This window comes from Dendrobates tinctorius, unplaced genomic scaffold (assembly GCF_039654945.1).
Source record: "Dendrobates tinctorius isolate UK_male_01 unplaced genomic scaffold, ASM3965494v1 ptg000184l, whole genome shotgun sequence".
Classification (NCBI taxonomy): Eukaryota; Metazoa; Chordata; class Amphibia; order Anura; family Dendrobatidae; genus Dendrobates; species Dendrobates tinctorius.
This window is the reverse complement of record NW_027361851.1, coordinates 1435075-1723432: the sequence shown is the minus strand read 5'-3', so window position 1 is coordinate 1723432 and position 288358 is coordinate 1435075. Positions and strand designations below refer to the sequence as shown.

Genomic DNA, 288358 nt, shown 5'->3' with positions numbered 1-288358 from the left:
ACAGTACAACTCTGCAGAATCCTGACCCTGGCTCAATGCCAACAGGGCCTTTTCAGCCTGATCAATAGCATTAGGTTCATCATACAACAACCCTAAGGCTTGAAAAAATGCATTCACATTAGCTAGAATAGGATCATCAGGTTTCAAAGAAAACGCCCAATCCTGAGGATTGCCGCGCAGCAAAGAGATGACAATTTTAACCTGCTGTGCGGAGCTCCCTGATGAATTAGGCTTCAAGGCAAAAAATAATTTACAATTATTCTTAAAGTTCAAAAATTTAGACCGATCCCCAAAAAACACATCAGGAGTAGGGATCTTTGGTTCAGCAACATGTGAATGAGCAAGATAGGCGGAAATTCCCTGCACTTCAGCAGTGAGCTGCTCCACAGGATCAGACAATCTCCTCATCTCCATTGAGAAGAAAAAAATTCCCCCTACGGCCTCAAAGACATAGAGGAAAAAATATACACAAAAAAAAAATTCTAACACTTTTTTTTTCCCTTCCTACAATTCCTTCCTGCTATTGAGTACCCTAGAATCTGCGGTATGGCTGGTGATTCTGTTATGAATGAGTCACCGAAGGAGGAAAAAACAAAAATACATGCTAAGTCCAGAAAACCGGAGAGGTTGGTAGCTATCGGATTGCAGACCCCTGATCCTATTCACACAACTAACAGTAGCCGTGGGGGGGTTCCTACGGTGCCCTAGACCCCTCATTCACAGCCAGAGAACTAAATAAGCCTAAAGGAAGAAAGGGGAAATCTAAACTGCCCCAGAGCAGACCCCAAAGCAATAGACAGCCCACAACATGTATTGTCGGTGAAAAGCAGATGAAAACACAAACACAGACAGAAAGACAGGTTGAGCAAACGATGGGGCCCAACTAACTAAATAGGAAAGGACAGAAAAGATGCTGGCTGCAATCCGCAAAAATTCTGCCAAAATAATGTCCAACACGTCTGATAGAAAAAAGGCCCTGAAGTCACTAGACTTCAAAAACACTATATCAGCACTCAGGTATATTCTGAAGACTGAGCAAAAGATCAACTTGACCAGAGACAAAAATGGAGCTCAGTCTGTACCAACAAGGGCAGGCAGAACACAGACACTAAGTAAACAGACAATATCTCATGGAAAAATAAGAGAGCAAATACTTAGCTTTCAGAAGACAGGTACTGAAATGGTTTGCAGGAGCTCAGAGTAGAAAGGATCACCAGCACCCCTGTAGGGCGTCGACTGCCTTATATCCACTCAGTGATTCCGGGTGTCCAATCAGGCTCCACCTGTTCAGATGACAGGTTCTTCCCAACCCTATCAATTTCACTACCTCTCTTCACCAGCAGAGGGAGTTCATCAGACATCAATGGTGAAGGGGAAAATGAACTCACAACACCCTAGAGTCTACAGTATGGTCGGTGATTCTGTTATGAATGGGTCACCGAGGAGGATGGCAGCAATAGGCTAGGCCACCAGAAAACCAGAGAGGTTGGTCACTCAGTGGATTGCAGACCCCTAATAACAACACATCTAGCAGTAGCCGTGGGGTGTACCTATGATGCCCTAGACGCCTCGGCACAGCCGGAGAGATAACTAAGCCTGGAGCAAAAAAGGTTAAATCTAAACTGCCCCGGAGCAGAACCCCCAAAGACAAGATAGCTCCCAACATATATTGTCGGTGAGACAAGATGAGGCACAAACACAGACAGAAAATAGACTGAGCAAATGATGGGGCCCAAACTGTCTAGATAGGATAGGACAGGAAAGACACTGTCTGCAATCACGCAAAAACTGTAAAAAATCCAACACGTCTGATGTACAAAAAACACTGAGGTCACACAACCTCGCCCCCACTATATCAGCACTCTGGTGTGAACTGGCAGCAAGCAAAAAGGCTAATACAGCAGGAGACTGAGCAAACAAACACAAGCTGTAACATACAGAGCAGGAGCCAGCACAGCCCCAGGGGGAAGGCAAAATCAGATGCAAAGGATTAGCAAATGAAACTTAGCTGAAGAATGAAGGATCAGGCAGGAGACAGATATCCTCAAAAATGCACAGGAAGAAACCAAATCACCGGCAGTCACTGAGAGAAGCTTGCTCGCTTATATCCTCCCAGTCTGCACACCCACTCCTCCAATCATCCTCTACAGCTGGATTACCATCAGCCTGACCAGCTCCACTACCAGCAGTATCCACCAGAGGGAGCCCTGCCTCAAAAGTCAGATTAAGAGAGTTCACAACAGATGGCGCTTCTATTCCTTTCCAGGCCGTAGGCCTCGGATGTTGTGGGTTGTTCTCACAAAGTTAGCTGCTACCGTTCTTGTGCTGCCCTGATATTCCTCCACCACTGTGTGACTGTCATCTCTTAGGCCCTGGATCACTGGACTCCTCTGCTTAACCCCTCTCTTTCATCCGATGTACTATTTCATCCATGTGGCCTTTCTCATTGTTTCAGCCAATCAGATTGGCTGAAACAGTGATGTCCCAAACTAGGATCGAACACTGATGTACTCGATTCTAGGCTGGTGCCTGACAACGCCAGGCATCGGCAAATAGCTCTGAGATTGGCACTATCGACGATCACATCAATCGCGCCAATCACACAGCCGCAGCATTACCGCACTGTGCCCTGCTGGGATCTGTCTAGGATCGGTGCTGTAAGAGCACCGATCCTAGTTCGGTACCTAGGAAAGGCCTAGCATGGCCTGCAGCTGCTGATTGGTGCTACAATCCTAGGCCGGTGCCTAGCATCACCGGCGTCACCAGAGCCAGCTCTGATTGGTTGGATCAATGTGATCATCGATCCCACCAATGAAAGGTCACCGCAGCGGTGTGACCTGTCTGTGATCTGTCTGTGACCGCACTGCAGGTCCTCACACTAGCTGAGGATTCCAACAGAGCGGTCACACTGCTAGATCTCCTGCTGTGCTGGGCCTTGTGGTGCCACAGAAGCCTGTGACACCACAATCTCTGCTAAAGACAAAATAAAGAAGAGAAACTACAATTGGTGATGCAGTTCATCAATCAACATTCGTGCTCTCTTTTCTTTCTCACCCCCTTTGCGCCACCTCCGTGCGCACATCCAGCAGCCGCTGAACTTTGATAAGTGACACAGTTCACTTATCAGAGCTCATGCCTGCTGTTTTCCATTTTTATTTTTCACCCCCCTTGCACCACCCCATGCGCAGATCCAGCAGCCGCCAAACTTTGATAAGTGATGCACTTTACTTATCAGAGCTCGTGCCTGCTGTTTTACATCTTTCTTTTTCACCCCCCTTGCGCCACCCCTGTACGCACATCCATTCGCAGCTGAACTTTGATAAGTGTCGCAGTTCACTTATCAGAGCTCGTACCTGCTGTTTTCCATTTTTCTTTATCACCCCCCTTGCGCCACCACCATGTGCACATCCAGCAGACACCAAACTTTAATAAGTGCCTGCTATTTAAACTTATTTTCACAGACTTTTTTTCTCCCTGGTTCTTTCTTTCTTTTAGCTTTTTCTTTTCAGACAAGTTTGCACCAAGCACTATCCCCCACACACATACACAAATAAAAAAAATGTCCCGCCCATCAGGTACATCCCAACAGCGCTATTCAGTGGAGGAGGCATATGCTTTCCTTGCCTCTGACACTGATAGTGAGGGAGAGGATCCTACATTTCTTTATTTCTCAGATTCTTCATCCTCATCCTCTTCCTCCTTGGGTCCTGCAGAACCGCCACACAGACGTCCCAGGACAAAAGATGAGGCAGCTCCCACCATTCCAGAAGATGAAGATTAACAAGTACACCACATTGCCGACCCTGTATGGACCTCGTTCCCCAAAAATTACGAGCTACTGATTCCTTATTTTGTGGCAGAATCAGGAATCAAGTTTGACACCACCTGCCTCACAGAAATAGACTTTTTCAAAGTCTTTTTCTCTGAGGATTTTGTTAACCTCATGGTGGGCCAAACTAATTTATATGCTCTTCAATTTTTGGCACAAAACCCCGGTTCATCATATTCTAACTGGTCTATAGACGCAGTTGAAATTAAGCATGATCCTTCACATGGGGATCATGAAGAAGCCAGAAATTCAGCAATATTGGAGTATTGATATTTTGTACAACACTCCAGTGTTCCGAATGGTCATGGCCCGGACGTGTTTTGAGGCCATCCACAAATTTCTGCATTATACCGATAATGCACAGTGTCCCCCACGAGATGACCGCATCTTTGACCGTCTGTTCAAAGTTCAGCCGGTCATCGAACACTTCAACAAGAAGTTTGCTGAAGTGTACGTGCCCACACAAATGAGTCCTTAATTCAATTTAAGGGAAGGATCAGATTCTGTGAGTACCTGCCCACCAAGAGGGACAGGTACGGAATTAAACTCTATAAACTGTGTGAGAGTACCTCAGAGTACACCCACAGGTTTAGAGTTTACGAAGGAAAGGACACCAGGATTGAACCCCCTAAATGTCCTCCTGTCCTGGGAGTGAGTGGGAAAATTGTGTGGGATTTGGTGCACCCACTGCTGGATAAAAGTTATCACCTCTACGCCGATAACTTTTATACCGGTATCCCACTCTTCAAATCCCTCTCTGCGTGAGGTACCACAGCCTGCAGTACTGTCCACAAAAATCACAGAAGCCTCCTGAAGATGATCAGAAGGGGTGACAGCAGAGCCCAATGTAGCGACCACCTGCTGGTGGTCATGTAAAAGGACAAGAGGGATGTCCTTCTCTTTCTTGACCACCATACCATGGTGATGGCAGCGCCCTCAGCACTGTACGAGGTACCTCTACACAGGTCTGCAAACCGGACTGTGTACTGAGGTACAGCAAAAACATGGGGCGGCGTTGATGTCTGTGATCAACTCCTCCAACTGTTCTGTGCTTTGAGAAAGGCCAAGGTGTGGTACAAAAAGCTGGCCATGCACATCGTACAAATGGCAATGCTCAAACGCGTTCCTGATGTCACGATGTGCAGGCCACACCGATACGTCATCCCTTCAGTTCCAGGAGGTAGTGGTTAAGGCCCTGATATTGATATTGGTGAAAAAGTCAAATGGTGCTCTTTCCCTTCCGAACTCTGCCGTGCACACAAACAGTGGTTTTCCCCCACATTTGGGGTACCGGTGTACTCAGGAGAAATTGTACAACAACTTTATCTGTATACTTTCTCTTTTTAACCTTATGAAAATAAAAAACTTGTTGCTAAAAGATCATTTTTTGTGACTAAAAAGTTAAATGTTCATTTTTTCCTTCCATGTTGCTTCTGCTCCTGTGAAACACCTGAAGAGTTAATAAACTTCTTGAATGTAGTTTTGATCAGATCAGCTTGAGGGGTGCAGTTTATAGGATGGTGTCACTTTTGGGTATTTTCTGCCATATAGACCCCTCAAAATGACTTCAAATGTGAGGTGGTCCCTAAAAAATGGTTTTGTAAATTTTGTTGTAAAAATGAGAAATCACTGGACAACTTTTAACCCGTATAACTTGCTAACAAAAAAAATTGGTTTCCAATATTGTGCTGATGTAAAGTAGACATGTGGGAAATGTTGTTATTTATTAACTATTTTGTGTGACATATTTCTCTGTTTTAAGAGCTGTGGTGTAGTAACCACTGTGTCCGCTAGGGGGCGCTGTGTGGAGGTCCCAGGAGAAAGGATGAATGGCAGAATATTGAATGGCCGTCAGGTATCTCAAAGTGGGTGGCTTTGAGATGGAGACTTATGTATGTGTGATCAGCAAGGACGTTGCTGAGGTGCTGCTTTAATATGTGAAGTAGAAGTCTCCAGGTAACTAGAGAGCTGGGCGGCTCTGGTTACCTACAAACCCACCCAGGGTTGTGTCTGAAAACACCTGTAGTAAAAGGCTATGTGAGTGTGAAGGACCTGTGATGAGGTCATAGTCACGTGTTTCGGTGGGCGTGGCTATGGACCATATAATGTGGCCAGGGTAGGTCACATGTGGTGAATGCAGGGACCTGGTTGGTCCAGAGTGGAAGGTCCCGTGAGGAGAGTTGTCTCCTGCTTAACAGCCTGTGTGTGGCTGTGTGTAATGGCTGCTAGCGCCTGAGAGTCCCAGAGGAGATATGGACGTCTGCAGCATGAATGATGGAACCATGTGGAGACCCTGACATGGGTGAGATAAATGAGGGAAGGAATCCTCCTATGCATAACCTGTATGATCACAGGCTTAACAGAGGGAAGCACTGTAATGGACGTTATGCTGGTGAAATGAACTGTATGTTATTGGTCACGGTTTATGCTGCATAATAAACCACATGGACTGCTATGTTTTGATGGAAAACCTGTGCCGAATCTGTTTTGTTCGCTGCCTAGTGAGAATCCCCTAACTAAATGACAGCGCTGCCTCACAGAGCACAAAAATTCAAAGTTTGAAAATTGCAAAATTTTCGCCAAATTTCTGTATTTTTACACAAATAAACGCAAGCTATTTTGAAGAAATTTTACCAGTATCGTGAAGTACAATATGTCACAAAAAAACTGCCTCAGAATCGCCAAGATCCGCTGAAGCGTTCCAGAATTATAACCTCATAAATGGACAGTGATCAGAATTGTAAAAATTGGCCCGGTCATTAACATGCAAACCACCCTCGGGGGTAAAGGGATTAAGCGTTCCCCCAGACACAACTGTCCTGTCCTTACTCCCGGCTCACACTAACTCCAGGAAGCTCCCCAGCTACTGTTTCCTAGCCCCTCCTAACCAGACAAATCCTATTGGTCTAACTAAGCCCCATCCTATTCTATTGTACTCCCCCAACTGGTCTAAGTCCTACACTATTCCTGTATCTTCGCAACACATAAATATAGGTACAATGCATTACACAATATATCAACATTATACAACATATGGAATATACCACTTTTACCAGGAACATATGCAAGGAGTGCAGGGCATTAAACTATCCCCCCGCACCCCTTACTTATGGAGAAATATCGGCTGCTTTTATTGGCCGATAAGACATTAAATCAATATCCATCTACTAAACCTAACATAACCGCGAAACGTAGTAAACACCTGAGAGATCTGCTGATGCAAAGCCACTACGACAAAAATGACCAGAGGATTCTGCCCTTTGCACATACACTCGGTTCCATATATGGAGTGTCCTTCCTGATCCATGTGGGCATCGACTCCAGGTGGCGTGATCTGACCGCCTCACTTGACATTGTCTCACAATGTGCATCTCGTGATTAGCCATGTGACGCGTGTGCCACTATGGATTTAAATTAGGTCACACCCCCAGCAGATCCCATTTGCTGATTCTGCTGGGTCATGCATATACAATTAAGCAGAAGGATACTGTCCACAGTATAAGGTCACTGATAAGTGTGGACTAGGATCCTACCATACATATCCATAAGACCGTTCCACCCACATGTTAAACCACTATTGTGATTCATTAATTATCTTCTGTGAACCAGGGGCGAACATATCATTGGTGCAACCTATGCAGCTGTACAGGGGCCCAAGAGGTAAGGGTGCCCACTACCACCTCCAAAGTAGGTGATATTTTGCATTATGATGAGCTATTGGACTGGGAAGGGCCTATATGCTATTCTTGCACAGGGGCCCTTTTTAGTCTGTGTCCGCCAGTGGTGTGAACGCTAAGGCTATGTGCACACGGTGCGGATTCTGCTACGGATCCGCAGCGTTTCTGGCCCTGCGGGTCCGCAGCAGATTTAGGTGCGTTGTACAGTACCATTGTTTTCAATGGTAAATTGAAAAACGCTGTGCACATGCTGCGGAATTTTCCGCGGTTACAATCTGCAGCATGTCAATTCTTTGTGCGGATTCCGCTGCGGTTTCACACCTTATCCATTATGAGGTGTGAAACCGCAGGGCAAAACCGCAGGCTAATCCACAGATAAACCGCAGGACTTTTGTCCTGCGGATTTACCTGCAGATTTTTCAACAGGATCTGCACAACCTAAAAACTACGTGTACACATACCCTTAGGCTGTTTGGTCCAGCAAAAGAACAAATGGTTGCTCGTGTCAGTGTGATATCACCCTTGAAGAAGGATACTGGCCGATACGTACGTTGGGTCTTTGGGTTCACTTCAGGTCTCACAACAGGTAGCAACGAGTTCTCTGCTTGCTATCTTTATTTTGGAATTTGTGCTATGGGCACAAATCTAATGCTTTTTGCACCATGGTCTAGGCTTAATTACATTATTCACTGGGCTTGTTACTTTTCAGTCAGTTATATTTAAATATTGGGCCTTTTAATGGGTTTTGCTGTCAGACATATATACGTTTACCTATGATATGTGATTTATGGGACTGTAGCGCCACCTTGTGGACTGACACTTTAACATGTTTTCATATCTTTGTATTGTGTAGACTAATGGAAATTTTATGTTCTCAGTAGTACCGTATACTTTAGTTCTTGTGTACAATTTTCTTGTGCGATTACATTCCTCTATGTACAGAATATGTTACTCTGTTCATGCAAAGATTTGGTCTGGCACACCATTGGGTAAATCATATATATAATTGAAATTTGAAGTTTACATAGACTATAGAAAAAGACATATGCATGTTTTTCTCAAGATCTGACATGATATCAGAATAAATCTTTCCTGTTTTAGGTCAATTAGGATTACCATAAATAATATTAATTTTTAATTATATATTAATAATGAGAGAGAGAATGTTTTACGGCATTTTTATTACTTACTGCAAAGTCAAAAGTTTACATACACCTCATTAGAATTTGGTACCATTGCCCTTAAACTGAATGACTTGGGTCAAACGTTTGGGATATCCTTCCACAATCTTCTCACAATAGTTGGTTGGAATTTGGGACCATTCCTCCTGACAAAACTCATGTAACTGATCCAGATTTGTACGTCGCCTTGCTCGCACCTGCCTTTTCAGGCTTGCCCATAATTTTTCAATAGGATTGAGATCAGGGCTTTGTGATAGCCAGTCCAAAACATTGACTTTGTTATCCTTAAACCACTTTGTTACCATTTTGGCAGTACGCTTTGGGTAACATTGTCCATTTGGAAGACCCATTTTCGCCCAAGCTTTAACTTCCTGGCTGATGTCTTGAGATGTTGCTTCAGTATTGCCACTTAATCTTCATTTCTCATGATGCCATCTATTTTGTGAAATGCACCAGTCCCTCCTGCAGCAAAACAACCCCACAACATTATGCTGAAAACCCGTGTTTCACAGTTGAGATGGTGTTCTTAAGCTTCTGAGCCTCACCTTTTTTCCTCCAAATGTAAGGAGGGTCATTATGCCCGAAAAAGTTGAATTTTAACTTCATCAGACCACAGAACATGTCTCCAAAAATTAAGGATTTGGTCCTGTGTGCATTTTGTAAACCTTAATCTGGCTTTTTTATGTTTCTTTTGAAGTAATGGCTTCTTCTTGCCAGAGGGGCCTTTCAGCCCATGTTGATACAGTATTCGTTTCACTGTGGATATTGACACAATCTTACCAGGTTCCGCCATCATCTGCACAAGGTTTTTTGCTTTTGTCCTTAGGTTGCTATGCACTTGTGGGACCAAATCACTTTCATCTCTGGGACGTAGAACCCGTGTCCTTCCTAAGTGGTATGATGGCTGGACATTTACTTCTTCTTTGTACTTGCGCATAATGGTCTGTACAGATGAACGAGGCAACTTCAGGTATCTTGAAATTGTACCCAAGGATGAGCCAGACTTGTGCAAGTCCACAAGTTTCATCTTGATATCTTGGTTGATTTCTTTAGACTGAACCATGATGTTACACAAAAAAGCAGTGTGTTTCAGGTGTGCATTAAAATACATCCACAGGTGTATCTCTAATTAGCTCAGATGTTGCAAAAAAAAAAAAAAAAGCTTCCAAACACATGACGTCATTATATGGGCAGTCCAGAATTGTTTAAAGGCAGTAAATAAGAAAAATGCCTTAAAGCATTCTCTCTCTCGTTAGTCTGGCATTTAGCAAATATTAATAATTATGGTAATCCTAATTGACCTAAAACGGGAAAAGTTTATTATGATTGCATGTCAGATATTGAGAAAAACATGCATGTGTGTCTTTTTATATAGTGTATGTAAACTTCAGGTTTCAACTGTACATAATGATGCTTTGTCTGTGTATACTTGTATTTGCTGTGTACTCACGGTTGAAAAGTTTATCCACTTCGGAAGCTATGACTTCCTTTGAATTCACAGCATATTGGAAATTGAAGTATACACTATTATAAATCAAATCACCACCAATTGCGGTACAATAAAAATTTAAAATATAACTTTTAATTCATTGATTAAAAAACACTACATATACAAAAGACAAATTGAAATGTCATGCCCGTCATGCCGGCCATGCTGCTTGCGCTGCATGATCCCCATTGTCATGCCTATCATGCCTCATTGTCCCCAGATCCGGGTCCCTGCGGGCGCCCCGCGGGTCTCGCAGTGTGCACACACACCTCATGACTGTTATGCTGCAAGATTCCTGGAGCAGTGTGCACACGCACCTCATGACTGTTATGCTGCAAGATGACTGGAGCAGTGTGCACACGCACCGAACTATCATGCCTGCCATGTCTGGTATGCCGCATGACTCCTGGAGCAGTGTGCACATGCACTGAACTATCATGCCCGTTATGTCTTATGCAGCAAGACCCCTCGAAGCAGTGTGCACACGCACCTCATGACTGTTATGCTGAAAGATGCCTGGAGTAGTGTGCACGCGCGACTCATCTCATGGCTGCCTGCCATTGCCAGTGCGCATGTGCATTTTACCTCATGGCTGCACGCCGTTGCTGTGTGACCAGCCGTCTCTGCTCTGCCTGCAGCAATCCTCTCTGTGTTCCTGGACTCCCTGTTCATGTGACCTTCTCTATGTCAAGCAGTGTCTGATCCAGCAATCCGTCCTATGGTCCTGGACTCCCTGATCATCTGAACCTCTCTATATCCAGCAGTATCTGATTCAGCAATCCTTCCTATGGTCCTGGACTCCCTGATCATGTGACCTTCTCTATGGTCCAGCCCAGTCTGGCCCAGCTATCCTCTCTATGATCCTGGAGGATCTGAACCGGAAGTTCTCCGCTGGTACTGACCCGGAAGTGCAGGTGCTATTGCCCTATATCAGACTGCCCCTTCCTATGGTCGGGGCCTGAGTATCGTGTTGCTTCCCTGCATGGCTGCTTGGTCGCTCCCTGTATTCTGTGCCCCTGCACTCTGCCCTGTCGTGCGTCTCTGCACACACTCTGTGCTTGTATTCTGCCTCTTGTCCCATGCCATGTCTTGTGTCGTCTTTTGTGCCATGTTTGTCCTTGTTATCCTTAGACTTGTAGTACTTCCTCTGTTCTCTGCCTTTGCCTGTTTCACTATGTTTTGTCTAAGCTCTTCTTTGCCTTGTTGTTCGTCCTATGTTCCGTGTCTAGTCTCAAGGCTCTGCCTTGACCTGGCTCTGGGCTTCGGCCTAGGCTCCGCTGCTAGACTCTGTCCTATGGTGCTCTTTAGCACACTCCCTGACTAGTCTCAAGGCTCTGCCTTGACCCGACTCTGGGCTTCGACCTACGTTCCGCTGTTAGCTCTGTACTCTGCTTTATGTCTCTGCTATGGTGCTCTCTAGCACACTCCCTGACTAGTCTCAAGGCTCTGCCTTGACCTGGCTCTGGGCTTCAGCCTACGCTCCGCTGCTAGTTCTATGTCTCTGTACCTGGCTCTGGGCTCTAGCATACGCTCCGCTTCTCTTGTACCCGGCTCTGTGCTACTGCCTACGTTCCGCTCTCTGCCCTGAACTCTGCCCCTGGCGTGCCCTCTGCATGCGCAGGACCTTGCCTTGAACTCTGTCCCTGACGTGCCCTCTGCACACGCAGGACCATGCCTTGAACTCTGTGTTTTGCCTCCATTTTTTGTGCGCCCTTGCACCTCTCGTAATAGGCTTTGCCGTGCAGTCTTGCACGGGTCTCTGTCCTGTACCTTTGCCTGGCCCTGCCTTGTGGCTGCATGCCCTCTTGCACGTGCCTGGTCGTCCCGTGCCCGCCTGTTTGTGCCTCAGCCGTGCCGCTATAGTCGTGCCCGCCTGTCTGTGCCTCAGCCGTGCTCGCCGTCCAGTGCTATTGTGGTTTCCGCCTGTCTGTGCCTCAGCCGTGCCGCCTCTAGTCGTGCCCGCCTGCCTGTACCTCCATCCGGTACCGCCTGCCAGTGCCCCAGTCGTGTTTTCCGTGCTCCCTTGCACTCACGCTGTTTCACGCACTGTGCGTTTTCGTGCTACTCTTGTACAAGTCTTTCGCTTTCCTTGCTCTGTCCTGAACGTTGTCTCTCTGTCGTGTTCTGAGCTCCATGACCTGTCTTGAATCTTTGTCTTGCTTGTACCTTGCTCTGTGCTCTGCTCTTCGTCTTGAACCCTGACCCTGGCATGCCCCTCTGCACGTGCAGGATATCTGTCCTGAACTTCAAAGCCCAACGTTTTCTCTAGCACGTGTGGGACCTGCTGCTAACCATGTACCCTAGAATCATGGAATCATAGAATCGTAGAGATGGAAGGGACCTCCTGGGCCATCTGGTCCAACCCCCTGCTCAAAGCAGGATTCGCTAAATCATCCCAGTCAGATGTCTGTCCAGCCTCTGCTTAAAGACTTCCATTGAAGGAGAACTCACCACTTCTCGTGGCAGCTTGTTCCACTCATTGATCACTCTAACTGTCAAAAAGTTTTTTCTAATATCTAATCTGTGTCTCCTCCCATTCAGTTTCATCCCATTGCTTCTAGTCTTTCCTTGTGCAAATGAGAATAAAGTTGATCCTTCTACAATGTGACAGCCCTTTAGATATTTGTAGACAGCTATTAAGTCTCCTCTCAGTCTTCTCTTTTGCAAACTAAACAATCCCAAATCCTGCAACCTTTCCTCATAAGACAGGGTTTGCAGACCGGTCACCATTCTGGTTGCTCTTTTCTGAACTTGCTCCAGTTTGTTGATGTCTTTTTTAAAATGTGGTGCCCAAAACTGGACACAACGGCCAGGACCATTCTTTGTACCGTGCCCCTGGCGTGCCTCTAGCACACGCAGGACCTTGAATCTTGAATCCTGGTGGCTTCCTTAGCGTGCACAGGACCTTGGACCCTGAACCCTGGCAGGTTCCCTATACACGCACCATGCCTAGTGTGTTGAATCCTGCCTTGCACCTTGCCTTGGACCCTGGCGTGTCCCTAGCACGCACCCTGCCTTGAACTTTGCCTTGGACCCTGGCGTGTCCCCTAACACGCACCATGTCTTGAACACTGTTGTGCCTCCTTGCCTGAACCCTGGTTAGCTTGCCGGATGCCCGGATCCTGCCGATCGCCATCAGAGCTCCGGAACCTGATGACCTTGTTGATCGTTGCCTGCTGTCCGGTGTCCGACGTCATCGTGCCTTTGCCTGTACCCAGGCATGCCATCTAGCACGTACCATGCCATGGACCTTGGCGTGTCCTCGCACGCACCTTGCTGTGTTTTCCCTGTGTTTTCACGTCTTGCACCTGATGTTACCCTGACATTTTCCTTAATGAAGATACCTTGAACTCACGTCTAGTCTTGTCTTATTTCCTGCACATCCCTTGTCGTCAGACACTCACATTGTGTCTTCCTTGAGCCGGCCGTCTGGTCCCAGCAGTTGTGGTGGCTCACCCCCTTGGTCTTGCACCTGACACTCCCTGTATCTGAGTATGATGAGTATTTTAGTAATGAGTATTTTACTCCCTGTATCTGTACCTGAGGTGGTTCCTCACGAGGTCAGCTCGCCCTCAGTGGGTGGGTGCCACGACCCACAGGGTCCATTCTAAAAAAAAAAGTCGACTCAGCTGAAGCTGACTCGTCACACGAAACACATATAACAACTGGAATATAAACAGCAAACAGTCTATCACTATTTGAGTCTTCTGTCTTTCTCATACTTTACAATGGAGGTTGGAACCATAGAATGACCGAGGAATCAAATAGGGATAGACTGTGTCACCTTTGCTGTATATATTCTAAGTACTATATATTGATTTTGTCTTTTGCATGTACAGTGTTTTTTTAATCAATTACTTCAAAGTTCTATTTTAAATAATTTTTCATGGTACCACAGTTGGCTGTGCTAGGACTACCTTCGATAGCCATATGGAATCTAACATAGATGAGTGAGAAAAACAAATCCAGGATACATCATCTAAAAAAACTCCAACGAGACTAGACAGATTATCAGCAGAAGTTATACAGACGGACGTGAGAAACAGGAACAAACAAGCCTGTAATCAGGGTCAGACTGGGGTGTCTGGGGCCCACAGGGGGAATTGACCATAGGGGCCCACCCTACAGCTATATGCAAATAACTTAGCTGTTATCCCCAAAATACTGTGCGCCACCATAACTGGGATGTACAATTATGGTAGTTTGCATTAAAGGGTGCTTTGATGAAAGCAAGTTATCACCGATCCACAGAATAGGTAGATGATAACTTATTGATCAGTGGAATCCGACCATTGGAAAGTGCACTGATCGGTAGAATGGGGAACCTTTATCCATGACAGGACACTTTTATCCCAATTTTAAAATGGAGCAGCAGATGGGATGTCTTACCGCAGGTCTATTCATCCTCTTTGGAGGCTTCCAGAAAAAGCCAAGTGCTGCCCCTTAGGGAATGAAGGAATGAATTGATCAGTCGTACACGCCGCTCGATACTAATGAGGATAAGAGTTCACATTCCGCAGATCGGTGCAGGTCTCAGCAGTTGGACCCTCACCAATCTATAACTTATCACTTATCCTTTGGCCACGTTCACACGTTCAGTATTTGGTCAGTATTTTACATCATTATTTCTAAGTTAAAACCATGAGTGTAACAGTTAGAGTAAAAGTATTATAGAGACACGTCACTACTTCTGCATTTATCACCCATTCCTTTTGAATTACAAATAGCTAGATAAAATACTGACCAAATACTGAATGTGTGAACATGGCCTTAGGATAGGTGATTAATTGTTTTCACTGTAGAACCACTGTAAGTGCATATTTGCTACTGTGTAATAGTCACAGGACAGGGAGGGGTTAACCGACCAAGTATTTAATCTCTATTGAAAATCAAGAATCTTGTCCTTATTGATATCAGAGAAAACAAGTGACCTCCATACACAACACAATCCCTATACCAAGACCAATAATACCACATATAAGGAACAAATACCACCACACCATGACAAGACCACATATTACCACCACATAGTGACCAAATAATATCACATACAGGGGACAAATACCTCCACACCATGACCAGACCACATTTTATCACCACATAGTGACCGAAAAATATCACAGACAGGGGACAAATACCGCCACACTATGACCAGTCCAAATAGTGACTGATTAATACCACATACAGGTAGTTAATACAGTCACATCATGAACTCTTAATTCACAGAGCCGCACGACCGCTGAACGTAAATGCCGGAGCCTGTTTATCTCACAGAGCCCGGCCAAAAGAGCGCACAGTGTACGGCCACAGAACTCTACCCCAAGGACACGGTGTTAGAGTCCCTCTAGGCCCACTGAGCACGCGGCGTCGCTACCGCGAACGTCGCTATAGACGCTGGCTAAGGAGTGTGGAGTGTTATGAATGGGTCACCGAGGAGGAAAAAACAACACAAGCCAAGTCTCAGAAAACCAGAGGGTTGGTAACTATGCAGATTGCAGATCCCTGATCTTACCACACAACTAGCAGCAGTCGTGGAGCGTACCTACGATGATCCTAGATGCCTCGTCACAACCGGAGAGCTACATAAGCCTAAAGCAGGAAAAGAGGAAAACTAACTGCCCCAGAGCAGACCACAAAGGAAAGACAGCCCCCCACATGTATTGACGGTGAAACAAGATGAAAACACAAACAAAGGCAGAAAAATAGGCTGAGCAAACTATGGGGCCCGACTAACTAGAAAGGACAGGAAAGGAAAGACACTGTCTGCAATCTGCCAAAAACCCTACCAAAATAATGTCCAACACTTCTGATAGCAAAATTAACCCTGAAGTCACTAGACTTCTCCCACTATATCAGCACTCTGAAATATTCTGAGACAGAGCAAGACCAAAAGGAAAATACAGATAAATAGGAGTGGAAATTCAGCACAACCCCAGCAGGGGCTGGCTGACCACAAAAAACAGAATTGACCAACAAGAGCAAGTGTGAACAATAGCAAAAACAAACTTAACTTGAGAAGACTGGAACAGAGCTGATGTCCAAGACCTGAGAAACAGACTGAATCACCAGCACCAGGATAGGGCGTCGGCTGTCTTATATCCAGTCTGATACTCCAGAGATCCAATCGTTATCCTCCTCATCAGGTGGCAGATCACTACCAATTAAACCAACCTCACTACCTCCTGTCACCACCAGAGGGAGGACAGAAGGAGGAGCAGAAAATGAGATCACAACAGCGGAGCACGTGTACAGGGGCGTGCTGAGTCACTGGTGAGCACTAATGCCTGACTCAAACTTTGACCTACCTACACCTAAGCCTGGGCACTAGCAGGCTAGGCTGCACAACACATGCGTACCAAGGGTAGGGGTTTCATAATGAGTCAGTCACAAGAGACATTCAAACGTGCATTCATCACTCACTCCTTATAGTCTGCAAATACAGTATATCCTAGCGCATGGCCGGACGGCCATGCGAACCTTTTATAGCAGCGAGCGTCCGGGACCTTCCTGGCTACTCGGATGGGCCAATCCGAACAGGAGCAGGACCTGAGCACGTGACCTTCGATCTCCAATGGGAGATCACTCCATTGGCATGCTCAGTGACCCGACATGGGGACTTAGTCCCTGGAGAATCTCGCTGCTGAGCAGCATGTATTGCCATAGCTGTGCCAGAGGTGGCAGCAGCAAGCAAACCCACAGAGCTGGTCTGGGCAGAGCGCCGGGACCGGCGAGTTTGCTGAGCAACCTCCTCTGCGGCTGGAGAGGAATGGGAGGCTGGCGAAAGTAAGGCTCAGGATTCCTGCTGTGCAGCGACAGGAACCCGACGCCTAACATTACCCCCCCTCCTAGGGCCCCCCTCTCTGAGCCTCACTCCGCTCAAATTCAGTAATGAGAAGAGGAGCATGGATGTTCTCCACCGGCTCCCAGGTCCGAGCCTCTGGACCATGACCCTTCCAATCCACCAAGTAAAACTTTTTGCCCCGCATCATCTTGCATCCCACGATGGCATTGACCTCAAACTCCTCAGACGACAGGTCTGATGTCCCGGCAGATGGCTCAGAAAACCGGGACATGTGAACTGGCTTAAGGAGACACACATGAAACGTGTCCGAGATAGCCAAGTGTGGTGGAAGGGCCAGACGGTAGAACACAGGGTTAGTCTGCTCGAGGACCTTGAAAAGGCCAATATAGCGCGGTGCGAACTTAGCGGATTCCACCCGCAGCCTGATGTTTCGAGCGGAGAGCCACACTAAGTCGCCAGGGGCGAAGGTCAGAGCAGGGCGCCGGCGAGTATCAGCGGAGGACCTCATTCTCTCCTTGGAGGCCCGGATAGCATCCTGCGTGTGGTCCCAAATGTCACGTGCCTCCACCGCCCAGTCTGCCACCGTAGAGTCGGTGGACGACACGGCCATTGCCACGGGGATGCGCGGATGCTGACCGTAATTTAAGAGGAATGGGGTCTGACCGGTGTAGTCGGCCACAGCGTTGTTCAAGGCGAACTCCACCCACGGCAGCAAGGATGCCCAATTATCCTGCCTGGCCAAGACAAAATGTCGCAGGTATGTCACCAGGGTCTGGTTGGCTTTCTCAACCAACCCATTCGTCTCGGGATGATAGGCCGAGGAGAGATTTAGCTCAATGCTGAGCCGAGAACAAAGCTCTCTCCAGAACCGAGACGCAAACTGAGGACCCCGGTCACTGACAATCTTATCCGGCATGCCGTGTAGGCGGAAGACATGTTTAATAAACAACGCTGCCAGGCCCCGTGCCGAAGGTAGCTGAGAGAGTGGAACCAGATGCACCATCTTGGAGAAATGATCGGTGACCACCCAAATGACTGTGCTGCCGCTGGACTTGGGCAGACCCACCACAAAGTCCATACCGACCATCTCCCAGGGCCTGTCCGCAACCGGCAGAGGATAGAGTAACCCAGTGGGCCGCTCTGGATGAATGAGCCCTCCGACCTCCGATCGCAGATGGGCAGGGACAAAAGTATTACCCGGAGGTACAGACTCGAGAGCAATCGGAGCCACAGTCCTCAGGCTCTCAGATGGGACTATCATCCGAGGCTCCTTCTCCTCCGAAGACACCACGGAGCGAGAAAGAGCATCGGCCCAGACGTTCTTCTCCCCGGAAAGAAAATGCAGAGAGAAGTGGAATCGGGAGAAGAACAAGGACCATCTGGCCTGGCGAGAATTCAGCCGCTGGGCTGTTTATAAATAGACCAAATTCTTGTGGTCGGTGAACACCTGGAAAGGGTGGCGAGCCCCCTCCAGGAGGTGTCTCCACTCTGAAAAGGCCAACTTCATTGTTAGCAACTCCCTGTCCCCGATGGAATAATTCCTCTCCGCCGTTGTGAAGGTCTTGGAGAAGAAGAAGCATGGGTGCTTCCGACCTTGCGAGTCCTTCTGGAACAGGACCACTCCAGGACCGACGGAAGAGGCATCCACCTCCAGAATGAAGGGTTTATCCACATCAGGGCGATGTAGAATGGGAGCGCTAGCGAAGTGGGATTTAATAGAGGAGAAGGCCTGGGAGATGGGTTCCGACCACAACTTGGGGTTTGCACCCTTCTTGGTGAAGGCTACCAAGGGTGCTACCAAAGTTGAGAAGGGAGGAATGAATTGGCGATAGTAATTTATGAACCCCATAAAGTGCTGCACCGCTTTGAGAGAATGGGGTTCCTGCCAATCCATCACCGCCAGTAGCTTGGCAGGATCCATGGCCAAACCCTGGGCAGAGATGATATAGCCCAGGAAAGGCAAGGACTCCTGCTCAAACACACACTTCTCCAACTTGGCATAGAGGGAATTTGCCCGCAGGTGGTTGAAAACTTTGCAAACATCTCTCCTGTGGGAGTCAATATCTGGAGAGTAGATGAGAATATCATCCAGATAGACTACTACCGAGGTTGTAAGCATATCCCGGAAGATATCGTTCACAAAGTCTTGCAAGACGGCTGGAGCATTACAGAGCCCGAAGGGCATCACCAGGTATTCATAGTGCCCGTCTCTGGTGTTAAATGCCGTCTTCCATTCGTCCCTATCACGGATGCGAATCAGGTTGTAAGCTCCCCGCAGATCAAGTTTGGTAAACACTCTCGCTCCCCTTAGCCTATCAAACAGCTCCAATATCAGGGGCAGAGGATACTTATTCTTAACGGTGATGGCATTAAGACCCCTGTAATCGATGCAAGGATGTAGTTCCCCACTCTTCTTCTGGACAAAGAAGAATCCCGCCCCCGCTGGTGACACTGACTTCCTAATGAATCCTCTTGCCAGATTCTCCCTGATGTATTGAGACATGGCCTCTGTCTCCGGGAGAGATAGGGGATAGACTCGACCCCGGGGAGGCTCAGCACCAGGCAAGAGGTCAATAGGACAGTCATAGGGGCGACACAGTGGAAGGGTCTCCGCCGCCTTTTTGGAGAATACATCCGCATACTGTCTATAGTGTTTGGGAAGCGAGGAAAGATCTGCGGGAACCTCGGTGGAGGCAACCTGGATGCACTCCCTCAGACATCTACCCTCACATGACTTACTCCAACCAAGAATTCTCCCCGAGGACCACTCTATATGGGGAGAGTGATACCGCAACCAGGGAACCCTTAGAAGGACCTGGTCGATACCCTCGGGCATGACGAGGAGGGATATCGTCTCCTGATGAGATGGAGACACCGAGAGTAACAGTGTAGCGGTTTGGTGGGTAATCTGTGAGGGCAGAATCGCGCCGATCACTACTCTGACGGTGACTGGCTTGGACATCATAACCAGTGGTATCGCATGCCATTGAGCGAAGGCAGATGACATAAAATTGCCCTCCGCTCCGGAATCCACGCAAACCCCCACCGCCAGAGTGGAAGAACCAAACCCAAGTGTCCCCTTAAAGGACAACTTGGAGGAAAACGCAGCGGATTCTAGTGAGCCGCCTCTTACGCCACTAGGGGCGAGCGTCTTCCCAGCCACTGTGGGCACCGGTTGGCAAAGTGACCAGACTGCCGGCAACCATGGCAGGTCACAGGGGCTCGAGTGGGCCGGGGTCTGGATCCCTCGCGGGACGCCCCCTGACGCTCGGACGCCCAATCGGGAGATTCCAGAGGTTTAGCAAAACTGGGTGCCAACCTAAACCTCTGCCTACACTGGGACCGCTCCAACCTTCACTCGGCAAAGCGAAGGTCTATACAGGTGGAGACGGTGATAAGCTCCTCCAGTGTAGCAGGAATCTCCCTGGTGGCCAGAGCGTCCTTCACATGGTCAGCCAAACCTCTCCAGAATGCCAGAATGAGGGCCTTATCTGGCCACTCTAACTCCGAGGCCAGCGTCCGGAACTGGATGGCAAAGTGGCTGACCTTGGACGAGCCCTGTGACAATGCCAGCAGCCGGAGCGCGGTGTCATGGGTGACTCGCGGTGCCAGGAAGACCTGCTTCAGATTGTCCAAGAACCGTGAGGCACTCTGCACCACATGATCACCACGATCCCACAGCGGTGTGGCCCACTCCAAAGCCCTGCCCGACAAGAGGGAAATAATAACTCCCACTTTGGCCCGCTCAGAGGGGAATCGTGCTGCCAGCAGCTCCAGCTGTATAGAGCACTGGCTCACGAAACCCCTACAAGAGGCACTATCACCCGAGAACTTCTCGGGCAGTGGGAGGCGGGACAAAGTCGGGGCAGGGATGGCAGTGGTCACACGGGAGACAGCCTCTGTGGCTGCCTGAACAGCAACCACAGTAACATCCACAGCTGAGGCTGAATGCTCGAGAGCCGACAACCTGCCCTGCAACTGCCGGATGTACTGCAGCAGTCGCTGTTCATCCGCCATTATTAGCCAGACCCTGGCGCTAGGATAATGTTAGTGCTGGTGGGACACACCAAATTATAAAATAATAGTAGATGTGTTCGCAGCCCGTGGTCCACCGTGCAGAGGTGGTAAACTGCTGCTAGGTAATGGAGGAAGAATTAAGCGGTGTGAAAACAGTCACACGTGGGTTACGTCACCCAATGTGAACAAGAGTGAACTCTGTTCATTCACAGAGTCGCACGACCGCTGAACATAGATGCCGGAGCCTGTTTATTTCACAGAGCCCGGCCAAAAGAGAGCACAGTGTACGGCCACAGAACTCCACCCCAAAGACACAGTGTTAGAGTCCCTCTAGGCCCACTGAGCGCGCGGCGTCGCTGCCGTGAACACAGCTATAGACGCTGGCTAAGGAGTGCGGAGCACATGCACTGGGGCATGCTGAGTCACTGGTGAGCACTAATGCCTGACTCAAACTCTGACCTACCTACGCCTAAGCCTGGGCACTAGCAGGCTAGGCTGCACAACACATGTGTACCAAGGGTAGGGGTTTAATAATGAGTCAGTCACAAGAGACATACATACGTGCATTCATCACTCACTCCTTATAGTCTGCAAATAAAGTTTATCCTAGCGCATGGCCATGCGAACCTTTTATAGCCGTGAGCGTCCGGGACCTTCCTGGCTACTCGGATGGGCCAATCTGAACTGGAGCCGGACCTGAGCACGTGACCTTCGATCTCCAATGGGAGATCACTCCATGGGCATGCTCAGTGACCCGACATGGGGACTTGGTCCCTGGAGAATCTCGCTGCTGAGCAGCATGTATTGCCATAGCTGTGCCAGAGGTGGCAGCAGCAAGCAAACCCACGGAGCTGGTCTGGGCAGAGTGCCGGGACCAACGAGTTTGCTGAGCAACCTCCTCTGTGGCTGGAGAGGAATGGGAGACCGCTGGAAGTAAGGCTTGGGATTCCTGCTGTGCAGCGACAGGAACCCGACGCCTAACATTTTGTCTTGCCTTCCTTGAGAGACTTTACTCCTACCTTTCTTGTACACCCTGAGTGCCTGCCAGGAGGCTTATATCCTGGTCCCTGTCTTGTCCTAGCCTTGTCTGAGTACTGGTACTTCTCTGCTCGCCCTCCAGGAGGCAGAATATCCTGGCCCCTGTATCCTTCAGTTCCTGTTCATTGTCTCGTACTGTTTCCCTGTCTGAACTCTGTCCTACCTCTGTTTGTCAATCTCATTGTCTGTGGTTCCTTTTCCTGCTGTGTCTTTCCCTGTGTCCTCCCTGTCTGCACCTTGCAAGCTCCGCCTACCTTGCACTCTTGCAAGCTCCGCCTACTTTGCACTCTTGCAAGCTCCGCCTACTCCACACTCCTACGGCTCTGCCTACACCGAACTTCTGCGGCTCCGCCTACTCCGCACTACTGCGGCTCAGTTCCTAACCTGTTCCAAAACACTCCACTCCTTCCTGCCTATACCATTACCTGCATCTGCTGTGTGAACAGCCACTTGTCCTGTGTCTCCAAGCCATGCCCGCCTGTCCTGTGTCTCCAAGCCGTGTCCGCCTGCCCTGTGTCTCAAGCCGTGCCCGCCTGCCCTGTGTCTCAGCCTGCTTGTCACTCGCACCTGTCCAGGTGTCCTGTTCCCGAGTGAGATCAGCAGCCACAGCCAGACACCACCCTGGAGTGGCACCCGGCAGCTACCTGCCGCACAAGCCTGACCTCACCATCAGATGCTCCAGTGAAGACCAAGGTAGCTGTCGTAGTCACGCCCCTTCCAGGGTAGTCTGGTTTGTGGCACAGTTTCTCATAAATCTGACCCTGGCCTCACACACTGATTCACTGGTGACTTCTGTAGTTGAAGTCTTTCATCTTCATCCAGTGCAGACCGCCATCACATCTTCCAGCCAGGACTCATCTCTGCAGAAAATAACACAGTTATCTATAGCTGATCGCTTCCAGAGCAATTTCCCACTATTTTCCCTGACTTCTACACTATATCAAATTAAAAAAAAAGACATAGTGCCGCCCTCCCCCATGGAAGACATTAGCCTTAAAAGTAAATTAAATTACAGCAGTAATAATGTCCCCTGATTGGCCCCTACAGTAATTATGTCCCCACTTGTTCTGTTTGCTATTCGGAGTTGTGGGTCCAACCCCACCAACTCGGTCTTGGGAAGAGGACCAGAGTGGATGTATAGCCGTAACAAGAAACAACATCTACAGGAGCTGTGCCAGCTTCGACAGATTGAATACTGGACCACGGACACTCGGTCGGATTTAATCAAGGAATTATAGTTCATCGGAATGCCCAGAATGTTGTGGAGGATGATGAAAACTCTGCTGAGATGGACCCAGAGGATTTGCCAGAGCCAGGACCCTGTGCCGGTCTGGAATCAACCCGGTCATCTGCAGCCCAAATCCAGGAGTTGTTGGCTGCATTGGGACCTGGAGCCTCAAGTAGTGAAAGAGCTTGTGTTATGGAATCAGTTTTGGGAGTTCCAGTACCCCTACAGCCAGCATCGGACCCTACCCCTTTGGTAGGCCCCCAACAAGGAACACAGCTCCGCTACAGAGATGTGCCAGTGTTTAATGAGTCCAACACCGAAGTGGATGACATGTTGAATATGGGGTCATAGTTCCTACCCATAGCCCATGGCCAGCCAGTGTAGTGTTGGTGCCCAAGAAAGACAAAGAGTACTCCCTTATGTGTGGACTACAGGCGACTCAATGAGGTCACCGTTACAGACGCGTACCCCATGCCTCGGGTGGATGAACTACTAGACAGATTAGGCAGCTCTCGTTTCATATCTACCATTGATTTGAGCAAGGGATACTGGCAGATCCCAATCACAAAAGAGACTCAAGAGAAGTATGCATTCATCACCCCTTTTGGCCTGTATGAAATTACCAGCATGAAATTTGGGATGAAGAATGCCCCGGCGACCTTCCAAAGGATGGTGGACCAGTTACTAGAGGGATGTCAGGGGTATGCCCAGGCCTACCTGGATGACATCACTATCTTCAGCGATACCTGGGAAGAGCATCTGCAACATGTGTCACAGGTCCTGCAGAGGGTAGCAAAAGCCCAGCTTACCATCCAACCTGACAAGTGCCAAATGGGGATGGCCAAGGTACTATCCTTTGAGCATCGGGTAGGAAGTGGGTGCATTCGTCCCAATCTGTAAAAGTAGAAGCCATTAACCAGTGGCCTTGCCCAACCTACCAAAAACCGGTACGTGCCTTTCTAGGGACCGCAAAATATTCTCGAAAGTTTATCCCCAATTACAGTACAGTAGCAAAGCCCCTCACTGACCTTACCACCAAAAAATATGCCCACAAACTCATCTGGACCGCAGAGTGCGAGTCCGCATTCCTCCAGTTGAAAACCCAGCTAGGCCAAAGCCCAGTCTTGACTGCTCCTGACTTCCACGGTCAGTTCATTGTCCAAACAGATGCATCGGACACTGGACTGGGAGTCGTACTCAGTCAAGTGGGAGACGATGGTCAGGAACACCCGGTAGATTACGTTTCCCGGAAACTGTTGGACCGGGAGAGAGCAAACACTACAATAGAAAAAGAATACTTGACCATAGTTTGGACCTTAAAGAAATTGCAGCCGTACCTCTACAGCAAGGAATTCACAGTCATAACTGACCATAATCCTTTAAGTTGGCTAAATCGGACTGCTGGGGACAATGGACGATTACTCAGATGGAGTCTGGCCTTACAGTCCTATAATTTTTCTGCCTCCCATAAAAAGGGCAAAGGTCATGGAAATGCCGATGGACTGTCCCGACAAGTAGAGAAGGATGACTGGAAGCCTATCACGTCTGGCTAATTAAGTTGGGGGAGCAATGTGAAGAAACCAGATGATATCTTATTCACCCAGACAACTATGTTTAGCAGACCAAGAATTGACTTTTCATCTGTATGTTGGCTTTTGGATTTAAGTGTTGATTTCTGGTTGGTCAAGAAAACAGACATTTGTTTGTGTGAGCCTGGAATATTGATTTATAAGCTGATAGTTGATATAACATAGTATGCTCTCATCCTTGATGAATAGTGAGGTCTGCTGATATGTTAACTGCAGTGTGTTACACAGCCAGTTTGTTGACATCGAAAGCAGAGAGGAAAAAACTATGTAAATAATTTAAATATTCAAGTAATGCTATTGATCTCTTCCCCATTGTTCCCCTTATCTGTGATGCGGGACTGAAAGGACACTTGTTAGGATACATGCCACTATATAAAGAGAGTTTTTCTTCTGGTCGGAGTGACTCTTCAGGATCACAGCTGAGGGTACGACGGATGCGGCTGGAAAAAAACAGGTCCGCTCATCCATACAGGAGGCAGCTCTAATCCTGGCGAGTCGGTGTAAGGGTGAGACCCTGTAATTTGCATCATCTTGGGTATTTGCTGGGACTGTTCTGTTTCCTATTGGGAGTTGTGGGTCAATAAAGTATTGCCACACTGTTTTACCCTCACCCTGTATCGTCTGAGTAGTGACATGCACATGGGGAGAGAGAGCAGCTGTTTAGTGGTATGAGCCCTGGTCCATGTAGTCTTGCTAAAGAGAGCCGAGCCAGCATCGGAGATCACCCGCTGACCCCCGTTTCTCCACAACATGTAATGCTGCATACATTAAAAAAAAAATCAATTACACACAACGAGGACGTTCCTGCTGCAGGTCCGGTATACTCAGTGTCTCTCCCGGCTTTGCATAGCTCCCTCTGCCCTGAAATATCGCAGAGTCAGAGGGCGCTGAACACAGTACAGCTGCCAGGAATGAAGAGATGAGAGGTGAGTATTAGAAGGGGGCCCGTGGCAGCGCTGGCATCAGGTTCCCCTGACTCACGCTCCCGCAGCATGTGTCCCACCGCCCTGATCGCTGCGGTGGGTCAGGACTGGGCACACGCGCACCTCTGCCTCCTGCAGTTTTAACCCCATTACCACAAAGGGTGGTTTGCATGTTAATGACCAGGGCAATTTTTACAATTCTGACCACTGTCCCTTTATGAGGTAATAACTCTGGAACGCTTCCATGGATCCCAGTGATGTTTTCTCGTGACATATTGTACTTCATGATAGTGGTAAAATTTCTTTGATATGACTTGTGTTTATTTGTGAAAAAAATGGAAATTTGGTGAAAATTTTGAAAATTTCGCAATTTTCCAGCTTTTGGAACCGAAATTTTTTTTGTTAGGAAGTTATAAGGGTTAACGTTAAACAGCAATTTCTCATTTTTACAACACCATTTTTTTTTTAGGGACCACATCACATTTGAAGCCACTTTGAGGGGTCTATATGAATATAAATACTCAAAAGTGACACCATTCTAAAAACTGCACCCCTGAAGGTGCTCAAAATCACATTCAAGAAGTTTATTAACACTTCAGGTTCTTCACAGGAATTTTTGAAATGAAAAAAATGAACATTTAACTTTTTTTCACAAAAAATTCACTTCAGATCCATTTTTTTTTATTTTACAAAGGGCAACAGGAGAAATTGGACCCCAAAAGTTGTTGTGCAATTTGTCCTGTGTACACTGATACCCAATATGCAGGTAAATCACTGTTTGGGTGCATGGCAGAGCTCAGAAGGGAAGGAGCGCTGTTTGACTTTTCAATGCAAAATTGGCTGGAGTTGAGATCGGACGCCATGTTGCGTTTGGAAAGCCCCTGATGTGCCTAAAAAGTGGAAACTCCCCACAATTGACACCATTTTGGAAAGTAGATCCCCTAAGGAACTTATCTAGATGTGTGGTGAGCACTTTGAACCCCCAAGGGCTTCACAGAAGTTTATAACGTAGAGCCGTAAAAATAAAAAATCATATTTTTTTTCACAAAACTTATCTTTTCTCCCCCAAAATGTTTTTTTCCCAAGGGTAACAGGAAAAATTGGTCCCCAAAATTTGTTGTACAATTTGTCCTGAGTATGCTGATACCCCATATGTGGGGGTAAATCACTGTTTGGGCGCACAGCAGAGCTCGGAAGGGAAGGAGCACCGTTTCACTTTTTCAACGCAGAATTGGCTGGAATTGAGATCGGACACTGTCGCATTTGGAGAGCCCCTAAAGTGCCTAAACAGTGGAAACCCCCCAATTCTAACTCCAACCCTGACCCTAATCCCAACCCTAACAATAACCCTAAACACAAACCTAACCGTAGCACACCCCTAATCTTAATCCCAATCCTAACCCTAATCCCAATTGTAATCCAAACCCTAACCCTAACTTTAGCCCCAACCCTAACCCTAACTTTAGCCCCAACCCTAACCCTACCTTTAGAACCAACCATAACCCTAACTTTAGCCCAACTATAACCCTAATGGAAAATGGAAATTAATACATTGTTTTATTTTATAACTTTTCCCTAATTAAGGGGGTGAGAAAGAAGAGTTTGATTTACTATTTTTTTTTATTTTCATCACTGTGATAGACCCTATGTTAGGGACGGCGGAACGCACTAAATATAAAATAACGTAAAGTGCGTCGCCGCCCGGGGTCCACCGTGCAGAAGGTGTTAACACTGCTGCTAGATAATGGCGGACATACAATATGGCGGTATGACGCACCCTGGTGCGCTGAGCGATGTCTGTTAATTCACAGAGACGCCTATGTGTTAAACACAAAAGGCTGAGCCTGTTAACGCCACAGGTCTCAGAGAAGTGCATGCACTGTATCTGGTCACAGGAGCTAAACCCTAGGCAGAGGGTCAGCGTCCGTGTAGACTTACCGTGCGTGCGGCGTCGCTACTGCGAACGCCAAGGGGAGCTGCAGACTGCAGCGTGGCAACAGACACTGCCGCTAATTGACAATGCCCGGTAGCAGGTGCACTGTCAGACGCTAGCACTGTTGATGATGCTGCTGTTGCTTGTGGCTTGCCACTGGCTGGCACTGACTCTGAGCCTAAGTCCCTGTACACACTCATAATATCAGAGGGAGGGGATCTTAATGAGTCATTCGCAGGTTCATGCATCCATCATCATTCACACAGTAGGCAACTAGAGACTATACTAGCGCATGGCCGAGCGCCATGCGAACCTTTTATAGCCGGGACCTTCCGGAAGCTTCCAGATCCCTGAGATGGACCAATCAGATCACGAGAAGGACCTGGGCATGTGACTCCCGATCTCCAATGGGAAATCGTCTCGTGAGCATGCCCAGTAGAGCAACTGGACGACTTAGCCTCTGGAGTGGCTCGTTGCTGAGCAGCCTGCGCTGCTATTGCTGGCCCAGAGGTGGCAGCAACAGCGAGACCCACAGAGCTGGTCTGAGCAGAGCATCTGAAATGCCGGGATTGCTGTGCAGGCTCCTTGTTAGGCGTCGGATTCCTGTAGCTACACAACAGGAGTCCAGAGCCTCACATACTGCTTTGCAGCAAGTCACTCCTGAGGCTAAGTGCCGCTGCCGCTCCACTGAGCATGCTCATGAGACGATCTCCCATTGGAGCTCGGGAGTCACATGCTCAGATCCTTCCCCTGATCTGGTTGGTCCATCTCAGAGATCTGGAAGGTCTTCGGCAGCGCACGGCTATAAAAGGACCGCATGGCCGTTCGGCCATGCGCTAGTATAGACATTACTTGCTAGATGTGTGAATGGTGACGGATGTACGATTCTGGTGACTGACTCATTTGAAACCCCTTCCCTCTGATATTACGCATGTGGATAGGGAATTAGTTCAGCAGTCAGCGCCAGTCAGTGGCTAGCCTTAGGCCACTGTGCACACCGTGCCTCTACACTAGCGTCCGATTGTGCTACTCCTCACGGCACTATCGTCTCGCGGCAGTGTCCTATGCTAGGCTGCAGTTGCAGCCCTCTTTGGCGCCCGCAGTAGCAACGCCGCACACACGGTAGGTCTAGATGGACGCAGTTCCTTCAGCCTTTGGTATTGCATCTGTGACCTGATACCGTGTGTGCATATTTGTGAGACCTGTGATGCTAACAGGCTCAGCCTTTTTGTGTTTACCCCTACTGGCATCTCTGTGATTAAACAGTGATTGCTCTGCGCACCTGGGTGACGCTTAACCCCGTGCGCATTATACCGCCATATAGCTCGTCTGCCATTACTCAGCAGCAGTTATAACACCTTCTGCACGGTGGACCCCGAGTGGCGAACGCACTTTATTATTTATTTTATTTAGTGCGTACAGCCGTTACTAACATTATACTAGCGCCAGGGTCTGGCTGGTAATGAAAGGACAGAAGCAATTATTACAGTACATTCGGCAGCTGGAGGGCCAGTTGGCTACTCTTGAGAGTGCCATCTCTGCTGCGAAGTCCACTGAGGCTGATGTTCAGGCAATCGCAGAGGAGGTTTCACGTGTGTCCACGTCCTCTCCTGCGCTGACAGTTTCCCGCCTCCCATTGCCCGATAAATTTTCTGGTGATAGTGCCTCCTGTAGGGGTTTCCTGAGCCAGTGCTCTATCCAGCTGGAGTTACTGGCTGCGCAATTCCCTACGGAACGGGCTAAGGTGGGGTTTATTGTCTCCTTTCTGTCGGACAGGGCGTTGGAGTGGGCCACACCGTTTTGGGAGTGTGGCGACCCAGAGGTTCGGACCGCTGCTCAGTTCTTAACAGCTATCAAGCAGGTCTTCCTGGAACCATGAGTCACGCACGACACCTCTCTTCAGCTATTGGCATTGACTCAGGGGTCGCTCTCAGTCAGTCAGTATGCCGTACGTTTTCGGACTCTGGCTTCTGAGCTGGAGTGGTCTGATAGAGCTCTCATCTGTCACGTCACCGTCAGACTCGGGGCCTGCTGTTCTGGCCTCGGCCGCTAGGAGGCACCAGACTGTCATGTCACCGTCGGACTCGGGGCCTGTTGTCCCGGCCTCGGCCACTAGGAGGCGCCGGACTGTCATGTCGCCGTCGGACTTGGGGCCTGTTGTCCCGGCCTCGGACCTTAAGGGGTGCCGGACCGTCACATCGCCATCGGTCTCGGGCCCTGCTGTTCTTGCCTCAGCTACTGGGAGGCACTGTGGTTCAGCTCCGAGTGATGGCAGCAACAGGGGCTCCTGCGCAGGCATCTGATGTCGGTCTGATGCTCCTCAGTCGGTCGTGGAGGGGCTGGTGCATCGCCATCTGGCCTGGACCTGGGGGCGGTCCTGATGACATCAGCAGTCCGGGAGCCTGTGAGGGATGACCTGATCCCTCAAATACTTTGGGACTGGTCTTGCAAGCCGCCGGATATAGTCTTGGTTTCCCCAGTGTGCTAGTTGTTATTTGCTATCTTTGATTCTGACCCTGCTACTGCCTAACGATTCTGTACCTCTGCCGTCCTCCTGGTTTATGACTCTGACCTTGGTCTGAATTTGACTCTGCTATTGCCTGCCGTTTTTTGTACCTTTGCTGCCCGCCTGGTTAAGACTCGGTTTCCTGACTACGCTTTTGGTCCCGTTTTTTAACCCCTCTCTGGCGACCGTCCTGCTCTGGCTCACTGCTCATATTCAGACAGCGCCTCCTGGGCTCTGTTGTAAATCCAGATCCCTGTATAGGGGTAAAGGGTATCGGGTTTGCTCGGGGTGCTGCCTTACTGCAGCCCAGACTTGCAGGCAACAGTCACATCATCCCTGTGTTTTGGAGAGGTTTAGCGGAGCATGTTAAGGATGCTCTATCTACCAGAGAGGTTACTGCAACTCTAGAGGAGCTGATCACCATTTCCACCCGCATTGATCTCCATTTTTTGGAGCGCGGGCTGGAGCGTGCTCAATCCAGACGGAAGGTTACTCTGGCTTCAAACCTCTTTGAACCTCTGGAGTCACCCAAGCCAGAGTGTTCACTTCCTGAGTCCATGGAGGTGTCTCGCGCCAGTCTCGAGGCGCGTCCGGCACTGAGCTCCATTTGCGGTTGCCACTGTCAACACCCTGTTCCCCACAATAACAGGGCCCCGCAGTGGTCAACCTCTGTGCCGCCGGGCAAGACCTTTGTTCCCCCTCGCCTTCGGTGGAAGGTTCTCGCGTGGGCACATGCATCCGGGGGGGTGGCCACTGTGGCTACATGCAGACCATAAAACTCCTGGCAAGGTCTTATTGGTGGCCGCACAGGGCTCGGGACACTAAAAAATATATTCGAGCATGCGCCTCTTGTGCTCGGAATGCCTCCCCTATACAGAGAGTGAAGACACCTTCCGATACCCTGCAGCGTTCCACTCCAACTTCGGTTTCTGGCCCTTGTGCCGCTCCTGTTGTCTCTCAGGTGTCCCTTCTCAAACCTGGAGATTTTGCCACCTCTGATGCCCTCCACGTGTCCCGGTTTTCTGTGTCACCTGCTGGGACACCAGACTTGCCTTCGGACGAGTCTGAGGCCTATGCCTCTGATTGGCACAAGGTGGTGGATTGAAGGGCTCAGGAGGAGGGGGGCCCTAGGAGGGGGGGATAATGTTAGGCGTCTGATTCCTGTAGCTACACAACAGGAGTCCAGAGCCTCACATACTGCTTTGCAGCAAGTCATTCCTGAGGCTAAGTCCCGCTGCCGCTCCACTGAGCATGCTCATGAGACGATCTCCCATTGGAGCTCGGGAGTCACGTGCTCAGGTCCTTCCCCTGATCTGGTTGGTCTATCTCAGAGATCTGGAAGGTCTCGGCGGCGCACGGCTATAAAAGGACCGCATGGCCATTCGGCCATGCGCTAGTATAGACATTACTTGCTAGATGTGTGAATGGTGACAGATGTATGATTCTGGTGACTGACTCATTTGAAACCCCTTCCCTCTGATATTATGCATGTGGATAGGGAATTAGTTCATCAGTCAGTGGCTAGCCTTAGGCCACTGTGCACACTGCGCCTCTACACTAGCGTCCGATTGTGCTACTCCTCACGGCACTATCGCCTCGCGGCAGTGTCCTACGCCACGCTGCAGTAGTGACGCCGCACAAACGGTAGGTATAGACGGACGCAGTTCCTTCAGCCTTTGGTCCTGCACCTGTGACCTGATACCGTGTGCATATTTCTGAGACCTGTGACACCAACAGGCTCAGCCTTTTTGTGTTTACCCCTACTGGCATCTCTGTGATTAAACAGGGATTGCTCTGCGCACCTGGGTGAAGTTTAACCCCATGCGTATTATACCGCCATATAGCACGTCTGCCATTACTCAGCAGCAGTTATAACACCTTCTGCACAGTGGACCCCAAGTGGCGAACGCACTTTATTATTTATTTTATTTAGTGCGTTCCGCCGTTCCTAACACTCCTGAGCAGTCGGTGGAGAATAGGAGACCGCTGAATGCAAGGCTCTGGATTCCTGCTGTGCAGCTACCAGACACCTAAAACCCTATCACAGTGATCAAAGTGAACCAATAGGAAAAAATGTCCTATTGTTATCGGGTGCCAACCCAATCTCGGCAGGCGCACTGCATATGCGCGTGCTACTTTCTCCAAGAACAAGCTAGCGGCCCAGGGGACTTCAGGGGGACCAGGCACCCTATTTCGCTCTCCTCTGATGTATGATCACATCAGAGGAGAGAGAAATTAAATGGAAAATTGTACTTTTATTTTTGCGGTCGCTGTTATACCGTTAGTAACGGCGATCGCAACACCAGGGTTGATAAAAAAACAACCCAAAATTCCGATCCTTGGGGCGCTATAACCTTAAACCTCAGCGCCATTAAAGAGCGGTGCTGTGGTTTAAGTACCCTTAACTGCTGCCGTTTAAAAGGCATATCGGAGGTCATTAATGGGTTAAATGTAACTCTCATCATTCTCCCCTGCTCGCACCGATCACTGGCAGAGCAGGGGAGAATGATGACAGCCGTCTTCAGCACCCGGCGCCGGGAAACAGCGCTTAAAGCAACATTTCTCCCTGGCACCCGTCTGTGTGGTAGTGAAGCTGCACACACATGCCACACGTGTGCCGTAAGTATTATACACACCGGACACTGACATATCCGGTACTGTAAATATCAGTTCGTGTGAAAGAGGCCTTACAGCGGGTTTTTATGTTTGACAGCTGTCACACACTAAAAAAACACTTTTTATTGCAAACAATAGTTTTTGCATCACCACATTTTGAGAGCTATAATTTTTCAAATTTTGGCCCACAGAGTCACGTGAGGTTTTGTTTTTTGTGGGATGAAACAAGAATGAGCAAAAACCGGTAATTCATGAATTTCTTTTTCGGGGGGGGGGCATTTACACAGTTCCGCGTGTGGTAAAATTGATAAGGCAGTTTTATTTTTTGGGTCAGTACGATTACAGCGATCTCATTTATATCTTTTTTTATGGTTTGGCGCTTTTATATAATAAAAACTTTTATAGAAAAAATAATTGTTTTTGTATTACTTTATTCTGACAGCTATAACTTTTATAATTTTTCACTAATGATGCTGTATGATGGCTTGTTTTTTGCAGGACAAGATGACGTTTTCAGCGGCTTCATGTTGATTTATGTGTCTTTTTGATTGCGTGTTATTCCACTTTTTGTTCAGCGGCATGATGATAAAGCATTGCTTTTTGCCTTTTTTTATCGTGTTCACTAAAAGGGTTACAGTTATGGCCAAAAGTATTGACACCCCTGCAATTCTGTCAGATAATACTCAGTTTCTTCCTGAAAATGATTGCAAACACAAAATTCTTTGGTATTATTATCTTCATTTAATTTGTCTTAAATGAAAAAACACAAAAGAGAATGAAGCAAAAAGCAAAACATTGATCATTTCACACAAAACTCCAAAAATGGGCCAGACAAAAGTATTGGCACCCTCAGCCTAATACTTGGTTGCACAACCTTTAGCCAAAATAACTGCGACCAACCTCTTCCGGTAACCATCAATGAGTTTCTTACAATGCTCTGCTGGAATTTTAGACCATTCTTCTTTGGCAAACTGCTCCAGGTCCCTGATATTTGAAGGGTGCCTTCTCCAGCTGCCATTTTTAGATCTCTCCACAGGTGTCCTATGGGATTCAGGTCTGGACTCATTGCTGGCCACCTTAGAAATCTCCAGTGCTTTCTCTCAAACCATTTTCTAGTGCTTTTTGAAGTGTGTTTTGGGTCATTGTCCTTCTGGAAGACCCATGACCTCTGAGGGAGACCCAGCTTTCTCACACTGGGCCCTACATTATGCTGCAAAGTTTGTTGGTAGTCTTCATACTTCATAATGCCATTGTCATAATCCAGTTTAAATGCACAAGTAAACTTTTTTTCCTTTGGCTGTGTGCCAAAGTGTGGTGTTTGCCCTCGGTGGCCATTAGGATTATTGCACTGTGGTGTCGTTTGTTCTAAGTTGCCCCGGTGGTGGTGAGCGGTATTGCACTCTTGTACCTTAGTTTGTGCACGTAATTATAATGCAGGTGTGAATGCTCTATAAAAGAGTGTCAGGTGTATCAATCACTGTTGGTGATAGGTCTTCAGTTAGTCATTCACAAGTAAGCCTGGGTGAAAGATGGAGCTGAACAAGAGTCCTGGGCAGCCCAGCCAGAGGGGACGAGTGGCAGCTATGGAGTCTGCAAGGAGTGCTGGCATGGATTGGTGGAGTCCAACGATGGGGTCTGCAAGAAGGGCTGGCATGGCGTGGTAGAGTCGCAGTTTATGGTGTCAGCAGGAAGTGCTTGCATGGCTTGGTGGAGTGGCGACTATGGTGAGAGTTGCACTCAGCATGCTGGACTTGGTTGCTGAAAGCTGGACTCAAGCATGCTGGACTTTTTGGCAGAAGCTGGACTCATCTTTGGGACTCTGTTTACTGGGCAGCTGCAACTGGTGGTGGACTCTGCTCCAAGGCTGCACTATGGTGATGGATCTGGTTATGGTGATGGATCCGGTTGGAGGAGAAGATGCACGCAGGTGGTGGGCTCTGTTGCTGGGAGCGTAAGCAACAGAGCAAAGCTAAGTGATGTGCCCCTGTTTTGTCACTTTTCCTTATGTGTGTTTAGTGCAGTGGTGGGATTAGTTTCTGCACCGACCAATTCCCTAGTGAGGGTTTAGGTGCAGGGTGAGTCAGGGTTTTGAGGATCCTGTACGTCGCCCGGTGCGGAAACGGTATAGGGAACGAAAGGACTGTAGAGACACTGACTCAGGGGAGTGCAGGAGGTCTCCAACTCCCCATTTCCCTATCGCAGGGCACTCCATTGTTAATGTTTAAGGTTTTCCCTTTATTGTTTAAATTCGCCTTTCTGGAGGCGGTTTCCAGACTAATGTGTATAACCTAAATTCGCCTGTTGGAGGCGGCGTATCCAGCTGCACATTTTATTATTTAAATTCGCCCCACTGGAGGCGGTGTATCCAGGGTCACACGTGTCATCTAAATCCGCACTGCTGGGGGTGCTGTGTCCAGCCGCGCGTGACCGTGACAGCCATGCACACGGTCAAGCAATCCAGTGCCAGAGGCAGCAAAGCAACCCCAAAATATCAGGGAACCTCCGCCATGTTTGACTGTAGGGACCGTGTTCTTTTCTTTGAATGCCTTTTTTTCTCCTGTAAACACTATGTTGATGCCTTTGCCCAAAAAGCTCTACTTTTGTCTCATCTGACCAGAGAACATTCTTCCAAAATGTTTTAGGCTTTTTCAGGTAAGTTTTGGCAAACTCCAAGGAATCCGCTGATTCTGAAACGCGTCAGAAATTTGTCAGGTCCAACCAGTGCCTACTAACCATTCACGTGTTTTTACACGTGACCGTGACGTCACGCAGGGTCCTGCACTATCCAGTTATACCCTGTTGGTTTACTATCCAGACACGCTGCCTTAATTACCGTCCTGCAACGACGTTTACGTGGCGGGTGGGCTATCTGTCATCGGCCGTGACAGAACCCACTGTGTCAGATTATCCATCGTTGCTCTTCAGACTTTGCTCCTGACAGCACATGTACGTGCACTTTTCGCTGGAAGACAGCTTTGATCTCAGGATTTACGGCATCAGCAGTAACTACAAGTGATCGGAGACTCAGACATCTGTCTGCGGACTGGGACTTTTCAGCGCTATCATCATCGTTGTAAAAAGGACCAAGTTACCTACATTTCTCACTCTTTTCAACCGCTGCTTTTCATTATCTCAGGTATGGCTCTATGCTTGTATTTATTAATGTGTATTTTGATGTGAACATTTAGCTCCTAAAACCACCAGCCCTGTCACCAATTAAGACAGATATATTTCAGCTGCCTAGGATCCCTTGGATTGTTAGGTTTATTTTGCCTTTTTTATATTATTTATTTTTTACTTTTCATTAGGACTAAAAACATTATTTTTTAATAAAAAATTATTTCTAGTAGTCATTAATCATTTTAATTTATCCAAACCTTACTATCAATCTATATGAATAAGAGGCATATGTACTGAGTATACCCTCGGCTTTTCATGTAAGCGCAAATGAATTTTATTTACTTTTAAGTTTTGGCAAACTCCAGCCTGGCTTTTTTATGTCTCGGGGTAAGAAGTGGGGTCTTCCTGGGTCTCCTACCATACAGTCCCTTTTCATTCAGATGCCGACGGATAGTACGGGTTGACACTGTTGTACCCTCGGACTGCAGGGCAGTTGGAACTTGTTTGGATGTTAGTCAAGGTTCTTTATCCAACATCCGCACAATCTTGCGTTGAAATCTCTTGTCAATTTTTCTTTTCCGTCCGCATCTATGGAGGTTAGCCACAGTGCCACGGCCTTTAAACTTGTTGATGACACTGCGCACGGTAGACACAGGAACATTCAGGTCTTTGGAGATGGACTTGTAGCCTTGAGATTGCTCATGCTTCCTCACAATTTGGTTTCTCAAGTCCTCAGACAGTTCTTTGGTCTTCTTTCTTTTCTCCATGCTCAATGTGGTACACACAAGGACACAGGACAGAGGTTGAGTCAACTTTAATCCATGTCAACTGGCTGCAAGTGTGATTTAGTTATTGCCAACACCTGTTAGGTTCCACAGGTAATAATAATATAATACATTTTATTTCTATAGCGCCGACATATTCCGCAGCACTTTACATTTCAGAGGGGACTTATGCTGTAATGGATTTTGTCTGTACAACAGTAATCACATAGATTATAACAGATACCAAGAGGAATGAGGACCCTGCTCGCAAGCTTACAATCTATGAGGAAAAAAGGGGAGACACGAAAGGTGGGTGGTAACAGTTGCCCTGATTGTATGGACCAGCCATAATGTTAAGTGTGTAACAGTACAGATGCAGAGGGCTAATGGATGCATAAAGCATGTGGGAACATGATGCGGGGAACCTGGTAATGGTAAAAAACTTTTGGCTGTGCCACATAGGGATAGATTAGGTTAATGTGTTGAGGCGGTAGGCCAGTCTGAATAAATGAGTTTTCAGGGCACGCTTAAGATTGTGGGGATTGGGGACTAATCGTATTGACCTGGGAAGTGCATTCCAAAGAATTGGCGCAGCACGTGTATAGTCTTGAAGACGGGAGTGGGAGGTTCTGATTATTGAGGATGCTAACCTCAGGTCATCAGCAGAACGGAGGGCGCGGGTAGGATGGTATACTGAAACAAGGGAGGAGATGTAGGGTAGTGCTGAGCCATGAAGAGCTTTGTGGGTGAGGGTAATAATTTTGTACAGGTAAGTTACAGGTGCTGTTAATTACACAAATTAGAGAAGCAGCACATGATTTTTCGAACAGTGCCAATACTTTTCTCCACCCTCTTTTTTTATGTTTGGTGTGGAATTATATCCAATTTGGCTTTAGGACAATTCTTTTTGTGTTTTTTCATTTAAGACAAATTAAATGAAGATAATAATACCAAAGAATTTGTGTTTGCAATCATTTTTAGACAGAAACTGAGTATTATCTGACAGAATTGCAGGGGTGTCAATACTTTTGGCCACAACTGTAACTAGTGGGTGTAACGAATGGAATCGGAGGCAGATGGTGAAGTTCACATTCGTTTTTATTTTTTAAGTGGAACCTCGGGACCACGGTCCGGGGGGCTCCAAAGGGGGCATGACTAGTGAGCCCCGTGCACCCGTAGAAAAGCCCCTCAGGCAGGGCCAGAATGGAATACCCGGAGGACACAGGTGCTACCTCCAGTTAGACCCCGAACACGTGGCAGCTGTCCCAGCGGGACCAAAAGGGATAACAAAAGTTACAGCAGAGTCTGTAATGCGCTGGGTCCTGGATCCGGTTAGGTGGTAAGGAGTCGGTTCCAGTGACCTTCACACAGTCCTTGGACTCGGATGGCTGTAGGCGGAATGGGATGGCTTAGGCCCAGATGGTTGCTGATATAACAGGTAACACAGGATACGGATATGCTGTGGAAACAGAGAGCATTAGACAATGCACAGAGACTGCAGATGCAGCGCAGACAGGATAGCATGAGAACCGGATGTAGCAATGATAGATACTCGTTGCTCCAGCACTCTCCCTATGGAGGAGAGGCCAGAAATAGCAGCCAGTGAGCTGCCATTGGTTAATTGCATTTTTTGAATAATGCACGCCGTCCCTGTAAGAAGGCAAGAGAGCGGGCGGGCGTGCCCTAATAGTCTTAGCTACAGATCTCCTCACAGGGCGCCAGGAGGAGGAGGCAGGAGGGAGGACAGAACGTTGAGCAGCAGCATGAGATCCAGAGGAGGCCGGCTGCTGCCTATGTGAGGCTCAAGGTGGGTGCCCAGAATGGAAAGCAGCGGCAGGCCTGGACGCAGCGCCAGGACGGGGACCGAGTGTAACAGTATCCCCCTCTTTACACCCCCTCTTCAAGCCTGCGTAGAACTGTATGAGGAGAGGAGCCTGGATGTTCTCCCAAGGCTCCCAAGATCTCTCCTCAGGACCACAACCCTTCCAGTCCACCAGGTAGTAGATCTTACCCCTTACTTTTTTTACTGCCAGGATATGTTTTACCACAAAAGCATCATCCTCCGAGACAGGGTCAGGAGTGGTACCCGGATCCTTAAAGAAGGGACTCAAAACTACTGGTTTGAGGAGAGAAACATGAAAGAAGTTAGGCACACATAGAGAAGCAGGCAACTTCAGTTTGTACGAGACTGGATTGATCTGTCTCAAGATCTCAAACCGTCCGGTGAACCGGGGACCCAATTTGTAGGATGGCATCTTTAACCGGATGTACTTAGAAGAGAGCCATACCTTTGTCTCCGGGGCGAAAGATAGGTGCATCCAAACGTCTCTTGTTCGCATGCCTTTTCATACGCTGGGAGGCTTTCTCCAGAGCAGTTTTGGTATCCCTCCAGACCTTAGAGAAATCTTCGGAGAAGGTATCAGCAGCTGGAATGCCAGATGATCCAGAGATGGGAAGAGGTACTCCGGGTTGCAATCCGAAGACAATCTGAAAGGTAGACTGGCAATGCTGTACTTTGGAACGTGCGCAAGTTTCACAAGCAGACACAAAATCTCTAATATCCTTATGCATAGAGGACCACCAAAAGAATCTAGCAACTGCCTACTGGGTGGCAGTGACCCCAGGATGACCACTCAACACAGAATCCTGGAATTCCTGCAAGAGGCGTAATCTGAGATACACAGGGACAAACAGCTTGCATTCAGGGATATTGGAAATAGCCAAGGACTGAGCAGTATGGATCTCAGCTTCCAGCTCAGCGGAAACCATGGCCACAACAACACCCTGAGGAAGGAGGTTGTCATGCCCACCATGTCTGATATGCCGCAAGACCCCTGGAGCAGTGTGCACGTGCACCTAACTGTCTTGCCCGTCATGTCTTGTGTGCTACATGACCCCTGGAGCAGTGTGCACGTGCACCTCACTGTTATATCTGTCATGTCCTTTATGCTGCATGACCTCTGGAGCAGTGTGCACACGCACCTCATGACTATTATGCTGCATGACATGATCCCTGGAGCAGTATGCACGGCACCTCATGACTGTTGTGCTGCGTCACTCCTGGAGCACCTCATGGCTGCATGCCGTGGCTGTGTGCATGCCAGTCTCTGCTCTGCCTGCTGTGATCGTCTCTAAGGTCCTTGAGGCCCTGATCATGTGACCCTCTATGGTCCAGCAGAATCTGATCTAGCTAGCCTCTCTATGATCCTGGAGGATCTGAACCGGAAACCCTCTCCTGGTCCTGAACTGGAAGTGCAGGTGCTAATGCCCTATATCACACCGCCCCTTCCTATGGTTGGGTCCTGAGTATCATGTTGCTTCCCTGCATGGCTGCTTGGTCTGCTCGGTCGCTCCTTGTATTCTGTGCCCCTGCACTCTGCCCTGTTGTGCGTCTCTGCACATGCTCTGTTCTTGTACTCTGTCTCTTGTCCCGTGCCATGTCTAGTGTTGTCTTTTGTACCATGTCTTGTCTTTGCTATTCTTTGCCTTGTAGTACTTCCTAGGTTCTCTTCTTTTGCCTGTTTTGCCATGTCTTGTCTCTGCTATTCTTTGACTTGTAGTACTTCCACATTCCCTGTCTTTGCCTGGTTTTCCTTACTCTGTCTCCTGGTGCTCTCTTGCACATTCCATGTCTAGTCTCAAGGTTCTGCCTTGACCCGGCTCTGGGCTTCGGCCTACGCTCCGCTGCTAGTTCTATACTCTCTCTGACCCGGCTCTGTGCTTCTGCCTACATTCCGCTCCTTGTTCTGTACTTTGCCTAGCCTTGCCTTGTTTATTGCCTTACCTTGCTTCTTCGCGTGCCCTTAGCACACATCTGGCCTTCCCTCCCCCGCCTGTCTGTGCCTCAGCCGTGCCTGCCTTAGCCGTGCCCGCCTGCTTGTGCCTCAGCAGTGCTCGTCGGCCAGTGACTAAGCTGTGTCCGCCTGTTGTGCTTCAGCTGAGCTCGCCTCAGTCTTGCCCTCCGGTCTGAGCCTCAGCCCGACCAGCTAACCAGTGCCCCAGCTGTGCTCAGTGCTTACTTGCACTCTCACTGTCTCTGCACTGTGCTTTGCATGCCCTCTTAGGACGCGCAGGCCCTAGCCTGCTCCTTGACATACCTCCCCGTGCTTCTCTAAAAGCATGCGCAGGTCCTGCCACGTACCCTGTCGTGCCCTCTTGCATGCACAGGCTCTAGCCTGAACCCTGGCGTGCCTCCTAGCATGTGTAGGCCCTTGCCTTAGCCTGAACCCTGGCGTGTCTCCTAGCATGCACAGGCCCTTGCCTTAGCCTGAACCCTGGCGTGCCCCTCTGCACATGCAGGACCATGTCCTGAACCTCAAAGCCCGACGTGTTCCCTAGCACGTGTGGGACCCGCTGTATACCATGTACCCTGGCGTGCCTCCTAGCACGGCCAGGACCATTCTTTGTACCGTGCCCCTGGCGTGCCTCTAGCACGCGCAGGACCTTGAATCTTGAATCCTGGCGGCTTCCTTAGCACGCCCAGGACCTTAAATCTTGAACCTGGCGTGTCCCCTGAACACGCACCATGCCTACTGTGTTGTACCCTGCCTTGCACCTTGCCTTGGACCCTGGTGTGTCCCTAGCATGCACCATGCCTTGCACCTTTCCCTGGACCCTGGTGTGCTCCTAGCAGGCACCCTGCTTTGAACTTTGCCTTGGACCTTGGCGTGTTCCCTAACACGCACCATGTCTTGAACTATGTCGTGCCTCCTTGCCTGAACCCTGGTTTGCCTGCCGGATGCCCGGAACCTGACGATCGCTGCCAGAGATCGTAAGCCCGACGACTGCGGCCTGATGTCCGGAGCTGATGTCCACAGCCTGATGCCCTGATCCTGTCGATCGTTGCCAGCTGTCCGGAGTCCGATGCCATCGAGCCCAAGCCTGTACCCAGGCGTGCCACCTGGCACGTACCATGCCATGGACCTTGGCGTGCCCTCGCACGTACCTTGCTGTGTTTCCCTGTAATTACATCTTGCACCTGATGTTACCCTCAGTTCATCTTAATGAAGATATCTTGAACTCACATCTTGTTTCCTGCACGTCCCTTGTTGTCAGACACTCGTGTCTTCCTTGAGCCGGCCGTCTGGTTCCATTAGTCATGGTGGCTCACCCCCTTGGTCTTGCCCCTGACACTCCCTGTATAGGGGGTAGTTCCTCACAAGGTCAGTTCACCCTTGGTAGGTGGGTGCCACGACCCAGACGGTCCACTCTAGAAAATGACTCAGCGATAGCTGACTCCGTCACAGAGGTTCTGGAGGAGACACAAAATCAAGACTACGAGACAGGGCATCCGCCTTCATGTTCTTAGACCCTGGTCTGAATTTAATAGAAAAATTGAATTGTGAAAAAAATAAAGACCATCTGGCCTGTCTAGGTGTCAACCGCTTGGCAGATTCAATAATAAGCAAGATTTTTGTGATCAGTCACCACAGTGACTGGATGAACAGCCCCATCCAAAAAATGCCTGCACTCTTCAAAGGCCAACTTGACTGCAAGCAACTCCTGATTACCCATATCATAGTTTCTCTCAGCAGGAGAAAAATTTTTTAGAGAAGAAGGCACATGGTCGTAGGTTAGTTAAAGTCTCAGGACCTTGAGACAATACAGCTCCCGCCCGAACCTTCGAAGCATATACCTCCACAATAAACGGCCTCTGGAGGTCTTGGTTGCACAAGAACAGGAGCAGACATAAAACATTTCTTCAAATTTTCAAAAGCCAAAACCGCTTCCGGTGACCAAACCTTTCAGCTCCGCCCCTTTACGAGTGAGATCCGTAATAAGCATGACGATCTGAGAAATTCCTCTAATAAATTTTCTGTAATAATTGTGAACCCTAAAAAGCGATGCAGACTTTAAGGTCGCTTGGTTGAAACAAATCAATGATGGCCTGAACTTTCCAGGATCCATCTTAATCCCAGAGGCTGAGACAATTAAACCCAAAAATGATATTTCTTAAACAGAAAAGGTACATTTTTCAATTTTAGCGAACAACCAATTATCCCTCAACCTTTGCAAAACCAAACTGACATGTTTATGATGTGAATCCAGGCAGGTGACAAAATCGAATATCATCCAATTAAGCCACAATAGATCTCCCAATAAAATCAGAAAAAATATAATTCATAACATTTTGAAAAACTTTAGGTGCATTTGTTAGACCAAAAGGTATGACGATATTTTCAGAGACCTTCAGACGTTAAAAAGGCTGTCTTCCACTCACGAAATCATATGAGATTACATGCCCCTCCAAGATACAGTGTGGAAAACCATTTGGCTCCAGAAAGTTGATTATATAGATCGGGGATAAGTGGATAAGTATTTTTAACCATTATTTTGTTTAATTCTCGGAAATCGAGGCAGGGACGAAGATCTCCATCTTTCTTTTTAGCAAAAAAGAATCCGGCAGCTACCGGCAATGAGGAAGGGCGAAAATTACCTTTTTCGTAAACTCTTGCTAATATACACTTTCATGGCTGACCGCTCAGGGCTAGACAAGTTATACAAGCGAGCCTTGGGTAATTTGGCATTAGGAATGAGATTAATTGCACAGTCATAGGTGCAGTGAGGAGGTAATATCTCAGACTCTTTTTACAAAGAAACATCTCCGAAGTCTTTCAGGTGTTCCAGAAGACCCTCCAGACTAATGGAACAAACAGGTTTAAGACATTTTTCAATACAATAAGGACCCCATTTGACAATATCTCTCCGATTCCAATCAATAATCAGATTGTGAGCACGTATCCAAGGAAAACCCAACACAATTCCAGCAGGCAAATTGTCCAAAACATAACAGGAGATATTTTCCGCATGAAGAGAACCCACCTTGAGTGTGAACTTCACCGTAACAGACCGAACCAGATTTTTGAGCAACGGTGTTCTGTCAATGGCCACAATTTGAATAGGGCTTTCTAGCTTAGCTGTCCCTAATCCTAACTTCAGAACCAGTCCTGCATCTATTATATTAGCAGCAGATCCATAGTCAATAAAGGCAAATGTGAACAGGTTTTGGTGAGGCTATATTTCATGATTTGTTTTGAGCTTTTCTATGTTAGCTGTTTTGAAATTAGTGTTAGTTAATGGGGACCCTTGGCGTTGGGTTGCAAGCTTATCTGTTTTGGCCAAAATAGTAACCAATACCTCATTTAATGTATGTATCATATGCAATATTTTTTCATCTTTTTATTGCACTTTTTATCATTTTTTGCAGGATGCAGCTAGGCCCCTTTATGTTGGCTTGGTTTTCTGTGTGATGCATATATATAATGCTGGACAGCCCGCCTGCTAATAGTATGGGCGTGATCAATAGGCTGTTATCCAAACACTTTGCATCACACTTACCTGTGTGACTGGCGTCCTATGCAAGCCTTATCTGTGTGCATTTTTTCTACTAGGCAGAACCCCTCCATTATCTAGGTGAGTGGGTGGTTCTTCTCATCAGTAGAGTGCACCTGTGCTGCCCCAGCCTTTATCAGTGGGGGCCTGCAGCATCCTGCTAGTGCATTTATTTGACAAAGTTTTGGTGAGGCTGTTTTTCATGATGTTTTTAATATAGCATATTGCAAATGGATTTGTTTTGTAAAGAAACTTCTGTTATACAGTACTTCATGCCTCGTCACACCCTTCTCATATTATCAGTTTAGTATCCAATGGGAAATTCTTGCATATTCTGCACATACAGTATGTTCATGGGACTTAGATTTCGAATATAGGGTGGGGGGACTGAAAGAGTTTTTGTGAACAAGGTTATAGCAACCTCTCTATTAAACATGCCTACAACAGACCAAAAAATTCTTGACAAGACCTTTTTTACAGCTTCCAAACACGTCCAACAGAAGTGAAAATTCATATGATCATCCAATATCACTACAATTTGAAATTGATCAGGGAATGTATTTAGAAATATTGGCTGATTTTATTGGCTGATAAGACATTAAATAAATATCTACTAAAACTAACCTAACTGTGAGACGTAGTAAAAACTTGAGAGATCTTCTGGTGCAGAGCCATGGCGACAAAAATGAACAGAAGATTCTATCATTTGCACATACACGTAGTTCCATATGGGAAAAAAAATGCGTTGCAAGTCCCAATATTGAGAGGGCTACGATATTTCACTCATCGGATGGTCTTAACAAGTATAGGATCACCTAATCCATCTCGTGCTCCACCAAGGCCATAGTGTATTGTGCCACTTGTCCCTGTCCTAAAATATATAAGACTTACAGTGCGGGTCGGGCAACATGTAAGGGACATTGAAGCTGCAAGAGAAGTGATGGATATGGAGAACTTACGCACGTTACCTAGACATTTCAAAACTGTGACTCAAGGTAACTGATGGTGAAGGTGACTGGAGCACCCGCAAGGGCCATGGGGTACTCAGTACTGGGCCGCTTTCTTAAAGGGATAGTGTCACAGCGGCGGTGACCCTGTCTGTGGCCCTGGGTGTCCAATAAAAGGGGTTTATTTACAAGGGAATGAAAAATAAAGAGTTTTTGTACCGAGTTCGTGCAAATCCGCTGGGACTGATGGTGATGCAGCAGAGTTGGTAAAGCTCTCCACAGGCAGAGCGGAGTCCCAGGGCAGATGAAAGATGTTGAGGAATAGATGGGGATGTAGTAGTGCTGGGAAGGTGATTCAGGAAGAATTCAAAGGACACAACAGAGTGCAGTTTCCTTTACCTTTTACTGTAGGTACAGTCCAGGATTCAGATTACAGATGGTACAGGAGTTGGTCAGCCTGGAAGCAATTTGTGAATCTCTCTATACAGGTGGGTTGTGAGGTCTCCTTTTCTAGCGCTATTCTGAAGTACTTGCGGTTCTGAACTCCACTCAAGTTCCTCTTTCTGTCTGTTATTTAGAATTCCACTTGCATGACAGGCAGCGTAGCCTCCTTCTTGAACTGCCCTTAATGGCGTCTCTGGCTCACACGTTACTGCTGTGTCATAGAGTCTCAGTTGGGAACAGAGTTTTTGCAGGTACTTGCGGTATGGCGTTGTCCGGATTTTCTTGCAGCAGTACAGATTATAGAACTCCTGGAACACTTCTGCTTCAAAGGCTGGGCCTTGGTGTGTAAGCACTCGCTCAGGGTAACCGTGTGGTCGACAAAAGTGTTGTTGAAATGCTTTGGCTGCTGTCTTAGCGGTTTAATCCTTGACAGGCACAACTAACAGGAACCTTGAGTAGTGGTCAACGATGGTGAGGGCGTAGACATATCCTGAACAGCTTGGGACCAGCTTCACATGATCTAAAGCAACTCAAGCCGCTGCTTGGTGATTATAGGCTGTAATGGGGCTTGCTGGCTGTTACGGGCCTTCCTACGCAGGATGCATGGTCCACACTCTTGGCACCAATTTTCAATGGCCTTCCTCATACCAGCCCGGTAGAATCTCTCTGGGAGTAGGGTCTCCAACTTCTTCCATCCGAAGTGTCCTGCTCCATCATGGTACGCTACCAAGACCATTGACATATCTCGCTTTGGGACTACCACTTGCCAGACCAGCTCGTGAGTTCGGACGCTGACACTCCTCTGACACAGCTTTCCCTCATAGATAAAACAGCCTGCCCCTTTCCTTCCACAACTGTTGAGTCTCTTCAGGAGCATCTGGACCAGGACACGAGTCAGCTTGCATCAGTACCTCCTTTACCAGGCAGACTGCTGGGTCACTATCTTGCATCTCTTCCCACTCATGATGAGGCTATGGGTTTAGCGTGGCCTCCTTCAAGATGTAGCGCTTGTTTTTCACTCCTTGAGTGCGTTAGGCCACAATTGACCAGTGAAAGGCAGGTAACTCTTTCTTTGAGTGCTTCAGGATCTTCTCCCCCATTTGGCAGCTTGGGCATTCTGGACAGTGCATCAGCATTCTTGTGCCCCGCTCGGTACTTCATGATAAACTCATAGTTGGACAGTCGGGCCATCCATTGCTGGTCCAGCGCACCTAGCTTTGCGGTTTCCAAGTGAGTCAGCGGGTTGTGGTCCGTGAAGATGGTAAACTTGTCTGAAGCTAGGTAATGCTTGAATCGTTCAGTCACAGCCCAGACTATGGCTAGGAACTCCAGTTTAAAGGAACTGTAGTTGTCAGGGTTCCTTTCAGTGGGACGAAGCTTCCTGATGGCGTAGGAGATCACTCTTTCTTTGCCATTCTGTATCTGTGATAGTACTGCTTCCAGTCCCACGTTGCTGGCACCAGTATAAAGGACAAATGGTTGGTCATAGTAAGGGTAGGCAAGAACTTCATCTCCCGTGAGAGCCAACTTCAATCGGGTGAAGGACTTTTCCTATTCCTCATTCCAGTCAAATGTAGGACTCTTCTTTCTGGCCTTCTTGGGCTGGCCCACGAGAAGATTTTGCATGGCTATCTCAGTGAAGCCCTACCAACCAGAGGAATTGACGTATTTCATGGATGTTGCTGGGCCTCTGCCAGTCCTAAATGACAGTGACTTTGTCAGGGTCCGGGGACACACCTTCCGCGCTCACTACGTGGCCCAGGTACTGCACCTTAGGCTTCAGTAGGTGGCATTTGGACGGTTTCACTTTCAGGCCAAAGTTGGACAGGGCTTCGAACACCTCAGCCAGGTGCTCAAATGGTCCTCATAAGTATTGGAGAAGACAATGACGTCATCAAGGTACAACAGAACTGTCTCAAAGTTCTTGTGTCCAAGACAGCACTTCATCAACCTCTGGCGCGTCGCAAAGCCCGAATGGCATATAATTGAATTCTGAGAGGCCCATCAGTGTTGCGAAAGCGGTCTTCTCTTTGTCTGCCTCTGCCACGGGAACCTTCCAATACCCACCAGTGAGATCTAAGGTAGAGACATATTTAGTGTTCCTCAATGCAGCTAGTGATTCCTCTATCCTAGGTAACAGATAGGCGTCCTTGTGGGTAATGCTGTTAATTTTCCTGTAATCAACACACATCCTCATTGTACCATCTTTCTTTCTTACAAGGACTAGAGGAGCTGCCCAGGGGCTACAACTGTCTCTGATCACCACAGCCTCCTTCATCTCCCGTAACATACTTTTTGCATATTGATAGTGAGCTGGTGGTACAGGCTGGTATCTCTTTTTAATGGGTGGATGATTTCCAGTGGGGATATGATGTTGGACCCCTTTTACCTGCCCAAAGTCTAAAGGGTGTTTGCTGAATACCTGTTCAAACTCTTGGACCACTCGGTAAACAACATTCTTTTGGTGTGGAAGGGTGGAATCAGTGCCTATGTGCAGCTGCTGACATCAATCCTCCAGCTGTTTTGCAGAACCATTGTCCTCTGCCTGATCGGATGAGACCAAGAGCTCTGCTGTCTGTATTGCATTGTTATTGACAGTGAACAGCTTAGCAACGGTGGCAAACTGAGGTATTGTGGCCTCGTCCTCCCCATAATTTAAGATGCGTACAGGTACCCTCCCCTTGCAGACATCAACTACCCCTCTGGCTGTCAGGACAGTGGGCCTACTATCAGAATACACCAGTTCTACCAGGGCCTGGTAGTCTCTTCCCCTGAGGCCTATGGCTGCCCAACACCAAATTAACATTTCACTCCTTGGGGGTATTGCAATGGGGAATGAATCACTCACTTTGACGCTGCCAATTTTTCTGCCAGATAGCTCTATCTGCTGTCTTTGCATCAGGGCCTTGATCTCCTTTTGCAGGACCCGTTGCTCACTGGAACCAGCAGTCACCGCTACCTGTTGCAACAAAACAACCTCGGCAAGACAATTTTCCATCACATTACATTTTGGAGGTGACAATTTAGAATTTTTGAACGTAAAAATAAATCTAACAAATTGTTACAGAATTGCATAGAAAGCCCACTGCGGCTAATATGCTGCTGCATTACAAAAGTGCGCACCCCATGCACACTAAAAGAGGACTACCCTACAGTCAGATGTTGATGTTATGAAAAATAAATAACATTGAAATACATTTTTAAAAGCAAATTAATGAATTGAGAAATCGCTTTCTTCAAAGGGATTATCCATCATCTCTTCTAGATGATGCACTACTGAATGTCTAAAATATCTTAAACAGAATTAATCTATAAAAGCAGAAAAAATAGCAATATTATAAATCAATCTGTACAGGAAATGCATTGTTTCATCTTTAATTTCAAACACAGCCCAATGGAATAATTATACATTCAGCTGGCATATTATTAAGACTGAAAGACCTGCACAATATTGGATCTCTTGAACAAGATTTTCATATCGAAGAATTCAAAACATAGTAGACATATGTCCACAATCAGTAATTCCCTATTAATAACTATTGGATAGAAAAACACTTTTCAAAAGGAAACTATAAATGTGGTAATTGTCCCAGTTGTCACCTGCATATCACCAGTAATCCTCTTTGCATTGGATCTGTTTTACATCAAATTACAGATTTTATATCTTGCATAACTAAATTTGCGGGAAATATTATATTTTGTCAATGTATGTTTTATTACATTGGAAAAAAAGATCAGACCTTTGAAAACAGGATTTTGAGAACACTATTGCTCAATTACTACTGGGAAGGGGTCATTAAAACTTATGCAGGAAAAACAATTCTGATCCTGAGACCTTGCGCTTTGCAGGTCTCAAAGTGGTTAACTATCCACCTCAAGGTGACAACCACAATAATATGTTACTTAGACATGAAGCTAAGTGGATCATGAGAACCAGTGCGCAAGTTCCCATTGGATTAAATGATAGATTAGCTCTACGGTATTTTCCTGTAATCGCTTTTTTGTTTCTGTATTAAATACAATTACCAAACTTATGTATATATGTAATGCACTATATTTATTGGATATTTTACTTCACAAATTGCTTAATTGTTAACCCCTTAAAAAGGAAGTGACCACACATAATTACACACCTGGACCTGTTGAAGCGTCGTTATGCAAAACGGCCGTAGTCCACTCTGTCTTCCCCCGCATGCCTCTGTAACCTGCAAGTCTGATTTTTTTTGTTCATGTCCCGTGGTGTAGAATAAAGGTTTTCTGAACATTTTTTGAATTGGTGAGTGCTGCATATTCCTATAATACTTCAAACATATGTTTAATTCTGTGTGGAGCACCGCATACCATTCAAGAAACCGCTATATTTCAATGCAAAGGATCTAATACCTACATGTGGGAAGTTTATCGCTTGCTGGTGCCGTTTATCTTTCTTATTAGAAGTCTATTATAATGATTAATGCACAGTGTCCTTCCAAATATGACCCCAACTCTGACCATCTGTTCAAAGTTCATCCGATCATCAAACAACAACAAAAAATTTGCTGAAGTGTATGTGCCCCAAAGGGACATCTGCATGTACTCTTTGCTCACTAAACATAGTATATATGTCAATGTAAAATTAGCACTGTCTAATACTTACAAGCCCCTACTGTTTGGGACATAAGTTCCTCAATGGTTACTTAGATTCTATATAGGCATGTCCTCTCCTTACCATTACCATCCACACGCACCTTGCTGCTCTGGATGCATGCGTCTTGGGAAGTGTCATTCGAGGTGGCGCTCCTGTCATGTGATTGGATTTGCACCCAAATGATTGTGGACTCCAGGTCACCTTACCAGACCACCTCACTTGAACCAGTCTTGTGATGTGCTCCCACCTAATTGGCCATGTGATGCTCCTCACTCCATATTCAGATTAGCTGATGCCCCCAGCAGATCCCATTTGTTGATTCTGCTGGGGTGTGTATACATAATTAAGCAAAAGGAGACTGTCCAGGGAATGAGGTAACTGACATGGGTGGAACAGTCCTATGGATAAGTATGGTGGGATTGTAGATTGTGAGCCCTCGTGGGCAGGGTCCTCTCTCATCCTGTACCAGTCGTGACTTGTATTGTTTAAGATTACTGTACTTGTATGTATTATGTATACCCCTCCTCACATGTAAAGCGCCATGGAGGAAATGGCGCTATAATAATAATCATCCTAGTCCACACCTATGATAAACCACTATATATGATTCATTAAATACCTGGTGTGTGAGCTAAGGCTGATTGGTCAAGGGAAAGCACAAAAGGTTGCTTGTGTCAGTGTGATATCATCCCCGGGATACGGCTACTTGCTGAAACATATGTCGGGACTTTGAGTTCGCTTCATTTCTCACAACAGGTGATAATGAGTTCTCTGCTTGGTATCTTTATTTTGGAATTTGTGCTATGGGCACAAACGTAATGCTTTTTGCACGTTATTCATTGTTGTTGTTCATTGTTACATTTCAATCAGTTATATGTAAATATTGGGCCTGTTAATGGGTTTTACTGATTGAGATATATACTTTTACCTGTGATTTATGGTACTGTAGCACCACCTGGTGGTTTTCCACTTTTTAACGTGTGTGTTTTAATATCTTTGTATTGCAAAGACTAATAAAATTTCTATTTTCTCAACAGTACCATATATTTCACCCAATACCTAGTAGTTTTCTCCTTGGGCAATGCATATTGTGATGCAAGAGGCATATTTGATGCTGGAAACCCCAGTGCAGAGTGAAGATGCTCGAAGAGGACATTGTGTCTGCAGTTTTGAAAGAAAGGACCGAACGACAGGGCGCGATTGCAAGATAGGTGACACACACATATAGGTGTCAGCTTTGTAATGTCAGCTAACATCAAGCCTAGGGGTTTGTAATGTAGAAATGACTATAAGATGTCCCCCAGTTTCAGTGATGAGCGGTGATGTCATAGAGGCTACCGCCACCAATAGAGGGACTAAGTAAGAAAGGCGGAAAAAAAAAAAAAAAATCAATCACAAAATATTGTTATAAATATATTGTACCCATAAATAAATATTTGTATGAAAAGAACCGAAAAAAGTTCACATATTTGGTATCGCCACGTCTGTGCTGACTCAACCTGTAAAACTGTCCCACTAGTTAACCCCTTCAGTGAACACCGTAAATAAATAAAACATGAGTCAAAAAATTATGTATTTTCCTCATACTGTCAAACAAAAAGGCAAATGTAAACGGAGAATGTTTCTTCAGTGAACACACATTTTCTCATTACTGAGATGGGAGATGACAGTTATTGCTTATAAAGTTCTATGGAGGGGGAAGAAGGAACTATAGGTAGATAGACTGTCTACTGCAAGTTTTCCTGAAATGACAGTTACAGTTCTCCAGAGAACTTTATTTTACCTGTAAATTGAGAACTTTGAGAATGAAAGCTCAGTCTTGCAGGAGAAGGAAGCATATTTCTGTGATCAGATATAATATAAAAGATTTTTATTTTCCTGTGTACTATTGATTCATGAACAAATAAAGAAAAAGAGGTTAGTGTTTATTTCCTTCATGACATGTGACGTAACTGTATGCCATGATAACAAAAATGACATGCACTCACATCATGGTGATCAAGCAAGCACATAAGCTGTACCCACATAATCACCATCAGAAGCTCCGCTTAAGCAGAAGCTCAGCTGTAGAGATAACAGAGATCAGGCTGTTTAACCCTCTAATTACCATGATCAATAGCAATCGTAGCATTTAAAAGTCTAGAATTGAGACCCCCAACCCCCCCCCCCCCCCCGTAATGTAATCACGGGCTACTGATGGTAGTTATGGCAACAGGAAGTCATGTAATGATAGCCCGGGTCTCCCAGCTACAGTGACCTGTTAAGGGGGTTTTACACTGATTACTGATTTTTTGACGTTATAGCGATATCGCTATGTGTGATACCTACCTCCGACCGGCTCCCCCACTGTCCATCGCTGATCGCGCGAGATCGGGCGGCTCCATTTCTCGTCGTCGGCTTCCTGCTGTGTGAGACGAGCGACGCATGGAGGCGGGCGGGAGGACGTCAGGATCGCTGTGTGTGAAAGGTGAGTATCGTGCGCTGTGTCGCTGCTGCATCGCTGTGAGATCTTCCTGTATGAAAGCTCACTAGCGATCATTTAGCGATGCACCAGCGATCCTGACCGGGTCAGATCGCTCGTCGGATCGCTGGTGCATCGATAAATGTAAAAGGGCCTTTAGACCGTGCTGGGATCAGTGTCAAAAAGACATTCTGTTAGTAACACTGACAGGTATAATGCATTGCAGTGCACGATACCAGTGTTCAGAGTAATAAAAGTTAAAGTTCCATAGAGGGATTAAGTCACAATGTTTAAAACAAATTGGAAAAATATAAAAATCATTTAAAAAAAAAAAAAAAAAAAATACAAACCCCTTCATGAACACCATAAACAAATAAATAGAAAACGTAGCAAAAAGAAAAAAACCTGCTTTTTATTATACCGCCAAACAAACAGTTGAATGTAAATAAAATTGGTATAGCTGAAAACATCAGCATGTCCCACTAAAAACAAACTGCCATACAGCTCAGTCAGAAAAACTAAAAAAACTATATCTCTCAGAATAAGGCCATTAAGGCCATACGGAAACAATTATTTTTTCTATACAATTGTTTTTGTGTAAAAGTCGCAAAACATAACAAAAATGATATAAATGTTGTATCACTGCAATTCTATTGACTCAAACAATAAAGCAGTCAAAACTTTTACCACGTGGTGACAGGCGTAAAAAAAAAAAATCAAGAACAGCTGGGTTTTTTTTTTACTTAGAAAAATTAACAATCAGAATAGAATAGAAAATGATCAAAATATGTGCCTGAAAATGGTACTAATAAAAACTTCAACTCATCCTAGAAAACAACAAGCTCTAACATTACTGTCGACAAAAACCTAGATTATTTTGATCTCAAAATATGGCCATGCAAAAAATTTTTGTAAAAAAAGTTGTTTTTTTTTTAGAGTGTGATAGCAGCCACACATAAAAAATATATAAAATCAAAAAAGATGCCCTATTAAGTTCACAAGAAGGACCGTGAAACCGACAGAAAACTATGTAGGAAAAGAAAAGTCCTCTAAGCACCATTGCAAAAACACAATCTTTATTAGAATCAGACAATAAAAACAATTTCATAAAATATAATTGGAGATGAATGCAAACCATACAGAAATGGGAAAAGTACAACACTGGAAAAAATAATAATGCTGGAATCCAGAGAACTAAATGTCAGACTAGTCCAATTATACAGATACCAGTAAAATAGATTTTGTACAAGGTATATTTGAAGTAGCACAGATTAATGAGTAAAGTGTATAGCACAAAAAAATAATTGTGCTAAATTTGCCAGTTTTGTGCTTTTCCCATTTCTGTATGGTTCGCATTCATCTCCATTTATATTTTATGAAATTGTTTTTATTGCCTGATTCTAATAAAGATTGTGTTGTATTTGCATTCATGTTTGGAGGACCTTTGTTTTCCTACATAAAAAAAATATATAAATCTGGTATCGTTGTACCGATCCAAAGAATAATACTGTTGAAATCACTTATACCGCACATGGAAGGGTGTAAAAAATGTATAAAACCAATTCTTCATCTGCTATTAATTTGTTCATTCTGCCTCCCAAAGGCTCAGCTCACATATATCCTGCTCTCTACTAAGGGCTTACACTGGGATTATAAGTAATAGAGTGATCAGACTGAATCCTCAAAGAAAGATTGCCTATGAGGTAGATGGAGAAACATTGAATTCTCCCTGGCCTGTGATCCAGGTTATACAATTCATTATTTTTAAGTGTGCAATAAAGTGCAGTCGGATAGTTCTACGTATTTCTGTAAATAAGGACAGTGATGAACAGAGGCCAGATGGAGTCCGGAGTAACTCTGCTGCCTCATTATAGTGAATGGATCCTTCAGGGGATTCATCTGACTGACGTCTTTCGGAGATTTAGATGAAAACCCTGATCTAAGTGCTTAGTGTAAAGTGCCAGATAAATATGATCCAAAATGTTATGCAAAATGTTCCCAATAAAAGATTCAACTCAATCCAAAAAAAAAACAAAACAAATCCCCACACAGGTCTTGTCATCTGTTAATGGAAATATAGGGGGCTTCCACGTTACTGGTAGCATAAGAGAAGAAAGTATTAGGCCCTACATTGGCAATTTTCACTCAGCAACATCCATTGCTGCTAGTTTCATGAAAACACCCATAGAGTCAGAATTGTCGCTACACCTGTCGATAAATTTCTAGAGGGGTGTAATTCCAAAACAGGGTCACTTATGAAGGGTTGCGATCACTTACAAACTGTATATGAAGTCCACAACTTGGTCTCTAAAAGTCAAAACGCTCTGTCCCTCCTGAGCCTCGCTGTGTGGCTACACAGTACTGTAGAGCCACATTATGGGGTATTGCCAGGTTCACAGAAATTGCGTGATGTAAATTTTGGTGTAATTTTTTCCCATTTTCCTGTGTGAAAATCTAAAAATCTGAGGATAAAACATTTTTTTCTAAAATTCAGTGATACACCCATGGTGGCATATGATCACTGCACCATTATATGAATTCATTGAGAAGTGTAGTTTGGGAGGCTCTGTGAATGGGTCATTGCACCCGCAAATCTTAACAGCAAAACCTGCAGTATTGTCATGGATTTTTGATTGATTAGGTACATATACCCTTGTGCGTGCTGTGGCCTGTCCTAATTAGACAGTCTTATTGAGCGCTCAAGGAAAGAAAGACGCCAAACCTAGTTGGCAGCAATCCTTTCCAGCAAAAACTCTGCAAGTTTATTGAATATACTTGGTTTTATCAGTACGTACAAAGGAATGGTTACTCATTAACATAAAGGCTGAACTTATCTAATTGGTCAGTTTAAATACATGAATATATATGAGTGTCCGACCTAAGATGACTTAAGCATCAGATGATATACTGCTCCTTGTCTTATAATGTCAGCAAGACTCCAATATCGGCTTGGACCATCTGGCCTAACTTCCTCTTTTGTATGTCTGGGACAAATGTCACAAGACAATGCTATCATGAGTTAACATCAGCTCCCCAGACTGGGTAGCAGGTTATTTCCACCAACTAGTTACGAGGTTCAAACTGTGAATATATATCTGTGCTCATATAGGGTGTATGAGTATATAAGAGTACATAAGTATATAGCAGGCAAGTGAGATCTAGATGAAATACATATACATATATATTTCCATAACAATCCCCCCTTAGATATCACTTGCCCTAAAATCCTGCTCCTAGCCCAAAGCGCGGCAACTCTTTTATGCTGCCAGTGGTCTGACATACGCCTAGCGCATATATCCTCCTCTGTACAGACTTTTCACAAATGGGCGGTCAAGAGATCTGTCCCTAACGGGGGTTTGGTGCAATGTAATCAAAGTCTCTTAGTTAGCAGTCTATGCAGTCAGTGCATGTGTATTCTCTATCAGGTAGGTCATCCATGGCATCATTCCAGCTCAGGTGTATCTTCTGGTATGAAGGCCTTTTCCCGCAATGCAGTGCGTGGATCTAGGTGGAGGTTTTCCTTCCAGGTTGGTGGCGTCAGCACTTGGAGAAGGGCCATCGGATCTGGGATCGAGTGCTTCTCCTTACGGACTTTTTCCACCCACTCAGTCTCCTGACTTCAGGGCGTGCATACCAGGCACCGAATCTGGACCTGGCAATGAAGGAAAAACTCGAGAATCGACATTAGCAAGATTCTTGATAAATTCAATTACACATGCAGGCAAAGTATCATTTTACATAGTCAACTGCTAAGTAAAGAGTACCCCTAAACTGGGTTTTTTGACCCAAATAAAGTTTCATATTGGTGACAGCTTTTTCTGAGCCTAGGGGAGTGTCCAATGCCAGGGTTTGTCTGTCACTTGGGAAAATTTTTTAGCATGCTGCTCTTAAGTGTCCCACCTAGTCTATGGTGTGGGATGGTGAGAAGTGTGTAGGCCTAAGTCTGACCCTACTGGTAATCAGATCTGTTGTGTCAGGTTTACTGTGAATGTGAATCCCTGATCATTTGCTATTACTTCTGGAACCCCCATATCTGCACACTATTTTTGAGAGTAGCTTCATTGCAGTAGTCTTTGCCAACTGGTTCCTTACTGGGAAGTCTTCAGGTCAGATGGCGTGGGGGAACTTTTCCCGCTTGTCCGATGTTGAATTTGTCAGAGGCCAGACAGCTGCTGGGAATTTTGGCTGTTAAGGTGAGTCCAGTCTAATCAAGGTCATTCATCTGTGTCTTCAATTCTGTGTGAGGGCCATGTGCCCATTGAACCACCGTAGGGTACACACTTTGAGGTAGACTGGGTCTATCTTGAGGTAGACAGGTTTCTTGGAGCCCAGTGCTTTTGCCTTTTAGCATCCAGCTTTCCTTTTCCTCCTTCCGAGTTCGATCCTGCTACTTCTTGTACAGGTTTCAGGAAGTCATTTTGTCAGGTTTAGTGACTGGGTTGTGGTAATTGACATTCTCTGAGCTGATTGTGGGATTTTAGCTGAGGTTTCGTCTATGTCCGTGCCGCGGTGTCTCCCCTCCCTCTGTATGGAGACTCGGGTTAGACTGTCAGAGGAGGACTTGGGAATCTTTGCATTGGTACAGATCCAGCCGACATTCTCCGGGGATGAGGGGGAAGGTCAAACCGTTGTAGCCTTGGGATACCTTCGGACTCATGCAGCTCGTCTCGGGGAGACGGGGTAAGTGTTGCCGTGGACTGCTGACTGTAGGACTGTGCTGGAGAAGAAGCTTCCCCACGACAGGGTAGTGGAGGACAATCTTCTGGAATGTTCTCCATCAAATATGTCCTTTCTGGTAAAGGTGGGCACCATTCTTCTGCCTCAGAATTCATATCCACATCATAGTCTTCATCCTGGAAGTGATTCAGCTCGTTGGCTGGTGGAGGAGGAGGCAGCACTTCTATCCAATTCAGAGATGGCGTCTTCACCGGTTTTCCCATTGACTTCTGTTTGCCAGGTTTTCTCGTCTTCAGTCGTCATGTAGTAGCCGTCCGGCTCTAAGACCTCTCCCATTTTCCATATTGTCTTCCTCTGGCTGCTTCTTTGGCTGCCACGTCTGGCCTGTTGATGCCCCGTGTCTCTACTTTGTTCAATTTTCCGTGTGCCTTGACCTTCATCACTGCCACCACTTTTAGTAGTTGAAGAGCATCCAGCAGGTCTCTGATGGCTCCATGGTGCTTCACGGTCGACCAGCTTGCTGTGATGAAGTCTTTTGCAGCTCAGATGGGTCTGACGTCGTGTGCTATGCCATGCAAGTACCTGGAAGTTTTGTTCTTCGCAATCTGGCAGGCCTTTCGTCAGCTCTATCAGTTCCGCTTTTTTGGGCTCTTCGCTGACAAACTTCTGGACCATAGGATGTCTTGATTGCTGGTCACTGCACATCCTGTGTGGAACCTTCCTTCATCATTTGCAAAACTGGAGCCATCTCCGGTATCTTTCAGATTTTTTCATCTGAGGGTCCGTATCCGCATCCCCCCTTGGAAGTGGGAGTAGAGACAGGTAACGGCTGAGAGCACTGAAGAGTGGTGGAGAGCAGCCTTGTCAGGAGGGCGTGTGCTGCAGATATTGTTATCTGAGGGAGGAGGGCCCTCCCTTGCAACTGGATCCTGGCCAGCTGAGAGGTAGCCTAAAGGCCTCTGGTTTTCCTCGGCGGGTTTGTTTCAGGACTGGCCAGTAGCATGACCTTCTCCATCTTTGTCCTTCCTTTTCCGTTCGGCAAGTTGGGATGGCTTCTCGTAGTCAGGGAGGCCTCAGAGCTGGCGCAGAGACCATGTAGTCTTTCAGTTTCCTGTATGAGATGAAGGCTGCAATGCGTTGATGCAATTGTACAGAGGCTGCATTAAGGCTGGAGCACCTGGGGTCCAAGTTCTGCAGTACGAGACTAGACCAAGGAAGGCCTGCATCTTCGGAGTTTTTGAGGGAGCCATCTTCTCCTCCATGGTCCTCCGGTCATCTGTCAAGTGTTTTGTCTAGTGGGCGATACGGTGTCTTCAGGAACTTGCTTTTTGACACCACTGGACTCTGTTTTGCAGAACTTATGTTGCTGCTCCACCAGGCAGAGTAGAGGAGACATGGAAAGCGCTGTGCAGGTAGTGGTGTCGATGATTTCTGCATGCTCCGCAATCCAGTTGACGGGGATGGAGGACAAAGCTATGGTGAGCTGTGAAAGGCTGTTCCGGGCCCTCTTGGGCATCACTGTCCATTTGTTCTGCACCCCCCTTGTGCGTTCTCAGGAACTGGTCGTCCAGGTGAGAGGGAACATTGAGGGGAGCTTTGGGCAGATCCATTTTCGTGAGCACCGTTGCTGTGGCTGGCACGTTTGCCAGCAGAGTGTGTAGATCTGGCACAACTGGGGTTTCAAACACGGTTGCTTCACTCACAGCCCTCAGGTTATGCACCATTCAATCCAGTCTGGTTTTCCTTTCAGTCTTCCTCTTGATTGAGAAAAGCAGGGGCTGCATGATGATTCCCGTGGGTGAGGCCTTGCTCTTCAGAGTGCAGTGAGTGACTCCCATCTTCTGGCACAGGGCCGGCAGGAAAACAAGCCGTTATACTTGGGTCCTCTTCATCAGAGATGACGTCCAGCTGAGCTTTTCTTGCTCTCACAGGGGGTCTTTTTGCTGAGGAGACTTCTTTACCACCCAGCAGCAGTTCCTTTCTCGCAGCTTGATCTCAGGTCTGCATTTGTAAGGCCGGTTTCACATTTGCGCTTTCTGGCGCTGCGACGGCCTGCACACGGCCGCCGCTAAGCCACGCCCCCTGCCGTCTCCCTGCCCCCCCATCCGGTCATCGCCGCCTACTAGCACACATGGACGCTTGCGATCTGCGCACCCTGCGCATAGGGTGCACAGATCGTACGCTGGCAGGATTTTGCCGTGCGCTGCACACTTTTGAAGGTGCGCAGATGTGTGCGCCGAACGCAGCATGTTGCATTTCGGCGCACCTTCCAAAGTGCGCAGCGCACGGCAAAATCCTGCTAGCACACGGCCAGCGCACCCTATGCTAAAGATAGGGTGCGCAGATCACAAGCTTCCATGTGCGCTAGTAGGCGGCGATGACCAGATGGGGCGGGCAGGGAGCGGGGCTTAGCGGCGGCCATGCGCAGGCCGTCGCAGTGACATAAAGCGCAAATGTGAAACCAGCCTTAACCAGTTTGAGGGCTGAGTGGCTGTCTTCTGGTCCAGGGCCTGGATTAACTTCAGGGAGCACCTTCAGAATCTTGTCCAAGATGATCCTCTGGCGCTGGAGCCAGAAGCAGTGCAGCCATTTCACGAAGCGTGAATGGTCCCTCTGAGTTGGGAGTTTTCCTGGCCCATGCCAAAGTTCTTAGGCTGTTTCTTGAACAGCAGCTCCACTTAGACCTCCAGTTGGTCAGAGGCAGTTTAGCTCTGGGTGATAAGCAGTGGATGCTGGGCCTTCTGAGCGTCCTGGGTTCCAGACTTGGGTGACACCTGTACTGGCGCAACTTGAAGTCTCCCTTGGACCATAGGCTTCCGGGTGCTGTGTCCAGCACCTCCTTGGGTAGGCTTGCACCTGTTGTTCGAGTGAGGTTCTTGTAGGGCCACCAGCATGGGCATGATTGATTCTTCTTGGGTCTGGGGTGGAGAAGAGGTCAAGGTCACATCTTCTTGGGACACTTTGGTCTCCTGCAGTAGGTCTGCTCTCATCAGGTGTGGTGGGCAGGTCTCTACCATAAACTGGAACAGGATGGAGTGTCCTGGCTGTGTCCACATGCTCAGGGGCCTGCAAGATGGGGAATGTCTGTCTTGACCTTCAGCCCCCATACAAGACAGAGTGCTCTGATAGACTGGTGGGGTCGGGGATTTTCACTTCCGACTGTACCAGTGTCCACAAGGAAAGATATGACAGCCCCCAGCGATTTGAGGTATTGGGTCCACTGATGGGGTTTCACATATCAGGGGCGTGACGTCTGGCGGACCTGTTTTGCCTCTGTCCTATGGACAGGGTTCTTCATTGTCTTATGTGTTTCTTTCTTGGCGTATTCCTCTGCGTGATGACCTGGGTTGCCAGGGTGCTGTGCACTGGTTCCGGAAATGGCCAAGGTTGCCACAGTTGAAACAACTGACAGGTCTCTTGTCTCTGCAGGGTGGTTGCTCCTCCACATCAGTGGCCACCACAGGAGGGCCTGTCCTCCGCACCCCTGGGAGGGACTCAATTCTTCTGGCTACTGCGAACAGGACATCACTGCTATTGTCCTGTACTCAGGCCTGGCCACTATCAGTAGTTTCTTAATTGGTTCTCTTAGTCCATGCACAAAGGCCTGTGCCAACATTTGTCAGTGTATCTGATCATGAATAGTGAAGCCTAAAATTTGGAATACTTGCCTCACTCTGCCATGAAACTCGTCTCCAGACTCTGTCTCGGCTTGGCTCATGTTATGCAGGCTGAGTGCTTGTCTGGCTTTGGCCCACTCTCTGTTCAATTAGCTTTGATCCTGATTCCCAGGAATGCACATCTAATTCTGATGGAAGCTTGAAGTGTTCCTTCATGATTGGCCAGAGTGTTTCACCTGCTTTTATCTCCATTATGGACCAGAGATCACTCCAGGTTGCAGCATATGTCTGCTGGCTCTGCTGCATTCTTCGCTAAAATGGCATGGGGTCAATATCTGGGTCTGGCAGATTTTTTAGAATACTGAGCACCTGACTAGGGGTGAAGGGCACATAATGTAAGAGTTCTGGCTGTATCTGCGAGTTTTCCCATTACTACACAGCATAGTCTCTTTATATTCATCAGAGGAGGAAACGTGCCATTGTGTGTTTGTCTTGTGTGTGGGCAGCACTCCCCCCCCCTCTGAGACTGTAGCTCCATCTGGCATATAGGATGTTCAGTCTCAGACTTAATAGGTGCAGTCTCTGATGACCCACACCTACCTTCTGCTAGCTGTATAGGGAGGGCACCTGTGTTGTGCTGATTGTTGTGTGTGGGGAATGATTCACTTTCTTCTCCCGGTGTCATAGCTGTCTCTTTAGAGAGGGTGCCTTGTGGAAATAGGGACACCTCATTGTCTGGATCTGGCACTGGGCCAGCTGGTGACGATGAACTGAAAGGTGGGAGGGAGAGGGAGAAAGCAGGGAAGGGTGGAGGAGAAATTTGGAATAGGAGGAGAGTGGGGAGGAGACAAATGAGGGGGAGAGAGTGAAGATGAGGGGGAGGAAAGAGGATGAGAGATGGGTGTTGGTGAGGGAGGAGAGATGAAGAAGATAGAGGAGAGAGAGAGAGAGAGATGGGGAGGGAGGATGAGGTATAGGAGGAGAAATAGATGAGAGAGGGGAGGTGGGAGTGAGAATCGTGGAGATAGAGGGAGGAGAGAGGTGAGAGGCATGGGAGGAGGGAGAGAGAAGATGGTGGGGGGGAGCGATCTGCTTCACCCCTTCTGCCATCACAGAAGGCATGCTTAGATCTGTGATCCCTCTCAGACGGCACAGATTAGAATGCCGCTGAAAACACTTTTTCTACACGTAAAAAAAACAATCCTTTCCTGTTCACACTGTTAGCGGATTTTACAGCATAGAAGGTGCTGTCACTTTAAGAAATGCAGACGGCAATTCAGCTTCACTAGCTACTTCCCATATTCCTTTCAATACATTATGCCATGCTACAGCTTTGAAGAAAACTGTTCTTGCAAAACCACATACTATGTCTGTTTTAAAAACTGAAAAAAGTGATCAAAACTTTGCAACCCCTTTTAACTTGCTTAAAAAGAAAGGAAAAAAACAAAAGTATTTAGTAAAAAACTTCAAAAGTAGTGGAAACAAAATGGAAAATCAAGATTGACAAGAGAACACAAGGAATAAGCAAAAGCAGGTAAAAATTCTCTTTTTAACAAAATAAAAGAAAAAGGAAAAATCTCTGAGAAGTGAAAATCAAAGACTGATAATAAAACTCAAAAATGAAAAAAACCCAAAAGAGAAAAAAAAAAAAAAAAAAGAGAAAAATTATCAGGGAGTAAAAGATTTTTAAAAGGAAAAAACAAATAAAAAAAAAAAAGCTGTTAAAACTTAAAAACCACTCCGATAAAACACTTCCAACAATAAAAAGTGTTAATGTAGAATGCAGGCACCCAACTTCCTCTTTCTATGCCTGCATCTCAGTAAAATCATCTGAGACAATACTCAAAGACCCAGCTTTCCCAAAAATGCTCACACTATAGTAACAAAGAATAAAAATCTCCACCAAAAATGCAAAATAAAACATAAGATAGGAAAAAGCAGAGTACAAAATATGACAATATGAAAAATATGTATATATCTCAGGGGCACACCCTGTAGGCAAAAGGAGGAAGTGTACAAGAAAAAAAAAAAAAAAAAAAAAAAAAAAAAAAAAGGAAAAACTTTGTGCTCCAGATCTTTGTGGAAAACTGCAGTGAAAAAACAGGTTGATGCGCATATAGACGTCCGGGGAGAGATCGAAGCCCTTTTTGTGACAAGTATGTCAAACAGCTGCTGGTAAATGATAACTGCCAACCACACTGGGTTCACTACGCTCGGTGACACAGCATGGTAAACATTCCCGGATCGGACGTCCTGCCTGGCTCGTCCGTAACAGGAATGTGATAAATCCCACGAAATTGCCACCACCTGATTCCTGGGCCGGCTTCTCCTGCCCTTCCCTGTGACCAGGTGTGTTGGTGGCAATTTGTCAAGTGGTTTGGCTTGCAATATCTCCCCTAAGCTAATACCACCGCGTGCCTGGCGTGGGCGCTGTTGTCCCTTCCTATGCACGGGTGTTTGTTGTGATAGCTTGATGTGAGATTTGCCTTGTGATAACCCCACCACCTGTCCCTGGGCAAGGCTTCTCCTGTCCTCCCCCTGTGTCCAGGTGTATTTGTGAGGACCTATCTGAGCGAGTCAAACTCCCCTGTTATCGATTCCCCAGCAACCACAAATCAGTCACTGTGTTTCCACCAGCTCTCTCCCGGATCCAGACACAACACAGGACCACAGCAGACACTTTGCTCATCCCAGGGTTTGGATAAGAGCGTGGACTTTTTTACACTACCTGGGTTTGGTGACCACACTGACCAGACTGGGCACAGAGTTACTGACCCGGACTGGGCACAGGGAACATTCATGTAAGATAGTATTAAGTTACGTACCGGTATTTTTCGGAAGCCCATGGCTGCACCACAAGAGAGGGGATCCGCCCTTCAGGAACAGGAAACCTACAGATACAAAAGGGCGGCACCTCTCCCACGCATCAGATGGATTACAGAGCTTGAGAGGCTACCATGGTTAGTACACAGCACATAATATATACAACCTATCTATCCTATCTACCAAAAACTTCGTATGCCATCTCCCACATAAGGTTAATTCGTGAACAATTTCCTAAAGGAGTGCACCCCTATATGTGAACAAGGGAGGGAACTAAGGGTGCTGTCATGGGCTTCCGAAAAATACCGTTACGTAACTTAATACTTTATTCGGACTCCCATGACAGCATCATGAGAGAATTACAGAGATTTAGAACTAATTTAGGGAGGGACTACAGCCTGCAGCACCCTTAGCCCAAAGGTGAGATCTGAGGAGGCACCCATGTCTAACCAATAGTGGTTAAAAAAGGTGGAAGGAGATGACCAGGTGGCCACCTTACATATCTGGTCAATTGACACTCCCGATCTCTCTGCCCAAGATGAAGCCATGGCACGAGCGGAATGCGCCCTCAGATTCTGTGGAGCCAGACCGCCACCTGCTGTGTAGGCAAGAGAGATAGCCTCCCTAATCCACCTTGCTAATGTGCGTTTTGATACTCTGCGCCCTTTCCTGGGACCTTGGAAGGATAGAAATAATGCATTCTCCTTCTTCCAAGGATCTGTGGCTGATAAATATTTAAGTAGCATCTCTTAACATCTAATGCCTGAAGTTTTTGTTCTTTAGGATTGGTCGGATTAGGGAGGAAAGAAGGCAAAACTATCTCTTGTGTCCTGTGAAAGTGTGATGCTACTTTGGGAAGGTATGCCGGGTCCAGCCTTAGGACTACTCTATCCTGTAAGAACTCTGTGTAAGGGGGCAATCTGGAAAGTGTCTGTATGTCGCTTACTCTACGTGCGGATGTTATCGCTACCAGAAAAGCTGCCTTAAGAGATATAATCTTTAATGAGGTCGAATCCAGAGGTTCAAATGGTCTATCATGGCCGTAAAGACTAAATTTAAGTCCCAAGGTACACATCTGTCTTTGTGTATGGGTCTTGATCTAGCCGCTGCTTTGATAAACCTCGCTACCCAATAGTTGTTGGCAATATCACCTGCAAACAGAGCCCCTAAGGCGGAAACCTGTACTTTTAACGTACTTGTGGAGAGACCCATTTCGAGACCCCTCTGGAGGAATTCCAGAATTTGTTTTATGGGAATTCCGTCCCTGACATCAAACTGAAAGGTGGACAGGAATCGCCTCCAGGTTCTAGCATAGATATTTGTAGTAGTCTGTTTTCTGCTATTCAGGACGGTGTCAATTACATTTTTGGAGAACCCTCTGTCCTTTAATAGTGTCCTCTCAAACACCACGCCGTGAAATGGAGTTCCGCTACCTGTGGGTGGCTGACTGGCCCCTGGTAGAGGAGATCCGGAAGGTTCGGCAGTACCCAGGGATCGCATACAGACATGGTCCTTAACCATGCGAACCAGGTCCTCCTGGGCCAGAAGGGGGCAATCAATATGACCCTTGCCCGATCTTCCTTACTACCAGAGGTAAGAGGTTTAATGGCGGAAAGGCATATGCTAGAGAGAAGTCCCATCTTATCAGGAGGGCATCCATTGCCAGTGGATTTTCCCTGGGATTCAGAGAGCAAAATGACTTTTCTTTCCTGTTTTCTCTGGTGGCAAAGAGGTCTACCTCCTGCTGACCCCACTTGCGGACAATCTGGTTGTAAATATCTGTGTTTAAAGCCCATTCTCCTTGCTTTAGGGCCCTGCGGCTCAGAAAGTCTGCCTTCATGTTGCCTTTTCCCCTGATGTGGAGCGCAGTTAAAGATCGAAAAAAAATTTCTGCTATCTGAAGGAGACGTTCCGTTATCCGCATCAGGGCGTCGGAGCGAGTTCCACCCTGGTGGTTGACATAGGCTACTGCTACCTGGTTGTCCGAGAGTATCCTCACATGATGGCCCTGTGGATACATAATGAGTTCTTTAACTGCCAATTCAATCGCCAGCAGCTCCCTCTGGTTAGATGAGGTCTCAGCATCAGAGTCCCAATGTCCCTGTACCACCATGTCCCCCATATGGGCCCCCCCAAAGGACTAGCATCTGATTATTACGTGGGTTATCTGCATCACACAGGGCACCCCTGAGGCTAAGTTTCCGTCATCGAGCCACCACCTAAGAGATGTAAGAGTTGAGGGGTTTAGCAATACTTGACCTTGCAAGGAGCCCTCTAAGGTTCTGCTCTTAACCAGGACGTCCTTCTGAAGGGCCCTAGTGTGGAATTGTGCCCACTTTACTGCTGGGATACATGAGGTTATGGAGCCTAACAGGGACATGGCCTGCCTGAGGGTCATGGAGGGTTTATCAATTGCCCGAAGAACCTGCTGCTGTAATTTATCTAATGGTAACAGACACTGCTGAGTTTCTGAATTTAACAGTAAACCTAGAAACTTCTGGACCCTTAAGGGCTGAAATCGGGATTTCTCGTAATTTATTATCCACCCAAGGTTCTCTAATCTGGACTTAGCTTTCTCTAACTGGGATAGACAATGGTCCACCGCATTTCCCACAATCAAAAAATCATCTAAGTATGGGACAATTAAGATGTCAACTTCCCGTAAATGCGCCATAACTTCGGCCACTATCTTTGTGTATACTCGGGGTGCTGCTGAGAGACCAAAGGGAAGGGCTCTATACTGATAATGACGGATTATACCGTCTATTGAAACCACCACTGTCAGGAATTGCTGGAAATCTGCGTGGATAGGCACATGATAGTGCGCATCTTTCAAGTCCACGACTGCCATAAAACACCCTTCAAAGAGCATTTTTATTGTTGAATTGATGGACTCCATTTTAAAAGGTGCGATTAACCAAAAACTCAAGGAAACGTAAATTAATAATCGTTCTAAATGTCTTATCCGGTTTTTGGATTAGGAATAAGGGAGAGTAGAAACCTCTACCTCTCTCAGATTCCAGAACCTCTATCAGGACGTTTTTCTGGCACAGGCTCAAGACCTCCGCTTCTAAAGCAGCTTGTTCGAGAGGTGAAGATCTCAAGGGTGTTGGTTTAAAGGTATCCCGTGGGACCTGAGTGAACTCCAACCTGAGCCCGGTGGATATTACCTTCCACACCCAGTCCCTATTGGTGATCTGTAACCACGCTGGGAGGAAGGATGACAGTCTACCCCCCACAGGAATTGCTAGTCATTGGTTCTGTCTCTTTTGCTCTCTCGATGAGCGCCTGAACATAAAGCCCGTACCTCTTCTTCTCCTCCTATCCTCCCATCTGGGACGGTCTCTATTAGGTGAAGGATTACGCCTTCTCCCCTGACCGAATCGCCTTCTATTAAATGGACGTCGGTAAGATGCAAACCAAAGATTTGGGAATTTTTTCTTATCATCCCCGGCCTTCTCAAGCAGTTCGTCCAGGACTGCCCCGAATAAATATTCCCCCTCACACGGGATAGTACAGAGTTTCGCCCTGGATTGAATATCTCCTGGCCAGCACTTTAGCCACAGGGCTCTACGAGCCGCATTAGAGAGTCCTGCTGCCCTGGCGGCCATTCTTACTGTATCCGCTAGGAAGGCTGCGCCTTCCTGGATTATTGGTAGGGCCCCGAGAATTGTCTGCCTAGACGTTCCCTGCTTTAACTGCAATTCTAACTGGTCCAACCAGACCATCATGGACCTGGCCGTGCATGTTGACGCTACTGCTGGTCTTAAGGAACCGGCTGCCGTCTCCCAGGTATTTTTAAGGAAGGTATCTGCCTTCCTATCTAAAGGATCTTTAAGGGACCCCATGTCTTCAAAAGGTAGTGAGGATCTTTTTGATGCCTTCGCAATTGCCGCATCTAATTTGGGGGCCTTGTCCCCAGTGTCCACTAGGGTGACCGGATCTCATATGGGGGGGGGGAAAAAATGTCAGAATCTTGTTCGTCTGGACCCCACAAAACGATTCCCCTTTCCAGATATTGAGAGAGCCAAAATTTGAGCTCGATCAAACGACGTTAACCCGTGCCACTCGTCGCTCAAAGTTTGAAAAAATCCAAATTGAGGTATTTTAAGATTTAGGTATTTTGCATAGTCTGTTAGACTATAAAGAATGTGACAACAACATTGCAGAAATAGCCCTGACCAAATTTTTGAACCATTTGTGGTATTTGAATGCAGAGTTGGTGGGATTATCGTTTTTTGATCCCGCCATTACAGACAATGAAAAGTTGTTAATGGCTAATAAATTGCTCAGTAGCACAGATGAACCATCAGAGCACGCTAACCTACATGAGTTGATAATTTTACATAGTTATCTAATCTATTCTAGAGCTTTTGTTAAAGTAGTTTTTGAAACGTCAGAATATAATGCTCGGCATTTGCTTACAACTTGCAGGACATATTGCTTTTGTTCTTCATCTTTTGTCAGAAGGTCGTTAAAGTCGGTTACTTCCTACCTCTTAATTTTTCTTTCCTAACTTTTGGATTTACAACCCTAGCGTGCTCTGATGGTTCATCTGTGCTACTGAGCAATTTATTAGCCATTAACAACTTTTCATTGTCTGTAATGGTGGGATCAAAAAACGATAATCCCACCAACTCTGCATTCAAATACCACAAATGGTTCGAAAATTTGGTCAGGGCTATTTCTGCAATGTTGTTGTCACATTCTTTATAGTCTAACAGACTATGCAAAATACATAAATCTTAAAATACCTCAATTTGGATTTTTTCAAACTTTGAGCGACGAGCGGCACGGGTTAACGTCGTTTGATCGAGCTCAAATTTTGGCTCTCTCAATATCTGGAAAGGGGAATCGTTTTGTGGGGTCCAGACGGACAAAATTCCGACATCGATTTTTTGCGGTCACCCTAGTGTCCACCGTCGGATCATCAAAGGGATATCTACGCTTGAGGGCTGGTGGTAGCGACCCTCTTTTATCTGTTTTTTTTCCACTCTCTGCGGGTCAGATCCTGAATTTTTTCATTCAATGGGAAGACTCTTCGCTTTCTCTGCTCCAGCCCCCTGAACATGACATCCTGCATGGATAACTGAGGCTTAGGCTTCTCCACTTCCATTGTCCCTCTGACTGCTTTTACTAGCTTGTCTACTCGGTCAAGCGGCAGACAAAACCGACCCAAGACCTCATCTTCTTAGGAGGACGAGGGAGATGAAACATGGGAGCCCTTCCTTCTCCTCCATTCTGCCGAAGAGTCAGACTCCACAGGGTCCCCACCCCTTAAGCTTTCTGATTGGGACATGGATTTCAGGGTTTCCTTCATCTCTGCCCTGACTATGTCCCTTAAAGTCGCAGCTACCACCGGCAATTCCTCCGCCACTGTCTGCTGGATACAGGGGGGGGGGGGCGGACACAACTTTTTGGGGCATGCGTCTGGTAACGGGCATGCACAGAGTGCGCATTCCCTGTGTTTGTTTTTACTTGTAGCTTTCTTGACCTAGAATAAAACACAGAAGTAGGCCCCGTCACTGAGTGAACATTCACGAAGATCACTTACCAGTGCCACCATTAAATACCGGAGAATGAGGGGGGATTTTTCTCAGTCGATGCTCCTGTCCGCCTAGAGGAGCCTTTATGACTGGATTGGTCACTTCATCCCGCATGCTCCTTACTGTCACGGGACTCTCCTTTTTTTGTTTGACCTGCCGAAGGTTATCCAGGGGCGGCAATGATGATTGTCGCTGCTGCTGCAGTCGTTGCTGCTTCTGCTGCTGCTGCTCCTCCTTGGTCAGACCTCATCTGTAATATTGTGTCCAGTTTTGGGCACCACATTTTAAAAAAAACACATCAACAAACTGGAGCAAGTTCAGAAAAGAGCAACCAGAATGGTGACCGGTCTGCAAACCCTGTCTTATGAGGAAAGGTTGCAGGATTTGGGATTGTTTAGTTTGCAAAAGAGAAGACTGAGAGGAGACTTAATAGCTGTCTACAAATATTTAAAGGGCTGTCACATTGTAGAAGGATCAACTTTATTCTCATTTGCACAAGGAAAGACTAGAAGCAATGGGATGAAACTGAATGGGAGGAGACACAAATTAGATATTAGAAAAAACTTTTTGACAGAGTGATCAATGAGTGGAACAAGCTGCCACGAGAAGTGGCGAGTTCTCCTTCAGTGGAAGTCTTCAAACAGAGGCTGGATAGACATCTGACTGGGATGATTTAGCAAATCCTGCTTTGAGCAGGGGGTTGGACCGGATGGCCCAGGAGGTCCCTTCCAACTCTATGATTCTATGCTGCTGGCTCTCCATCATTGCATGCAATAATGTGGCCAAGGCATGGCACCCATCTAGGATCCTGCCTATATACCCCTCCTCCGGACAGCAGATTTCTTCCTGCCGCGCCCTCCCCCCTAAAGGGCCTCCTCTGGCTGGCGCGCTCCCCACGGGTAAACCGGCGTCTCTCAGATGGGTGCCGCCATCTTGGGCCCCCGTGCCTGCGCAGTGGCGCCGTCGACCCAGAAGCGCCCCCAGGCTCCTCCCCCTGATGTCACCGTGACTCCGACGTGACCGGAAGTCACGCGGGACCCCCGGGCGCACCAGTAGGCAGCGCTCCCCGGTCCCAGCACCCTGCAGCCGCGCCGGCCCCCTGATTACCGCGACCGCGCCGCCGGAGCAGGGAGCCCCCCGGGGGCATACATACCGGCGGCGGCTTCTTTATGGAGACAGAAACCCTCCAGATGCTGCTCCCTGCTGCACACGCCACCGCCGTGCCACCCATCCTGGGCCACCGTGGCGTCCTCCTTGAACTCCACACCAGGCAGAGGTAGGAGACCCCCTCGCTACCTGCACCGGCCGGCCTGGGATCCAGTGTTCTGTAGGATCCCGTCCCCTCGGGAACAGGAAACCAACTGATGCGTGGGAGAGGTGCCACCCTTTTGTATCTGTAGGTTTCCTGTTCCTGAAGAGCGGATCCCCTCTCTCGTGGTGCTGTCATGGGAGTCCGAATGAAACTAGATTTTCTTACTTATGGAGCTGCACAAGTCTCCGTACCCATGAGCCAAGGCCTTGGCCAGCACCTCTGTCCTCTCCGGTCAGCAGGATCCCCGCGCGTTTTCGTCCACAGCCCTGCGTCTGGTGCGCCAAAATTGTCATGGATTATTGATTAGGTAGATATACCCTTGTGCGTGCTGTGGCCTGTCCTAAATAGACAGAGTCTTATTGAGCGCTCAAGGAAAGAAAGACGCCAAACCTAGTTAGCAGCAATCCTTTCCAGCAAAAACTCTGCAAGTTTATTGAATATACTTGGTTTTATCAGTTCGTACAAAGGAGTGGTTACTCATTAACATAAAGGCTGAACTTCTTATCTAATTGGTCAGTTTGAATACATGAACATATATGGGTGTCCGACCTAAGGGGACTTAAGCATCAGATGATATACTGCCCCTTGTCTTACAATGTCATCAAGACTCCAATATCAGCTTGGACCATCTGGCCTAACTTCCTCTTCTGTATGTCTGGGACAAATGTCACAAGACAATGCTATCATGAGTTAGCATCAGCTCCCCAGACTGGGTAGCAGGTTATTTCCACCAACTAGTTACGAGGTTCAAACTGTGAATATGTATCAGTGCCAGGGCCGGACTGGGACTAAAATTCAGCCCTGGCATTTGAAGTTACATAGTGACTATATAATATCTTTGTACACTTGTAGTTTACAAGAAGTGAGAGGAGATTAACACGACTATATAACATGTAGTCACAGCTGTGCCCAGTATTTCAGCTCAGTCCTATTTATTACTTTTAGGTACAGTACTCCTCCCAAATCTCTGTCCCCTTTTGTATGCATGATTACAGAATTCCTGGCAGAACTGCTCTCTATTGGGCAACCAGACCCCCTGGTCATAGCTGCCCCTATCATACCTCCCAACTTTTGAAGAAGGGAAAGATGGACAAAGACTGCGGCGCGCACAGCGCGCCGCTGCAAATTTTGGCCACACCCAGCCACACCCATTTCACAACTAGTCACACCCAATCGCACCCATTTAGCACTGCTGATCACACTGACTGGTACTGAGGGCACAGTGGCTGGCATTATGGGCACACTGACTGGCACTAAGGAAGAGAGAAAACAGAGAGAAAAAAGAAAACAGAGAGCGAGAAAGAAAGGGGAAAGAAAGAACAGTGAGAGACAAAGAAAGAACAGAGAGAGACAAAGAAAGAACAGAGAGAGACAGAAAGAACAGAGAGAGACAGAAAGAGGGGAAAGAAAGAACAGAGAGAGACAGAGAAAGAAGTAAAGAAAAGAAAGAAAGAACAGAGAGAAAGAGAGGAAAGAAAAAGAAAGAGGGGAAGAAAGAACAGAGAGAGAAAAAAGAAAGATTAGAGAGAGAAAGAAAGAACAGAGAGAGAAAGAAAATGAGGGAAAGACAGAACAGATAATGAAAGAACAGAGAAAGAAAGAAAAAGAGAGAAAGAAAGAGAGATTCTACAAAGATACTATAGCAGCCCCGCTCCCATTGTAGTGCCCACCTGAGCCTCCCGCTGCAGGACCTATCACGATCCGCTCACATGGCCGGCATCCCCGATTCCAAGGCGATCCTGCTGTCTGCGCTGTCGGAGGAGGACACGGTGATGGATCTGAAGCATTCCTGGTTCTGTCACAATCTCCTCAAGAAATTATCTCATTTCCGGTCAGCTTCCAGCACATCACTTCAGGTGGAACGTCATGTGTGTGTTTTAAAATGCTCCTCGGGGCTCCGCCGTGTACTCCTGTGTCCGTGGGAAAAGCCCGCTTTGTATACACGCGGCTCCGCTCCGTCCACCTCGTCCACGCTCCGTCCACACTGTAAATCCTGACCCCACACATACTTACCTCAACCAGCACCATGACAACAGCAAAGCAGAGTCTTGCAGATGGTAGAGGCAAGGCTGAGCACACAGGACCTGTGATGAGGTCACAGGAGGGGAGGAGTCAGGGGTGACATGATCGGGGGGTCTGGACAAAGGCTCCTGATCATGTGACCCCCTGACTCCTCCCCTCCTGTGACCCCATCACAGGTCCTGCGAACAGAGCGAGCAGGCAAGCGAGTGCGACGCTGTGAGTGGCTGCGGGGGGGGGGGGAGAGGGGGTCTCATGCTAAGGCGAGGATGGGTTGCGTGGGGGCTTATCTCCCTGCAGTGCGGGAGGAACTTGAAACTATCACCGCCATGCCCGCAGAGGGCCGGCGGCAGGAGCAACAGTGGCTGCAGCAGCTGGCAAGCGGCCAGATGACGGCCCACGTGACAGCGGCCCAGCGGGAAAATGCCCGATTGGTTATATTGCCAATCTGGGCCTGATCTGTGCTCATATAGGGTGTATATGAGTATATAGCAGTATGTAAGAGTACATAATTATATAGCAGGCAAGTGAGATCTAGATGAAATACATATGGAAATGTATAACAGTACAATTTGGCAGTCCTTCCTTTTTGAGCTTTCCACTGAGTCTGAAAAAAGTTACCGATTACAAATAGGGTATTGGCACACTCAGAAGAAATTGCACAACAAACTGTGAGGTCCAGTTTTTCCTATTAGCCCTTATAAAATTAAAAACCTGGGGCTAAAACAACATTTCAGTGGTACAAATGTAATTATTCTTGCTTCAACATCCAATGAAAAAAATGGCGGCTATAGCAACATTTGTGGGAAAAAAAAAAAATTCATATTTTAATTTTTTCCTTCCACATTGCTTTAATTCCTGTGAAGTACATAAAGGTTAATAAACTTCTTGAATGCTCCTGCATTGCTATACCTTATAACTGCAATCAGACTGCAAAAAGTAAGGAATAAGTATAAAGTTAAAAAAAAAGTAGAAACTTTTTTTTAAATCACATAATAAATAAAATATATTGTACCCATAAATAATGAAAAAACAAATAAAAGTACACATTTGGTATTGCCACAACCAAAATGACATGAACTATAAAATTGTCCCACTAGTTAACCCCTTTAGTGGACACTGTATAAAAAGTCAAATAATGATGCTTTAGCAAAAATAAAATGGTATAGCTAAAAACGTCATCTTGTCCCGCAAAAAAACAAGCCACAATACTGCTCAGCCAAAAAATAAAAAAAGTTATAGCTCTCAGAATAAAGCAATGAAAAAATTATTTTTCCTATAAAAGTTTTATTGCGTAAAAGTGCCAAAAATGAAAAAAAAAAAAAAAAAAAGATATACCGTAAATGGGGTATCACTGCAATCATACAGACCTGAACAATAAAGATGCCTTATCAATTTAACAATATGCGGAATGGCGTAAAAAAGTTTTTAAAAAAAATCCTGAATTGTTTGTTTATTCTGACTTACAAAAATTGGAATAGAAAGCAATCAAAAAGTGGACAGAGAATGGTAGCAATAAAAACATAAGAAGCCCTCACAAAAAATAAGCACTCACATGACTGTTGGCCGAAATATGGACGAATTATAGCTCTCAAAATATGGCGATACAAAAAATTAGTTTTTGAAGACAAAAGGGTCTTTTAGTGTGTGACACCAGCCAAACATAAAAAAAACTATATACAGTGGGTACAGAAAGTATTCAGACCACTTTAAATTTTTCCACTCTGTTTCATTGCAGCCATTTGGTGAATTCAAAAAAGTTCATTTTTGTCTTAATGTACACTCTGCACCCTATCTTGACTGAAAAAAAAAAAAAAGAAAAGTAGAAAATTTGCAAATGTATTAAAAAGTAAAAACTGAAATATCACATGGTCATAAGTATTCAGACCCTTTGCTTTTGAGCTAGTACCGCCATGAGTCTTCTTGGGAACAATGCAACAAGTTTTTCACACCTGGATTTGGGGATCCTCTCCAGTTCCATCAGGGTGAATGGTGAATGTTGGTGGCCATTTTCAGGTCTCTCCAGAGATGCTCAATTCGGTTTAGGTCAGGGCTTTGTCTTGGCCAGTCAAGACTGGTCACACATTTGTTCTGAAGCCACTCCTTTGTTATTTTAGCTGTGTGCTTAGGATCATTGTCTTGTTGGAAGGTGAACCATCGGCCAAGCCTGAGGTCCAGAGCACTCTGGAAGAGGTTTTCATCCCAGATATCTCTGTAATTGTTTCCTTTAATTGCAACCAGTCATCCTGTCCCAGCAGCTGAAAAACACCCCCATAACATGATCTGCCACCACCATGTTTCACTTTTGGGATTGTACTGGGCAGTTGATGAGCAGTGCTTGGTTTTCTCGACACATACCGCTTAGAATTATCACCAAAAATGTCTACAAGTATATTCGTCTCATCAGACTAGATAATCTTATTTCTCATAGTCTGGGAGTCCTTCATGTGTTTAGCAAACTCTATGCGCGCTTTCATATTTCTTGCACTGAGGAGAGGCTTCCGCCAGGCCACACTGCCATAAAAGCCCGACTGATGGAAGGCTGCAGTGATAGTTGACTTTGTGGAACATTCTACATTCTCCCTACTGCATCTGTAGAGCTCAGCCACAGTGATCTTGGGGTTCTTCTTTACTTCTCTCACCGAGGCTCTTCTCCCACGATTGCTCAATTTAGCTGGACGGCCAGGTCTAGGAAGACTTCTGGTGGTCACAAACTTCTTCCATTTAAGGATTATGGAAGCTACTATGCTCTTAGGAACTTTGAGTAGTGCAGAAATTCTTTTGTAAACTTTTCTTTTTTTGTAACAATTTCTGTTTTTTTTTAGTCAAGATAGGGTGCAGAGTGTACATTAAAGAGAAAAAATTAACTTTTTTGAATTTACCAAATAGCTGCAATGTCTGACATGTGATCCGGTGGTTTCCATCTTTTTAGGCGTGCATCAATGAGTCATCAGCCACAGTTTTGTGCATCTCTGACAAAAAAAGGCACTGCTGAACGGCGGCCTCATAACCATGAATGGAACCCTCGGGGGTTTCATCTGTTTATAAATAGAGGCACAGGAGGGCACCACTAAATAACAAAAGCGGATCAACAGTCAGTATAAACCAAGAATATTAAGTAAAAAGAAAAAAAAACGAAAAACCTACTGACCAAACAATCGCAGGGATCACTGCAAAAAGTACAAATTTTATTGATATCAGATAGACAAAGGGATATAAAAACATTTAAAAGTCATAAAAATGACAAAAGCACACAGACTCATAATAGAGCCAACAAGACTCTCCACTGATGGTAAGCATATATGAAAAAGAGGTTCAAGAGTGTCTGTAAAAGCACACCTAAATAGTGACGAATTATCAAAAGTGCCCGTAAGCGCACAGATCACAATAATCCATGGATAGATCCCTCCATCTGAGTGGGACACAATACAAGCATGATATACAGTCAAAGGTATATTAAATATAAGAACCTTATCACAGAAATACAACGATCAAGGTGAGCCTAAGCAAACAGAAGAAGCCATGCAGATAATATAGGGCACAGTATATGCATGTAATATAGGAGGATTCAACAACATGTGCATAGTATCATAAGCATGGTGATATAGAAGAGTTAATGGTTTGCTTTTATATCCCTTTAATTGCCTTTAAGACTTCTAATGCCTTATTATTGCTAGAGTTATTCTTATGTAGACTACTAGTCTCTGTGTTCAAGGAAACTAAACTTGTTATCATATTTGCTCTCAACAACATGTTCTGGGTACATTGTAAACATGGCATAAACTCTGAAGGTGATGGTGGGGGCTACATGAGCTCCATAGAATTGCATATTGTTGTAAATGGTATAAAAGTTTTCCTTGTATTTCATTACGTCAGATAATGTGATTTGACCATGGCTCATGTGTGTTGAGTCTGTTTGTCTCCAAGCGCTTGCAACAGAAGGGCGAAAAAACTCCTAATCTGAACTCACTGGTGATCTGGCATAGCTGACGCTTAGTCAGAACAAAAAGCAGCTACAACAGTTTTTGACGCCCAACGGGGGCCGTGGAAACCAGCCTATTCGGAATCTTTATGTGGGAGATTCCTGGGAGGTTGAAAATTCAAAATCCAGGCTGCAGCAGGTGAGCACATTTATTCTTACACTGATTTTGCATTTGCAACCTCTCTAAGATGCCTACATATCTCTGGGTAAGACTGTACAACACGGTTCAAAAGAACCCACATCACCGGTGAGTATGTCTGTATGAGAGTTGAATAATAGAGTAATAAGATAATTGTCATCTGTATTATCTGTCAATCTGTTCTGGCAAAATACTAATATAATAACTGGTTGTGTACTGGTGTACTGTGTGGCACAAAGCCTGGGATAGACTCTGTGTGCAATTTTTATTTTGGATTGGCAGTAAATCATATGACGCTGTATTTTGTATAGGGCTGTGGTTTTTGGTTGTTTTGGACCTTCTGACATTGGTTTGGGTTTCATTGATTCTTGTTGTTTAAAAAGTTGGCAGTGGACACTGCTGTAGGTTAAGGTGTCAAATCCTTTGTCCAAGATAGGCAGGCTGTGTGAATCCTTGTATATATGTCTATGAGAACCTCTGAATTAAATGAGAGATGAGTAATTGAGATAAGGGATTTTTGTTATCTTCTCTTTGTAAAATCAAATGACCGCCGAAAAGTGAAAAAAAAAAATCCCTAAATGAGCACGTATGAATGAATCACACATCATTTAGTGTCAAGAGATTGTTACCTTTCTAGGTTTGTGGGAGATCCCGGACAGATGCATTATAGATATTTCAAATCTACATCTGAGACTGAATGAATTGAGTAATGATATAGCTCGTGTTATATGTGACATTACATTATAAAGTTTCCTAAATGCATTTGGCCAGAAAAAGGGCAAGACTCAGCTAATCGCATTATACAGTTATTTGCTCTTACAATGAAATCCCGTGATTTTGCGTTTTCCTTGTAGAGATTGATACTGATTAAGTCTAAAGAACTACTGCATTCTGTTATTTTGTGAAGGATGCTACATTCTGATGGGAGGGGGGAATGAAAGAGCTGCGTGTTTCTCTTCTCCCTTCTCCTCTCGCTCTTATCTCTTATCTCTGCTTAGTGTCTAATGAGAGGATTTATGGATCAGCGCTAAAAATTCTCTGTATTTCTATCCTTCGTGAGGTACGCGCTGAGAGATCTGTGGTTTGTTTAAAGCAACAGTGCTGTACAAAAAGGGGAGGAAAAAACTGCCTATTTTATGGAAATTTGTGGAAGATTGTTTGATCATTAGTGTGATTGAAAGATTGGTAAAAGCTTCACCTGCTTCAAGTTGAGTGGTTGATGCGTAGCTGGCTGTGGATCAACAAAGGAGGTAGCCGACTGTATGGCTGATAAAGTAGGTTAGAGGCCTATCACACCTGGGCCTTCTTACTTTAGTCAGTGGGGTTTTTTTGTTGTGGGTGAGAGGCGAAGGCAAGGAGCCTTCTGGATACACTTTGGCAGGCTCACTCTGACTTGCTATGTGTGGGCTGTAAGACAGAGGTCCAGACACACAGAAGGGCATTTCAGAAGAAAGATGAGCTGTCTAAGTTCACAATCCATGGAGCTGCGCTGGAAGGAAAAAGACCTATTCCTATTCTAGCCAGCTGATCTAACGGGTGAGAGGCAGAGAGCCTTTTCGTCACATCCTGTAGGTCTACCGGGTGAGAGGCAAGGAATCTTCCCGCTACACCTTGGCAGGCTCGCTCTGACTTGCAACGTGTGGCCGCCCATAGATAAGATTAGGCACACTAGAAGTGCATTTCAGAATAAAGGTGAGCTGTCGGGAGAAAAAGGTTGAAGCCATGGGCAACTTTTTCTGTATACGGTCGGTGCCCCCAATGGGATCCAAGACAGCTATGCAAATTGAAAAAGACAGAAGAAAGGAAGCAGTAAAACAAGTGGGACCAATATTGAAAAAGGCAACAATACCAGAGTGTGAATGTTTGGATGTACAAAATGGCACAGTCAAGGGAAGAAAATAGCAAATGAATAAATGTTTGAGAATGTGCAGCAGTATAGAAGGTGTATTATGAATGTTTTGATTGGAAAAATTTAACCAGGGACCCAGACAAAACAGATGGACTTGTAAACACTGTGATCAGACTCAGACAAACCCAGACTGAATAGCTACTTGTGTGACCTGTGCTACTGACCTAAGCGAATTGCACTAAATCCTGTCCAGACAAGATCATATGTAGTGACATAATAGTATGGTTAGTGGGTACATTGACCTTTCAGGAGTAAGCTGACAGTAGACATCAGATGACCAACCACATCAGGACCTAGAAGGGCGACTAGAATAAGAAAGATGCAGGTGTATTATCCCTGGACCCCCTCTGACCAGTTGGCTATGCTAAAGCAGTTACCTGACCCTGAAAACCAACCATTCCCATTTTACAGACACAAAGGAAATACAGCAGACATATAAGTGTACCTGGGCAGACCTAGAGAGGTTGGTGAGTTTGAAGGCAGGTGACGCACTAGGACATATAATTAAGACACACAGATGTGGCAAAGAATCAGGCTTGGGGCATGGGTGATAAATCTGCACGGTCTGGGGAGATTTACTGTGAGTCACTAAAACAGTGGATCAATCAGAGCAGTCTGTTCTCCTGACTGACGTGACACAGCAAAGAAGAGAGAGTGTAGAGATGTACTTTGGACGGTTACAGCTGAAATGGGCAGCATGGGGTACATTTGCATAAACCCACTTGATGTTAGAATACTAGTGAATGCATTCATTGACGGTATGAACAAAGACTTACGAGACGCAGTACAGACAGCTAGACCTGAATGGAGATATGTAGAACCGAAAGACCTCCTTAAGGTAGCTAAAGCAGTTGAGCAAACAAGGACAATAAGACGACCTGTCATGTATGCTAGAGCACAAGGAAAACAGTGGAGACATAATAAGGGACTAGAAACAGTGAGGTGCTGGAATTGTGGTGCTTACAAAACTTGTTAGTGACAATTCCCCTATGAATTTACTGTCATGATTAAATTGAAGAGGAGAAAGAGAAAAAAAAGGAACCACTCCTCGTTTAAAGCAATACCCCTTGAGCCTAGCCAAATCAATGGCCCTGAGCAGAGATATTGAACAGTTTGTTAAGGCTGGGGTTCTGGTGCAAAGATCTTCCCCCTGCTACACCCCTTTGTATCCCATTAAGAAAAAAGGACCGAAGGGTTCCCCTGACACTTACAGAATGGTGCATGACTTAAGGGCTAGTAATGATGTTACAGAAAGTGTGACCTCAATTGTCCCTAACCCACACACAATACTGTCTCAGATCCCAGCAACATGTTTCACAGTCATTAATTTGGCAAAGGCATTTTTCTCTGTACCCCTGCACCCTGACTGTCAGTATCTTTTTTCTTTTACTCATGAAGATAAACAATATTGTTGGACAGTCCTCCCAGAAGGAGGAAAGAACACCTATCATCTATTCAACAGCAATGGCAGGGGTCCTTGAGAAATGACAACCACCTCATCCACAGGTAGTACGTGGATGACCTTTTGCGCTGCTGCCCGGACCAGACGTCCTGCAAGGAAGCTACAGTTTCCTTGCTATGTTTTTTAGCAGAAAAGGGCTGCAAGGTCTCACGTGACAAATTGCAGTATTGCAAACAAAAGGTGACATTTTATTGCCGAAGGGACGAGACACCTGACTGAAGACAGAAAACAGGCAATTCAAAATCTCCCTCTACCCAGGTCACATCAGCATCTATGCACCTTCCTAGGCTTGGTGACCTGCTGCAGGCCTTGGATAAGGTCTGCTTCACAAATGATGCAACCACTTTATGACTGCTTGTCGTCAGACCCGGGACCTCACACAAGAAGCAATTGATTCCTTCCATTCTCTCAAACTGCCCATTGTGTCAGCCCCAGCCTTAGGCATTCCAAATTATGACCAGCCATTTTTCTTGTTTTGCAGTCCGAGTGTGCTCCATTAATAACTACTCTTTGTTTCCTATCCCTGAGCCAGCTCTTAACCCACCTACACATATTTTCCCCTATCCCCATTGTTCTCATTTTATGTATCAACCTTTTGTGTGGCACCGTATCAAAAGCTTTTGAAAAGACCATGTACACCACGTCCACTGCATTCCCTTGGTCCAGACCGGAACTTACCTCTTCATAAAAGCTTATCAGATTAGTCTGACAGGAACGGTCCCTTGTAAACCCATGTTGATATTGGGTCATAAGGTTATTCTTCTCCAGTATAGTATCTCTTAGAAAACCCTCCAGGATTTTACCCACAGTTAAGGTTAAACTTACTGGCCTATAATTTCCAAGTTCAGTTTTTGTCCCCTTTTTGAATATTGGCACCACATTTGCTATGCGCCAGTCCTGTGGTACAGACCCTGTTATTATGGAATCTTTAAAGATTAAAAATAATGGTCTATGACTGTGCTTAATTCCTGCAGTACTCGGGGGTGTATCCCATCCGGGCCCGGGGATTTGTCAACTTTAGTGATTTTTAGATGCCGCCGCACTTCCTGCTGGGTTAAGCAGGTGACATTTAACGGAGAATTTTTATCCCTGATCATGTTATCCGTCATGGGATTTTCTTGTGTAAATACTGTTGAAAAAAAGTCATTAAGCATATTGGCTTTTTCCTCATCCATCATTTCACCCAGACTATTTTTAAGGGGACCAACACTATCATTTTTTAGCTTCTTACAACTTATGTAGTTAAAGAATATTTTGGGATTATTTTTACTTTCTCTGGCAATGAGTCTCTCTGTCTCAGTCTTTGCTGTCTTGATTTGCTTTTTACAGAATTTATTTAATGCCTCATCACTACCTACTTGCTTTAATTCTCTAAATGCTTTATTTTTATCTCTTATTGCGCCCCTTACCGCTCTATTTAGCCATAGTGGTTCCTCCTATTTCTAGCATGTTTATTCCCATATGGTATATATTGTGCACAGGTCCTATTCAGGATGCTAATAATCGTCTCCCATTTTCTTTGGGTATTTTTATGTCTCAGGATATCGTCCCAGTTAATTGCACTAAGATCATCTCTCATCCGTTGGAAATTTGCCTTCCTGAAGTTTAGTGTCCTTGTTGCCCCTCTACTACACATCTTATTAAGGGATACATGAAAACTTATTAATTTGTGATCACTATTACCCAAGTGACCCTCAACACTTACATTTGATATGCGGTCTGGCCTGTTGGTTAATATTAGGTCTAGCAGTGCCCCCCCTCTTGTTGGGTCCTGAACCAGTTGTGAAAGGTAATTGTCTCTCATAGTAGTCAAAAACCTATTACCTTTGCTGGAACTGCAGGTTTCGGTTCCCCAATGTATTTAAGGGTAGTTGAAGTCCCCCCATAATAATGACTTCTCCTTGAGTCGCAGCTTCATCTATTTGCTTTATGAGGATATTCTCTGTTGCTTCCATTATTTTTGGAGACTTCTAACAAACCCCTATCAGTAATTTATTATTTTCCCCCCTCCCCTTATCTCTACCCACAGGGACTCCACATTTTCATTAGATTCATAATGTGGTGCATAAACATGTGTTCTCATCCATTCCAGATCCTAATGCTAGTGAAGATGTGCATCAGCTGAATCCAGGTGATTGGGTGGTTATACACAGACACGTGAGAAGGAGCCTGGACCCACGATTTGACGGCCCCTTCCAAGTCCAGCTGACCACATACACCTCAGTAAAACTTGAGGGAAAGCCCACCTGGATCCACGCCAGTCACTGCAAGAAGGTCCTGTCAACAGTAGAATGACTGTACTCCTCATTACCTTGCTGGCAGTGACAGGGTTACTGCACTCTACAGAGACACAGGATAAACTCTTAAATGCTGACTGTGACAACAAACTAATTTGACATCATGCTCTTCTTATAAAGGACATGGAAGGACAGAAACCGAAAGACTGTCGGATCTGTACACACAGCCCAGTAATTGCGAGGACCATGCCATACTTAGCCTTACCTCTGGAGCCATGGGAGGTATTAACCCTACACTGCATACACCATGAGACATTGACTCAATCTAGGTTTTGGGGAAAAGATGTGCCCCGTGATATATCTGCCTCATTGGCCATGATCGGATGGGCCGCTAATCCCTGGTTTCAGTTTAATATAACGCAGCCTAAGGTACAAATGTGGTGGCGGGAATATGATTCAGACATTGGAAATATGGTCGCCAGGAGGAGGACTGAAATTCCTCACTCAGATACCATTCCCAATGAAGGATTGTGGTTCAGTCTTCAACACACTGGTGCAAACACCTGTGGTAAGGACAATAATTGCTTCCGTATATACACTCATGATCAAACACAGGTTAGTGAGACTGTGTACCAAGATGGTGTTGAAGGCTGTAGAGCATCTATGGGTAAAATAATAACGAAAGAAAGGGGTAAATGTACATCTGGTATAAGTGGAAAACGAATAATACTTGGTGTGCCCATAAGCCTATGTCAGGACTTTTGAGTTTATACCAATGTATACAGACCCCTGGTCATGTTTGTGTTCTCCCCGAAGGAGTATTCTTGGTTTGCGGACATTGTGTCTACAGGTGGGTGAGCCCAGACATAAGAGGGGTCTGCACTGTTACCAAACTAACACCAGCCACTTTCATAGTTCCTCATAGTAAAATAGACACAGCAGCAGTCCCAATTCATACTTTGTATAGAAGGGCTGCAGACAATAAGCCCCGTCCAAATGGTAGGCCGCATCTAGTAGAAATGGGGATAACAAATAAAATATTCAGTTATATGCTAATATACCCCTTCATAACCCAAATGTGGGATAAATTAGTGGAATACCTGGACAATCAGATTTTCCAGATTCTTGAAGTTCTTAATGAAACTAATACAATACAGAGACAATTAATTATAGTTACTAACCAACATACTATAGTACTAGATTACCTGACAGCAAAAGAAGGAGGAATGTGTCAAATAAATGGTGCCAGCTGTTGTAATTATATCGACCCTGCTGGCAATTTCAAGATCAGGGCCAGTATCGACAAAATAGGTGAACTTAGAGACCAATGGTTAAAGCAACACAGTGCAAACAGAGACTCCTGGTGGGGGTAACACATTCTCTTTCCTAAATCCAGCAAATTGGTTTAATGGCCTTGCAGGATGGAATTTTGGCATTGTACAGACTTGTATGCAAATTTTGTTTTGCTTATTGTTTTTTGTAGCCGTAAAAGAGCTAATATATGTATTACTTAAGCTACTGAATAATGTATGCATAAAAAAAGAATCTAAGGCTGAACCTTCTGTAGTGTATCATAGACCCCAGATAGCCATAGCTGATGGGGAAAGTGAGTGTCCACACTGAGGGTGGATGGGCGAAGCAGGTAGGAAGCCCCCTTATGGGTACTAGACCCATGAGACAGTAGGTCCTTTCTGGACATCAGCTGACCCTGTGGCAAAGGTTATACCATTTACAAAAGGGGGAAATTGATATAGAAGAATTAATGGTTTGCTTTTATATCCCTTTAATTGCCTTTAAGACTTCTAATGCCTTCTGCCTTATCATTGCTAGAGTTATTCTTATGTAGACTACTAGTCTCTGTGTTCAAGGAAACTATACTTGTTATCATATTTGTTCTCAACAACATGTTCTGGCTACATTATAAACATGGCATAAACTCTGAAGGTGATGGTGGGGGCTACATGAGATCCATAGAATTGCATATTGTTGTAAATGAAAACAGCAAGGATTGGATCCTGCCTGCATGGTCCCTACGTAATACCGCCTACATGGGGGGAGCTTGTGAAGTGCCCGACGCGTGTCGCCACCGCAAGGTGGCTTCGTCAGGGACTCATCTCTAACATCACTCAGAGATTTAAATGGAAATCCCAATGTAAGTGCTCAGCATAGAACACCGGATAAATGTGATCCTAAATGTTATGTAAAATTTTCCTAATCAAAGCTTCAACTTAATCCACAAAAAAATTCCCCTATCAGATCTGTCAATTGTCAATGGAATTATAGCAGACTTCCACATTACTGGTAGTACAAAGGCTCTGCGCTCTGCTTAGCCATATGGAGCGACTCGGGAGGGATGGATCTCTATTTGCAAATAGCACTCCGTCCCTCCCGAGTCTTGCCATATGACCAAGCAGTACTGTACAGCCACATATGGGTTATTGCTACATTCAGTAGAAATTGTGGGACACATTTTGGTATTCATTTTTCCGTGTCTGAAAATGTAAAACCTGGGGCTAAAGCAAAATTTTGGTGGTAAAAATATCATTATTTTTTTCTTCCTTGCCCAATGGTATAAAATTCTGTGACACACCTGTGGTGTCAATATGATCACTGCACTCCTAGGTGAATTCATTGAGATGTGTAGTTTGTAAAATGGGGTCTCCTGCTGTTCTGACACATCAGCGGCTCTACCAATATAACATAGCATGCTCAAACCAGTGCAGCAAAATGTGAACTACAATATGACTTTTCTTTCCTTCTAAGCTTTGCACTATGCCTCAAAAGTAGCTTTTGATCCCATATGGGGTATTGACCTACTCAGGAGAAATAGCACATAAAAATTTTGGTGTCCATTTCTCCTGCTATCCTTGCAAAAATAAAAAAGTGGGGTAAAATTTTGTGGGGAAAATGTGATTTTTTTAAAAATGTTCATAGCTCTACGTTATAAATTTCTGTGAAGCACCTGGAGGTTCAAGGTACTCGCCACACATCTAGATAAGCTCCCTCAGGGCTTTAGTTTCCAAATGGCACATCAGGGGCTCTTTAAATGAAACATCGCATCCGCTAATTATTCCAGCAAATTTTACAATCAAAATGTGAAATGGTGCTCCTTCTCTTCCAAGCCCTGCTGTGTCCCCAAACAGTGATTTTGCCCCACATATGGGATAGTGGTGTACACAGGAGAAATTGCACAACACATTTTGGTTTCCACTTCTTCCAGTTACTCTTGCAAGAGTAAAAAAAATGAATTTAAGTGTAAAATTTTGTGACAAAAAGATATATGTTAATTTTTTCCTTACACATTCCAAAAATTTCTGTGAAGCACCTGAAGGGTTAATAACCTTCTTGAATGTGGTTTTGAGCATTGTGAGGGGTGCAAGTTTTAAAAAATGGTGTCACTTTGGGGTATTTTCTGTCATATAGGCCATTCAATGTCACTTCAAGTGTGATGTGGAAAATGGTTTTGTAAATTCTGCAGGAAAAATTAGAAATTGCTGGTCAAATTTTAACCCTTAAAGTTTTCTAACAAAAAAAAAAAAAGCTTCAAAAATTCTGCTGATCTCAAGTAGACTTGGGAAATATTTTTTATTTTTTTGTGATTAACTCTGTTAAAGGGCATAAAAATTAAAAGTTTGAAAATTGCTAAATTTTCACCAAATTTCCATTTTTTTCACAAACACAAGTCATAAAGAAATTTTACCAGTATCATGGAGTACAATATAGGTCACAAGAAAATCTCAGAATCAGTGGGATCCGTTTGCAGAGTTAATACCTCAAAGTGACACTAGTCAGAATTGTAAAAATTGGCCTGGTCACTAACACACAGACAGCCTTGGGTAGGCTAAAGGGTTTAAAAGAATCCCAAGCTCTTTTCTCAACAGCTTTCAATTCTATAGAACATGTTGTCCTTCATGAGTTTTCGAATATCTGGACCCACAAAAATGACTTCTTTTAGTTTTGCTTTGGACAGTCCCTGCAAGTTGATACTCAGGTACTCAAGTTTCTCCTTTCAGTAGAGCTTCCACAAACTGCTTCATTAGTCCAAGCTTAATGTGGAGTGGTGGCAGGAGAACTTTACTGGGATCAACTAAACTTTCCCCAATTATGTTCTCGAGTTCAGGTTGCTCTTATTCACCAACTTTTTTTTTGCTCTGGTGGGGACTCCAACCCCGGCTGTTCCATTCACAGAAAAAGCATGAATACTTTGCTCCTTGGACAGCGAGGAAGAGAGAACTTTCAGATCACCACATATTGATCCTCGTAGCTTTCCTTCAAGTGCACAGAATGCCCTTCAGGCAGTGAAACATACTTGATGTCATTGTGAAGTAGCACAAGTTTCAGACTTTTTTTTGAATGAATCCATAAAGAGTCTCCGCTCGCTGATATTGTACTTAATGTTACATTTTTCTGTCAGCTCAGAAAATTCAGTGCAATACACTAGAGCACCATCTTGAGAAAACTATGGAAGGAATTCCTTTTCTCTACTTTTACACAATGAAACCCTATTTCTAACCAATCTTAGGACACCAAAATCAACCATCAAAGGTCACACAAAAGGGGTCAAAGTATGGTGCAAGAAAGCTTACATATGAAAGGTAGACTCACCAAGATCTGACTAATGCACTAGCAGGATGCAGTAGACCTCCATTGATAAAGCCTTAGGGCAGCACAGGTGCAACCCACTGATGAAGGCAGCCAGTAACCAAAAGAAAAAAAAAGGAGGAGCTGGCTGCCTAGTGGGAAAAATGCACACAAAAAGGGCTTGCATAGCACCTCAGTCACACAGATCAGTGTGGTGCAAAGTGTCTGAACTGCATATTGATCATGCCCATAGTATTAGCAGGCGGGCTGCTCAGCACTATATACATGCATCACACAGCAAAACCAAGCCAACATAAAGAGGCCCAGCTGCATCCTGCAAAAATGATAAAAAGTGCAAAAAGATAAAAAGACATGGGGTATTAGTTACTATTTTGGCCAAGACAGATAAGCTCGCAATCCAAATGTCAAGGATCCCCAGATTTTGCGAGTCCCTAACACTAAATCTGAACAGCCAACATAAGAAAAAATTCAAAAAAACTTACATATGAAAGGTAGACTCACCAAGCCATGACTGATGCACTAGCAGGATGCAGCAGACCTCCACTGATAAAGGCTTAGGGCAGCACAGGTGCAACCCACTGATGAAGACTGCCAGTAACCAAAAAAAAAAAAAAGGAGGAGCTGGCTGCCTAGTGGGAAAAATGCACACAGATAAGGCCGCTTTCACTCTTCAGGCTTTCGGTATCCGGCATGGTGCGGTGAAAAACCGGACTGCCGGATCCGGCGCCTGTTACGACCAGATTCGGCATTTTCCCCGTGCTGTTTCATTGCTGCCGTATTGCGCCGGATGGCAATGCGGCGCGTCCATTTTTTTCCGGATCCGGAGAAAATAGCCGGTCCGGCGTCTGGAAAAAACGTTGCATGCATGTAGTCCAGATTTTGCCGCCCCATGCCGGATACCGAAAGCCTGAAGTGTGAAAGTGGCCTAAGGCTTGCATAGGTCTGCTGCTTCCTGCTAGTGCATCAGTAAGGGCTTGGTGAGTATACCTTTCACGGTCACGCGTGTCTGGACGCAGCGAGTACTGCAAGGTGAATCCATATGACACACGTGACCCTGGATACACCGCCTCCAGTGGGGCGAATTCAAATAATAAACACGTGCAGCTGGATACACCGCCTCCAACTGGCGAATTTACATTACACGTATATACAAGTCTGGAAACCCCGCCTCCAGTAAGGCAAATTTAAACAATAAGGGAAACCTGGGAAACATTAACAATGGTGGGCCCTGCGATAGGGAATAGGGAAGTGGAGACCTCCTGAGCCAGTGTCCCTGCATGCCTAACGTTCCCTATGCCGGTTCCACACCGGGCGCGCAACAGGAACCTAAAAACCCTAGCTCGCCCTGACCTAAACCCTCACTAGGGAATTGGTCGGTGCGGAAACTAATCCCACCACTGCACTAAAACACACATGAGGAAAGATGACAAAACAGGGGAAACACCACTTAGCTTTGCTCTGTTGCGTAAGTTCCTAGCAACAGAGCCCACCACCTGCGTGCATCTTCTCCATCCGGATCCATCACCATAACTGGATCCTTCACCATAGTGCAGCCTTGGAGCAGAGTCCACCACCAATTGCAGCTGTCTAGTAACAGAGTCCCAAAGATGAGTTCAGCTCCTGCCAAAACGTCCAGCATGCTTGAGTCCAGCTCTCAGCAACCAAGTCCCACATGCTGAGTGCAACTCTCTCCATAGTCGTCACTCCACCAAGCCATGCAAGCACTTCCTGCCAACACCATAAACTGTGACTCCACCACGCCATGCCAGCCCTTCTTGCAGACCACCTAGCTGCCACTCGTCCCCTCTGGCTGGGCTGCGCAGGACTCATGTTCAGCTCCTTCCTCCCCTAGGCTTACTTGCAAACTGACACACAATATCACCAACAGTGATTGAACCCACCTGGATCCCTTTTATAGAGCCTAACACCTGATTTGTAATTTTGTGCACATTAACCCTAAAACTAAGGTGCGATACCACTCACCACCACCGGGCAACTTAGAATGAAACACCACGTGTAATAATTCTAATGGCCACCGGGGGCAATCAACCCCACTTTGGCACCTAGCCAAAGGAAAAAAAGTTCACCTTTGTCCATTTAAACTGTCAGATCCCGCTGGATCATGACATTCCCCCTCCTTAATGAGGGGCCTCTGGACCCTCAAGACCACTCCTCATTAGGGAAACACCTACAGCGGGGACGCCCAGATCCTGAGTTCACCCCACCACTACCTGACACTTCAGGTTAATGACAAACGCACCGCTGGTATTGGCAATATGAGTTCTGGAGGCACCACTCATCTCCACAGCGAAGACCTGGAGAACGAGTTTATGTATGTGTATGTTTGCTATGAGCTGATCAGACTCCACAACACACTTCCACAAGATGTTTTTTGGTGGCCACCCATACATGCTCGTTCACACACGGGTCCGGACCTGTACGTTTATTGCACACATTAGTTTGTCATATATTTGGTGAACTCCTTCTGGACATGACAACAGAGGCATCCCCCTGTGTCCACACTCACACCCCCGCTATTCACCAGGGGACACCACCCTCCAACCCTTTCACCATGAGGTCTGCGCCTCCCAGGGTTGGTTAATGGCGAGGGGTGAGATTTGTCCCCACTCCCCCGCAGCGCACCCGCTGCACACACCTGGAGGAGAAGGGGACAGGAATATGGAGGATATATACACTCGCTGGTCGCCTTCCTCCAAACGACCAGGAGGTGCGGCTTCTTCGGTGGTATAGAAGATTTGGCGTGAGCCCCGCGGACTATACACCAGTCTGCTCACTACAGGGACGTACCCCTTCACCTCGCGGAACCCCAGACAGCACCATGGGGATCACCAACTCCACCCACCTGTCGGGTTACGTCCACATGTATGAACAAATTCCCGCTCCCCAGCAGCGACTCAAGGGGCTTTTGCCAGACCCGCAATTTGCCAAAGCCGCCATTTTGATTTCCAGGTTACCTGAGCAGAGGCCCCAGACAACTGCTGCTGCAGCGGCTCTAAACACCTTGCCGCTTCCCACTCACCTCAATGAGGCCCGGCAGCAATTACTCAGCGGTCTCCACATGGCCAGAGCTCACCAGAGAAAAAAAAAAGTAGGGTTGGTGATAATGTCACGGTCATGCGTGTCTGGACGCAGCAAGTACCGCAAGGCGAACCCATATGACACACGTGACCCTGGATACACCGCCTCCAGTGGGGCGAATTTAAACAATAAGGGAAACATTAACAGTGGTGGGCCCTGCGATAGGGAATAGGGAAGTGGAGACCTCCTGAGCTCCCCTGAGCCAGTGTCCCCTGCACTCCTAACGTTCCCTATGCCAGTTCCGCACCGGGCGCGCAACAGGAACCTAAAAACCCTAGCTCGCCCTGACCTAAACCCTCACTAAGGAATTGGTCGGTGCGGAAACTAATCCCACCACTGCACTAAAACACACATGAGGAAAGATAACAAAACAGGGGAAACACCACTTAGCTTTGCTCTGTTGCGTACGCTCCTAGGAACAGAGCCCACCACCTGCGTGCATCTTCTCCTCCACCCGGATCCATCACCATAATTGGATCCTTCACCATAGTGCAGCCTTGGAGCAGAGTCCACCACCAATTGCAGCTGTCCAGTAACAGAGTCCCAAAGATGAGTTCAGCTCCTGCCAAAACGTCCAGCATGCTTGAGTTCAGCTCTCAGCAACCAAGTCCCACATGCTGAGTGCAACTCTCTCCATAGTCGTCACTCCACCAAGCCATGCAAGCACTTCCTGCCAACACCATAAACTGTGACTCCACCACGCCATGCCAGCCCTTCTTGCAGACCACCTAGCTGCCACTCATCCCCTCTGGCTGGGCTGCGCAGGACTCATGTTCACCTCCTTCCTCCCCCAGGCTTACTTGCAAAATGACACACAATATCACCAACAGTGACTGAACCCACCTGGCTCCCTTTTATAGAGCCTAACACCTGATTTGTAATTGCGTGCACATTAACCCTAAAACTAAGGTGCGATACTACTCACCACCACCGGGCAACTTAGACTGAAACGCCACGTGTAATAATTCTAATGGCCACCGGGGGCAATCAACCCCACTTTGGCACCTAGCCAAAGGAAAAAAAGTTCACCTTTGTCTATTTAAACTGTCAGATCCCGCTGGATCATGACACCAATATTAAAGATAGGTACGCAGGACGCATGTCAACGTAGGCGGAGCTGAATGAAAGAGGTGCGGCAGTGGGCAGGGCTTAACGGAGGAAGAAGGGAGGAAGTACGCAGCCGTCCGCAGCCCTGCTGAACACTAGTGTGAAACCAGCCTTACAAATGCATTTTCAAAATACTGACCAAAATGTCCCCAATGTGAAAGAAACGTTAGGAGAACCCCTTGCAAGGCAATTTTCCATTTTTTTTAGCTTCAGTTATATCCTCTCCCCCTCCCCCAGAGCCATTATTTTTTAATTCTTCCATTGATGAAGCCATATGAAGTTTTTTTTGCATGAACAGTTCTTTTGAATGATTTATTTAAAGGAAGGGAAAAAGGTGAGGGGATGGGTATGGGATTAAATATCTTTTTTAAACACACATCAGGTGCTTGGAGCGCAGAGTCGGCAATGACATGTGCACGTCACTTATGGTGGACATTCCAATATCTGTCGGGATCCCTATTTACTAATATCTCGGAAAGATTTCCTGCACATTTCTCATTTGAAGAACTGCATTGACCACTTTTTTGAGATAGAGCAGTCCTAATATGGTGATGTTTCACCTTAGTGAAACTTATAAAGTACGGTCCATTTGGGAAATATACCTCCGATTCTGATACAGGCTGAATCTGACGGTTTTTCCTGGTAGCTTTGACATACCCTGAAGCTTTCCCGAAAGTTCCGTGAGGTTACTATAGGCATATCTCACGTGATGTATATTATAATGCCCACCGGAAATGACTCAAGCGTGTCACAGCCCAGCTCTCTGGGCTCCAAGCACCAGATATACGTCTCAAGGTCCGGGTAAGCAGTCCCCAACCCAGATGCAACATCAGACGCTGAGGGCACACATGACGCTGAAGTAGTAACTATTTAAACATGATAGCTCAGAGTCACTGTATCTGCATAATGCATGTTATTAAAAAGGTGGCAGAATAAACTACGTCAACACCCAGACTCCCCCAATGAATCGAGGAGAGGAAACACGTTGGGAGATGGGACTTTAAGAACAATTACCCTTAGGCCTGACCATGTTTAAGGAATTTGCAGCCAGAAATAATGGTTGCGATGGTTCAATTTTTTTCTAAGTAATTTTACTGGTAACTGTCATCATTTTCAAAACAGTAGTACACATGCTAGTTGGGATTGGTTCTGATTATATTTGGTAGATTCTACTTAAATCTGAACAGATAAGAACACCTTAATGCAGAAATCTAAATACTATATGTGGGTTTTGACTAGGTTTTCCCAGGAATGTGCATATTTAATTATCTTGTATACGTTTTCCTTTGGTTATAATGAGATCATACAAACAAATCTGTATGAGATCCTTTTTGGCACAATGATTGTGTTTTTTCATTTGCAGCCTACTTTATGAGGGGTATAATACTATCACATTGAAAACTAACAAATTATTTGTACTGCACAGTTTCGCTTATATGATATGTTCATGTATCAATTTAATACACACGATTTTTGTATAAGTATGCCCATGCTTTGGGTCACTCAAATATGTTCCTTGGTCTGGGGCTCCATGCAAGATGTTGGCTAGTTGGGTAAGGATGATTGAAAAAGTTCAGGAATCAGCTCAAAACTACACGGGAGGACCTAGTCAATTACCTGAAGAGAGCTGGAACCAGTCTCAAATATTACCGTTAGTAACACACTACGCCGCCATTGATTAATATCCTGAAGGAAACGCAAGGTCACTCTGCTCACACCAAGTCATGTCCAGGCCCATAAGAAGTTCACCAATGACCATCTGGATCAGAGGTCTCAAACTGCATTCCTCAAGGGCCGCAAACAGGTCATGCTTTCAGGATTTCCTTGTATTGCACAGGTGATAATTTAATCACCTGCACAGATAATGATTCCAGCACCTTGTGCAATGCTAAGGAAATCTTGAAAACATGACCAGTTTGCGGCCCTTGAGGAATGCAGTTTGAGACCTCTGATCTGGATAATCCAGAGGCAGCATGGAACAAGGTCATGTGGTCAGAGACACCAAAATAGAACTTTTTGGTATCAAATACACTTGCGATGTTTGGAGGAAGAAAGAGGATGATTACAACCCCAAGAGCACTGTCCCAATCGTGAAGCATGGTGGGGGAAACATCACACTTTGGGGATGCTTTTCTGCAAAGGAACAGGACGACTGCATTGAAGGGAGAATGATTGGTAAACAACATCAAAAGAATGGTCAAGTTTTCATGACATTTTGCGGTATTCTATACCTTACGTAAAACATATACCCTGCAGGTTGTCTCAGCCACTCATATCTGGCATAATCTTAAGCCATTTTTTCATCCATACTGGTTCATTTCTTATCAGGCACATTTGATCACTGTCATATTATCATACTATTTGTAACGAATGGAAGTGGAGGCAGAGATGGTGAAGTTCGCATTCGTTTTTATTTTTTAAGTGGAACCTCGGGACCACGGTCCAGGGGGCTCCGAAGGGGGCATGACTAGTGAGCCCCGAGTGCCCGTAGTAAAGCCCCACAAGCAGGGCCAGAATGGAATACCCGGAGGACACAGGTGCTACTTCCAGTTAGACCCTGAACACGTGGCAGCTGTCCCAGCGGGACCAAAAGGGATAACAACAGTTACAGCAGAGTCCGTAATGAGCTGGGTCCTGGATCTGGTTAGTTGGTGAGGAGTCGGTTCCAGTGATCTTCACACAGTCCTTGGACTCGGGTGACTGTAGGCGGAACGGGATGGCTTAGGCCCAGATGGTTGCTGATATAACCAGGTAACACAGGATACTGATATGCTGTGGAAACAGAGAGCATTAGACAATGCACAGAGATGGCAGATGCAGCGCAGACAGGTTATCATGAGAACCGGATGTAGCAATGATAGATACTCGTTGCTCCGGCGCTCTCCCTATGGAGGAGAGGCCAGAAATAGCAGCCAGTGCGCTGCCATTGGTTAATTGCATTTTTTGAATAAAGCACGCCGCCCCTTTAAGAAGGCAAGAGAGCGGGTGGGCGTGCCCTAATAGCCTTAGCTACAGATCTCCTCACAGGACGCCAGGAGGAGGTGGCAGGAGGGAGTGTTGTGAGTTCATTTTTCCCTTCACCATTGAGGTCTGATGAACTCCCTCCTCTGGTGAAGGAAGGTAGTGAGGCTGATTACCAAACACCTGGGCAGCTAGATGATGACTGGGTGGCTGGAATTGAGGACTGGATATAAGGCAGCCGACGCCCTTCTGCCTTGCTGGTGATCCTGCTGGATTCTTGGAGACCAGTCTGATTCCTGCATCTCAAAGCTAAGTTTTTCTGCTCTGCTTTGTACTCTTCAGTTTTGTTTTGTTTTGCCTTGTTTTTTGGGAGTTCTGCCATCCCCGGCCGGGGGTGAGCTGAATTCCATTTTTGTCTCTGATCTGTTGATCTTTTGCTCTGTTTTCAGAATATACCTGCATGCTGATTTAGTCTTTTGAAGCCTAGCGACTTCAGGGCCTGTTTTTCCTATCAGTCGGTTGGCACATTTTGGATAGGGTTTTTGCGGATGGCAGACAGCAGCTTTCCTATCCTGTCCTATTTAATTAGCTTGGGCCCCATCATTTGCTCAACCTATCTTTCTATCTGTGTTAGTGTTTTCATCTTGCTTCACCGTCATTATATGTTGGGGGCTGCCTATTGCTTTGGGGTCTGCTCTGGGGCAGTTTAGTTTTTCCCCTTTCTGTCTTTAGGCTATGTAGTTCTCCGGCTGTGATCGAGGGGTCTTGGGCACCGTAGGAACCCCCCATGGCTACTGCTAGTTGTTGTGGATAGGTTCAGGTGTCTGCAATAGGATAGCTGCCAACCTCTCTGGTTTTGCTGGACTTAGCTAGTACTTTGTTTTTTCCTCCTTCGGTGACTCATCATAACAAGGGAGGACAGAACGCTGAGCAACAGCATGAGAGACTCGAGGTGAGTGTCCAGAAAGGAGAGCAGCGGCAGGCCTGGGCACAGCGCCAGGGCGGGGACCTGGTGTAACAGTATCCCCCTCTTTACACCCCCTCTTCTTCAAGCCTGCGTAGAACCGTTTAAGGAGAAGAGGTGCCTGGATGTTCTCCCTAGGTTCCCAAGATCTCTCCTCAGAACAAAAACCCTTCCAGTCCACCAGGTAGTAGGTCTTACCCCTTACTTTTATTACGGCTAGGATATGTTTTACCTCAAAAACATCATCCTCAGAGACAGGGTCAGGAGTGGTACCCACATCCTTAAAGAAGGGACTCAAAACTACTGGCTTGAGGAGAGAAACATGAAAGGAGTTAGGCACACGTAGGGAAGTAGGCAACTTCAGCTTGTAATTGACTGGATTGATTTGTCTCAAGATCTCAAATGGTCCGATGAACCAGGGACCCAATTTGTAGGATGGCATCTTTAAACGGATATACTTAGAAGAGAGCCATACCTTGTCTCCGGGGCGAAAGACAGGTGCATCCAAACGTCTCGTCCGCATGCCTTTTCATACGCTGGGAGGCTTTCTCCAGAGCAGTTTTGGTATCCCTCCAGACCTTAGAAAAATCTTCGGAGAAAGTATCGGCAGCTGGGACGCCAGATGATCCGGAGATGGGAAGAGGTATTCCGGGTTGCAATCCAAAGACAATCTGAAAGAGAGACTTTCCAGAAGATTCACTTACTTGATTGTTGTAAGAAAATTCAGCCCAGGACAGTAAGTCTACCCAGTCGGCATGATGGGCATTAAAGTGATGCAGGAATCCAGCCAGGATTTGATTTGTCCTCTCCACTTGTCCATTGTATTGGGGATGGTATGCTGAGGAAAAATCCAGTTCAATTCTTACCAGTTTACAAACTGCTCTCCAGAATCTTGAGGTGAACTGGACTCCTCTGTCGGACACGATGTGGAGAGGGAAACCATGGAGATGGAAGATGTGCCGGATGAACAAGTCCGCCAACTCAGGAGCAGTTGGAAGACCGGGTAGTGAAACGAAGTGAGCCATTTTAGAGAAGCGATCCACCACTACCCACACCACAGAACAGCCAGATGAGATCGGGAGATCTGTGATGAAGTCCATCACGATATGTTGCCAGGGAGCAGACGGAATTGGAAGAGGCTGAAGCCTACCTGCGGGTAGATGCTTGGCCGTCTTGTTACGAGCACAGGAAGGACAGGCTCTGACGTACTCCAGAATGTCCTTAGCCATGGCAGGCCACCAGTAGTACCGGAAGATGAGTTGCAGAGTCTTTCTCTGGCCGGCGTGACCAGCTAATTTGGACGAGTGACCCCAACCGAAGGACACGAGTACACTCAGAAGCTGACACGAAAGTCTTCCCGGGAGGCAGCTGGGCAAGATCAATAGAAGCGACCGCGACTAACCTTGAGGGTTCAATGATGTGCTGCAGTTCTTCTTCTTGATCAGGAGGTAGAAAGGCTCTAGAAAGTGCGTCTGCTTTGACATTTTTGTCAGTTGGGCGAAAATGAAGAACAAAGTTAAAACGAGCAAAAAACAAAGCCCAGCGGGCCTGACGAGGAATCAGCCTTTGCGCAGTTTGGAGGTAAGCAAGGTTTTTGTGATCGGTGTATACGACTACCTGATGAAGAGCTCCTTCTAGAAGATGCCTCCACTCCTGCAGAGTCAATTTGATAGCCAACAATTCCCGATCTCCAACGGAATAATTCCTCTCTGCGGAAGAAAAAACCTTGGAAAAAAAACCACAGGAATGCATTCGCCCGGAGGGCGATTTCTGGGTTAGTACAGCTCCCACACCTACTGAAGAGGCATCGACCTCAAGAAAAAATTGTTCATTGGAGTTAGGACGATGAAGAACAGGTGCGACTGCAAAGGCCTTTTTGAGAGAAACAAAAGCCTCCTCAGCCTCAGGAGGCCAATCCTTCGGATTTGTACCTTTCCGGGTTAGAGCTGAGATGGGCGCCACTCAGGTGGAGAAGTTAGGAATGAATTGTCTGTAGTAGTTGGCGAAGCCCAGAAATCGCTGTATGGCCTTCAATCCAGACGGACGAGGCCACTTGAGTACAGCCGATAACTTCTCTGGATCCATTTTTAATCCTGTGGAGGAAACAATGTAACCGAGGAAAGGCAACGAGGATTGTTCAAAGAGGCACTTCTCATCTTGGCGTACAGTCTGTTCTCCCTGAGCCTCTGTAAGACCAGGCGCACTTGTCTGCGATGCGAGGCCAAGTCAGTAGAAAAAAATCAGAATGTCGTCTAGGTAGACAACAACACAGGTGTAAAGCAGATCCCTGAAAATGTCATTGACGAACTCTTGGAAAACAGCGGGAGCATTGCTTAGACCAAACGGCATTACCAGGTACTCGTAGTGGCCATCACGGGTGTTGAAGGCTGTTTTCCATTAGTCTCCATCTCTGATTCGGATCAGATTGTAAGCCCCTCTGAGATCCAGCTTGGTGAAGATCCTGGCCCCCTCGGAGACGGTCAAACAGTTCTGAAATTAGAGGCAAAGGGAACCTGTTTTTTACCGTGATCTGGTTCAGTCCTCGGTAGTTGATACAGGGCCGCAGGGATCCATCCTTTTCTTCACGAAGAAGAAACCTGCTCCTGCCGGTGATGAAGATTTTTGGATAAATCCTCTGGCCTAGTTCTCCTGGATGTAGTCCGACATAGCCTGAGTCTCTGCCTGGGAAAGAGGGTAAACTCTCCCACGGGCAGCAGATGTTCCAGGAAGAAGGTCTATTGGACAGTCATGCGACCTGCGGGGAGGAAGTTTTTCAGCCTCCTTTTTCCCGAAGACATCCGAGGACCAGTAAGCGGATGGTAATCCAGGCAGGGTAGCAGGTTGGACCGGGGGTGAAGCTGGTTCAATCCGGGTTAAACAACGCTCCGAGCAGGAATCTCCCCAACATAGAATTTCGCCTGTTCTCCAATTAAGGACTGGTTCATGTTTCTGAAACCAAGGCAAACCTAGAAGCAAGAGGTGAGACAAACCAGGTACACATAAAAACTGATTCTTTCAGAATGCATAAGACCTACCCGGAGTTCCACTGGCTCAGTCTGGGACTGGACGGGTTCGGTCAGAGGCTGGCCATCGACAGCGGTTACCCGCAACAGATTAGGAAGAGCCTGAACTGGTAAGGGGCAGCGATCCACAAGCGTCTGCTAGATGAAGCTTCCGGCGGCTCCGGAGTCCAACAGAGAGTCCAGAAAATGTTATTGCTCCGCAGGTCACGGAGACTGAGATCTGCAACGACACAGAGGAACGTTCTCTACCTAGGGTGGCCTCTCCTACTGAGCCTAGGCACAGGAGTTTTCCGACTTCTTTGGACAGGAGCGGATCAGGTGTTTGGAACTACCACAGCACAGACAGCTTCCTTTTTGCGAAGCGCCTCCTGGCGGTGGCTGGCCAGACTTACTCGATCTACCTCCATAGCTTCGGGAGAAGAGGATGAGGTAGACGTCTTGGAAGAATTAGAGTTCAGGTGATAGGACCTCCTGTCACGCTTAATCTCCATGGAACGCTCCTGAAAACGCAGGTCAGAAGCAAACATACAGTATGCCCCAAGATTTCAAAGTATAGGGTACACTGATTGAGAAAACCCCGACACTGAGTGGGATCACCATGGAAGCGGGTAGGAGCCGCCAGGCGGGGGCCCTTGCTTGTCATGACAGCAGGTACCTGGGTGTTGCTAGGTGAATCAGGAGCAGCTGGGTTCTGCAGAGAATTTATGCGGGTGGACAGGTTACGTAGATAAGATGTGATCTTGTCCTGTTGATCTCTTAAACGGGTCACCTCTTGGCACAACTCCAACATCGGAGGCCTCTGGGGTCCAGCGGATTCCATGGCCAGAGCAATCTGTAACGAATGGAAGCGGAGGCAGAGATGGTGAAGTTCACATTTGTTTTTATTTTTTAAGTAAAACCTCGGGACCACGGTCCGGGGGGCTCTGAAGGGGGCGTGACTAGTGAGCCCCGGGTACCCGTAGTAAAGCCCCTCAGGCAGGGCCAGAATGGAATACCCGGAGGACACAGGTGCTACCTCCAGTTAGACCCCAAACATGTGGCAGCTGTCCCAGCGGGACCAAAAGGGATAACAACAGTTAAAGCAGAGTCCGTAATGAGCTGGATACAGGATCCGGTTAGTTGATAAGGAGTCGGTTCCAGTGACCTTCACACAGTCCTTGGACTCGGGTGGCTGTAGGCGGAACGGGATGGCTTAGGCCCAGATGGTTGCTGATATAACCAGGTAACACAGGATACTGATATGCTGTGGAAACAGAGAGCATTACACAATGCACAGAGATGGCAGATGCAGCGCAGACAGGTTATCATGAGAACCGGATGTAGCAATGATAGATACTCGTTGCTCCGGCGCTCTCCCTATGGAGGAGAGGCCAGAAATAGCAGCCAGTGCGCTGCCATTGGTTAATTGCATTTTTTGAATAATGCACGCCGCCCCTTTAAGAAGGCAAGAGAGTGGGCGGGTGTGCCCTAATAGCCTTAGCTACAGATCTCACAGGACGCCAGGAGGAGGAGGAGGCAGGACAGAACGCTGAGCAGCAGCATGAGAGACTCGAGGTGAGAGCCCAGAACGGAGAGCAGTGGCAGGCCTGGACGTAGCGCCAGGTGTAACAGCGGCAGACCTGTGCGCAGCGCCAGGACGGGGACCGGGTGTAACACTATTTCACCCTCACAGGGTTATTGTCTCTTGTGGGGGGATCCCCACAACTCCACTAATTATCATTAGGGTAGTCCCATCTTCCATTTACCTCCTCTCATCTACTTGTTCCTTGATCTCCATTGCCATATACAACCTATGGTCCTATGCTGAATATACTGTTCCATTCGTTATATACCGATATTTGGTTTTGTTGGTTATTTTGATTAATGATGAAGGGTACACTCTCTTGCTATCATAAGTTGCTCCCTTTTAACCCAATTTTTGAACATAGTGTATATACTTTATTTTTATTTATTTTTCCCATTAATTTCTGTTTCAATTGTAGTACATTAAGGAAGGTCTATATGACCAAAACATTTGGTCATGTACATTGTATGTATCTACCCTTTTGGATCACATTAAATTTCTACACTTCAGCATCTGGTGTGTGCCTACATGGAAAATTCTGAAATTTTCACATATTTTCAATCGTGTGCGTATTTACATACTGTGGTGTAGTGACCACTGTGTCCGCTAGGGGGCGCTGTATGGATGTCCCAGGAGAGTGGATGAATGGCAAAATACTGAATGACCATTATGTATCTCAAGGTGGGTGGCCTTGAGATGGAGATTTATGTGTGTGTTAATCAGCAGTGATACTGCTGAGGTGCTGGTTCACTGTGTCAGGGGCTAGTTACCTACAAACCCACCCAGGGGGTGTGTTTACGAACGCTTGTATAAAGTGTATATGAGTGATTCAAGGACCTGTGATGAGGTCATAGTCATGTGACCCGGTGGGCGTGGCTACGGACCATATAAGGTGGCCAGGGTAGGTCACATGAAGTGAATGCAGGGACCTGGTTGGTCCATTTTGGAAGGCCCTGTCTGGGAGAGATGGGGGCTGTCTTCCTGACAGCAAGAAACGATGTGTTGAATGGCTGCACGTGCCTGATGATTCCCTGGAGGGAATGGAAATCTGCAGCATGGTGAAGGAACTGTGAGGAAACCCTGAAGTGGGTGAGATAACTGAGGCTGAAGAGCCTGTGTATGCATAACCAGTATGACTACAGGGTAACAGAGCTGAACTCTGTCATAGACGCTATGCTGTTAAGTGAACTTTATGCTGCTGTTATGGGTTTATGCTGCTGAATAAACTGCATGGACTGTTATGATTTTATGGAAAACATGTGGCAGCATTTTGTGGCTGCTGAGCGAGTATCCCCTACTTAAATGACAGCGCTACCTCACAATTGGTGGAGAATGCTATGGGCATTGTTGTAGCCTTGTTGCTAGGAGCAATGGAAGAGGACTGCAAAATTTGGTTGCTAAGGGCAACAGTTTCCAAAAACGCATGTTGCAGTGCTGGCAATGCTGAGCCAGGAGGGCTGACGGTTGGGGAAGACACTGCCCGGCTGTGGTTCTGGAACCGTGGGGCGGTCTAGTGAGTAAGGCACTGTCCGGATCGGTGAGCCCCAGGAGCCCCAGAAGAAAGAGACTTATAGGATACCTCTGCGGTAGAGGGGTCCGAGAACCTGCACGGCCAGCAGGTGACGGTCGTGAAAGCTGTATTGTAGTGACTGGGGTCAGTGAGAAAGAGACTGGTGATTGCTAGGGTGCCTCTGTGGATAAGAGGTACCCGAGGACCTGTGTGGCCGACACAGGTAACGGACAGGTGTTCGTGTTGTACTGACCTGGTTCAGTGGGAAAGACTGTGTACCTGGAGGGTTTAGTGAGCAAGGTCATGGAGGGTCAGTGTTGGGAGGTTCTGGGAGAATTGGATCCTTTGAGCACGTGGTATGACCTTGGACCTGGTGAGGCATGTGTCATGATCTCAGTGCGGGTTTGACTCGCACACGTGGGGTTAATGTCTGGAACCAGTGCTGATGACTGGCATTTCTGGGGTTAAAGGTTGTGATCCCAGTGCAGGCTTACCTGCACACCTGGGGCTATGATTGTGGCCTCTCCCTGGTTCTGGGAGAGGCTTCTTATAGCCTCAGGACGCTCCCATCCCTGTCAGTTATTCTCTTGCCCTTTGCATAGTGTGGTGACCCCTGAGTGTGTTTTTGCTGTGTTCTGGTTGCTTGATAATCTGTGCATGACTCGGTCTGTTCTCTGGATATTGCTTTGGATTCTGCTTGGTACCTTCTATGTCTGTTTGGTTTTGACTGCTGCTTGGCCCTGACTATCCACTCTGTCTCATCCTTGGTACGTTACGGCTATCTCTGTGTATGAACCCCGTTTTGCCTGACTCTGAGTAATTCTGTATAGTGTCTTTCCATCTCACTAAGCAGGATGCTAAGCCCCGCCCCCTTGCAGTCACATGACCGTAGGTCCCGTGTCTGCTTGCTAAACTTCAGCATCCACAGGTCCTGTGCATCGGTACTTTCTGGCTGTACCTGACCCCGGTACCCCTACAGTGCGGGTGAGTCCCTGCTCAGCGGAGGCTGCACGCCGGCGCTGACAGGATGCTGACACTCAGGACACACGCACTGGCTCAGTGAGTAAGTACAGTGCGGTGTTCCTGACAGCATGAGTGTTGGGCAGTCTCAGGAGGAGTTGGATGCCCTGAAGAGCACCCGCTGAGCCCCTGGACCTGGGGAGGCTGGTGTGTTGGGAAATCCTGGGAGGAGGGTTGGCTCCCTGAATAGCATCCGTTGCGCCCTGTGTGTTGGACGGTCTCAGGCAGAGACGGAACATCCTGAATTGCACACAGACAGGACACGTGAGTTTTGTGTGGTGTTTTTTTTTTCTTTTCTCATCTCAGCCTGCGGTGGCTCAGTGGGAGTCAAGAAGGTTACAAGCGGCTTCCTGTAACTCGGCGGGGTTACGAAGGTGACAAGCGGCTTGCGGTAACTCGGCGGGGTTACAAAGGTTGCACCAGCAGCTGTGTGTGAACGGCAGCCGGTGGTGTCGAAGATCGGTGACAGCAGGAGCTGTGGTGGTGCCAACAAGGACTTGTGGGGTATCGTAAGGGGCACAAACTGTGTTCTGTGAACTGTGGTCTGAGAAGACCCATATAACGGACATGGGGAAATCCCGAAAGGGGGCGGTGGCCCAAAACGGGGTGGTTGCCCAAAAGGGGGTGGAGTCCCAGAGGGGGGCGGTGGCCCAAATTGGGGTGGTAACCCAAATGTCATGGTTAGGACATGGCTAATGTCCTGTTCTCACAGGGTTAACTTTTGCCGGCCTCTCTTTGGATCTGGGAGGGGTATTTATATTCACTCCAGACTAGGATTCCCTGTCAGCTATACTGTTATTCTGGCTGGGTGTCTGACCCCCCCTGGTGTGTGTCTACGGCATTGCTTGTTTGATTCCCGTGTATGACCCGGTCTGTCCCCTCACTCTGAACTCCATCACTCGTTTTGGTACTATTGTCTTCTCCGGTTCTGACATCCTGGCTTGGCTATTGTTACTCCGTTACCGTTTGCCCCTATTGTACCGTCTATTGCCCATTCTGGTTTTCTGATCTATTGCTACGTCCTGACTATTCGCTCTAACCCTTTGGTACTGTCCTGCTACTATCTCGTGCTTTGACCTGGCTTACGTCTCTGTCTATGCCCCTTGGTAACTTGTCCTGTAGTTACCTTTCTAGGAGTTTCCCTGCAGCTCTTAGCTCTGTGAAGCTTAGGCCATGCCCCCAACAGTCATGTGCATCAGGTCCTGATAGTCTGAAGCACGCATCGGCACCGCTGCTGCAAGAGCTCCACAGGTATCTTTAAGCACTGTTTTGTACTCAGGACACGCGCACTGGCGCAGTGAGCAAGTGCAGTGCGGTGTTCCTGACATTATAGCTGACCCTTTGAGTTTTTTTTCCTCTGAAGAAGAAAAAAAAAAGTGTGTTGTCCTCATGGATCCCATACAAGCTTTGGCTAATCAGGTCAAGCACCTGACCCAAATTTTCCACAAACTTAATGTGGAACAGCGCACGATGGTCCATACCCAGCAACAGTTGGTGGATACTGTGCAGGGGGCTGTCGCTGCAGGGGCTCCTAGTGCTGGGGATAGAGATGTGTCATTGGCATCCTCCGAATCTCCGGTCAAATTGCCAGACCCTTTCTCAGGGGATAAAAGGGAGTTCAGGTCATTCAGAGAAGGACGCATGTTTTTTTTTCTCTGAGGCCCCACTCCTTCGGGGATGAGTTCCAGAGGGTGGGGGTCGTCATTTCCCTACTTCGGGGGGCTCCACAGGCATGGGCTTTCTCTCTCTCTTCCTCTGCTCCTGAATGTATGTCTGTGAATTTGTTCTTTGAGGCTCTGTGGCACATTTATGATGAGCCTGATAGAATGCGTCTGGCAGAGGATATGGTGATGAGTGTGACACAGGGGAGGCACTCTGCTGAATGGTTCTGCTCAGAGTTTAGACGTTGGACATCTGAGGTATCATGGAACAACGCCGCCCTGAGGGGGTTGTTCCGCAGGGTCCTGTCTGACCCTCTGCAGGATGCTCTGGCATTACACCCGCCTCCTGATACCCTGGAGGACGCCATGATGCAGGCGGTCCGTATGGACCGGAGACTCCGCGCTAGAGGAATGATGCAACAAGAGTCTCCCTTGTACCCCAAATTATGTGACACTGCACCTGTATCTAAGCCCATGGAAGTTGGGTCAGTCTCAGTTAAGGAGAAAGAGAGAAGGCACCGTAGAGACAATCTACTATGCTTTTACTGTGGAGCCTCTGGACATTGGAAAAGGAATTGCCCCTCCTGCCCATCTTCAGAGAAACGACTGAGTCTGGGCAACAATCGAGGAGGTTGTCCAGACTCTCTGGTACATTTTTTCTCACGTACAAAAATGGTGCTCCAGGTTGAGTTGGAATTTGCTGGTGGTCCTGTTATGACCACCTCCTTTGTTGACTATGGTTCCTCCATTAATCTGATTGATGCCCAAGTTGTGACTCTTAATAAGATAGGGACAGTCAGGTTAAAAAACCCTGTTAAAATTGTGGCTGTGGATTCATCCCCTCTTACCCGGGATGGAATTTGCTTTATGTTTGAAGTTTTTTCTATCAAAGTGGGTTCCACTCATGTGGAAAATTTAAGTTGTTTCATTATGAATAATCTGCCTGCAGGACTGGTATTGGGAATGCCCTGGTTGCAACGCCACAATCCTCTTATTGATTGGGTGAAGGGGGAGATCACCCGATGGGGATGTAATGATAACGGTCTGTGTTGTAACCCGGTTCCTTTTGTCAATCCGATAAAATCTGTATCTGTGTCATCTGTCGGTCTGGAGGGTATTCCGGAGTACCTGAAAGACTTTGAAGATGTGTTTTCCGAAAGTGAGGCTGAGGCGCTCCCACCACATAGACCATATGATTGTGCTATCGATTTAGTACCTGAAGCCAAATTACCCAAGGCTCATTTGTTTAATTTGTCTGGGCCTGAGCGCCAAGCTATGAAAGAGTACATCAAAGAAAGCCTTCGCAAGGGGCATATTTGGCTCTCGGTCTCACTTGTGGCAGCGGGGTTTTTCTTTGTAAAGAAAAAAGATGGTGGGTTGCGACCGTGCCTCGGGAACTGAACAAAATTACTGTTAAGAACATGTACCCTCTCCCGTTGATTCCTGATCTATGCAATCAACTCACGGGGGGCCAAATGGGTTTCTAAGCTCGATCTACGAGGGGCTTATAACCTTATAAGGATCCGGGAGGGGGACGAATGGAAAACAGCGTTCCTGACAACTGAGGGGCTGTTTGAAAACCTGGTTATGCCCTTCGGCCTCACTAACGCTCCTGCTGTTTTTCAGAACTTTAATAATGTTGTTTTTTCTGACTTGATTGGACATTATGTTGTCATTTTCCTGGATGACATCTTGATTTACTCTGAAGATAGTCAGTCACACTTACACCACCTACGTACGGTTCTTATGAGACTCCGGGAGAGCCATTTGTATGCTAAGCTGGAGAAGTGCTCATTTTTTATGCAAGAACTATCTTTTCTGGGTGTAATTGTATCCAGGGAGGGATTCCGCATGGATCCAGGCCATTACATATTGGGTGCAGCCTCATGACCTGAAGGGGTTGCAGCGATTTCTGGGCTTCGCTAATTATTATAGGAAGTTCATTAAAGGGTTCTCGCAGGTGGTGAAACCCTTGACGGACCTCACTTTTAAAGGGGCAGATGTAAAAAAAATTGGTCCGTGGTGGCTAAAATTCCTTCCTTACATTAAAGAAGTGTTTTACTACAGCCCCTGTGTTGGTACAACCCGATTCGTCAAGACCTCTTATCGTCGAGGTCGACGCTTCGGAGGTGGGGGTGGGGACAGTATTGTCACAGGGCCCCACTACCCTGACTAACCTCAAACCCTGTGTCTTTTTCTCTAAAAAGTTCACTTCGGCCAAGAGAAACTATGATGTCGGTAACAGGGAATTGTTAGCAGTTAAATTGGCCTTTGAAGAATGGAGACATTTTTTGGAGGGGGCCGCTCATCCCATTACGGTCATCACTGATCATAAAAACCTGGCCTATATCGAGTCTGCGAAGAGGTTGACCCCCAGACTGGCTTGGTGGGCACTTTTTTTTTCTCGATTTCATTTTACTATCACGTTCTGACCAGGGTCCAAAAATGTAAAGGCGGATGCCTTATCCCGAAGTTTTGATTCTGTGTCCCCTCCAGAACCCCCTTCCTCCATTCTTTAACCGGGAGTGGTTGTAGCTGAAATCTCCTCTGAGCTGCAGAGAGAGATTCTGGAAGCACAAGCTCCCAGGAATAAACCCCCAGGTAAATTGTTTGTACCCGAACAATTCCATCTCACACTCCAAGAATTTCATGACTCTGTGTTAAGTACCCACCCTGGTATTGCAGCTACCCGGGGGGCAGTAGCTAGGGGTTTTTGGTGGCCCTCTATGGGTACTGATATAAAAAGGTTTGTGAATACTTGAGGGGTGTGCGCTCGCTCTAAAAGCGCTCAGGTCCGGCCGGCCGGGGAATTGGTGCCTTTGCCAATTCCGGATAAACCATGGACACACCTGTCCATGGACTTTATCACTAATCTTCCACCTTCCAAGGGCAACTCAGTGGTATGGGTAGTGGTTGATTTTCTAAGCAAGCCCACTTTGTGCCATTACCTGCATTACCATCTGCTGAAACCTTGGCCTGCTTGTTTATACAGCACATTGTTCGGCTGCATGGAGTGCCTGTGAACGTGGTGTCGGACAGGGGTGTGCAATTTGTGGCCAGGTTTTGGAGAGCGTTTTGTATGAAGTTGGGGGTCACGTTGTCATTCTCCTCTGCCTATCACCCGGAATCCAACGGACAAACTGAACGCCCCAACCAGTCATTGGAGCAGATTCTGAGATGCCTGGCCTCCTCCAGACAGGAAGACTGGTGTGAGGTATTACCCATGGCAGAATTTGCATTCAACTGTCGGATTAATCAGTCTACCGGAAAGTCTCCCTTTCAGGTCAATTAAGGTTTGTTCCGCAGTTTGGGGAATTTCCCTGTATGGATTTGGATTGCCCTGGTGCTGAGGGGATGGTACAACAGTTAAAAACCCTCTGGAAGGAGGTGCAGGGGAACATCTCCAAAGTCCAGAAGAAGTTCAAACATTTTGCCGACAGGAGGACGGGGGTGGTTCCTGCGTTGACAGTGGGGGAAAAAGTCTGGTTGTCCACCCGTCACATCAAACTTAAAATACCCTCTATGAAGTTGGGCCCCAAATTTATTGGCCCTTACAAGATTGTAGAGGTGATCAACCCGGTGGCATACAGATTACAGTTGCCCACCTCCTTCAAAATCTCTAACGTCTTCCACAGGTCCCTATTAAAACCTGTGGGGACAGTTAGAGAAGATCCCTCATCCGTGGCTCCGCCAGTGTTGGTAGAGGGTCAACTCGAGTACGAGGTAGCGCGCATCATTGATTCACGGTGGGTGCATCGGAGACTTCAGTACCTTATTCATTGGAAGGGATATTCCATTGAGGATCGGTCATGGGTTCCGGCCAGTTCGGTGCACGCTGATCGACTGGTGCGGGCTTTTCATGCCAGATACCCTGAGAAACCTGGGGGTCGAGTGGCCCCCCATTAAGAGGGGGATACTGTCATGGTTAGGACATGGTTAATGTCCTGTTCCCACAGGGTTAACTTTTGCCGGCCTCTCTTTGGATCTGGGAGGGGTGTTTATGCTCACTCCAGACTAGGATTCACTGTCAGCTATACTGTTATTCTGGCTGTTTGTCTGACCCCCCCTGGTGTGCGTGTCTACGGCATTGCTTGTTTGATTCCCGTGTATGACCCGGTCTGTCCCCTCACTCTGAACTCCGTCTCTCGTTTTGGTACTATTGTCTTCTCCGGTTCTGACCTCCTGGCTTGGCTATTGTTACTCCGCTACCGTTTGCCCCTATTGTACCGTCTATTGCCCGTTCTGGTTTTCTGATCTATTGCTACGTCCTGACTATTCTGTCTAACCCTTTGGTACTAATTATAAAATCCTGAGGCTCAGTAAGTAATTTTAGGTATGCAGTAGTATACACGCTTCACAGACAGCGTCGCAGACCCATACTACCGCTTTTCTCATTCGAGCTTCTGAAACCTCAATACTAGAGTTGAGCGACTTTTGGTTTTTTAGGGTCGAGTTTCGTTTCGTGAAACCAGACTTTTCCAAAAGTCGGGTCGAGCAAGATCGGCCGATTATAGGGAAAAGTCGGGGTCGCCCCGAAACACGAAACCCAATGTAAGTCAATGGGGAATAAAAGTCGGCAGTGAGAGGAGGACAGGAAACACACCTACAGTGCCCATTTGAATGCCAAAAGCATCAATTCTTCTTACTTAAGCTTGTCAACCTTAATTAACTTCATAATACAAGTTACGCACTGAAAAATGGGGGTTATTTGGCTAAAGTTGTGGGGGGGTAGGGCTGGCTCCAGGTTTTCATGTGCCCTGGGCGAAAGAGCGCCCCTTTAACACATACCACAACTCATCATGCTCCGATACGGCAGAGAAATAGCGGTATAGTACAATGAAAAATACTTCACTTTTTACATCTCATGACGAGGCCCATCTATTTCTCCATACAGAATCATTGGTCCCATATAATGTTTGAAACAGTATATGATGAGCTCCACATAATGCTACAGTATATGTTGGTCCCCATGGATGAAGCTCCACTGTCTTATGGGCCCAAATAATGCTCCAAACATAATGGGCCCTATTTCTAATGCTCTAGTGTATAATGGGCCCTGTAAATGCTGCTCCTGTGTCTGATGTCCACCTTTGGAATGTTCCAGTGTATGGTGGGCCCCATCTATCATTCTCCAGAGTATAGTGCTCCCCAAAAATTGCTGTCCCAACATTGAAAACAATCAAATAAGTCTCCTCGCTAGGGAATCCCTGTACTTGTCTGGACTCCTCGTCGTCCCCATCTTCCATCTCACTGCACTGTATTTCAACCTTGCAAGTGCTGTGATCCTGAGCAAGCAGGGGGGGCCCACTCGTTGGCGACGGCACTGGCACAGGGCCCCTGATAGTACGGTGGTGTGTCTGATGGCGGGTGGGCCGAACCTGCACTTTCATCTGCAGCTTCCTCGTTGTCACCGTGTAAGATGGAACTGTATATGGGAAGGGTAACCTGAGTTTCATCAGGGTCAGATTCAGGCCGTGTAGCGTGCGAGGGGAATGTAGTGGTCTGGGTCAATGTACCAGCAGATTCATCGAGCAGTGGCTGGACATCAGTGCACTTGTGTCGCCCCCAGGAGTACGGTCGCCACAGTGGCATTACCTTCCTCCTAGGGAGTGTGATGTCATGCTTGGGAGCAACGAAGGATCTCTCTAGCAGGTTAACTGATTGGGCGGCGTTATTCCCACGAGTCATGACCCTCCAAACAGCGTTCATGAAGGCAAAGTGTTTGTTTTACGTGGGCAGTATGGTTGCAAAGCTGAACCTTAAAGGAATGTCCAGAAGGGCACCACCAGGAGTGGAGCCTACGGTTAAATTCGACTCCACCTGGGAAACCTCAACCATGCCAGCTACAGAACAGATGCACACATTGCAAGCTTAATTCCGTTAATGAACGAGACTCCGTCATGCCCCGCGGTCCGAGTCCGGCTTACTAGAGGGACACGTGAGGCTCTGGCACATGAGATTGGCCAATAACTGGTGTGTCATGTCCGTGGCTGCATGTGCGCTACACTGAAAAGGCCAGCGTTTGTCGCTTACAGGTGCAGATAACCCGCTGAACAACGTTAGTGATGGGGATCACTGAGTCCAATTATTACCCGCGAACGATGATTTCCCAGTAAGTGCAGGTCAACCGCAGTTCCGGAATTAGGCCTAACCGTCATTCCTGAAAAAAAGAAAAACTTACGTGTGCAAACCACAGGTGCTGTAGCTTGCTTAACAGCTCGCCAGCCGTTCTCATGCCCAGTATGGATTACACGTGATTGCACAAAGGTGAGAAAGGGTACCGTATCTCAGGATAACATGTATGGATAGCGTACACATTCAAAATATATGTCTATACATCAGGAGGCAGGCTCAGACAGTGTTAGGCCCAGTATGGCTTGCACGTGATTGCACAAAGGTGAGAAAGGGTACCGTATCCCAGGATAACATGTATGGATAGTGTACACATTCAAAATATATGTCTATACATCAGGAGGCAGGCTCAGACGGTGTTAGGCCCAGTATGGCTTGCACGTGATTGCACAAAGGTGAGAAAGGGTACCGTATCCCAGGATAACATGTATGGATAGCGTACACATTCAAAATATATGTCTATACATCAGGAGGAAGGCTCAGACGGTGTTAGGCCCAGTATGGCTTGCACGTGATTGCACAAAGGTGAGAAAGGGTACCGTATCCCCGGATGACATGTGTGGATAGCGTACACATTCAAAATATATGTCTATACATCAGGAGGCAGGCTCAGACGGTGTTAGGCCCAGTATGGCTTGCACGTGATTGCACAAAGGTGAGAAAGGGTACCGTATCCCAGGATAACATGTATGGATAGCGTACACATTCAAAATATATGTCTATACATCAGGAGGCAGGCTCAGACGGTGTTAGGCCCAGTATGGCTTGCACGTGATTGCACAAAGGTGAGAACGGGTACCGTATCCCAGGATAACATGTATGGATAGCGTACACATTCAAAATACATGTCTATACATCAGGAGGCAGGCTCAGACGGTGTTAGGCCCAGTATGGCTTGCACGTGATTGCACAAAGGTGAGAAAGGGTACCGTATCCCAGGATAACATGTATGGATAGCGTACACATTCAAAATATATGTCTATACATCAGGAGGCAGGCTCAGACGGTGTTAGGCCCAGTATGGATTTGACGGCCCAGACTACACAGCGGAGGAGCAGGGAGAGGTAAAGATTGCAAATGCTGGGGCCCTGCCCAAGCAAGGGGGGCCCACTCGTGGGCATCGGTACTGGCACTGGGCCCCTCATAGTACGGCGGTGTGTCTGACGCCGGGTGTGCACCACCACCGTCAGAGACACTTGATTGCACTATGAGGGACCCTGTGCCAGTGCCCGTGCCCAAGAGTCGGCCTACCCACCTGTCCAGGGCAACGGCACTCGCATGGTGTCGTGCGCTAGGTGGTGACCCCGGCCATGGGGGGGGAGGCAGCACAGTTAGGGAGTTTTAGAAAGTGGCATATGTTGATGTTGAACATTCAGCTGATGCAAAAGGTGAAATAGGTCAAGTCCCAGGAAGAGGTGGACCAAAGCAAGCCATTTTTCTGTCACCCTATGTGTCATCAGGGGAAGGTGGGACAAAATCCTTGGAAACCCATGCGTGGTTCATTTTAATGAAGGTTAGATCATCCACATTTTGGGTTGACAGACGGGTCCTTTTTTCTGTCAGGATTGATCCAGCTGCACTGAAGACTCTTTCCGATAGCACACTTGCAGCTGGGCAAGCGAGCTCCTGTAAGGCATATTGTGCCAGTTCAGGCCAGGTGTCCAGTTTAGCGGCCCAATAGTCAAAGGGGAATGACCTGTGTGGGAGAACATCGATATGGGAGGAAAAGTAGTTTGTAACCATAGTTGACAACTGCTGTCTCCTGTCACTTTCCATCGATGCAGTATTACCAGTTGTGTGAGCGGTACTTGAAAAATCAGTCCACAACATTGTCATGAAACCCCTGTCTCCAACGCCACTTCTGCTGTGTGCACCATGAACACCTCTGCCAAGCTGCCCCCGGCCCGTACGGCTCGTGTGAGAACCATCACCGCTGCTGTGTGCTGAGAATGCCTCAAGCAACCGATTTACCAGGGTTGCTTGTTTATTAGCCAATATTAGGTCAAGGTTCTCCTGTGGCATGATGTTTTGTAATTTGCCTTTATAGCGTGGATACAGGATGCTGGCCAACCAGTAGTCGTCATCGTTCAGCATTTTGGCAATGCGGGGGTCCCTTTTTAGGATCTGCAAGGCATAATCTGACATGTGGGCCAATGTTCCCGGTGTCAATGATGTACTGCGAGTGCTGGGTGGAGGAGCACTTTCTGGCAAATCCACATCCCTCCAGTCACGCACAAACCCTGTACCAGACCTTGCCACGCCAACATTTTCACTTGCCCCACGAGATGCATCCTCCTCCCCTAAGTAATCATCCCCATCATCATCCTCCTCCTCCTCTTCTTCCTCCACCTCGTCCAGGAGAGGTCCCTGAGCAGACAATGGCTGAATGTCATCAAGGATTCCCTCCTCCTCTTCAACATTGGCTGCAGACGCCTGCTCCTTAAGGTGCGTCAAAGTTTGCATGAGCAGACGCATAAGTGGGATGCTCATGCTTAAGATGGCGTCGTCTGCGCTTACCAGCCGTGTGCATTCCTCAAAACACTGAAGGACTTTACAGAGGTCTTTCAGCTTCGACCACTGCACACCTGTCAACTCCATGTCTGCTCTCAAAGTGCCTGGCCGTGTATCCTCCCACAAATGCATTATGGCCTGCCTCTGCTCGCACCTATTTCAATGTCGATAATGAGGCGGTGGTTGGGAAGGTGGAGCAATCGCTGCAGCTTCTGCATACGAACGGAGTGTACAGGCGACCGGCGGATGTGCGCGTACAGTCTTCGCACCTTCTGGAGCAGGGCTGTTAACTCCGGATAATTTTTGAGGAAGCACTGCACCACCAGGTTCAAGGTGTGAGCCAAGCAAGGTATGTGGCTGAGTTTTGAAAGGGCTATGGCTGCCACAAAATTACGGCCGTTATCACTAACTACCTTGCCTGCCTCAAGATGTACACTGCCCAGCCATGACTCAGTTTGTCGCTTCAAGTACTCGGCCAGCACCTCGGCTGTGTGTCTGTCGCCCAAACACATCATCTGCAACACAGCCTGCTGACGCTTTCCACTAGCTGCTCGATAGGGGGACACCTCGTGTGCAACAGTGGCAGCTGCAGATGGAGTGCTCGTACGACTGCGCTCTGTGGACGAGCTTTCGCTTCTGGAGGAGGAGGAGGAGGGTCGAACGCCTACAGCCAACTGTTTCCTATACCGTGGGCTAGGCAGCACTGTCCCACCACCGATGTCCCCTGTGGACCCTGCATCCACCACATTAACCCAGTGCGCAGTGATGGACACGTAACGGCCCTGGCCATGCCGACTGGACCATGCATCAGTTGTGAGGTGCACCTTTCCACTCACTGACTGCTTGAGTGCATGGACAATGCGGTCTTTTACATGATGGTGGAGGGCTGGGATGGCTTTGCGAGAGAAGAAGTGGCGACTGGGTAGGTCATAGCGTGGTACTGCATAGGCCATGAGTTCGCGGAAAGCTGCGCTTTCACCAACCGATAGGGCATCATCTCAAATGAGATTAGTTTGGCAATGTGGGCGTTCAAACCCAGTGTACGCGGATGAGAGACTGAGTACTTTCTTGACCTACTCATAGTGTCTGGGAGGGTGAGCTGGACTTGAGAGCTGCATATGGTGGAAGTAGCGGTGGACAGGGCGGACAGAGAGGGCTGATGATGGTGATGGAGTTGGTGTTCTTTCTGATGGCCTAGATTGAGTATTTCGTTGATATAACAGTGGGATTCCCTGACTGCTGTGGCCTTGCAACGACACCTCAACATTTGCTGCTGTGCTAACCGGTGGGCTTACAGTGGGGGAAACAGTGAAGCGTTGTTGACTACCTTCTTTGTGATCAGTTGCACATGTGGCACTTGAGGTTTGGTGTTGTGTCCACGCTTGCAAGTGCATGCTGGTTAAATGTCTAAGCATGCAACTGGTATTCAAATTTTTCAGATTTTTCCCTCGGCTAAAGGTCTTTGCGCACTTCTTACAGATAACCTTGGCCTGATCATGAGGATTTTGTTCAAAAAAGTGCCACACTGCACTCTTCCTACTTTGGCAGACATTTTGCGGCCTAGCACGCTGTGATCTTTTGACCCTCTGGACAAGCTGTCCAGCAACTCTTTTGATTTTTGGAACCTGTCTTTGGAGTGCTCCAGGCCTGCCAGATAACAGCTGTTGCTTTGTCGATGTCTGCTGTGGATGCTCCTCCTCATCTGAGCTATTGGAAGCAGCACCCTCTTCCCCCAATGGATGCCAATCTGGGTCAACAACTGGGTCATCCATCACCTCCTCTTCAATGTCATGTGCACCTTCCTCTGTGTCACCATGTATGGTGGTATAGTGTGCGGGAAGGGGCACCTGAGTCTCATCAGGGTCAGAATCTGGCTCTGTACACTGCGAGGACAATGTAGTGCTCTGAGTGAATGTACCAGCAGAATCATCTATCAGTGGCTGTGCATCAGTGCACTCCATGTCAGATTCATCTTGGCCTGGGTAATTCACCATTTCACTTGATAATCCAGGCATGGTATGTGAAAACAGCTCCATGGCGTAATTAGTAGTATGGCCTGCGTCATCCTTCAATCTTGGTTGGGGTGAAGGACACAAGGAAAGGTGTGGTTCATGAACATGAGCCTCCAATGACGACTCAGTGCTTTTATTTTTTACAACTTCAGAAGAGGAGGCGATAGAGCTGGAGGCTGAGTCAGCAATGTAAGACAAAACTTTTTCCTGAGGCTCTGGCTTTAAAAGCGGTTTGCCAACTCCTAGAAAACTAATCCTTCGAGGCCTTGTGGTGCCAGACGATGACGCAGGCTCAACACCTCCTGCATTCGGTCCTATTTTGCTTTTGCCACTACCATCAAATCCACCACCAACACCATCATTACCAGCTGCCAACCCCCGCCCAATTCCACGGCCTCTTCCACCAGCCTTCCTCATTTTTGGTAGAAATGTAGACAAAATCCAACAAACTATATAGTAATGTAAAACAAGGTACAAGGTGTCTATAGGACAGGGGAGATTTTGAATTTCTGCAGACACTTGTGGACACTGGACACTTTTGGATTGTGTGAGGCCCACTGAATATCAGAACGCTATGTCACAGGCTCGATGGCACAGGTGTGAAAAAAGTGACTACAGGATAAGGGAGATTTTGAATTTCTGCAGACACTAGTGGACACTGGACACTTTTGGATTGTGTGAGGCCCACTGAATATCAGAGCGCTATGTCACAGGCTCGATGGCACAGGTGTGAAAAAAGTGACTACAGGATAAGGGAGATTTTGAATTTCTACAGACACTAGTGGACACTGGACACTTTTGGATTGTGTGAGGCCCACTGAATATCAGAGCGCTATGTCACAGGCTCGATGGCACAGGTGTGAAAAAAGTGACTACAGGATAAGGGAGATTTTGAATTTCTGCAGACACTAGTGGACACTGGACACTTTTGGATTGTGTGAGGTCCACTGAATATCAGAGCGCTATGTCACAGGCTCGATGGCACAGGTGTGAAAAAAGTGACTACAGGATAAGGGAGATTTTGAATTTCTGCAGACACTAGTGGACACTGGACACTTTTGGATTGTGTGAGGCCCACTGACGCTGTATGTGTGAAAAAATGCACGCTCAGTACCTCAGGACAAAAAAAAAAATTGGGATTGCTTTTAAAAAAGCAGTTTGCAGAGCAGTGGGTAAACAGCAATGCAGCTGTCAGGAAGCCTTAGAAGGCAGCCTAACAACCAACACCGCTGATCCACCACAATATAGCCTCCCCTTGCACTGCACACACAGTGACTGGTGTGTTGTACAGGCAAAATCGCTAGCAGCAGAAGCAGTTTTTTTTTCTTCTTCCCTGCCTAACGCTCTCCCTACAGAATCAGCAACCTCTCCCTATGCTAAGATCGGCAGAAGTAAGATGGCGGTCGGCGTGCACACCCTTTTATAACCCCTGTGACGCCCACCAAAGCAAGCCAATCACTTGCATGCCCTTCTGAAAGATGGTGGTGACCCCTGTCTATGTCATCACGTTGCCCACAGTGTCCGTGGATCCTGATTGGCTGAAAAAGAGCGCAAAACAAACTTTTGAAACGCGACTTTGGCGCGTAAGTCGCCGACCTCGTGGCCGACCTCATCCTTTCATGAAACGAAACCCGACTTTGCCAAAAGTCGGCGACTTTTGAAATTTTTCGACCCGTTTCGCTCAACTCTACTCAATACATCAGCACACAGATAAATACCCTTGATAAAGGCTTGATCGGCTGAAACGTTGGGAACTCTGTGTGACTGACAAATAAAGAAATTTGCATATCTGAAATCTGCATACCTAAAATTACTTATTAAGCCTCAGGTTTTTATAATTATTGTCTTATTTTCCTGAGAGTTTTGGTTGTCTTCTCCCATATATTTCCTATATATAACCCTTTGGTTCTGTTCTGCTATCTCGTGCTTTGACCCGGCTTGATCTGGTTTTCGTCTCTGTCTATGACCCTTGGTAACTTGTCCCGTAGTTACCTTTCTAGGAGTTTCCCTGCAGCTCTTAGCTCTGTGGAGCTTAGGCCACGCCCCCAGCAGTCATGTGCTTCAGGTCCTGATAGTCTGAAGCACACATCATCACCGCTGCTGTCCCGCTCCACAGGTATCTTTGAGCACTGTTTTTGTACTCAGGACATGCGCACTGGCTCAGTGAGCAAGTGCAGTGCGGTGTTCCAGACACCAAAAAGAAGTGGAGTCCCAAAGGGGGGCGGTGACCCAAAAAAGGGTGGAGTCCCGGGAAGTAGCGGTTACCCAAATTGGGGTGGTTCAGGAAATGGCAGCACTGGTTGCCTCTGTGGGTATGTCTGGGGAACCGCAGTGTGTCTGTATGAGTTTTGAGGAGTGCGGCATGTATTTTCTGGATAATGACAGGCCACAGGTGTGTACCGTGATGCTGCACCGGGAAGGAGTCTCTGGTAGACTGGACTCAGAGAGTCAGGTGACTCTGACAGGAACTCCTCTCATTTTATCTCTGACCGAGAAAAACACCAGGGTTCGCTGTAAACATGGGGTCACGGTGAACTATGCAGTAGATAGAGTAATGTTCGAGGGGACCAAAGGTGGTGAGTGCCAAGGGGGCGGGATAACACGGGACTTAGTCTATGCCTTGGAGAGGGGCCGGGACTTTGTTTTGTTTGATGATGTATGGTCGGACAATGGAGACGTTTCTACTGTGGGGCCAGCAGACATTGAGACGGTGACTGCTCCTGACGTGGACAGGTCAGAGGTAGAACTGACCGGAAGACGTACATCTGCCCAACTTACGGACATGACGTCTCGTAACATAACGGATGGTGGGCTGGGAGATGAGACGACTGGACTAGACTCATGGTCAGAGGGTAACTGGAGGGTTCACTCGACTGATGGGACTGACCCAGTGGTACCCTTTGACGATATAATTAAAGAGGTAGTAGTGCGACACGTGCTGGCCAAAAGAGAACAAGATCATGAGATACAGTTAATAAAGGAGACAGTGGAAAGACATCTCGAACGAGAAAGAGTCCTGAGACAAATGGCCGTGCACAGGGTTGAGGAGCTCGAGAAAGAAGTCTTGGAGCTCAAAGAAACTGTAAGTGGTCTTCTGCGGGAGAAGAACTTGGACAGTGATGTACAGCGGCCGAGTCCAATTGGTGGTGGGACGAAGCTGCAGGTGCCCGTCTTGTCTTGGCAGAGGGTCGTGAAGAGATGACATCTCATGAAGTTGGGGAGCTAAGAACTGAAGAAGACAGTCACCCGTTCGGGTTAACTGTAGTGAGGGAAGTGTCCGTGGTAAAGCCAGAGCCTCCTAGCCAGGAAGAGAGTAAGGCCATGACCTTCAAGTTTGTGATTGATGTACCAGAAGACATGCAGGAAGCCTGTGCTGAGGAAGGTGTGCATGAGGCTTTCAAAGAGGTGGTCAAAGCGTGTAAGGTGCTCTGGGCACCTGAGATTCGGCAGTTGGTGATATCAGCAAGAGAAGATACATCAAACCGAGTAGCTGTCCTGAAAGAAATGCATTTGCAATGTCTTCACGCCCAACAGCTGGATAGGCGGAGTAATATGAAAGCTGCTCGACGCCTAGAGTTAGCAAGGGAGGCTATGGATTGGCTGGGTTTGCGGAAAGATGTAGTTCCGGTTCCCAAAGGTCTGATGGGGAGAATCAATGGAAGATTCGGGAAAGTAATGCAAGACCTTGTAAATGGCTCCGGTGTGGTGAGGGTGAGGATCCCTCCTGATGATTAAGACCAGGTATCCAGTGAAGACGGTAGGATTCCCGTCATGGTGGTTGGCTCTGTAGAAAGCCTGAGAAACTTTTGGATGCTCTTGGAGTATCGAGTGGGCTACCTGCAAGAGATTGAGCAGTTGAGACTGGACCGTCGGTGAATCAATAAAGAGGTATGGAACACCAGGTGGCGGCCGCCTTCAACCCAAGATGTAAGGATCCGAAGGTTTCCTCCAAGAAGTGACATGGCAGATGGCCGAAGAATGTCAACAAGTGGTAGTTCGACTGGCAGGACGAAGTTGAAAGTCTGTAGTTCCTGTGAGACGCTGAATGAGTCAGACTCAGGCTTAACTGTCATGAACTCATTTTCTGCTCCACCAGTTGAGAGTTCCCCTTCCGTTCTCCCTCTGGTGGTGACAGGAGGTAGTGCGGTTGGATTAAGTGGTAGTGATCTGCCACCTGATGAGGAAGATAACGATTGGATCTCTGGAGTATCAGACTGGATATAAGACAGCTGACGCCCTATTTGGGTGCTGGTGATTCAGTCTGCTTCTCAGGTCCTGGACTTCAGCTCTCTTCCAGTCCTCTCAAGTTAAGTTTGTTTTTGCTAATGTTCACACTTGCGCTTGTTGGTGAATTCAGTTTTTTGTGTAATCAGCCTGCCCCTGCTGGGGCTATGCTGAAATTCCACTCCTATTGATCAGTATTTGCCAATCTGCTTTTTGTCCCTTATTAGATTGGCCTCTTTTTTGCTCTGTCTCAGAATATTTCAGAGTGCTGATATAGGTTTAGAAGTCTAGTGACTTCAGGGTTAATTTTGCTATCAGAAGTGTTGGACAATATTTTTGTAGGTTTTTTTGGCAGATGGCAGACAGTGTCTTTCCGTTTCTGTCCTTTTTAGTTAGCCGGGCCCCATCGTTTGCTCAGCCTATTTTCCTGCCTTTGTTTGCATTTTCATCTTGCTTCACCGTCAATACATGTGGGGGGCTGTCTTTCCTTTGGGGTCTGCTCTGGGGCAGTTAGTTTTCCTCTTTTCCTGCTTTAGGCTTATGTAGTTCTCCGGTTGTGACGAGGCGTCTAGGACCAACGTAGGAACACTCCACGACTGCTTCTAGTTGTGCGGTTAAGATCAGGGATCTGCAATCTGCATAGTTACCAACTTCTCTGGTTTTCTGAGACTTAGCTTGTTGTCTTTTTTACCTCCACGGTTTCCCATTCATAACAGAATCACCAGCCATAGCGCAGATTCTAGGGTACTCAAAAGCAGGAAAGAATTGTTAGAGAAAGAAAAAAAAAAGTGTCAGAATTTTTTTTTTTATTATTATGTATTTTTTCCTCTTTTTCTCCCGGGCCGTAGGAGGATTTTTTTCCTAACGGAGATTAAGCAACTGATCGTGTGGAGCAGCTTGCTGCTGAAGTACAGGGAATTTCCACCTACCTTATTCAGTCACATCCTGCTGAACCCAAGATTCCTACTCCTGATGTGTTTTCTGGGGATCGGTCTAAATTTCTGAATTTTAAGAATAATTGTAAATTATTTCTTGCTTTGAAGCCTAACTCATCGGGGAGCTCTGTGCAGCAGGTTAAAATTGTCATCTCCTTGCTGCGCAGCGAACCCCAAGATTGGGCTTTTTCTCTGACACCTGAAAATCCTATTCTGACTAATGTGGATGCATTTTTTCAGGCCTTGGGGTTGTTGTATGATGAACCTAATGCAGTTGATCAAGCTGAGAGAACCCTGTTGGCATTAAACCAGGGTCAGGATCCTGCAGAGTTGTACTGTCAAAAATTCCGAAAGTGGGTGGTCCTTACTACATGGAGACCGTAAAAGATGTTATGGTGGGATTTCCTGTTCCCCCTGGTCTGGATGGCTCTATGTCATTAGCCATTCAAGTTGATCGGCGTTTACGTGAACGTAAAACTACACAGGAGGCGCTGCCACCTTTTGAACAAAGGTCTGAACCTATGCAATGTGATGGGGTTTTGTCTAGGGCGCAACGTCGGGAGTTTAGAAGACGTAATAAGCTGTGTTTTTTCTGTGGAGACGCCTCTCATACTATTTCTGTCTGCCCTAAACGAGAGAAACGTTTTGCACACACATTTGCTGTGGGCAGTATACAACCTAAGTTCCTTTTGGCAATTACTCTGATCTGCTCCTTGTCCACATTTTCCACTAAGGCTTTTGTGGATTCAGGAGCAGCTCTGAATCTGATGGATTTGGACTTTGCTAAACGTTGTGGTTTGTCCATGACGCCTCTGCAGACGCCCATTCCTTTGAGGGGTATTGATGCCACTCCTTTGGCGGAGAATAAACCTCAGTTTTGGACCCAGGTGATAATGCGAGTTGCCCCAGACCACCAAGAAAATTGTAAATTTTTGGTGCTGCATAATTTGCATGATACTATTGATCTGGGGTTCCCCTGGTTGCAAACTCATAACCCAGTTTTGAATTGGAAATCTGTGTCTGTGGTGAGTTGGGGTTGTCAGTGTGTTCTTAGGGACGCTCCTGTTTTCTCCACCTCTCCTCTGTCTCATGATATTCCTGATTATCTGGCTGATTTCTCTGATGTTTTTAGTAAGAGTAAGTCTGCGTCTTTGCCTCCTCATAGGAGTTATGACTGTGCAATTGAGTTGATGCCTGGGTGTAAATTTCCCAAGGGTCGGCTTTTCAACTTATCTGTACCCGAACATGATGCTATGCGATCCTATATTAAGGAGTCGTTGGGGAAGGGTTATATTAGACCATCCTCGTCACCGTTAGGCGCTGTTTTTTTTTGTGGCCAAGAAAGATGGTTCATTAAGACCGTGTATTGATTATCGTTCCCTTAACAAAATGACGGTTAAATATCAGTACCCGTTACCTCTGATGTCTGATTTGTTCTCCAGAGTTAAGAGTGCCTGCTGGTTTACTAAGCTTGACCTCAGGGGGCGTATAATCTTATTCGCATGAAGCACGGGGATGAATGGAAGATGGTGTTTAATACTCCGGAGGGACATTTTGAGTACCTGGTGATGCCTTTTGGGCTCTCTAATTCCCCTTCTGTCTTCCAATCCTTTATGAATGATATTTTCCGAGACTTTGTGGATAAGTTTTTGATCATCTATCTGGATGATATTTTGATCTTTTCTAGTGATTGGGATTCCCATGTGGAACATGTCCAGACTGTGTTCCGGATTTTGAGGGAGAATTCCCTGTTTGTTAAGGGATCGAAGTGCCTCTTTGGTGTACAGAGGATTTCATTTTTGGGATTTATCTCGTCTCCATCGACTATTGAAATGGACCCGGCCAAGGTACAGGCCATTTATGATTGGGTTCAGCCTACTTCTTTGAAGGCTCTCCAGAAGTTTTTGGGTTTTTCTAATTTCTATCGTAAATTTATAGGTAATTTTTCTAGTATTGTCAAACCACTGACTGATCTGACCAAGAAGGGAGCTGATGTGCTGAATTGGTTTCCTGAGGCTGTCTCAGCATTTCAGGAGCTTAAGCGGAGATTTACTTCAGCTCCAGTTTTATGGCAACCTGATGTCTCACTTCCATTTCAAGTGGAGGTGGACGCTTCTGAGATTGGTGCAGGAGCTGTGTTGTCCCAAAAAGACCCTGTGACTTCTAAGATGAATCCCTGTGTCTTCTTTTCTCAAAAGTTTTCCCCATCTGAACACAACTATGACGTGGGGAATCGGGAATTGTTGGCCATGAAATGGGCATTTGAGGGGTGGAGACATTGGTTGGAAGGAGCTAGACATCAATTTGTGGTCTTCACCGATCACAAGAATCTGATTTATCTGGAGTCGGCCAAACGCTTGAATCCTAGACAGGCTAGATGGGCATTGTTTTTCACGCGTTTTAATTTTGTGGTCTCTTTTCTTCCGGGCACTAAGAATGTTAAGACAGACGCCCTTTCTAGGAGTTTCTTTGCTGATTCTCTTAATGTGACCGAGCCTACTACTATCCTAGGTGAGGGGGTAGTTCTTTCTGCCATTTTGCCCGATTTGAGACGGGCCCTGGAGGAATTTCAGGAGGATAAACCTGAGCGTTGCCCTATGGGAAGAGTGTATGTTCCTGACCAGTGGAGAAAGAGAGTGATGTCTGAAGTCCATTGCTCCGCATTGGCTGGTCATCCGGGTATTTTTGGTACCAGAGATTTGGTGAGTCGGTCGTTTTGGTGGCCTGCCTTATCTCGTGATGTCAGGAATTTTGTACAGTCCTGTGGGACTTGTTCTCGGTCTAAACCCTGTTCTCGTTCTAGTGGGTTGCTGATGCCCCTGCCGGTGCCCAAGAGGCCTTTGACCCATATCTCAATGGATTTTATCCTGTCTCTCAGAGAATGACTTATCTGGGTGATTTGTGATAGATTTTCGAAGATGGTCCATCTTGTACCACTCCCAAAGTTGTCATCTTCCGCTGAGTTGGTGCCCTTGTTTTTACAACAGGTGGTTCGGTTACACGGGATTCCTGAGAACATTGTGTCCGATAGAGGGGTCCAGTTTGTTTCCAGATTCTGGAAAGCCTTTTGTTCCAATCTGGGAATTCAGTTATCCTTCTCCTCCGCGTTTCATCCCCAGACCGATGGGCAGACAGAGAGAACAAACCAGACCCTGGAGTCTTATTTAAGATGTTTTATATCTGCTGATCAAGATGACTGGGTCTCATTTTTGCCCTTGGCCGAATTTGCGCTGAACAATAGAGCTAGTTCTGCCACTCTGATGTCACCCTTTTTCTGTAATTTTGGGTTTCATCCTCGATTTTCTTCAGGGCAAGTGGAATCTTCGTCCTGCCCAGGTGTGGACACTGTGGTTGTGAGAATGCAGCAGATATGGGACCAAGTGGTGGATAAGTTGTCACTCTCTCAGGAAAAGACCCAGCGTTTTTCCAACCGGCGTAGGACCATTGGTCCCCGGTTTAAAGTGGGTGATATGGTTTGGCTGTCGTCTAAGAATATTCCTATGAAGGTTGCATCTCCAAAATTTAAGCCAAGATTTATTGGACCTTATAAGATTTTGGAGATTCTTAATCCTGTTTCTTTTCGATTGGCTCTTCCAGTTACGTTCAAAATCCATAACGTATTTCACAAGTCACTGTTGAAGAGGTTTGTTGAGCCAGTAGTTCCTGTGGCGGCACCTCCTGATTCTGTATTGGTTAAAGGCAATGTGGAATATGAGGTAGAGAAAATATTGGATTCTCGTTGGGTTAGACGGAGACTCCAGTATTTGGTCAAATGGAACGGATATGGCCAGGAGGATAATTCTTGGGTCTCTGCCTCTGATATTCATGCCAATAAATTGGTTTGTGGTTTTCACTGGGCCCATCCTGATCGGCCTGGTGGCATGGATGAGGGTTCGGTGACCCCTCCTCAAGGGGGGGTACTGTCATGAACTCATTTTCTGCTCCACTAGTTGAGAGTTCCCCTTCCGTTCTCCCTCTGGTGGTGACATGAGGTAGTGCGGTTGGCTTAAGTGGTAGTGATCTGCCACCTGATGAGGAAGATAACGATTGGATCTCTGGAGTATCAGACTGGATATAAGACAGCCGACGCCCTATCCTGGTGCTGGTGATTCAGTCTGCTTCTAGGTCCTGGACTTCAGCTCTATTCCAGTCTTCTCAAGTTAAGTTTGTTTTTTGCTAATGTTCACACTTGCGCTTGTTGGTGAATTCAGTTTTTTGTGAAATCAGCCTGCCCCTGCTGGGGCTATGCTGAAATTCCACTCCTATTGATCAGTATTTGCCAATCTGCTTTTTGTCCCTTATTAGATTGGCCTCTTTTTTGCTCTGTCTCAGAATATTTCAGAGTGCTGATATAGGTTTAGAAGTCTAGTGACTTCAGGGTTAATTTTGCTATCAGAAGTGTTGGACAATATTTTTGTAGGTTTTTTTTGGCAGATTGCAGACAGTGTCTTTCCGTTTCTGTCCTTTTTAGTTAGCCGGGCCCCATCGTTTGCTCAGTCTATTTTCCTGCCATTGTTTGTATTTTCATCTTGCTTCACCGTCAATACATGTGGGGGGCTGTCTTTCCTTTGGGGTCTGGTCTGGGGCAGTTAGTTTTCCTCTTTTCCTGCTTTAGGCTTATGTAGTTCTCCGGTTGTGACGAGGCATCTAGGACCAACGTAGGAACGCTCCACGACTGCTGCTAGTTGTGCAGTTAAGATCAGGGATCTGCAATCTGCATAGTTACCAACTTCTCTGGTTTTCTGAGACTTAGCTTGTTGTCTTTTTCCTCCTTGGTTTCCGATTCATAACACTTAACTAAGACTTATGACCACACTGACCGGGGAGCTGGTCAAGGAATGTGGTGACTAAACAGTGTCTGATGATGCAAACAGGCTGTGACTGGAGGGCCAAAGATCAGGGCTGATATTCTGACCGCTGGGGGTGGGGGAGGCCTAACGTAGGAATGAGGCCGTATGACAGACGGAGACAGTTCTCTCGACCTGTGGGGCAAGGAGTAATGAGTGCCCGATCTCGAGAGCCTGGTGTAAGGTTGTGTGTTCAACCTCACAAGTTTGAACAGAGGGGGGAGGTATGTGGTATAGTGACCACTGTGTCCGCTAGGGGGCGCTGTACGGATATCCCAGGAGAGTGGATGAATGGAAAAATACTGAATGACCGTTATTGTATCTCAAGGTGGGTGGCCTTGAGATGGAGATTTATGTGTGTGTTAATCAGCAGTGATGCTGCTGAGGTGCTGGTTCAATGTGTCAGGGGCTAGTTACCTACAAACCCACCCAGAGGGTGTGTTTAAGAACGCTAGTATAAAGAATGGTCAGGTTTTCATGATATTTTGCGGTATTCTATACCTTATAACCTGCAGGTTGTCTCAGCCACTCATACCTGGCATAATCTTAAGCCAGTTTTTTCATCCATACTGGTATGTACATATCCGGCTCTTCTATAGTTCATTTTTTATCAGGCACATTTGATCACTGTCATATTATCATACTATTTCACCCTCACAGGGTTATTGTCTCTTGTGGGGGGATCCTCACAACTCCACTAATTATCATTAGGATAGGTCCATCTTCCATTTAACTCCTCTCATCTACTTGATCCTTGATCTCCATTGCCATATACAACCTATGGTCCTATGCTGAATATACTGTTCCATTCGTTATATACCGATATTTGGTTTTGTTGGTTATTTTGATTAATGATGAAGGGTACACTCTCTTGCTCTCATAAGTTGCTTCCCTTTAAACCCAATTTTTGAACATAGTGTATATACTTTATTTTTATTTATTTTTCCCATTAATTTCTGTTTCAATTGTAGTACATTAAGGAAGGTCTATATGACCAAAACATTTGGTCATATACATTGTATGTATCTACCCTTTTGGATCACATTAAATTTCTACACTTCAGCATCTGGTGTGTGCCTACATGGAAAATTCTGAAATTTTCACATATTTTCAATCGTGTGCGTATTTACATACTGTGGTGTAGTGACCACTGTGTCCGCTAGGGGGCGCTGTATGGATGTCCCAGGAGAGTGGATGAATGGCAAAATACTGAATGACCGTTATGTATCTCAAGTTGGATGGCCTTGAGATGGAGATTTGTGTGTGTGTTAATCAGCAGTGATACTGCTGAGGTGCTGGTTTAATGTGTCGGGGGCTAGTTACCTACAAACCCACCCAGGGGGTGTGTTTATGAACGCTTGTATAAAGTGTATATGAGTGATTCAAGGACCTGTGATGAGGTCATAGTCATGTGACCCGTGGGCGTGGCTACGGACCATATAAGGTGGCCAGGATAGGTCACATGAAGTGACTGCAGGGACCTGGTTGGTCCGTTTTGGAAGGCCCTGTCTGGGAGAGATGGGGGCTGTCTTCCTGACAGCAAGGAACGCTGTGTTGAATGGCTGCACGTGCCTGATGATTCCCTGGAGGGAATGGACGTCTGCAGCATGGTGAAGGAACTGTGAGGAGACCCTGACGTGGGTGAGATAACTGAGGCTGAAGAGCCTGTGTATGCATAACCTGTATGACTACAGGGTAACAGAGCTGAACTCTGTCATGGACGCTATGCTGTTAAGTGAACTTTATGTTGCTGTTATGGGTTTATGCTGCTGAATAAACCACATGGACTGTTATGATTTTATGGAAAACGTGTGCCGGATCTGATTTTGTGGCTGCTGAGCGAGTATCCCCTACTTAAATGACAGCGCTACCTCACAATACTTAAAGATGACCAGCAATGTTCCAATCTGTTTCTGAACCACTTCACCACATTTCAGACTAGCTGGCTCACACAACGTATTAGACTTGCATGTGGACCAATAGTTACTTTCTCAGTCTGAAAGCATTGATGCGAGTCTCCTAGGCTTCCAATTAGAAAAACAACTACAGGTCCACACAGGACTCCTTGCGTGAGCCAGCAACGTTGAATTGTGGTTACACTATACAGAAGAGAATTAAAATGGAATAGTAATTTTAAACCTGTAGTAGATCGTTAATGTTCTCATCTGTCTACATTGTGTACACACATGGTCAAAATTGTTGGTACTCCTAGTTTAATGACAGAAAAACCCACAAGGTCACAGAAATAACTTGAATCTGAAAAAAGTAATAACTAAAAAAATCTATGATAATGAACAAATTAAAGTCAGACATTGTTTTTCAACCATGCTTCGATAGAATTTTAAAAAATAAAACTCATGAAATAGGCCTGGATTGAAATATTAATAACTTAATATTTTGTTGCACAACCTTTTGAGGCAATCAAACGATTCCTGTAACTGTCAATGAGACTTCTGCACCTCTCGACAGGTATTTTGTCCCACTCCTCAAGGGCAAACTGCTCCAGTTGTCTCATGTTTGAAGGTTGCCTTTTCCAGATGGCATGTTTCAGCTCTTTCCAAAGATGCTCAATAGGATTTAGGTCAGGGCTTGTAAAAATCCACTTCAGAAAACTCCAATGTTTTCCTCTTAGCCATTTTTGGGTGTTTTTAGCTGTGTGTTTTGGGTCATTATCCTGTTGCAAGAACCATGACCTGCGACTGAGACCAAGCTTTCTGACACTGGGCAGCGCATTTCTCTCTAGAATCGCTTGATAGTCTTGAGATTTCATTGTACCCTACACAGATTCTACACACCCTGTACCAGATGCAGCAATGCAGTCCCAGGACATAAGAGAGCCTCCTCCATGTTTCACAGTAGGGACAGTGTTCTTTTCTTGATATGCTTCATTTTTCTATCTGTGAACATAGAGCTGGATGCTCCTTGCTAAAAAGTTCCATTTTTGTCTCATCTTTCCATAGATTCTCGCAGAAGCTTTGTGGCTTGTCAACATGTAGTTTCGCAAATTCCAGTCTGGCTTTTTTTATGATTTTTTTCAACAATGGTGTCCTCCTTGGTCATCTACCATGAAGTCCACTTTGGCTCATAAAACAACGGATGGTGCGATCTAACAGTAATGTTCCTTGAGTGTGACGTTCACCTTTAGGCTATGTGCACATGTATGCAGAAAATTTCTGCATAAAAAACAGACTCCTTCCCAGAAAACGTGTGTTTTTTCGGCGATTTTTGCACGTTTTTGCTGCAATTTTTTCCGTGCGTCCCCAGACACATAGAAAATAGCTAGAAATGTGGAATTTTCAGCAAAATTAATGAGCATGCTGCGTTTTTTACCGCAAAGCGTTTTTTCGCAGAAAAAAACGCATCAATATGCACAAAAAGTGCAAAATGCATTAAAATGAATGGGAAGCTTCTTTTAAGCGGATTTTTTGGTAAATCCGCAGGAAAACGTGAAAAATCACTGTGTGTGAACACAGCCTTAATCTGTTTAGAAGTTTTTCTGGGCTCTTTTGTTGCCATTCGTATTACCCATCTCTTTGATTTGTCATCAATTTTCCTCCTGCAGCCATGTCCAGGGAGGTTGCCTACAGTCCCATGGAGCTTAAATTTCTGAATAATATGTGCAACTGAAGTCACAGGAACATAAAGTTGCTTGGAGATGGTCTTATAACTTTTACCTTTAACCCTTTCCCGACCTTTGACGCCACAGTCGGTGCCAATCCGACCCATGACGCCTATGTGGCGTCATGAATTGATAGCCCCCCTACGGGGCGAGTGACCAGGGTCACTGAAAGGCCACCCAACCCGCACATACAGGACTGTTATGAATGTTATGAATGTCACCGTAGGAGGCAAAAACAGAAATACAAGCTAAGTCCAGAAAACCAGAGAAGTTGGCAACTATCAGATTGCAGACCCCTGAACCTATCAACACAACTAGCAGTAGCCGTGGGGGGTTCCTACGATGCCCTAGACCCCTCAATCACAGCCGGAGAATTAAATAGGCCTAAAGAAAGAAAGGGGAAATCTAAACTGCCCCAGAGCAGACCCCAAAGCAATAGGCAGCCCCCAACATATAATGACGGTGAAGCAAGATGAAAACACTAACACAGACAGAAAGATAGACTGAGCAAAGATGGGGCCCAAAACTACCTAGATAGGAAAGGACAGGAAGGCTGCTGTCTGCAATCTGCCAAAACCCTATCAAAGACATAAGCCAACAAGCTGATATGAAAAAGGCCCTGAAGCAGCTAGGCTTCAAAAACTAAATCAGCACTCAGGTATTTTCAGAAGACAGAGCTAAAGGAATTCAGCACACCCAGCAGGGAATGGCAGAAATCCAGAAAAACAAAGCAAAACAAAGTTAAAGCACAAATGCAAAAGGCGAGCAGCAAACTTAGCTTTAGAGGAGCAGGAATTCAGACTGGTCTCAAAGGATCCCACAGAGAAATCACCCGCAGGGCAGAAGGGCGTCGGCAGCCTTATATCCAGTCAGTGACTCCACTCAGCCAGTCATCATCAGCAGCCTCAGGTGTTTGATAATCAGGCTCACTACCTTTCTTTACCAGAAGAGGGAGTTCCTCGGGCCTCAGTAATGAAGGGGAAAATGAACTCACAACACAGGACCCTTTGTGCTTCACCCCGGGGGTGGCTTAGCCCCCCCATGGCTACGATCACTCTGATTGGCTGTTTAACTTTTAACAGCCAATCAGAGCGATTTATAATATTTCACCAATTAAATTTGGTGAAATATTACAATCCAGCCATGACCGATGCTGCAATAGCATCTGCCATGGCTGGAGACCGAGAGCCGACCCCGCCTATGACTGATGGGGGCGATCGGCCCATGCCACCGACTGGTGGCAGCTATCTGCCGCCATCACCATCTGCTCCCCTCCCCCTTCCCTCCACTCCCCCCACCTTCCGATACCCCCTCACCCCCGGTACCTCCTGAGTCCCGGCATCCCTCCCGGATCCTTCATGGGCGCCGCCATCTTGCAAAATGGCGGGCGCCTGCGCAGTGCGCCCGTCAAATTTGCTGGCCGGCAGATTCATTCATTCATTTTGATCACTGTGATAAACTCTCACTGTGATCAAAATAAAAAAAAGTAAATAACCCCCCCTTTATCACCTCCACAGGTAGGGACAAATAATAAAATAAAGAAAATATTTTTATTTTTCCATTAGGGTTAGGGTTAAAATTAGGGTTGGAAGTAGGGTTAAGGTTGGCATTAGGGTTAGGGTTGGAATTAGGGTTAAGATTAGGGTTAGGGGTGTGTTGGGGTTATGGTTTGGGTTGGGATTAGGGGTGTGTTGGATTAGGGTTGGAGTAAGAATTGAGGGGTTTCCATTATTTAGGCACATCAGGGGGTCTCTAAACGCGACATGGCGCCACCATTGATTCCAGCCTATTTTGCATTCAAAAAGTCAAACAGTGCTCCCTCCATTCCGAGCTCCGACGTGTGCCCAAACAGTGGTTTACCCCCACATATGGGGTATTAGCGTACTCAGGAAAAATTGCACAACAACTTTGGGGGTCTAATTTCTCCTGTTACCCTTGTGAAAATAAAAAATTGCGGGCTAAAAAATCATTTTTTGAGGAAAAAAATGATTTTTTATTTTCACGGCTCTGCGTTATAAACTTCTGTGAAGCACTTGGGGGGGTTCAAAGTGCTCACCACACATCTAGATAAGTTCCTTGGGGAGTCTAGTTTCCAAAATTGTGTCACTTGTGGGGTGTTTCTACTGTTTAGGCATATCAGGGGCTCTGCAAACGTAACAAGATGCCCGCAGACCTTTCCATCAAGTCGGCATTTCAAAACATCACCGCTTCCCTTTGAAGACCCAACGTGTGCCCAAACAGTAGTTCCTCCCACATATGGAGTACAAACGTTCTCAGGATAAACTGGACGACAACTTTTGGGGTCTAATTTCTCCTGTTACTATTGTGAAAATAAAAAATAGCGGGCTAAAAAATCCTTTTTTGAGGAAAAAAAAATGATTTTTTATTTTCATGGCTCTGCATCATAATCATCTGTGAAGCACCTGGGGGTTCAAAGTGCTCACTATACATCTAGATAAGTTCCCTATGGGGTCTAGTTTCCAAAATGGGGTCACTTGTGGGGGAGCTCCAAAGTTTAGCCACACAGGGGCTCTCCAAACACGACATGGTGTCCGCTAACGATTGGAGCTAATTTTCCATTCATAAAGTCACATGGCTCTCCTTCCCTTCTGAGCCCTGCCGTGCGCCCAAACAGTGGTTCCTCTCCACATATGGGGTATGAGCGTACTCAGGACAAACTGGACAACAACTTAGGGGTCCAATTTATCCTGTTACCCTTGGGAAAATAAAAAATAACAGGCTAAAAATCATTTTGAGGAAAAAAAATGATTTTTTATTTTCACTGCTCTGTGTTATAAACTTCTGTGAAGCACTTGGGGATTCAAAGTGCTCACCACACATTTAGATAAGTTCCTTAAGGGGTCTAGATTCCAAAATGGGGTCACTTGTGGGGGTTTTTCACTGTTTAGGCACACAGGGGCTCTCCAAACGCGACATGGTGTCCGCTAACGATTGGAGCTAATTTTCCATTCAAAAAGTCAAATGGCGCTTTTTCCCTTCCGGGCCCTGCCATGCACCCAAACAGTGGTTTTTGACCACATCTGAGGTATCGTTGTACTCAGGAGAAACCCTGTTGCCCATGTGAAAATGAAAAAACTGAGGCTAAAAGAAAATTTGTGTGAAAAAAAAGTACTTTTTTTATGGATCAATTTGTGAAGCATCTGGGGTTTCAAAGTGCTCACTATGCATCTAGATAAGTTCATTGGGGGTTTAGTTTCCAAAATGGGGTCACTTGTGGGTGAGCTACAATGTTTAGGCACACAGGGGCTCTCCAAACTCGACATGGCAACCGCTAAATATTCCATCATATTTTCCATTCAAAAAGTCAAATGGTGCTCCTTCCCTTCTGCGCCCTGCAGTGCGCCCAAACAGTGGTTTATGACCACATATGAAGTGTACTCAGAAGAAATTGCCCAACAAATTTTAGGATCCATATTATCCTGTTACCCATGTGAAAATGAAAAAATTGATGCTAAAAGAAAATTTTTGTTGGAAAAATTAAAATGTCCATTTTTTTCTTCCACGTTGCTTTAGTTCCTGTGAAGCACCTGAAGGGTTAATAATCTTCTTGAATGTAGTTTTGAGTAGCTTGAGGGGTGCAGTTTTTAGAATGGTGTCACTTTTGGGTATTTTCTGCCATATAGACCCCTCAAAGTGACTTCAAATGTGAGGTGGTCACTGAAAAAAGTGGTTTTGTAAATTTTGTTGTAAAAATGAGAAATCGCTGGTCAACTTTTAACCCTTATAACTTCCTAACAAAAAAAAAATTGTTTCAAAATTGTGCTGATGTAAAGTAGACATGTGGGAAATGTTATTTATTAACTATTTTGTGTCACATAACTTTCTGGTTTAACAGAATAACAATTCAAAATTTGAAAATTGCGAAATTTTAACATTTTTTGCCAAATTTCCACTTTTTCACAAATAAACACAAATTATCGACCTAAATTTACCACTAACATGAAGCCCAATATGTCACGAAAAAACAATCTCAGAAACGCTAGGATCCATTTAAGCATTACTGAGTTATTACCTCATAAAGGGACACTGGTCAGAATTGCAAAAAATGGCCTGGTCATTAAGGTCAAAATAGGCTGGGTCATGAAGGGGTTAACATGTTTGTCTATAACTTTCTTTCTAATCTCCTGAGACAACTCTTTCCTTCATTTCCTCTGGTCCATGTTGAGTGTGATACACACCATGTCAACAAACAGCACAGCGAGTATCTATAGCCCTCTATACAGGCCCACTCACTTATACCAAGATTGTAGACAGCTGTGATGCTAATTAGTGGACACACCTTGATTTAACATGTCCCTTTTGTCACATTATTTTCAGGGGTACCATCATTTCTGAACAGGCTTATTTAATGAGTTAAATTTTTTAAAAATTCTGTGGAAGCATGGTTGAAAAGTAATGTCTGACTTTCATTTGTTCTTTTTCTATAGATTTTTTATTTACTATTACTTTTGTCAGATTCAAGTTATTTATTTGACCATTGTGGGTTTTTCTGTCATTAAACAAGGGGTACGAACAATTTTGGCCACGTGTGCATAACCTTTTCAGTGTCACACATATACTTTCTGCTATATGATGGATAGTACAGGGTGATTCACTTACTACTTTACCCAGAATTACTGTAACTTCTAAAAGAGACGATCTTTCGTACTGAAATGTGGTCTGTACATACTTTAGTTGAAAAAAAAATCCTGATATTTTAAAGCAGGTGTAGAAAATATCCACCATTCGCATCCAAGCACACCTGCACGCACCATTCCATATTGTTGAATGTATTCCGTTTGACGTCTGAGCTCATAGCTTGAATTTCTCACTCTATGTTGTCTCTGATTTTCATGTTCGCGACTTATTACTACAGTGCCTACAAGTAGTATTCAACCCCCTGCAGATTTAGCAGGTTTACACATTCGGAATTAACTTGGCATTGTGACATTTGGACTGTACATCAGCCTGGAAGTGTGAAATGCACTGCAGCAAAAAAGAATGTTATTTCTTTGTTTAATTTTTTTTTAAATTGTGAAAAGTTTATTCAGAGGGTCATTTATTATTCAACCCCTCAAACCACCAGAATTCTGTTTGGTTCCCCTAAAGTATTAAGAAGTATTTCATGCACAAAGAACAATGAGCTTCACATGTTTGGATTAATTATCTCTTTTTCCAGCCTTTTCTGACTATTTAAGACCCTCCCCAAACTTGTGAACAGCACTCATACATGGTCAACATGGGAAAGACAAAGGAGCATTCCAAGGCCATCAGAGACAATATCGTGGAGGGTCACAAGGCTGGCAAGGGGTACAAAACCCTTTCCAAGGAGTTGGGCCTACCTGTCTCCACTGTTGGGAGCATCATCCGGAAGTGGAAGGCTTATGGAACTACTGTTAGCCTTCCACGGCCTGGACAGCCTTTGAAAGTTTCCTCCCGTGCCGAGGCCAGGCTTGTCCGAAGAGTCAAGGCTAACCCAAGGACAACAAGGAAGGAGCTCCGGGAAGATCTCATGGCAGTGGGGACATTGGTTTCAGTCAATACCATAAGTAACGTACTCCACCGCAATGGTCTCCGTTCCAGACGAGCCCGTAAGGTACCTTTACTTTCAAAGCGTCATGTCAAGGTTCGTCTACAGTTTGCTCATGATCACTTGGAGGACTCTGAGACAGACTGGTTCAAGGTTCTCTGGTCTGATGAGACCAAGATCGAGATCTTTGGTGCCAACCACACACGTGACGTTTGGAGACTGGATGGCACTGCATACGACCCCAAGAATACCATCCCTACAGTCAAGCATGGTGGTGGCAGCATCATGCTGTGGGGCTGTTTCTCAGCCAAGGGGCCTGGCCATCTGGTCCGCATCCATGGGAAGATGGATAGCACGGCCTACCTGGAGATTTTGGCCTAGAACCTCCGCTCCTCCATCAAGGATCTTAAGATGGGTCGTCATTTCATCTTCCAACAAGACAGTGACCCAAAGCACACAGCCAAGAAAACCAAGGCCTGGTTCAAGAGGCTAAAAATCAAGGTGTTGGAGTGGCCTAGTCAGTCTCCTGACCTTAACCCAATTGAAAACTTGTGGAAGGAGCTCAAGATTAAAGTCCACATGAGACACCCAAAGAACCTAGATAACTTGGAGAAGATCTGCATGGAGGAGTGGGCCAAGATAACTCCAGAGACGTGTGCCAGCCTGATCAGGTCTTATAAAAGACGATTATTAGCTGTAATTGCAAACAAGGGTTATTCCACAAAATATTAAACCTAGGGGTTGAATAATAATTGACCCACACTTGTATGTTTAAAATTTATTAAAATTTAACTGAGCAACATAACTTTTTGGTTTGTAAGATTTATGCATCTGTTAATAAATCCTGCTCTTGTGTGAAGTTTGAAGGCTCTAACTTATTTGCATCTTATCAAACCTGCTAAATCTGCAGGGGGTTGAATACTACTTGTAGGCACTGTATATACCAGACTCTTCAAATGGCCACAAAGGCAAAAACACTAACAAATTCTTTTCACTGGATCGAGCGCTTACAGTTCCTGAATGACAGTGACACTGTATGAGCGAACAGGACCTTTCTTGGCCTCTCGTTGACATGTGGAATACAACATGCCTGTCTCTTGAGAAAGCTTCTGCAACGATTGACGTGGAAATGGCTGAAGTCGCTGTTTCCCATCTTGGAATTTCAGAAGTAATCTCCATCATGCCTATCCAGTAATGCTCCTGTAAGTTCCAGCTTATTTATCAATGACAGAATACTCGGTTTGGAAGGCTGATTTTGACCTCCATACTTTTTTTTTTAGAAACTCTTTAAAGGCTTAGTTTTCCAATACATTGTCACAATGAAAATACACTGCTCCAAACTGTATGTGTACATGGTTAACAAATTAAGAATATATTCAGCAAGAGTGAAATGCAAGCACCACAAACAGTAACAGTGTGCAGAAAGGAGTTCTGCAAGTCTATCTCGTAGTGGAGACGATCCAGGGGATGACAAGTCGGCAACACCACTCGGGGCAAGGATGTCTCTAGTCTCTGCTGTTTATTGCACTCATACTTCTCATGAACAAATGTATGTATAGCCAAATTTCAGAACAGTCAACCATCTTTTAGAAGTTGCATCATTTTTTTTCTGGTAAAGTAGCAAGTGAATCACTCTGTAGTAGTAATAAATATTGCACATTATCCATCAGTGGTTCTTGCAGTTTATAATTAGGTGTTGTGAGGTAGCGCTGTCATGTAAGTAGGGGGTTCTCGCTTGCAGCGATCAAAAAAAACACATCCGGCACAGGATTTTCAACAAATCATAGTCCATGAGGTTTATTCATCCTTCATAAACCTCCGGCAGTAATATGCAACAGTCTTATAGCAGACAGCAGGGTATCTTCACACTGGAGCTCTGCTCCCCTATAGCCCTCCTAGTCACACAGGCTGTGCTTCATCTAGCCAGCAGGCTATACAGTCTCTCAGTAGCAGTCCCGTCTCTGGGTTACCTTGCATGCTGCTTTACACTCCAAACATTTCTTCCCTCTCCCTGGGAACGGTCAGGCACACATCGCCATTAGTCACAGCGTCCACACGTGCTGTTAGTGAGGAGATCCTTCTCCTCACGGGACCTTCCAAACTGGACCAATCAGGTCCCAGCATTCACCACCCATGTGACCAGACCTCAGGTACCTTATATGGTCCATAACCACACCCACAGGTGATCACATGACTATGACCTCACCCAAGGTCCTATTGCACACAGGCTTCCCTGACACATTGTAACGGAACGTACTACTCAGCAGTACCTCTGCTGATCATTATGATCTTTCAGTATCCTACACCTATCAGGGTAATGGAAATGCTTATACGGCTGTCCTGGGACACCCACACAGCGCCCCCTAGCGGACAGTGGTCCCTGCACCAGTGTTTAAAAAAAAAAAAAAAAAAAAAATCATTTGCCACCCCATACACAGTATATAGCAAAAGATTCCTATAGGCAGCATTGTAAAGGTCAGAGTTCTTAGGCCTCTTTTTAGGAAAGGTTACTTAGTAGTGAGAAATGATTACCTTAAGGGTATGTTTTCATGTTGCATATTCTGTGCTGCTTTTGCCCTTATTTTTTTTAGGAAAATTACAAAAATGTTATTCTCACCTTCACGTCCTTTGTGAAAAGATTCTGAAGGAAAAGAACAGAAATCCCAAACAATACATCAACCTTTGCAACCATGGTTTATCTAGTCTTGCAATGCATCTACTATATAATCGTCTAATTCTGTCTGTTTGTAACGAAAATCCCGCATCGCTAATTGGTCGTGCCCCGCCGGGCGCGACCAATCAGCGACAGGCGCAATCCGGCCGCGAATTGGCATGGAATTCGAACGATGCACGCCACCCCTACCGTCGGGAGATCTACGGCGCTAGCCGCTGATCTCCCGATGCTTGCCGCAGGTCATCTCCTGCCGCACGTAGGTCAGCGGCGACGCAGCCGGGAGATGACCGGCACTAGCGACAGGTGCAGTCCGCCCGCGAATAGCCGCGGGATTTAAAGCACGCTTTTCTGATTGATCAGTGATATTGGCACGGAATTTAACCCTCAGATATTCATGTAATAGTTTATATATTTTGATAATCTGTTTAATAATTTTGTTCCGTTCTATTAAGTTCTATGAGCAATAACATTTAATGATAATGTATATATTTTACCTGGAAAATCCTGCGTATTCATTGCATTATTCTTAAATCTTCATAAATAAACTACATACATATTCTAGAATACCTGATGCGTTAGAATTGTGCCACCATCTAATCTAAAATAAAAGCTTAGGCAACTGTCTCAATTAACCCCTACTCCCCGAAGACTGTTAACCTGTTAACTGTTAACCAATTCTGACCACTATCACTTTATGAGGTCATAACTCTGGAACGCCTCAACGGATCCCGGTGATTCGGAGAATCTTTTCTCATGACATATTGTACTTTTTGATAGTGGTAAAATTTCTTTGATATGACTTGCATTTATTTGTGAAAAAAACTGACATTTGGCTGAAATGTTGCAATTTTCAAACACCTTAACTCTGGGTCGTTTCGCACAAAATAGTTAATAAATAACATTTCCCACATGTCTACTTTACATCAGCACAAGTTTGGAAACTTTTTTTGCTAGGAAATTATAAGGGTTAATAGTTGTCCAGCAAATTCTAATTTTTACAACAAAATTTGCAAAACCATTTTTTTTTTTTTTTTTTAGGAACCACCTCACATTTGAAGTGACTTTGAGGGGGAAACCACTTAAAAATGACACCATTCTAAAAATTGCACCCATCAAGGTACTCAAAACCACATTCAAGTTTATTAACCCTTCAGGTGCATCACAGGAATTTTTGGAGGGTGGAAGGAAAAAACATTTACTTTTCTTTCACAAAAATTTTCCTTTAGACTTATTTTTTTAAACTTTCGCAATAGTAACAGAAGAAAATGGACAATAAATGTTGTTGTGCAATTTCTCCGGAGCATGCAGATACCCTATATGTGGGGGAAATCTACTGTTTGGACACATAGCAGGGATTTGAAGTGAAGGAGCGCCAATTTCACTTTTTGAATGTAAAATTTCCTGGCATAATTTTCAGACGCCATGTCACGTTTGGCCCCTGATGTGCCTAAACAGTGGAAACACCCAACAATTGATCCCATTTTGGAAACTAGACCCCTTAGGGGACTTATCTAGATATGAATTGAGCACCTTGAACCCACAAGTGCTTCACAGTTTATAACGTAGAGCCATGGAAAAATTATATTTTTCTCAAGTACTCAGCATTTTCTCCTGAGTAAGCTGATACCTCATATGTGGAGGAATACTACTGTTTGGGTGCACGACAGGGCTTGAAAGGGAATGAGCACTATTTGACTTTTTGAATACAAAATTTGATGGAATAATTAGCCGACACCATGTCGCATTTGAAGAGCTACTGATGTGCCAAAACAGTGGAACCTCCTACAATTGATACCATTTTGGAAACCAGATTCCTATGGGACATTATCTAGATGTGTATTGAGCACCTTGAACCCCCAAGGTGCTTCACAGAAGTTTATAAAGATAAGCCATGGAAAAAACATAAAAAAAAAAAAAAAAAAAAAAAAAAAAAAAATCACATTTTTCCCCCAAAAAATCATTTTTAGCTACAATTTTTTTATTTTCTCAAGAGCAAAGAGAGAAAATGGACCCCAAAGTTTGTTGTCCAATTTCTCCTGAGTTCACCCCCCATATTTGCAGATGACACTAAACTCTGCAGGGTAATCAATACGGAGGAGGACAATTTTATATTACAGGAGGATTTATGTAAACTAGAAGCTTGGGCTGATAAATGGCAAATGAGCTTTAATGGGGATAAATGTAAGGTCATGCACTTGGGTAGAATGAACAAGATGTATAATTATGTGCTTAATTGTAAAACACTGGGCAAAACTGTCACTGAAAAAGACCTGGGTGTATGGGTGGACGACAAACTCACATTTAGTGGCCAGTGTAAGGCAGCTGCTGCAAAGGCAAATAAAATAATGGGATGCATTAAATGAGGCATAGATGCTCATGAGGAGAACATAATTTTACCTCTATATAAGTCACTAGTGCGACCACACTTAGAATACTGTGTACAGTTCTGGTCTCCAGTGTATAAGAAAGACATAGCTGAACTGGAGCGGGTGCAGAGAAGAGCAACCAAGGTTATTAGGGAACTAGGGGGTCTGCAATACCAAGACAGGTTATTACACTTGGGATTATTTACTTTGGAGAATCGAAGGCTTAGGGGTGATCTTATTACAATGTATAAATATATGCGGGGACAATACCAAGACCTTTCTAATGATCTTTTTACTCTTAGACCTGTGACGGGGACAAGGGGGCATCCTCTACGTCTGGAGGAAAGAAGGTTTAAGCATACTGACAGACGCGGATTCTTTACTGTAAGAGCAGTGAGACTATGGAACTCTCTGCCATATGATGTTGTAATGAGTGATTCCCTACTAAAATTTAAGAAGGGACTGAATGCCTTTCTTGAAAAGTATAATATTACAGAGTATATACACTAGTTTACTTAATATTGCGTTGATCCAGGGAGCTAGTCTGATTGCCATATGTGGAGTCGGGAAGGAATTTTTTTTCCCCAATGTGAAGCTTACTGTTTGCCACATGGGGTTTTTTTTTTGCCTTCCTCTGGATCAGCATGTTAGGGCAAGTTAGGATAGGATATGGGTTGAACTAGATGGACTTGAAATCTCCCTTCAACCATAATAACTATGTTACTATGTTACTATATGTGGTTGAGGACTACTTTTGAGGCACAGTGCAAACCTCAGAAGGGAGGTAGCGCCATATTACAGCGCAAATTTTGCTACATTGATTGAGGGATCCATGTTTAATTGGCAGAGCACCTGAGATGCCAGAACAGCAGAATCCCCCATATGTGACCCTATTTTATGAATTAAACCTCTCAATGAATTGATCTAGGGGTGCAGTGATTATATTGACACCACAGGTGCGTCACAAACTTTTATACCTTTGGGCAGTGAAGAAAAAATAATGTTCTTTAGGCACACTGGAGCTCAGAAGGGAGGGGGGCATTTGGATTTGGGAGCAGAGAATTTGCTGATTTTCTTTTGGGGAGCGAGGAGCCATTTCACTTTTCCAGAGCCGTTGTGCTACCAGCAACGTGGAAGCCCCCTATATTTCTGTTAACAGTTGACAGATCTGATTGGGGACTTGCTTTTTTTCGTGGATCGAGTTGAAGCTTTTATTGGAAACATTCTACATAACTTTTGGGATCCCATTTATCTGGCGCTCTACGCTGAGCATGTTACTTTGGGGTTTTTATCTAGATCTCAGAGTGACATGATTCAGATAAAACCCCCAAGGGATCCTTTCACTATAATGAGGCAGCAGAGTTACTCTGGACGTCATCTGGCCTCTGTTCAGTGGTGTACTTTTCAGAAGTGCATAAAACTGTGGCCGATGGCCCTTTTATGCAATCCTAAAAAGACGGACACTGCCGAATCACAGGTTAGATGGTGTGCACAGGGACTCTGTCTGCCTCAACATAGGGAATCTTCTGCCGGGGGTTCTGACTAAATTACATATTTCAGAGATTTACACAGAAACGCCGGTGTAAGCACTCAGTGCAGAGCACAGGATAAATGCTTTGGGAGGCAGAATAAAAAAATCAACAGCATGTGAAGCATTGGTTTTATTTATTTTTTACGCTGTTCATTGTGCGGTACAAGTGATTAGTCTACTTTATTCTTTGGTTCAGTACGATTACAGCGATACCTCATTTATATTTTTTTATGTTTTGGCGCTTTTACACAAAAACTTTTATAGAAAAAAGAATTATTGCATCGCTTTATTCTGAGAGCAATAACTTAATTTTCTGTATGGCGACTTGTTTTTTTGCAAACAAGAGGATGTTTTCAGCGGTACCAGTCTTACTTACATCCGTCTTTTTGATCTCATTTTATTGCACTTTTTGTTCGGGGGTATGATGATTTAGCATTGTTTTTTGCCTCATTTTTTTTTTTTTTATTTGTTTACGGTGTTCACTGAAGGGTAGAATTTCAATATTTGCAGATGACACAACCCTTACAGGAAGATTTATGTAAACTAGAAGCTTGGGCTGATAAATGGCAAAAGAGCTTTAATTGGAATAAATGAAAGGTCATGTACAGTACTTGGGTAGATGAAATAAGATGTATAATTATGTGATTAATTGTAAAAACACTGGGCAAAACTGTCACTGAAAAAGACCTGGGTGTATGGGTGGACGACAAACTCACATTTAGTGGCCAGTGTCAGGCAGCTGCTGCAAAGGCAAATAAAATAATGGGATTCATTAAAAAAGCGGCATAGATGCTCAAGAGGAGAACATACTTTTACCCCTATACAAGTCACTAGTGTGACCACACTTAGAATACTGTGTACAGTTCTGGTCTCTGGTGTATAAGAAAGATAGCTGAACTCGAGCGGGTGCAGAGAAGAGCGACCAAGGTTATTAGAGAACTGGGGGGTCTGCAATACCAAGACAGGTTATTACACTTGGGGTTTAGTTTGGAAAATTGAAGGCTTAGGGGTGATCTTAATACAATGTATAAATATATGCGGGAACAGTACAAAGACCTTTCTAATGATCTTTTTACTCTTAGATCTGTGACGGGGACAAGGGGGCATCCTCTCCGTCTGGAGGAAAGAAGAAGGTTTAAGCATACTCACAGATGCAGATTCTTTACTGTAAGAGCAGTGAGACTGGAACTCTGCCATATGATGTTGTAATGAGTGATTCCCTAATAAAATTTAAGAGGGGACTGGATGCCTTTCTTGAAAAGCATACTATGGAACTCCCTGACGCAACACATCAGACTCTCACCATCAACGGAAACCTTCAAGAAGAACCTGAAGACCCACCTGTTCCGACAAGCCTACAGCCTGCAATGATCCTCGGTCTACTGTACCACCGCACCACCTGCTCTACCCTCTCCTACTGTATCATCACCCATCCCTGTAGACTGTGAGCCCTCGCGGGCAGGGTCTCCTCTCCTTATGTACTTGTGTGTCCCTTGTCTTACACATGTTTATTGTACCTGTCTATATTTCCCCTTTTCACATGTAAAGCACCATGGAATAAATGGCACTATATAAATGCATAATAATAATAATGTTACAGGGTATATATACTAGATTTCTTGATAGGGCGTTGATCCAGGGAGCTAGTCTGATTGCCGTATTTGGAGTCGGGAAGGAATTTTTTTCCCCCAATGTGGAGGTAGTGTTTGCGGCATGGGTTTATTTTTGCCTTCCTCTGGATCAACATGTTAGGCTATGGGTTGAATTAGATGGACTTCAACCTTAAATACTATGTTAAGGGGTTAACTGGTGGGACAGTTTTATAGAACGGGTCGTTATGGATGCGGCAATACCAAATGTGTACTTTTATTGTTTTTACATTTATTTACATAAATGTATTTATTGGAAAAATATTTTTTATTTTTATTTAGGGATTTTTGAAAAAAATATTTTTGCACATTGTAATTTTTTTTTTAAACTTTTTTACATTGTACCAGTATGGGATATTACTATAATGCATCAGATCGCTGATCTGACACTGCACTGCAGAGTATCAGATCAGGATCTGACAGACAGGGAAGGAGGCATGCCGGCGCCTGCTCTCAGCGGGTGCTCACAAGCCACCTTACTTGCAGGACCCGGAGGGTCCACACAGCCATCTTGGTGCCAGGTGTCTCCACGGAGACCATCAGGACAACGCGATCGCATTGATGGTCCTCTATGCTGCTGTCACTAGTGACAGCGGCAGTAGTCGGCTCTAGAAAAAAATTTCAGTTTGTCTGATTTTTCTCTTTAGAGGTATATTTTTGAGTAAAATGTAAACTGCTCTTTTATTCTATAATGTAGCTGAAGAGCCCAGCGCTGCCCGAGCACAGTAATATATATATACCTGAGTGTATAGCTCCGCCCACTCCGCATAGCCACATTCACTATAATATCCCACATCATCCCATCAGCCAGAGCTTCCGGACTACTACCCCTAATATCCCACATCATCCCGTCAGCCATAGCCACCAGACAACTACCACTAATACCCACACCATCCCGTCAGAGCCACCGGACTACTACCCCTAATATCCCACATCATCCCGTCAGCCATAGCCACTGGACAACTACCCCTAAAATCCCACATTGTCCTGTCAGCCAGAGCCACCGGACTACTAATATCCCACATCATCCCGTCTAAGCCACCGGACTACTACCTCTAATATCCCACATCATCCCATCAGCCATAGCCACCAGACTACTACCCCTAATATCCCACATCATCCCGTCAGCCAGAGCTACCATACTACTCCCCCTAATAGCCTACATCATCCTGTCAGCCAGAGTCCCCGGACTACTACCCCTAATATCCCACATCATCCAGTCAGCCTGGGATCAGAACCAGAGCGCTGAGTGGAATGGCCCTACCTTCTATATCGGGGATCCCTTTAAGAGAGGCCTGGCGTCAGAACCAAAGCCCTGGATGGATTTGCCCTCACTTCCATACCAATGATCCCTTTAAGAGAGGCCCAGGGTCAGAATCAGAGCGCTGAGAGATTTGCCCAACTTCCATACCGGAGATCCCTTTAAGAGAGGCCTGGGGTCAGTACCAAAGCGCAAAGTGGATTTGCCCTCACTTCTGTACCGGGGATCCCTTTAAGAGGGGCCTGGGGTCAGAAACAGAGTGCTTAGTGGAATTGCCCTAACGTCCATACCAATGATTCCTTTAAGAGACTCTGGGGTCAGAACCACAGAGCTCAGTGGAAAGGTCCTTCCATATCGGGGATCCCTTTAAGAGAGGCCAGGGGTCAAAACCAAAGCACTGGATGGATTTGCCCTGACTTCCATACCGGAGATCCCTTTATGAGGGAAGATGTGCCTATGGGATGGAAGATGTGTGATGGGTATATAGGAAAGGAAGGGGGGATTCATTTCTGTCATGTGCTCTCTGATCCTTTCTGGGGGGCAGACAATGGCTGGGAGCTTATGTTCCTGGGGATGCTAGATTTCTCCCACCCAGTCACTGTATGCTGAGGTGTTGTCTGGAGTGAGAAAACGGTTGCTCATAGCAACCAATCACAGCTCATCTTCTTTAAACAGCTCTGGTGAAATGAAAGATGCTTAGTGATTGGTTGCAAGGAAAACTTGCTCATAGCAACCAATCACAGCTCAGCTTTTAAACAGCTCTGGTGAAATGAAAGATGCTTAGTGATTGGTTGCAAGGAAACTGTTGCTCATAGCAACCAATTACAGCTCAGCTTCTTTTAAACATCTCTGTTGAAATGAAAGATGCTTCGTGATTGGTTGGTGACACACACATTCAATTTTACATATAGATATTACTGACAACATGTCTTCGAATTTCCACGCACAAAATTTTGTATTTTCAGAAAATGAGAGATGGTCAAAATAACAAAAAATGCAGTGCTTGCAGAACTCAAATAATTCTAAGAAAACAAGTTCATAATAATTTAGAAACAACAATACTGTTTTAACTCAGGAAGAGTTCAGAAATCAATATTTTGTGGAATAGCCACAATTTTTAATCACAGTTTTCATGCGTCTTGGCATGCTTTCCACCAGTCTTTCACAATGCTTTTGGGTGACCTTATTCCACTCCTGGTACAAATATTTAAGCAGTTATTCTTTGTTTGATGGCTTGTGACTATCCATCTCCCTCATGATTACATTCCAGAGGTTTTCAATGGGATTCAAGTCTGGAGATTGGGCTGGCCATGACAGGGATTTGATGTGGTGGTCCTTCATCCAAACATTAATTGACCTAGCTGTGTGGCATGGCGCATTGTCCTACTGGAAAAACCAGTCCTCAGAGTTGGGAACAATGCCTGAGCAGGAGGAGTCAACTGTCTTTTTCAGGATAACCTTGTATGGAGCTTGATTCATACATCCTTCGCAAAGATTAACCTGCTCAATTCCAGTCTTGCTGAAGCATCCCCAGATCAAAAACAATCCTCCACTAAATTTCACAGTGGGTGGAAGACACTGTGGCTTGTACACCTCTCCATATCACCATTAGACAATCAGATGTTGGGCAAAGCTGAAAATTAGACTCATCAGAGAAGATTACCTTACTCCAGTCCTCTATGGTCCAATCCTTAGGTTCTTTGTCAAACTTCAGCCTGGCTCTTTTTTGCTTCTCATTGATGAAAGGCTTTCTTTCTAGCTCTACATGATTTGTGCCCTGCCTCTAGGAGCCTGTTACGAACGGTTCTTACCTTGCATCCTGCGGTTGCTGAGTGACATTTGGATAAGATGACAGTCATCCCAGTCAGTGGAGGGTCGCTTTCACGCTCTGCCGGTCTGCAGCTTTGCTGTCCCTAATGTCTGCTGCTTGACTATGTTGTAATGGACTGCCGTCTTAGACATTTTAAGGATGGAGACAACATGACGCTCACTGTATCCCTCTGCTAGTAAAGCCAGAATTAAGCCCTTCTTTTTCTCACTCAACACTTTTCAACTCCTTTGGCATGGTTAAAAGTTATTTTTTCATTCCTATTACTTTTGGGATATTACTAGCACTTGTTTTGCCATCCAGGTTGTCCTAGTGCAAGAGGACTGTGAACACCACAGCAGGGATTTTTATACTTTCCTTCATTAAATAAGATTTGGTTCAGAAGCACATTAAGTAGAATGAGGTGTACTCTGGTTGGAATTCAACTGACACTGGATTGGAATGGCTGTCAGACATATAGACAAGCTGATTTTTATAAAACTGTGCAGTGGTGTTTTCATTTTTGCCAGAGCTGTATGTACAGTGCATGTCGGGAAGGGGTTAAAGAATTCTTTGTTACTAACTTCTTCCATTTGTCCCCTACAACTTTCAAGTCAAGTTTGTAAGAGAACAGAAGAAAAGGAGTAGGACTGCAGGACAGCAGAGCGCAAAGGGTATCCATAGCTATTGTCAACACAAAACAATACATTTTATGATGTTTGCTCAGCTCCCTAAAATGAGTAAAGAGCAACTTCAAAAATGTACTTATTAAAAATCTCTATTCTCAGGCAACAAGCAGTATACAATAAAATGAAACATCACTCTATTCATAAGTTAGCAGCCACATCCGCACTCTCAGCAGTGGTCAGTCAGTCTATGCAAGGAGCAGAATTTACAAGCTTTCTGCTATAGAAACTGTAAGCACTACTTTCAAGCTGGGGCTTAACCATAACATCGACCCGAACTATCAGTCAGTCAATCAGGAGGACAGAGTCCCTCAGTAACAAGAAGCTGGAAGGCAGGAGAGTGGTGCATTACTGAAGACTAGTTAACTTTAACCCCTTTACCCCCAAGGGTGGTTTGCACGTTCATAACCGGGCCAATTTTTACAATTCTGACTACTGTCCCTTTATGAGGTAATAACTCTCGAATGCTTCCATGGATCCCGGTGATTCTGACGTTTTCTCATGACATATTGTACTTCATGTTAGTGGTCAAATTTCATTCATGTAACTTGCGTTTTTTTTGGAAAATAAAGGAAATTTGGCAAAAATTTTGACACTTTCGCAATTTTCCAACTTTGAATTTTTATGCCCTTAAATCACAGAGATATGGCACACAAAAAACTTAATAAGTAACATTTCCCACATGTTTACTTTACATCAGCAAAATTTGGGAACCAAAAATTTTTTTTTGTTAGGAAGTTGTAAGGGTTAAAAGTTGACCAGCAATTTCTCATTTTACAACACCATTTTATTTTTAGGGACCACATCACATTTGAAGTCACTTTTGGGTATTTTCTATCATATAGACCTCTCAAAGTGACACCATTCTAAAAAATGCACCCCTCAAGGTGCTCAAAACCACATTCAAGAAGTTTATTAGCCCTTCAGGTGCTTCATAGGAATTTTTTGAATAAAAAAAAAACAAACTTTTTTTCCACAGAAAAATTACTTCAGGTCCAATTTTTTTCATTTTACCAAGGGTAACAGGACAAATTGCACAATAACTTTTGCAGTCAAATTTCTCCTGAGTAAGCTGATACCCCATATGAGGGGGGGAACCACTGTTTTGGTGCATGGCGGAGCTCAGAAAGGACGGAGCGCCGTTTGACTTTTTCAACGCAAAATTGGCTGGAATTCAGATCGGACGCCATGTCATGTTTAGAGAGCCTCTGATGTGCCTAAACAGTGGAAACCCCCACAAGTGACCCCATTTTGGAAACTAGACCCCCCCAAGGAACTTATCTAGATATGTGGTGAGAACTTTGAACCCCAAAGGGCTTCACAAAAGTTTATAACATACAGCCGTACAATTAAAAAATCATTTTTTTCCACAAAAATGATCTTTCCACCCCCAATTTTTATTTTCCCAAGGGTAACAGGACCCCAAAAGTTATTGTGCAATTTGTCGTTAGTACGCTGATACCCCACATGTCGGGGTAAACAACTATTTGGGTGCATGGCAGAGCTCGGAAGGGAAGCAGCGCCATTTGACTTTTTTGTCTGGAATTGAGATGGGAAGCCATGTCGCGTTTGGAAGGCCCCTGATGTGCCTAAACAGTGGAAAGACCCCACAAATGACACCATTTTGGAAACTAGACCCCCCAAGGAACTTAGCTAGATGTGTGGTGAGCACTTTGATATCCCATATGTGGAAGAAAACTACTGTATGGGCATATGTCGGGGCTCGGAAGGGAAGTAGTGACGTTTTGGAATGAAGACTTTGATGGAATGGTCTGAGGGTGTCATGTGGCTTTTGGAGAGCCCCTGATGTGCCTAAACTGTGGAAACTCCCCCACAAGTGACCCCATTTTGGAAACTAGACCCCGCAAGGAACGTATCTAGATGTGTGGTGAGCACTTTGAACCCCCAAGTGCTTCACAGAAGTTTATAACGCCTGGGCGTGAAAATAAAAAAAAAATCATTTTTTCCACAAATATGATCTTTTAGTCCCCAATTTTTTATTTTCCCAAGAGTAACAGGAGAAATTGGACTCCAAAAGTCCTTGACCAATTTGTCCTGAGTACGCCGATACCCCATATGTGGGAGTAAACCACTGTTTGGGCGCATGGCAGAGCTTGGAAGGGAAGGAGCACCGCTTGACTTTTTCAAAGCATAAATGGCTGGAATTGAGATCAGACGCCATGTTGCGTTTGGAGAGCACCTGATGTGCCTAAACAGCTAAACCCCCCCAATTCTAACTCCAACACACCCCTAACCCTAATCTCAGCCCTAACCTTAGCCACCCTATAACCCTAGCCCTAATGGGAAAACGGAAATAAATACTTTTTTTATTTTATTATTTTTCTCTAAGGGGGTGATAAAGGGAGGTTTGATTTACTATTTATGGCGGGTTTTTATGTTTGGCTGCTGTCATACGCTACGACGCTTTTTATTGTAAAAATAGTTTTTGCATCACCACATTTTGAGAACTATAATTTTTCCATATTTTGACCCACCGAGTCATGTGAGGCCTTATTTTTTGCGGGACGAGTTGACGCTTTTATTGGGACCATTTTCGGGCACGTGACATTTTTTGGTCGCTTTTTATTCTGAATTTTGGGACGCAGAATGAACAAAAACCAGCATTTCATGAATTTCTTTTCGGGGGTACGTTTACACCGTTCCGCGTGTGGTAAAATTGATAAAGCGGTTTTATTCTTCGGGTCAGCACGATTACAGCGATATCTCATTTATGTTGTCATTTTTTTTATGTTTTGGCGCTTTTATGCAACGAAAACAATTTTATATAAAAAATTATTTTTGCATCACTTTATTCTGTGAGCTATAACTTTTTTATTTTTTCACTGATGATGCTGTATGGCAGCTCGTTTTTTGTGGGACAAGATGACTTTTTCAGCGGTACCATGGTTATCTATATCCGTCTTTTTGATCGCACGTTATTCCACTTTTGGTTCGGCAGTATGATAAAGCATTGTTTTTTGCTTTGCTTTTTTATTTTTAAGGGGTTCACTACAGGGGTTAACTAGTGGGACAGTTTTATAGGGGGGGGTCGCTACGGACGCAGCAATACTAAATGTGTACTTTAATTGTTTGTTTGTTTTTTATTTCCAAAAAATGAATTTATTAGGGAATATTTTTTTAATTTATTTATTAAAGGGATTTTTTAGAAATTATTTTTACACGTATTTTTTTTTTTTTTACTTTATTTTATTGACCCGGGGGGGACATTACTGTAATGTTTCAGATCGTTGATCTGACAGCTTGCACAGCACTCTGTCAGATCAGCGATCTGACAGGCACTGCTGCAGGCTCTCAGATCCTGCTCTCAGCAGGCACTGATAAAGACGCCTCCCTGCAGGCCCCCGCGGCCATCTTGGATCCGGGGGCCTGCAGCGAAGGAGACCCTTGGAGCAGCGCAGCACATGGTGCTGCTCCAGGGGTCTCAGGGAAGCACGCAGTGAGCCCCCTTCATGCCTGATGCTTCCCTAATCCCCCCCCCCAGGGCACCGCTGATCGCTTAGATGTACTATCCCGTCCCCGGGTACCGTGGACGGGATAGTGCGTCTGATGTCAGAAAGGGGTTAAACATTTAATACTATTTGAACACGTTTTATTTTTTCAATTTAGATGCATTGCAACAAGTATTGAGAAAAAAATTGCAGCGGTGGACCTTCTTTAGGAATGTAGATAGGACAAATGAGGCTGCTCAATCAAAAAGGCGAGGTATAAATAAAGAGAAATATAGAGAAAAATGTAGAACCTTTTATTTAGAAAAGCAGCTGTAGAACGGATAATGCTGTAAGACGTTGCTTATGCTCCAAGTAGAAATATTAGGCCAGTTTACTCCTATTAGAAAAGTACATTTTTGTAATTATTCTGGCAGGCATCGCATATAGAAGTCATTGGTTAAGACCTAGGGATGAGTCATCGGCATTGTTCAGAGGTAAAATCCAAAGCATGACCTCTGAATAGGTGAATGTCTTTGTAATGCAGCAATTTAATCTTCATTAAAAAGGTACATACTTTCCCTCATACATGGTAACAGGAGAGAGCCTTTTATAATAAATCTCTTGCTTGCAAAATACACATGCCAAAAGATGTAGTGTGCATACAACCAAGAACCAGTGCTTGCTTATAGTGCAGCGGCCTATTGAAAGCTGAACAGGTCAACAGGTTTCAGCACGCTGCCTCCTTCAACAGCCACAACAAATAAGCTAAAGTTCATGTATCTTAACAGGGAAAAGAACATATATTGGAAGCTCATATCAAACATCAACAAAAGTATGGTTGGGTGCATACCACGTGGCAGTCAAGGCTTTATGATTGCTTTCCCAAGATCTTTTGTGCTCGTTTGGGACACATCCCTACAGCATCTGCTTCAGGTCCAAAAGGCTTTATTGAATATTCTTTTATCTGACATTCATACTTTCTTGCCTTTAGTTTTGTGAGATTTACTTTGAGCCTCTGTTAGACCTGCATATTGCTGCATTACTGGCACTTCAGTAGATGAGGAATCCAAAAACATACTTGGGATATTATTCCCAAAATAGATTTTGTTGTTTGCTGATATAGCTTGGAATTTGATGAGCTCAAGATATTCTGGTGTCAGCTTCATCTGTGGGAATAATACAACACAATAAATTAACAGACGCAGACAAAAAAAAGTGTAGAAATAGTGAACTTCATCTAGTACAGGACACCATTTCAAAGGTATTGTCAAATAAGAGTGTGTATGTGTGTCTAGTAAAGTAACTACCACATAGTTGGCTGTTTCCACAGTGGAGTCTGGTCAAGATGTACAGTATATCCTTGCAAGAATGCCAACTGCAGGCTCAGCAGACAAGCTGACAGCACATTTAATCCCTTAGTGACGGAGCCAATTTGCAGCTAAATGACCAGGCCAATTTTTACAATTCTGACCACTGTCACTTTATGAGGTTATAACTCTAGAACGCTTTAACGGATCCCGCTGATTCGGAGATTGATTTTTCGTGACATATTGTACATCATGTTAGTGGTAACATTTCCTTGATATAACGTGCATTTATTTATGAAACATCTTTGAAATTTTCAAACTTAATTTTGGTGTCACAAAATAATTAATAAATAACATTTCCCACATGTCTGCTTTACAGCTGCACAATTTTGGAACAATTTTTTTTTTTTGTTAGGACGTTATAATGGTTAAAAGTTAACCAGAGATGTCTCATTTTTCCAACAAAATTTCCAAAATCATTTTTTATTTAGGGACCACCTCACATTTCAAGTGAGTTTGGGGGGTCAATGTAACAGAAAATACCCAAAAGTGGCACCATTGTGAAAACTGCACCCCTCAAGGTGCTCAAAATCACATTCAAGAAGTTTATTAACCCTTCAGGTGCTTCACGAGAACTGAAGCAATGTGGAAGAAAAAATGAACATTTTTTTCACAAAAAAAATTACTTTGGAACCAATTTTTTTTTTATTTTCACAAGGGTATCAGGAGAAAATGGACCACAAGATTTGCTGTGCAATTCCTCCTGAGTACGCTGATACGAAAAGCCACTGTTTGGGTGCATGGCAGACTCAGAAGTGAGGAAGCACCGTTTGACTTTTTGAACACAAAATTGGTTGGAATCAATGGTGGCACTATGTCGCATTTGGAGACCCCCTGATGTACCTAAACAATGGACACCCCTCAATTCTAACTCCATCATTAACCGCATCACACCCCTAACCCCAACCTTAGCCCCAACACACCCCTAACCATAGCCCTAACCCTAATCCCATCTTCAACCCTAACCCCAGGCCAACCCTAATCCTATACCCAATCCTAACCTTAGCCCCAACCCTAACCCCAGCCCCAACGCCAACACAACCCTAACCCCAACGCACCCCTAACCCTGGCCCTAACCCTAACCACAACCTTAGCCAAAGCCCCAACCCTAATCCTAACCTTAGCCCCGACCCTAACTTTAGCCCAACCCTAACACACCCCTAACCCTAACACCAACAAACCCCTAACCCTAGCCCCAAACCTAACAATTACAACGCCAACCCTAGCCCCAACCCCTAACCCAATCCCTAGCCCAAACCCTAGCACACATCTAACCCTAGCCCTAACCCAACCCCAACTCCTAACGCCAACCCTAACCCTAGCTCCACACCTAACCCCAACCACAACACACCCCTAACCCCAGCCCTAACCCCAACACACACTTAACCCTAGCCCCAGCCCCAACCCCATCTCTAGTCCCAACCCTAACCCCACACCTAACCCCAACACACTCTTAACCCTAACCCCAGCCCCAACCCTAAGCCTAGCCCCAACTCCAGCCCTAACCCTAGTCCCAACCCCAACACACACCTAACCCTAAGCCCTATCCCAAACCCCAACCCTAGCCCCAACACATACCTAACCCAAATCCCAACCATAGCCCAAACCCTAATGCTAACCCTAGCCCTGACCCTAACCTCAACCCTAACCCCAAAACAACCCTACCCCCAACCCTATAGCTAACTCTAGCCCCAACCTAAGCTCCAACCCTAACCTTAGACCCAACCCAAACCTTAGTCTCAACACACCCCTAACCCAAACCTTAACCCCAACCTTAAACCTAGCCCCAACCCTAACCCTAGCCACAATTCTAGCCACAACCCTAACCCCAACACACCCCTAACCCTAACCTTAGCCCCAACACACCCCTAACCCTAATTACAACGCCAACCCTATCCCCAACACACATCTAACCCTAACCCTTAACCCATCACACCCCTAATGCTAACCCAAGCCCTAATCCCCCAACCATAGCCCCATCCCTAATGCTAACCCTAACACCAACCCTAACCTCATTCCTAGCCCCAACCTCAACCCAAACCTTAACCCCAACCTCTGTCCCAACCCTTGCCCAAGCCCCAACCCTAGCCCTAGACCCAACCCTAACTTTAGCCCCAACCCTAACCCTAATACACCCCTAACCCTAAAACACCCCTAGCCCTAACTTCTACCCTAAAACTGGCCCCAGCCTTAACACTAGCCCATAGAGATGTCTCTTCAGCACCCAGAGCCAAGGAACAGCACAAACTGTACCGCTGCTTTCCAGGCGCATGTACGTGTGGTACTGATGATACATAGATGTCATCCGTGTGTCATGAGTATGCATGTGTGGGACGTTTTGCAGCTCATGCTGCTGTTAAAAAAAGGACATGGCAGCGTACTTTGCCTTTGGACCATGTGTCATTGGAAACACTGACATGTGCACAGACCCATTCACTGGTCTATGTGTAAGTGTCTCCAGCATTTAGGAAAAATCATCATGCGTACTGGACACACTGAAGTGTGAAAGAGGCCTTAGACAGTTCAACCATGTAGCACAGCAGGGAAGATTTTTCTTAAAGTTCTCCAGACAGAGAAAAATTAAGACACTGGAGAGGATCTAGTTTAAACACAGTATAATCGTGACAAGTAGCTTGTTAAATTTGTGAAAAAAATCTAGCATTGTTCCCACAATTCACTATATTCTAGGCACTTCAAATGGAGGTGGATAATTACATCTACAATAAATCATTCTCAGACTAATGCCTCACCTTATTAGACTCTGCAAGCTTGTAAGCAGTATAGTATTCAGCATCAGCTCTTGCTTTTTCCCTGGCAAGAAAAGCTGAATCTGGAACATAAACAAAAAACAGTAGTAAAATACTTAATTTTACCTAGCAACTTTTAAAAGCTCTATCACCTTCTTAAATGATTACAATTGCAAAGTACTTAAAAAAAAAACAAAAGTACCTCTTCTTAATTGTGTAGTTTACGGCTTGTTGCTTAGATTAACAAACCAAAAGAGAACCAGAAGTCAAAAGGCGAAGAATTCTATGCGGTAAAACATTTAGGCACTTTACCCTTATTTGTCTATATGCTTACACATATGGTACTCTCTGCAGCATGAGTGACTACTGGGATAATATAGAATGGATCTTATTTCCACTGATTTAGGGGCTTACTAACTATACTGAATGAACTGTTGGATTATTGGGCTACAGTGTTGTCACTTTATTTAGGATTTTTCCGTGTTATTTTGAGCATTTGATTGTAGCACCTCATCTTTATTATTTTTGCTATACTAGTTCCTTGCTCCATGGTTTATTTTATACATCATTCACTTTGTACCCCTTATGTTGGTTTCCATAAGTCATGTAGCCTATAGACCTTCTATATTCCTGGCCATATGACACCCTAGGATTCTTTTCCTCATTTTATTGTTTAAGACTTGCTTTAATAATATTTGTTATATAATGTTTTAATGCATAGAATTGTTCGCCTTTTAACTCCCGTTTCTCTTTTGGTTTGTTGATATTACAGGAAGGGCGTTCTACTATTGACCATATTCTTTTTTGGGGGGTTACAAATTTGTTGCTAAGATTACCAGCCAATTCTACAGTTCACTAGTGGTGGGTGGTCTTCATAGGTAAGCTGACTGGAACCAGCTAGGTTCAGTTCTTCAGCGTTTCTCAGATGCTGCTAGCAGACTGGGAGAGTGCACAGACCAGCGACGCACCCATGTCACTACTCCGAACTGACAACATTTCGGTGTGCACTGCCTCCTGGCAAGCAGGAAGAGCAGTGCACTCTTGATGAAAGAAGATTTAACAGCCCCTTCAATGTTTAGCCTTTAATAATGTAATTTTGTATTACATAATGTTACATTTACAATTTTTTTCAAGTCTATGAACTGTAACAGAAGTTGGACATTTCTTGAAATTCACATAAACGCTGAAATATTTTATTATTTGCACCATCACAAACAACAATAGATTGTTTGCTTGAAATGTAACATGAACTCATAGGATTGTTGATAGCTAACTTGGAATAAGACTATTCTATTAACACACAAGATTTGCAGTTGTGTAATCTTTATGATAGATTAAGTATGCATTAGATAAATAAGACCAATATCACTAGGCACCTGACAGATTACATAGTAACATAGTTTTGAAGGCTGAAGGAAGACCTTATGTCCATCTAGTTCAGCTGTTCTGCATTGTTGATCCTGGGGAAGGCAAAAAACCCACAGAGAAGAAGCCAATTTTCTCCATAGGGAAAAAAAATACCTTCCCCTAAGCTGGGTCAACCATCTACCTATAATATTACAAGAAAAGCATCCATTCCTTTCTTAAATTCATTCAGTGATTTGGCCATCACCACTTCCTCAGGAAGAGAATTCCAGAGCCTCACTGCTCTTACCGTGAAGAACCCTCTTCTATGCTGGTGCAGAAATTGTCTTTCCTCCAAACGAAGAGAATGCCCCCTTGTTCTTGTCACAGTCCTTGGTACAAACAGTTCATTGGAGAGATCTCTGTATTGCCCTCTGATATACTTGTACATATATATTAGGTCTCCCCTAAGTCTTCTCTTTTCTAGAGTAAATAGACCTAATTTTGATAACCTTTCTGGGTATTGTAGTGAACCAACTCCATTTATCATTTTAGTAGCGCGCCTTTGAACCCTTTCAAATTCAGTAATGTCTTTCTTGAACACCGGCGTCCAAAATTGCACACATGGGTAGATAAATTAGCGAGTAGATGACAATTTCTGCAAGAGCAAACTTTGACAACATACTTCCTTGTTAGCAAACTAGGGGCTACATAAACAATTAATCAGGTCATCTCTAGGTCAATAGATTCAAAGGCCTCACATCGCAATGGAAATGCAATATTTTCATGTCATATCCATAATTATCTGATATCAACAGCATCCATGGATATGATGATGACTAGGGGACATATTCAGTTCTGGGGGTTCAAGCGCAAGGATTTTTTTGACCTTGTAAAACCAATTACCGTATATACTTGAGTATAAGCCGAGGCCCCTAATATTGCCACGGAAAACTGGGCAAGTTTATTGACTCGAGCAAAAGCCAGGTATGCATAGTCCCCTCATCCCTATCCGCTCTGTGTGGCTCTCCTCTCTCCCAGTATGCATGGCTCGGCTCCCCTATATCATCCTTCTATGTATGGCTCAGCTCCGTCCTCCTCCATGCTCCTCAGTGCTCCCCCCATCCTCCATCCTGCTCCGCTGTGCTTCCCCCGTCCTTCCCCATGCTTCTTCATCCTCTCCCGTGCTTCACCGTCCTCCTCCGTGCTTCCACCATCCTCCTTCATGCTCCCCCGTCCTCCTCCGTGCGCCCCCCCCGTCCATACTCACCCTGCTGTGCCATTGCTGAACGTCCCTGCATCCTCCGTTGTCCTGGTGCGGCAGCTTCTTCCTGTGTTGAGCGGTCACGTGGTTCCGCTCATTAAGGTCATGAATATGGACGCCACGCCTATGGGAGTGGAGTCACGTCTATATTCATGACCTTAATGAGTGGTACCATGTGACCGCTGAAAGCAGGAAGAAGCTGCCAGCCCTGGGACAACGGAAGATGCAGGGGACGTTCAGCGATGGCACAGGAGAGTGATGTCCTAGCCACCGACTCTTGCCGCCGCTCCCCCTCCCCCGCTGGTTCCTGCACAATTACTCATGTATAAGCCGAGGGGGCATTTTCAGCACAAAAAAAGTGCTGAAAATCTCGGGTTATACACTAGTATATATGGTAAATGTAATATCAGCTCTTATTATGGGTATAATAGTCATGTTTAGTGTGTCTTGGATAGTGAAAGTATGCTCGGAAATATGGCGATCATATTATTCCACTAGGAGGCTCCTATGGGAAAATATGACAAGTTAGAATCAGGTGTTTGTCTCTTCTTCCCGTACATACAATTAAACATCTTTTATCCAACCTTTATAAACATCTTATGTAGAGAAACTCATGATCATATCCCAGGAGGACAATGTGTAATGCAGATCTGTACAAATATCTGCAAAGACTTTGTCTCTGATCTAATCATAAGTGCTTTTCTTAATGATCCCTTTTGTTTTATACGGTTTTGCTTTTATGCAAGGCTTTCTTATTTCAAATTTGTGTAACTTTGTTAAATCACTGTACTCTTTGTATACAAAATCTAAATTGTAATACGTTTGTTCCTTAATGCTCTATACTCTGAAGAGGGAAAGTATAGCTTGATTGTTGTTCTGCCCTTTGAATAGGACAAAAATGTTTGTATTATGTGCCGAGTTAGTTATAGCACCATCTAGTGATGGCTGAAGTTATAGCAGTGTCTTGAGAGCATTTACAATCTGTGACTAACAGAAGCAATGCATGAGGGATTGAAGCAATGCATGAGGGATTGAAGCAATGCATGAGGGATTGAAGCAATGCATGAGAGATTGAAGCAATGCATGAGAGATTGAAGCAATGCATTGTGGGATTGAAGCAATGCATTGTGGGATTGAAGCAGTGTATCTGGGATAAAGAAGGTGTCATTTTCTTATTGCATTTCATAAGGACACATGTATTTATCTGTCCTCCTGTTAACTCTCCAACTTGAGTTCGTTATCCGAGTAAAGCATATCTGGTAAACTTAATATCTTTCTTACAATGTAGTGTGTACAGAGATGTTATTAGCTGTATAGCAGTCAGTGTTCAGTAGATGTAATTAGACACCTGTGTTTTTTTCTATGTAAGCTGCATCACACTGAATACTTCCTGAAATTGTGTTAGCTGTGTGATCATCTGCGCAATACTTATGTCATTTGTATTCATTATAGTTTTACCGCTCGCATGTTCTATACTCTTCACAAATAAACAAGTTAGACTATAGAGAACAGTCTGCTTATTTTGGAACACAGAGCCGTGGTTTTTGCTGTATGCTGGAGTGCACAACGTGTCAACGTGTATGAAGGCAGAACAATTGTTTTACCCTGTGATTGCATGAAGGCTACCAATCAGGTGCTTGGGAGAGCTGGGTGATATGCACTCTAGTGTATTACCCAGTGCAGAACTCGCTGGCCTATCAAATCAGCAAGTGATGGCAGCAAAAAGTGTGGTGTGGGCAGAAAGGGGGATGCCCTTACCTTACTATCAGCCCATTGTTATAGACGATTCTCTGTGACACATTTGGCTGTCGAGATATTACGTGTATTCTTTGGAATGGGATGACGAGAGACAAAAACAAGGACAACTTCTGCATTAAAGAGAAGAGAGGAGACCACCTTGTGAAAAAAAGAAATCACCAAACACATGGCCTTTTAGTCTTGGAGCAGGATGAGAAACAGAGTGCGGAACGAGACAGAACAGTCACCTCTTAAAAAGAACCTGAATTTGTGGCTAAAGGACCTCTTCCAAGAAAGCTACTGTAGAGAAGCTTCCCTATGGGTGTCGGAAAGAGATAACAAGAACATGGAGGTCTGACATTACCTTACATAGGATTCTGGTCAAAAGGGGCTTCCTGGAAAAAGGTCTTGATCTCTGGAGACCAGAAATAAAATTGACAGGGTTGCGACTTGGACACAAGAGTGCCAAAATCTGTCTAAAGGTCCAAATGAAGGACAGAAAATGGAATGGATTCACACCAGAAATAAAAAGGTGACCTTCAATGTGGGATGCAACATTAAGAGGGGTTTCTCCCTTGGTTAAGATCTGGAAGACTTCATCAGCATCTATATGGTTTTAAAATAGAAGTCATCTGCCACGAGGTTCATCATGTCCACGTGCCAGGAGACGATTCCTGGACATAAATGGAGGAACTCCAATTTATCCTGGATGTACGTTTGAAAAATGTGGTGCTCCAAGGTAGACATACAATATCTGGGAGAAGATCTTGAACTAAAGAAACCTGTCAGGATCCTGACAGCGCCGGCGTACAGCCCTCGCTGAGCAGGGACTCACCAGTGCTGTAGGGGTCCCGGGGACAGTAACAGCTGGAAAGTACAGACGCACAGGACCTGAACGCTGAAGTATTAGCAAGCAGGCACGGGACCTACCGTCATGTGACCACAAGGGGGCGGGGCTTAGCGTCCTGCTTGCTAAGATGGAAGAACACTCAGAATCGGGCAAACCAGAGATCATACACAATACGGGCGAACGAGGTACAAGCAGATGGGAGGTCAGACGAAGCCAAAGGTCATACACAAGAGGACGGTGCGGTACAAAAGGGACGAGCAGAGAGCAGTCGAGTCACAAGCAGAGGGTCATACACGAGAGGACGGTGCGGTACAAGAGGGTCAGGCAGAACTCGTAACAGGGACAGGACCAGATCACAACCAAACAAGCAACAAGTTATCAGGCACAAGGCACACGTATACGAGAGATCACTTAACTCAGCCGAGGGCAGGAGTATAACTGACACCGGACCCAGGTCCAGTGAGCATTAAATAGCCGCCCTCTGCCAGAGAGAGGCAGAAACAATTAACCCCCTGTCTGACAAGGATGGGCCAAAGCAAAACCCCGTCCTGGATCATGACAAAACCACTCTTCATGCGCACAGTTGTTCTTAATGAAGATAGTCAGAAGACAAGTTGTCTATTCCAGGAATCTGGACTGCCAAAATCAGAAGACATTCTCCATCAAGTGGAAAATTTCTCCCAAGACTGGTTTGCTGCGAGTTTAGCCAGCATTAAAGAGTATATCAATGTAGAGCTGTCACTCTGAATATCAACTGGATAGCCAAACAGTCTTGCCTGTGGAACAGCAACATTTGGAGAAAGGGAGCAAATAGGAGGGCAGATTCTAAGAAGGTGATCTTCATGTCTAGGACTCTTCTGAAGAAAAGGAGAGGGAAGGGAGACATGCATCTTAAGAGTCCACATTCCAGCCAGAAGAGTACTGGGTGAAGAATCCTTGCTATGGAGGAGGCATATTTACTCCATCTAGAGCACCTGTTTCCTGGTGATGCAAACAGCTTGTTGATGATAGAGTCAAAATTTGAGTGAACAAACATGGTTATCTGCAGACCAAGTTCTCGATCCGTGATGGGGCCAATGTGAATCTTGGCCAGTTGTGGTAGAACTACTAATCACCTGGAAGGTAGAAGGACCATGACCACAGCCATGAGATTTTGAACACAGAGAGTGAGCAACAACCAAAACTGTGCAACATGAAATGCATGAGAAGGAATCTCTAGAGAAGAGCGATACAGATGTGGAAGTGGGAGTCCTGATATTTCCTAAGGACAGGAACTCGCCAGGCTCCATAGAGACTATGACTGGGTGGACAGGCAACATGCATAAAGAAAATCTGTCACCTGGCTTCTGTTACCGCATCTGAGAGCAGCATATTATAGGGGCAGAGACTCCGATTCCAATGATGTATCACTTGGTTATCAATTTATCTGCTGCAGATTTGCCAGTTATCTGAATACATAGCCTTGGATAACCCTATCCACAGTATTGAGTATACATCCCTCATAACCTGATAAAGGAAACCCAGTTTCTATGAAATGCGTTGCTGCCTAGAGTTCTTTTTTTAAAGTTTCTTGCAATATAGCTTCAGTCAAAAATTTAGCCTACGGCTTTCAGTCTGCTTTGGAATGACCAAAGGCTGTGTGTGCACGTTGAGTATTTGCTTGCAGAAATTTATGCAAGATTTCTGCATCTCTTGGCAGGAAAAACGCTCTGGCAAAAACACACGTTTTTGTATAGAAATTAAGGCTTTTTTAGCTAAATAAAGATATTTTAAAATAAATTTTTGTGATGTAATTTCTTGGTTCAACACCACCTTTTTCATGGTGATGGGATCAGAGCTTAGTATCAGTAGCTGTCATTAACACCTAAGCCCTAGGCTTAGTAATAAAAAGGTGTGAGCCTGACACCCTCATTACTAAGCCAATAAGTAAACAAACACACACACACAGTCACCAGTCTATGTAGGAGCATTAACAGAACAAACCTACATAAACTGTAACCAGACAGCAACTCTTAATTTTAAAGAAAAAAAAAAAATTGCGTGGGCTCCCGCATAGTTTTAATACCCAGCCAAGGGAAAGCCAATATTCTGGGAAAGAGCCAATAGCCATAAATGTTCCCAGGCTATTAATATCAGCTCACAGCTGTTTGCTTAGCCTTTACTGGCTAGTTTACAGGGAGACCCCAGAAAAATTTTAAATAGGGTCCCCCTATAAAATCTAACCAGCAAAGGCTAGGCAGACAGCTGCGGGCTGATATTATTAGCCTAGGAAGGGACCATGGATATTGGCCCCTCCAAGACTAAAAACAATCTCAGCCGCCCCAGAAAAGGCGCATCCATAAGATGCACCAAACCTGGTGCTTAGCCTCGCTCTTCCCACTTGCCCTGTAGCGGTCTCAAGTGGGGTTCATATTTGTGGGGTAGATGTCACCTTTGTATTGTCGGGTGACATCAAGTTCGCAGGTTAGTAATGGAGAGGCATCTGTAAGATACCTATCCATTAGTAACTCCATAGTGATATTGTATAAAAACACAGACACCCAGAATAAAGTCCTTTATTTCAAATAATGACGCAGACTCTTTTATTGAATCTTAATTAACCATACTTACTGAACGCCTAATCCCCAACTCCCTCGTCTCCTGCAAAATCACAAAAATAATAAACCACCAAAGCCAACGTCTCCTGCAACAAAAATAGAATAATAAATCACAATATTCCTCACCTGTCCGCAGATAGGATAATCCATAATGTCCCACGACGATGCTGATCACTTTGAGAGCAGTCACATTAGTGATGTGATGGCTTTCAAAGACAGCCGGTGATTCACTGACAAGGTGGTAATCGCTCCCACAGTATCACTGACCTGCCGTGAGAGTTCACCGGAGTTCATAAGCTGATCAGTTCCGGTGATCTTCCTTATGGCACCACTGCTGCCTGAGAAAGTTCTCACACAGCGGTGCCATAAGTTATAGCACCGGAGCTGATGAACGCTGGTGAACTCTCTCATGGCAGCTCAGTGATACACTGCGGGAGCGATTACCTCCTGATGTGACTGTTCTACACGTGAGATCACCGTGGAACATTAGGGATTATGTGGACTACGGCGGACAGGTGAGTATATGTTGGTTTATTATTTTACATTTTTTCTAGGAGACGAGGGCGTCGGAGATTTGGTGTTAGGGGAGTACAATGAGTTTTCATTTTTATGTGAATGTGTATGTAATTATTTTACCTTTTTTTTTTTCCCCATCAGCGGCACCTGCTGTCACTGTTACAAGCCCGATGGGAGCAGTAGTCTCATCAGCCCACGCCTGCTGACCTGCAGTAAGCTTTTTACTGCAGGTCACCGCTGGGGGTCACATTCACAGCTGGTGGGTCACGCTGACATCTTACAGCATGACCCAGCAGAACTCTGATCAACTGTCTTACCGGCGATAGTGTTGCCGCAGATAAAAACTACCATGCCGGAGTCTCCCACACTGTCAAACAGAAAACAGCGTGGGAAACATCATAGGAAGCCGGTAAACCACAAAACAAAGAAACTCAGAAAATCCGCAAACATTTTTATACCTGTATTTTTGCTGAAGATTTGACTGACACAATTGAGGTCAATGGGTGAAAAAGGCTGCAGAAACGCAAAAAGAATTGACATGCTGCAGAAAAAAAACGCACTGCAAATACTTGAGGAAAATTACTGACCATGTACACAACACCTCAGGATTGTCATTGAATTAGCTTGCATAAGGTCTCCATAGCGTTTTAGGCCCATTTCCTCGCGGAAAAAATGTTGCGAAAACGAATCAAAAACACACTGTGTGCACATATCCTTAGTTTCGTCCCAGAGTGGAGGTCAAAGGAGACTGGCAGGAAAGTGAATGTGGAGCTGCCAGGAACACAAGGGAGACGATGGAAACATGTGGTGGCACGCTGCAGGAAAGAAACATATGGGTTTTGTCCTGTAGTCCGATCAGCTAATTTAGAACGGGCGCGCTACGCCTCAAGACAAGATGTCAGGACACCCCTGATGATTCTAATCCAGATGAAACGCGTTGGATGATATGTGTGGAGATTAGGTCACTGTTATGGGCATTATACAGTATGCTGAACCTGTTCATCTCCTTTTTGTAACGAGCACAAGACAAGATAAGTACAGCGTTTTTTTGCTATAAGATTGTCATGTGAGCAGGATAATGCAATGTGTATAGGAAAGTAATACCCTGATACTTTGCTGTTCCATGGACAATGTGCAATATATGCTGTATTGATAGATAGTGCACATATATATTCTGAGACATGGTGGATAAGCTAAGGTCCAGTATACATGTCTAAAATAATATCATTAATAGAGACCTAACGCGGTAGGTGGTTCACAGCCAGTTTATTAGGTCCAGTAACTTGGCTATTTGTGTCTATGTGGTTATAATACCGTGGATATGATGGGACACATAGGCCTGTGATATACAACCAATCATTGTTCTTTGGCATAGGGCACCGAGGCGGTACAACACGGTTTGTTTTTATTTGAGCACTAGACACTATCACTTTGTGTACTTGTATCTGTCATTTATTGCAACATTCGTTGTTTTTAAAGGGCTAAATAAAAGCTATGTTTTAATATAATTTCTACCAATTTGTTACATATCTGTAGTCCGATCTGCCATCTTGACTCACTGTTACTCTTGCACGCCTGCCTCCCAGGACTTGGGGTGCATGTGGCATAGACCAATTGCTTGTAAAGCTGGAGGCTTTAGGAAGCAATTCTGTAGCAAGAGTATAACATGCAGACTTTGTTGCAAATTATAGGGGTTTATTGGGTTTAAAAAACCCATGACCAAGGTGCAGTTTGCGTTAAAATAAAAGATAAAAAATCTCTGCTTTAATTACTCTGTAGGGGTCCAGTACTTGGCATCCGCCACTGCTCTCGAAATCAGTTACATTCGCAGTGCTTTTGAGACCTCATTGTTGCAGACAATAAATAAGATATCAGGAGCAGCAGGGAAGACTATGCACTGGACCTGAGGGGTGTAATTAAGGCAGAGTTCATTTTCTTTCAAATAAACTATGCCAGTTGATAAAGGTTTTCTGAAACCAGAAACTCCCTGTAACAGTGTAATCTTTGAAAAAAAAAAATCTGGCAGAATGAATACGCATAGGAAAATCTACAGCATTTTTATTTTTCATTGGGGAAAATTTTCTATTTATGTGGGTGCCGTTTTCAAAACACATCAACATATATGAATCTGTAACTTTCTGGGCATTTTTTGTAAAGCACGTTTGCAGAAAATCTTAAACAAAATTTATTGTGCGATTCGACATGCACCTGAACTAGTTCAAGGAATTTTCATCTACAATTAAAAAAAAAAGCAAGAGCATTAAAAAAGGTAATCGGGTGATCATACTGACCTTCAATCTCAGAAATTCTTTTTTCTGTTTCTTTCTCCATTACTTTCTGCTGGAACTGGATTTTCGCCACTTGGGCAACTTTTTCTGCCTCTGTCAATAAATGGGATTTGTGAATTTTACAGCACCTCAGTACTAAGTATATGCTCCTTACCTTGGGCCAAAACAAGAGTTGAAAATTCTATAAAGTCCTCTTGATGTCCATGCATTTGTACACAGCCTTGTTCAATTTCCCAGAATTGGAAAGAACTTACATTGTAACAATTTAATCACTTTGATACCACGGTCGATCGCAAACACATCAAACCGAGTGAGAGAAGGCTTCCTCTCTCATCCCAATGGTGCCCCATGACTGCCATTAAAAGCAATCTGTCACTAGAAAAAACGTTAATAACCTGCAGATATGGAGTTAACCTGCAGGTTAATAGTGTTCTGAACCTGCCTGGAGCCTGAGCTTAGCCAAACGCTGCATGGAGAAAAGGAACTTTATACCCCTGCATCGTTACAGTTTCAGTCACCGCTCTGACCGCCGGCTATAATGTAACGGCACCTCCGGCACTGACTGCAGCCGGCCCAAATTCCGAGCCAGTGTCAGTCAGGGCCAGGGGCGCAGTTACAGCTCTGAGGTGACTGAATCTGCACCTGAGCTGTTCCCGTGGACCCTTTGATATGTGCCTATTAGACAATGCCAATAGGTCATCTGTCAGATGCAAACAGCGCTGTTTTGAACACTATGTATTTTAAGAAAAAATCAAAAATAAACTTTCAACAGATGTAAAAAAAAAAAAAAAAAAAGTGACTGTAGTTGGAATGACCAAAACAATGTGGTTTTTGTACACCACCCAATGAATGGAAGAAAGATCTAACCTATTTTACGCTTATGTTGTAAACAAAAAAAAATAAGTTACTAATAAATTGGCATCTAGTGAACACTATTGAAGTGTACCTCATAAAGCGATATTCCAGATAAATGCTTGAATAATGAAAACATATTGCAAACACAGTAATTTACAGCAGATACTCGGTTCACAGTAAAATTTACTGCTGGAATGCTGGTCTTTTATTTTTAGCTAGTGTTTGAATACTACACAATCGAAAGGTGCTTCTCACAAAATTAGAATATCATCAAAAAGTTAATTTATTTCAGTTCTCCAAGGCTGCGGTTATCCTCATTGCTTGGGCTCCTTTTTCTAACACACTTTTTCCTTCCACTCAACTTTCTATTAATATACTTGGATACAGTGCTCTGTGAACAGCCAGCTTCTTTAGCGTTGACCTTTTGTGGCTTACCCTCCTTGGGAAGAGTGTCAATGACTGCCTTCTGGACATCTCCCAAGTCAGCAGTCTTCCCCATGATTGTGGAGCCTACTGAAAAAGACTAAGGGACCTTTTTAAATGCTTAGGAAGCCTTTGCAGGTGTTTTTTGTTAATTCTAATTTACTGAGATAACGACTTTTGGGTTTTCATTGGTTTTAAGCCATAATCATCAACATTAACAGAAATAAACACTTGAAATAGATCACTCTGTTTGTAATGACTCTATAATATATGAGTTTCACTTTTTGTATTGAAGAACTGAAATAAATTCACTTTTTGATGATATTCTAATTTTGCGAGAAGTACCTGTATAATGTATCGTAATGTTTTGTGCAAGTAGTAACATTTACCTATTACAGCTTTTTTCCTCTCAGTCTCTGCTTCTTTCTCCACTACTTTTTGCCTCTGAGCTGCTATTAGGAGCTTAGTCTTTTCACCCTCCCTTTTAAAAAAAAGAAGAAAAACACATAGAAGTCACACACAGTTTATATAACTGGGTCTAGTATAACCCTCTTCAGTGTGAACTGCACAGTACTTTGTTTTGGTTATACTTTACACTGGTTCTTGATGTAACAGCTGTAGAAATTGTTCCAAAGTAAACAATAATGTGACAGATACAATATAAGAGCATTACCAGACATCTCATGCAAATGCCACATATTGGAAACTACAGTATTTGTAAATGATATGCAGAAAACATGACATTTTAAAAGGGAATGTATCATTACACATCTTAAATGGATTGTCCAGTCTCATAAGAAAAGTCTGTAATCACTGACAAATTGTGACAGCAAAACCTAAGGAATGGGCCAGCATGCCTGTTCATATAAGTGCATTATATAGATGCACATTCACACTGTGGCCATTAACAGACAAAACCTAGGATAAATAAAAAGAAATAGTACATGCAAATAGCATAGGCTACTTAGTTACCACTATTTTGATCAAAAGACCATAAAAGCCATCCTACCGCAACAAGGTGTACCCAATCAATATGGCCCTAATTCTTTACCTTAGGTTTTGTCTTTGAAAATGGACACCGGGTGAATTTGCACCTACATATTGCATGTATATCAACATATGTTGCCGCAAATTTCTTGGTTTTGCCTTCGCTTTTTGTAATTTGCAAAGAAGCATATTTCACCCTTTTCAAGTGTGCTCCTCGACTGTATAGCTTTCCATGGGCAAATGCAAAACAATCAGGTCTGCGTCCTGCGCTGCCCCCATCTATTTTAAGGTGAACTATCAGAGTTATGGTCCATCGTGAATTAATATACCTTGTTGGGGTGGGATGGATTTTACACTTTTTTGATCAAAGCAATGCCAAACAAGTCCCTTATTATTTACATGTACTATTTATTTACTTACTGCAGGGTATTTGCTCATTTTTTTTACGTTTCGTCAATTCGTGACAATATGTAATAATAAAACTGGCATAATTCACTTGTATGCCACATGCGAGTGGGAGCTCATGTGACCACATGTATGTAATTTACATACTTGAGGTCATGTACTGACTAGACACATCTGGCTTTTTGAATCGAGAAGCCATCTGAGTCTAGCATATGACCGCTGTGAAAATCTGAGGTTGGGGATTAATGATGCAAATAGTTTTATTTCTTCGGTCCAAGGTCTGACAGCAACTCCAGGCAGAAAGCCACTATGAGAGGGTGCCAGTCCATAAGATCCCAACTCGGAACTGGCAATTCCACTGCCTCCATACCCGGCGATACCCACCGTCTCCCAACTTTTGGTTGGCCCACAGCTTTTGTATCTCCAGACAGTATAGTCTGCAGTCAAAGCCTATGCTCCACTAACGTAGCACATGTATCCAGCTCCAGCCATTAACTACCCCCCCTGTTTCCGAATCAATTACCTAAATACTCCAAGCCACCCCTAACCACATCCAGACCATCACCTAGGACTGGATGTGAGAACCCCTGTGGTGACAGCTTCACTAGGTCTACCATCCCCATCCACATAATGGGATTAGTGACTGGGAGAACAATGGCTTAATAATTGAGGACCCTGAGAAACTAACAAGAGTAATGGAATGATTGCTTTACCTGATTACCAATCCTGTGTCTGGCCTTAAGATCCAGCCCTCAAGCTTTCCTTCGCTAAAGCCCCCGTTACACATAGCGATATCGCTGTAACGTCACCGATTTTGTGACGTAGCAGCGATATTGCTAGCGATATCGCTATGTCTGATACTTACCTCCGACCGGCTCCCCCGCTGCTCATCGCTGGTCGCGCGAGAACGTCCTGGACCATTTCTCGTCGGGCGCTTCCTGTGGCGCCGACGAGCGACGCGTGGACGCGGGTGGGAGGACGTCAGGATCGCCGAGTCTGACAGGTAAGTAGCGACCCCCGACCCCTGCTATGTCGCTGGTGATATCTGCCTGCGTGGCAGCTCACTAGCGACCACTTAGCGATGCACCAGCGATCCATATCGTTGTCGGGATCGCTGGTGCATCGCTAAGTGTAACGGTACCCTTGCGGTCACTGAATGATGTACAATAATAAATTATATTGTGGTACTGTGTTAGCCAGAAAAATTGATGTGAATACTTTTCCGCCCAATGATGACAAAAGTATTCTCAGGGTGATACCTTTATTGGCTAACTAGAAAATAATATGTTTGCAAGCTTTCAGAGAACAGAGGCTCCTTAAGGCGAGATAACAAATGGATTAATAAGAAAAAACACAACATTTAAGGGATACTACAGTAGGACATTTGTTCATTAGGTGGCACGGTGCTCAGTGGATAGCACTGCAGCCTTGCAGCGCTGGGGTCCCGGGTTCAAATCCCACCAAGGACAACATCTGCAAGGAGTTTGTATGTTCTCCCCGTATTTGCGTGGGTTTCCTCCCACATTCCAAAGACATACTGATAGGAAATTTAGATTGTGAGCCCCAATGGGGGAAAGTGACGACAATGTGTGCAAACTGTAAAGCACTGCGGAATATGTTAGCGCTATATAAAAAATAAAGATTATTATTAGGTGGGAGGTGTGATGCCTCCTAAAGATAAGTCAAGGAAATCGAATTACAATTTTCTTACAAATGGAGGGGCAGTTGGAATTATGTTCTTAGTTATCTGGAGTCCTTCTGGTGGAAGTGTGAACTGTGTCCATGTAGCGAGTCATAAATCCAGGTGTTAAGTTGAATCATAGAATCGTAGAGTTGGGAGGGACCTCATGGGCCATCTGGTCCAACCCCCTGCTCAAAGCAGGATTCGCTAAATTATCCCAGACAGATGTCTGTCCAGCCTTTGCTTGAAGACTTCTACTGAAGGAGAACGCACCACCTCTCGTGGCAGCCTGTTCCACTCATTGATCACTCTGTCAAAAAGTTTTTTCTAATATCTAATCTATGTCTCCTCCCATTCAGTTTCATCCCATTGCTTCTAGTCTTTCCTTGTGCAAATGAGAATAAAGATGATCCTTCTACAATGTGACAGCCCTTGAGATATTTGTAGACAGCTATTAAGTCTCCTCTCAGTCTTCTCTTCTGCAAGCGAAACATTCCCAAATCCTTAACCTATCCTCATAAGACAGGGTTTGCAGACAGGTCACCATTCTGGTCGCTCTTTTCTGAACTTGCTCCAGTTTGTTGATGTCTTTTTTAAAATGTGTTGCCCAAAACTGGACACAGTATTCCAGATTAGGTCTGACCAAAGAGGAGCAAAGGGCAATAATGACTTCACGTGATCTAGACTGTATGCTTCTGTTAATACATCCTAGAATTGCATTTGCCTTTTTTGCTGCTGCATCACACTGTTGACTCATATTCAGTCTGTGATCTATTAGTATACCCAAGTTATTTTTCACATGTGCTGTTGCTTAGTCCTATTCCTCCCATTCTGTATATGCTTTTTTCATTTTTATTGCCCAGATGTAGTACTTTGCATTTTTCCCTGTTAAAAACCATTATGCTAGTTGCTGCTCACTGCTCCAGTTTATTTATATCTTTTTGAATCCTCTCTCTCTCTTCTCTAGTATTAGCTATCCCTCCTAGCTTTGTGTCATCAGCAAATTTAATCAGTTTACCCTCAATTCCTTCATCTAAATCGTTAATAAAGATGTTGAACAATACAGGGCCCAGAACAGAGGCCTGTGGTATCCCACTTGAGACATTCTTCCAACTGGATGTGCAGACATTTACGACCACTCTTTGGGTCCGATCACTAAGCCAGTTATGAATCCATTTAACAGTTGCCTTGTCCATTCCATTCTTAGCCATTTTTTCAATAAGGATTGAGTGAGATACTTTGTCAAATGCTTTGCTGAAGTCAAGATATACTATATCTACAGCATTTCCATGATCCACCCAATCAGTGATTCTGTCATAGAAGGAAATTAAGTTAGTCTGACATGACATATTAGTTACAAACCCATGCTGACTCTGTTTAGTCACTTCATTCTTATCCAGGTACTTGCGTACATGTTGTTTAATAATTTGTTTAAAGATCTTTCCTGGTATGGAAGTCAGACTCACTGGCCTATAGTTGCCTGGGTCCACCTTCTTCACCTTTTTGAAGATAGGAACAACATTTGCTCTTCTCCAGTCTTCTGGGACTTCTCCTGTTCTCCAAGAATTTTCAAAGATTATGGAGAGGGGTTCAAAAATTTCTTCTGCTATCTCCTTCAGTACTCTGGGGTGTAATTCATATGGACCTGGAAACTTGAATTCATTTAGGTTAACTGTTTCCTCACTATCTTTCTGTTTATAGATATCCTGGATTCTTCTATTTCCTTAATAGGACAGTGAAGAACAGTTGATGTTACATTTCCTTTCTGAGAGAAAACAGATGCAAAATAGGAATTTAAAAGTTCGGCCTTCTCAACATCCTGTCTTACCATTTCGTCATTTTCATCCTGTAAAAATCCTATAGCATCTCTGACTTTTCTTTCTTCCTTTTTAGCATGTGCTTAAGTTTTGTGCTCATCCATCCTGGTTTCCTTAAATGCTTCCTATTCTTCCCTCTTTTCGGAATTGTTAACAATTGTGCTTTGAGAATTTCATTTTTCAAGATTTCCCATCCTTCCTGGACATTTTTGTCCTTATGGATATCCAGCCATTGGATCTCTCCAATTCTCTTTCCGAATCCCTTAAAATCTGCCTTTCTGAATTCTAACCTTGACGTCTGAGTCTTCACAGGTCTTTCTCCTCTAGTTATCCAAAATTCTAAAATAGCATGGTCGCTACCTCCTAGGGTCCCAGCCACTTTTACCTCTTCAACCATTTCCTCCCTGTTTATAAGGATTAGATCCAAGTTTGCAGTTCCCCTTGTTTTCTCCCCTACCTTTTGGAAGATAAAGTTGTCATCAAGAGAGGATAAGAATTTCCTTGACCTGTTAGTTTTGCCTGAGATTCCCGACAAATGTCAGGATAGTTGAAATCTCCCATGACAACTATGTCATTTTTTGGAGAACTTGGCCATTTGATGCATAAAGAGTTCATCCATATCTTCGGCTTGCACAGGCGGCCTGTAGTAAATGCCTACAATGGTGTCCTTTCCATTGTTCTGTCATTGTATTCTTACCCAGATTCCACAGAACTCCCAGTCTCTGTAGCTTGGATCTCTGTGCAGATATACGTGCTTCTAACATACAATGTGACACCACCTCCTCATTTATCAAGTCTGTTTCTAGCAAATAAGTTGTATCCTTCTAGCCTTGTATTCCAACCATGTGCATTGTCCCACCAAGTTTCAGTGATTCCAATGACATCATATTTCTTTTCCTGCGTTAGTAGTTCCAATTCTCCTTGTTTGTTGCCCATGCTTTGTGCATTAGTATAGAAACATTTTAGTTAGTGATTGGTTTCTCTTTCTCCAATATTTTTATTATTTAGATTCTTTTGTCTTTGTTCTTCCTTTCTACTTCTAATAGCAGAGTTCTCAATACCATTTTTCAGGTGTATGGCTTTTTCTGGCCTTTTGCTTCCCTTCCCACATTGAGTCCTAGTGTCAAAGTATTGAACATCCTTATAAGTTTTTGCATGGTTTCCCCAATATAGATAGCTCCAGGGCACCTTGTGCATTGTGCATGATGTACACCACATTGGAGGATGTATATGAAAAGGAACCCATTACCTTATAGTCCTGATTTGTGTTTGGTACGCGGACTATATTTGTTGGTAATATGTGGGTACAAGTTTTGCATTTTTTATTGTTACATGGGAATATGACAGTCATTGACGGTGATGAGAGGACACTTCTGACAAGGAGATTCCTTAAGTTAGGACGCTGTTTGTAGGAGAGAAGTGGTAGTTCTGGGAACATGCCTTTCAATTTGTGGTCTCTGTGGAATATGGGTTGGAGATCAGCACCAATTTTCCTTAGGATGCTCATGTGGGGGTTGTATGTGACCACAAGAGGTACTCTGTGGTTGTCCTCTCTGTTTGTAATCCAGGAGGCTGCTTCTTGGGATTCTTGGATTAAAAACACATGTGACATGCACACATATGAACAAGTTGGTAGGACAATGTTCACACCACCCACTGACTCAAAGACAAAAAGAGAGCACAGAATGACAAATGTGCAGAAATATCCTGCAGTAAAACATAACAGTAGTCAGCAAGTGCTGATAAAAAGATGATAAATACAGGGTATTTAGTCGATACGTTTTTTTGCAAAAAAATTTATACCAAGCTGCTCCACCCCGTCAAGGTAACCCCTATTGAAGCAGTCCCTATCTAATGTATTTAAAACCTGAACATGTGAACAGTGTCTAAATCAACAGGATGAAGACAGGCGCTTCCTAGTATGGGCACGTGGTGTAAGCCAGCTCTTTATGTGACATAAACCCCGCCATGGGCGGTTGAAACTTACCGCACCAGGACGAACTGTGCATGTCATGCCTTTGAACTGTCACTGCGTGTAAACACGCAGTGACAGTTCAATTCCGACAGCTGTCTATGACAGCTGTCAAAAATGACGATGAATGAACTCATGGAGATCAACATCCAACACTGCGGAGACACCATCACATGTTTCTCAACCCAGTGATTCTAGAGCAATGCCCCCATACCTTATGGGAAATATGCAAAAACATGCAAAACACAAGCCGCAGAGACACCATCACGTGTTTCTCAACGCAAGCAATGACTAGCCAGGTCTTTCCCCGGGAAGGAACAACCACGGGAAGGGCAGTCTCCAATGAAGGAAACCACCTATGCCAAAACATGGTATCCATCCACAGACAGCTGTTTCGGGGTATTGCCCCTCATCAGTGTGGAGTAGGAAACTGGCTAGTAGGAGCAATGCCTGGTAAAAGACTGTGAAAAATGAGGATGAATGAACTCATGGAGAACAACATCCAACACTGCGGAGACACCATCACATGTTTCTCAACGCAGTGATTCTAGAGCAATGCCCCTATCCCTTATGGGAAATATGAAAAAACATGCAAAACACAAGCCGCGGAGACACCATCACATGTTTCTCAACGCAAGCAATGACTAGCCAGGTCTGTGCCATGATGACCTGGGAGTTGTCATGACAACCTCCGAGTCATTCAGCTACAGTAAGCCACTGAGACCATGCTCAGAGCATGGTGTCAGCAGCTTTCTCCATAGGGTATAATACATTACAATGCTGGAGCATTGCCATGTTCTATACCTGAAATGAAAGTGAAAGTCTCAAAGGGACTAGGTAAAAAAAAATATTTTTTTTATAAATATGTAAAAAAAAATAAATATTAAAAAAATCCCCTAAAAATACACATTTTTATTCAAATAATAAAATAAACAAAAAAAAAATGCATGTTTGGTATCGCCATGTCCGTAAAAATCCTATCTATAGAAGTGTCACCCTAGTTAACCCCTTCAGCGAATGCCATAAAAAAAAAAAACACAAAAAAGTAGCACATTATACTGTTTCCAAGCGGTATCATCATTCCGTTTGGAAAAAGAGCAATGACACGCGATCATAAAGATGGATATAAATAAACATGGTACCGCTGAAAACTTGTCTTGTTCCACAAAAACAAGCTGCCATACAGCTCCATCAGCGGAAAAATAAACAAGTTATCGCTCGCAGAATCAAATGATGCAAAAATAATTATTTTTTCTATAAAATAATTTATTGTGTAAGAAACACCGAAACATAAAAAAAAGATATAAATGAGGTATCGCTGTAATTGTAGTGACCCGAAGAATAAAGCTGCCTTATCAATTTTACCACACGCGAAACGGAGAAGAAAAAAAAAAAAAAAAAAAAACAACAATTCCTGAATTGCTGACTTTTGTTCATCCTGCCGCCACAAAAATCAGAATAGAAAGCGATCAAAAAACGCTAAGTGCCTGAAAATGATGCCAATAAAAACGTCAGCTCGTCCCGCAAAAAACAAGCCCACACATGACTTTATCGGCCGAACTATGGAAAAATTATAGCTCTCAAAATATGGCGATGCAAAAATTTCTCACAAAAAATTCTTAAAAAAAAAAAGCATCTTTTAGTGTGTGACAGAAGATGAAAAAAGGTATAAATCTGGTATCGCTGTAATCGCACCGACCCAAAAATAAAGTCGCCTAATCACTAATACCGCACGAGAAACGGCGTAAAAAATAAAACCAGTTCTTCACCTTTTGTGGATTTGTGCATTCTGCCTCCCAAGGATCGCAGTAAGGCGATCACAGTGGTCCCCCCCCCCACAGCGTACTCAGGACAAAATGCACAACAACTTTGGGGGTCTAATATCTCCTGCTACCCTTGTGAAAATAAAAATTAGGGGGCAAAAAGATCATTTTGGGGGGAATCAGCAGGATACGCTTAAGCATTCCAGAGTTATAAACACAAAGTAACAGTGGTCAGATTTCAAAATTAAGGCCTGGTCATAACCTACAAATTGGCTTGGTCCTTAAGGGGTTAAACTGACAAGTAAGCAAATCAATAATAAACACAGAACAATAAGATTGACATAACCGATGCTCCATGATGGAAAGTCTGCATCTCTGAGAGCCGTGGACTCTGCTCTATGTTCATTGGTCCAATAGTCTTTAGTACGTGGATAGCTCCAACTATGGGGTGCAACGTTAGTCCACCTCCACGTGGTGCACCCTGGGTAACGCTAAAGGACTAACACTCTTGAAGACCAAACATACTACATCTAGATCTCTTGGCCAATATATTTTACATTGTATTTGATAATCAAGCTCCAACCATAAATATGTGAAAATCTCATACATGTAGCCATAAGCCTCCTTTAATTTTAGTTTTGATTTTTTTTTTCCCCCTTAATTTTAATGTGATCAATAAAAGAAATCAGAACGGCTGCTTTCACACTATCTAGTAGAGAACACACTGGGCACCAATTCCTCTTTTCAGATTTTTACTTTTCAGCTTTGTTATTTATAGAGGGAGTCAGAAGAGTAATTTTAGTATTATTATACAGGAGATGATAGATCTATATGTACTGCAGGACTCTACATGCTTCTTTAACACCATTCTATGGAAAAAGATCTGTAGTCCATCTCTTCCAGGAAAATGTATTAGTCCATTTTGGAATCTGCACCGCAGGCTCCATTCCGAGGTTCTGATGAAAATGATGATAAAAATAGGGTAACATATTACTGTTTCATCTGGTAAAATGTCTGACACAGTGGAAACACTAGACAGATTTATTACAGTTAAGACTGTCGGGCACCGCTGGTTTCTGACGGCATCTGTGACTTCAGGGATTGTTTTTTTCTTAATTACAGTACTTAAACTATTGAAGCAAAACCCATCCTTAGTAGCACATTAAAAGTTCCTCAAGTCTCATGCATCCTACATATGAGGCTTGTAACTTACATTAATTCAAAGTTTCTTCGAATAGCTTCGGGAATTTTTGGCTTTGTAACACGTACTGCCTGAAAAGAAATTTGTTAGTACTGATATTGAATTGTGAATATCCTAGACAATTATTAGATGTTCACAACCAAAACTTGCCTGTATTGTGAGTCCAGGAGCCATGAAATTAAGTTCTTTCTGAAGGGATAGTTTCAGGTTTTCATCTATCTGATCTGTACAAATATTAGAAAATCTTGAATGTAGAACAATTGAATTTCTTGAAGTAGTAACCATAGCATCTGAATTGTTGGCACACACTGCATGGAAAGCAGGGTAACCAATATGTGGGAACTATACAGTAAATGTGATAAAAAATATATAAATAATGGTTAATTAAATGCTTTTTACATTTTCATTCCATTATTTTTTTTTTCAACCAATATTTATAATTGCATAATACTCACCAAACAGTTCAATGTACACTTCCTGCAGGGTGTGTGCACTGCAGAACTGATTCAGCTCATGGTGGATCTTGTTGAAGATTAAAGTCTTGTCATAATCTGCTGTGTAGTTCCTTACAACATCATATACTGCAGAGAAAGTTATAGGTCTGATTACTGGACACACAAGATAGAGACACATGGCAAACATCTGAATCCTTGTCTGGTTTATAGCTTCGGCTGCATCCTGGGTTACCAACCGTCCTGAAGTTCCAGGACAGGCCGTAAAAACATAGCATTTTCTGCCCTGTCCGGAAAGTTTTTTTTAAAGGTGTTCATGATTTTTTTAAGACAAAGAAACTTATACAGGTTCTTTAGACTGTAATTATCAGTTTACAGTGACTGTAACTAATGTCTTCATATCAGAAATATGGGCTGTAGATATTTATCACTTCTAGTCATAAAGATTTGTTATGGCTTTCCAATTTGTCAGTTAAAAAAAAAGGTTGTCTGTTCTTGATTTTTTCATAAACTGTTCAGAAAAAAAAGTAAAGATGGCAACCTGGTCCATGTGGTGTGGAATAGGTTACCCCAAAACTACACAGAAATCAGGAGCAGTTTATAATTTGTCTACATAGCGCTACAATAGTGAGGATAGTAACAGATTACATGCTCACCCTGGTCACTTGCGCAAGCAGACATAGTGTTAACCCCTTAGTGACAGAGCCAGTTTTGACCTTATGACCTGGCCAAATGTTTTCATTCTGACCAGTGTCACTTTATGAGGTTATAGCTCTGGAACACTTCAATGGATCCCATTGATTCTCAGAATGCTTTTTATTCCATGACATATTGTACTTCATGATAGTGATAAAATTTCTTCTATATAACTTGGGTTTTTGTGTGAAAATATTGGAAATTTGGGGAAAAATTTGAACATTTTGTAATTTTTAAACTTTTAATTCTTATGCCCTTAAATCAGAGAATTATATCACAAAAAATAGTTAATAAATAACATTTCCTAAATGTCTACTTTACATCAGCACAATTTTTGAAACATTTTTTGTGTTGGGAAAGTAGACCAGCGGTTTCTCACTGTTACAACAAAAAATACAAAACCATTTTTAGGGACCACCTCACATATGAAGTGACTTTGAGGGGTCTATATATGATAGAAAATACCCAAACGTGACACCATTCTACAAACTGAAAATCCCCCCCCCCCCCCGACAACGCCTCAACTCCCCCAGGGTAGTCAAAACCACTTTCAAGAAGTTTATTAACCCTTCCAGGTTTCACAAGAGCTAAAGCAATGTGGAAGGAAAAGATGAACATTTAACTTTTTTTCGCAAAAATTTTACTTAAGCGCCAAATTTGTTATTTTCACAAAGGTAACAGGAGAAAATGGACCCTAAAATTTCTTGTGCCATCCACAGATACCCCATATGTGGACGAAATACACCCACGGCAGGGCTCGGAAGGGAAGGAGCACCGTTTGACTTTTTATACGCAAAAACGGCTGGAATCGAGAGCAGACACCATGTCACGTTTAGAGAGCCCCTGATGTGCCTAAACAGTGGAAATCCCCCACAAGTGACACCATTTTGGAAACTAGACACCTTAGGGAACTTATCTAGATGTGTCATGAGCACCTGGAACTCCCCACCGCGGTACTTGACAGAAGTTTATAATGTAAAGCAGTGAAAATAAAAAAAAATAAATAAAATTAACAAATCACATTCTACCAACAAATATGTACTTTTAGCCCAATTTTTTTTATTTTCATAAGGGTAACAGGAGAAAATGGACCCAGAAATTTGTTTTGCAATTTCCCCTGAGTATGCCAATACCCATAAGTGGAGAAAAACCACAGTTTGGGCACACAGCAGGACTCGGAAAGGAAAGGGTGACATTTTCAAACACAGACTTTGAAGGACTGGTATGCGGCCGTCATGTTCTGTTTGCAGAGCCCCTGTTGTGCCTAAACAGTCAAAAAAAAAAAAAAAACCACAAGTGACCCCATTTTGGAAACTACACTCCTCAAGGATTTTATCCAGGGGTACAGTGAGCATTTAGAACTTACAGGTACTACAGAGAATTTGAGAAGATTAGGTGGTCATATTGAAAATTTTCACTTTTTTTTTTTTTTTTTTAATTGAAAATGTTGTTTTAGCCTCAAATTTGTAATTTTCACAATAGAAACAAAGGAGAAAACAGACCCCATAATTTGTTGCGCAAATTGATCTGAACGCGACTATACTCCATGTGGTCAAAAACTTCTGCTTGGGCACATGGCAGGGCTAGGGAAGGAAAGGGCGCTATTTGCCTGGAATAAATTGTGAATGCTACGTAGCATCTGAAGAGTCCCTGACATGTAAAAACAGCAGAAACCCCTCACAAGTGACCCCATTTTGGAAACTAGACCTCTCAAGGAATTCATCTAAGGGTGTAATGAGTATTTTGAACCCATAGGTGCCTCACAGAATTTTATGACATTGAGATGTGAAAACACAAGATTTTAGTAGTAAAATGTAATTTTTGTATTTGCTGCAAATTTGTCAGGAACACAAAGGTTAATAGGTGAAAGTAGACCCCACAATTTCTTGTGCAATTTCTCCCGAACGTGGTGTTGCCCCATATGTTGCTAGAAATTACTATTAGGCCACACATCATGGCTGAGAAGGAGGGAGCGCTATTTGGCTTTTGGAGTACAGATTTTGCTAAAAATAGTTTGCGGAATATATATATATATATATATATATATATATATATATATATATATATATACACATACACACACACACACACACACACACACACACACACACACAGTCATATGTTAAAGTTTGGGCACCCCTATTAGTGTTAACCTTTTTTCTTTATAACAATTTTGGTTTTTGCAACAGCTATTTCAGTTTCATATATCTAATAACTGATGGACTCAGTCATATTTCTGGATTCAAATTACTGGTATTGAAAGGTAACTTCACATCTCAGAGAGAGAGGAGTCTGTGAGTATAAATTTATGACGACCTTTGACACTCTCAATGCTGGAATGAATGTGTCGCATGGATTTATGTCTTTTTACATCAATAAAGGAATTTGCTCCTAAGACCCTGTGGGGGCATCACAACACATTAGGAGACCCCAATCAGAGGACAATAAAACATCCAGACTCATTATCTATGAACTGGTCCAATATTTATGTTTCTCCCTCTCCCATAATCATTTCTGCTTCACGTCACTTGTCTCATCTATTGCATTTTTACTGTGCTGTATTGTGCATAAATATGTGACTCTTCAGATTTTGTATAAGGCTGTGTGCACACGCTGCGGATATTGCTGCGGTTCCGCAGCGGTTTTGGCCGCTGCGGACCCGCAGCAGTTTTTGCTGCGGTGTACAGTACCATGATTCCCTATGGGAATCAAAAACCGCAGTGCAGACGGTGCGGAATTTTCCGCGCGGATTATCTGCGGTTTTCAATCCGCAGAAAGAATTGACATGTCAATTCTTTCTGCGGATTCTGCTGCGGTTTGCCATCTCCTCCATTGAGGAGATGAAAAACCGCAGGGCAAAACCGCAGAGCAATCCGCAGGTAAAACCGCAGGTATTTTGACCTGCGGTTTCACCTGCGGATTTTACAAAATCCGCGAGAATGAATCCGCACCTAATCCGCAGCGTGTGCACACAGCCTCAGTCTATGACTGATGAAGAAACCTGAGTAGTTTCGAAAGCTTGCAATGTGTTACCATCTTTTCAGTTAGCCATTAAAAGGTATCAACCACTGAGGACTCTCAATTCTGAATATTTTTCTATATACTGGCTAACACGGTACAAAGATATACATCTTTCCTGTATATCTAATATATAAAGCTCAAAGTGTGTATGTATGTGTGTATATGTCCGGGATAGGCATCCGCACCGTCGCAGTTTTTTCTCAGTTTGTCTCCCATAGTTGAGGTCTACCTATGATGTAAATTACAGACGCCTCTCATCTTTTTAAGTGGTGGAACTTGCACTATTGCTGACTGACTAAATACTTTTTTGCCCCACTGTATATGGGCACGGGACTATGGGATGGAAGATGAGTGATGGGTATATGGGCACTGGACTATGGGATGGAGGATATGTATGATGGGTATATGGGCACTCGACTATGGGATGGCGAATATGTATGATGGGTATATGGGCATGGGACTATGGGATGGAGGATGTGTGATGGGTATATGGGCACTCGACTATGGGATGGAGGATATGTATGATGGGTATATGGGCACGGGCCCTAGCTGAAGAGCCCGGCACTGCCCGGGCATAGTAAGTGTGGTTAGTTATAACAAGTTACAATTATCCTCCATCCCATAGTCCCGTGCCCATATACCCATCATACATATCCACCATCCCATAGTCCCGTACCCATATACCCATCATACATATCCTCCATCCCATAGTCTCGTGCCCATATAACCATCCCCAATCCCATAGGCCCGTGCCCATATACCCATCATACATATCCTCCATCCCATAGTCGGGTGCCCATATACCGGTCACACATCCTCCATCCCATAGTCCCATGTCCATATACCCATCACACATCCTACATCCCATAGTCCCATGCCCATATACCCATCATACATATTCACCATCCCATAGTCGAGTGCCCATATACCCATCATACATATCCTCCATCCCATAGTCCAGTGCCCATATACCCATCACACATCCTCCATCCCATAGTCCCGTGCCCATATACCGGTCATGCATATCGTCCATCCCATAGTCCCGTGCCCATATACCGGTCATACACATCCTCCATCCCATAGTCCCGTGCCCATATACAGTACATATCCGCCATCCCATAGTCCTGTGCCCATATACCCATCATACATATCCTCCATCCCATAGTCCAGTGCCCATATACCCATCACACATCCTCCGTCCCATAGTCAACCATTATGACATCATAATGAGCGGCGGCAGGGCTTGCAACCTATGATGACATCAGGGTCGCCATTGCAACCATTGTGACATCATAATGAGGGGCAGGGCTTGATACGCACACACTATTTCCCCAGTATGCAAATAGGGGCATTATGACATCATAATGAGGGGCGGGGACTGATGCTCACACACTTTTTCCCCAGTATGTAGATGGGGCAAATTTGTTTGGTGAATTGGAACATGCGGGGTTAAAATTTCGCCTCACAACATAGCTTAGGACGCTCTCGGGGTCCAGACGTGCGACTGTGCCAAATTATGTGGCTGTAGCTGCGACTGTGTGGATGCCTATCCCGGATATACATACACACACACATACATACACACTTTGAGCTTTATATATTAGATAGTAAGGTCAAACAACTTAACTTAAGTAAACCAAGGACCCTAACAACAACTTCTAGATACAGATGTGCATAAAAGCAACCTTTAATGAAGCCTAAAAAGTAGACAAAACTACCACAAACAAGAAGCAACCGTGTCACCTGTTACACCCTACTATGGGGTACTGATATGAAAGCTGCCTAACAACGAAGGTTGGCACCCTAAACACAATCGAGATTGGCGCCCCAGTTCCACGATGGCTGAACCCTAAAACTCCTAAATAGCCCTGAATATGTGCCACATTTGGTCAACCAATTATTCAGAAAAGGAGTGTATAGGGCTTGCTCAATATGCAACAAAGAGAAAAAGTGCAAAAATAGTGCAAAAAAGACAAGACAAAGTGACAAGTGCATTAGAGTATCTCACTATCTGTCCCCTATAACTGTATGCCTTCCTGTCAGCGGAGGTTGGCACCCTACTGGTCAGCGAAATGGCGCCCCCGCTCCACGATGGCTATCCCTAAGATAGGCAAAAACCTCAACGCGTTTCTCCCAACAGGATCATCAGGAGGTGGATAGATAGATATTAGGTTTTTGCCTATCTTACATCAAAAAATCTGAGTATCCCTCTATTTGTTATCAATAATGTAGGTTATATTGATATTAATGTTTTAATGGATCATTTGTCTTTTTTTTCCTTCCATATGCTTATTTGGGCCACCCAGTGGTGAATGTATAGCCATATCAGGGTATTCCCAGGGTGAGCCGTCGTGGAGCGGGGGCGCCATTCCGCTGACCAGTAGGGTGCCAACCTCCGCTGACAGGAAGGCATACAGTTATAGGGGACAGATAGCGAGATACTCTAATGCACTTGTCACTTTATGTCTTGTCTTTTTTGCACTATTTTTGCACTTTTTCTCTTTGTTGCCTATTGAGCTTCCTATCTGGCAACCCCTATACACTCCTTTTCTGAATAATTGGTAGACCAAATGTGGCACATATTCAGGGCTATTTAGGAGTTTTAGGGTTCAGCCATCGTGGAACTGGGGCGCCAATCTCGATTGTGTTTAGGATGCCAACCTCCGTTGTTAGGCAGCTTTCATATCAGTACCCCATAGTAGGGTGTAATAGGTGACACGGTTGCTTGTTGTTTATGTGGTTTTTATGTCTACTATTTAGGCTTCATTAAAGGTTGCCTTTATGCACATCTGTATCTAGAAGTTGTTGTTAGGATCCTTGGTTTACTTAACCCCTTAGCGACTGCCGATACGCCTTTTAACGGCGGTATTTAACAGTACTAAAACCACAGCGCCGCTAATTCACGGCGCTGTGGAGAAAGTGAAAAGCGCCCCCCAGTGTCGGATTTTCTCCGTGGTCTCGGCTGCCGGGGGTTGCCGAGACCCCAGAGAACATGAATTGGTCGGTTTTTACCGACCCCACTTTGCGATCGCCGTTATTAACCCTATAACGGCGACTGCAAAGAAAAAAAAAGCCGCCATTTTACATTTAATTTCTCTTTCCTCTGATGTGATCGCACATCAGAGGAGAGAAAAAGAGGGTCCCCGATCCCCCTCCAGTACCTCTCCGTGGTCCTCTGTCCCCTCCCGGTGGTCCTGGGTCCCGCCGACATCCTCCGGTGGGCGCCGCCATCTTGGATCCGGGGAAAATGCAGTGCGCCCGCCGGAAATCTGCCGGCTCCGCCTGGCAGATTCCATTCATTCATTTTGATCACGATGATAAATTATCATCGTGATCAAAATAAACAAAATAGTACATAATCCCCCCCGTTTATCATCCCCTTAGTTAGGCCAACATAATGAAATAAAGAAAATATTTTTTTTTTTTCAGTTTTCCATTAGGGTTAGGGCAAGGCTAGGGCTAGGGTTAGGGTTGGGCTAGGGTTAGGGTTGGGCTAGGGTTAGAATTAGGGTTAGGGCGAACTAGGATTAGGGATTAGGGTTGGGATTAAGGTTAGGGTTGGGATTAGGGTTAGGTGTGTTGGGGTTAGGGATGGAGCAAGAATTGAGGGGTTTCCACTATTTACCAACTTTGGGGGTCTAAAAATTGGGTCTAAAAAATCAATTTTGTGGAAATAAAGACTTTTTATTTTCACGGCTCTGCGTTTATAAACTTCTGTGAAGCGCTTGGGGGTTCAAAGTGCTCACCACACATCTAGATAAGTTCCTTAGGGGGTCTAATTTCCAAAATGGGGTCACTTGTGGGGGGTTTCCACTATTTAGGCCCATCAAGGGCTCTGCAAACGCAACATGACGCCCGCAGACCATTCCATCAAAGTCTGCATTCCAAAATGGCACTCCTTCCCTTCCGAGCTCTCCCTTGCACCCAAACAGTGGTTCCCCCCCACATATGGGGTATCGGCGTACTTAGGACAAATCGCACAACAACTGTGGGGGTATGATTTCTCATGTTACCCTTGAAAAGATAAAAATTTGGAGGCGAAAAGATCATTTTTGTGCAAAAAAATGGATTTCTTATTTTCACGGCTCTACGTTATAAGCTTCTGTGAAGCACTTGAAGGTTCAAAGTGCTCACCACACATCTAGATAAGTTACTTGGGGGGGGGGGGGGTCTAGATTCCAAAATGGGGTCACTTGTTGGAGGTTTCCACTGTTTAGGCACATTAAGGGCTGTCCAAAAGCAACATGGCATCCGATCTCAATTCCAGCCAATTCTGCTTTGAAAAAGTCAAACGGCGGTTTACCCCCACATATGGGGTATCGGCGTATTCAGGAGAAATTGTACAACAAATTTTGTGGTTGATTTTCTCTTTTAACACTTGGGAAAATAAAAAAAATTGGTTCTGAAGTAAATTTTTTGCAAAAAAAAGTTGAATGTTAATTTTTTCCTTCCACATTGCTTTAGTTCCTGTGAAGCACGTAAAGGGTTAATAAACTTCTTGAATGTGGTTTTGAGCACCTTGAGGGGGGTCTAGTTTTTAGAATGGTGCCACTTTTGGGTATTTTCTGTCATGTACACCCCTCAAAATGACTTTAAATGTGATGTGGTCCCTAAAAAAATGGTTTTGTAAATTTTGCTGTAAAAATGAGAAATCGCAGGTCAACTTTTAACCCTTATAACTTCCTAACAAAAAAACATTTTGCTTCCAAAATTGTGTTGATGTAAAGTAGACATGTGGGAAATGTTATTTAAGAAATTTGTGTGACACATCTCTCCGATTTAAGGGCATAAAAATTTAAAGTTTTAAAATTGCAAAATTTTCTAAATTTTTGCCATATTTCGGTTTTTTTTCATAAATAAACACAAGACTTATCGAAGAAATTTTACCACTAACATGAAGTACAATATGTCACGAAAAAACAATCTCAGAATCAGCAGGTTCCATTAAAGCGTTCCAGAGTTATAACCTCAAAGTGACAGTGGTCAGAATTGTAAAAATTGTCCTGGTCATTAAGCTGCAAAATGGCTCTGTCACTAAGGGGTTAAAATAGTTTGCGGGCAACATTTGTGGAATGCCTAATGTTCCAGAAGTGACGCTGCACCGCTTTGTGGTCTGAAGTCTACCATATCAGCGGATGCAAATAGTCATAATGGCGGGGTGGTCCCACTACTTTGTTTTGTTACTTAAAAAACACACGAAACTTAAGAATAACCCCTAAAATTTAACTTTTATTATATTAAAAGTACTCAATATTAAAAAAAAGTGTCAGAGTCAACCAGGAACCACCAAATATACAATATACCCACCAAAAACGTATAATAACCCAAAAACAATAATGGTGAGGGGGGCTACTCTCTCCCTACAAGGCCCGGAGAGAAGCCCTACCTACCAGCAGAGGTTGGCACCCTAGTTTGTAGACGCAGTGGTGCCCCGCTCGACGTCGGTAGCCCTGTCAGCCCTAAATCACCCTAAACATAGCAAAAAAAAGGGACACAAGAAAAAGCACACACACATATGACCAAAAAAAAAACCCCTTAGGCTGTGTTCACACGTTGCGTTTTTTATTGCGGTTTCACCCAAATAAACCCCTTAAAAGAAGCATCCCATTCATTTTAATGAATTCCGCACTTTTTGTGCATATTGATGCGTTTTTTCCGTGAAAAAAAACGCATTGAGGAAAAAAACGTAGCATGCTCATTAATTTCGCGGAAAATTCCACATTTCTAGCTATTTTCTATGAGGCTGGGACCGCTCCGGAAAAAACGCATTAAAAACACGCCTTTTTGCTCAAAAACCACACAGAAAACTCGCAGAAAAAAAACACGCGTTTTCTGGGAAGGAGTCAGGTTTTCATGCAGAAATTTTCTGCATACGTGTGCACATAGCCTTAATGGGGAGATCACATGGTCTCATAGAAACCTGGATATCAATTATCTCGAAGTGGATAATAATCTCAGAGTGTTAAAGTGCTGATGTGATATATGTGGCTGTTGTGAGGTAGAGCCAGAGTCCACAATAACATGCGAGGTATATCAGTACCTCTAATCTTAATTATGTGCCTCAAAAAATGTACACAAATAGCTAGAAAAATGCAAGGTTGAATAACCATAATTTTGTAGACATACCTCAACAAAAATCACACTAAAATCACCTTTGCAGATAAATATCCACTGAACAAAAAAAGATACACAGGAGTTTACAATATTAGAACCTCATCATACACTCAGCAGTGATTAAATAGCTCACTCAAATGCTCATCTACTAGTTTAACCCCTTTACCCCCAAGGGTGGTTTGCACTTTAATGACCGGGCCAATTTTTACAATTCTGACCACAGTCCCTTTATGAGGTAATAACTCTGAAACGCTTCCATGGATCCTGGTGATTCTGTCATTGTTTTCTCGTGACATATTGTACTTTATGGTAGTGGTGAAATTTCATTCAAATAATTTGCGTTTGTGAAAAAAAATGGAAATTTGGCGAAAATTTTGCAATTTTTCAACTATGAATTTTTATGCCCTTAAATCACAGAGATATGGCACACAAAAAACTTAAGCAACATTTCAAATATGTTTACTTTACATCTGCACAATTTTGCAACCAAAATTTTTCCTTAGGAAGTTATAAGGGTTAAAAGTTTACCAGCGATTTCTCATTTTTGCAACATCATTTTATTTTAACGGACCACATCACATTTGAAGTTACTTTGAGGGGTCTATATGATAGAAAATACCCAAAAGTGATACCATTCTAAAAACTGCACCCCTTAAGGTGCTCAACACCACATTCAAGAAGTTTATTAACCCTTCAGGTGCTTCTCAGGAATTTTTTGAATGTTTAAAAAAAAAAAAAAAATGAACATTAACTTTTTTTCATAAAAAAAATAACTTCAGGTCCAATATTTTTTTTTATTTTCCCAAGGGTAACAGGAGAACTTAGACTGCAAAAGTTATTGTGCAATTTGTCCCGAGTACACTCATACCTGATATGTGAGGGGAACCACTGTTTCGGCGCATGACAGAGTTCAGAAGGGAAGGAGCGCCGTTTGACTTTTTCAATGCAAAATTGGCTGGAATTCAGATGGGACGCCATGTCACGTTTGGAGAGCCCCTGATGTACCTAAACAGTGGAAACCCCCACAAGTGACCCCATTTTGGAAACTAGACCCCCCCAAGGAACTTATCTAGATATGTGGTGAGAACTTTGAACCCACAAGGGCTTCACAGAAGTTTAGAACGTATAGCCGTACAATTAAAAAAATCTTTTTTTTTCCACAAAAAAAGATCTTTTCACCCCCAATTTTTATTTTCCCAAGGTTAACAGGACCCTAAAAGTTATTGTGCAATTTGTCCTGAGTATGCTGATACCCCATATGTAGGTGTAAAACGACTATTTGGGCGCATGGCAGAGCTCGGAAGGGAAGCAGCGCCATTTGACTTTTTTGGCTGGAATTGGGATTGGACGCCATGCAAGTGTTTGGAAAGCCCCTGATGTGCCTAAACAGTAGAAACTCGCCACAAATGACACCATTTTGGAAACTAGACCCCCCAAAGAACTTATTTAGATGGGGGTTCAAAGTGCTCACCACACAAGGGCTTCACAGAAGTTTATTTTTTCCCACAAACATGATTCTTTTAGTCCCCAATTTTTTTATTTTCCCAAGGGTAACAGGAGAAATTGGACCCCAAAAGTTGTTTTGCTATTCATCCTGAGTAGGCTGACACTCCATATGTGGTGGTAAAACACTGGTTTGGGCGCATGGCAGAGCTTGGAAGGGAAGGAGCATCATTTGACTTTTTCAACGCAGAATTGGCTGGAATTTAGATCAGATGCCATGTTGCGTTTGGAGAGCACCTGATGTGCCGAAACAGTGGAAACCCCCAATTCTAACTCCAACCCTGACCCCAACACACCCCTAACCCTAATCTCAGCCCAACCGGGAAAATGGAAATAAATACATTTTTTTAATTTTATTATTTTTCCCTAACTAAGGGGGTGATAAAGGGGGGCTTGATTTACCATTTATGGCGGGTTTTTATGTTTGGCAGCTGTCACTCGTTAAAAGACTCTTTTTATTGTAAAAAATAGTTTTTGCATCACCAAATTTTGAAAGCTATAATTTTTCCATGTTTTGACCCACCGAGTCATGTGAGGTCTTATTTTTTGCAGGACGAGTTGACGTTTTTAATGGTACCATTTTCGGGCACATGACATTTTTTGATCGCGTTTTATTCCGATTTTTGGGACGCAGAATGAACAAAAACCAGCGTTTCGTGAATTTCTTTTGGGGGGTGCGTTTACACCGTTCCGCGTGTGGTAAAATTGATAAAGCGGTTTTTTTCTTTGGGTCAGTACGATTACAGCGATACCTCATTTATGTCTCTTTTTATGTTTTGGCGCTTTTATGCAATGAAAACAATTTTATATAAAAAATTATTATTTTTGCATCACTTTATTCTGCGAGCTATAACTTTTTTATTTTTTTGCTGATGACGCTGTGTGGCAGCTCGTTTTTTGTGGGACAAGATGACGTTTTCAGCGGTACCATGGATATTTATATGCGTCTTTTTGATCGCGCGTTATTGCACTTTTTGTTCGGTGGTATGATAATAAAGCATTATATTTTACTTTGTTTATTTTTATTTTTTAAGGTGTCCGCTAAAGGGGTTAACTAATGGGATAGTTTTATAGGGCGGGTCGTTACGGATGCGGCGATACTAAATATGTGTACTTTTTTTTTTTTTTATTATTATTTCCAAAAAAATAATTAGGGAATATTTTTTTTTTTTTTATTTAGCGATTTTTTATAAATTATTTTCACTTTTTTTTTTTTTTTAACTTTATTATAGTGTCCCAGGGGGGACATCACGATCTGAGACAGGCAGCGCAGAGGGCTTCCTCATGCCTGCGCTTTGCAGGCAATGAGGAAGCCGGGTCCCTTCAGGCCCCCGAAGGTCCCTGCCGCCATATTGGATCCGGAGACCTGCAGGGAAGAAGGCCCCCGGAGCAGCGCAGCACATCGCGCTGCTCCGGGGGGCTGAGGGAAGCACAATGCTTCCCTAAACCCCCGGTACACTGCGATTGTATTTGATCGCAGTGTGCCAGGGGTTAACGTGTCGGGGGCGGTCCGTGACCACCCCTGACACATAGTGCCGGGTGTCAGCTGTGATAATCAGCTGTCACCCGGCCGCGATCAGTGGCGCTCACTCCGTGAGCGCCGCTGATCGCTATGACGTACTATCCCGTCCATGGGCATAGGGGCCCAGGTCCCATGGACAGGATAGTACGTCAGATGGCAGAAAGTGGTTAAGGAGAGCAAAAAAAAGATCAGGGTATTTGAGAGCCATAAATAGGTAATAATATCATCATAGAAATTAGTCATCAAAAAATCCAAAACCCATCCACTCCAGTATCTAAAAAATCTTTCAGAATAGGCATAAATTCATAATATCATGCTAAATAATACCAAAGAAATAGTCCAGGTACTTATCAGCAGGGCTGTGGAGTCGGTAAGCCAAACCTGCGACTCCGACTCCAACTCCGACTCCACCTCTCACATATATTGCTTATATTTAAGTGGAAAATTTATTGTAGTACAATGTGAACATCAGACATTAAATCATTTTTATGATACAATAATCAAGATATTTACATAGAACATAATATTTATTGGAATACAACTTTAGGGCTGTGTGCACACGATGCGTTTTTTTAAGCGTTTCCGCAGCGTTTGAGCCGGCTCAGACGCTGCAGAAACGCTTAAAAGATGCATCAAATTAATTAGCATGCGTTTTTGGCTTTCTGTGCCAATGCATGCGTTTTTAACCGCTCAGGAATCGCTTAGCGGCTAAAAACGCAGCAAGCTCATTAATTTCCGCATTGCTGAGCGTTTTTAGCCATCCCCAATGATCCCAGAAATCGCGTGTCAAAAAACACGTCAAAAACGCGTCAAAAATCGCGCAAAAAACGCGCGGAAAAAGACGCGCGATTTCTGGAAAGGGGATCCTTTTCCTGAGCGTTTAAAAACGCTAGCGTGTCCACATAGCCTTAAACACAAAAAACTGTAATAAATTGTAAATGTGTAATACACTGTGTAATATCGATCACATATATATCGTGATATATATATATATATATATATAACTATGTAATAAACTATAGGTGGCAAAAAACTGTTTTCAACAAAAACATACTAAATAACATCGTTGGCAACATCTCTAACAATTTCCGGGTATAAAGGAATTGCCTCATGCACAGTCAGTTTTGATGAATGGTTGAATTTTTCTATTTCTTTGAGAGCAAGTGAAACCTTTTGCTGAAATATGGTCAATCTCCTTGCTATAGAAGTCGGAGTGAAATCTTTTTCCTTGCGGCAACGCTTTGCCTGCTCCATGTCATACAAATACTTGTCAAAGTCAAACTCCTCATCTGATGAGGCTGAAGATATGGCAGCTGTAGCACTGTCAGGACCAGAATCCTCTTGCGCTTGGCAGTCCTCCTGTAGGCCACTCTTCCTAACTGCTACCTCAGTCAGAGCTTCTTTTCCTTTAGTAAGCTGTTGATTAATAAGCAGTATACGATGACTTGGGTCCACATAAACAGCTGCCAGAAAAATGTTATGTTCCAATAGCTGTGTCTCTCTCCGTTTCACTGAAGCAGAAATGCCATCTGCGATTAAACAGCAAAATAGCAAGTTCTTCCACTCCCTTATGAAAATGCCAGGAGTTAAATCCTTAGCTTGTAATTTTTTAGTCACTGTAAATGGGTGATTAAGCAATTTCTTCAATTCAGCCACCTGTGTCCATTGACCTTCATTTAGGGTTACCTGAGGGTTCGCCATATCTATAAGAAACGGTTTTAGTTCAAGCAATCGCTCAATCATTAATTAAGTGCTGCCCCACCGAGTGGCTTGATCAACAATTGCCCTTTTCCAGCACATTTCTTCAAGATGGAATCAATTTTAGGGGTTCTGGCGGCAATAACCAAATTTCCTCACTTTTCCAATCAGATTTCCAGCATGTCCCTCTTGCAGACTATCTCTTGTTGCCAGCTGCAGCATGTGCACAACACAGCGCATGTGATGAATAGGAAAGAGGTGTGAAGCAGCTTCAAGAAGATAATCTATTTCTACAGTATAATTTTGCTGTTCTTCTGTAGTAATATCTGTTTGTTCCTCAGTTACATGAACAGCACTGTGGCCTTCCATCTCAAACATACCGAGTCCTAAATGTTCCTCTAGCTGTTGTTCATTACTCTCATTTATCAGTGTAATTGTACTTATGTTTGAGGCATTGTCCGTTACAATAGCAAGAACCTGTTCTTTTTTGAGTTTGTAATTTTGCAGAACTTTTTCCACTAAGGCCTGGAGAAACTGGCTGCTGTGATGAGCTTTAGTATCTTTTACTGCCAGCGTGTTGGTAACAATTTTTGTTGTCACAAACATATCGAATATTGATGGCAAAATAGTTCACTCTGTGACGTGTGCAGGCATCCATTTTAAGAAACATGAAGCGTCTCTTGAGAGTCTTTTTAAGATCTTCCTTTTGTTTAAGGGCTTCTTCAATCACTGATTTTCTAATACTTTCTCTTTCCAGAGAAACACCAAGTTTGCGGGCCATTTCTCCATTAAGAGCTGTAAAAGCTGGTCGTGCAAATAATGTCAATGGTACACCGTCCTTCACAACAAGCTGGATGAGCTGTCTTTTAGACATATCTGCTGTCATTGTTACAGTAACTTTGTCACTTACAAAATATCTTGTTAATGATGTTTGAGACGCTCTTTCCTCCTCCTTTGCCTGGCAGGAAGTGTTAGTCTGTGTGCTTTCATTCTTTTTGGTACAGATAAGATACGACATATGGATAAATGGATAGATAGAGCAGATTTCTAATCTGCTTTTGATATTGAAAACATCTACGAGCTCAAAAACCTTTCAGGTGATGCGGTTTTTTAAAAAGCTGATCTGCTTTTACAGCTGAAAAACGTATCCACAAAAAAACGTAGCAAAAATGCTGTGTGTGAATGTAGCCTTAGATCAGGAATAGAACAGCCATTTATAGGACCTTTCATAACTTTCCCAAATTCCTATGAAAAAATATTCAGCACATTCTGCATTGAACTACTGTACCCAATTTATTATATATTTTAGGAGTCGGAGTCGGTCCATTTTATACCGACTCCACCAAAATGAGCACCGACTTAGACTCCACAGCCCTGCTTGTCAGCCATGAGTAAATCTTAGTCCCGACACATTTCCCCCTTTTCTCTTAAGAGATAAAGGGTTCATCAGGGGATCAAAAATTAGGGCTTCCATATCCCTCACACATATTTGTTCTAGAGGTGTTGCCATGGTTCTTTACACCCCTGAAGAATCTTCACCAGAGTAAACGTGTTGGGAGTAGCGTACCAGTGATTTGTGTCCATCACCATTTGAGTCGACAGTCCCTCCCTGCTCTTGGCGGTTTTGGTGAGACTGATCCAGTTTATATGCTGCAAAGTGATGGCTGCTTATAATGTTTACCCACTGTGAAGAGAAAAATACTTTGAGATCTCATCTCCTGGGATCTCCATCTGTGCATGAGCCACCCCCAGCAGCCATTTTCCCGGAGTCCACCGCATAGGAAACCATGGAACTGCGGGTGCTCTGGCCTTTCATAAAATGTCAGCAGAGCCCCCAGCAGCACTGGAGACACTCACAGTAGCACTGGAAATCCCCAACACCGCTGGACATCCCCTCACCCCAACCTGCGGCCTGCAGCAACAGTACCGGTAAGGTATGCCCGCATTATAAGACCCATGTCCAGTTTCCCCTCAAATTTTGGGAGGAAAAGTGCATCTTATAATCCAAAAGATACGGTAGTTTTTTTAGGTTTTGCTGCTATCACACAATAAAAATGCTTTCTTTTTTATAAAACGTGGGTTTTTTTGTTGCCATATTCTAAGAGGTGTAGCTTTTTTATTTTTTGGCGAACAGCTCTACAGGGGTTATTTTTTGCAGGACAGTTTGCAGATTTTTTTGGGGGGTACATAATATTTTTTGATCATTTTTTAATTAAAATTTTTCTGACACAGAATGGACAAAAAACAGAAATTTGGTTATTGTAAGTGATAAGACCGATTTTTTCGTTGGGTTGTTGTGATTACAGCGATACCAGATTTATGTAGTGTTTTTATGATTTGCTATTTTTACACACTAAAAACAATATTTTAGCAAAATGAATTTGTTTTTGCATTGCCCTTTTCTTTATACCTGTAACTTATTTTTTTGACGAATGAGCCATATTAGCGCGTTTTTTGCGTGACGGTTTGGCATTTCCATTTGTGTCAATTTTTTACATATGACTTTTTGATCGCTTTTTATTTACCTTTTTATGAGTCACTATGATGATGATGAAAAAGCCACATTTTAATTGTGTTTTTTATCATCTTTTTTTTTTTACAGCATTAGCAAATAAATAACGTGACAGTTTTAAAGAGTGGGTAGTTTTAGGCACAAGACAGAGCAGCAAGCTCTGAGACACTTCTAATAGAAGTAATGGCTATAAGGAAAGCTACCTTAGGCCGGGATCACACATGCAAGAAACACGGCCGAGTCTCGCATACCCATCACTGCCGCCGGCACTCGGGAGTGGAGCGTGCGGCTCCATGTATTACTATGCGGCCGCATGCTTCGATCCGAGTGTCGTCGGCAGTGCAGGGTATTAACATGTGAGACTCGGCCGTATTTCTCGCATGTGTGATCTCGGCCTTATAAGAAAGAGCTGAGATCTCTCTGATTGGCACAAAAGGTGAAAACTGAAGAGCCTCCAACACAGGATTCAGGTCCCAAGGGTCCAAAGAGGCTTGACAGGGTGGCCGAACATGTGCCAGAATCTGAAAAAAAGTTTTAACATGGGGTAAAGATGCAAATCCTTCTGAACCAGAATAGCCAGGTGTCACGAACAGGGGGTGTGCCCTTTGGCCGCACATGGCTATTACAGGCACAGGGGGGCTTATGTTCATTATCCCACCGCTGGCACCATGTGATAAAAAACACCAAGCTGGTCTTGCCCTAACAATTTACCGCAGGGGATTTATTTTAGTTATCCCACCACTGTCACAATATGTTACAAGCTGTCGGAATTTATGGATATCCTACTTTACAATTCCACTTTGGAACTTGCAGCTCTCCGGCGCCCCCCTTACCCTCAGGTCAGTCAGGGAACTACTACACCTAGGATAATTAGTTGTCGGACGGGCCACTTGTTGTGCACTGGCTATTAGGCCACTGCAGTGAGGGAGTTATAAATGCTTTGGCCACAGCCACACAATCAGCTTATAAAACCCGCTCAGTCCCTGCCAGCGCTTCCCACCTAGCCAGAACACACTTCGCTGCCACAAGCTTCAGATTTCTCTTATTAATATTTAAAATTAATAGAGGGGTTCAAAGCTAACCCAAATTAGTAGCGTCATTAGCTTATAGGCACAAGAATTTGTCACAGAGCAAGGATGCAGAACTAATAAATTTGATAGTTTATTCCCAAAAGTTGGGCAGTGTTAACAGACGATAAAAAGGCTTTACGATATGAGACAATAACAGTATGTACAATGCAACTACAAATAAAATGGGTTTAACAAAACAAATCAGAGATAAACTTACATATTGCTTAGATCATTTCAGGCAGAACTGTCATGATACCAGTGCTGGGTGACCGGCACTGCTGGGGTTAATGTTCTTACCTCAGTGCAGACTCTCAGCTGCACACCTGGGACCTATTATGGTGGCCTCTCATTGGTTCTGGGGAGGCTTCTTATAGCCTCAGGACGCTCCCATCCCCGTCAGTTATACTTTCGCCCTTGGCATTGTGTGGTGACCCCTGAGTGTGTTAGTGCTGTGTTCTGGTTGCATGATTCTCTGTGTATGACTCGGTCTGTTCTCTGGATATTGCTTTGGATTCTGCTTGGTACCTTCTACGTCTGTTTGGTTTTGATCTCTGCTTGGCCCTGACTATCCGTTCTGTCTCATCCCTGGTACTGTACTGATATCTTGTGTATGACCTTTGGCTTTGTCTGACCTCCCGTCTGTTTATCCCTCCTGTACCTCACTTGCCTGTACTGTGCGTGACCCCCGCTTTGCCCGGCTTTGAGTTTTCTACCTTCTTTGAAAGCAGGACGATAAGCCCCGCCCCCTTGCAGTCGCATGACCGTTCACATGACCGTAGGTCCTGTGCCGGCTTGCTAAACTTCTACATTCAGGTCCTGTGCATCTTTATTTTCCGGCTGTTCTTGTCCCCAGGGGTCCCTACGGTGCGCGTGAGTCCCTGCTTAGCGGAGGCTGTACGCCGGCACTGTCAGGACCCTGACAAGAACCATGCGGGAAGAAGGAGCCAAACGTCACCATTCATTTGAGATCTTATTGCCACGGCATCCCAGGCTAGAATGAGGGAGGGGTAGGGGAAAATACCTTATACCTTTGGCTTTGTGACATCACTAAAGGGGCTGGCTTGTGACAGTCCTCCCTTTCTCAAAGTACAGATTTGGGTTCTGAAAAATTATAACCATCATATCTTGGCTTGAGAACCCAGCAGAATATCGGCAGAACCATCATTCATCTTATATTGAAATTAGCTTTGTAATAACATCAAACATTAACTATTCTGCTCTGTTCAGGAGAAATCCATTTCTCTGGTTTTGTTGGAGCTAGAATTTAGCATGAACCACTGTAGTGAAGCCCGATCAGTGCACGTCCCAATGTGTCATTTTCAAATTCCTATTATATTCTGGCGGCGTTCTATGACCAAGTGATTAGATTGTCATTCTTGTCTATGGGAGTAGCTTCACATTGTGCAAAAGAGACAAAGGAATTCTTTCTGCTAACTAAGACATTCCTGAGGAAGGAGGGGGGACAGGAGAGAGTGAGTGGATCACACACTGGAGTATAACATTACAAGGAGTGTATCAGGAGAGATGCAGGCAGAGGAGACACAAAGCTACAATGTGTGACAGGCACACAGGGACAAGAACAGGGGGGTCACTTATCTCTGGGCAGCTTCTAGAAAGTGTAGAGAATGGAAGATTCTGGAAAGTTCCAGAGAAATCATACATGATATTTTACATTATCGTTACATCAGGGTAGACACCTGACCCTTCAGGGAATTAAGGGACAGCCCTGCTTCCAATCCGGACTGTAAATCCACGTGCAAACGTTCATTATTTGGTCAGTAATTTCCATCAGTATTTGTAAGCCAAAACCAGGAGTGGGTGAAAAATGCAGAAGTGTTGCCCAAGCTTCTATTACACTTTTCCTCCGATTGTTCCTATCCTGGTTTTGGCTTACAAATACTGATGTAAAATACCGACCAACTACTGAATGTGTGAATGTGACCGTAGAAAGAGAGCTGCACTGGCAAGTAAAAAAAGAAAAAAGATAGGTGAAGTACTGGTAGACTCAAATCAGCAAAAATAGACCCTCCAAGTGTGATGAAAGTGTCACGACACAACTGTAGAGTGACCAGAGACCAGAGGTTCCTTTCCTGGCCCTAATAGTAGGGGGCACCCTAGTCGCCCTGTTCCTCGGGATACTTCATATGGCAAAGCTGCCGGGGCCTCCGCCCTTGCCTTCTCTCCTAAGTTAGCCCTTAGTCTGTCCCCATCCCCACACAGGGAAGCAGGGGCACTACTGTGCACCATAGTACACCAACCCAACAAACAGTGCAACAAAGACAAGTGTAAACTGAAAACTTCACACACAAAATATTCAATGACATAACAGAGGCTCCACCAGGGTGTGCAGAAATGTGAAGAAAGCAAAACAGTGAAGAAAAAGGAATTACCAAGCGTGCAAACCAAACAGTCATTTATAACTCTTCAAGCAATCCTTCTCATACTAACTTCCCTCCCTCCTATTGTCATGAAGCAAGTGCTAACTGTTGTGAACTCCCTTCCTCGGATTTTGGAGCCGAGGCTCCCTCTGTTCCCTCCGGTGGTTACTGAGAGTAGTGGAGCTGGCCAGGTGGAAGGAGGTTCTCCACCTGACGACGATAATTGGGAAAATGGGATTACTGGCATATAATGGAGCATATAATGGAGCTGCCTGCTCTTGAAGGTTGCTGGTGATTTTTCCTCCTTGTGCATTTGGAGTTCTTTTGTCCCCTGCCTGATCTGCATGGTTCAGTTAAGTGATTCTTTTGCTAATCCTTAGCATCTAATCTGGTTGTGTCTTTTTTTGCTTTCTGCTCTGTTGCTAGGGTTCAGCGTGCTCCCTGCTGGGGGCAGCGCTGGCCCCTGCTTCATATGTCACAGCTTGTTCAGTCCCCTGTTATGTTAGTATATTTTTGCTTTGCTTCCAGTTTATACCAGAGTGCTGATCTAGCGGGGGTGAGGTCATGTGACCTCAGGTTTTTTGTATATCAGAAGTGTTGGACTTTTTTAGGATTTTGTGCGTGATTGCAGACAGTATCTTTTTCTGCCCTGTCCTGTCTAGACAGCTTGGGCCCCACCGTTCTGTCTGTGTTTGTGTCTCATCTTGTCTCACCGACAATATATGTTTGGGGTCTGTCTATTCTCCTTTGGGGATCTGCTTCGGGGCAGTTTAGATTTCACCTTTCTGCCTTTAGGCTTAGTTAGTTCTCTGGCTGTGACGAAGCGTCTAGGGCATCGTAGGAACGCTCCACGGCTACTGCTAGTTGTGGCGATAGGATCATGGGTCTGCAATCCGCTTAGTTACCAACTTCTCTGGTCTTCTGGTGGCTTAGCCTGTTCCTGCTATCCTCCTCGGTGACCCATTCATAACAGAATCACCAGCCAAACCGCAGACTCTAGGGTACTCTAAAGGAGGAGAGAATTGAATAAAAAAGTGTCGTAATATTTTTATATATTTTTTGTCCTCTTTTTCTCTAGGGCAGTAGGAGGATATTTTCCTTAATGGAGAGTAAGCAATTGTCCGATCGTGTTGAGGAGCTCGCTGCTGAAGTGCGGGGAATTTCTGCCAATCTTGCTCAATTATCTGCTGTTGAACCAAAAATCCCTACTCCTGATGTGTTTTCGGGGGATCGGTCAAAATTTTTGAATTTCAAGAATAACTGTAAACTATTTCTTGCTTTGAAGCCTAATTCATCGGGGAGCTCGGACCAGCAGGTTAAAACTGTCATCTCCCTGCTGCGCGGCAATCCCCAAGATTGGGCTTTTTCTCTGACACCTGGAGATCCTATTCTGGATAATGTAGATGCATTTTTTCAGGCCCTGGGGTTGTAGTATGATGAACCTAATGCTATTGATCAAGCTGAGAAAACCTTATTGGCATTGAACCAGGGTCAGGATGCTGCGTTGTTATATTGCCAGAAGTTCCGAAAGTGGGCGGTCCTTACTAAATGGAATGATGATGCCCTAGCAGCTCTCTTTCGGAAAGGTCTGGCAGAAACTGTAAAAGATGTCATGGTGGGATTTCCTGTCCCCTCTGGTCTTAACGACTCCATGTCATTAGCCATTCAAATCGATCGATGCTTACTTGAACGTAAAAGAACGCAAGAGGCGGTGCTGCCTTTTGAACAAACTTCTGAACCCATGCAATGTGATAGGGTTTTGTCTAGGGCACAACGTCAAGAGTTTAGAAGGCATAATAAGTTATGCTTCTTTTGTGGGGACGCCTCATGTTATTTCTGTCTGCCCTAAACGAGAAAAACGTTTTGCTCACGCATTTGCGGTGGGCAGCAGGGCTGTGGAGTCGGAGTCGGTGCTCATTTTGGTGGAGTTGGAATAAAATGGACCGACTCCTAAAATATATAATAAATTGGGTACAGTAGTTCAATGCAGAATGTGCTGAATATTTCTTCATAAGAATTTGGGAAAGTTATGAAATGCCCTATAAATGGCTGTTCTATTCCTGATCTAAGGCTACATTCACACACAGCATTTTTGCTGCGTTTTTTGTGGATACGTTTTTCAGCTGCAAAAGCAGATCAGATTTTTAAAAAAACGCATCACCTGAAAGGTTTTTGAGCTCATAGATAATGTTTTCAATATCAAAAGCAGATTAGAAATCTGCTCTATCCATTTATCCATATCTGTCGTATCTTATCTGTACCAAAAAGAATGAAAGCCGGGTAGCACACAGACTAACACTTCCTGCCAGGCAAAGGAGGAGGAAAGAGCGTCTCAAACATCATTAACAAGATATTTTGTAAGTGACAAAGTTACTGTAACAATGACAGCAGATATGTCTAAAAGACAGCTCATACAGATTGTTGTGAAGGATGGTGACATTATTTGCACGACCAGCTTTTACAGCTATTAATGGAGAAATGGCCCCCAAACTTGGTGTTTCTCTGGAAAGAGAAAGTAATAGAAAATTAGTGATTGAAGAAGCCCTTAAACAAAAGGAAGATCTTAAAAAGACTCAAAAAACGCTTCATGTTTCTTAAAATGGATGCCTGCAAACGTCACAGAGTGAACTATTTTGCCATCAATGTTCGATATGTTTGTGACAACAAAAATTGTTACCAACACGCTGGCAGTAAAAGATACTAAAGCTCATCACAGCAGCCAGTTTCTCCAGGCCTTAGTGGAAAAAGTTCTGCAAGATTACGAACTCAAAAAAGAACAGGTTCTTGCTATTGTAACGGACAATGCTTCAAACATAAGTACAATTACACTGATGAATGAGAGTGATGAACAACAGCTAGAGGAACATTTAGGATTCAGTATGTTTGAGATGGAAGGCCACAGTGCTGTTCATGTAACTGAGGAACAAACAGATATTACTACAGAAGAACAGCAAAATTATACTGTAGAAATAGATGATCTTGTTGAAGCTGCTTCAAAACACTTTCCTATTCATCACATGCGCTGTGTTGTGCACACGCTGCAGCTGGCAACAAGAGATAGTACAGGAATCACCGATTCCACCCCCCCACCGGTGATCGCCCCCCCCCGCAACTGAATGACAGCGGCGATCTGCCGCCGCTGTCATCATCTGCCCCCCTCTCATTCCCTCTGCTCCCCGCCAGTTTCCGATAACCCCCTCACCCCCTCTCACCTCCCCCCGGCACCTTCTAAGTCCCCCTGTCGCTCCAGGTGTCCGGCGGGTCCGATTCATGGGCGCCACCATCTTGGACAATGGCGGGCGCATGCGCAGTGCGCCCGCCCGAATCTGCCGGCTGCAGATTCCATTCTTTCATTTTGATCACTCTCACAGTGATCAAAATGAAAGAAAAAGTAAATAAACCCCCCCGATTATCACCCCCATAGGTAGGCACAACTAATAAAGTAAAGAAAATATTTTTATTTTTATTTTTCCATAAGGGTTAGGGTTGAAAAGAGGGTTAGGGTTGGAAAGAGGGTTAGGGTTGGAAAGAGGGTTAGGGTTGGAAAGAGGGTTAGGGTTGGAAAGAGGGTTAGGGTTGGAAAGAGGGTTAGGGTTGGAAAGAGGGTTAGGGTTGGAAAGAGGGTTAGGGTTGGAAAGAGGGTTAGGGTTGGAAAGAGGGTTAGGGTTGGAAAGAGGGTTAGGGTTGGAAAGAGGGTTAGGGTTGGAAAGAGGGTTAGGGTTGGAAAGAGGGTTAGGGTTGGAAAGAGGGTTAGGGTTGGAATTAGGGTTAGAATTAGGGTTAGGGTTGGAATTAGGGTTAGCGTTGGAATTAGGGTTAGGCTTGTGGTTAGGGATGTGTTAGGGTTAGGCCTGTGGTTAGGGGTGTGTTGGGGTTAGGGTTGGAGTTAGAATTGAGGGGTTTCCACTGTTTAGGCACATCAGGGGGTCTCCAAACGCGACATGGTGCAACCACTGATTCCAGCCAATTTTGCGTTCAAAAAGTCAAAAGGTGCACCCTCCCTTCCAAGCCCTGACATGTGCCCAAACAGTGGTTTACCCCAACATATGGGGTATCAGCGTACTCAGGAAAAATTGCACAACTTTTGGGGACTAATTTCTCGTGTTACCCTTGGGAAAATAAAAAATTGGGGGCTAAAAAATTATTTTTGTGGAAAAAAATGATTTTTTCATTTTCACGTCTCTGCATTATAAACTTCTGTGAAGCACTTGGGGGTTCAAAGTGCTCACAACACATCTTACATACGTTCCCTGGAAGGTCTAGTTTCCAAAATGGGGTCACTTGTGGGGGGTTTCCACTGTTTAGGCACATCAGGGGCTTTGCAAACGTAATGACGACCGCAGACTATTCCATCAAAGTCTGCATTTCAAAACGTCACTACTTCCATTCCGAGCCCTGACGTGTGCCCAAACAATGGTTCCACCCCACATATGGGGTATCAGCGTACTCAGGACAAACTGGACAACCACCTTTGGGGTCCAATTTCTCCTGTTACCCTTGTGAAAATAAAAAATTGCGAGCTAAAAAATCATTTTTTGAGGAAAAAAAAATTATTTTTTATTTTCATGGCTCTGCGTTATAATCTTCTGTGAAGCACTTGGGGGTTCAGTGTGCTCACCACACATCTAGGCAACTTCCTTATGGGGTCTAGTTTCCAAAATGGGGTCACTTGTGGGGGGTTTCTACTGTTTAGGCACACAGGGGCTCTGCAAATGTAACATGACACCCTCAGACCATGCCATCAAAGTCAGCATTTCAAAATGTCACTACCTCCCTGCTGAGCCCCGACGTGTACCCAAACAGTGGTCCCCCCACATATGGGGTATCAGTGTACTCAGGACTAACTGTACAACAACTTTTGGGGTCCAATTTATCCTGGTACCCCTGTGAAAATAAAAAATTGCGGACTAAAAATATTTTTTTTAAGAAAAAATACGTTATAAACTTCTGTGAAGCACCTAGGGGTTCAAAGTTCTCACTATGGATCTATATAAGTTCCTTAGGGGGTTTAATTTCCATAATGGGGTCATTTGTGGGGGAGCTCCAAAGTTTAGGCACACAGGGGCTCTCCAAACACGACATGGTGTCCGCTAACGATTGGAGCTAATTTTCATTTCAAAAAGTCAAATGGCGCTCCTTCCCTTCTGAGCCCTGCCGTGCGCCCAAACAGTGGTTCCCCCCCCACATATGGGGTACCAGCATACTCAGGACAAACTGGACAACAACTTTTGTGGTCCAATTTCTCCTGTTACCCTTGTGAAAATAAAAAATAGCGTGCTAAAAAATCATTTTTGAGGAAAAAAAATGATTTTTTATTTTCACTGCTCTACGTTATAAACTTTTGTGAAGCACTTGGGGGTTCAAAGTGCTCACTACACATCTATATAAGTTCCTTAAGGGGTCTAGTTTCCAAAATGGTGTCACTTGTGGGGGAGCTCCAATGTTTAGGTACACAGGGGCTCTCCAAACGCGACATGGTGTCCGATAACGATTGGAGCGAATTTTCCATTCAAAAAGTCAAATAGCGCTCCTTCCCTTCCGGGCCCTGCCGTGCGCCCAAACAGTGGTTTATGACCACATATGAGGTATTGGAGTACTCAGGAAAAATTGTCCAACAAATTTTAGGATCCATTTTATCCTGTTGCCCATGTGAAAATGGAAAAACTTAGGCTAAAAGATAATTTTTGTGAAAAAAAAGTACTTTTTTTTTTTTACGGATCAACTTGTGAAGCACCTGGGGGTTCAAAGTGATCACTATGCATCTAGATAAGTTTCTTGGGGGGTCTAGTTTCCAAAATGGGGTCACTTGTGGGGAAGCTCCAGTGCTTAGGCGCACAGCGACTCTCCAAACGCGACATGGCAAGCGCTAAATATTCCAGCATATTTTCCATTCAAAAAGTCAAATGTGTTCCTTCCCTTCCGAGCCCTGCCGTGCGCCCAAACAGTGGTTTATGACCACATATGAGGTATCGGTGTACTCAGGAGAAATTGCCCAACAAATTTTAGGATCCATTTTATCCTGTAGCCCATGTGAAAATGAAAAAAATTAATGATAAAAGAAAATTTGTGGTGCAAAAAATAAAATGTCCATTTTTTCCTTCCACATTGCTTTAGTTCCTGTGAAGCACCTGAAGGGTTAATAATCTCCTAGAATGTAGTTTTGAGTAGCTTGAGGGGTGCAGTTTTTAGAATGGTGTCACTTTTGGGTATTTTCTGCCATATAGACCCCTCAAAGTGACTTCAAATGTGAGGTGGTCCCTAAAAAAAATGGTTTTGTAAATATTGTTGTAAAAATGAGAAATCGTTGGTCAACTTTTAACCCTTATAACTTCCTAACAAAAAAAAAATTGTTTCCAAAATTGTGCTGATGTAAAGTAGACATGTGGGAAATGTTATTTAGTAACTATTTTGTGTCACATCACTCTCTGGTTTAACAGAATAAAAATTCAAAATTTGAAAATTGCGAAATTTTCAAAATTTTCACCAAATTTCTGTTTTTTTCACAAATAAACGCAAAAAATATCGACCTAGGTTTACCACTAACATGAAGCCCAATATGTCACGAAAAAACAATCTGAGAATCGCTAAGATGCGTTGAAGCGTTCCAGAGTTATTACCTCATAAAGGGACACTGGTCAGAATTGCAAAAAATGGCCAGGTCATTAAGGTCAAAATAGGCTGGGTCATGAAGGGGTTAAATATAAGCAATATATGTGGGAGTCGGAGTCGTGGAGTCGGAGTTGGTGTAAGGGAAATTGAGGAGTCGGAGTCGCAGGTTTGGCTTACCGACTCCACAGCCCTGGTGGGCAGTGTACAGCCTAAGTTCCTGTTGGCAGTTACCTTGATCTGCTCCTTGTCTACATTTTCTGCTAAAGCCTTTGTTGATTCAGAAGCAGCCTTGAATCTGACGGATCTTGACTTTGCCAAACGTTGTGGCTTACACATGGTGCCCCTGAGAACCCCTATTCCCTTGAGGGGGATGGATGCTACCCCTTTGGCGGAGAATAAACCCGTTTTGGACCCAGGAAATAATGCGGGTCGCCCTGAACCATCAGTAGAATTGTAAATTTTTGGTGTTGCACAATTTGCATGATAATGTTGTGCTGGGTTTTTCCTTGGTTGCAGGCCCATAATCCTGTTTTGGATTGGAAAGCTGTGTCTGTGGTGAGTTGGGGTTGTCAATGTGTTCTTAGTGACACTCCTGTTTTCTCCACCTCTTCCCCAGTCTCAAGATGTTCCTATTTGGCTGATTTTTCTGATGTATTTAGTGCAAGTAAGTCCGCGTCTTTGCCTCCTCATAGGAGTTATGACTATGCAATTGAGTTAATGCCCGGTTGTAAATTTCCCAAGGGTAGGCTTTTCAACTTATCGGTACCTGAACATGATGCTATGTGATCTTATATCAAGGAATCATTGGAGAAGGGTCATACCAGACCATCCTCTTCGCCTTTGGGTGCTGGGTTTTTTTTGTGGCCAAAAAGATGGCTCATTAAGGCCATATATTGACTATCGTTCCCTTAACTAAATCACTGTTAAATATCAGTACCCGTTACCCCCGATTTCTGATTTATTTTCTAGAGTTAAAAGTGCTTGTTGGTTTACCAAATGTCACGTCGCCGTCAGACTCAGGGCTTGCTGTTCCGGCTTTAGGCACTAGGAGGCGCCAGACTGGCACGTCGCCACCAGGCTTGGGGCCTGCTGTTCCAGTCGCGGCCACTAGGAGGCGCCAGACCACCACTTCACCGTCAGACTCAGGGACAGCTGTTCCTGCCTCGACCACTGGGAAGCACCGTGGTTCGCCCGTGAGTGATGGTGGTGACAGAGAAGGGGCTTCTGCGCAGACATCTGGTGGGCGCAGGCTCCGCCCCTCTGTCAGTTGTCAGGGGGTGCATCACCATCTGGCCTAGTCCTGGGGGCGGTCCTAATGACAACATTAGTACGGGAACCTGTGAGGGATGACCTGATCCCTCAAATACCTTGGGACTGGTCTTGCAATCCGCCGCATATATTCTTGGTTCCCCTGCGTGCTACTGTCTGATTTGCTATAGTTAACTCTGACCTTAGCCTGGATATCTGACCATTCTATTGCCTGATTTTTGGCGCTGACCTTGGCTTGGATTCCTGACCCTTCTATTGCCTGTCGTTTTTGCACCTTTGCCTTGCTCCCGGTTTTTGACGCCGACCTTGGCTTGGATTCATGACCCTTCTTCTGCCTGCTGTTTTTGTACTTCTGCTTTCCGCCGACCTCCGACTCCTGTCTCCGGAGCACTATTACAGGTTTTAGTTTTAACCCCTTGACGACTGTTCTGCTCTGGTCCATTGCGCCCCTAGACAGCTACCCCCTGGGCCTTGCTACAATTCCAGATCCCTGTATAGGGGTTAAGGGTCTCGGGGTTACTCAGGGCGCTGTCCTACTGCAGCCCAGATTAGCAGACGGTCGTCACACCAAACTTGACCTCAGGGGGGCGTATAATCTTATTCGCATCAAGCACGGGGATGAATGGAAGACAGCGTTTAATACTCCGGAGAGACATTTTGAGTACCTGGTGATGCCTTTTGGGCTCACTAATGTCTCTTCCGTCTTCCAATCTTTTATGAACGATATTTTCCGGGACCTTGTGGGTAAGATTTTGATCATTTATCTGGATGATATTTTGATTTTTTCCAGTGATTGGGATTCTCATGTGGAACATGTCCGGACTGTGTTCCGGATTTTGAGGGAAAATACGCTTTATGTTAAGGGATCAAAATGTATTTTTGGTGTACAGAGGATTTTGTTTTTGGGATTCATTTTGTCCCTGTCTGCTATTGAAATGGACCCGGCCAAGGTACAGGCCATTTATGATTGGGTTCAGTCCACTTCTCTGAAGGCTCTTCAGAAGTTTTTGGGCTTTGCTAATTTCTACCGTAAATTTATAAGTAATTTTTCTGGTATTGTTAAACCACTGACGGCTTTGACCAAAAAGGGCACTGATGTGGTGAATTGGTCTCCAGAGGCAGTCGCGGCATTTCAGGAGCTTAAGCAGAGATTCACTTCTCCTCCGGTTCTACGGCAACCTAATGTTTCAACCCCATTTCAGGTGGAAATAGATGCTTCTGAGATTGGTGCAGGAGCTGTTTTGTCTCAGAGGGATCCGGTAACCTCTAAGATGAATCCCTGTGCCTTCTTTTCTCGAAAATTTTCTCCATCTGAACGTAACTATGATGTGGGAAATCGGGAATTATTGGCCATGAAGTTGGCATTTGAAGAGTGGAGACATTGGTTGGAGGGAGTTAGACATCAAGTTATGGTCCTCACCAATCACAAGAATTTGATTTATTTTGAATCAGCCAAGCGCTTGAATCCTAGACAGGCTAGGTGGGCCTTGTTTTTCACACGTTTCAATTTTGTGGTCTCCTTTCTTCCGGGCACTAAGAATGTTAAGGCGGACGCCCTTTCTAGGAGTTTCTTTGCGGATTCTCTTGACCGAGCCTACTACCATTATAAATGAGGGTGTAGTTCTTTCTCCCGATTTGAGATGTGCCCTGGAGGAATTTCAGGAGGATAAACCTGAACGATGCCCTATGGGAAAATTGTATGTCCCTGCCAGTGGAGGAAAAGAGTAATGTCTGAAATTCATTGCTCCACATTGGCTGGTCATCCAGGTATATTTGGTACCAGAGATTTGGTGAGTCGGTCTTTTTGGTGGCCTGCCTTATCTCGTGATGTCAGGAATTTTGTGCATTCCTGTGGGACTTGTTCTCGGTCTAAGCCCTGTTCTCGTGCTAGTGGTTTGTTGATGCCCCTGCCGGTGCCCAGGAGGCCGTGGACCCATATCTCAATGGATTTTATCTCTGATCTCCCTTTCTCTCAGAGAATGACTGTTATTTGGGTGATCAGTGATAGATTTTCTTAGATGGTCCATCTTGTACCACTCCCACAGTTGCCAAGTGGTTCATTTGCACGGGATTCCTGAGAACATTGTGTCGGACAGAGGGGTCCAGTTTGTTTCCAAATTTTGGAGAGCTTTTTGTTCCAAACTGGGAATTCAGTTGTCTTTCTCCTCTGCATTTCATCTTCAGACCAATGGGCAGACAGAGAACAAACCAGAAGTTGGAGTCCTATTTGAGATGTTTCATATCTGCTGATCAGGATGATTGGGTCTCATTTTTGCCCTTGGCCGAATTCGCGCTAAACAATAGGGCTAGTTCTGCCACTTTGATGACCCCTTTCTTTTGTAACTCTGGGTTTCATCCTCGATTTTCTTCGGGGCAGGTGGAAGCTTCTGCCTGCCCACGTGTGGATTCTGTGGTAGAGAGAATGCAGCAGATTTGGGGACCAAGCAGTGGATAAGTTGTCCCACTCTCAGGAAAAGGCCCAACGGTTTTCCAACCGGCATAAGATCATGGGTCCCCGGTTTAAAGTGGGTAATATGGTTTGGTTGTCCTCAAAAAATATTCCCATGAAGGTTGCATCTCCAACATTCAAGCCAAGGTTTATTGGCCCTTATAAGATTTTGGAAATCCTTAACCCCGTTTCTTTCCGTTTGGCTCTTCTAGTTACGTTTAAGATTCATAACGTTTTTCATAAATCTTTGCTGAAAAGGTTTGTGGAGCCAGTAGTTCCCATGGCGGTGCCCCCTGACCCTGTACTGGTTCAGGGTAATTTGGAGTATGAGGTAGAAAAGATATTGGATTCTCGTCTGGCTAGACGGAGACTTCAGTACTTGGTCAAGTGGAAGGGTTATGGCCAGGAGGATAATTCTTGGGTCTCTGCTTCTGACATCCATGCCAAGAGATTGATTTGTGCCTTTCACCGGCCCATCCTGATCGGCCTGATGGCATGGATGAGAGTTTGGTGACCCCTCCTCAAGGGGGGGGGATACTGTTGTGAACTCCCTTGCTCGCATTTCTGAGCCGAAGCTCCCTCTGCTGGTTACTGAGTGTAGTGGAGCTGGCCAGGTGGATGGAGGTTCTCCACCTGACGACCATAATTGGGAACCTGGGATTACTGGCTGGGAGCATATAATGGAGCTGGCTGCCCTTGAAGGTTGCTGGTGATTTTTCCTCCTTGTGCATTTGGAGTTCTTTTGTCCCCTGCCTGATCTGCATGGTTCCGTTAAGTGATTTTTTTTTGCTAATCCATACCATCTATTCTGGTTGTGTCTTTTTTTGCTTTCTCCTCTGTTGCTAGGGTTCAGCGAGCTCCCTGCTGGGGGCAGCGCTGGGCCCTGTTTCATATGTCACAGCTTGTTCAGTCCCCTGTTATGTTAGTATATTTTTGCTTCCAGTTTATACGAGAGTGCTGATCTAGCGGGGGTGAGGTCGTGTGACCTCAGGTTTTTTGTTTATCAGAAGTGTTGGACTTTTTAGGGTTTTGTGCATGATTGCAGATAGTATCTTTTTTGTCCTGTCCTGTCTAGACAGCTTGGGCCCCACCATTTGCTCAGTCTGTTTTCTGCCAGTGTTTGTGTCTCATCTTGTCTCACCGACAATATATGTTTGGGGTCTGTTTATTCCTTTGGGGATCTGCTTCGGGGCAGTTTAGATTTCACCTGTCTTTAGGCTTAGTTAGTTCTCCGGCTGTGACGAAGCATCTAGGGCATCGTAGGAACGCTCCACGGCTACTGACAGTTGTGTTGATAGGATCAGGGGTCTGCAATCCGCTTGGTTACCAACCTCTCTGATCTTCTGGTGGCCTGTTCCTGCTATCCTCCTTGGTGACCCATTCATAACAGCTAACTCTGACAAGGACTAGGTAATAGAGCCCACATTTTATAAGGGAAAGGAGTGGCTAACCGAGCACAGCTGAACACAGGAATTTTCAACATGGCACATTAACCCCTTCTGCTGGAATCTACACATTTAATAAGCCGAAGAAGTGCTTCTTAGTGGTTATAAATTGTGGGTTAAAAGCAAAAGAAAAGGAAAAATGTATCCCCAGACGAGTGCAAAACGCCCTCCAAAATTTGGAGATAAACTACACCCCCCGATCAGAAACAATATCAGTAGGAATCCCATGCAGTCTAATTATTTGCTTGAAAAAATTTGTGCCAGAGATTTGGCGTTAGGCAAAGCAATAAAATGAAACATTTTACTGACTGTCCACCATCAAGATTACAGTGTACCCTATAGACACAGGTAGATCCGTAATACAATCGACCGACAAATGATTCCAAGGTCTGCTGGGACTCTCCAATGGTTGGAAAGCCCCTGAAGCCCTTAAAAGATATAGTCATCCATGTTTGTCTTGTGGTAAAAAATTCCATTGCATTCCATTGGAAGAACCGTTTCCTTCCCAAAGTTGATGATATCTTACAGTTGATCGCACAACATAGATCCCATGAGTTGCATTTCGCATTGGCTAATGACCAATTCAGTAACTTCTACAGGAAATGGTCTAAATGGGACCAAACTTTCCCTACTCCTATTACTTGAATGAATCCTTTATCACTTAGTAATCTCCATATACAATAAGAAAAGCTGTTTTAGTTTTGCCTCTGACATAACTGATCTTGTATCTACTATTTGACATAGGGTTAGATCTGTAATGACACTCATTATACTAATGTGTGTTTTTATGTTCTTTATTGCTATTATTCTATTGTACAATCTTGTATTCTACATATTTAGGCGTTGGCAAGATACGTTTGTAAAATGACAACATTAATGCATGTTTTGCATTTTCTGTACATGATGTCAACTTGTAATTTCCCTACTTCCCCTTATCTTTCCTTCTCTTCCCATTCCCATCCCTCCCCCCCCCCCTGTCTTCCCCTCTCCCCATTGTTTAAAAGAATAAAATCTTTGGAAAAGGAAAGCCCCTGAAGGACAAGTAAGAGATTTTAGAATGCGCACAGATACTGCAGGCGGCCACATACTCCCGAACACCCTTATGAGCACCTGGCCATCAAAAACGCCAAATAACTAGATCCACAGTGGCCTTATTCCCAGGGTGTCCAGGTAACACCGTATCATGATGCTCAATGAGGACTCTAAGATGGAGATTGGCTGGAACGAACAGTTTACCAAGTGGACAGGTGGCAGGGGTGTCCCCCTGAGCGTCAACAACCTATCTTTCCAGATTGGAGCATAGAGACACCATCACTACCCCTTTTTGAAGAATAGGAACTGGTTTGCACATATCTCCTCCCCCAAGAAAGCAACGGGACAAGGCATCCGGCTTAACGTTTTTGATCCCCTGCCTAAAATTAACAAAAAAGTTAAGCATGGTAAAGAAAAATGCCCATCTTGTCTGTCGTGGTGTAAGACGTTTCGCCGATTCTAAGTTAACCAGATTTTTATGATCCGTGATTACCATCACAGGGTTAACCACTTCCTCCAAAAAATGATGCCACTCATCAAAAGCCCATTTGATAGGTAAGAGTTCCCTGTTACCAATGTCTTTATCTCTCTCAGCTGGCGACAGTTTCTTTGAAAAGTAAGCACATGGTTGCCATTTACCAGGAGACACACCTTGCGACAATACATCCCCCACTCCCACCTCAGATGCATCAACTTCCACAATGAAAGTCTGAGAGATGTCAAGTTGGAAAATAATCGGCGCAGAAGCTAAACACCTCCTCAACATGGAGCAGCAAATGTGAGCGGTACTAGCGGTGTAGAGGCAGCTAGCCGCTCTCAAGACAAGACAGACAGGACCTGCGGTCACGTGACAGAGCATCAGAGGAGGAGGGCGGAGCCTGGCGCCGCTGTAAGGGGAGTCAGCGTGGGGTTGCTGTGGCTCTGGGGGGCACCTGCAGGAAGTAGCGGAGGTCCCAGGAGTGTTAAAGGGGAAGCAGAGGTAACGTAGTCACACAATCCAAAGTCAAAACACAGAGAGGGCAGCATAGTACACAGGGGCAGTCAGAAGGATAGTCAGAATCTATCAAGAGATCAGTTAACCAGGACGGGCAGTAAACAGTACAAAAACGGCAGGCAAGAATCACAACAGGGACGGAACCAGATCAACAAAGCACAGCAGGGTCAGACACACTCAGCCAAGGTTCAGAGTATAAATGACAAAGAATGATCTCAAAGTGAGGCTACAAAAAGCCTCCCAGGCCCCAGAAAGAGGCCACCAAAGTTAACCCTGCACTTACCTAATCCGAGAACCTAGTAAACCATGACAAGAAGTCCGTCTCCTTGTTGGGCATATCGGTAAGAGGTTTGGCTATTATCGAAAAGTTCTTTATGAATTTACGGTAGTAGTTGGCAAAACCCAAGAATCTTTGTAACGCCTTCAAATTCTCTGGACGATTCCAATCGAATACCGCTCAGACTTTCCCTGGATCCATGCGAAAATCGATGGCAGACAATACATATCCAAGGAATTGGATCTCCTCAACCGAGAACATACACGTCTCGGGTTTGACATACAATTTATGTTGCATAGTATGTGTGCTGTTCCGTCTAAGTTATGCTTATATGTTTCATAGACTATTATTTTTCATGCTTTGTATAATCTAGTCCTGCATTTGCTCTGCTACCACCTGCTGGTCTTTTTTCTGTATGGAAGCCTGCAGCTAATTAATTCTTGTACATGCCTTTCTCTTCCGGTTTAGAGGTTACGCCTTCTCTTCCTCTTTTCAGCCATTCTTAGTTTCATTTTCACCTGGGAGAGACATGCTTGTACCGAGCTGTGAAAGGCATCAGTTTTTCGACCACACTTCGTTGCTCACACCTTGTTGTTAACACTCTGCATTTCTGGAGAACCTGTTGTATTGCCAATCATGCACTGTATGTCCAGATTTCCAATTAAACAAGTCTGGACTTCACAATCCCTGGTGTTCATTATCTGTCTGGACGCTGAGCAAGCATGGTCCTTTTGCCCTGCATTAAGGAAACGAAGGTAGGAATCTCTCCCAGCCCCTATTCAATACCAGCCACATCTTCGTTCACCTCATGCGGGCACAGAACAGTATGTGTAAGATCTGCCTGACATGTCCCTGGTGTGACTCAAGGTTAAGTGAAAAAATAAGAATATCGCCCAGGAAGATCACAACGAACCTGCCTACCAAGTGACTAAAGATGTCATTAATAAAGTGCTGAAAAAACAGAGGGAGCGTTCATCAGCCCGAAAGGCATCACCAAATTCTCACAGTGTCCTTCAGGCGTATTGAAGGCAGTCTTCCACTCATCCCCCTTTTTAAATACGGATGAGGTTATATGCCCCTCTGAGGTCCATTTTAGAGAACCATTTTACCCCAACAATTTGATTAAAGAGGTAAGGGATCAGAGGAAGCGGAAACGGATCATGGACAGTGATCACATTGTCTGGAAATCCAGGCAAGGACTTAACCTTCCATCTTTTTTCTTAGCAAAAAAAAAAAAAAAACAGCAGCAATGGGAGATGAGGACGGTCTGATAAGACCAGACTTTCTGTAATATAGTCCTTCATGGCCTGCTGCTTTGGACCTGAGATGTTATAGAGTCTGCTCATGGGCAGCTTGGCACCAGGAACCAGGTTGATAGCTCAGTCATAAGGTTCTTTGCTCCCCTGTCATTAAACACACGCACGAAGTCTGACAGGTATTTGGGCACAGACCGGGTATCCACCCCAAACAACCAGGTATCCACTCCAGCCAACCGGGTACCCAAGCAGTGTTCTTGACAGCATGCCACTTCCTGTGTCTGCCAACCAATTACCGGGTTGTGCAGAGGAGGCCAAGGAAGTCCTAGTACCACAGGTGAGGGCAGGCCCTCAAGCACATATCAGTTTAACACCTCAGTGTGTATGGCCCCACCTTTATCCACAAGTATCGGACCACCTGCGTAAAGTCCCCCTGTCTTGGGGGGGTGGAGTACATAGGAATAATAGGTATGGGTCTGGACATCAGTATATACACAATGAAACAGATGTACATGAAACAATGGAAACAAAAAGAGTCCTTTATCCTTTATTCCTTGATCTCCATTTACAATTTAGCTGGCTGTTCACAGAGTGCTATATCCAAGCATATTAATGGGAAGTTGAATAGAAGGAAAAAGTGTGGTTAAAAAAAAAAGCTGCTCAAGCAACCAGGATAACCGCAGTCTTGAAAGGATTGTTGAGAAAATGTAATTCAAAGATTTGGTGGAGATTCATAAGGAGTGGACAGCTGCTGATGTCATTGCTTTCAAGAGCCACCACACACAGATGTATCCAGGACATGGCCTACAAGTGTCGCATTCCTTGGGTCAAGCCACTCATGACAAACAGAATGCCAGAAGTGTCTTTCCTGGGCCAAGGAGAAAAAGAACTGGACTGTTGCTCAGTCGTCCAAGGTGTTGTTTTCAGATGAAAGTAAATTTTGCACTTCATTTGGTCCTAGAGTCTAGAGGACAGCGCGACAAACACCTGGTGTTTGGGAGGTCAAACCCGAACAGTAACACGGACTTCCTGGTGAAGTCCTTGTTTGATGTCCTTGCCCGAACACTAGATGTTCAGCACAGACTCCGAAGTTAACTGGTCGGGTTCGGCCATCTCTAGCCTTTACTGAAATCGAGCAAACTATATTGCCTAGAAAGTTGCAACCATCTTTCCCAGGACCCTCATACAAAAATAAACAGAATGTCAGCCCGGTCGTTTTATGTCCTTATGGAAACTGAAGACATACCGCTGAACAGTGTCTAGCACCATTCCCAGAAACAGAAGCCTATGTGTTGGAACTAAAACAGACTTTGTCCTGTTGACAATCCAACCGAATCGCCTCAGGGTCTGAAGAACGATTAGTAGGCTCACTAAATTTTGTGCTAAGGATGCCACTTTGACAAGAATGTCATCCAAACAGGGGAAAACAATTACTCCTCTGGACAGTAGTAATGCCATAAAAGGGACTAGGATCTTTGTAAATACCCTGGTTTCTCTGACCAGCCCAAATGGGAGAGCCTTGACCTGATAGTGATCTTGATTGACCTCAAAGCAAAGAAATCGAACAGAGTCAGGTTTTTGGAGAATAACGTAAAGTTTGAATAAAACCCTTTGAAGCGCTCTGAAGTGGGGTCACTTACAATCAACCCCTTCTTGAAGCAGGGAGGTTATCGCCTGGGATACCGGGACCAAGTATAACAGGTTCGTGATGAGGGGACTATGTATATGTGGATTGGGGACATGTATATACCAGGATGAGGGATATTAGTACAGAATTAGTTCAAATTTTTTCTATTTTCCTCCTCTAAAACCTTATGGTCTGCTGTGTATTATAGTCCAAAAACTACGGTACACCAGGTTTCCATCTAAAACTCCAAATGACGCGGTTCACATGAAACCTTTGATAGATACAATCACTATAATGAAGCAGCAGAGTTACTCTGGACGCAGTCTCGTTTCTGTTCAGTGGCGTCCTTGTCAGAAGTGCACAAAAATTTGGCTTGATCATAGGCCAAACTGTATCCACAGTGTCTCCCACCTGCCTTATTCAAGGGAACCTTCCACCGCAGTATCTGTCTGAATCATGTATTTCAGACATTTACACGGAAACCTGTTATGATTAGGTCATTGAGGAGAATAGCCCGGGAATAAGCTAGGCAACCAGAATACCAGAAAGGTTGGTATCTTAGCGGATTGCAGACCCCTAAAACTAACAACACAACTAGAATTAGCCGTGGGACGTACCTACGATGACCTAGACACCTCGGCACAGCCAAAGAGTTAACTAATCCTAAAGCAAGAAAGGGGAAAGCTAAACTGCCCCGGAGTAGACCCCCAAAGGAATAGATAGCCCCCAAAAATATATTGCTGGTGAGACAAGATGAGGTACAGACACAGGCAGAAAATAGAGTGAGCAAATGATGGGGCCCAAACTGTCTAGATAGAACAGGACAGGAAAGGATACTGTCTACAATCACGCAAGAAACCCTAAGAAAAATCCAACACGTCTGATATGCAAAAATACTGAGGCCACAAGACCTCTCCCCCACTAGATCAGAATTCTGGTGTGAACTGGAAGAAAAACAAAATATACTGATATAACGGGACTAGCAATATTGAACAGACGGACATAAGCTGTGGCATTTGGAACGGGGTCCAGCACAGGTCCCAGCAAGGAACATTGCTGAACCCACACAGCAAGGCAGAAAGCAGAGAAAGGCAAAAACTGGATCAAATGCAAAAAGACCCAGCAAACAAATAACTTATATGAACGATGCAGGACCAAGCAGGGGGCAAGCAGACTTCAAAATGTACAGGAAGAAAACCAAATCACCAGCAACAACTGAGGGAAGCCTGCTCACTTAAATCTTCCCAGTCTGTAACACCTGACCTCCAATCATCCTCTTCAGGTGATTGACTTCTGTCAACTTGACCAGCTCCATTACCCACAGCAACCACCAGAGGGAGCCCAAACTCAGAAGTCAGGTCACAAGTGTTCACAACAGAAACCTTTGTGTAAGCAAACTGCATAGAGTGAAGGACAAATGTGAGCCTTGCTGTGATTTTTGGGAGGCAGAATGAACAAAAATCAGCAATTCAGGATTTTTTTTATGTAGTTTATAGTAAGATAAAAGTAATAAGATCGCTTTACTCTTCAGGTCAGTACGATTACAGCGATACCAAATTGATAAAAGTTTATGCTTTGCCGCTTTTACACAATAGGATCTATCTAAAAGAAAAAAAAGAATTGTTTTTGCATTGCTGTATTTTGAGAGCTATAGCATTTTATTGTTCCACTAATGGAGCTGTATTGCAACTTTTTTTTTTGAAGGACAAGATGGTGTTTTCAGAGATTTTTTTTAAATTTAACAATTTTGATTGTGATTTTTTTTTAATGTTTTTTTTTTACTTAGTCCCTCTATGGGACTTTAACTTTTATCACTCTGATCACTGGTATAATGCACTGCAATGCTTTATACCTGTAAGTGTTACACTGACAGAAGCCTCTTAGACCATGTTCTTACAAGCTGGCCGTAGCTGGCAGACCCACAATGACGTCGTGGAGGCACCAATTGGGTGAGCCTCCTCCCTTTCCCAGCATCCTAAATGTTGTGATCAATATCAATCACGGCATTTAGGGGGTTAGACAGCCAGGGGTAGTGAGGGCACCACTCCTGGCTGTGATAGCTGGGTCTCGGCTATCGTCAAGCCGAGATCCTGTGCTGTGCATGATCACCAAAACGTACCTATACATCATCAGCCGGAAACCCCTATCCAACCAGGACGTACAGGTACATCAAATGTCATTAAGGTGATATCTGTATATAAAGTATGGCCACCACCTTTAATCCCTCTTTTACATCATTCTAGTATAGTGCATGCATGTTCCCAATCCCCTTGCAGATTAAAAAAAAAACCTTTAATTATACCCACAGAAAGCACTGGTCTGGTCCAATGGGCGTCTCTGGTGTCGATCCAGCGCCTCCTGTCTTCCAATGAATCCCGTTCTCCTTCCCTGCTCTGTGTGCATGACACGTTCTACATCAGAGTGTGTGTGCCCCCCCCCAATCACGCTCCTACGCATTGCACTTCTCTCTGCCCTGACGAAAGCAGAGGAAAGTACTGTAGTGCGCATGGGCCGACTTTACATCCACATTATCGGCGCTCTTTGACCTTTCCCGGTGCAGGTGCATTACTGTACTGTGCAGAGAAGAGAGAAGTGCGCTTGTGCAGCAGCATAATTAGGGAACTTTATGGATGCCGTTTGTGGATGAAGCAGGAAAGGAGGTGATCAAGATAAGTCTTGGGCCCCTCTTAAGGTGTGCAAGCAGTGTGTCGAGAGTTTACGGATGTGGACCGTAATACCTATGGCATTCCATTGACTTACCGTACATACTCGTGTATAAGCAGAGTTTTTCACCACATTTTTTTGTGCTGAAACCCCCCCCCCTTGGCTTATACACGTGTCAATTGTCCAGAAAGCCAGCGACGAAGGGGGAGCGGCGGAGCAGTGGGTCACAGGAGGCAGGAGCCGGCGACTGTAACTGTGCCCATTGCTAAAGAGAAATGAATATTCATTTCTCTTATGACAGCATACAGTGACATCCGACGGCTTCCAGAATACATCCTACTCACCCAGCAGCGTGCCCTCGCAGCGTCTAGGTGGTACCGGCGACGCCTTTGGAAGTGGAGATGCGTGCATATTCATTACCTTAATGATCGGCACCACGTGATCGCGCCGGTAGAGCTGCTGGAAGCTGGAACCATGGAGATGCTGCAAAGATGCCGGGATCACAGAAACGCTGCAGGGCACGCTGGTGGGTGAGCAGGATAGAGGATAAGGAGCCATGCATACAGTGGCAGGGACCGGGGAGCCATGCATACAGTGGCAGGGACCGGGGAGCCATGCATACAGTGGCAGGGACCGGGGAGCCATGCATACAGTGGCAGGGACCGGGGAGCCATGCATACAGTGGCAGGGACCGGGGAGCCATGCATACAGTGGCAGGGACCGGGGAGCCATGCATACAGTGGCAGGGACCGGGGAGCCATGCATACAGTGGCAGGGACCGGGGAGCCATGCATACAGTGGCAGGGACCGGGGAGCCATGCATACAGTGGCAGGGACCGGGGAGCCATGCATACAGTGGCAGGGACCGGGGAGCCATGCATACAATGGCAGGGACCGGGGAGCCATGCATACAATGGCAGGGACCGGGGAGCCATGCATACAATGGCAGGGACCGGGGAGCCATGCATACAATGGCAGGGACCGGGGAGCCATGCATACAATGGCAGGGACCGGGGAGCCATGCATACAATGGCAGGGACCGGGGAGCCATGCATACAATGGCAGGGACCGGGGAGCCATGCATACAATGGCAGGGACCGGGGAGCCATGCATACAATGGCCGGGACCGGGGAGCCATGCATACAATGGCCGGGACCGGGGAGCCATGCATACAATGGCCGGGACCGGGGAGCCATGCATACAATGGCCGGGACCGGGGAGCCATGCATACAATGGCCGGGACCGGGGAGCCATGCATACAATGGCCGGGACCGGGGAGCCATGCATACAATGGCCGGGACCGGGGAGCCATGCATACAATGGCCGGGACCGGGGAGCCATGCATACAATGGCCGGGACCGGGGAGCCATGCATACAATGGCCGGGACCGGGGAGCCATGCATACAATGGCCGGGACCGGGGAGCCATGCATACAATGGCCGGGACCGGGGAGCCATGCATACAATGGCCGGGACCGGGGAGCCATGCATACAATGGCAGGGACCGGGGAGCCATGCATACAATGGCAGGGACCGGGGAGCCATGCATACAATGGCAGGGACCGGGGAGCCATGCATACAATGGCCGGGACCGGGGAGCCATGCATACAATGGCCGGGACCGGGGAGCCATGCATACAATGGCCGGGACCGGGGAGCCATGCATACAATGGCCGGGACCGGGGAGCCATGCATACAATGGCCGGGACCGGGGAGCCATGCATACAATGGCCGGGACCGTGGAGCCATGCATACAATGACCGGGACCGGGGAGCCATAAATACCAGGACAGGGGAGTCAAGCATACTAGGCCAGGGATGAGGGGACAATGCATACCCGGCTTATAATCGAGCCAATAAGCTTACCCAGTTTTCCATGGCAAAATTAGGTGCCTCGGTTTATACGGCACTTTTTTGGAATATGAAAACTTGTAACTTCAAGAAAAAAAAATTATAAAATAGAGTATCAAAGTCTACCATCAGCAATATGTCCAGTGATTCATTCAGCCGAAATCTCACTGCTAGTTTTCCTTGAACTATCCTCTTTTTTAAAGAACAGTATTATGGTGATAAAGTGACAGCAATGATGAAGATTTTGAAATTTAAAATGTCTGTCTGTAAAGGATTTGACCAGCATGAGTTGAATGATTTGGCACAAGATTTGGGACTATCAAAAAGGCTTCAGAACTCTTAGCATCAAGATTGCATGATAAAAACTTGCTTGAAAATGGAGAAAAGGTATCCTACTACTAATACTTTACAACTGAAAATGACTTTGGGTATTGCCATAACATACATGTTTAATTGAGGAATTGGAAACTTCAATCTATAACTCAAATGATTGGAGCTTGTTTATTGATAGATCAAAAGTGTAGTTTAAAGCAGGGGTCCCCAACCGCCGGTCCGCGGCCCAGCACCGGGCCGCTGCAGTGCCCCTGCCGGTCCGCGGACACAAGGGGAGCCAGGGGCGGCGCGCAGCAATTCTTAGCGGCGGCCAGGGAGCGATCCAAGCAGCTCCGCTGCCTGCAAGAGGGAATAGCAGGAGTGGAGCTGCAAGGACCCGTCCACTGCGTCCAGCTTCCTGCCCGCCGCCCGCGCTTCCTGTCTCTGACTGACACAGAGAGGAGCGCGCCGCTGCTGTGTCAGAGCGAGGAAGCGCGGGCGGCGGGCAGGTCAGAGGTGGTGTGTGTGTGTGTATGTATAATGTGTGTGTGTATGTATGTGTGTGTTGGTCTGTGTTTGTGTAGCCTGGCCCTGGAGGAGATGGGGACATGAGAAGGCCATGAGGGTGATGGAGAGAAGGCAGTGATGGGGTGAAGGCAATGATGGGGAGAGGGGAGTGATGGGGTGAAGGCAATGATGGGGAGAAGGGAGTGATGGGGTGAAGGCAATGATGGGGAGACAGCAGTGATGGGGAGAGGGGAGTGATGGGGTGAAGGCAATGATGGAGAGACGGCAGTGATGGGGTGAAGGCAATGATGGAGAGATGGCAGTGATGGGGTGAAGGCAATGATGGAGAGATGGCAGTGATGGGGTGAAGGCAATGATGGGGAGAAGGGAGTGATGGGGTGAAGGCAATGATGGGGAGAAGGGAGTGATGGGGTGAAGGCAATGATGGGGAGAAGGGAGTGATGGGGTGAAGGCAATGATGGGGAGAGGGGAGTGATGGGGTGAAGGCAATGATGGGGAGACAGCAGTGATGGGGTGAAGGCAGTGATGGGGAGAGGGGAGTGATGGGGTGAAGGCAATGATGGGGAGACAGCAGTGATGGGGTGAAGGCAATGATGGGGTGAAGGCAATGATGGGGAGACAGCAGTGATGGGGTGAAGGCAATGATGGGGAGAAGGGAGTGATGGGGTGAAGGCAATGATGGGGAGAAGGGAGTGATGGGGTGAAGGCAATGATGGGGAGAAGGGGGTGATGGAGAACTTATTCAAAACCTATGGTGAGTTGAGTCACATTATAAATGTTATTTAATTATAAGTATGCACTGCTACACTACAACCGTGTCCATAGCCCCACCCCTGTCACACCTCCATCCCCGCCCTGCCGGGCCATGGAAGAATGGTCTTGCTTGAAACCGGTCCCTGGTGCAAAAAAGGTTGGGGACCACTGGTTTAAAGCATGTCCTCCTCCACGATGGCAACTTATTTGGTGTAGTCTAGCTGGCTATACAGTTTCTCTTTGTGAAGTATACAGACATAAAGAGAGTCAGTGAGTTGTTGCAGTATCACAAACACAATTGGATCATCTATGTTGACTTTAAAATGGTATGCTTACTTCTTTGTCAGCAACGCGGATACACCAAGTTTGTTTTCTTTGCATGTGGGACAGCAGAGCTCGTGAGAAGCATTGGGTGGAAATGAATGGGCCTCTAAGTTCTGACCTCAAAATCTGGTATTCCCACCCCAGCACATGAAACTGGGTCTCATGAAGCAATTTGCTAAAGCTTTGCCAACTGAAAGAGACTATTTCAAGTATCTCATGTTGGCATTTCCTAGCTGATGTGTTTTATGGTCCACAGATTTGGTAGCTCAAACATGAACATTTCATTGGGATAATGTCAGGACTTTAAAAGAATGCCAAGTTATCATTCAAAGTGCTTGTCAAGGACTTTCTTGGAAACACACAAGCATCAAGGTGCATTTTCTGCATAACCATCTTGCTAACTCCCTGAAAACCTTTGAGCTGTCAGTGATGAGCAAGGTAAACGATTCCACAAAGATTTGAAGGTCATGGAAGGGCAGTATCAGAGTAGAAGGGTAGAATAAATTTTTACCATAACTACCAACGTACATTAGTACTTGTACACAATTTGAGTTACAGTAACAATATATTATTTGTATGAACACAATAGTTTTAAATACACATTACATTCAGGTTATTTTTTGCAATATTTTCTATTGCATGCACATTTTGTATGGTTTTGGAGACAAAGGGAGGGCATGCTGTAGCTCAAAAAATTGTTGTGATAGAGAAAAAAATGTGAGCCCACATCAAAAGTAGGGACACGACTGATGACATATATGAACGTCAATGGTCATGAAGGGGTTAAATAGTTTTGTAACCTTTTCAAGCTAAAAATGTGCAAAGAGGGTAAAAGACAAGAAAATATCTAAAATTCATCAACCTGTATGCACCATTTTGAAGAATTTGGCACAAATAAAACAATGAATACCACAAGACAAAAATGAAAGGTCACTTAAAGGGAATCTGTCATCAATTTTTTTGCTGCGGCCATTGGCATCAGGGGCTTATCTACAGCATTCTGTAATGCTGTAGATAAGCCCCCGATGTTACCTGAAAGAGAAGAAAAATGAGTTAGATTATACTCACCCAGGGGCATTCCAGGTCCGGTTCCGGAGGGAGTCGCGGTCCGGTCCGGCGCCTCCCATCTTGCGAGTCCTGCAGTGCACAGGACCTCTTCCGGCGCCTGCGCACTGCAGTAATCTGCTCTGCCCTCAACAGGGCAGAGCAATGCGCCTGTGCCTGAGCCGCGACGGCAAGGAATTAAGAGGACGTCATCGTTGCAAGATGGGTGACGCAGGACCGCGACTCCCTCCGGACCCGACCCAGAGCGTCCCTGGGTGAGTATAATCTAACTCATTTTTCTTCTCTTTCAGGTAACATCGGAGGCTTATCTACAGCATTACAGAATGCTGTAGATAAGCCCCTGATGCCGGTGGCCGCAGCTAATAAGCAAAAAAATTGATGACAGATTCCCTTTAAAAATTGCAAATTCTAAATCTGTGAAATAGACTAGCACACATACACAGCAGTACTGACCCGCAGAGGGAGTCAACATGTTAACAACTTCAATCCGGTCAAAGTAAATCATTACACCGCCACTGGAAGAAAAGAAAGAAAATGACAACAACATATTACTAGTAAAAAAATGAAGAGCAACATGAAACAATGAGAAAAGACAGATATAGCCATGTTGTGTGTACAGGACGTTTTCATCATTATATTTATTAATGCTTTCCTGTCATTTCAGGTAACGTGTCAGTATAAACCGCCATGTTTGTACATGAGGACTAATACTATTTCTCACCTTAGGTTGGGGTCAGACTTGCGAGAAACCCGGCAGTGTCTCGTATCTTAATACTCAGTACTGCCGCCGGCACTCGGACCGGAGCTGTGGCTGCATGTATTTCTATGCAGCTGAACACTCCGATCCGAGTGCCAGGTATTGACGTGCGAGACTCATCAGAGTTTCTCGCAAGTCTGACCCTGGCTTTATAGTACTTATTTTCTGCATGTGTCATCAATTCCTTCTGAGGCCTGTAATGTTTAGTTGTCTCTGATCTGATGGGTGGAGATTAGCTACTGGAATGTCTCCTGTAAAAAGTACAAAGAAACAGAGGGATTCCTGCTCTTCTTATAGGACATGTTCAGAAGTAGAAGCAAGGTCTGAGCAGTAATGAGCACTAGAAGCCCAGCTTTGGGGTTCGCCATATCACTCACTGCGTCAGCACATCTGCCTTAGACGGCCTCTTCCGCCTACTCAGCCTAATGGTAGGTTTGACCTAACATACAGTGGCACAACAAAGATTTTGCTACAACTATCACTTTAATCAATTTGGTCATCTCATGTGGGCCAAAATGACGTTGTGGGCCCCTTATGCTCCAGGAGCCACTGCAATCCCTCTATCTGCTCTAATTCCGCCCCTGCTGACACCTCACTGTTCTGGCATTTCACCTTGCTTTGATTATGACGGATTTCAGCAGTTTTTCAGAGTGGCTGGCAAGTTCAGGAGGGAGAGGACAAAGTGGCTCATAAGCGGAGACAGAGGAAAAAAAATTCTTTAAAGGTAATCTGTCAGCATGTTTTTGCTATGAAGACAGCAGGAGATAGAGGCTGAGACACAGAATTTAGGGATGTGTCACTTGTCAAAGTGCTGCTGTTGCTTACTAACTGTGAAGGATTTATCACTGAGGGTATGTGCAGCCTTTCAGTAATTGGCAGCGCTTTGGACGCAGCACGTCTGCTGCGTCCAAAGCGCTGCCGGCTAATAAACGAATGTGAATCTTCATGTGTTCATTGAACCGTGTGCAATCACCGCATCCTATACATTGCACTGGTGATGTTCATCTTGTGGAGACTCACGTCTCCGCAAGATAAATAGAATTGCTGCAGTCTGGAAAAACGCGCCACATGTCCATCTCCGCAGGTAAGCCACGAGCGTATCAGGACGCATAGTGAGCATAGGATTTCTTAAAATACCGTCCACTACACTGCAACATCTCAACGCTGTGCAAGTACGAAGCATCCAACCCGCAGTGCTTACTGACCATGTCTATGGACTTTGTACACTGAGAGACTGATGGGCAGGGGCAGCTTCCTCAGCTCTGCTTCATTCTAAATCTAAAAGCTGATTGTGTCAGAATAGCTGCCCCCTGTAATCTAAGTGATACATGGTTGGATTCAGCTTCTCTTTACCTACATCAGGCTGCTCTCGGATGAGGTAGCAAAAACTGCTCTCAAAGATTCACTTTAATAAGATACATGAAACACACTTAAGGCTGTGTGCCCACGTAGCGATTTTTAAGCGTTTCAGCGGCGTTTTTTAACGCACGATTCTGCCGCGGAAACGCTTAAAATAAACGTTCCATGCATTTGTAATAGAAAATGCACATGTTGTGCCAATGGTGCGTTTTTACCACTGCGGAATCGCTTAGCGGTAAAAAATGCAGCATGCTCATTAATTCTGCGGAATCGCCCCCCGCGATTCCGCATACCATCAATTATATGAGCAAAAACGCATGGGAAAACGCATGTCAAAACGCTTGACAATCGCGTCAAAAACGCGTGTCAAAAAACGCATGTGATTTCCCTGGCAAGGGCATGCGTTTCTGCTCAGGAAAAAAAAAAATTCGCTTGAAAATCGCTACGTGGGCACATAGCCTAAAAGAGTTTTCCCACAAAGTACATTTTAATCAATATATCTTAGAATAATAATAATTTCCACAATTTGATGTGTGTAAATAAAATGTTCCCGTGCTGAGATAATCTTATTAAATGTGCCCCTGCTGTGTACTGTGTAATGGCTGTGTCTGGTCTGATCATACCACAGCTCCTGGGAGGGGAGCAAAAGAATATACAGACAGGACAGTATGGGATCACAGCTGAGTTTTCTTGTCAGGCAAAACATTTCACTGCCTATTTTTAATCAATGTTTTACCTCAAAAAAGAATCAGCTTTGTTCCCGTACTGTAATGTCTGTATAGTATTTTGCCTCTTTCCCTGCCCAGTAGCTGCAAAAATAGCAAATTTTGAGATTAGACTTGTAATATTACTAAATACATTTTATGAGAAAAGTATCAAAAATAGTTACCACACATTTTAAAAAAACAGGTCTTTATAAAGGAATAGTACATGTACATACCTGGTACCACAAGGTACATTTTTCACCTCATCAGTTTGTAAAGTCGTCTAAACAAAGAAATCAGATTTAATCACTTAGCACCAACATATTTTGCAGCATTTCTCAAGTCAGAGAACTGAAAACAGATTCCAGACATTACAGAGTATCAAGATGACGATTAAACCTAACAAGATAAGCTAGGGCAGGGTTTTCAATAGTTTACAATGTATGAAGAAACAGATGGAATAAGAGTGTTTGTTCTGTACAAATGTCCAGCCTCAAGTAATCTCTCTTATCCTTCTTTTATTGTGGGCCATTAGCATAACTAGCATAACTTCTTGGCAGTATGCTGGATGTCTTGAGGTAATTTTGACTCCTCCTGTCCTTGGCTCATCCGAGTATAGCTGGAGTCACACATAGCGACTTACCAGTGATCCCGACAACGATATCAACGTGTCAGGATCGCTGGTAAATAGCTATATATTCGCTGGTGAGCTGTCAGACAGCTTCACCAGCGATCAGCACAGCGAAGCCGAGCGCCCGGCATCGCTGTGTTCGTTAGCGCTGATGCCATATCCCTGTAAAAAAAATAGAATTAAAATAAAAAATATTGTTATTCTCACCTTCCGACGTCCCGCGCAGCCATCCTGCCTCTCTCCACACTCCGATCCCAGTAATCCTTTGCGAGAATGACAGCGAGAATGTCATGGTCTCGCGGCAGCGCGACGTCTCGCAAAGGATCACTGGGACCGGGAGCGTGGAGAGAGGCGAGATGGCTGCGCGGGACGTCGGAAGGTGAGAATAACAATATTTTTTATTTTTTTTTATTATTTTTTACAGCTGATCGCTGATCTCCCGCCTGTCACACGCAGTGATGCATGCTGGCCAGCGGGAGACCAGCGACGAAAAATATGTCCAGAGGTTTCTTGCAGCGATCAGCGATACCGGCAGGGGGGCTGGTCGCTGATTGCTGTCACACACAGTGATATCGCTGTTGTGTCACAAAAGTTGTCACGATGTCGCATTAAAGGGCATGACGTACTATTCCGTCCATGGGACTTAGGTCCCAGGTCACATGGACAGAATAGTACATCCAATGTAGGAAAGGGGTTTACTGGCTAGTAAAAGAACAACGCTTCCTGAAGCAGGCACATACAATATTTCATATGGCTTTACATGTGTACCAAGATCCTTGGTACACTGAGGAAACGTCAGCTTTAGCTGTCCAGAAACACACAACATATGGACAACAGTATTATGTCATCGACACATCACAACCCTCCAGCTCCTGCCGCTCTTCGCTTTTCTGTGTATTGGCTGCAGTGGTGACAAGTCAACAGCGCACTTCAGATGATTGATTTCAGAGACTGTTGCCGTAGTTCAATGGTTATGTTGAAGTAGAAAGTAGGAACTCTGTGATATCTACCTCCGCACTGCCGCTGAGCGGTGCACGGATTGCATATAGCGGAGTCGTGATTGTTTGATTGCCGTGATCAGGACATGTAAACCCTGCATTAGACAGTGCCAGCTTAAACTAGAAAGCGCTGAAATGCCCAACATTTACAACAGTGTTTCATAGTGATGAGCAAGCACTAAAATGCTTGGATGCTCGTCCCGAGTAATGTTTATAATGGAAGTCGATGAGAAACGAGCATTTTTCCAGCAGGACCTTCTCTGAAGGCTTGGATAGGGTCAAAAATTGCTCAAATCGATGAAAACAAAGCAGAAACGGCATTGGAACAAGCAAGACCACTGGAAGCATCTCTGACTCCCAGGTGTCATGATACCAGTGCTGGGTGACCGGCACTGCTGGGGTTAATGTTCTGACCTCAGTGCAGACTCTCACCTCCACACCTGGGACCTATTATGGTGGCCTCTCATTGGTTCTGGGGAGGCTTCTTATAGCCTCAGGAAGCTCCCATTCCCCTTCAATTATACTTTCGCCCTTGGCATTGTGTGGTGACCCCTGAGTGTGTTAGTGCTGTGTTCTGGTTGTATGATTCTCTGTGTATGACTCGGTCTGTTCTCTGGATATTGCTTTGGATTCTGCTTGGTACTTCTACGTCTGTTTGGTTAAGATCTCTGCTTGGCCCTGACTATCCGTTCTGTCTCATCCCTGGTACTGTACTGATATCTTGTGTATGACCTTTGGCTTTGTCTGACCTCCCGTCTGTTTATCCCTCCTTTACCTCGCTTGCCTGTACTGTGCATGACCCCCGCTTTGCCCGACTGAGTTTTCCACCTTCTTTGAAAGCAGTTTGCTAAGCCCTGCCCCCTTGCTGTCACATGACCGTAGGTCCTGTGCAGCTTTGCTAAACTTCTACATTCAGGTCCTGTGCATCTTTATTTTCCGGCTGTTCTTGTCCCCAGGGGTCCCTACGGTGCGGGTGAGTCCCTGCTTAGCGGAGGCTGTACGCCGGCACTGTCAGGACCCTGACATTATAACTGACCATTAAGTTTTTTGGGGGTTTTTTATGCAGAGAGTTATGGATCCCATACAGTCTCTGGCTGACCAGATGAAAAGTCTGAGTCAGATGTTTCAGGGTTTATCTCTGGAGCAGCAAGCTCTGGCTCGTTCTCAGCAGCAGGTTTCTGAGACAGTGCGGGGAGCTCTAGCTGCTGGGTCTCTGGGGGCTAGGGCGAGTGATGTTGTTTTGGTGTCCCCAGAACCACCTGTTAAACTGCCTGACTTTTTTTCTGGAAACAAAAAGGAGTTCAGGGTCTTCATGGAGGGGTGCAATCTTTTTTTTAGTTTGAGACCACGTTCCTTTGGGGACGAAAGTCAGAAGGTTGGGGTCATTATGTCTCTGTTAAGAGGGTCCCCACAAGCTTGGGCTTTCTCCCTTCCTCCCACTGCCCCCGAGAGAGTGACTGTGAATGCATTCTTTGAGGCCCTCGGGCACATTTATGATGAGTGCGATTGGCAGAGGACATGGTGATGAGCGTCTGTCAGGGGAAACACTCAGCTGAGTGGTTTTGTACTGAATTCCGCCGCTGGGCTGCAGAGGTCTCTTGGAACGACGCTGCACTCCGAGGACTCTTTCGCAGAGGCTTGTCCGAGCGGCTGCAGGATGCCTTGGCGTTACATCCCCCACCTAACTCTCTCGAGGACGCCATGACCCAGGCCGTCCGGATGGACCGCAGGCTGCAGGCCAGAGGGGTGATGTAGGTGGAAACTCCATTGCTCTCCAGTGGAAAAGAGACTGCCCCTGAGCGCTCATGGATGTAGGCGCCCTCTCCTTGAAGGATACGGAGAGGAAACGCCGGAAGGACAAGCAGTTATGCTCTTACTGCGCTAAAACGGGACATTGGAAAAGGGAGTGTCCTGATTGCCCGTCTTCAACCCGGTCGGCGGGAAACGACTAGGTCTGGGTAGTCAACGGGGATACTACTCAAACCCTCAGGTACCCTTTTCCTCGTTTTCTAAAGTGTTACTGCATGTGGAACTGTTTGTGGACGGTAGTTCTTTTTCCTCTACAGCCTTCGTGGACTGCGGATAATCGATTAACCTCATTGACTCCCAATTGGTCACACACTGTAAGATAGGGACAGTTAGGCTCAAGGTTCCGATCAAGGTGATGGCCATTGACTCCTCTCCCCTCACTAAGGAGGGAATTCTCTTTATGTCTGACTTGTTTTCGCTCAGAGTGGGCGCTACTCATGTGGAAAACCTAAGTTGTTTTGTTCTGGACAATCTACCTGCCTGGTTGGTGTTGGGCATGCCCTGGTTACAACGTCATAACCCAGTTATTAACTGAAAAAACGGGGGAGATTGTTCAATGGGGGTTTAATGATTTTAAATTATGTGATAAATCCGCACTGCTGGCTGAACCTGTTAAATCTGTGTCTGTATCATCTGTCGAGCTGGAAGGTATTCCGGAATGCCTGAAGGACTTCGAAGATGTATTCTCTGAAAGCGAGGACGAGACGTTACCGCCACATAGACCCTTTGACTGCGCTATTGAGCTGGTCCCGGGGGCTAAATTACCTAAAGCCCGCCTGTTTAAATTTGTCCGGTCCTGAGCGCTTGGCTATGAAGGAGTACATTGCTGAAAGTCTGCGCAAAGGACACATACGTCCTTCAGTCTCACCTGTGGCGGCAGGTTTCTTTTTTGTAAAGAAAAAAGATGGCGGGTTACGTCCCTGTCTCGATTTTCGGGAGCTTAATCAGATTACGGTACGGAATACATACCCCCTTCTGCCCCTTCCGTTGATTCCCGATTTGTGTAACCAACTATCAGGGGCAAAGTGGTTTTCTAAACTGGATCTTCGGGGGGCATATAATTTGATAAGGGTTCGAGAGGGGGATGAATGGAAAACCGCGTTCCTCACGACCGAGGGACTGTTTGAAAATTTAGTCATGCCGTTTGGTCTTACCAACGCCCCCGCCATATTTCAGAATTTTATCAACGTGGTATTCTCAGATCTCATTGGTCGTTTTGTCGTTATCTACTTAGATGATATTTTGATATACTCCTCTGACAGGCATTCTCATCTGGAACATGTACGAACTGTTCTCCAAAGACTGAGAATTGGAGAAATGTGTATTCTGTGTGCAAGAATTGTCTTTTTTGGGATTAATTGTATCCGGTGAGGGTTTTCGCATGGACCCCAAGAAGGTGCAGGTCATTGCGGATTGGGTGCAACCCCGAGATCTTAAGGGTCTTCAGCGCTTCTTGGGGTTCGCCAATTATTACCGCAAATTTATCCGGGGGTTTTCGCAAGTGGTCAAACCTCTCATGGATCTAACATGCAAAGGTGCGGATGTGAGAAATTGGTCCTCACTCGCAAAAGAGGCCTTTGCGACGCTGAAAAAATGTTTTATGTCTGCGCCTGTCTTGGTACAGCCAGATCCTTCCAAACCATTTGTGGTGGAGGTGGATGCCTCCGAAGTGGGGGTGGGGGCAGTGTTATCCCAAGGGTCCGCCACTCTAACCAACCTCCGGCCATGTGCTTTCTTTTCCAGGAAGTTCTCTGCTGCTGAAAGAAATGATGTAGGCAATAGAGAGCATCTTGCGGTCAAGTTGGCGTTTGAAGAATGGAGGCACTTTTTGGAGGGGGCCAGTCACCCAGTTACTGTGATCACTGATCACAAAAATTTGTCATACATTGAGTCTGCTAAAAGATTAACGCCCAGACAGGCCCGTTGGTCATTTTTTTTTCTCGTTTCCAGTTTACTATTACATTTCGTCCAGGGTCAAAGAATGTCAAGGCTGACGCCTTGTCTCGTAGTTTTCACCCTGTGTCTGCCCCTGAGCCACCGTCCTACATCCTGCACCCTGGGGTGGTGTTAGCAGAGATCTCGTCTGAATTGGAACGGGAACTTGAGGGGGCCCAGTCGCTGGCTCCTGCGGCCAAGCCAGGGGGCAAGTTGTTTGTCCCAGAGCAACTTCGCCTTAAACTCTTGCAAGAGTTCCATGAATCCAAGTTGTGTGCTCACCCTGGTATATCAGCCACACGACTGGCGGTGGCTAGGATCTTCTGGTGGCCTACCCTTGGTTCTGATATAAAGAAATTCATTTCTGGTTGTGGGGTCTGCGCTCGTTCTAAAAGCTCCCATAGCCGGCCGGCGGGGGAGCTGATGCCCTTGGAAGTTCCCGAAAGACCATGGACCCATCTGTCCATGGATTTTATTACCAATCTTCCCTCTTCAAGGGGTAATACGGTGGTATGGGTAGTGGTGGACAGATTTTCAAAGCAGGCTCATTTTGTACCCCTGTCCGCATTACCTTCTGCTGAGACCTTATCCAGATTGTTTGTGCTGCATGTGGTCCGCCTGCATGGGGTACCCCTGAATGTGGTGTCTGATCGTGGTGTGCAGTTTGTGGCTAAGTTTTGGCGTGCTTTCTGCAAAAAATTAGGGATCTCTCTGTCCTTTTCGTCTGCATACCATCCTGAGAGTAATGGTCAGACGGAACGCACTAATCAGTCTCTGGAACAGATCCTCAGATGTCTGACTTCTGCCAGACAGAATGACTGGTGTGATATACTGCCGTTGGCTGAATTTGCCTTCAATAGTCGGGTGAGTCAATCCACTGGTATGTCCCCTTTCTTGATCAACTATGGGTTCAGTCCTCATTTTGGTGAGTTTTCTCATCTGGACTCGGGGTGTCCCGGGGCTGACGACTCTGTTCAGCGGTTAAAAGATACATGGGCAGAAGTCCAGCGGTGTATATCTAGGTCTCAAGGCAGATATAAGTTTTTCGTGGACAGGAAACGAACACCTGGTCCCATGTTTCAGGTTGGAGAGAAAGTTTGGCTCTCCACGCGAAACATTAAGTTAAAGATTCCGTCAGCCAAGTTGGGCCCCAAATTCATTGGCCCGTACAAGATTGTGAAAAAAATCAACCCAGTAGCGTACAGGCTGTGCCTTCCACTCTCTTTCAAGATCCCTAATGTCTTCCATAGATCTCTACTGAAACCGTTTGAAGCAGTCCGGGGAGAATCAGAGTCCGCTGCTCCTCCAGTTTCGGTTGAGGGACATGTGGAATATGAGATTGGTCACATTGTAGATTCTAGGTTGGTACAGCGGTCAGTACAGTACCTAGTTCATTGGAAGGGGTATGGGCCAGAGGACAAGTCCTGGGTGCCGGCCCGGTTGATGCATGCGGATCGTCTGGTTCGGGCTTTCCATGCTAGATACCCGGGCAAGCCTGGGGGTCCAGAGGCCCCCCCGTTGAGAGGGGGGTACTGTCATGATACCAGTGCTGGGTGACAGGCACTGCTGGGGTTAATGTTCTGACCTCAGTGCAGACTCTCACCTCCACACCTGGGACCTATTATGGTGGCCTCTCATTGGTTCTGGGGAGGCTTCTTATAGCCTCAGGAAGCTCCCATTCCCCTTCAGTTATACTTTCGCCCTTGGCATTGTGTGGTGACCCCTGAGTGTGTTAGTGCTGTGTTCTGGTTGCATGATTCTCTGTGTATGACTCGGTCTGTTCTCTGGATATTGCTTTGGATTCTGCTTGGTACCTTCTATGTCTGTTTGGTTTTGATCTCTGCTTGGCCCTGACTATCCGTTCTGTCTCATCCCTGGTACTTTACTGACATCTTGTGTATGACCTTTGGCTTTGTCTGACCCCCCCCGTCTATTTATCCCTCCTGTACCTCGCTTGCCTGTACTGTGCATGACCCCGCTTTGCCCGACTTTGAGTTTTCTACCTTCTTTGAAAGCAGTTTGCTAAGCCACGCCCCCTTGCAGTCACATGACCGTTCACATGACCGTAGGTCCTGTGCCGGCTTGCTAAACTTCTACATTCAGGTCCTGTGCATCTTTATTTTCCAGCTGTTCTTGTCCCCAGGGGTCCCTACGGTGTGGGTGAGTCCCTGCTTAGTGGAGGCTGTACGCCGGCGCTGTCAGGACCCTGACACCAGGTCACTGCTGGGAACAATGTTGTCAGAGTCTTAAGGCCCCATCACACACAGCGAGATCGCTGTGTGTGACGGGGATCACCGACCGGCCCCCCCGCCGGGTATCGCTGATCGTGCACGGCTGTTTTTTTGATCGTTGCTCTGCCGCTGGCCAGCGCGCATCGCTGCGTGTGGCAGCGGGAGCCAACGATCAGCGACGCCCCCAGCGCTCTATGCAGGCGCTGGGAGCTTGGTAACTAAGGTAAATATAGGGTTACTAAGCGGCGCGCGTCACTTAATTACCCAATATGTACCTTAGAAACCTGCGTGCTTGCAGCTCCCAGTGCGAGACATGATCAGACACATACTGTTTAATTTATAAAAAGGAGGGACTCAAAGTCAATTTTTTTTTTTCAGAGCTCGTATATTGCTGCAATATAATTTATTAATCTGGGGTGTGCAAATGTTCTGTTTCGTATTAATACTGTAAATTTAGAAACTTGGAGGGCCATCAAGCAGCCCTCATAATTTATAGACGGACAGCAGGTAGCCACCACTATTTTTAGACGGCCAGCAGGCGTCTTGTGGACAGATGAGACCAAGATAGACCTTTTTAGTAAGGCACATCATTAAACCGTTTACGGCAAATGAAATGAGGCCTACAAATAAAAGAACACCGTACTTACAGGAAAATATAGTAGAGCCTCAAAGATATTTTGTGTTTTCTTTTGCTGCCTCTGGCACTGGGTGCCTTGACTGTGTGCAAAGTATCATGCAATGTGAAGAGTCACAAAGTACAGGGTGGGCCATTTATATGGATACACCTAAATAAAATGGGAATGGTTGGTGATATCAACTTCCTGTTTGTGTCCCATTAGTATATGGGAGGGGGGAAACTTTTTAAAATGGGTGGTGACCATGGCGGTCATTTTGAAGTCGGCCATTTGTGTTCCACCTTTATTTTTTCCAACGGGAAGAGGGTCTTGAGACACATCAAGCTTATTGAGAATTTCACAAGACAAACAATGATGTGCTTGGTTTTAACGTAACTTTATTCTTTCATTAGTTATTTACAAGTTTATGACCACTTAAAAAATGTGTTCAAAGTGCTTCTCATTGTGTTGGATTGTCCATGCAACCCTCTTCTCCCACTCTTGAAACACTGATAGCAACACCGCAGAAGAAATGTTAGTCTAAGGGGTCAGATTCCTTGTAGGAATGCTCGGACCTGACACCCATAATGTGGTGGTGCACCATCTTGCTGGAAAAACTCAGGGAACATGCCATCTTCAGTGCATAAAGAGGCCAACACATCATTATGTAGCAATTTCAAATATCCAGTGGCACTAAGGTTTCCATTGAAGAAGAATGGCCCCACTATCTTTGTACCCCATATACCACACCATACCATCAATTATTAGTGTCAGGTCCGAGCATTCCTACATGAACAGTTTCCTGGAAAGTGGATTGGTCTTCGTGGGACAGTTGAATGGCCACCAAGGTCTCTCGATCTGCCCACCTTAGACTTATCTTTGGGGTCATCTGAAGGCAATTGTCTATGCTGTGAAGATACGAGATGTGCAGCATCTGAAACAAAGGATACTGGAAACCTGTGCTAGCATTTCTTCTGAGGTGTTGCTATCAGTGTGTCAAGAGTGGGGGAAGAGGGTTGCATTGACAATCCAACACAATGGGCAGCACTTTTGAACACATTTTTTAAGTGGTCATAAACTTGTAAATAGCTCATAAAAGAATAAAGTTACGTTGAAACCTAATCACACCATTGTTTTTCTTGTGAAATTCTCAATAAGCTTGATATGTCACATGACCCTCTTCCCGTTGGAAAAAATAAAGTTGGATCCAAAATGTTCGACTTCAAAATGGCCCCCCATGGTCACCACCCACCTTGAAAAGTTTCCCCCCTCCCATATACTAATGTGCCACAAACAGGAAGTTGATATCACCAACCATTCCCATTTAATTTAGGTGTATCCAAAAAAAATGGCCCACCCTGTATGTTGAGTTGCAACGTAGTGGCCAGTGTCAAAAAGATGGGTTTGTAAAGTAGATGTTACAATGACCCTAAACATACTTCAAGAAGCACCCACAAATAGATAGAAACAAAGCAGTAGAGTTCAGCTGTGGTAATTCCAGCTCCAGTAGCGTAAAGTCTCCCACCACTACCCTCTTACATATAAATGCTACAGAGAAACTGCGAATGGACACATGAAAATCAGTTAATTTTGCCTGCTTTGATGAACTTCTGAGTACAGATCACCATAAAAAGCATGAATCTGTCTATCAACGCATGGAAAAACAGAGATTAGACCTACCGGTAATGTTATTTCCAGGAGTCCATCCTGACAGCACCATGGGGTTGTCCTTCCTTCATCACAGGGACAGGAAATGCACGAGAGGTTAAAAGGTCCCCTCCCACTCTCAGACTCCAGTGATTTTCCAAGTACCACACCAGTATGGATGCAATTATTATTTATTTAGATTTAGTACAAGCATATTATTACCAATACAAATCCTCGGGAGGGAACTACCAGTGCTGTCAGGATGGACTCCTGGAAATAACGTTACCGGTAGGTCTAATCTCTGTTTTCCAGGACGTCCTATCCTGACAGCACCATGGGGAATACCAAAGTAGGAATTCGCTTAGGGTGGGACTACTGCTTTTAGCATCTTACGACCGACCGAAGGTCGTCTGGTTAGCTGCTAGCGTGTCCAATTTGTAGTGTCTACAGAAAGTGTCTAGTGTAGACTAAGTGGCGGCCCAGTATATTTGCTCTACTGAGGCTCCCGCCTTCTCTGCCTATGATGTGCTATAGCCCTAGTGGAATGAGCTCTAAGGTCCCTGGTAGGTAATCCCTCAGTGTCGTATGCTGAGGAGATAATTGACTTATCCACCCTGCCAGGGTGTGCGTAGATGCGCCTTTATCCTATTCTACCATTGTATTGGATAAACAATTCTGCGTCCTGTCGCCACTCCTGAGTGGCCTCTAAGTAGCATGTGACTGCTCGTCTGACGACAAATCAGGGAAAGAACCTTACTCCGTTTTCCGTGGATGGCAGAATGAGGGTAGGACTATCTCCTGGTTTAAATTCTGGGAGATACTACCTTAGGGAGGAATCCTGGGTTCCGTTTAGTATCATGCAATTGTTGAATGTAGGAGTTCTGGACTGACAGGGCCTGGCTTTTACCCAGCCGCTTGGCTGAGGAGATCTCTACCAAAAGGACGTTTTTTTTCTTTCCCCTTTTTTTTTTTTTTTTTGTGTAAGTCTTGTGACATTTATCTCGGATATTGGCTCGTATGGGGGTCTGCGTAGAGCGGTAAGTACCAGATTTAGGTCCCCCAGAGCACTGTGGGTCTTAATCTCTGTATGGCCTTTGTAAAACGAGCCATCCCTGGATGAGAGGCCAAGGTGAATTAAAGTACTCCAAGCTGCTCTCCGAACTTCCAATGTGCTTTGGACTTAGACCTTTATTAAATCCTGCCTGGGGATAGTCAAGGATTTGAGAGATCTCTGGGCGAGACGGATCTATGGGGATACTACCACCTTCTGAGCAGAAATACTCCCAGATTTATGATAGATTGCCCTCGTAACGGGCTTACCGCTGGTTTGCATCGTTGAGATCACTTTGTCGGAGAGACCTCTGGATCTTAAGATCCCTCTCTCAGGATCCATGCTGCCGCTGTAGGTTCCCCAGATTTGGGTGCCGAACTGGGCCTTGGGAAAGTAGATCTTCTGGCGTTGGTAGATGGAGCGGTCCTTCCTGAGCCGTCTTCTTCTGGAAGTGGAACCAACTTCGTCTGGGCCCGAAGAGTATTACTAGCGTCACTCGCCTTTCCCTGGATCTTTCTGAGGCCTCTCGGTATTATAGGCATAGGGGGAAACCATATAGCAGTCCCCCACTCCATCTCCAATTCAAGGAGTCGACCCCTTTTTTGGATGGTCTGCTGGAGCGAGAGAAGAATCTCTGTAGCTTGGTGTTCTTCCTTGTCGCGAAGAGGTTTAGCTGAGGGCTTCTCCACTGATGGCGTAAGCCTATGAATGTCTCCTCACTCACTTCCCACTCGGTGGCTCAGACTTCTTGTCTGTTCAAATAGTCGGCTATATTGTTCCTGGTCCCTGCAGGTGTATCACTGATATGGAGCGAAACCTGTTCTCTGCCCAGGTGAAGGTGCGGGCTGCCAGGTCCTGAAGCTTTCCACCGGTGGTGTAGGAAAGATACTGTGGTTACAATGTTTGACCTGGCTTTCCTAAGTTGACCCTGTGGACTCGACCGGCTTCGTTTAAGTGTCTCCCAACTGCTCGTAGCTCTCTGTAGTTTGAGGACTGTGAACTGATGCTTCCCGGCCATGTCCTTGAAGGTACCTTCCAGATGGGCCCCCCTTTCCTGCTGGCGTCCGTGATGATAGTCTTGTATGGTGATAGGATCCGAGGTCCCCTGGGCTGATGGATCTTGTGACCCGTTCCCTGTCTCGGAGATGATTTTAGGGCTGGGGATGGTCGAGTCTCTTTGTCCAGAGCGGTCTTGTAGACTCCTGTGTGAGCTGGTTCCACGTTAAGCAGGGTATGCCTGCTATCAGGGTCTCTAGGACCTTTAGTGTAGTCTTTTGGATATTTGATCTCGCTATAGCTGATGAACCCTGTTCCTGATGGCCTCCCTTCTTTCTTCCGATAAACGAGATTCTTGTTTTGAGATCTAACGAGACTCTCAGGAATTCTTCCCGGGTACCGGGCTGCATTGTTCAGGATCCAATCCTAGGTCTCCAGTTGTGGCGATTACCCCATCGAGTTGTTTTCTTAGCTCTGATGCTGAGAAAGTCCTACAGGTTTGGCCTCTTAAGTGTGCCCTGATCTTGGCGATCGGCTTCGTAAACCCCGGGTGCTGAAGCTAGGTCGAAAGGCAGAGCCTGAAACTAAAATGGTAGTATCCACTTCCTATTTCCAGTGCGAACCGCAGGAACCTCTGAGGGTGAGGGTGGATGGGAACGTGATAGTATGCGCCTCTGGATCTATTGTGCCTGTTGTGGCGATCTGATCTATTCAGGAAATAGTGGTTTTCGGGACTCCGTTCGAAATTTTGTATCGGATCCCATGGTTTAGTGGTTCTAAATTTATAATGGTCCGACTCTCCACCGGAGGTGTTCCTAGAACCGGGACCATTACTTCTGATCTTAGTAGATCTATTACGTCTGCCCATATAGTGTCTATAAGGGTTTTGGCCCGGGATTCGTAACTACAAACCGTGCTGGGGGGGGGTTATAAATTCGCATGTATACCACTGGGAACCTGTATTCAGGATCCGCTGGTTCTGGAGGATGAGCCCTTGGTTCCAGGAAGTGTTTTGAGGCGCCCCCCAACCAGTATGGTGTCACTGCCTGTTGAGGAACTTTGTCCTAAGTGAGAAGGGGGATCCTACTCTTCCCCCCTTCTGGTGATACCAGAGAGTCGATTTACCCTCTTTCTATCTTCCTGCCTTTGGAAAGGACGGGACCTCTGAAGGGAAAAACCTTTGCTTTCCCACGGGACCGTTTTTTAATGTCAGTGGCATTCTTCCGTGTTGTATCTAAGACCGGTCCAACTACCTTCCTGTCTGAAAGGTAAACCCCTGACCAGATCTTCATCCATAAGGCCTGGTGAGCAGTTTTGGGTGCAGAATTATTCCTAGCTGCAAACACACCGGTACGGCCAAAGCGTCCAACAGGAATCTAGCTACAACTCTCCCAGGGAAAGGTCCTCTAAGAAATCACTTCTAGGGGTTTCCCCTGTAACTTGTCGGACCTCCGAGCATGGGCTTGTCTCCCATTCGGGTCCCAGCCCAGGCTCAAGCTGCTCAGCGACCGCCACCTGACGAATACACTCACGCTCAGCCTAGAATAGCCGGTAGCTTCTCCAACTGGTTGATCCTAGATACGTGGATCTGGCAACCGATGTGGCCTATCTGCTACTGCAGACCCAAGCCCTCTTTAGGAGCCTGTCCCTGGGTCTTTTGGGGCTAGAGGAATCTTCGAAGGGAATTGAAGTGTTCCTTGACACCCCCCTGGGTTGTTTATCATAGGAACTCCATCTCAAGTGTTAACCTGGTTGACGGTAGGAGAGCCTGAAGTCTCAGGCGACGAGCCACTTCTCAGCATCCTCCCATTCCTCTAGAATGATTTATACTCGTCCGATGATCGACCGGACTCTCATCCTGGCTGACTAGCAGCTGACAACTGACTAGCGCCGGCTGCGCAGCCTAACACCTCTTAGTGTGGGGTGGAAGACTGAGAAGGTAGCCATCCTGGGACGGAAGTGTGGACCTCCTATCTGACCCCTATGCGCATCTCAGCTCCGTGCGACCTGCGATTACGGACTTGTCAGCACCTGGGATAGATGTATTAGGCGTGAAGTTTCCCCCCACTGCACAGTGGGAATCTCAAGCCCTGTCCTCTGCGATCTCCCATCCTTTGCAGCCGCTGAGGTTCCTTCCCAGCAGAGACGTCAGTCCAGGTGATTTGCCCGGCTAACGCTAGGCATTTTGACAAATGCAGTCATGCTGGCACGGACGGGTATTAGTTCTGCCTGGTTTCCTGGAGGTTGAAGCTGCAGGAGTCGGTGCTGTCTTTTGCTATCAAAGTACAGGAGCTTTTTGGTTAAAGCTCCTGTCTTAAGTATGTCCATCCTGTCCACTACTTACAGACATTGGTGGTTCAGGGTGATCGCCAGGTTTCCACAGCGCCTTCCATGGCGGTGTCCCGTGCCGCTGACCCACCCCATCGTCCTACCTTGTCTTGAGTGGGTCGATTGATCCTCACGCCGTCTGCTGCTGCAGCCGTCACTGCTCCGTCCACACTGGGACACCACCGGAAGTTGTCATCTGGCGCCCGGAAGTGATGCGGGCCTGGGGATGATGCGGCATGTGACGGCGAGAGCCAAGAGCCCCGCTGAGGGGAAGCGGCTCCAAGTCCCGGAGCAGCGCTCCACGGGATGCCTGGCGGAGAACCCCCCTTAGGGGGGTGCCGCCTCGGACCATCTGACGGGGAGAGCTGGTGTCTGGACCTCGATCCCCTTGGCCCGTTGGTAAGCTTCTCTTGGATGCCGCGGCTATCTTCCTCCGCGGCGCTCTCGTGTCTGTCCTTACAGGGACAGGAAAAACACTGGAGTCTGAGAGTGGGAGGGGACCTTTTAACCTCTCGTGTATTTCCTGTCCCTGTGATGAAGGAAGGACAACCCCATGGTGCTGTCAGGATAGGACGTCCTGGAAAAAGCAATCTAGTTATGGACTGTGGAAGACGGCATTTGGATTTTTTGCCTCCAGCAGTGCACCCCCGGGTACATTTCGTCCCCAGCATTTGGTCCCCAGGATGTTTCGCCCCCGCACATTACACCCCCAGCAGTTCCCCCCCGGATTTTTTGCCCCGGCAGTTGGCCCCCGGATGTTTGTACCCTGTTTTGCCCCCAGAATTCTGTGTTTGGATGTTTCGCCAGTTTGTCCTTGTGGTTCATAAATTCCCGTCCATCATCAATGTTTCACCCCCAGCAGTTCGCCCCCGGATCTTTGTACCGTTTTACCCCCAGAATTTTGTGTTTGGATGTTTCGCCAGTTTGTCCTTATGGTTCAAGAATTCCCGTCCGTCATCAATCCACATGTCACAAAAGTACTGTACAGAGTGCTGCACTTTTGTGACGTGTTAAATCAACTGTTTCCATCTGTAAACATCACAACTGATTGCATTATAGTGTCAGAGCATTTTGCCCGCAATTTTAACAAGACATTTTCCAAAACGAGTCCTCTCCTCCTTCCCAGTGTCCTCGTCTTCTGCCTGATCTTATCGCGGCACTGCGCATGCGCAGCAGTGTCTTGGTGACAGGAGAGGCATCCTGCTCCCTGGATTGACTGACGTCATGTCTGTGAGCGGCCAGGAGACATTCGGCCTCACTGCCACGGCATTCATCATGCTTCATGGATCAGTGATCCAGGCAAGATGAAAAGACAGCCGGAAGCAGAAGACGTCATGGGGAACCGCTAGACTGCACTCCGTGACTCAAGGAGCTGCAGCTGCGACAGGTAAGTATGTCAGTTTTTTTGTGTTCTAGGGTGATAATACTCCTTTAAGGCCAGACAGAAGAGACATTGGGTGAGCTGCTGAAAAGGCAGCCACAAGAATCCCCAGCAATTGGGGTCCTGTATATTTTACCCCCAGGTATGTTCAGCCCTAGATGTTTTGTTCCCTGTATGTTGACCCCAAAAGCTGAGGGTGAACATCAGATGGCGACACATCCAGGGAAAAAATGCAGTAGGCGAAACGTCCGGGGGGGGGTGAAATGATAGGGGCGAAATGTACCTGGGGGCAAACTGTTGGGGGGGTGAAACTTCCTATAACCGTGGAAGACATCCATGTCACCAGGATGAACACTAATTTCCAGCAGAGGATACCTAGCACCTATCGCTACAGTAAACACAACTAACAACGGTATTAATACAAAATAGAATAGATGTTACCTTGATATTTTCTTTTTAGGTTTCAGCAGCAAGTATTATAATTTAGAAGGCCATAATTTCTGACTAGACTCCTGTAATACGCTATACCTACTGCAAAAGTTCACCCTACATTAATTCCAGATTAGAGCATTATTAGAAAATAGAATCTAATTTAATAAGCCCTGAAAATCTATTAGTTTAACGTAACAGCAACTAGGACAGATATTTAATCAAACCTGCAGGGGAATATGGAGCGTTATGCATCAACTCAGCCTGATAGGGAGGAGAGCAGGATCTTCTTTACTTAAGGCCCCTTTACATTTAGCGATGCACCAGCGATCCCGACCACGATACGATCCGGTCAGGATCGCTGGTGCATCGCTAAATGGTCGCTAGTGAGCTGCCACTCAGGCAGCTCTCACCGCGACGTAGCGACGCAACAGCGGTCGTTACTTACCTTTCAGACGCGGCGATCCTGACGTCCTTCCGTCCGCGTCCACGCATCGCTCGTCGGCGCCACAAGAAGCCCAGCAGGAAGCGCCCGACGAGAAATGGAGCCAGCCGATCTCGCGCGATCAGCGACAGACAGCGGGGGAGCCGGTCGGAGGTAAGTATCACACATAGCAATATCGCTAGCAATATCGCTGCTGCGTCACTAAATCGGTGATGCTTTAGCGATATTGCTAGCGATATCGCTATGTGTAAAACCCCCTTTACTGCACTAAGTCTCCTGTCCCAGATGTGAAATCCTGTATGCAGTGTGCAAACTCCCTATGTGACACACTGATGACCACAACAAGGCACTGGATCATTTACTAATAGAACCTACCGGCTCTTTGGTCTTACAAAAATATTCCCTCAACTACAAGGTTGAACCACAGAAAAGCAATTTTTCCCATAACTAAGGAGTGGGTCTCCTACACTGGTAGAGCGTATGCACTAATTGCAAGGGATACCAAAAATTAAGAGTCATTCCAATACTCCTTTGAAGAGATGTAGTAGAGAGCTTCAGAAAACATTTTTTCCCATTACTAAGGAGTGGGTATCCTGGACTGGTAATGCCCATGCATGAAAAACATTTACCCCGTGGGTTATACATATACATTGTGAGGTAGCGCTGTCATTCACATAGGGGATCACTCGCTTGGCAGCAAAATTATCACGTCCTGCACAGGTTTTCCACAAAATCATAACTCCATGTGGTTTATTATGCAGCATAAACCAAAGCAAGCAACATATCAGCATAGCGCCCTTGACAGAGCTTCTCTCTGTCCTCCCTGTGATCACACAGGTTGGCATACACAGGCTCTTCAGCCTCATAGTTATCTCACCCATGTCCGGGTTTCCTCATGGCTGTTTCTCCATGCTGCAGACATCCATTCCCTCCTGGGAATCACCAGGCACGTGCAGCCATTACACACAGCCGCTCCACATGCTGTTAGCCAGGAGACACATCTCCCAGCGGGACCTTTCACAACGGACCAACAAGGTCCCTGCCTTCACCACATGTGACCTACCCTGGCCACCTTATATGGTCTGTAGCCACGCCCACCGGGTCACATGGCTATGACCTCATCACAGGTCCTTGAACCATTCACACACACTTTGCACTAGCGTTCTTAAACACACCCCCTGGGTGGGTTTGTAGGTAACAGGGGGCCCGCCCGTCTCCTCAGCTACCTGGAGACTTCTCCCAGACACATTGACACAAAACGTCAGCAGTATCACTGCTGATCAACACACACATCAGTCTCCATCTCAAGGCCACCCACCTTGAGATACATAATGCTCATTCATGACTCTGCCATTCATCCTCTCTCCTCGGACATCCACACAGCGCCCCCTAGCGGACACAGTGGTCACTATATATATATATATCTATATCTATCAGAGAATGTTTGGAGGTAGCCCTCTAAAAATGCGGGCGACACCCTTAAAAATTGTTTAGCGAGGGCAGCATGGTCACCCTGTTAACATGGTGGAGGAGGACGACACCAAAAAGATGAAATCATGAAGCGTATACCCATGTTTCGGTGGGAAAAGGTGCATGGGAATAGACCAGAATAAAAAAACACTGGATTTGAGTTTATGTTTCGCTGCTGTCATCCTGTGGTGTGAGTGTGGGCCAATCCAGTGCTTGTTCATTTTGATAAGAATCAGCCTGTCAGCATTTTCAATTGACAGGCAAATGCTCTTATCAGTTATAATACCCCTGGTGGCACTAAAAAAAAAATCCTGCTCTCACAGAAAGCCAACAGCAGGGCAGGCTAGGACCTTCAAGTTGAAGAGAGACAGTTCATGCCTCATGTCAAGCTTGGATACCCAATAGATGTAAGGCACAGAGGAATCACAGATGATGCTCGTACGGTTGGCAAGGTACTCCTACAGAATCTTCCAAAATTTTACCCTCCTTGTCAGAGTATGCAGCGCATCAGGGCCTAGGTGGTAGGAGGGTCTGAGAAAACTGTCCCAGACCTTTGAGAGTGTTTTGCTGCCTCGGTTGCATCTGGAGTGTGTCTCCCTCATGTGTACTGCTTGGTTGTTCAAGGAACTGTGACCTCTGCCGCCAGAGTTGTCAGATGGGAATTTTTTAAATAATTCTTCAATTAGGGCTTTCTAGTACTGCAACATTTTATTAGACATCTCTGCCACGGGAAGGAGAGATGGAAAGTTCTCCTTGCAGCATGGGTCTAGAAGGGTGACAATCCAGTATTTAGTGTTAGTCAACGTACAACGCAAGGGTCATGAGTAAGGAACATAAACTCAGCCATGTGTGCAGACTGCTAACAGCCAAGACTTCCCTGTCCCCACCAAGAGGATGACTGTCCATGTTCTCCTCTTGTCTTCAGGCCATCCACGCTGAACTGACAGGCTGAAGGTGGTGTGGGTAATACTGACTGATTGCAACCAACTACTGTCCCTCCTCATCACCCAATCCAAGTTGAGAAGGTGAGATAAGGCTGGGCAGCATCACCCTGTATAGTTTTTTGCTCCATCTCAAATTTCTGCGACTGCAAAGCCTCCACTTTAATTAAAGAGGAGGCTTTGTAGTGTAGTAGTGAGTATTTCAGTAGACAGAAGCGGGATGGTGATGCCGATTATGGCGCCATCGCCGCTCACCATCTTGGTCGAGTCTTCAAAGTTTTGGAGAACCGCACAGATGTAAGACATCCATGCCCACTTATCTCTTATGTGCATAGACTGACTGGAATATCAACTGGCATGTTGTAGCTCGTATTCAATTACTGCCCTCTGATGCTCACAAAGCCTTGCCAACATATGTAACGTTGAGCTCCAAAGTGTGGTGACATCACACACCAGTTGGTGAGCAGGAAGTTGCAAACACTGCTGCAGCACTGCTAGGCCAGAGGCAGCTGCAGCTGACTTACAGAAATGGGCACACACGCGGCATACTTTCACAAGTAGCTCGGGAACATCTGGGTAGGTTTTGAAGAACCGCTGAACCACTAAGTTGAGCAAGTGGGCCAGGCATGGTACGTGTGCGAAGTTGCCAAGCTTCAGAGCCGCCACAAGGTTACGACCATTGTCACACACGACCATGCCTGGTTGCAGTTTAGGGGCGAGACCCACAGATTCGTTTGGTCTGTTAGACCTTTCAACAATTCTGCGGCAGTGTGCAGTTTGTCAACTAAGCAGATTAGCTTCAACAGAGCCGGTTGGCCGGTCGACCGAGGTTGCGCTGCGGTGCTTCCAGCTTACGACTGATGTTGATGTTTCGGAAACATAGGCTGTGGAGGAGGAGGAGGTGCAGTTACAGCTGTAGAAGTTGGGGGCAAGCCTGACTGAACCAGGGCCCGCAATCCTCGGTGTCTGTAGTGAGTGTTCCATCCCAGTGTTCGACTGGGTGCCAGCTTCCACAATATTTACCCAGTGTGCCGTCAAAGAAATGTAGCACCCCTGGCCATAAGCACTTGTGTAAGTGTCCGTGTTTAAGTGGACCTTCCCAGTAACAGCATTTATCAGGGTGCGGCTGATATCATAGGACACGTGCTTGTGAAAAATAGGGGATGGCACACTGGGAGAAATACTGGCGGCTGGGGCCATGCACGTATCTGATGAAGGTCTGCACTGACCGAAACTTTTTGTTTGGTACTACAAATAAACTGTTCCATTTAAGCATTTAAGTTGAGTGCCAGGTTTTCACTGTACTATATATGGTTTGGGAACCTACCTCGGCACCACCACAGTTGTGCACACGGTGTGGTTTCCTGGGAGATCTGATAGGACCCAAGGGTCAGTTATTGAGAGCATTCTCGGCCAGGAGAACCAAGTTCTTTTTTGGCCAGAAGGGAGCTATTAGTATCATTCTCGCTCCGTCCTCTCTGTCTTTCCTTATGACTGCCGGAATGAGAATGATCGGGGGAAAGGCATACATTAGGCTCTGTGTCCACGGGAGCATAAGAGCATCCAGGGCCCGAGGATTCCCCCTGGGGTCTAGGGAACAAAAAAAGGTTTCACTTTATTGTTTTTGTAGTTGGCATACAGATCTACGTCTGGGGTTCCCCACATTTCTACAATCTGCAGAAAAAAGGACTGTTTTAGGACTCATTCTCCCTGGTGTAATATGGTGCGACTCAGAAGGTCTACTCCCCAGTTCTCTGTTCCCCGTATGTGCAGTGCCGAGAGAGATACACGGATAGGGTGAGGATTTTGGAAGACGTGTTCATTAGGGCTCGGGACCTGGTTCCTCCCTGATGATTTATATAAGCCACCATCACCTGATTGTCCGAAAATATGCGGACATGATGACCTCACAGCACGGGTAGGAGGTGTATTAAGGCGTAGCCTACTGCCCGAGTTCCTTTTGGTTCGAGGAGGCTTCTAATTCCTGGCCTCCCCCTTCCCTCTGGGCCACCCTGCTGTTCATGTATGCTTCCCATCCTGTGGGACTGGCATCCAGGGTAATTATACGTGTGATTTTTTTTTTTTTTACCCAAGGAATCCCTTTGGATAGGTTGTCTTTGTTTTCACGCCAGGCTAGGAAATGAATAGTTTTAGAATCTAGGGTAATGCGGCCCCCTAAGTGACCTTGTAATGCTAACTGGTTGGCTAATACATCCCATTGGAGATGTCTCGTATGTAGCTGTGCCCATTGGACCGCCAGTAGGCAGGCAGAGAGAGACCCTAGTAATGGCATTGCTTTTCTTAGTGTCATACAAGGGTTCTGACTCGCTCTTGCTACCATTTGAGCGATGCTCTCTTTTTTTGCGGTCCGGGAGGTAACGCTCTTGGGTGTTTGAGTCCAGTGTTAGTCCTAGGAACTCCCGAACGTGCTGGCTCCAACCTCAATTCTCTCAGGTTCAGAAGCTAGCCGAGGTTCTGTAGAGTGTTCATCACTCTGTCCCTTGCATTTTAGGGGCAAGCGGCTATTAAAAGTCGTCCAATAGGGGATTATTAATTGTCCTGCTCCCTTAGGCGGGCCATCTTTTCTGCTACTAGTTTTGTGAATACTCGTGGGGCTATAGATATTCCGAACAGCAAGGTCCTGTATTGGATCCCTTTTATATCGCCCTCTATAGCGACCGCCAGTCTGAGGTATTTTCTAGAGTCTTCGTGGATGGAGACGTGATAGTACGCGTGAGATCTAATACTGTCCTGAAGCAGTGTGGGAACAGGATTTTGGTGGTTAATTTTATTGACTCCATTTTGAATTTTCGTTTTTTGACATAAACGTTTAGACTTTTTAAATTTATAATTATCCGGAAGGTGCCCTCCAGTTTGGCCACCAGAAAAAGAGGGGAATAGAAGCCTCTGCCTCTCTCCTGCAGGGAAACCTCAAGGAGGACTCCTTTCTTTACCAAGCTTAGGACCTCGTTTTCGAGAGCTTTTGTTCTCGTATAGAGTATCTTAGTGGAGTTACTACGTATTTTTTGAGGTGGGACAGAGAGAGAAAGTCTATCCTTAGGCCCGAGGCGATCAGAATTAATAACCAAGGGCTGTCTGAGATTTTCTTCCACAACCTGTCAGTTAGAAGGTTTCGTATCTCGGGATAAGTTACCGAAGAGGACCTCCATCTCCTCTTCTCTCATCCCATTCTTGTTCCCTCGGTGACCTCCTCTGAAAGAACTTTGTTATGAAAGGACCTTTTAACAGCTATAGGCCCCAGGTTTGGGCATCCCTTCATTTTATCCCCTGCCTTTGGAGGATGTGATCCAACGTCTCCCTGAATAGGAACTTCGTTTCGCAGGGGATCGAGCATAGCTTGATTTAAGCTTGTAAATCCCCTGGCCAATATTTGAGCCACAACTTTCTTCAGGGTGCGTTTTGACAGGGCTGCCGCTTTGGATGATAATCTTACTGAGTCGGCTGATAAGTCCGCCGAGAAGGCCGCCTGCTCCCCTTATTCTTGGAATAGATTCCCGAATCCTTTCCCCTGGGTGTACCTTCTCTCAACTATTTCTCTAGTTGATCCACCCATACCATAAGGCTCTGGAGGTACATGTTGCCGCTATAGCTGGCCTATTGCTTCCCAAGCACCCTTGAGGAAGGTATCTGCCTTTTTATCTAAGGGGTGATTCAGAGTACCCCTGTCCTCAAAGGGGAGTGCAAACTTTTTTTTTTTTGAGGCCTTGGCGACAGCTACTTTGGATTTCGGGGCCTTGTCCCAAGATGTGGACGCCCCTTCGTCAAAGGGATATTTCCTCTTAAGGGAAGGGACTTGCCTATCCGACTTTTCTCCTTTTTTTTTGTTTTTCCTGTACATTCTCTTTTAGCAGGAACACCCTGCGTTTCTTTTGGCCCAGTCCCCCAACATTATGTCCTGGACTGGCCTATCAGGGCAAGGGTCTGCCACCCCCATGGTAGATCTTACTGCCTTTACCAGCGTGTCTACCTCCTCTAGGGGAAAACAAGGACGGCCTCCCGTTTCCTCGTCTGAGGATGATGAGACGGTGTCAGAGGTACATGAGGTAATCACCTCTGACTTCGAGGCATGTGACTGGGAAACCGCTATGGCGTCCCTCCTTTTATCTTTTTCCCCCTATGTCAGGGATGAAATGGGGGGTACTCTGAACTGATTACAGCTCTTAGGTTCGCGGGATTCACCGGAGCCACTTATCTCATGAGATTGTTAGGGCTCTGCTACCAGTGGGGCATACCCCGTTCTTTGTTTTCCCCCTTCTTATTTCCCAGATAAGGGAAAAGAAGTCTTTTACAATGGTGAACATTCTCGAAGGTCACTCAACAGGTATGCGCGGTTGTAGGTACCAGTTCGGGAGGTGGATTCAGGTCCCGTACGGGCTGATCCAAGGATGGTGACTGCTCCTTGCAGCCGATCTGCTGCGCTGCGTGGAGTGGCTACTAGACCGGTCATCACGCCTGTCCGCTCTTTTTTGCTGGAGATGGTGATGTCGCTGCTGCCTGGCTCCTGCTTGGGCTGCTGCTCCTGCTGTTCCCCTGTCCCCCACTTCCGGACGCTTCCAGCCAGGAGCACTTCCAGCGCTTTCATTTTAGAATCTCCCGGCGTGTGACGTCACTTCCTCACCCAGGCTGCACCGCTCTCTGTCCGGGGAGTGCGCCGTGCGCATGCGCCGACCGCGGGGACCCGGAAGTCGTTTGTTCATTTCCGGGGCAGCGCCATATTGGTACACCTCTGTACCATAGCTCGGCCTGCACGTGCCCTGGGTCCCCACCAGCCCCAGCCTCCTTTCCGGAGCAGCGGCTCGGTCCTCTCTCCCCTGCCCACCCTGTCGAACCCGTCGGCTGCAGCGGTGGCGGCTTCAGGAACTGACCCTGCAGTGACAGGGGCCTCCCCGCTGTCAATCATCAGACGGGACGGCCCTGGAACGCCTCTTTGGTAAGCTGCTGCTGCTGGTTCTGTAGGTCACCAGTCAGGGACAGGAACCCAACTGAAGGCGTAGGGGAGGTACCGCTCTTTTTATCTGTAGGTTCCTGTCCAGGATGGGCGGATCCCCTCTCTCCGTGGTGCTGTCATGGGTGAGAGAGAAATAGCGATGCTATTAATAACCAACCAAGTCTGTCTGTATGTTGTTGACGCAGGACTGGCACACTAAATACAGTATAATATTTCCCAGCTAAAAGCACTTTTGCAGGTTTAAGAGCAAAAAGATTATTATTAGCATTGAGAAGGACTTTTTGTATGAGTCAACGGCTAAAGTATAAAGGACGTGCAATTCACACTATCCTCACGATCCCTTCAGCACAATCTCCAAGTACTGCTAACATCATCTGATGACGCTATGCGGCCAGCCGATCACAGTAATGCCACAACCAACATGGCCACAGCATTACAGTGACTGACAGGCAATCCCCACATTTATTGGCTGTCTAAAAAGCACCAAACACATGGGCAGGGACGCAAGCTTGTGCTTAAGCATTAAAAAAATACCGAATAACGAGCATCTCAAGCACCATGAAACTCCAGCGAGTAACGAGCATGCTCGCTCATCTCTAGGGTTTCATTAATCTCTTGCATCTTTATTTCATCTAGTCTAATTTTTCACCATTTAGTAGATGACTTATTTTGTTGCAGAAATTTGTGCCAAAACTGTCTTTTTTTGTTGTAGTGTCGCATGTCAAGCTGTGACACCATACCCCTTCTGCGACAAACACACAGTATCTAACACACAAATTTGGTGCAAGTCATGAAAGACTTCTTGGGTGCAGATTTGGCTTGATAAATCTCCTCACTTCTTTTATAATGTTTTATATAAAGCTCTCAGTATAACCCCACCCACAGTGGACCCTGACACAGTGTATACTGCAAAGCTAACAGGCTAGAAAGATAACTATTAAAATTAAACACCTAATTTCATTCAGTATATACGAATAAGCTACTGGTCATATATTCTCGCTATCTCTGCTTATTCCACACAAGCATATGATTACTTTACCTGCACAGATCGAAATGATGTAATAAATGGGAGCATGATGTGATACCCAGGTCCACTGGGGCTACTTAGTAGTGCTCCTCCTCTACAAAAGAACAAAAGTTATAACTAAAGAAATACCTATACAGTATACAAATACACACAGCAGAAAGAAAAACACTGGTTTGTTTCTGCTGTCCCAGCTTGGAGAACAAATGAATTACCTGTAGTACACAGCCAGGTGACCTTCTTCAACTTTATGTATGGACGAATGTAAGATCAGAGCAACTAAGGCAGTCATCACGCCAACCAGCACTCCCAGCTGTGCCATGGTCATTCTGAATATGAAACAGAAGTAATGGTACAAATAGTGCATTAAGCGCTAGCTCGTAAATAATTACCTTATTGTTGAAATAGGATTCTGAGAAAACACCTTTCAAAACGGAGCTGCCAGGACAATAAGCTGATCTGTGTGTGTGTGTGTGTGTGTGTGTGTGTGTGTGTGTGTGTGTGTGTGTGTGTGTGTGTGTGTGTGTGTGTGTGTGTGTGTGTGTGTGTGTGTGTGTGTGTGTGTGTGTGTACCATCGCAGCTACAGCCATAAAATTTTGCACAGTCACACGTCTGGACCCCAAGAGCGTCATAGGCTATGTTATGAGGCAAAATTTTAATCTCACGCGTTCCAATTCACCAAACAATTTGGCCTATTATTCTTATCATTTCTATGGTGTTATCGTCCTTCTGTAAAGCTGGAAATAACACAATTTATTACCGTGCCAACACAGACCACCCTCTGACACACACTGCAGGGTGAGCCTAGTATCACACAGGATAGGAATAGATACACTGTGTCAGCACCGCTCCCGCTCCCCGTTCCACTGCCTCCGCTCCCGGTCCGACTCCCTCCTCTGACGCAGCCTGGATGCGCGCTCCCGCTTCTCTCGCTTTCCAGCAGCCGGCGTCCCGACGCACTCCTCCACTTCCCTCGGCCGCGCGCACTGTGCCTCTGCGCACGAGCCGGAGGGTTAGGCCACGCGCCTCTGCCGTCAGCCGCCTGCACTGCGTGACCTGACCCGGACCAGCCTCCTGACCTATCAGAGGCCACCACCAGGTATTTCAGGCCGCCCTCCCTTAGCGGAGGTGCCTGACTATTGAGTTCTCTCTCTGGTGTCTAGGCCGCGCTCGCTGCTACTAGCTGCTTGCTTGCAGCTCGCAGCTCGCTCTCTGGTTACCCCTTGAGTCTTCGCCTCTTCTTCCTGTTTATCCCTGTTTCTCCTGCCTGTGCCTCCTGGTAACCCTCTGTCTCCTTCCCTTTTCAGTTTGCCTCTTCCTGGTTCCCGCCATCCGCCTCCGTCCTTCTGCACCTCCCTCCGCCTCTGGACCCAGGTCATCCTGTTTACTCTCCGAATCTTCCACTGCACCTCATCATCTGCTCACCCTCCTGAGCCGACCCCTGGTCCTGGCTGCCGTGGCGCTTGAACTCCCCGAGTCTGTTCCCTAACGGTCCCTGTATAGGGGTCGGTCCACTTGGTGCGCTCGCTAGGGGAGGGTTCGGTGTCACGGTCCAGAGGGTCCACTCTTGCTACCATCATCCGCAGCGTAACAGTATAGTCAGGCCATGGACCCCGCCGGGGCCGCTGCCCAAAAGGAGTTGGTTTTCCTAAGGGAAAACCAGACCTGTATTATGTCTTTCATGAAGACCATGGATTCCCGCTTGTCGGCCTTGCAGGCCGCTGACCCTGGTAACGCCTCCCAACTGGCCAGCCTCCAGCAGGAGCTGGTTCAACAACGGGACACCCAGTCCCATATTCTCTCCTATATGGCTTCGGTCGACGATCGGCTGCTTTCCCTTCAGTCGGCTGCCGGGCGCGATTCGTCCCGCAGCTCTGATCCCGTACCTTCCCCGCCTCCCAGGCTTGGTAGACCGCCTCGGTATGGCGGCGATACAAAGTTGTGCAGAGGCTTCCTAAATCAGTGCAGGTTGCACTTCGAACTCCTGCCCCAACAGTATCCCACTGACCGGGCCAAGGTCGCCTTCATTGTCTCCCATTTGGAGGGAAAGGCACTCTTCTGGGTGAATCCCCTGTGGGAGCAGGATGATCCCGTAGTCTCCAGCCTCCAGACCTTCACAGACACTTTCCGTAAAGTCTTTGACGAGCCCGGACGGTTGGCTTCCGCCACGGAGTCTCTTTTTTTGCCTCACCCAGGGTACTCTTACGGTCGGACAATACGCCATCCGGTTCCGTACCTTGGCCTCTGAGGTGGGGTGGGATAATGAGGCTTTGGTTGGGGCCTTCTGGCGTGGTCTCTCTGGCAAGATTAAAGACGAACTAGCAGGGCGAGATACCCCGACCTCCTTGGAGGATCTAATTTCTTTGGCCACACGAATTGACCTCCGGTTCCAGGAGCGAGCTCGGGAGACTGCTAGAGATAGGAGACCGCTTCGACCATCTGCTTCTTTTCACAGGCCGTCCAGTCCACGTCCCCCTGGGGCGCCCTCCAGTCTGGCGCCAGAGCCGATGCAGGTGGATCAGGTCAAGTTGGCAGAACAGCGCCGTAAGGAGAGACTGATGGAGGGTTTGTGTCTGTATTGTGGCAGCGCATCTCACTTCCTACGCTCCTGTCCTGAGAGGTTGGGCAACTCCTCCACCTAGGGCAGGTAAGAGAGGCCGACCTAGGTGTGTCTCACTCCTCTCATCCCCTTACCCTTTCGGTTCAGCTGGTTTTTGGTCAGAGACGTGGTTCGGAGGAGGCCTATGTGGACTCGGGGGCGGCAGGGAACTTCATTAGGTTGAAGGAGGTGAAGAAGTACTGGATTCCCATGATTTCCCTGAAGACGCCACGTGTCATCGCCTCAGTAGATGGAAGACCCCTACAAGAATCCGTGTCCATGGTTACGGAGGAGGTGTGTCTGCAAATCGGGGGCCTTGCACCGGGAGTGGATCACTTTCTACGTTCTTCCCAACCTTTCCCATGCTCTGCTGCTTGGTCTTCCATGGCTTAGGACACATGAACCTGTCTTGGATTGGCGCTCCAGTGAGGTCCTCTGCTGGGGTCATCCTTGCCAAGAGAGGTGCCTGGGGCCTGTCCGCCCGGCCAATCCCCCTCCAGCCTCCTCGGGCCCTGAGGCCCTACCATTTGCATACTGGGCGTTCTCTGACGTGTTCGATAAGAAAGAAGCAGAGGTTCTTCCCCCGCATCGCCCGTATGGCTGCCCTATTGACCTGCGGCCCGGGACCACCCCGCCCCGAGGGAGAATTTATCCCTTGTCTCCAGCAGAGACTACGGCCATGTCTGAGTATATTCGTGAGAATTTAGCCAGAGGTTTCATACGGAAGTCTTCCTCCCCAGCCGGAGCCGGGTTTTCTTTGTGAAGAAGAAAGATGGTTCCCTCCGTCCTTGCATGGATTTCCGGGGTCTGAGCGACATTACTGTAAAGAATAAGTATCCTTTGCCTCTCATCCCAGAACTCTTTGACCGGCTGCGGGGAGCCCGCATCTTCTCGAAGTTGGATCTACGCGGAGCTTACAACCTCATCCGCATTCGCCCTGGTGACGAATGGAAGACCGCCTTTAACACCCGGGACGGGCATTACGAATACCTGGTTATGCCCTTTGGTCTCTGCAACGCTCCAGCGGTCTTTCAGGAGTTCGTCAATGATATCTTCCGAGACCTGTTATACTCCTGCGTGGTGGTGTATCTGGACGACATCCTTATTTTTTCCCCGGATCTGGCATCCCATAGGAGGAGTGTTAGTCTGGTTCTACAACGTCTGCGGGAGAATCGCCTCTACACGAAGCTTGAGAAGTGTCTCTTTGAGCAGTCTTCCTTGCCCTTCTTGGGCTACATTGTTTCGGATTCTGGGCTGGAGATGGATCCTGAAAAACTGTCGGCTATTCTTCAATGGCCCCGCCCAGTGGGGGTCAAGGCGATTCAAAGGTTCCTCGGCTTCGCCAACTATTATCGTCAATTTGTGCCACATTTTTCATCCGTCATCAAACCCATTTCCAGTCTCACTCGCAAGGGCGTCAACTCCTCGTCCTGGCCTCCGGAGGCTGAAGAGGCCTTTTCCTGTTTAAAACAAGCCTTCGCGACTGCACCTGTCCTACATCGACCCGAGGCTAACAAGCCATTCATCCTGGAGGTAGATGCCTCTTCCACCGGAGCGGGTGCAGTGCTCTCTCAGAAGTCCCCGTCCGGCCGACTGATTACCTGCGGGTTCTTTTCAAAGGCCTTCTCGCTGACAGAATGTAACTACGCCATCGGGGATCACGAGCTGCTGGCCATAAAATTGGCACTGGAAGAGTGGCGCTACCTTCTTGAGAGGGTCGGTCCATCCGTTTATCATCTTTACCGACCACAAAAACCTTGCATATCTCCAGTCAGCCCAGAGACTTAACCCTCGGCAGGCCAGATGGTCTCTCTTCTTTGGACGGTTCGATTTTGAATTGCGTTTCCGTCCCGGGCCAAAGAACGCCAAGGCGGATGCATTGTCCCGGTCTCTGCAGTCTCCTGGTCTGGTGGAGGAACCAACTCACGTTATCGATCCAGCTAAGATCATCACAGTGGCCCCTGTGAGATTGATTACTCCTCCTCCTGGCAAGACCTACGTTCCTGACTCTGAAAGAAAAAAGGTACTGCATTGGGGACATTCCTCTAAAGTTTCTGGACATGTCGGAGTCAAAAAGACGTTGGAGCTCATCGCTCGTTTTTATTGGTGGCCCTCACTCCGCCAGGCTGTGACGGACTTCACGGCCTCCTGTCCCTCTTGCGCCAAGGTCAAGATCCCTAGGCGGCCACCCTCCGGCCTTCTGCTTCCTCTCCCGATTCCCTTGGTTCCTTGGCAACATATAGCTTTGGTTTCATCACAGATCTGCCTAACTCTTCCGGATCTACGACTATCCTGGTAGCGGTCGACTGCTTCTCCAAGATGGGCCATTTTATTCCTCTTCCAGCACTGCCCTCCACTCCAGAGTTGGCAAAGATTTTTATCCAGCACATCTTCCGCCTCCACGGCTTTCCGCAGCATATCGTTTCTGATCGAGGTGTACAGTTCACCTCTCGATTTTGGAGGGCCTTGTGTAAACTTCTGGAGGTAAGATTGGACTTTTCATCCGCGTACCACCCCCAGTCCAATGGTCAAGTAGAACGCGTTAATCAGGTGCTAGCGTCCTACTTACGGCAGTTCTCCAACGCTCATCAAGATAACTGGGTCCATCTGCTCCCCTGGGCAGAATTCTCCTACAATAATCATCCCAGCGAGTCATCAGCCAAGTCTCCGTTCTTCGTGATCTTTGGCATGCACCCGGTGTCCCTCTACCTATATCCGCTTCCTCCGGTGTGCCTGCAGCCGATTCCCTGACACAAGAGTTCTCTAGGATCTGGTCCGAGACTAAGGAAGCTCTCAGAAAGTCTGGGGAGCGCATGAAGAGGCACGCTGACAAAAGACACTTGGATGCCCCAACTTACCTCCCGGGTCAACAAGTTAGTCTTTCAGCCAAGTACATTAGGCTAAAGCTCCCTTATTACAAGCTGGGACCGCGCTACATTGGGCCTTTCAAGATTCTCAAACGCCTTAACAACGTATCCTACAAACTGGAGTTGCCTGCGTCGCTTCGGGTCCCCAACTCCTTCCACGTCTCTCTCCTTAAGCCAGTTGTCTTGAATCGGTTCCACCCGACCCCGAACCCCTCTCCTCTTCCTGTCACGTCTGATGATGTCTTTGAAGTAAAAGACATTCTGGCCTCGAAAAGGGTTAGGGGTAAAACCTTTTTTCTGGTCGATTGGAAGGGTTTTGGTCCCGAGGAGAGATCTTGGGAGCCGCAGGGGAACATCAATGCTCCACGCATTCTTAAGAGATTTTTAGCCTGACGCGGGGGAGGGGAGTGTAAGAGAGGGGGTACTGTCGGCACCGCTCCCCGTTCCACTGTCCCCGCTCCCGCTGCCATACTCACCGCCTCCGCTCCCGGTCCGACTCCCTCCTCTGACACAGCCTGGACGCGCGCTCCCGCTTCTCTCGCTTTCATAGAATCATAGAAACATAGAATCGTAGAGTTGGAAGGGACCTCATGGGCCATCTGGTCCAACCCCCTGCTCAAAGCAGGATTCGCTAAATCATCCCAGTCAGATGTCTGTCCAGCCTCTGTTTGAAGACTTCCATTGAAGGAGAACTCACCACTTCTCGTGGCAGCCTGTTCCACTCATTGATCACTCTGTCAAAAAGTTTTTTCTAATATCTAATCTGTGTCTCCTCCCATTCAGTTTCATCCCATTGCTTCTAGTCTTTCCTTGTGCAAATGAGAATAAAGTTGATCCTTCTACAATGTGACAGCCCTTTAGATATTTGTAGACAGCTATTAAGTCTCCTCCTTAAGCTATTAAGTCTGCTTTCCGGCAGCCGGCGTCCCGACGCACTCCTCCACTTCCCTTCGGCCATGCGCACTGTGCCTCTGCGCACGCGCCGGAGGGTTAGACCACGCGCCTCTGCTGTCAGCCGCCTACCCTGCGTGACCTGACCCGGACCAGCCTCCTGACCTATCAGAGGCCACCACCAGGTATTTCAGGCCGCCCTCCCTTAGTGGAGGCGCCTGACTTTTGAATTCTCTCTGTTGTCTAGGCCGCGCTCGCTGCTACTAGCTGCTTGTTTGCAGCTCGCTCTCTGGTAACCCCTTGAGTCGTCGCCTCTTCCTCCTGTTTATCCCTGTTTCTCCCGCCTGTGCCTCCTGGTAACCCTCTGTGTCTCCTTCCCTTTTCAGTTTGCCTCTTCCTGGTTCCCGCCATCCGCCTCCGTCCTTCTGCACCTCCCTCCGGCCTCTGGACCCAGGTCATCCTGTTTCCTCTCCGGATCTTCCACTGCTCCTCATCATGTGCTCACCCTCCTGAGCCGACCCCTGGTCCTGGCTGCCGTGGCGCTTGAACTCCCCGAGTCTGTTCCCTAACGGTCCCTGTATAGGGGTCGGTCCACTTGGTGCGCTTGCTCGGGGAGGGTTCGGCGTCACGGTCCAGAGGGTCCACTCTTGCTACCGTCATCTGCAGCCTAACACATGGCTCAGCAGTCAGTATCACACAGGATAGCAGAATAGGATTAGATACACAGCTCAGCAGTAAGTATCACACAGGAGAGGATTAGACACATGGCTCAGCAGTCAGTATCACACAGGATAGGATTAGATACACAGCTCAGCAGTCAGTACCACACAGGATAGGATTAGATACACGGCTGAGCAGTCAGTATCACACAGGATAGCAGAATAGGATTAGATACACAGCTCAGCAGTCTGTATCACACAGGAGAGGATTAGACACATGGCTCAGCAGTCAGTATCACACAGGATAGGATTAGACACACAGCTCAGCAGTCAGTATCACACAGGATTTGCAATCTCCATGCTTTTCTCATGGTCAACTTTACGTAGTCTGTTCAAGAGTTGGAACTGCCAAAAATCTGTTCATCTTTGCACCGAAAGGAAAAACCAAAAATCTTTCATGAGTTGAAAATAAAATACTATCAATGCTTGGATAATCGTTTAGTTAATTTGTATTGCAAATCTGTAATGTTGAATATATGATGTGAAATCATATGGTGTACTGGTAAAAGGGGGAAAAAAAAGTCTTAGTTACTCACCGGTTAACGGTGTTTTTCGGAGTCCATGACAACACCACCTCAGAGAGGGGATCCGCCCTTCAGGAACAGGAAACCTACAGATACAAAAGGGCGGCACCTCTCCCAAGCATCAGTTGGATTACAGAGCACAAGAGGACCACAATGGTTAATAGCAAAATTATATACAGTACTTTACACAACTATTCTTTACCAGTGTACATACAAGAGGAAGAAGTGCACACCCTAATTTAAACTAAAGGGAGGGAATATACGGGTGCTGTCATGGACTCCGAAAAACACCGTTAACCGGTGAGTAACTAAGACTTTATCGGTCGTCCATGACAGCACCACCTGAGAGAATTACAGAGAGTAAAACTATTTAGGGAGGGACTACAGCCTGCAGTACCCTTATACCAAAAGAGAGGTCTGTGGAAGCACCCAAGTCTAGCCTATAATGACTATAAAAGGTGCTCGGAGAGGACCAAGTAGCCGCCTTACATATCTGGTCAATGGACACTTCTGACCTTTCGGCCCACGAGGTCGCCATGGCTCTGGTGGAATGCGCCCTCAGCTTCCGGGGTGGCGACCTGCCTTTTGAGGTGTATGCTATTGAGATCGCTTCTCTAACCCACCTGGCTAGTGTACTTTTTGACGCTCTACAACCTTTCCTATGGCCATGATGAGAGACAAACAGAGCATTATCTTTTTTCCAGGGATCGGTAACTGCCAGATATTCTATGAGGCATTTCCTAACATCCAAGGTGTGAAGCTTCTCTTCCTTCTCATTAGCTGGATTAGGGAGGAAAGATGGAAGGACTATCTCCTGTGTCCTATGAAAGCTGGAAACTACCTTAGGTAAATATGCCGGATCAGGTCTGAGTATTACCCTATCGTCCTTGAACTGTATATAAGGAGGACGTCTAGATAATGCCTGGATGTCGCTTACCCTACGAGCTGAGGTTAGAGCTACCAGGAAGGCTACTTTGAGGGACAGGTTTTTTATGGAAGCTAATGAGATAGGTTCGAATGGGGCTTCTGTCATAGCCGTGAGGACTAGGTTCAAGTCCCACGGCATGAATCTATCCTTCGCTATTGGCCTGGATCTGCCTGCTGCCTTAATGAATCTACTGATCCAGTAATTACCCGCGATGTTGCAGCTAAAGAGGGCCCCCAAGGCTGATACTTGTACTTTAAGGGTACTAGTGGAGAGCCCCATATCCAGACCTTTCTGAAGAAACTCTAAGATTTGGTTTACAGGTACTGAAGCGCCAGCAACCACTCCAGAGTTCTGCAGGAATTTTTTCCAAATTCTGACATAAATTTTGGTGGTGATGACTTTTCTACTTTTAAGTAGGGTGCTAATCAGGTCTGGGGAGAAGCCTTTTTCTCTCAGTAGTGTCCGTTCAAACTCCACGCCGTCAGATGTAGGCCAGCCACCTGAGGATGGAACACTGGGCCCTGGGATAGGAGATCCGGGATGTCCGGAAGGACCCAAGGGTCGGACACTGACATGGTCCTGAGGCAAGAAAACCAAGCCCTCCTGGGTCAAAATGGAGCGATAACTATCACCCTTGCTTTGTCTCTCCTGATTTTCTTCATCACCAGGGGTAGTAGCGATAGGGGAGGGAAGGCGTATGCTAGCCCGAAGTCCCACTTTATCAGAAAGGCATCTACCGCCAGGGGGTTCTCTCTGGGATTTAGGGAGCAAAATTGTTTTAATTTTCTGTTTTCCCTGGTAGCGAAGAGGTCTACCTCTGGTTGTCCCCATCTTTGTACAATCAGGTCGAAGATCGAGGTGCTTAGGGACCATTCTCCTTGTTTTAGTGGATTGCGGCTTAGGAAATCTGCTGTGATATTTTCCTTCCCTTTTATATGTAGAGCTGTTAAAGATTGAAAATGCTGCTCTGCTAGCCGTAACAACCGTTCTGCCACATTCATCAGGGGTTTGGAACGAGTCCCGCCTTGGTGGTTGATATAAGCCACGGTGACCTGATTGTCGGAGAACACTCGCACATGATGGCCCTGTAGATACACAAGTAGCTCCTTAGCGGCCTGCTCTACCGCTGTCAACTCTTTCAGATGAGATGACATTTCTATCTGATGATGCTCCCATAGGCCCTGTACCAGAATCTCACCCATATGGGCCCCCCACCCGGAAGGGCTAGCATCCGTGGTGATTATGCGGGATATGTCATACTCCCAGGGGACCCCTTTGGATAAATTATCTTTGACTAGCCACCACTCTAGGGACTCCATTGTGTTTCGGGACAAGGTTAGCTGACCCTCCAAGTAACCCCCAAGGACTCTCTGATGCCTTAAAACCTCGCCCTGTAGTTTTCTTGTATGAAACTGTGCCCACTGGACTGCCGGGATACAGGACGAGAGGGAACCCAGAAGGGACATGGCTTTCCTGAGGGACATGGTAGGGTTATTGCAAGCGTTCAGGACCTGATAGTGTAGGCGAACAGGCTTCTCAGGGGGCAGACGGCATTCCTGTTTCTCAGAGTCTAGGATCAGGCCCAAGAACTGTTGGACTCTCACCGGCTGTAACCGAGACTTTTTAATGTTAAGCAGCCATCCTAACCCCTCTAGGGCAGACATTGCCCTTTGTAGTTGTTCCAGACAATGTTTTGCTGTTTTCCCTACGATCAGGAAGTCATCTATGTAGGGGATCACAAGAATGTCCGATTCACGTAGATGGGCCATAACTTCCGCTACAACTTTGGTAAACACACGGGGAGCGACTGCCACCCCAAAGGGGAGGGCCGCATATTGAAAATGTTGGACTGACCCATCTAGCTGAACCGCCACTCTGAGAAACCGCTGATGGGCTGCATGAATGGGAATATGGTAGTAAGTGTCTTTTAAATCTAAGACCACCATAAAACAGTTTAGAAACAGTAATTTTATTGTTGATTTAATTGTCTCCATCTTAAACGGCCGTATGATCAGGAATTTGTTGAGGGATTTAAGGTTTATTATAGTTCTGAAGGACCCGTCTGGTTTGCGGACCAGGAACAGGGGGGAGTAAAACCCTTTCCCCGTTTCTCCCTCTGGGACCACCGTCAGGACCCTCTTACGGCAGAGATCATGCACCTCGGCCTCCAGGGCAGCTTGTTCTGGTGTGGAAGACCTGAGAGGGGTGACCTTAAATCGATCTTGGGGAACCCGGGCGAATTCTAGGCGTAGACCCGCAGCTATCACCCCCAGTATCCATTTACTATTGGAAATCAAGGACCAGGCTGGGTAGAAGGCAGCTAGTCTCCCCCCTACCGGGGCAACTAGTCATTGGGGAGGTTTTTTAGTGTCACGTGCTGGACCTTCTTGACGCCCCCCTCCTCCGAACATGAAGCCTGTACCTCTCCTTCTTCTGTCCTCCCATCTGCCCTGATCTCTGGACGGCCTTCTACGGAAATAGCCTTTCCTGGTAAAGGGACGTCTGTAGGAAGGATTCGGTAGACTGGGGAACTTCTTTTTATCATCCCCGGCTTTCTCTAAGAGTTCATCCAAGACTGGGCCAAACAGATATTCGCCCTCACATGGAATGGAGCAGAGCCGTGATATGGACTGGATATCTCCCGGCCAGCATTTTAACCAAAGGGCCCTTCGAGCTGCGTTAGATAAACTCGCAGTTCTGGCTGCCATCCTCGCAGAGTCCGCTGAAGCATCCGCCAAAAAAGCTGCCGCACTTTGGATGATTGTCAGCGTTTTCCTGATAGAAGCTCTTGACACTCCGTCCTTTAGTTGGGAATCCAATTGGTCTAGCCAGACCATCATGGATCTGGCCGTACATGTGGCAGCTATCGCTGGTCTTAGAGCACCTGCTGACATCTCCCAAGTTCCCTTCAAAAAGGAGTCTGCTTTCTTATCTAACGGGTCTTTTAAGGAGGCCATGTCGTCGAAGGGAATAGAGGATTTTTTGGAGGCTTTGGCTACTGCCGCGTCCAGTTTAGGGGCTTTATCCCATCTGTTTACCACTGGGTCGTCAAACGGGTACCTCCGTTTGAAGGCCGGAGGTAAGGAGCTTCTTTTTTCAGGTCTCCTCCATTCCCTATCTATTAGGCTCTGAACTTTATCATTTAATGGAAAGGCCTTCCGCTTCCTGGGATCTAGACCCCCGAACATCACGTCCTGAGCTGAAAGTTCCGGTTTTGTATCTGCTACCCCCATGGTGGACCTTATTGCTTTAACTAGCTTATCCATCTGGTCTAAGGGGAAGCAGAATCGACTCGAGTCTTCCTCTGAAGATGATGAAGTGGAGGCCGGGGAATCTGAAAAGTCATCGATCCTTATGGCGGTCGAGGACTCTGAACCTGAGAAACTACATTCTCTTCCCCTAGAGGAATCCTTTTTAGACAGGGCCTTTATCTCTGTCCTGATTATGTCCCTCAGGCTTGCGGTGAAGTCCGGCGTTTCTTCCGCTACCATTTGTCTCACGCATGGCTGACACAACTTTTTAGGGTGGCCGTCCGGCAAGGGGCAACTACAGAGGGCACATTCCCTGTGCTTCTGTTTTCCCGTAGCTTTCCTCCCCTGCGAACAAAACATAAGGGAACACTGCATCAGGGTACATTCACGGAGATCTCTTACCCATGCAGATGAGGCAGGTACCGGATCACGGAAGGAGGCAGGAGGATCCTTTAGCCTGGAGGAACTTCTGTGGCTTTGTTCGCCCGTCCGTTTCTGTTTTTTCTGCTGGCCACTCGCATGCGGCTTCTCTGTGGCCTGTTTCTGTGGGTGCTCCTGCACCTCGTCCAGCTGCTCTAAGGGGGCTTCTGTCGTATCCATCGCTGGCCTTCAGAAGCACCCCAGCAGCGTCACCTCCTGCCTTTTAAGGCCTCCTTGCCGGGGTCAGCAGGGTTCTCGCGCGCACCCCCCACCCGGGACCCCCCCGGCGACCCTCCCCCCCGCCAGCTCCGGTCCTCCCCCGGCCACCGCGCGCCGCCCAGGACTGCCGCACACACGCGGCACGCGCCGGAAGCTGGCCGGCACCCAACTTCCGGTTTCGGCGTCCCCGGCACCGCCCCCTCCGCCGCGTCACTTCCGCCGCCCATCTGAGGCCTGCGGGGGACGCGCAGAAGGAGCAGTCACGGCGCCCCCCCGGCTCAGGCCAGGCTACAGCCCCCGCGCGCGCCGCCCAGGCGCCACGCCAGAAGAGAGAGAGAGCGGCCACGGGGAGAGCGCACCAGGAGGGGCCCAGGTCATACATACCTGGTGCGGCAATATGGAGGCGGCTGTCCACCGGACCCCTGGCTCCCACCTGCTCTCACCACCGTCGTGGAGACCTGCCCGGCCCCACCGTGGCGCTTCCAGGGGCCCGAGCTTGACCGAGGTAGGAGACCCCCTCGCTACCTGGGTCGGTCAGCCGGCCTGGGAATCCCTCGGCGCCTCCATGATGGATGATCTGAAGGAAGTCCCGTCCTCTAGGAACAGGAAACCAACTGATGCGTGGGAGAGGTGCCGCCCTTTTGTATCTGTAGGTTTCCTGTTCCTGAAGGGCGGATCCCCTCTCTCAGGTGGTGCTGTCATGGACGAACGATAAAAAAATCTTTTAAATCTTCTGCCTGAGCGAGTGTGAACGAGCTGAGTGTGACCTAAGCGCAAGTGCGAACTGTGGTAAGTGTGTGACTTGAGATTCAAATATATAAAGTGCTCTCAGTGAGAGAAACAAAATAGGAATCTTGTGGGTATGATACCTTTTAATGGCTAACAAATAATAGCGAATGTTGTTACAAAGCAAGCTTTCGGGACTGCTTATGGACATAAGCAGTCCCGAAAGCTTGCTTTGTAACAACATTCACTATTATTTGTTAGCCATTAAAAGGTATCATACCCACAAGATTCCTATTTTGTTTCTCTCACTGAGAGCACTTTATATATTTTTTTCTACTGGCTAACACGGTACCAAACCACTTTTTTCGTTTTACTTGAGATTCAGTGATTTTGGATTCAGGGAGTTTCCAAGGGAGGTATTACTGAATTGCTGTTACAATTTATTAATACTTTTTATTTATTTTTGCTTATCTTATTGTCTGGTGCAATCCCCATTAGGATGTGCTCCACTATTGCCAATGCCATCCAGTGCACGTCTTGCCGAATGTATGAAATCCTTGAACAGCCGGTCGAGGGTGCATACTGCTGTGCAAGATGTGAGCACGTTGTGCATTTGGAAGCCCAGATACTGGATCTAAATGTGCAGCTGGCAACACTGAGATCCATAGACAATATGGAAAGGAGTCTTCTGCTCACTGAGCAGACGCTCAATGGGATAGATGAGGGGGGGATGCTAGGTTGGAGCTGCAGGACAATGAAGCAGCTAGCTGGGTGACAGTTAGAAGGCGGGGTAGAGGGAAGAGCACCAGGGAGGCTAGTCCTGATCTGGCACACCCCAATAAGTTTGCAAAGTTGGCAGATGAGGGGAGTGTTAGTGCAGGAGTAGCACTGCTGCAGCAAGGCATGTCCTCTGAAAGCCGGAGGAGTGTCTGCTCCAGTAAGGGGGGAAATAGGAGAGCAGGGCAGGTCAGACAGGTTCTGGTAGTGGGAGACTCAATTATTAGGGGAACAGATAGGGCAATCTGTCACAAAGACAGGGATCGTCGAACGGTGTGCTGCCTACCTGGCGCTCGAGTCCGACACATCGCTGATCGGGTTGACAGATTACTGGGAGGGGCTGGTGAGGATCCAGCTGTCATGGTGCACATTGGCACAAATGACAAAGTTAGAGGTAGGTGGAAGGTCCATAAAGATGATTTCAGGGAATTAGGCTGTAAGCTTAAAGCAAGGACCTCCAAGGTGGTATTTTCAGAAATACTTCCTGTACCACGTGCCACGCCAGAGAGGCAACGGGAGATTAGGGAGGTTAATAAGTGGCTCAGGAATTTGTGTAGGAAGGAGGGGTTTGGGGTAGAAAATGGCTATAAGGTTGCAGGAGTGTTTAAACTAGGGAAGGGGGGGGGGTATTCCTTTTATAGGAGGGGAAGACAGTGCAGAGAGAGACCTGGGCACAAATAATGAAATTGGGGGTGGGGTTAGAACAGTTAATAATTTAAGAAAGAATAGAGGTACAGAGAGATACATAAAGTGCATGTATACTAATGCCAGAAGCCTCGCCAACAAAATGGAAGAATTTGAGTGAATGTTGTTGGAACATAATTATGACATGGTGGGGATATCTGAGACATGGCTGGACGAGAGCCACGAGTGGGCGGTTAATTTACAGGGCTATAGTCTGTTCAGAAATGACCGTACAAATAAACGATGGGGAGGCGTGTGTTTATATGTAAAATCATCCTTAAAACCCATGCTTCGTGATAATATATATGAATCTAATGAAAATGTAGAGTTCCTGTGGGTAGAGATAAGGGGAGGGGGGAAAAATAATAAATTACTGATAGGGGTTTGTTATAAGTCTCCAAAAATAATGGAAGCAACAGAGAATATCCTCAAAGAAAATAGATGAAGCAGCGACTCAAGGAGAAGTCATTATTATAGGGGACTTCAACTACCCTGAAATACATTGGGGAACCGAAACCTGCAGTTCCAGCAAAGGTAAAGGGTTTTTGACAACTATGAGAGACAATTACCTTTCACAACTGGTTCAGGACCCAACAAGAGGGGGGGGGGGGGGGGCACTGCTAGACCTAATATTAACCAACAGGCCAGACCGCATATCAAATGTAAGGGTTGGGGGTCACTTGGGTAATAGTGATCACAAATTAATAAGTTTTCATGTATCCTTTAATACGATGTGTAGTAGAGGGGTTACAAGGACACTAAACTTCAGGAAGGCAAATTTCCAACGGATGAGAGATGATCTTAGTGCAATTAACTGGGACGATATCCTGAGACATAAAAATACACAAAGAAAATGGGAGACGTTTATTAGCATCCTGAATAGGACCTGTGCACAATATATACCGTATGGGAATAAACATGCTAGAAATAGGAGGAAACCACTATGGCTAAATAGAGCTGTAAGGGGTGCAATAAGAGATAAAAATAAAGCAGTTAGGGAATTAAAGCAAGTAGGTAGTGATGAGGCATTAACTAAACACAGAAGATTAAATAAATTCTGTAAAAAGCAAATCAAGACAGCAAAGATTGAGACAGAGAGACTCATTGCCAGAGAAAGTAAAAATAATCCCAAAATATTCTTTAACTACATAAATAGTAAGAAACTAAAAAATGATAGTGTTGGTCCCCTTAAAAATAGTCTGGGTGAAATGGTGGATGAGGATGAGGAAAAAGCCAATATGCTAAATGACTTTTTTTCAACAGTATTTACACAAGAAAATCCCATGACGGATAACATGATCAGGGATTAAAATTCTCCATTAAATGTCACCTGCTTAACCCAGCAGGAAGTACGGCGGCGTCTAAAAATCACTAAAATTGACAAATCCCCGGGCCCGGATGGGATACACCCCCGAGTACTGCAGGAATTAAGCACAGTCATAGATAGACCATTATTTTTAATCTTTAAAGATTCCATAATAACAGGGTCTGTACCACAGGACTGGCGTATAGCAAATGTGGTGCCAATATTCAAAAAGGGGACAAAAACTGAACTTGGAAATTATAGGCCAGTGAGTTTAACCTCAACTGTGGGTAAATCCTGAAGGGTTTTCTAAGATATACTATACTGGAGTATCTGGAGAAGAATAACCTCATGACCCAATATCAACATGGGTTTACAAGGGACCATTCCTGTCAGACTAATCTGATAAGCTTTTATGAAGAGGTAAGTTCCGGTCTGGACCAAGGGAATGCAGTGGATGTGGTGTACATGGACTTTTCAAAAGCTTTTGACACGGTGCCACACAAAAGGTTGATACATAAAATGAGAACAATGGGGATAGGGGAAAATATGTGTAGGTGGGTTAAGAGCTGACTCAGGGATAGGAAACAAAGGGTGGTTATTAACGGAGCACACTCGGACTGGGTCACGGTTAGCAGTGGGGTACCACAGGGGTCAGTTTTGGGCCCGCTTCTTTTTAACATATTTATTAATGACCTTGTAGGGAGCATAGAGAGTAGAATTTCAATATTTGCAGATGACACTAAACTCTGCAGGGTAATCAATACAGAGGAGGACAATTTTATATTACAGGAGGATTTATGTAAACTAGACGCTTGGGCTGATAAATGGCAAATGAGCTTTAATGGGGATAAATGTAAGGTCATGCACTTGGGTAGAACGAATAAGATGTATAATTATGTGCTTAATTGTAAAACACTAGGCAAAACTGTCACTGAAAAGGACCTGGGTGTATGGGTGGACGACATACTCACATTTTAGGCAAATAAAATAATGGGATGCATTAAAAGAGGCATAGATGCTCATGAGGAGAACATCATTTTACCTCTATATAAGTCACTAGTGCAACCACACTTAGAATAGAGTGTACAGTTCTGGTCTCCGGTGTATAAGAAAGACATAGCTGAACTGGAGCGGGTGCAGAGAAGAGCGACCAAGGTTATTAGAGAACTGGGGGGTCTGCAATACCAAGACAGGTTATTACACTTGGGGTTATTTAGTTTGGAGAATCGAAGGCTTAGGGGTGATCTTATTACAATGTATAAATATATGCAGGGACAATACAAAGACCTTTCTAATGATCTTTTTACTCTTAGACCTGTGACGGGGACAAGGGGGCATCCTCTACGTCTGGAGGAAAGAAGGTTTAAGCATACTGACACACGCGGATTCTTTACTGTAAGAGCAGTGAGACTATGGAACTCTCTGCCATATGATGGTGTAATGAGTGATTCCCTACTAAAATTTAAAAAGGGACTGGATGCCTTTCTTGAAAAGTATAATATTACAGGGTATATACACTAGTTTCCTTAATATTGCGTTGATCAAGGGAGCTAGTCTAATTGCCGTATGTAGAGTCAGGAAGGAATTGTTTTCCCCAATGTGAAGCTTACTGTTTGCCACATGGGTTTTTTTTGCCTTCCTCTGGATCAACATGTTAGGGCAGGTTAGGACAGGACACGGGTTGAACTAGATGGACTTAAAGTCTCCCTTCAACCTTAATAACTATGTTACTATGTAAATGTTTTTATGTGCAATATAATCATAATTTGTTATAACTAACCACAGTTAGTTACTATGCCCAGGCAACGCCGAGCTCTTCAGCTAGTCTAATATAAAGACAGCTCATTTGCAATAGAACAAGGGCAACTTGGACAAAATAAGCTCTCCATTGTGGCCCATAGAAATGGGTGGTTTGATGTCCATATGCTCAGGACAGGGGATAAGGACAGGGGATAAGGACAGGAGATATGCATAAGGACAGGGGATATCTTCATTAGACAACCCCCAAAGGGAGATCTGTTTTAATTAAATACAGCGCTCGTAAAGAAAAATATGGTCGTGTGAACACTGAGTAAATTAATATCTACTGTATTTTGAGTAAAATTCCCTACTAAACTTATATGGAAATTAGCTCCAAGGTTTTTCTGGTTCGTCAAAGCATTTCCAGCTGTCTAGCCTTCACTCCTTTTTCCCTCTCCAGCTCCTGCATTTGAAAAACAGGTCAAATCCAGCCTCTGCCCTCTGCCTCCCCTCGCCGATATCTTACACATTGACTCTGATGGAGCGTAAATGGGTTGTCTGGTCAAATCAATAAGCCTGCAGTCACTCTGTGTGACTGCAGACTTATGAATTTCCCCCATCTCACTTTCGTACTGGGGAACGGGAGGTACAGTTAGGTCCATATATATTTGGACAGAGAGTACATTTTTCTAATTTTGGTTCTAGACATTACCACAATGAATTTTAAACAAAACAATTCAGATGCAGTTGAAGTTCAGACTTTCAGCTTTCATTTGAGGGTATCCACAATAAAATTGGATGAAGGGTTTAGGAGTTTCAGCTCCTTAACATGTGCAACCCGGTCTTTAAGGGGACCAAAAGTAATTGGACAGATTAAATAATTGTAAATGTTCATTTCTAGTACTTGGTTGAAAACCCTTTGTTGGCAATGACTGCCTGAAGTCTTGAACTCATGGCCATCACCAGACGCTGTGTTTCCTCCTTTTTGATGCTCTGCCAGGCCTTCACTGCGGTGGTTTTCAGTTGCTGTTTGTTTGTGGGCCTGTCTGAAGTTTATTCTTTAACAAGTGAAATGCATGCTCAATTGGGTTGAGATCAGGTGACTGTCTTGACCATTCAAGAATATTCCACTTCTTTGCTTTAATAAACTCCTGGGTTGCTTTGACTTTATGTTTTGGGTCTTTGTCCATCTGTAGTATGAAACGACGACCAATCAGTTTGGCTGCATTTGGCTGGATCTGAGCACACAGTATGGCTCTGAATACCTCAGAATTAATTCGGCTGCTTTTGTCCTGTGTCACATCATCAATAAACACTAGTGACCCAGTGCCACTGGCAGCCATGCATGCCCAAGCCATCACACTGCCTCCGCCGTGTTCTACAGATGTGGTATACTTTGGATCATGAGCTGTACCACGCCTTCGCCATACTTTTCTCTTTCCATCATTCTGGTAGAGGTTGATCTTGGTTTCATCTGTCCAAAGAATGTTCTTCCAGAACCGTGCTGGCTTCTTTAGATATTTTTTTAAGCAAAGTCCAGTCTAGCCTTTTTATTCTTGATGCTTATGAGTGGCTTACACCGTGCAGTGAACCCTCTGTATTTACTTTCATGCAGTCTTCTCTTTATGGTAGATTTGGTAGATTTGGATATTGATACACCTACCTCCTGGAGAGTGTTGTTCACTTGGTTGGCTGTTGTGAAGGGGGTTTCTCTTCACCATGGAGATTATTCTGCGATCATCCACCACTGTTGTCTTCCGTGGGCGCCCAGGTCTTTTTGCATTGATGAGTTCACCAGTGCTTTCTTTCTTTCTCAGGATGTACCAAACTGGAGATTTTGCCACTCCTAATGTTGTAGCAATTTTTTTGGATGGGTTTTTTTTCTGTTTTTGCAGCTTAAGGATGGCTTGTTTCACCTGCATGGAGAGCTCCTTTGACCGCATGTTTCCTTCACAGCAAAACCTTCCAAATGCAAGCACCACACCTCAAATCAACTTCAGGCCTTTTATCTGCTTGAGAATGACATAACGAAGGGATTGCCCACACCTGTCCATGAAATAGCCTTGGAGTCAATTGTCCAATTACTTTTGGTCCCTTTAAAGGGAATCTTGTCACCCCGTTTTTGAGATATCATATAATGATATCATTCAATTGTGTGTCACATAAGGATTCTCTTAGTACTTTTGCCTCCCCCTGACCCAGCACCTTTAATGCATAAATACCTTGTTATCGGTTCAGATGTATGTAAACTGTTGCTGTCCGCTGGGCGGGGCTTATTCACCTGCTCCCCCCCTTCCTGTCTTGCTCTACGCATTTCTTCTTGTGTAGAGCAAGACAGGGAGGGGGGAGCAGGTGAATAAGCCCCGCCCAGCGGACCGTGGCAGTTTACAAACATCTGAACCGATATAAACAAGGTATTTATGCATGAAAGGTGCGGGGTCAGGGGGAAGCAAAAGTACTAAGAGAATCCTTATGTGACACACAACTGAATGATATCATTATATGATATCGCAAAAAAGTGGTTAGAGATTCCCAATAAAAACAGGGTGGCACATGTTAAGGAGCTGAAACTCCTAAACCCTTCATCCAATTTTAATGTGGATACCCTCAAATGAAAGCCAAAAGTCTGAACTTCAACTGCATCTGAATTGTTTTGTTTAAAATTCATTGTGGTAATGTCTAGAACCAAAATTAGAGAAATGTTGTCTCTGTCCAAATATATATGGACCTAACTGTATGTACGAGTTATACATACCACCTGCTAATGGGTGCAGCCTCGCTCCATTCACTTGTTTTGAGCCGAGGCCACAGCCACTTGCAGAAGGTACGTATAACTCACATATACCCTCTGGTCCAGATTCTGAATCTGGCAAATCCCCTCAGCACACAGTGCATGTACTGCAGTGATTCGTAACACACAGAGTCACTAGAGACTTATAGATTTTGACCAGACAACCCCTATAACCCCTTCATCCCCCCTAGCCTGTTTTCACCTTCCTGACCAGGCCAATTTTTTCAATTCTGATCACTGTCACTTTATAAGGTCATAACTGGAACACTTCAATGGATCCCACTGACTCAGACTTTATTTTGTCAAATATAGTACTTCATGCTAGTGGTAAAATTTCTTTGGTATGACTCACGTTTATTTGTGAATAAAAGGAAATTTGGTGAAGATTTTGCAATTTTCAGTTTTTACAGTATTTGTTATGTCCCTAAATCAGAGTCATATCACACAAAATACCATTTCCCACATGTCAACTTTACATCAGATTGGGCGATTGCAGTAAGTACGGTAAATTAAGATTCAATAAAAGGAGTCTGTATAATTATTTCAAATAAAGGACTTTATTCTTGCTGTCTTTATTTACCATGTAACTATAAGACTAGTAATGGATAGGTGTCTCATAGATGCCTCTCCATTACTAAACCATGGGCTTCATATCACCTGACAGGACAAAGGTGACATCAACCCCACAAATATTACCCCACTTGCCACCGCTACAGGGTAAGTGGAAAGAGCGAGGCCAAGTGCCAGAATTGTTGCATCTATAAGATGTGTCATTTCTGGGGTGGCTGAGAACTGATGTTTTTAGCCTGTGGGGGGGGGGTCAATATACATGGCCCCTTCCCAGGCTATTAATATCAGCCCACAGCTGTCTGCCTAGCCTTTGCTGGTTCGATTTTAAAGGGCGACCCTCCATGTCAATTTTTTTCTGGGTTTCCCCTGTAAACTAGCAAGTAAAGGCTAAGCAAACATCTGAGAAATGATATTAATAGCCTGGGAACCTTTATGGCTATTGGCTCCTTCCCAGAATATTAACATCAGCCCTCAGCTTTCCCTCTGCTGGTTATGAAAATTACACGGGAGCTCTCGCAATTTTTTTTTTTAAATAAACAGATATTGCGTGTCATGCAAAGTGTGTGTGTGTGTGTGTGTGTGTGTGTGTGTGTGTGTGTGTGTGTGTGTGTGTGTGTGTGTGTGTGTGTGTGTGTGTGTGTGTGCGCGCGCGCGTGTGTGTTTTGTTTAACTCTTTACAATTTTATTAATGAGGGTATCTGGCTGACACATACATATACACACAAAATTTGCGTGAAAAAACCCAGCAAAGGATAGGTAGACAGCTGCAAGCTGATAATAATAGCCTGGGAAGGGGCCATGTATATTGGCATCCCCCAGGCTAAAAACATCAGCTCTCAGAGACCCCAGAAATGGCGCATCTAATAGATGCGCTAATTATGGCACTTGGCCTCGCTCTGTAGCGGTGGCAAGTGGGGTAATGTTTGTGGGGTTGATGTCACCTTTGTAATGTCAATAAATCGCATAAACGCTGCGGGTTCATTTCCGCAGCATGTCAATTCTTTGTGCGGATTCCGCAGCGTTTTACACCTGCTCCATTATAGGAATCCGCAGGTGTCAAAACGCAAGTGAAAACCGCAGGCTAATCCGCACTAAATCCGCAGGTAAAACGCAGGTCATTTTACCTGCAGATTAAGCCAAATGCAAGCAGAAAAATCCGCAGGACGATCCGCACCGTGTGCACATACCCTGAGGGGACGTGTGCGGCATGTTGCTTGAGCAAGTACAATGGTGCACACAGACCGTGGCCACAGTATGGATGCCTCACTTACATAGGTAAAAAAAAGGGTTTTTGTCCAACTAAAGGGACAAAATGCACACTGCAGGCACAAGTTTAATAGGAGCTATTAAGGGCAGTTTACAACACCTTTGCCCATGAAAACATTTCTATCTCCGGCAGTACACAAGTGTATGTACTACCTAGGAAAACGAGATAACAGTGGACTTTGAAGATCGTTTACTACCTCTGTAGTAAACGATCTTCAAACTCCACTCTGAAGATCCAATAAGCCAGAGGTCTACTGGTGAGAACACACCGACGGTACAAATAAAGGCCCCGTTACATTTAGCGATGCACCAGCGATCCCGACCATGATATGACCCGGTCAGGATCGCAGGTGCATCGCTAAATGGTCGCTAGTGAGCTGCCAAACAGGCAGATCGCAGCAGCGGTCAGCGGTCATACTCACCTGTCAGACGCAGCGAGGGTGACCGTCTTCCGCCTGCGTCCATGGCTCGCCCGTCGGCGCCAGCAGGAAGCCGTCGAGGAGAAATGGACCAGGCCGATCTCGCACGATCAGCGATAGCCAGCGGGGGAGCCGGTCGGAGGTGAGTATCACATGTAGCGATATTGCTAGTGATATCGCTGCTGCGTCACAAAATCGGTGACGCTTTAGCGATATCGCTATGTGTAAAGGGCCCTTAAGCCAGAGGTCTACTGGTGGGAACACACCGACAGTACAAAAAAGCCAGAGGTCTACTGGTGAGAACACACCGACAGTACAAAAAAGCCAGAGGTCTACGGGTGAGAACACACCGACAGTACAAATGTCAGAGATCTAATTGTGGGAGCCCACTGACACTACAACTAGGCCAGAGGTCTACCGATGGGAACACACTGACAGTACAAATAAGCCACAGGTCTACAGGTGAGAACACACTGACAGTACAAATAAGCCACAGGTCTACAGGTGAGAACACACTGACAGCACAAATGTCAGATCTAATTGTGGGAACACACCGACAGTACACATAAGCCAGAGGTCTACTGGTGGGAACACACCGACAGTACACATAAGCCAGAGGTCTACTGGTGGGAACACACCGACAGTACACATAAGCCAGAGGTCTACTGGTGGGAACACACAGACAGTACAAATAAGCCAGAGGTCTACTGGTGGGAACACACCGACAGTACAAATAAGCCAGAGGTCTACTGGTGGGAACACACCGACAGTACAAATAAGCCAGAGGTCTACTGGTGGGAACACACCGACAGTACAAATAAGCCAGAGGTCTACTGGTGGGAACACACCGACAGTACAAATAAGCCAGAGGTCTACTGGTGGGAACACACCGACAGTACAAATAAGCCAGAGGTCTACTGGTGGGAACACACCGACAGTACAAATAAGCCAGAGGTCTACTGGTGGGAACACACCGACAGTACACATAAGCCAGAGGTCTACTGGTGGGAACACACCGACAGTACACATAAGCCAGAGGTCTACTGGTGGGAACACACCGACAGTACACATAAGCCAGAGGTCTACTGGTGGGAACACACCGACAGTACAAATAAGCCAGAGGTCTACTGGTGGGAACACACCGACAGTACACATAAGCCAGAGGTCTACTGGTGGGAACACACCGACAGTACAAATAAGCCAGAGGTCTACTGGTGGGAACACACCGACAGTACAAATAAGCCAGAGGTCTACTGGTGGGAACACACCGACAGTACACATAAGCCAGAGGTCTACTGGTGGGAACACACCGACAGTACACATAAGCCAGAGGTCTACTGGTGGGAACACACCGACAGTACAAATAAGCCAGAGGTCTACTGGTGGGAACACACCGACAGTACAAATAAGCCAGAGGTCTACTGGTGGGAACACACCGACAGTACAAATAAGCCAGAGGTCTACTGGTGGGAACACACCGACAGTACAAATAAGCCAGAGGTCTACTGGTGGGAACACACCGACAGTACACATAAGCCAGAGGTCTACTGGTGGGAACACACCGACAGTACACATAAGCCAGAGGTCTACTGGAGGGAACACACCGACAGTACACATGTGAGATCTAATTGTGGGAGCCCACTGACCCTACAACTAAGCCAGAGGTTTACTGCTGGGAACCCACTGACAGTACAACTAGAACTAGCAGTATCAGATCCAGGGTCAGTGCGGCCCCAGTGTTCTGCCGTCAGAGGTGGCCACTGCCCCAGCTTAACCTCTCAGATACAGAGGCTAGTCTTCTATAAAGATATTTACAGCTGGAGTCGCCCGGACACCAGCGGGATTAGTCCACTCACACACGCCGCCTACACAGGACCATACATGGACCCGGAGACATACACGAGCCTCCTGCCACAGCTACACAGCCGCAGTGCTCACCTCGCCAGCTTCCACACTGCTAATAGTCACACAACGTCTAGCACTGCAATCAGCCGAAAGGCAGAGAACTCGGGAGTACCCACGTTACTTCCTCACAAACTCACCGGGTCTCATACCAAGCGTCCCGGCACACCTCCAGCTACGGGCGCTCTAGAGGGCCAGTCTGTAACCATAGGAACGAGTTCTGCAAACGGCACTTCCGGGAGTGTAGCGTGCGCTTTGCTGCATACAACACGCGGCAGCCTGCAGCTGGGCTGTCCAGTTATGAGTCTGACCCGGGGATGAGTCCCAGTATGGTGGATGAGTTTGGAGGATGATCCCGGAGATAAGTCTTGGAGATGAGTCTGGGAGTCGGAGATGAGTCTTACCCGGATCTTACCTGGGTATGAGTTCGGATGATGAGTCTGACTCGGAATGAGTCTGAACTGGGGATGACTTAATGTGATGAGTCTAGTAGATGAGCCCGGGGATGTGTCTGCCTTGGAAGATGAGCCCGGGGATGAATCTGACCCAGAGGATGAGCTCGGGGATGAATCTGACCCAGAGGATGAGCTCGGGGATGAATCTGAACTGGCGATGACTTTGGGTGATGAGTGCTGGGATGAGTCTGGGAAATGAGCCCGGGGATGAGCCTGACCCGGAGGATGAGCCTGAACTGGGGATGACTTCAGGTAAGGAGAGTCTGGGAGATGAGTCTGACCCGGAGGATGAGATCGGGAATGAGTCTGAACTGGGGATGAGATGTCTTCAGGCGATGAGCCCGGGGATGAGTCTGACCCAGAGGATTAGTCTGAACTGGGGATGACTTCGGGTGATGAGTCAGGGAGATGAGCCCGAGGATGAGTCTGACCCAGAGAATGAGCTCCAGAGAATGAGCTCGGGAATGAGTCTGAACTGGGGATGACTTCGGGTGATGAGTCAGGGAGATGAGCCCGAGGAGGAGCTTGGGGATGACTTCGAGCGATGAGTTTGGGAGATGAGCCCAGGGATGAGTCTGACCCGGAGGATGAGATTGGGGATGACTTCGGGTGATGAGTCAGGGAGATGAGCCCGAGGATGAGTCTGACCCAGAGAATGAGCTCGGGGATGAGTCTGAACTGGGGATGACTTCGAGCGATGAGTTTGGGAGATGAGCCCAGGGATGAGTCTGACCCGGAGGATGAGATCGGGGATGAGTCTGAACTGGGGATAGTCAGGGAGATGAGCCCGAGGATGAGTCTGACCCAGAGGATGAGTCTGACCCAGAGGATGAGTCTGACCCAGAGGATGAGTCTGAACTGGGGATGACTTCGGGTGATGAGCCCAGGCATGAGTCTGAACTGGGGATGACTTTGGGTGACTAGTTAGGGAGATGAGCCCGAGGATGAGTCTGAACTGGGGATGACTTTGGGTGACTAGTCAGGGAGATGAGCCCGAGGATGAGGATGAGTCTGACCCAGAGGATGAGTCTGAACTGGGGATGACTCGGGAATGAGTTTGAACTGGGGATGAATTCGGGCGATGAGTCTGACCCAGAGGATGAGCTCGGGGATGAGCCCAGCATGGCGCAGCTAGGAGGAGGAGATCCTCTGGGGGGGCAGTAATTGGCCGAATTGGTGAAGGGCTGAGGAGCTGCTCCTGGATTCCAGTTGATTTATTAAAAACAAATGTTTGCTGTTTATTTGCATTTGTGATTGTGTAGCTTTTTTGCTAGAGTTTTCCATAATGGTTCTAAAAACAATTTTCACTCAATTTTTAAAATCCTTGAAGAGTAGAGCAAAAAATTCAGTTTGACTGTATCATGGCGCTCTCCCCTACTCGTCCCGAGAAGCCGCCATTGCTTATATTCATGGTAAAATCTGTGTCTCCTGGTTAGAACTACTGTGTATCTGCTGGAACTGGTGAGAAACTGCTCCTTCATTAATAACAAGACTTGTAAGGCGTCCTCCCTCTGGCAGTGGTATATCTAAGGGGGCACAACTGGCAGGGATCTATGTGATCCAGCAGTCCGAGGCGTCTCCCAGGTGGCTGCAGTTTTCCATTTTCCCCTTGAGTGGAATTCAGTCATTCTTCAAGTCAGCTGAGAGGATATAAAGCGATGGCTCCTGCATCTTTTGGGTGCGGGTACAATGGAAACCTTAAGGGTAAGTGCAGACAATCCAGAACTGGCAGCGCATGTTCGCTGTGTCCAAAGCACTGCCGTCTATTGAATGCAAGTAATTCCCCATGTGTTCATTGAACCATGCAGATTCACTGCATCAAATACTATTCTATTCTATTGGTGAAATTTATCTTGAGGAGTCTAGCATCTCCTGAAGAGAAATTACCATACTGTGATCTGGAAAAACGCACATGTCTATCTCCGCGGATGAGCTGCGGGTGTCTCTGGACACATAGTGGACATAGGATTTCATAAGAGATCCCATCCACTATGCTGTAACATCTGGACGCTGCACAAGTACGAAGCGTCCAACCAGCAGCGTTTACTGCACAACCCTGACTCCTGGCACTTTCAGGTCAGGGTGACGTTGGCAGCATGATCAAGTCAGCTGATCTCACTGCTGAGGTCACTCAGAGGATGTGGTTGATACGATGGATGAGGACTCCAATCAGAGATGTCATCTAGAAAGGTACCTGAATGTAAGTATTTATTTTTGATACGGACTACATCTGTCCATGTACTGATGGTGGTTGTCACTGTGTTTCTAAACTGTGGGTGGTTTTACTAGTGGGACTGTACTGATGGTGCTCAGGTGATGTAGTAAAGATATAGCCCACAGCACTCTCCTTTAAAGGGACACAAAGTCCAAAAGATCAAGGGTCCCACTTTGAAACGGTATAGATCCAAAAAATATCAGATTCCAGACAGGTGATATTTCAATCAAAGCTTCTTTTATTCTGCCGTATACATCCTTTCCACCCATATCAGGTCTTTGTCAAGTACATACAAAATGCAACAAGCCAGGTTAAATAGTATAACTACAGGGTCCCACCAATCAGTGCATTGACAAATGTCCCAATCAGAAAACATTAAAATTATAATGTATAAAGATACAAAACAGAATAAAACATAATTCATAAGCATCTAAAGCAAACAGTATTCATTTTTATGAGAAATTCAACATGCATCAACTGGTAAAATGACCTTAAGGGTATGTGCACACGCTGCGGAATCCGCTGCGTTTCCGCAGCGGTTTTGGCCGCTGCGGACCTGCAGCAGTTTTAGCTGCGGTGTACAGTACCATTCAAATGAATGGTACTAAAAAACCGCTGTGCCGACGCTGCGGAAAAAACCGCGCGGATTTGCTGCGGTTTTGAATCCGCAGAAAGAATTGCATGTCAATTCTTTCTGCGGAAACCGCTGCGGGTTCCTATCTCCACCATTGTGGAGATAGTGAATCCGCAGGACAAAACCGCAGATAATCCGCAGGTCTTTTAACCTGCGGATTATCTGCGGTTTTTGCAAAATCCGTGCGGATTAATCCGCAGCGTGTGCACACACCCTTAGGCTATGTGCCCACGTTGCGTGTTAAAACGCACACTAAAAACCGGACTCCTTCCCAGAAATCGCGCGGTTTTTTCCTGCGCGATTTTACCGCGATTCTGTTCGCGATTTTGCCGCGATTTTCTCAAGCACTTTCCAAGCGATTTGAAGCATCGCTTGGAAAGTGATTGACAGGTTGGTCACACTCGTCAAACATAGTGTTTGACAAGTGTGAGCAGCTTTTTACTATTGAGGCCGGCTATGCAGCATCAGTAGTAAAAGATAAAATGTTAAAAATGATAAAAAAAAATAAAAAATCGGGGTATATTTACCTTCCGACGTCCCGTGCTGTCATCCCGGGCCTCAGTGTTCCCAGTAATGCCTTGCGAGACCTGTGATGACGTTGGTCTCGCGTTACTATAGCGATCTCGCGAGACCACGTCATTACAGGGCCTTGCCGCAAGGCATTACTGGGAACGCTGTGGCCCGAGAATGCAGCGCGGGACGTCGGAAGGTAAATATACCCCGATATTTTATTTTTTATTTTTTTTACAGGGGTATGGTGCCCAGGGCCTGGAGGACAGTCTCCTCTCCTCCACACCGTGGGTACCAACCGCACATGAGATGCTTAACTTCCCGCATGGTGGGCATAGCCACATGCGGGAAGTAAGCAGTTCTCATGCATTCCTATGGGTGCGGAATCGCGGCAATTCTTTGTGATTCCACACAAAAGAATGACCATGCTGCGATTTTTTCCGCGATGCATTTCCGCCGCGGAAAAAAGCGCAACATTAGCACAGCATGTGCGGAATGCCATAGGAATGCATGGGGGGCGTTCTGTACACGATTTTTAAACGTTTTCGCGCCGAAAATTGCGGCAAAAACACTTAAAAATCGCATCGTGGGCACACAGCCTAAGGATCAATAATCATACAGTCAGCTGCACATAGGTTGGCATTTCAAGAAGTAAATTACGCTCACATGTAAGTACACCTAACATGAGGGAGCTACAGCATCACTAAGGCAACGAGCCCTATAGAGATAAAGATCATAACAGCGCTAGTGCACACGCGTGAATCTAATATATAAAGCTCAAATGTGTGTGTGTATGTATCTGTGTGTGTATGTATCTGTATGTATGTGTGTGTGTGTGTATGTCCGGGATTGGCATCCGCACCGTTGCAGCTACAGCCACAAAATTTGGCACAGTCACATGTCTGGACCCCGAGAGCGTCCTAAGCTATGTTGTGAGGCGAAATTTTAACCCCGCGCGTTCCAATTCACCAAACAATTTTACCCCTGTCTACATACTGGGGAAAAAGTGTGTGCGTATCAAGCCCTGCCCCTCATTATGATGTCATAATGCCCTTTTTACATAATGGGGAAACAGTGTGCGCATATCAAGCCCCACCCTCATGATGTCACAATGGTTGCTTTGGCGATGCTGATGTCATCATAGGTTGCAAGCCCCGCCGCTCATTATGATGTCATAATGGTTGACTATGGGATGGAGGATGTGTGATGGGTATATGGGCACTGGACTATGGGATGGAGGATATGTATGATGGGTATATGGGCACGGGACTATGGGATGGAGGATGTGTGATGGGTATATGGGCACTTGACTATGGGATGGAGGATATGTTTGACGGGTATATGGGCACGGGACTATGGGATGGCGGATATGTATATGGGCACGGGACTATGGGATGGAGGATGTGTGATGAGTATATGGGCACTGAACTATGGGATGGAGGATATGTATGACGGGTATATGGGCATGGGACTATGGGATGGAGGATGTGTGATGGGTATATGGGCACGGGGCTATGGGATGGCGGATATGTATGACGGGTATATGGGCACGGGACTATGGGATGGAGGATGTGTGATGGGTATATGGGCACTTGACTATGGGATGGAGGATATGTTTGACGGGTATATGGGCACGGGACTATGGGATGGCGGATATGTATATGGGCACGGGACTATGGGATGGAGGATGTGTGATGAGTATATGGGCACTGAACTATGGGATGGAGGATATGTATGACGGGTATATGGGCACGGGACTATGAGATGGTGGATATGTATGATGGGTATATGGGCACTGGACTATGGGATGGAGGATGTGTGATGAGTATATGGGCACTGGACTATGGGATGGAGGATATGTATGACGGGTATATGGGCACGGGACTATGAGATGGTGGATATGTATGATGGGTATATGGGCACTAGACTATGGGATGGAGGATATGTATGATGGGTATATGGGCATGGGACTATGAGATGAAGGATGTGTGATGGGTATATGGGCACTCGACTATGGGATGGCGAATATGTATGATGGGTATATGGGCATGGGACTATGGGATGGAGAATATGTAAGATGGGTATATGGGAGTGGGACTATGGGATGGAGGATGTGTAATGGGTATATGGGCATGGGACTATGGGATGGAGGATGTGTAATGGGTATATGGGCACTCGACTTTGGGATGGAGGATATGTATGATGGGTATATGGGCATGGTACTATGGGATGGAGAATATGTATGATGGGTATATGGGCATGGGACTATGGGATGGAGAATATGTATGATGGGTATATGGGCACTCGACTATGGGATGGAGGATATGTATGATGGGTATATGGGCACGGGCCTATGGGATCGTGGTTATGTATGATGGGTATATGGGCACAGGACTATGGGATGGAGGATAATTATAATTTGCTATAACCACAGTTAGTTACTATGCCCGGGCAGCGCCGGGCTCTTCAGCTAGTGTCAAATAATCCCTGTTCAGGCATCCATCACATCAGGGACACCAGATCACATGAACGCACCACTAGAACTTAGTGTGCCCCATGAGCATGCAATATATGTTGGCCAATCAAGGTCCAAGCATCAGGACACCATAGTGACATCGATCACATGACCGCACTCTATTGCAAAGATCACTGGATTGCAGTCATGTGACCACCTGGGAGGCTGAAACAACACTCGAGTTATAGAAAAGAAAGGGAGATAATATGAAATAAGGAAAGGAGGAGATACAAAGAAAATGGAGTTAGAGGGCACATGATAAAAAATATATCAAAATCCAAACAAGTGTATAATCCAAGACAAAACAATGCCATCTAGCTAATAACAAAGATATTACCATCAACGGGGCGTTAGTGCAGATGGACACAAAATCAATATAACGGAAATTTTTCACCAACTTGATGATACAGTGGTGTATGAAATACTTACTGGATACTCTACCTGGAAATTTCGGTCGGAATTACAGCTCCTAATCCAACAGGCCAGCCGCATGTGCCTTATTGAACAGAAGCGATCTGAATTTCTTGGTGAACATTTTGCCAGTGAGAGGGCAGCTCTGAAGACAAGACCAAGATATTGTCCAGGTAAACCAGGGGTTTCGAAAGAAGCAGTTCCCAAATTCTTGAAAGAAAGCTGGGGCATTGTTGAGCCTGAACGGCATAACTCTGTATTCATAATGACCGTCCGAGTTGTTGAAAGCTGTCTTCCATTCATCTCCTCGACGTATCCGGATTAGATTGTACGGTCCATGTAGATTCAGTTTGGTATCATCCTAGCATCTCTGATGCAGTCGAACAACTCCGGAGTCAACAGATACAGCTTGTTATTATTTCTGGAGTGGACCCACTGGATCGCGGTGACAACCAATCCCTGGCGAGCTGACCAGATGGAACCGACCCTTATACAGGGACTGTGAGGGACAGGCCTAGGAGGGAGGTACACTACAATAGTTAGTGCCTGAGGGGCAGCTCGAGGACAACGAGATGAATCGGGGTACTCACCAAGAACCAGAGGGGCAGAGCAGCCACAAAGAGACTCGGGACTCAGGACACAGCAGGGTTCACACAGAGGGTACTTGATCCTGGACGGAGCAGAGCACGCACTGGAATTGTACAGGGACGGAGCAGAGCACGGACTGGATGTGTACAGGGACAGGGCAGAGCACGCACTGGAAGCATACAGGGACAGAGCAGAGCACGCACTGGAAGTGTACAGGGACAGAGCAGAGCATGCACTGGAAGCGTACAGGGACAGAGCAGAGCACGCACTGGAAGTGTACAGGGACAGAGCAGAGCACGCACTGGAAGTGTACAGGGACAGAGCAGAGCACGCACTGGAAGTGTACAGGGACAGAGCAGAGCACGCACTGGAAGTGTACAGGGACAGAGCAGAGCACGCACTGGAAGTGTACAGGGACAGAGCAGAGCACGGACTGGATGTGTACAGGGACAGGGCAGAGCACGCACTGGAAGTGTACAGGGACAGAGCAGAGCACGCACTGGAAGTGTACAGGGACAGAGCAGAGCATGCACTGGAAGCGTACAGGGACAGAGCAGAGCACGGACTGGAAGCGTACAGGGACAGAGCAGAGCACGCACTGGAAGAATACAGGGACAAAGCAGAGCATGCACTGGGAGCGTACAGGGACAGAGCATAGAACAAGAACTGAATAACGGTGAAGGTGTAAGAAGATAGACAAGATGGAATCAGTGGTGTGCGGTGCCCTTTAAGGCTGGAACTATCGGGGCTGTCACCACTGCTAGTGGGGGAGATTTCCCCTGGGAGGGAGAAAGCATTTGGTCAGACCGCAGTGGGCGCGGGGTACTTAAGGGGGGCCTGAGCACAGGAACGAGACTTGGCGCGAAGGTGACAGGAGACGGTTGACTCCCCTGCTTCCAGACCTCCATGTACTGACTTAGAGGTTACCCCTGACTCTATTGAGTTACGTCTGTGAGCAAACCATTTGATACTGTTGTTTCGCCTGGGATACCGTTTGCACAGCCTAGGGACTACTCTGAGAGACAATGGACTGTTGTGTATAGTGCACGTGCTTGCGACCCATGCCCGGCGCCATTCCTGGGACATTCATCCAGAGGATTGTTTCCACATTACAGCGCATTAAAGACAAAGAGGACTGAATCCTTCGCCACTGTCGGGCGGCAGTGCTATTCCTTCTTGTGGAACTGAGCAAGTGACTTTGTGTACCAGTTGCAATGCCGCCAGGAGATATTCCAGCCTTCCCCCTGCCAGAACTTCAACCGATAAGTTCAATGTTTATTTTGCATGTTCTTGTTACCCTTTTTCATTGTCTCCCTGCAAGGAGTACTGCTGTGATCAATTGCTTAGTAAAAAATGGTTAACCCCTTCTCTGTCTCAGGTTACTCACTGGATCAGACGAACTGCTTTCTCTTACATTTTGGCTTAGCCATCAGGACGCAGTCTGGTAGCACGGAGACAGCAGAACAGGGGCCCAGAACCAGCATTTCTCTGGGGGCCATGTTGAGGAATTTGCCAATGTTTACGGGGTCTAATACTATGTTGTGGAGCTGGACCGAGTGCATGAGGGTTTATGATGAGAATGCACCCCATGACCCCTGCGCTCGAGGCTGAAGTGGCCATTATGGCTCTGAATGGAGAGGCCCGGGATTCTGTGATGTTGCGTACCCCCCCCCCCCCCCCGAGACCGTGATATGTTTGCTGAAGTGCTCCAGATATTGGAGGGGACTCATGGGGGCCCCACTGACGTAGGGGAACTTAGGACACGCTTGTTTAGCCATATGCAAAGAGAGGGAGAGACGGTCACACAATACCTGAATGCCCTACAAGAACTCCACTGTCACAATCCATTTTTGGATCTGTGTTAGATTCTGAATTCTCTTATATAAAATTTTTTCCTTTCAGGCCATCAGGGGTTAATATTAGTTTTTGCCCCCCCGGTGGCCGCTGGTGTTACTTCAACTTTAGTTATTTCCCCCCGGTGGCCGCTGATGTTAAGGGCCTGTCACACTAAGCGATATCGCTAGCAATATCGCTATAACGTCACTGTTTTTTGTGACGTTATAGCGATATTGCTAGCGATATCGCTATGTCTGATACTTACCTCCGACTACTCCCCCGCTGGTTATCGCTGATCGCGCGAGAACGTCCTGGACTGTTTCTCGTCGTCAGCTTCCTGCTGGGGCTTCCTGCTGTGGAGACGAGCGACGAGTGGACGCGGGCGGGAGGACGTCACGATCGCCTCGTCTGACAGGTAAGTAGCGACCCCCGACCCCTGCTATGTCGCTGGTGAGATCTGCCTTTATGGCAGCTCACTAGCGACCACTTAGCGATGCACCAGCGATCCTGACCGCGTCATATCGCTGGTCGGGATCGCTGGTGCATCGCTAAGTGTGACAGTACCTTTACTGCATTGTGATTAATTATCTATGCAGGTGGGTGCCACTCCCACCTCCCAACAGCAGCTGTTATTCTGCTGGAAGCTGTGTTCGGGTGCCTTGCTCTGCGGTCCGGTGCATGACAGCAGAGAAAGCTAAGTTTTGTTTATTTTTCCCTGTCTGTTATTTTCCTTGGCATAGGTGCAGGGCAAGTAAGGGACCAAGGTATCCTGTTTGGCGACAGGTTGAAAGAACCTGTATAGGGAACATCAGGAGAGTTCCGGGCACTTCCTTAGGAGAGTGCAGGAGGTGTCCATTTCCCCATTCCTTATTGCAGGGCCCACTGTTGTTATTGTGTCCCCTGGTTTGTCTTTGTTGGTTTTGTGACCGACCAATCGTCAGGTCGCGTCACGCATGGCCAGTCACATCGTGACATTATCACCAACCGCCCATTTTTTTCTGGTGAGCCATGGCCCAAATGCAGATCTTTGTCCAATTGCTGCAGACTCTCACTGAAGAGCGTGGGGTGCTGCGTGGTGTGGTGGAGCAACAGCTGCAGCAGTTGGTGGGGTTCAGGGCCTCAGCTCAGGTGCAGGCTCAACCAGAACCCAAGTTATCTCTCCCAGACAGGTTTTCTGGAGGGAGAGATAATTTTTTGTTTTTTTAGCTACACTTCAGGCTCCGCCCTCGTTCATTAGGGACACTGCAGGGTTCACACAGAGCAGGGGGTTGGACCAGATGGCCCAGGAGGTCCCTTCCAACTCTACGATTCTATGATTCTATGACTGAGGAACAGCGGGTGGGTTTCATCATATCTCTCCTTAAAGGTGATCCCCAATCCTGGGCCTTCTCCCTGCCGGCTGATTCACCATCTCTACGGTCGGTGGACGAGTTTTTTTTGCAGCTTTGGCGAATATGCCCCCTGTGGTCCTCGCTAGGGAGGAGGACTCACTGGTGCAGGCGGACGAGCCCAGGCAGGTAGGAGGAGTTAGTTCCCCAGAGTTGTTGCCTGCTGTTCGTTGTGGTTTGGGGGCATGTGGAGCATAGCAGGAACAGGCTAAGCCACCAGAAGACCACAGAGGTTGGTAACTAACCGGATTGCAGACCCCTGATCCTATCAACACAACTAGCAGTAGCCGTAGAGCGTTCCTACGGTGCCCTAAGGGTTCCCCAACTCAGTCCTCAAGGCCCACCAACAGATCATGTTTTCAGGATTTCCTTAGCATTGTTCAGGTGATAATTGCATCACCTGTGCAATACTAAGGAAATCCTGAAAACATGATCTGTTGGTGGGCCTTGAGGACCGGAGTTGGGGAACCCTGCCCTAGACGCTTTGTCACAGCCGGAGAACTAACTAAACCTAAAGACAGAAAGGCCCCGGAGCAGATCCCCAAAGGAATAGACAGCCCCCAAACATTTATTGTCGGTGAGACAAGATGAGACACAAACACAGGCAGAAAACAGACTGAGCAAACGGTGGGGCCCAAGCTGTCTAGACAGGACAGAAAAGACACTGTCTGCAATCACGCACAAAACCCTAAAAAAGTCCAACACTTCTAATATACAAAAAACCTGAGGTCACACGACCTCACCCCCGCTAGATCAGCACTCTGGTATAAACTGGAAGCAAAGCAAAAAGACACTAACATAACAGGGGACTGAACAAGCTGTGACATATGAAACAGGGCTCAGCCCTGCCCCCAGCAGGGAGCACGCTGAACCCTAGCAACAGAACAGAAAGCAAAAAAAAGCACAACCAGATTAGATGCTAAGGATTAGCAAAAGAATCACTTAACTGAACAATGAGATAAGGCAGGGGACAAAAGAACTCCAAATGCACAAGGAGGAAAAATCACCAGCAACCTTCAAGAGCAGCCAGCTCCATTATATGCTCCCAGCCAGTAATCCCAGGTTCCCAATTATCGTCGTCAGGTGGAGAACTTCCATCCACTTGGCCAGCTCCACTACTGTCAGTAATCACCAGAGGGAGCAGTGGGAGCTTCGGCTCAGAAATCCGAGCAAGGGAGTTCACAACAGGCATGTTTTTGCTGTGGGCAGACTGGCCATTTTTTCAGGGTCTGCCCGGCTCACGCCAAAACTTCTGTACCACCCAAGAAGCCGCGTCCCCCTGGTCATGTGGAGGGAGGCGACCAGGGAGTGTATATTTCCTCCATTTTGTCCTCTCAGTGTACTATGCCAGCAGAAGTGTTGGTTGGCGGGGTACCTGAGGGCATACCTGTGTTTGTGGACAGTAGAGCGGGAGTCAATCTGGTGGACTCTCACTTTGTCCAGATGCATGGCCTGAAGTGTAGGAAGCTGGCCAAACCCCTAAGTGTCCAGGCCATTGACTCTGTCCCACTGAGCCAGGGGAGGTTGACCCAAGTCGTGGAAAATATACATCTGCGTATAGGGACTCATCATGTAGAGTCCCTGTCATGCTACGTCTTGGGGGGGAATGCCATCATCTATCATTTTAGGCCTCCCTTGGTTGGAAAAACACAAACCGGTCATAGATTGGCGGTCTAGGGAAGTAGTCAGCTGGGATCAGTCGTGTGAGGGATGCTGTCTGGGTGCTACTGTCTCTGCCGTCATTCTACAACCATCCCCTTCTTCTCCAGCGGGGGAAGCAGAGATGCTGCCAGGGAGTAGGGGCAAGTCTCAATCCTCACCATTTGCCAACCCTGAGTGGCGGAGTCGTCGTAGGAGGAGGGGTCAGAGGAGGGTGCTGGTTCCCTCTCTGAACTGTGGGGGTGTGAGTGTGGTGACACGGGGGACACCTCTGTTGTCAGTTCCTTAAAGAGTTCACCATCTTGTGGAAAACTTGTGCATGGCAATAAACGTTCAGGGCAGGACCTGTGTGTGAACGAGTATGTATGGGTGTCCACCAAAAACATCCAGAGGAAGTGTGCTGCTGGGGTCTGGAGTTCTTGGGTGATTGGGCCGTATTGGGTGTCAGCCATCCTCGGCCCGGGGACTTACCAGCTGGAGTTACCCCTGGTAATGCCTGTACACAACTCATTCCCCAGGTCGGTGCTCTGGAGATTTCTGGCACCTCAGGAGCATACGTTGTCACCTCCATCAGCCCACGTTTGCCATGACCCTGAGAGATAGGTGGTTGTTGAGGTGAACTCTGGTGGATCTAGGCGTCCTCACCGTAGGTGGTTTTCTGGTGAGGTACAGTGTTGAGGGTCCAGAGGCCCCTTATTGAAGGAGGGGTACTATCACGATCCATTTTTGGATAAGTGTCAGATTCTGGATTCTCTTATATAAACTTTTTTCCTTTCAGGCCATTGGGGGTTAATATTCGTTTTTGCCCTCGGTGGCCGCTGGTGTTACTACAACTTTAGTTAGTCTGCTGGTGGGTTTTCCCCCCGGTGGCCGCTGGTGTTACTGCATTGTGATTAATTATCTATGCAGGTGGGTGCCACTCCCACCTCCCTAAATAAGGTCACCTGGTACACCAGCTCACTGTTGGTGATACTCTTCCTTTTGGAAGCCAACCATTCTGAAGAGAGGAACTATCTTGAGCAGTGGTGTTTGCAGCTTATATGGAGCAGCTGTTATTCTGCTGGAAGCTGTATTCGGGTGCCTTGCTCTGCGGTCCGGTGCATGACAGCAGAGAAAGCTAAGTTTTGTTTGTTTTTCCCTGTCTGTTATTTTCCTTGGTGTTTTATTAGTACAGCGGTGGTACCAGTGTCCACACTTGCCGGTTCCCTAGTAAGGGATAGGTGCAGGTCAAGTGAGGGACCAAGGTATCCTGTTCGGCCACAGGTTGAAAGAACCTCTATAGGGAACATCAGGAGAGTTCAGGGCACTTCCTTAGGAGGGTGCAGGAGGTGTCCATTTCCCCGTTCCTTATTGCAGGGCCACCGTTGTAATTGTGTCCCCGGTGTCCCCTGGTTTGTCTTTGTTGGTTTTGTGACCGACCAATCGTCGGGTCACATCACGCAGGGCCAGTCACATCATGACATCCACACCGCCATTGTTAGAAAAGATGGGATGGGGATAGGGCCGACGGATATGATGCTGTGTGACTTGTTGGTGACCGGACTACGTGACATCCTGACCAAGCAGATGTTGAGAGCAGGTGCAGGTAGACCCTAGTATCACTTTTGCTGACATAGGAAGAGAAGCTCGCACACGTGAACAGTAGCAGGGGGTAACAGTCCTGGTAGGGAAGGTCCAGAGTGGTGAACTTGCAGTTCAGTCAGCCGTTGAACCTCAATGGGCCAAAAAGATGCGACAAGAGTTAGTGAATATTCAAAGAGAGCTTGCTCAGATGAAGAAAGAGAAAGCAGAGACTAGCCCGTGTACCTCTGGAAGTCAGGGCGGGACAAATGCCCGTAATGAGGACCGAAGAGCCCATCGGCCAAGGTCTTTTGCATGCTACAACTGCGGAGAAATAGGACATCTGGCCAGGGAGTGTCCGTGACGGGCCGGGCCCCATCCACGCCATCCGTTAAACTAAAGGGCTCCAAGCTTAGGGGATGCCGCCCGGAGCCAGAATGGAAAGGAGGGAGTAATGGAAGTCCCACTGATCTAGTATCAACATGTCCACTGTTGTTGGCCGAATTCGATGGATAGACAGTATGTTGTTTGGTGGATACCGGGCCGCAGGTAACCACAATGCCAGAAGCATTTTTCCGACAGCACTTCCCAGAAACCCTGAGGCCCGAATGGGGCCCGGTCATGAAATTGATGGCCGCGAATCACCTGCCCATCCCGGTCGCAGGGGTGGTCTGGATGCAGGTATTCCTGTGTGGGAGAGCTCTCGGACGGAGAGGGATCATATTGACTCGGAGAGAAGCTGGCCATGGCCACACTGTGACCTTAGAAATAAATATCTTGAAACAGTTTGGAAAGTTGCTGAGTGATGAACCTTCACATTTGTCTTTGAGTCAGTGGAGACTGCATAGCACCCAGCGGCGAGTGTTTCAGCAGCTGATACGTATAGCCCACGTGCAGGAAGTTTCCAGCTAGGGGGAAACTCTGGGAAAGGTGGTGGTACCGGCGTCCATGCAACTCGTTCTACTTCCAGAGCAGACTGTGCTAACTACCCGTACGAGCTCATGCCCCGCTGGAAGGAGTAAAAGTTCATTTGGAACATCCAGTAGTTCAGCAACTGCCTGCAGCATTACTAGTGGTTTGGACACTGGCCATGGTGCAAGAGGGAACCGATCAGGAGATTGTTGTTCCCCATAGAAGTGAAGTAGCACGAGTGGTGGGCATGCCTGAGGAAGTTGTACCGCCCCAGGACATACAACTAGCAGTAAGTCCGGAAGATCTATGGTCAGTGAAAGTCACTACCTCTCCGACGGCATAACCGTCTAACCATCCAATTGGGTTGGCGCGTCCTGGAGCAAATGCGTGCTGAATTGTCCGAGCTCACCCCCACCCAAGTACATCAGGTGGAGGCATTGCTGGGGCGTTACCGATCCGTCTTTTCGAATCATGAGGATGACTTCGGTTGCACTACGGCAATTACCCATGAAATCCCTACGGGAGAGACCACGCCCAATCTGAGAACGTTACCGGCAGATTCCCCCTCAGTTATACCAAGAAGTGAGAGAGATGCTAGATCAGATGCTACAGGCGGGTGACATCAGAGAAAGCCAGAGCCCGTGGGTGGCTGCTATTGTACTAGTATGAAAAAAAGATGGAACTCTGAGGTTATGTGTGTAATACCATAAGCTTAACAGAGGCTGGACATACGTCTGTCTGGGATGATTTAGCGAATCCTGCTTTGAGCAGGGGGTTGGACCAGATGGCCCAGGAGGTCCCTTCCAACTGTACGATTCTATGATTCTATGATTAACTCCTGCACGGTACGAGACTCATATCCCTTGCCCCGAATTGAAGTCTCTGTCTGCTTTGGGCAAGGCCAAATTCTCTTCCACGCTTGACCTCGCCATACTTTATACTTCCCATGGGCCTTTTTGAATTCAACCGAATGCCATTCGGATTGGCCAATGCCCCCGGTACGTTCCAGCGGCTGATGGAGAGGTGTCTAGGTGACCTGAACTTTGAGGCCACCTTGATCTACTTGGATGACATCATTGTGTACGCTGCTACGTTTGAAGACCATTTACGAAAACGGGAGCAGGCGTTAAGCCG

The 288358-nt window shown here is 45.9% G+C and overlaps 1 protein-coding gene across 3 annotated transcripts; it reads right to left on the bottom strand.

Annotated features, from left to right (window-relative positions):
* Nucleotides 1–149283: 149283 nt before the first annotated feature.
* LOC141055108 (erlin-1) lies at nucleotides 149284–272838 on the bottom strand. Of its 3 annotated transcripts, none has more exons than XM_073552066.1 (12): nucleotides 272682–272838; nucleotides 248157–248270; nucleotides 247957–248038; nucleotides 223279–223325; nucleotides 220676–220737; nucleotides 175260–175385; nucleotides 174951–175028; nucleotides 174817–174871; nucleotides 165368–165459; nucleotides 163704–163793; nucleotides 153108–153187; nucleotides 149284–150156 (listed from the first exon to the last, which is right to left on the bottom strand). In XM_073552066.1, the coding sequence occupies exons 2-12, from the start codon at nucleotides 248267–248269 to the stop codon at nucleotides 149962–149964; spliced, it is 1020 nt and encodes a 339-aa protein (XP_073408167.1). In that variant the 5' UTR covers nucleotide 248270; nucleotides 272682–272838; the 3' UTR covers nucleotides 149284–149961. The 3 variants fall into 3 exon arrangements, with proteins under 3 accessions (XP_073408167.1, XP_073408166.1, XP_073408165.1); XM_073552065.1 differs by having other exon boundaries at nucleotides 272578–272814; XM_073552064.1 differs by lacking the exon at nucleotides 272682–272838 and adding an exon at nucleotides 249368–249672.
* Between the last annotated feature and the right edge of the window lie 15520 nt (nucleotides 272839–288358).

Bases quoted from the DNA above. Each gene is read 5' to 3' on its own strand.
- LOC141055108 (XM_073552064.1), bottom strand. From the start codon at position 249,522: ATGATGGTAGCAAGAGTGGACCCTCTGGACCGTGACACCGAACCCTCC. The intron at 165,460-174,816 runs GTAAGTTACAAG...TTTTTTTAAAAG, and splicing joins CGAAGAAACTTTGAATTAAT to GGAGGGTGAAAAGACTAAGC. The intron at 163,794-165,367 runs GTAAATGTTACT...ATTTATTGACAG, and splicing joins GAGGAAAAAAGCTGTAATAG to AGGCAGAAAAAGTTGCCCAA.